Raw genomic sequence first — 288358 nt, 5'->3', positions numbered from 1 at the left:
CATTCTCAAAAAATAAATCCTTCCTCTAAAACCCCCTTCGACTCCCTTATAAGCTCCCTTCCACCGCCCATGCCTATCATCTTCTCGACTCCTCTTCATTACCTGCCACCTGCAATGTCTCTTTGTCTTCCCTACGTTATATATATATATATATATATATATATATATATATTACGTGACTCATTGAGGTTGCCACCTTTATTACCTTTCTTTTGATTGAATTGATTTTATATTATGGTTTTCTTTTGATTATTTTAATATAATTTTTTATTATTATTTTAATACAATATTTCTTTTGTTTAGTTTAATACAATATTTTGTGAAATATGTTATTTATTTTATTTACTTTATTTTTAACATATAAATAAATTTAATTATATACCAAATATATATATATATATATATATATATAGATAGATAGATATATATACGGGTAGTATATGTCAAAAGGCCCATTTGTTATATATATTATATTATATGATGACGAGTTAGAAATTTACTTCGATAATTGATTTATTAACTTAAGCATAGACATTTTCCAATATTAGCCGGTATGTATACTATTGCAATACATGCGGGTCATGCATATGTAACTATCACATGGGTGCCCTGTATGCATGCTAATATTCACGTTCTGTTTGTAATTGTAGGTGGGTCATTACACTATTGCTTTGGTAATTGCTTGATGAACTAAAAGAAAGAAGATATAAAGAATCCTATTAAGAAATCAAGAACATCACAAGTGATTATCAAGATCAATAAAATATTTTTGCCTTTCTGATTTTCTAACATGGTATTGGACCCTGGATGCGGGTGTTAGCACGTCAGCCAGGGACGGGCCACATGCCCAGCATGTGCCGCCCCGTGTTAACGCAGAACAGTTATTGCACGCTGCCGCCGAGGTATGAAGATCAACAGCCCGAGCTCTTGGCATTCAATGCTACGCCAGGTGAAGAGCTGTTGTTGCAGGGAGCAGTTATGGAGAGCTCCTATCGAGGGAATGTTGCAAGAATTTATAAGGGTGACGGATCACTGCAGGCTCATACGCAATGTAAGGTTTGTGTGGTGCAGGCTCTGGAGGAATTTCGTCCGGTGGACGCTCTTCTCCTTCAAAACGCAGCCACTGCTGTTGCAAATAGCCATTTCGACTCTGGAGAATGCCTCAGGTGGGAACAAAATTCTGAGGGCAAATGGAGCGCAATTGATGCGAAGAGTGAAGGCATTCACTTGGGCGAAGTTCGCTTCCTGCTTGCTAATCCTGTGCGCGGTTTATGGGCAGTTGAGCTCTGCCTTGAATCAATTCGGGGACTGCACTCAATTGGCAGTGAGAGCAGAGACTTCAAGCCCACTAGCTCGGTCCTGGAGCAAGTTGAAGGAGCCGCGGAAAATATGGTGCGACTGCGTGAAAGACAGCCGAGTAGGAGGGGACCTGGGCGTGGTGCATCTTCACGCCCCCCTGCAGCGGATGTACACCATCACTGCTGCTGCTGCTACTGCTACAGGAGGGCGGGAGCCATACCAATTCCAGCCAGTCAGTTCTTGGAGGTCGGCAGCTCCAATGGAGGAGAGTCCGTGCTTCCAGCATTCGGCTCAGTTGTTTTCACCCTGGGCAGCTCGCGGGAAAATGCAGGCATTAACGCTCATATCTCAGTTCTCTTTACGAAGGTTCCTGAGGGGAATGAAGATGGAAAGCAACCGGTTTCGGCTGAGATACTTCCAGAAGGCAATCGTGAGGAAAGTCCAGTGCTGCAGCCACCAATTGAAAAGGGCAATTCAGGGAAGGAGCTTCAGCAAGCCCCTCCCCGACCTCCAGAGCAGGAACCGCCGGCCACAGCGAAGGATCCTATGGCAATGTGGGAAGGCATCCCTGAAGGCCAAGGCTGGAGCTACATCATTGAGGAAGAGCCTGAAGATTAATCCCCAGAGGCACTCTCCGGCTTACTTTTCTCTCTCTCGGGTCTGGTATAGGTTAGAGGTCTCGGCTGGTATCTGGACTATGCTACATTTCTATGTTTGTATACTTTCAGTTCTTTTTCATATTTTGTGTCTGTCTGTTATGCGTCATGGCAAGGTCTACTATGAGTTTTTTTGTTGGAAGCCCCTGCGCGGGCCGTTTCATTACTGTCTGAGATCAACTCTGTGTCATAAGTTTTGGTATATCCTGGAGGTGCTGCCCCTGCGAGGGCGAATTCTGTGTCAAGCAAAGCTATCCAAGGTGCCACAGTTGGCCCTGGACGGCCTGTCTTTTTGCATGTAATGTTTACCTGTATATAATATAATAGATTAGCTAGCTTTACCGAGAAAAGAAAAAACATGGTATTGGAGCTTTGGTGAAGAAATAAGCTAAAGGAAGTCTCAAGCACTTGATCAAGGAATCAAGAAATCATTCAAAGGGATTACTTCAAGAAAGAAGTCTACTATATTCAAGGAAGATGTCTAACACAATCAAGGGAAAGAATAAACTTGAAGGAGCCTCAAACTAGAGATCATGGAAGAAGAGGATTGATCTCATCCTTGAAAAGAACAAGGTACTAGACCTAGTGAAAGGAAAGGTAAAGAAGCCCACTAAAGACTCTAGTGATGTTGATAAAGCAAAGTTCAGAGATTTGGAATTAGTGGCCATGAACCTAATGCTAGAAGGAATAAAGGACAATCTTGTCCCATTTATAGCCAACATTGACCATGCTTAAGAAATGTATGAGGCATTGTCAAAGATATATAATATCAAGAACATTGGTCAAGTTGTGAGCCTGAAGAATGAACTAAGAAATGCAAATATGACTAGAGAAGATGCAATGGTCTCCTTCTTTGTGAAGATATCAAGAATCAAAGATGACATTTTGGCCATAGATGAAATTGTTCCAGATAAAGAACTTTTGATGACCGTTATACTAGGATTACCTCCTACTTGGGGTGCATTTGTTACAGGACACAATAGTTGGAAGGAAGCTCCCACTTTTGAAGAAATATGGACTGCTTGTAATCAAGAAGAATTAAGAATTTCATTAGTTTCCAACCCTAAAGGAGTGTCAAATGCTTATGTTACTCAACATAGAGGAAACGTCAAGAGAGGGCCAAAGTGGAAGGTTGATATGTCCAAAGTAGAATGTTATCAATGTCATAAGAAGGGTTACTATAGGAGTGAATGTCTCGACAATCCAAGAAACAAAAAGAGAGAAAGAGATCAAGCCAATGTTGCTAAAGAAGAAGACCTAAAGAAAGCCAAACCTGAAGAATTTGACATTAGGGACTTACACTACTAAGTCGTTTGCTTCTAGTATTAGATATTTTATTTGTATTTTTGATGTTTGGAATTTATAGGTTTTTAACATATTTTTGGAAAAAGACATTTTTCTTTTGTTTTTATAAGTTTAAATGTATCCCTCAAGCTTTGGAGGGAGCCCCCGACATCTCCCAGAGATAAGTATCTCTATTCCTTTCAATTTCTGATTTCATATACTTACTCTAGTTTTGATTATATTAATACTAATCATCATTCTCCCTCTATTGTCTTGATTAGGGAAGCATTTTCTATATCCTCAAGGAATATGAAAGAGAGCCTCCCAAGACAAGGTTTGTCAAGAAACAAAAATATGCCTCAAAACTACAAAACATTGATTTCTTTATAATAAATGTTCATTCATTTAACAATCTATTACTAACATCGTTATGTCTATCTATATTGAATCTTAATGATTATTTTCTTGGGTGATCCATCACTTGATAAATCTACCCCTCCTCATATTCTTAATTGATTTTATAGAACCCTAGGCATGTTCTCTGGAAAAACCCTAACCTAAGGGTATGCTAATGCTAGATTTTTGAAGTCCTAATATTGCTTAGGATTATTGGAAAGTTCTATTTGAAGTTTTTGTTGATGATGTCATGTTTGGGATTTCAATATGATCATGAAAACCTAACTTGTTAGGGTTAAAATGATGTTGTCTAAAATCTTGAAACTTTGAAATTTTGATATAATAGAATTTTCTTTACTGTGTTGTGAAACTCTAGATCTTTAGGGTTTGGTTGGGCCTATAAGCAAATTCCTTACTAGGTATTTAAAGTCCTAGGAGTGAAACCCTAGGTGTATATATGTGTCCATGTAGTTGAAACCCTAGTCTATTCTAGGTCGGTATATGTCTAACATATTAATATTGCCTGACATATGATGTGCTTATGATATGTTGATGAATTCCTAGATATGTGTGTTAACCTAGTTATTGATGGTCATAAGTATTAGGGTTTAATATAAGCCCTTGTAAATTTTTGATGTTCTAGGATGATGATGTTTTGTAAATCTAGGGTTTACATCAAACTCTAGTAGATTCTAGTCATGATGTTGATTGGTTTTGATTATTTAAGCTCATGTATAAAATCTAGGGTTTTCTAAGATATGAAATTTGAAAGTTGTTAAATATATTAATATGATTTGTTCCTAGGGTTTTCTATATGAAATATCATGTCATGTCATTGAAAGAATATTGAAATCCTATATATAATGAGTTTGATATCTTGATGAGTTGTGGTTGTGATTTAGGGTTTGTAACTAAACCTTGGCAAGAAGTTGAAGTATAGTCTTTTGTTCATTATATCTAATGTGTTCATTGTTATAAAATTGATGGTATTGGCTAACTTCATGCTTCTATAGTTTTTGGTTGTACTTTCTATCTAAGTTGTGAAGGTACACAATCTTCTAGGTGGTGAAGATGATCGAAAGAAAGGTTGATGTGATGAGCATGATATAAGTAGTGATGGTGACTTTGATAAGAAGGATGGAAGCCACGAAATATTCTCCAATGTCGAAAAGAAGAAGTTGATAGAAGAGATCTCCCTTAGTTTAAGAGGGAGCCTGGACAAAGAAAATCTCCCTAATTGAGAGGGAGAGCATAGTTTTGATTGGAGAATGAAGTTTGAAGGATATGTTGTTGTATGTGAAGTTGAAAAGGAAAGATTTAGTTGATAGGCCTACTGTGTTGAGAAGCAACATCAGGAAAACCCCTAAGGTTTGTGTTTATTTATGAATATGTGAAAGTATATTATTGATTGGGGTTGTGTTTAAATCTCTCAAAGGTTTTGATAGCATGTTGGTTACCGATCAGTTTGATCGGGAGAGATTTGTTGTCCTTGTTCTGCTGGATCAAGGAGAGGCTTTGTGAGTGAATCATTGCCTGGGAGGACATCTGGCCGACACTTTGTGTTGATGTATAGGTCTTGAAGTTGGAAAGGTGGTGTTGATTGTAGAGCTATGTTTTTTATTACACACATGGATCCTTAGGTTGATGGTTGGCAAGTAATCCTGATGGTACCTATAGAGGCTGAAAGCTTGAGTCCATCTTAGTCCCACTTGGATAGATTGCCCTCACCAGGAATCTAATCCATGGCATTGTGGTGCCTAAAGTTCTTCGTGGTTCATATAGTTGAGATCTTCCTTGCACTTATATATAATGAATACCTCCCTAGTTAAGAGGGAGTGTTGGAAAATGTAACTAGGTTCAATCTTCATTAAATATATTTGAGTCATCATGGAATGTACTTATCAAAAGAATAAAGAAAATAATAATAATAATAATGACTTATTAAAGCATGGGTTTCATGCTTGGGTCATCGTGTTTTAGGTCAAAGTCCGCATTGAGGACTTCAAGGATTTATTATTAGTCAATAAAGTCGGCATACTTTTAAAGAGACCCTTCTTGGGTTTTTGAATCATATAAAAAGGTTAAGTATTGAGTCAAATATGTATTATGTAGCCTCCACACCAAGTCGTACTTAAGATGATCAAGTCGGCCTCAAGAAGGCTATTCAACCTCACCAAAGGACTATAAATAGAGCAGTTCGAATTCCATTTGAAGCACACTCTCTCACAAGCAAGTTTGATATCTCGTGAAGCCAGAAGAAGTGTGAAGTAGAAGAAGGAGGATAAGGAAGTGTGAGTTTGGTCTCGGAGAAGGAAAATAATAAAATCGAACCTTTGGTGCAACTATCTCTCTCTCTCTCTCATGCCCTAGTTTGGAAGATCGAAGTTCTCTTGTTGATGTCGTAGATAGTTGTCATGTAACGCTACTACTAGGATAGGTCAAAGTTGCTGGTGTTGGAAGTTGCCACCTCAATAAGTTGTATTGGGCCAAGATTGAAGGTTCTAAGTGAAGATTGAAGTCTTTTAGTGAAGATTGAATTCTCTAAGGCAAGGTCGAAGTTGTTGGGTCAAGGAAAGTGTTGCCACTACTGCGACTGCTGCCAGGTCAAGAAGGATCATCTGCAAGTAAGGAAGAAGGTTTACTTGGTGTGGAGGATAATTTGTGTTTGGGTCAAGAGTCTTAGAATATCTCCAAAAAACTATTAAGGAGGAATTATTGATTGGGTTTTCCCCTAGAGAGGGGTTTTTCCCTGGGTGTGAGCCTACATCTGGTGTCCATTGTTTTATGTGCCATTTCTTTGGTAATTGCTTGATGAAATAAAAGAAATAATATATAAATAATTCTAATAAGGAGTCAAGAACATCACAAGTAATTATCAAGGTCAAGAAAATATTTCTTCCTTTTTGATTTTCTAACGGTAAGGGGGGCTAATACAACTTGCCACATAGCTTGTGAGTATGGATATGAGGTAAATAAGTAATGCACATATACTTCAACATTTTTCATATTATGTGCAGTCCTATACCCTATCAATCCCTCTTCTCTCCATTATTCCATGCTAATATTTGATTTGAAATAGCTAGCCAAGTGAATAACCAAATATTCAATGGATAATCCACCTTCCAAATTGTTCTCCACCATGAGCGTTTGTCTCTTAATATATCATCTAATATTAGGGCCTTATACCCCAAAGTTTGTAGTTAAATCTTTGAATGATTTGGTCCATGACTACGTCGACTTTTCCTCAACATCTTGTAGAGATATTGCACTATTGGAGAAGGGTCACATCGTTACTCCATTCTCCAACTTTCTCATCAAGAAGGTATAGATCCTCCATGCTCAACCAAGAATATATCCAACCCAAGAAGTGCCCATGATTCTAGAATCAACAATGGTTGTAATCCCTTTAACCTTTAGGCATTGAACCATACTATTGGATAACTAATAATCTCTAGGATATCCTACCCAAGGGTTAATGCCTAGACACAACTTGACACGCCTACTTATTTCCAAGCTAGTTGTACACTTTTTGACAAGTAGAGCATCATTTAATAGCCCTTTCCAAACATTGATGCACCCTTCGAATAATGGTTCTCCAAATGAATCCAAGATTCATGTGTATGATCTTTAAAATGCTTTCAACACATAATCATATCCCATAGGACATTATTAAATAATAATCTCCAAAATATTTTATCCACTAGGGATTTCCCGATCAGGTAAGGATTTTTAGTACCCCAACCACCAACTTCCTTTAGGTTGGGCTATAGAGCTCCACTTCACCAAAGGCACTTAGGGACATGGTCCAGTGAAAACTAATATACATGGATACTTTGGAGTATTGAAGTAACTAATGTGATTCTGCCTCCCAAGGAAAACCATTTATGAAACCAAGATATTTTTCTTCCATTTTCTTGTAAAGCCACATCTAGTACACCCTTCTATAATCCTTTGGCTTTAAAAAGAACCCAAGGCACCTTATTCCTCTGTCTAAAGGCCCAAAATTGAAAGGAAACAAAAGTATGATATGAGCTTCAATATTTGGATCTAATTATTTTTCCCCCAAAAAATGAAGACATCATTGTCCATGAAAAGTAAGTGGGTTAAAAAAATATTTTTTGCTACCTTTGTGCCTTAGATATTTCCACCCTCCTTTGTTGAGATTATCAATCTATTGAGGCCTTCTACAACTAATAAGAATAAAAAAAGAGACAAAGCATAGCCTTAGTGCAACCATCTGGATGATTTTGAAGAAGAGAAAATGGGAGTCATTAATAGGTACTATGAAATTGGTTGAGGAAACATGGCCATTATCCAATTCATTGTTGACACTCTCAACCAACCTGAAGTAAGGTCAATCTCAGGAAATTCCAAACCACCTTATCATATGCCTTTGAAAGGTCAAGCTTCATAATTGCAATTGAGATTTTGTTAAGTTTTATGGTATGCAATCCCTCCTGAGAAATACTTATAAAATCATGAATATGTTGGTTAAATAAGAAACCAAATTGTTTCTTTAAGATAGGTTGTGGTAGACAACCTCTTAGCTTGTTAACTATAATTTTAACCATGATTTTGTAAACCACATTTCACAAAAAGATAGGTATGTAATCTTGAAAGGAACAAGGATCATTTTTCTTGGGAATCAAGGTTAGGAAGGTTGAATTTAAAGCTCCTAGCATATGTCCTAACTACTTGGATTCCTCCACCACCCTCAACATATCTTCTTTTAGAAGGTTAAAAAAGGCAATATAAAATTTCATTGTCTAGTTGTTGGGGCTTGGACCCTTATCTCGCTTAAAATACAAGATTACCACATGCAATTCTTCCACTAAAAATGCAACTTCTATGCTATCATTCATCTCGTCATTGAAATTTTGAGAAAACAGCCTAATGATTTACATTTGTTTTGCTATGTTGTCAATATCAAGTTGTTTGAATATAGATTGAAAAAAAATCCTTACTTGCCTCCTCTTTATCCTTGGATGAGGAAACTCATGAACCAGCCCAGTGGGAAATCTCCTAGATAGTATTAATATATTCCTTGTGGTTCACATATTTATGAAAAAATCATGTATTGTTGTCTCCTTCTACCAACTAGGTAGCACGATTATTAAGATTTCCTTGCTCATTCCTTTCCAATAAAAATATTGTCATGCATTATGCCATAATTTTTAAAAGAACCTACATGTCTCATAGCTAGTGAATCATAGGAATTTTTTAAGGCTTTTATTTTAAATTTTGATGATGAAGTTAGATAAGTTCTTCCTTGTACCATAGGATGCCATTTCTCCATTCATAACTTGAGTTTTGGTCCAAGCGCTAATGGAATAAAATTAAAAGTCCTTGGCATTTCAACATCGATTTCATATAATTAATTGGTGACCACAACATATGTTGCATAAAGTATGTTAGGAACTACATTTCCCTTCCCCTCTTTATGTAATATTTCCATCTCACAATAAATATTTTTTTTCTATTCCTTGAAATACTTTTTCCATTTGAACTTAAAAACTTAATTATTAAACTATAATGGTTACTTATTTTTTCTAAGAAAAAAAATGTATTTTCATTATATGTAAACAAAAATACAATACTAAGGTGCTTTAGGCATAGTCCAAGAAAGATATCTAGAGAGATTTCTTCATAGTCTTTCCCTATAATAGTACATCCAATCTAGAAAGGATCACCTAGAGATTCTTCAAAATATTTCCCTATAGTAGTAGATTTGGAAAATTCCAGACTTCATTACATCAAGTATATTATTTAACAAGTAAATCAAACTTAGACTTAATAGTCCCCAATACTTTCATCTGGAAAATTCCAGACTTCATTATATCAAGTATATTATTTAACAAGTAAGTCAAACTTAGACTTAATAATCCCCAATACTTTGGTTTAATGCAAACTGTTGGGATACAACTATATAGTTAACTTATACTTCTTTCAAAAAACATAATGCCTAAATAGTTGAAGTCCTTTTGAGAGAAGATGTGCACTCTTGTTGTGCTCTCTCTAAACATGACTATAATTGATCCAAATATTATAATTTGTAAACATGACTATAATTGATTCAAATATTATAATTTGTAAACAATGACTATAATTTATCCAAATATTATAATTTGTACTTGAAGACTTCCTATTGAGGCTTCTACAACAACTTTTATTTTATGATATTCTTATAAAAAAAAATTGGGACTTTTCCTGTTTTTTTATTTTTATCATTAGTTTAGACAACATGAAGCAATTTTTAAGATTTCTCTTCTTGATTTTGTATGATTTTCATTACAGTTTTTGTGTTTTAAGTCAATTTTTTTTAGTTTGATATGTTGGCTTTATTTTTCTCTTTCAATCTCTCTTTTTCTTTCTAGGGTTTAAAATTAACCATACCGATGATTTCTAAATTGTTTCTAGTTTGTATCATATCCCCAACCATCAACCATCAAATTTTACATGTATATTGGATTTGAAATTCCAACCTTTTTTTATTCGTTTCTAGTTTGAATCATATCCCCAACCATCAAATTTTAAAGGTATATTGGATTCAAAATTCCAACACTTTTTTCCAAGGTCTTCTAACTCTGGAAAAAAACAATCGCATTCACCTAGCTAATTTGACTAAACTGAAAACACCAAAACTCCAGAGGCGGTAGTTGGTGATGGGACTTACTTTCATATTGTTTGTACCTCCTACACTACTGGCGTATAAGTGATGTCTTCAGACATTTGAACACAGGTGGGACTACTTGTAAATATGGATTCCAAACACCAAAACTACAGAGGCTAGAGTTGGTAAAAACATACCAAAACATAAACCATGAAATGGCTGGATTGACACTAAAACTAGTGTGCTCGAGACATCCAGCAAATCGCGAATGTAACCCACTAATTGACCCTACATTCAACTCTAGAGGCTAGAGTTGATAAGAGCATAAACCATGAAATGGCCACCGAAATTGCCACTCGAACCAGCGTTGTTAGTTGGAGTCATAGTTGGAGTCATCCAGCAGATCGAGAATAACCGCTAGTTGACCCCGAATATGCGTGCTCTGGCGCCATGTAACCGCTACATTCTCCAATGACAGACAGAAACACTTGAGAGACTCAATATGTGGGTTGTTGGTGTCTAAATCACATGATTGTATAAATGTCAACTGTTCATAAATTGCTGTAGGGAAGGGTAGAGGGAAATGTTAGATTACTATGTTCCTGCAACCCTTGTTTGGATATGACTCTTGTTTTCTGGAAACAGTTTTGCTAACCCAAAGTCTGCTATCTTGGAATTCAATGTCGTATCAAGCAAAATGTTGTTTGCTTTAATGTCTCTGTGAATGATTCGAGGCTCTGATTCCCATTCCCATTCCCATTCCCATTAATGTCTCTGTGAATGATTCGAGGAGATATCGAAGACCACCAGCTATTCCCATTATGATTTTGTAGCGCGTCTGCCAATCGAGCAGTTTCCCATGTTGATCTGGATCTGTATTGTCATAATTCAAACATGGCAACTTCAAAAACGTATGGATAATAAGAATGCTGAATCTCGTAATTTCTTTAAATTTTTTAATCAATGTTTCATAATCTTTCTTAGATAAACTTGAAGCTTACCAAACAGAAGGGTGTGAAGGCTCTTGTTTGGCAAATACTCATAAACGATCAACCTTTCTGGTCCCTCTGCACAGCACCCAAGCAGCTTTACAAGATTTCGGTGTCGAAAGTTGGCTAAAACCTTCACTTCATTCATAAATTCTTCGTTTCCTTGACTAGATCTAACAGACAACCTCTTTACCGCGATTTGTTTTCCATCTTTTGCCTTTCCCTAAAAATGCCAACAACATCAACAACTGAGGATGAGGAAGAGAGTCATTCATTTTCCTTGCTATCACATTTAATTATCTGTGAAATCTCACTGCAAATTGTACTTCACAGTCTAATGAATTTGTGAGTGTAGGCTTTCACAGTTTGAATCCATATTTCTGCTCTTTCCTTCTGAAAAAACTGTGACAGATGTGTGACCTATAAACCCTAATTTGTTACCCTTTCTTGATTCCATTCTTCTCTTCTTTTGTGGCCTTCTATTATCCCTAAATTTAACTTGTTCCGTCACATTTTACATTCAAAAAACCTTATTCGTCCTTAATGATGAATGGAACATTTACTCAAAACTGGGGAGTTTCACACATTAGCCCTAATTTTCCCAGAAACCACAAGCAGAAATAAGTCTGATGAATGTTTCAAAAAACTTTATTTGTCCCTGATTATGAATGGAGCATTTGAAACCTGAGATTATAGAAGCAACAAACAGAAATAAACCTAATAAATGTTTCAATGCTTCTCTGCAGATCTCCATATTATCTATATGTTATTTTTGTTAATAACTGCTACGGCGTAGGCAGAACTATTATGGCATATGGGTGACTGTGATATCACGGAAAGAAAGCTGCTAATGAATACTAAACAGGATTGTTACCAGGCAGAGGAACAGAGCCACGGCCGCGAAGCTCAACGTGATCCCGGCTATGCTACCAATTCTCAGGGAATTCCTGCGTGTCAATCTCGTCTCCTCATATTCACAGCAAAATCGTATAAACAAAAGATTTGAACACCGCGTCTGAAGCAGATTGAGATGGATAAACATATCAATCCGCGCGCCAACCAACAGCGAAGAGGTGCTTCTGTCACTGTGTCATGTGGAACCCTAATCTATTTACTCAGATTACAGACTACAGATTCCGTATCATGTGCTCAAGCAGATACAGAATAGGTTATCTACCCATGGGTTTATCTGCTTATAATTTGATGGTTTATAAACTGATAAGTTTGGCAGGTTATAAAGTGATAAGTGCAGTGGTTTATAGGCTGATATCTCATAAGCAGATAAGACACAGTGATTATAAAATTATAAGTAGAACTATTTATAAACAGATAAGTTATCGGTTATAAATTGATAAGCTTATTACATATAATATGATAGCTTACAAACTGATACGGATCTCTGCTTATAAGATTATAACTTTATCTGCTTATAAAATGATAAGCTTATCTGCTTATAAATTAATAAGCTCAACTGCTTATAAATTAATAAGCTTATCTGCTTATAAAATGATAAGCTTATCTACTTATAAAGCGATAACCTTGGTACTTATATTTTTGATAAGCCAAACTTCTTATAAGGTTATAGGCTCATCTGGTTATAAACTGATAAGCCTATCTGCTTATAAAATTATAAGCTTATCTAGTTATAAAGCGATAAGCTCCGGTACTTTTATTTTTGATAAGCCATAAGTCTTATAAGGTTATAGGCTTATCTGGTTATAAACTGATAAGCTTATCTGCATATAAAATGATAAGCTCAAGGGCTTATAATATGATAAGCTCGTGCGTATGAGATGATAAGCTTCTGTGCTTATGATATAATATGCTTATCAGCTTATAATATGATAATTCTATCGGCATATAATATGATGCTTATAGCCTGATAAGCTTATCTACTTTTAAATTGATACGGAGATCTAGTTATAGACAGATAAGTCCACGTACTTATAATATCATAAACTCTTCAGCTTATAAACAAATAAACTATCAGATTATTAACTTATAGCCGGATACGCATATAAACTGATAAGCTTGTGAGCAGATAACCCAATAAGGCGTTAAGTTTATAAGCAGATAGCGTACCAAATTTTGTGCACTCCGCGTTTCTACCGACGGCTCCATAGGAATCTCTGCATCTTCACGAAACCCAGCGCAATATGATCAGGTAGCTCGGCATCGATGGTGCTGTTACTGGCTCGGAAGGAAGGATCTGCATTTCTCATGAGGGTCAAAGCAGGCTTCCACTCATCTTCAGTCCTTTTCCGCCTTATTGCTGCAGCAACCATGTTTAGGGCATTTCAGTCACAGAAATTGAGCGCTCCTGCGGGAAATTTTCTGCCATATTTTCTGGCAGCCGGAAGCGCCGCAGAAAATTCCTGTGCGAGCCGTACGGGCAGGGGTTGTATGTTCCCAGTGTAGCTTTCGTTTGCCTCTATTGCGAAGATCAGTTCTCTACTGTGACAAGACATTAACACTTTGCTACCATTATAATCCCCAAATTTGACTGCAACTATGATCCGGTTCTGGACATAATTGGATAGTAGCTGCGGGAGTGAAATTGATTACCAGCGACTATGAAATTGATTCTCAGCAACTATCATTCAGTTCTGCACATCACTGCAATGCTGGGAGCCCCTGTTCCTCCCAGGTATGGCTTTGCTGGTGGGGTCCGGGGAGATTGGCTTCGATATTTACTTTTCCATGGCTCCAGGAAAACTCCACAGTCCATTTAGAAGCCTAAGCCTGCAGAAGGCGTGGCAGAGATCTTCAATCTTCAAACTCTTCTTGATTGCATTTTTGTTACAAATTTTTTACTCTGAGCTTTCTCTAACTGCAGCCTAAAACACTAATATGCCAAACTTGGCTTCTGAGCCACATTTCTCCATCCACAGTAGTTTGTTTGGGAGGCTATTTGCTCCAAAAACCCATTCTCGAAGTATTAACACGTCTTCTGGCATATCTTTATTTTACTTGAACGATTTCTCTATGAGAAAATTCACCAGAAAACCTTTATTAAAAACACAGACGCAAAATCCCATTTAGAAATTAAAAACACTTTGTATTCCAAAGTTAACACATGCCTATGCAGACATAAATCTTAGAGCAATTGATCCCAACTTTAAATGCTTTGATCCACTTCTAACACTTAGACTTTAATGCTAAGTTTGGAGTATGAAGCTAAGTACCTAGACATCAAGTGAATCTGTGTTAGTTTGTTGGTAATTTTTTTATTGAATTATATAGGAATGAAATAAGGAATAAAATTTTAAGGTTTAGGATACCAGTCTCTCTGTTTTTTTGCTTTTTGTAATTTAATTTTTTATTATTCAAATTAATGATGAGCTGACTTAATTTTCTAATAGTCCCCTTATTAAAAAGACAATACTATGGAACATATATTGTTGTAACTATCTTTGATGTCTCTGAGAGCATCACATTCCAAAATGAAATGTTTTTCGGAATGCAAAAAGTATACACCTGTTCTTCCCAAGTTTGAAATGTTTTTGACTGCAAAAAGTATACACCTGTTCTTCCCAAGTTTCTTTAGATCTTTTCCACTAACTAATTTCACACAGAAGTTGATGCGAGTTAGTTCTTAATTGAGCATTAAGAATCTTTCCAAGTATACACCTGTTCTTCCCAAGTTTCTTTTGATCTTTACTAATTTCACACAAAATTTGATGCAAGTTAGTTCTTAATTGAGCAATAAGAATCTTTGCTTTCCATTGAATACTTTCTCCAATGTACTATTTTTTTTGGAGATCACAACTAAAGTTGAATACCTGAACATATTAATTCTTTCTAAGCAGAACTTTTCCCATATAAATTTGCTTATAAACTTATGTTTATATATATATATTTGGGTATATAAATTTATGTGGGGAGCAAATTTTTCTATCAAATATTAAACAAACAAAAAATTGAATAAACAATAAAAATAATTTTTATTTTTATTTTTATTTTATGCATCTCATCTTAATACCAATTTATAAATTTAATATTTCATTTATTATTTCTTTTAAAAAAATAAATAAACTTTATTTTATCACTTAACACATTTTGAACATTTACTTATTTATCACTTAACACATTATCAACATTTATCATAAGTAAGTTCCCTTCCCAGTTGCATTTATCACTTAACACATTATCAACATTTATTATAAGTAAGTTCCCTTCCGAGTTGCATTTATGAACTAATTCTCTTTTCTCTACAATGAGTTCCCGCTTCATGTGAAGGTTTGAAATCAAAATCTGCAAATTATTTTTCATCAATTCATTTCATGTGTGTGGAAAAAAGGTCTTTTCAATAATCAAAGTCATACCATAAATACATTGGTAGAGAAAGTTTCATGTTTTTTCTACAAACGATGTTAACAAGATTAGAAAACTAAACTTATTTAAAATAAATAAATAAATGGCAATAGATTTGGGGACAAGCCAATAGTAGGAAGAAATGGAATTATGCACATGGAACATTTGCAATGCAACAATTCATTGTTTCAATATTTTGATAAATAAAAAACAATAAAATCATATAATACGCAAAACATCATAATTTTGGTATTCATCTATTCAAAACATCATAATTTTGATATTTATCTATTTGACACAATTATTTTCAATAATGTCATTTTAATGCCTTATTAATCAATACTTTTCATTTGGTTAAACCAAGCATTTTTTAATTAGCAATAAATTTTAGTTTTTTATTTATGATTAAAGTTTGAATTGACATTTTGAAATGCATTTATAAATTGAATAGGTTGATTACAAAACATCAATATGCATACTTACAATTAAAATATTAACTTTAATTTTCCTTTGAAGAAATGAAATGACCATTTTTATCTAACCCTACTTCAATTTAAATCTATTAATATAATGGACAATATTGACTTGATAACTCAATTCAACAAACATTCTAATCCATTGCAAAATATAATATTATTTGGACTATGCAACCCAAATCAATTGTAAAAATCTAATATAAAATTGATGCAATTTAGGGGCTAATGCTCACTTGATCATTCATCTTTAATCATATTTTAATTCACATAAGAGGTTCTTCATTACATGCCAAACATTACAACAATTAAAACATTGCAATTGAATGCTTGTATAATGATGAGCACTCTCCTTTGTATTCCACTTACTCGTGCTCATCAGAACAAAACAAGTCATATACAACATATACAAAATAAGATATTACAATCATTATATAAGTTAAACTAGAGAATTGAACACGATAATTAATTATAATAAGAAACACATATTTCTTTGAGTTTGTTATATAAAAGGGGAGAGTCCATTTTATACTTCACATATTCATGCTCACTGGAACAAGCCATATTACATTAAAATATTATATTTTTAATCAAAGTAACACTAGAGTTTGAAGGCATGAACTTATCATGCGATTTTCAAGTCCATTTATATACCATGTTATGTCTTAAAATAATATACACTTTCTAAACTAGATGTACTTCTACAAACAATGTTTTCATAAAAAGTGATTATTTTTAAAAGGTATCCAAGAATATCTAAACATATTAAACACCCCAATACTTGTTTAGCCATGAGAAATCCTTAAACCAAGGCCAGATCTATCAGTGTTTATTTAGAACAAACACCAAAAATCAAGATATTTGCATACCTCTCTATGAAGCTAACTGACAACTAACAAATTAGGGTTGGTTTGTACCAATTAGGTACCTAACTGGTCGATTTGGTACCTAACTGGTACAAACCGGTCCTCCAGTCTGGTTTTTCTACTGGTTCATTACTCATGCATGCCCAACTAGTCGGTTTGACAAGTGACCAATTTAGAGTAGTCGATTTTTAAAACAGTGGTCCTTATTGGGCACCTAAAAATGACAAAGGGAAATGTTTTCAAGGTTGAATTGTGTTTGGGATAATAACATACACATATTTTGAGAGTTGGAGAATTTTCCAACCTTATATAATGATGTTTGTGGTAGCAATACGCAAAAATCATGGGGACTCTCTAATCAATGTTTGGAGAGGCATTTCATGGAATTTGGCTTTGATTTTATTTTTGGATGGAAGGTTATCTTATTTTCCTAAATATCACATTTATAATAGTCTTATTCAACAAAGAATTGATTTGGCATGCAATCCATGATGTGATCATATTTTTTAAGGTTTTCCCCACTTCATATTCATCTCCAACCACAAAATGATGGAGGTTCTAGCACATATGCAAACAATATTTGATGTCTATTTTTTATGTTCATAACCAAACACAAGGGAAGATTTCATGCATTCCATTAGATACTTGCATGGTGGCATTGACTCTTTGAATACACAACATATTTTCTTCTTGTTTTATTGTAGCATAAGAAGTATAAGCATGATCCACAAACATTAGTTTTTATTTTCTATGTTTTCTTAAGTATTATGGTTTATGCCTTTTTGTAAAGTCATTTTTTTTTAATTTTGGAGCTTGAACATAAACATTTTAATTACTCCAATGGGGTTACGTGATATGGAGCTTGGATCCATCCCAACAATTATTCACTTTTTATGGCAATTTTTAGTAGGTGCGACAGACATTTTGGGTAGGTACAACATATATTCTTGGCAGGTACAACACAGATTTTGTGATTCTCTTGCACTCGAAAATCGTTACATCGGTCACTATTCATAAGTCAGAGTTCTTGACATCACAGTTTCCTAGGTCACAGTTCCAAGTGCTAGAGTCATACTTCCTCAGTGTTCTATAATGGGCTTTTGGAACTTTGACCTTTGCAATTGTGACCTAGAGAACCATGACATCTAAAAATGTGACCTTGTAACTGTTACATCGGTCATAGTTCATAGGTCACAGTTTTGGGCTCTCAATGAAGGAGAAGTGACAAGCTTAGGTCCCTTCGATCAAGCCACTAGATGTGTGAGAAGTGGCTTGCCCAGGCCCCTCTGATCTAGGAGCTTGATTGATGACAAGTGGCATACTGAGGTCCCTTCAATCTGTGTGCTCGATGGATGACAAGTGGCTTTCCCATGTCCCTCCAATCTGGGTGCTTGATGGATGACAAGTAGTTTGTCCAGGTCCCTTGGATCTGGGCTCTCATTGGATGACAAGTAGTACGTTGAGGGCCCTCCAATCTATGCTTTAGATGGATGAAAAGTGGTGGATTGAGGGCCCTCGAATTTGTATTATGTTACTATCATGCATTGTGTTGTTCTAACCACAATGTGTGTTTAAGTATTTCTTTAGACCTAGTCATTTCTGAAACAATATGGTAGTGTCACTTTATAAGTGGTAGTGGTAGTGGCCCACTAGATCAAAAATTATGTACTAATAAATCTTGTAATTTATGTAGAGAAATAGATAGTTCATAATCAAATAAATTAATATTATAATTTGATAGATAGATTGACAATTGCTAGCATCGTGGTCTTCTTCACTTGCATTGACATCTCAAACAACTGCTCAATTAGGTTCATCTATTGACTAATTGGATCCATCTAAGTGGCTAGTGCAATTAGGTTTATCTATTGACTAACTAGATCCATCTGAGTGGCTAGTGCAAAACCTTGTTAGTGTCGACTTATGGATTTATCTAGTCTTCAACAACTTGTACTCGCAATGCATTTATCAATCATTTATCTAGGTGCAAGAACTAGTTGTTCCTATTTTTATGCTTTATTTTCTCAGCAATTGCATTTTTTTGTATCATCTTAAATTTTTCAGTTGATTTGTCAATTTGCTTGGGTTGGCCTTGGCCAACCTTTTCATGTCAATATAGACAACTTATAAGTTGTCATTTTGCTTTTGAATTAATGTGTGACTTGTTCTAGATGGGTTTGGCTTCTTTCTCCAATTATTCTTGGCTTTAATAGCCATTACCTTACTATCGATATCTTTCAATGTCCATACTTTGAAGAAGTTATTCCAATAGAACACATTCAAGAATCTTTCGTGATTATTTGTCAGGATTGTTGAAATTCATGGCAAGTAATTAGAACTCTAGGCTCACATAATTACCTTACACATACCTCAATTTTTCTATATATATGATCAATATTTCTTTTTTTCACTTTCTGGTTCACGGATAACCAGGTCAGTGGGTAGCCGCTACGTCCAGGGTTGTTTAACACTGAGTGGACGCCACCTGAAGGGCATCAACACCCCTCGGCCTATTTATTGACCTAACCCCAAGAGCTTTCGAGAATTGACCATGTGACCTCCCATTGGCGAGGCACTGATTTGACTGATTGAGCTAACTCTTGGGGCTCTATGATCAATATTTCATTTAAACATATTGTAGAAAAACAAACATTTCGTAAAACCTATTCATTGCACAATGGAAAAATGTGTCAACATAACAGGAAAGCAAACATTGATGATTTTATCTTTTTATTATGCATTGTTATATCCATTATGTACACACTTAAGTTTGCAATCCCTTCCTTTCCTTGCATTGAAATAAATCTTTTTTTTCTAGTTTCCTTTCCTTGAATTGAAACAACTATTTTAAATATAAAAAAATCAGTTTCTATAAGCATCTATCTTGTTTATCTTCACAAAAAATTTGCCCGATAAAAATTACTCATAACAATAACACAAATCTTAGCATTCTAAAAACTTGCATGGATATTTTGTTTTCATGAAAAACGAAGACAGAAAGCCACTCCATCTTCCCATTCCTAAGGGTTATGAATAATATCCCAATGAAATGAAAATCAATGTCAGTTAAATATGAGTTGAAAGCATTGATTCATGACCATGCAATTTAGCTTTGTTTTTCCATATATTCAAAAGAATTTCATGAGCAATAAGAAATCTTGATAAACCCTATCAATAAGTAATCAATGTTTCATCAATTAATATTGTGTTTAAACCTCTAAAAACAACCACTAAAGAGTGACTAAGCATAAGCACATTATTTCGACATTATTTCCATTTGGAGTGTGTCAAGAAACAAAGTTGTGTAGGGTGACTAAGCACAAGTACACTACTTTGACATTATTTCCATTTGGAGTGTGTCAAGAAACAAAGTTGTGTATGTTTAAAGCATGGCTTATAACTGTTTTTAAATTTTCAATATTATTTCCATTTGGAGTGTGCCAAGAAATAAAGTTGTGAATGCTATAAAGCAGGGCTTAACAAGTGGAGAAGAGGAAACAATGTAGTAAATCAAAATGTCCCATACCAGACATGTCGATAGTATCAAAGTTTCCATTTGAACGGTTTTTAAATTTCACTAGTTTGCATATTCTAACAATGACCTTATCTGATTGTTTCCCAATGAAACAATAATGGCAGTCAGTCAATTTACAATAAGATATCCACTCATATAAATTCTCGCCATGTTATTAAAACAGCTAGAATTCATGCATCCATAGATAATTACAAGAACTATAAGCATACAAGTTTTGTAAATAGCATAAAACCTCTAGCTACTACAAATGGCATAAATAAAGCTTCCTATTAAGTTGATATCCAAAATGTGTGATTATACAACTTCCAACAGAAGGATCTCTCCCTCAGCAAGTCCAAATAAAACACAAAGGTTGTAGCAATGAAAAAATATAAGCATTACCCCATCAATCTGTATCAATATGTTTAAACAATAGTATCATCAAAACCCCATCAATCTGTATCAATATGTTTAAACAATAGTATCATCAAAAAGTTTGTTTAGTCAATTGCAGAACACACAAAGGCTGCAGCAATGAAAAAATATGAGCATTATCCCATCAATCTCTATCAATATGTTTAAACAATAGTGTCATCAAACAAGAAAGTTCGTTGAGTCAATTGCAGAAATAATATGTTTAAACAATAGCCATCAAACAAGAAAGTTTGTTGAGTAATGTTTTCTCAATTGAATTAATTCAATCTGAGCTCCAATAGTATTCAACCCAAAAATGTTGATTCAATTAATAAATATTTCTGAGTCTGACAAAGCTTCCGCATAAACCAGGTTTGTCTGAATGCAAAACTCATCTGGTACAAAGAAGGGTTTCAAAAATGGACCCTCAGAAAGAACATTCATGAATTATGCTCCAATGACAGAATTTCAATTTTTACACGGCCTAGAAAAAACATAGTGACCAGAATTACACCTAGATACTCATTTACATGTCACTTACAGTTGCTGAACAATATCTTATGAAAATTAGAATCTTGATAGAATCCCTCAACAACTGGAACACAGGTGAGGCATTTCACTGACAAGACACTACCATTATTCATGGTATTCTTGTAAACAAACGGTCGGTAGACACAAAGTAGTACAGTGTACTTCAACTTGTTCTTATGTTCCATTGAACTACCTTAAGGGTGGTTCCGAACCTTGTTTACTTAATGTTGGATTTGATCCGACATTTCCTTTATCTGGGGAAGGTCCAACACCCCATTTTCCTTCTTACTGTGAAGACTCAATAACATGAACTCCTCCATCTGTCATTCCAAGAGCAAATTTGATTCAGTTCGGATGGATGTGATGCAACGACTATAGGATAGGCATTACTGCTCAATAAATAACCAAACAATAAATTAAATCATAATATGCCTTGACAAAAGCCAAATCTAAAAAATAGACGTATCAACCATGACAGAATGAAAAAGCCCATTTACCTGTTCATTCCCAATGGTAAATATGCAGCAGGAGCAATGCGACAGAGAGGCCTCAAGCTTTCTGCATCAAACACTCCAACTGCACCATCACAGAAGCTCAGAAGCCCGCATAAACTAGGACATTGTTACATGAGTATATGGCACTTGAAATAGGAGCAGATAGGCAAATCATGAGGAGACCACTGCAATGCAACCATGTAACAAGCTCATCCAAACAGATACAGAAGGTAAGTGACATTCTATAACTGTCTACGTTTGAATTCAACACTTCTTACAAGTACTTACATGGCGCAAGCGCTCCAACTTGGAAGCATCATATATAGCAAGCTAGCTCTCATGCACAACCAACAAGTGAATTGAATCATTATGAAACTGTATTCGTACTCGTGTATCACCACTAGTGGTGATGATCTTCCTGGCTGTACTGGTACAACTTCCCACTGGTGGTGATGATCTTCCTGGCTGTACTGGTACAACTTTTGACTTTAGCTTGTCCCACCCATCTATGCCCCAGAGACATAACTGTGAAAAGACATGGTTGTGAGGACATGAACATTTCTACTCGGTAAATTTATGTAAACTTACGTAAACTTTAAAGTGAACATCACGGAGTCAGTAATAATAAAAGAAACCATATACCTGGGCATCAGCTGCAGAAGATATCAACACATGAAAAAGCCAGATTATAAATAATAATAAAAGAAACCATATACCTGGGCATCAGCTCCAGAAGGTACCAACACATTCAAAACATGTGAAAAAGCCAGGCCTGTGATTTTCTTTTGGTGCCCCCTTGAGGCTTCTTTTTACCTGTAAAAATTGCAGCAAGTTCAGAGCATGCCACTTAAAGGTCATTTTTGGTAAAAGGGCACAATGAAGAAAAATGATAAGAATTTTAAATTCAAAGATATATTCACAGGCAGCACCTCATCAACTCGAACATTGTATATTTGAATTGATGAATCCTCCATGCCAATTGCAATGATGTTATTGTCTTGAGGGTGGAAAGCCAGAAAAGTGGCTGCAGGAGGAGGTGGCATGAAAGTTGTCATGACTGCAATGAATCACTAATTAGCATGCCATGAAACCAGTGATTTAGATAAATTGGGAGCCTTTGAATTCTTAGCCTATAGTGAGGAACATTACACAAGAACCTTCTAGAGTGATCCTGAACTGAACCCCATTACCCACATAATTTGAAAGTTGGTGAGACATTAGAGAATAAACCCTATGCAGACAAATGTACTAAAACTGAAATCATATATATCATCGCAAACATTAAAATGAAACTGATCTTTAGGTAAAAGGTTATTTTACCTTAAATGTCATCATATTGAATAAGGAGACCTTGCCACCAGAAGCAGACATCACATATGAATCATTCTTAGACAAAGCTATACAAGCAACAACTTCTTCTGGATTTGTATCACCAATGTCATTGTTCATAACAATCCCGCTAGCTGGTGGAACAAAATACCAACTCTTAGTTACTTGCCAATCATTACTACATAAAATACAGCAGCAAATTATGTATCCAAAAGTATAACAAACATAAATAAATAAAACAAGCTAAAATAAAAAGGAAGCAAACAAAAACTACTAAAGAACCCCACCTTTCCGATGGATTTCGGCCACTCCACGGCCATTTCCATAGCTTATGGAGAGCATTGGATGTCAGTGCTAAAACAACAACACCGGAATTGGTGTATATCATTTTTACCACTTGCTATACCACATTACTTGTTTGGATCAATATCGACAGAATTTGTAGCACATAAAATTGTAAAGTATGTTAACCCTTAGTGTTTTGTTTTCTGTAATAGAAGGATGATTGCATACCTTGCTCGTATGCATTGTGTCAGGCAACCTGAGAGACCTACACTGACCCGAATCACTGATCTCAGTCAATTTTCAATTCTTGCTCTTGTCCGTGACCTCATCTAGAGGCCTTCTCTTAACATCTGGAGTCGGACTGCCGTCTATACTACTCTGCACACATGTTGTCTAGAGTATCAAAAAATTGTTAGAATTCATTGATCATATCATCCTATTCCTATAAATGATCCGGATTTAAACAGGAACGCAACAAATTACAGAGATAACCATATACACAAAGATGCAGCAGAAATAATACTTCATTTCATTAATGGAAAATACTGAAATATGCTTACAAACAGAAATGGAAATAAACTAGCTAGGGCGATGGTAGCTTATCTCTGAGAAGAGATGTGATGGCTACATGCCTCTGAACTGTGTTACAATGAGGCTCGAAGGCCTATTTATTGTTGAGAAACAATGGAAAAACCCTTAACATTCCAAAACCTAACCCTAGGAGATGAAACGCCAAACTGTGGGCCCCGTTTGGGGGTAAGTTGGTACATCAACTTCCCGGGGTCGTAACTTTGGCATATGATCTCCGTTTGACGCGTACAATAGCTCATTAGAAAGATCTATCCGAGCACTATCATTGTTGGAACGGGAAACACCAGTCCATTCCATGGACTCGTGTTGCCCCCGGATTCCCCAAAAAACGTCGTTTAGGGCCTCAAAACGGCTCCGGAAGTTCAGGACCCGAAAAACTGCTAAAAATAGTAAGTTGTGCTACAATTAAGGAAACTGAAAATGCTGAGAAAGACAATGGTGGGGGTCCAAGTGGACTTGGCAGGTGGCCACCAATATCCACCTGGATCATTCCTCCCCCCTTAGGAAGCAATGGTCCCCCTTGCGTTGAGCTCCTCCATGAGATGAGGAAACTTCTGCTGAACTTGTTCCCTGGTGAGCCACTTGCCCTGCTGAAGGAGTTGGCCCGCTTTGACAACTCGATACAGTTGGATATTCTGTTGGCGAGTGTTCTTGATCTGTGTGTCCATGATCCGATCAGTTGCAGCTTGTTCCATGCAATCTGGATTTAATTCTGTGGGTTTGAGTCGTTCTGCAATATCGGATGTGTCTAGCAATGGTGGAAAGTATGGCCGAAGGCGGTCCACATTGAATACTGGGTGCAGGCCAAGGAATGGGGGAATGCTGAGCTCAAATGCATTGTCTCCCATAGCCTTAGTAATGGTGTAAGGACCATATCGGAGTGGTCTCAATTTCCGATAGGCTCCAGTAAGGCGTTCCTTTTGCAAATGCAACCAGACTTTGTCGCCCACCTGAAACTTGTGTGGCACCCGATGTTGATCATGTCGCTGCTTGTACTTGGCATTTGATTTCTCAAGAATGTCATGGACCTGCTGGCGAATATGTTGGATGCGCTCAATGAAGCTGGTGGCCTTATCTGTTTCGGACTAGACATGAGCTGAATTCATGTGAGTAGCTGCAAGTGGCATGGCCACATCAATGGGGCATAGTGGCTGGAATCCCAAACCCACCTGAAAAGGGCTATGGCCAGTGGAGCTGTGAAGAGCTCGGTTGTAGCTGTGCTGAATGTAGGGGAGGCTCTCGTCCCATGTGCGTGGATGCTTTGAGTTATACATGCGCAGAATGTGCACAATCATCCTATTGACAACCTCTGTCTGGCCATCAGTTTGAGGATGGAAGGCTGTGGACTTCGTGAGTTTGGTGTCCAGCATTGACCAGAGACTGGACCAAAAGGTGCTGAGAAACCGACTATCCCGATCTGAGATGATAGACTGTGGGATCCCAAAGTGCACCCACACTCGTTCAAAGAAGAGTTTAGCAGTGGCTTCTGCTGTGATATTCTTCTTGCAGACCATCATAATGGCCATCTTTGAGAACCTGCCGACGACCACAAAAACACAGTCATTTCCATGCTTAGTGGAAGGAAGGCCTGACATGTAATCCATGGAGATGGATTCCCAAGGTCGACTAGGGGTAGGCAACGGGGTATAGAGGCCTTGCTTCTTAATGGTCGGTTTGGCAATGGCACAGGCAGTACATGATCGGATGTACTTCCCAACATCCTGTCGAAGATTCGGCCAATAGAAATAGTTTTGCAGTACTGCCACTGTTTTCTCGACCCCGAAATGCCCAGCAGCCTGACTGTAGTTTGCTTCCCAAATCATCTTGGCACGCTCGCTTGAAGGAACACAAAGGTGACCGAGGTGGCATAATAGGGCATCCTGGAGGTGAAAATTTGCAACCTGCCGACCCTCCAAGAGTGTCTGGTATGTGTGGCCGAATTCTGGGTCGCTTTTGTAGAGAAGTGGCCAATCAGAAGTCTCGTGCCCGCAAGAGTTGAGCACGGTGGTTAGCGCCATGATCGGTGGTCGACTGAGGCAATCTGCAACATTATTGGTGCTGCCCTTTTTATACTTGATATTCAAGTGAAACTGTTGCAGGTATGTAGACCACTTCTGATGGCGATCATTCTGCAATTTCCCTTGGGTCTGTATGAACTGCAGAGGTCGGTGGTCTGTGTGGATGACCGTTTCCTTCCCCAAAATGTAATGCTTCCATTGTCGGCAGGCCTGTACAATGGAATACATCTCTTTATCATAAGTGGGGTACTTCCGGACTGTGTCTGAAAGTGTTTCACTGTGATATGCCACTGGATGTCCATGCCAATGTCATGCCAATGTCCGATAGCAAGCTAGCTTTCATGCACAACCAACAAGTGAATTGAATCATTATGAAACTATATTCGTACTCGTGTATCTCCACTAGTGGTGTGATCTTCCTGGCTGTACTGGTACAACTTCCCACTGGTGGTGATGATCTTCTTGGCTGTACTGGTACAACTTTTGACTTTAGCTTGTCCCACCCATCTATGCCCCAGAGACATAACTGTGAAAAGACATGGTTGTGAGGACATGAAAATTTCTACTCGGTAAATTTATGTAAACTTACGTAAACTTTAAAGTGAACATCACGGAGTCAGTAATAATAAAAGAAACCATATACCTGGGCATCAGCTGCAGAAGATATCAACACATGACCGAGGTGACATAATAGGGCATCCTGGAGGTGAAAATTTGCAACCTGCCGACCCTCCAAGAGTGTCTGGTATGTGTGGCCGAATTCTGGGTCGCTTTTGTAGAGAAGTGGCCAATCAGAAGTCTCATGCCCGCAAGAGTTGAGCACGGTGGTTAGCGCCATGATCGGTGGTCGACTGAGGCAATCTGCAACATTATTGGTGCTGCCCTTTTTATACTTGATATTCAAGTGAAACTGTTGCAGGTATGTAGACCACTTCTGATGGCGATCATTCTGCAATTTCCCTTGGGTCTGTATGAACTGCAGAGGTCGGTGGTCTGTGTGGATGACCGTTTCCTTCCCCAAAATGTAATGCTTCCATTGTCGGCAGGCCTGTACAATGGAATACATCTCTTTATCATAAGTGGGGTACTTCCGGACTGTGTCTGAAAGTGTTTCACTGTGATATGCCACTGGATGTCCATGTTGAGTAAGGACTGCCCCAATAGCATAGTCAGAGGCATCTGTCTCGACCTCAAATGGTTGTTGTAAATCTGGTAACGCGAGCACTGGTGCCGTGCAGAGGCGATCCTTCAACTCCCTGAATGCCTTCTGTTGAGATTCAGACCAAAAGAATTTTGCTTTCGCCCCGCCCTTGGTGACTTGACTCAAGGGCCAAGAAATATGAGAAAATCCCAACACAAACCTGCGGTAGAAGTTGGCCAGACCTAGAAAGCTGCGGAGCTCTGTTAGAGTGGTTGGAGAGGGCCAATCTCGAATGAATTGGACCTTGGCTAGATCGACATGCACCCCCTGTTCATCAATGATGTATCCCAGATACTAAACCTCGGTCATGCCAAAAGTGCATTTCTCCAAATTGGCACACAGCTTGTGTTGCCGCAGTGTTTGGAGAACCTGTCGGATTTGGTGGAGGTGCTCTTCCCAACTCTGGCTGAAGATCAGAATGTCATCCAAGTATACTACTACAAAGGAGTTGGTGAATGGCCGCAAGATGTCATCCATTAGCCTCATAAAGGTTGCAGGAGCATTCGTCAATCCGAAAGGCATGACCAACCATTCGAAGAGGCCCTCCTTGGATTTGAAGGCAGTCTTCCACACATCTGAGGGTTCAATTGGTACCTGGTGATATCCTGACTTCAGATCGATCTTGCTGAAATATTTCGCCCCCTTTAGTTGGTCTAGGAGGTCATCAATCCGCGGGATCGGGTACCTATTACGGACAGTGATCTTGTTCAGCGCCCGATAGTCAATACAGAGTCTCCACGTCCCATCCTTCTTCTGTACCAACACTATCGGGCTCCCACAGGGTGAAGAACTCGGGCGAATGTGACCTTTCTGCAGGAGCTCCTGAATCTGCCTCTTGATTTCATTGTTCTCCAGAACGGAGCGCCGATAAATTGGTCCATTGGGTAGCGGCGCACCTGGGGTCAGATCGATGGAGTGCTTGACTTGACAGTGCAGAGGAACCCCTGCCGGGGAGGTGAAGATGTCTTCGTACTCCTCCACAATCTTGTCCATCTGTAGCTGCCGTGCAGAGGGACCCCGTTTGGAGGTCGCGGCCACTGTCTTCTTCTTCCCTTGAGGGCGTATCATCAGGAAAACAAATTTCCTGGTTTTGGAAATGATCTTACTGCATTGTTTTGCAGTAATCAAAGAGATGGCGGCAGGTGGTGCTACCTCTGGTATCCTGAACAACTTATTTCCCAATGTAATAATAACAGCACGGGGCCTTGATTCATACACAGCATGTCGCTTCCACAAGTATGGTTGTCCTAGTAATACATCACAAACTTCAAGGGGAGCAATGTCACACAATACCTCATCCGTGAAGGGCTTGATGTTGTATGGAAGGCGACACTGCTGGCTCACGCGAAGATCTCGCCCTTGGTGAAGCCACCCAATGGTGTATGGTTGTGGATGTGCTGTGGTCGGTAAGCCCAGCCGCTTCACGACCTCTGCCGAAATGAGGTTCTTTTGACTCCCGCTATCAACAATGAACTGTATCGGGGAGCCCTTTACCCACATCTGGGAGTGGAAGAGACGCTCCTCCTCCTCTGGATCTTCGGGTTCATTTTCTGGATCTTTGCGGTAGCAACAGTGGCGCTGGGATCCGCATCAATGATCTGCTTCCCTTTTTCATACCCCTTATCGGGTTCTGACTCAGAGTCGGAACATGCATCTGATTCTGAAACCTTTAGCTCAGCCACCAGTGATTGCTTGGCCCGACACTCACTTGTGTTGTGAGTGGAGCTCTTATGGAACTCGCACCATTTTCCAGTGTCCTTTCTTGGCTTCGCGGCGTTACTCTTTGCTTGCAGCTTCGGCTGGTTGTCTTGGGCTGTCCCACCTTGGCTTTGTCCTTTGTTCTGTGGTTTAGGGGCACCTTTCCCCTGCTTTGGATTCGCAGATCCAAAGTCTCGCTTCTTTTGTTTAAACTTCTGCTCGACCTTGACGGCATACCGGTATGCTGCGCCGAGCGAGGGGATGTTTAGGAACTGTATTTCTTCCTGGATGTACTTGTGCAGGCAGCCACTGTATTTGAGTATCAAATGTTGCTCCGAATCCTTGATACCCAACTTTGTGCGAAGGGTATGGAAAAGATTGGTGAACTCCGGCACGTCTTGGTCCCTTCCCTGCCGCAGCGTGGTCCACTTTATGTATTCATCCTCATAGCTTCCGACAGGGTAGTACTGCTCCTTGATGGCATTCCGGAACGAATCCCAAGTGGGTGCGGCTGAAAATAGTGAGCCAGTACTTTCATCCTTCTGCTCGCAGTAGGTTTCCCACCAGTCCTTGACGTGGGGGGCTGCTTTGAGAAGAGCAAAAACAATCTTTTCCCGACTCGAAAATTCATGAACAGAAAAATAACCCTCTAGCATATTTAACCATTTATCTACGGCATCGGCGTCTATCTGACCCTCGAATATGGGGATTTCAAAATTAACTTGTACCTTAAAGGGTGTGGCGTTTCCAGAGGAGCTGCTGGAAGCCGATGCGCCGCTTCTGGGTAGCCGCTGAAGGATCTGCGCAAAGCTGTCCATCATCGCGTTCCGTTGTCGCTCGAGCGCTTCTTCGAGCAAGATTTTGATGGGATCTCCTGCCCCCTCGTCTTTCTTCTCGTCCGCCATGGGAGGCCGTCGGGATTTGCAAGGCTGGTCTTGCAAAGGTTCAACCAGTTCAAGCCCTAACTCCTTATATCCCGACCTTGTTGGGGACATGCAAAGAAAAACAGAGAAAAAGCAGACCGCTCTGATACCACTGATCCGGATTTAAACAGGAACGCAACAAATTACAGAGATAACCATATACACAAAGATGCAGCGGAAATAATACTTCATTTCATTAATGGAAAATACTGAAATATGCTTACAAACAGAAATGGAAATAAACTAGCTAGGGCGATGGTAGCTTATCTCTGAGAAGAGATGTGATGGCTACATGCCTCTGAACTGTGTGACAATGAGGCTCGAAGGCCTATTTATTGTTGAGAAACAATGGAAAAACCCTTAACATTCCAAAACCTAACCCTAGGAGATGAAACGCCAAACTGTGGGCCCCGTTTGGGGGTAAGTTGGTACATCAACTTCCCGGGGTCGTAACTTTGGCATATGATCTCCGTTTGACGCGTACAATAGCGCATTAGAAAGATCTATCCGAGCACTATCATTGTTGGAACGAGCAACACCAGTCCATTCCATGGACTGGTGTTGCCCCCGGATTCCCCAAAAAACGTCGTTTAGGGCCTCAAAACGGCTCCGGAAGTTCAGGACCCGAAAAACTACTAAAAATAGTAAGTTGTGCTACAATTAAGGAAACTGAAAATGCTGAAAAAGACAATGGTGGGGGTCCAGGTGGACTTGGCAGGTGGCCACCAATATCCACCTGGATCAATAAAAGATATGCCAAAATAATATCTAATAGAGCATTTGAAAGGGGAAAAGAACAAAATCCTATGCTATATAGAAACTTGAAAGCAACAATATCTGGACTCTGGAGTTAAAGTTTAGAAAATGACTAAGACAAACTAAATTAAATATGGCTAGACAAATATGCTAGATTCTAAAGAAATAATTCTATGAGAAAGCTCTTACAAAATTGGTCATTGACAATGCAGGTTGAAGTCTGTCCAAACATTCTATAGTACTGCGAAGGGAACCGGGAGCAGTGACTGCAGGAGGCATGACATTCACAATTGAAGTCTACATAGTAAAAATGATCTAGTTACAGTTTAAAGTTTAAAATTAATTAGCAATGCATGTATATAGTAAATGTGCATGGAAGAAGCAATTTACCTTTGTGCCATTGTCTCTGGTGGCACCCTCGTTCCCTCAAAGGATCCACTCTCCAGCATGTGAATTAAGCGAAATCCCTCTGCGTTGGCTAAGATCTTTATGCCATTGTCATTTGTTGTGACTGCCAACAGGGAACCATCTTCACTGAAATGAAGGCGAGGACTAGCCTGAATCTTTTTGGAAATAACACAAGGATTATAAATTGAGATGTGACCAAGAAAACTTTAAATAATGTGCCGAAACTTTTTTCTTCTCAAAATCATGATCTCTCAAACTCTAAAAATAAACCATCCTCATCTTAAAAAATAACTTCTTACCGAACTACCCTTAACATCAATTGTTATCAGGATATTGGTGTTATCCATGTCCCAGAACTTTATTTGAAATTCATCACCAGCTGCCAAGAACCTATTCTTGGTTGTATCAAATTGCACAAATTCCACACCTAACAAACGCTTCCTAAAACCAGAATATGTTCGCTTGATTGTTCCCTCACTTTCATTCCACTCAACCAAGTATGAATCACCATCTTTACTTGTTCCACAGGAGAAGGGCTTAGTAAAAAATACAAATGATTATATACTTCAGAAACCAAAGTATGAATCACCATCTTTACTTGTTCCACAGGAGAAGGGCTTAGTAAAAAATACAAATGATTATATACTTCAGAAAGGACATAGACTTGACAGAGCAAATATAGAAAATTGGAGAAAGTAAAACTCAGATCCACATGAAGACACTTTACAAACTAAACACTATTCCAAGTTAACATTTTACCTTGTTCCATCAGCAGTATAAGCCATTGTAGTGCACCAGAGGCCCGGAGCATTATAGTCCACCCTAGATCCCACAAGATCATACAACCAGGCTTTGATCTTTCCATCAATAGTTGTAGAAAAAATAAACTGCATACGAACAAAGAATCATAATCCATCTGTAGTGCAATAAAGTATTTGTCATATGACCAAAAATTCACAGGAAGCCAAATATCAGACAAAAATAAAATATGTAATGTAACTTCAAAACAGCTAGAATTTAATATTACTCAACTACAATGCACATAAATTGTTCAGGTCTCAAGGAAAAAATTACCTGAATATTTTCTTGTTGGTAAGGACAAACAGAACATGCAGTTGCTTCATGACCTTCAAATGTATATTGCTTTCGACCAGATACTGCATCCCACACCTACATGCATATACAATTTTTTTAATCATATACATATAAATAAACGACAACTAGAAGAATGAGACTTGACACATATGATAAAGCACATTGCCTTGATGGTCTTATCAATAGGGTGTGAAAAAACAATATCATTCACACCACCAACATGTGTGTCAATCTGTTTAAATTATATCAATGTTAATAAATTATACTTTCAATACAAACTTAATTTACAGACCTAGAAGAATGTACAGGTTGGCCTTTAAGCATGTAAGCAAACCTCTAGATGTTGTCTCAAATCACTTGCCACAGTATAAGAATATATGTGAACTATATGTTTGGAAAACACAACTCCTATAACACAAATGCAGGCATGTCAGTATCTGAATAAAGGGAGTAGCACACCATTGTATTGGTGCGCAACCAACAAAAAGAAGACCAGAGGCATTTGTAGATGGTGTTGAATTTTGTAGCTATGGTCGGTCTTCATAATGTACAAATTTTGTACTTGTAATGATGAAAGATGAATTTTATTTTGTGACAAAAAAAAATTATATTTTAAGCATGCTTTTCATGCTTGTGAGAAAAGAAAAATTATTTTTATAAGCCATGTTCTTCATGACCTTTTCAAAAGAAGAAAACTGAATTTTTGAATTTTGATTTGTGGACACCAACAACATGTCAAGCCAGCCTCTTGTGATAAAGTCAGCTCAGCCACTATTGGCACCCATTCATACCTCTCCAGTGCATGTAAATAAGTGAAGACGTCCTCCCTCCAAGACACAATTCGACCACATCAAAGGACATGATCTGATCTGATGAGGAGTGAAGTTCTGAGGCATATACCTGTGACAGAGGAGCGAAGATCTGAGGCATACATTTGTGACAAAGGAGTGAAGTTCTGAATTATATATCTGTGACAGAGGAGAAAAATTCTGAAGCATATATCTGTGACAGAGGAGAGAAGATCTGAGGTATATTCTTTGTACTTGTTCTCTTTGGAGCAGGCTGAAAAAGTCTGGTTGTTCTGAATTATATATCTGTGACAGAGGAGCGAAGCTCTGAAGCATATATCTGTGACAGAGGAGAGAAGATCTGAGGTATACTCTCTGTATTTACTCTCTGTGAGCAGGCTGAAATTCTCTGTGGAAGGGGCCGAGATCGTCTGTGACCAAGTATGTAATCAAGTATGTGGAAAGAGAGAGAATATCTCTGACATCAAGTCTAGTGAAGCTGCTCAAGATTGATGTTGGTGGACAAGTGAAGAGGTTAGATTTGACATTTTTGTTGGTAGTCCTATGAAGGCTTCTTATTGAGAAGTGTGACCATTAGCATTAATTTTGATGTATCTCTTGTTGAACTGAATATTTCTCTAAGAAGGTTGCTGACTTTTTCCCCAAGTGGATTTTCCCGGGATAAAAATCTTGTGTCTCTCTCTTCAATGATACATTGAAGTGCTAATTAATCTTCTACATCATTGGAAGTAATTATCAAGTTTCAGAAATAAGTGTTTGTTTACATTGCACTCAAAAATTCAACATGATATCAAAGCTATGGTTAAGTGAAGTGAAGGAGCACTAAGATCATCACCTTTTGAAGCAGGAGTTAAAGTGAATGAGATTTAAAGGTCAAGTCTATACTTGAGCTAAAGAAGCTCTAATCAAATAAGCCATTTGCACTCCAAGCAAATTTTCAGATCCCTATTAATCTTTAGATCAAGTACGTTTTGTTATCTGCCAATCCAAAGTGAAGTCAAGTGATTCTGTGATATAGGCCAAAAGTCTTCTATGGTGAAGTTGAGATCCCTCTAAGATCCAAGTCATTCTGTGTTGAATAGAGTTATACCTGTGGCAAGAAAGAATTACTTATGTGGTACTCCTGTAGTGAAGTTCGAAGGGTAAAATTTGAGACAATTCTATGGTACAGATCCTAGGTTCATCTGAGGTATAGACCGAGAGTCTGAGATATAACTCGAGCACCCGAGAAGGTTGAAAAAAGGCTCCAAGACTGAAGGATCTTAGAAGGCAATTCAAATTGCCCCACTCAGTGTCAAAGCCAGCAAGAGTATTCTTCTTCAAGAAATCTGCTTGCAAGGTATGTATTTGTTTAAAAGCAAAGTTCTGATGAGGTTGAAATTACAAAATATATCTCCCTCAATCCAAGCAAGCTAGTCTGTGCCATATAACCATTTCTAAGGGTTACCTCTATACTTGCAATTCAAGACAGTAAAAGAAAGAAAGGTATCAGCCAAGCATTCTGAGATATAATGACATAGTCAGAAGATGAGTTAAGAAAATATTTCGTCACCTCTGTAGAAATGTGCAGAAGACATCTTGCACTACATGCCTTGATCTCTGAAGTTTCTGTTGAACCCAAGGAAGTTGAGAAAAATAATTGCAAAAAGTTGTTTGATAATTTGAATCATTCTCAAGAAAACAGCAAAATTCTTATAAATCAAGGATTCTATGATCCTCGACATAAAAAGGTAATTTTCCACTAGAACTGTTGAACAATGCGTGAAGCTTTTGAAGAAAAGGTTGAATTCCTCTTTAGGATGGGAGACCAAAGTCAATTGTAGAACCTCTCATTATCATCACCGACACCCATCAATGGCAGTTTGACAAAGAATGAGGATTGCATGAATATGGTGGAAGCACAAAATAGATCTTAAAAGATCTAGGGTTTGAAAGACTCTAGGGATTATGAACAGAAACCTAGATTCATCACTTGTGTAGAGGGCATATTGATCTTTGGACATCTAGGGTTTGTACACCCTAGCAGGAAAGGGCTTAGACTAGACATCCCTAGGGTTATAGACAAAACCTTAGGGTAGGGACGTTTCCGCTAAAAAACTCTAGCTCATGAAATGACATCATATGGACATGGTTGATTTGCAAAATGGATGCGAGAAGTCTAAGATCAAGAGGGAGATGATATCCTTCTAAAATATAAGTGTTTCATCTCTCTTCTTTATCATTACTATTATTGAGTTCTCTAGTAGTTAATCTCTTGTTTTCATATTCCTTTCCTGGTTGTAATTTTTCTTTTTTGATCTCCCAGTGAGGAGTGCAGGTACATGATGGAAGTTGTCTAAGTTTTGGTAGCAATTGATAAGATTAAAAGAACAAAACAAGACTCAGAGCAAGATTTGGATTTAGAGGGAGCAGTTTCATCATCAAGTTTGAAGTATGTCTTGAATTTTGCCTAATAGAAGGCAATGGTGATTTGACGAAGTTTATAGCAACTTGAGAAAAGTACAAAGCAAAGGACTACCTTATTAAGAGGGGAGAAGCCTATGAAGGGACATCTTGTCAGGCACACTTTTGTTAAAATTTGTTTTTATGATTTATGTTGAAAAGCATACCAAATGAATGCAGAGATGGTCCTCAACCAAAGAAGAAGTGTACATAAGGGCTGCCTCAAGACTTTGAGGTACATGAGAAGAAAATTTATGATTGAAGAAGACTTTGTATGATTGAAGAAGTTATTGGACATGGTATCTTTGAGAAGGCCTCATGTGTTAAAAGGATTAGTCATGGAAGAAAGATTTGACTCTTTTATAGATTAAGAAGGAATTGGTTGTTGAATTGGATATGAAGGGTTTTTGTTGGGATTGGAAGTTTGGAATGATAGTTGTAAGCCCACGGTGAACAATCTGAGGGATTCTGAGTCTGAGTTGTTGATTGGCTCCTTGATAAACAAGACATTGCTTTGCAATAAGTATTGAGATATTTGCATGATACTGGTTTGAGGTGTTGCAAGATTATATTGATTCTGATTGAGCAAGGAATGCTATAAGATGGGAAGAGTACATCTAGAAGCTGCTATTGTTTGTGACTTGGTGCTGAAGGGAGTAGAGTGAGGCACCAGTGTATTCCTACTAATGAACAAACAGTTGATATTCTAACAGAACCCTTCTGAGGTGAAGTTATTTTCAGTGTTGCAGGAACCGTCCCCCCCAAGGATCCAGAGGTAGATCCTCGTCCTATACGGATCCGCCACCGATCCTTCGGCGAAAACACGGATCGGAAAATCGGATCCGCGGATCGTCTTTTTTTAGCGATTCCTGCAAAAATGGATTCATGGGGCCGCGATCCGCAGCTCCTATTGCCCGATTCGCGGTTCTTATTTCACGATCCGCGGTTCCTATTTCCCGATCCGCGTGTCCAAAAAGGATCGGGTGCAGATCTGTGGAGGTTCAGGCATGTATCCACTGCGGATCCGAGAGAAGGTGGATGGTTCCACGGGGATTTTTTTGTTTTTGGAAATTTCGAATTGTTCTGTGAGGAACTACACTTTCCGAATACTCCCAAGGCGCTCCCTGATGGTAATGTTAAATTCTTAAAGTAAAAGTGACATTCTCCTTTATCTTTCATTTCCATCCTTTTACTTAAATTTTTAACATCACCATGAAATGACTCAGGATGTTTAAGAGTGGTTCCAACCTCATCAGACTTCATATGGAGAAAATAGAATTTCATATCCCATTCAAAATTCAGCAGACTTAACAGTTTTCAGGATCAATGGGATTGTGCCGTTTCATTGGATTATATCATGTATGAGGGCATGTGATTGGCATTTAATCAAGAGCAATAAGCACTATATGTACCCCCCCAGTGTTGGTGTTATTGATTGTTGAACTCCTTTGTCGTGGGCTTAACAATTATGTACCCTTCAGACAAGTCAAAATCATTGATCAGGCATGTTAAGCTTTCTCTACCATATTATAAGGCTTGGATTGAGCTGTTTGATCAAAATTAGGCAATGTTGACTAAAATCCCTATAGAATTGAAGTAGAGGCAAAGGCTATACAAGAGAAGAGGAATCTAGATTGTAGATGGTTGATGCTAGAATAATTAATCATTGATGTACAATGGATGCCATATCTATCTTGATTTATGTAAAAATATGCATGTTTTCATGTCTTCTACAACTAATTTGGTATTTTGGATGTTTTTTTAATATAAATGCAATATATATATATATAGTAGATGCTTCGCTTCCTAGATTTTTGGAAAATGACGCTTCTGCATCCCTGCTTCCAAAAAACGTCCCTGTTTTGTCCCTGCTTCGTGCAACATTGGTTCTTTTACTTCAGGAACAAGCTGGGACTTGTTGATACCTTCCTAGTTGAGAGGGAGCGAGATGATATTACATCATGGATATGGATTCTCCTTGTGTCATGTGCTTTGACCGGAATGAGGGAGGTTATCCCTGTGTCAAGTACATTGACCAAAATTAGGCAAAATGGGTTGATAGATTTGATAGCACATGAACAAGCATCCTTCATGTGTCATGTACTTTGATTGGAATTAGGGGCGTTGTCCCTGTATCAAGTACATTGATCGGAATTAGGAAAAATGATATGGTGGACAAAAATTCCTCCTGTGTCAAGTATTGTGACCGGAATTAGGGACGTTGTCCCTGTGTCAAGTACTATGACTAGAATTAGGAATGGTAGAGGCTACTCAATTGAGTAGATGCCTTTCAATGTTTTGGCCTGGTTACTAGTAAGAGTAGGTACCTTTTCAGCATTAGGCTCGGTTACTCATTGAGTGAGCCCATATAGCATCATGGCCTAGAATGAGACCTGTGGAATGAGGATGTTGATGTCTTGTAGCATTTGGCCAACCCTGCGAAGTTGGAACGTGGATATTCTCTAAGGATTGACCATGGTGATGGAAAACCCATACTAGTCTATATACCATGAGGTTGAGGCATTGACTGGATCATGGTGACTAGTTGTACCACTCGCTAAGTGTGCTAACCTAGATGATGGTACCTAGTGTATATTGATGATGTACCATAGGTGCGTTTAAGTGAAGTGAAGGAGCACTAATATCATCACCTTTTGAAGAAGCAATTAAAGTGAATGAGATTTAAAGGTCAATTCTATACTTGAGCTAAAGAAGCTCTAATCAAATAAGCCATTTGCACTCCAAGCAAATTTTCAGATCCCTATTAGTCTTTAGATCAAGTATATTTTGTTATCTGCCAATCCAAAGTGAAGTCAAGTGCTTCTGTGATATAGGCTGAAAGTCTTCTATGGTGAAGTCGAGATCCCACTAAGACCCAACTCATTCTGTGTTGAATAGAGTTATACCTATGGCAAGAACGAATTACTTATGTGGTACTCCTGTAGTGAAGTTCGAAGGGTAAAATTTGAGACAATTCTATGGTACAAATCTGAGGTTCATCTGAGGTAGAGACCGATAGTCCGAGATATAACTCGAGCTCCCGCAAAGGTTGAAAAAGGCTCCAAGACCGAAGGATCTTAGAAGGCAATTCAAATTGCTCCACTCAGTGTCAAACCCAGCAAGAGTATTCTTCTTCAAGAAATTTGCTTGCAAGGTATGTATTTGTTTAAAAGCAAAGTTTTGTTGAGGTTGAAATTACAAAATATGTCTCCCTCAATCCAAGCAAGCTAGTTTGTGCCATATAACCATTTCTAAGGGTTGCCTCTATACTCACAATTCAAGACAGTATAAGCCCAATGGAGTTAGAACCTTGTGAAGATCTTGAAATTTTGTTGTGACAGCCAAAAAAAGACCAAAAGGATATGGGGATAAGAAAGGTATGCCAAGCATTCTGAGATATATTGACATAGTCAGAAGATGAGTTAAGAAAATATTTCATCACCTTTGTAGAAATGTGCAGAAGACATCTTGCACTACATGCCTTGATCTCTGAAGTTTCTGTTGAACCCAAGGAAGTTAAGATAAACAATTGCAAAAAGTTGTTTGATGATTTGAATCATTCTCAAGAAAAGAGCAAAATTCTTATAAATCAAGGATTCTATGATCCTTGATATTAAAAGGTAATTTTCCACTAGAACGGTGAAGCTTTTGAAGAAAAGGTTGAATTCCTCTTTAAGATGGGAGACCAAAGTCAATTGTAGAACCTCTCATTATCATCACCGACGCCATCAATGGAAGTTTTCCAAAGAATGAGGATTGCATGATTCTAGTGTAAGCACAAAATAGATGTTAAAAGGTCTAAGGTTTGAAAGACTTTAGGGGTTATGAACATAACCCTAGATTCATCACTTGTATAGAGAGCATATTGATCTTTGGACTTCTAGGGTTTGTAAACTCTAGCAGGAAAAGGCTTAGACTAGAAATCCCTAGGGTTATAGACGAAACCTTAGGGTAGGGACGTTTCTGCTAAAAAACTCTAGCTCGTGAAATGACATCATATGGAGATGGTTGATTTGCAAAATGGATGCGAGAAGTCTAAGATCAAGAGCGAGATGATATCCTTCTAAAATATAAGTATTCTATCTCTCTTTCTTATAATTACTATTGTTGATTTCTCTAGTAGTTAATCTCTTGTTTTCATATTCCTTTCCTAGTTGTAAATTGTTTTTATGATCTCCCAGTGAGGAGTGCAGGTACATGATGAAAGTTGTCTAAGTTTTGGTAACAATTGATAAGAATAAAAGAACAAAGCAAGATTTGGACTTAGAGGGAGCAGTTGGATCATCAAGTTTGAAGTATGTCTTGACTTTTGCCTAACAGAAGCCAATGGTGATTTGACAAAGTTTATAGCAACTTGAGATAAGTACAAAGCAAAGGACTACCTTAGTAAGAGGGGAGAAACCTATGAAGGGACATCTTGTCAAGTACACTTTTGTTGCAATTTATTTTTATGATTTTTGTTGAAAAGCATACCAGATGAATGAAAAGATGGTCCTCAACGAAAGAAGAAGTGTACATAAGGGCTACCTCAAGACTTTGAGGTACATGAGAAGAAGATTTATGATTGAGGAATACTTTGTACGATTGAATAAGTCATTGGAAATGGTATCTTTGAGAAGGCTTCATGTGTTAAAAGGATTAACTGTGGCAGAAAGATTTGACTCTTTTATAGATTAAGAAGGAATTGGTTGTTGAACTTGATATGAAGGGTTTTTGTTGGGATTGAAAGTTTGGAATGATAGATTGTAAATCCACAGTGAACAATCTGAGGGATTTTGAGTTTGAGTTGTTCATTGGCTCCTTGATAAACAAGGCACTTGCTTTGCAATATGTATTGATATATTTGCATGATACTATGGTTTGAGGTGTTGCGGGATTATATTGATTCTGATTGAGCAAGGAATGTTATAAGATGGGAAGAGTACATCCAGTAGTTGCTATTGTTTGTGTCTTGGTACTGAAGGGAGTAGAGTGAGGCATCATTGTATTCCTACTAATGAGGAAATAGTTGATATTCTAACAAAACCTTTGTCCCGGGTGAAGTTCTTGTACTTCAAGGACAAGCTAGGACTTGTTGATACCTTCCTAGTCGAGAGGGAGTGAGATGATATTACATCATGGATATGGATTCTCTCTATGTCGTGTACTTTGACTGGAATGAGGGAGGTTATCCCTTCATCGGTCAAGTACATTGACCAAAATTAGGCAAAATGGGTTGATAGATTTGATAAAATCATGAACAAGCATTCTTCATGTGTCATGTACTCTGATTGGATTAGGGATGTTGTCCCTATATCAAGTACATTGATCGGAATTAGGAAAAATGCTCTGGTGGACAGACATTCTTCCTATGTCAAGTATTGTGACCGGAATTAGGGACGTTATCCTTGTGTCAAGTACTATGAGTAGAATTAGGAATGGTAGAGGCTACTTAAAGAGTAGGTGCCTTTCAATGATTTGGCCCGGCTACTCGAAAGAGTAGGTGCCTTTCAGTGTTTCGGCCCGATTACGAGTAAGGGTAGGTGCCTTTTTAGCATCATGCTCGATTACTCACTGAGTGAGCCCATATAGCATCATGGCCTAGAATGAGGCCTGTGGAATGAGGATGTGGATGTCTTGTAGCATTTGGTCAACCCTGTGAAGTTGGAACGTGGATATTCCTTAACGTTTGACCATGGTGATGGAAAACCCGTACTAGTTTGTATACCATGAGGTTGAGGCATTGACTGGATCATGGTGACTAGTTGTACCACAGGCTAAGTGTGCTAGCCTAGATGATGGTACCTAGTGTATATTGATGATGTACCATAGGTTAGGTGTGTTAACCTAGGTAATGGTACTAAGTGGATGTTATAGGTCGAGTGTATTGACCTGAATGATTATGATATTGTGAATTGTGAAACCTTACTCTTAGAAAAAATATTTCAACAGAGAACATCTAGATAATCATTATGAATACCTCCCTACCTAAGAGGTAGTGTTGAATTTTGTAGCTATGGTTGGTCTTCATAATGTAAAAAAAATTGTACTTGTAATGATGAAAGATAAATTATATTTTTTGACAAAAGATAAATTATATTTTAAGCATGCTTTTCATGCTTGTGAAAAAATAAAATTTATTTTTATAAGCCATGTTTTTCATGGCCTTTTCCTCACCCATCCTCTATGCCACTTTTATTGAATGTCTAGTGCATCTTCACCACTTGACCTTTGTAGACTATACAATTGTAGTTGTTCATTATGTAAAAAAGATCAATATACCCAATTATGAGAGCATAGATCAAACATATAATAATTTGAATAGAAAACAAATGGAGGCACAAATTAGCCAAAGATACTTTTAAGTGAAGTGCACTACATAAAGATATGTTGACTCACCTTCATTTTCTCCATAGATATCTCCATTTTCTCTATCTGCTTCCTTCATTTCCTTTTCCACACCCAACAAACGAAACCCAAACCAAACTACAAAAAACATAAGATTAAAAAAAAAAAACAAAAAACGTAAGATTTATAAAAAAAAACAAAACAAAACAAAAAACAAAGGAAAATGAGTACAACATACCCAACAAAAAAAACAAGACCAAACTACAAAAAGGAGAAAAAAAATGCAAAACAAAGGAAAAACGTGTACAACACAGCATGGCCATGCTCAAACTCAACAAGACAAAACATGCAAACAAAGACAAAGAAAAAATTGCAAACATCCCCTCTGCTCATCATCTCTCCTGCAATGTGTTGTGCTCCACTGAAAAGAAAAAAAGTGGGTTGAATAAGGTTAAAATAAACACAGTTAGTAATGGTGAACATATTTCAAAACCAATAATGATTTATAATAGTAAACTCACCTCCCTTATAGTTTGTTTTATAACGATGGACACTTTCTTTTGTATTACACTTTCTTGTGCTCATCAGAACAAGCCATCTACAATAGATACACAATAAGATATTAGAATCATTATATAAGTTAAACTAGAGAGTTGAACGCAATAATTACTCATATAAAGAAACATACCTTTCTTTGAGATTGCTATATAAAATGTGAGAGCCCATTTTGTACTTCACATATTCATGCTCACTAGAACAAGCCATCTGCAATACATACACAATAAAATATTAGATTTCTAATCAAAGTTAAACTAGAGAGTTTGAAGGCATGAACTTGTCATGCAATTTAGTTCAAGTCTAGTTATATTTTGTGTTATATGTCAAAAAAGTATAAATTTCTAAACTAGATGTACTTCTACTATATATACAAACAAGGTTTTCATAAGAGATAATTTTTTTCAGAAATTAAAAAAAATAATAATAATAATAAAATAATGTAAGCATATCTCAACATATTGAACACCCAAAATCCTAGGGTCCACAAGGTGGTAGTGTTGTTTGTTAACACGATGGTTGATTGGTTGAAGGGTAAATATGCTTGCTTGCTCGAATTTACCCACTTCCTCTATAGGGGATGTTGTGTGGGGGTGTGTGATGTGGAGCAAGAAAACATACAATTTTAGAGATACCATTTGATGTATATGTCAAACCACTAATTGAGTAGTACTACCTAAGAACCATGCTAGAAGGAGAAATAGTCGTGCAAAAAAATAAATATAATACTATTTTCTTGGAAAACCACATGACTCACCCATCCTATATGTTGCATCTACATTGCCTAAGATATCTTCTCCACTCAACCATCCTAGACACTGCAATTATAGTCACTCACTGCAAAAAGTAATATTATATATGAGATCACGAATAAACCAAGAGAGAAACTGATAACAAATATACAGAGCAATAAATTAATGATACACATACATTCTTACCCTAAAAAATATGGCTCACCGATCGTCCACTTTGCTTCTGTAGAATGTCTAGGGTATCTTAACCACTATACAACAGTGGTCGCTCGCTGCACAAAGCAAATCAATATAGTAATGTATGAGACCACATATAAAACATATAATAAATAAAAAAGAACCAAATGCAGACATGAATAAGCGAAAGATAATTATAAGTGAAGAGCATTGCATATAGTTAAGGCGAATCACCTTCATTTATGAATGATAACATCCATCTCATCTCTTTTATTTCGTTTCCATGTTGTCTTCCTTTCCTTTCACACAACACAACAAACAAAACCAAGACCAAACTACAAGAAATGAGAAAAAAATGCAAAACAAAGGAAACGAGTACAACAGAAAGCATGGCCATGCTCTCAACAAAAACAAAGCATATAGACAACAACAAACAAAAAACTGCAAACTTCCCCTTTGCACATTATCTCTATTGTAGTGTCCTCTCCTTCGCTGAAAAGAAAAAAAAAGAGAGGGGTGAATAAGGTTAAAATAAAGTCACAAATTGTAATGGTAAGCATAATTCAAAACAAATAATTATTCATAGTAGAAAACATACCTCGTCTAAAGTTTGTTATATAAGGATAGACACTCGATTTTGTATTCAACTTACTCGTGCTCACCAGAACAAGCCATCTACAACAGATACATAATAAGATATTAGAATCATTATACAAGTTAAATTGGAGAGTTGAATGCAACAATCAATCATAATGTGAAACATAACTCTCTTTGAGTATTTTTATATAAAGGGGGATAATCCATTTTGTATTTCACATATTTGTGCTCACTGGAATCAACCATCTAGGGTAGATACAAAATAAAATATTAGAATTCTAATAAAAGTTAAACTAGAGAGTTGAAGGCATGAACTTGTCATTGAACATAATTCCAGTCCATTTATATTCCATGCTATATCTCAAAATATATAAATTTTCTAAACTAGATGTAATTCTACTAGGAATAATGCAATCAATGTTATCATAAGAGAAATAATCCTTTTTGTAAGAGGGATCTAAGCATATTTAAACATATTGACCACCCAAAATCCTAGGGGCCAAGGCAATAGTGTTGTCTATTAGCATAATGGTTGATTGGTCGAAGGCTCAATATGCTTGCTTGCTCAACCTTACCATCCTCCTCTTTAAGGCATGTTGTGTGGGGGTGTGCGTGTGATGTGGACCAAGAAAGCATATAAATTTAAACATATTATTTTATGTATAGGCCAAACCACTAATTAAGTGGTAATACCCAAGAACCATGCTAGAAGGGAAAATGTCGAGCAAACAAAAAATAGTAAGACTATTTTGTTGGAGAACAACATCGCTCACCCATCCTCTGCACTGCGTTTATGCCTAAGGTATCTTCTCCACTCGACTCTCCTAGACACTATAATTGTAGTCACTGCACAAAGTAATATTATATATGAGATCACGAATAAACCATGAGAGCTTAAATAACAAATATATAGAGCGATGAATTAACCATACATATTTTGCCCTCCCTTGGCTAATATTATAGTAGTGGTAATAATGAAAAACAAGCCCAGTATAACTTCTCCATTTCTTTCATATCAAAGTTATTGGATAAATCTTAAATCTCACACCCATGAAAAATATCATACTACCTCGAAACCATTACAAATCATTTTGTGCAAACAACAATTATTTCAGTGTATTACAGGAAAATATTACTTTGTAGGAGAAAAATATGCCTCACGCACCTCCCCTAGAATTTATTTTATAACAATGGACACTCCTTTTTGTTTTCCACTTGCCTTTGCTCATCAAAACAAGCCATCTACAACAAATACAAAATAAGATATTAGAATCGTTATATAAATTAAACTAGAAAGTTGAACGCAATAATTACTCATATAAAGAAACATACCTTCATTTATGGTCAACAAGGTCACCTTAATACTTCTTCTTCATGCATATGCATATGTATTTCTTGGAGACATCTCATATTCTAGGCCGAAACTCCACTTCAAGATGTGTGAATTCATTGTATTAAGGAATATAATGTCAAGATGTTTTAAATGGGAGGCCGCAGTGAATGCCAATCATAAGATAATTATCAACCCTTCAATTCCACCACAATTATGCCACTGCAATTTCAGAACCGAATACATATAGAGATGAGGTCACTACATGAAACAACCTTATTAGTTTCTTTGTTGGTTCTAAATAGCCACAAGAATAAGAAATCGAAACCCTCATGTACATAGTTATTCCCTTTACAAGATACATGTTCATATCCGTAGATATTTCGCAGGTCCTAAAAATATTCAAAGATGAATAAAATAATATGCCCTTATGCTTGGAGAATTAGTCCGCACCACTTCAAGATCAGTCGTTGTTTATAGTTCAAATTACTTCAAAAATAGATAGGCACACCACAAGATTTACCATAGATATGTCGCAAGGATAGACAATAATCTTGCAAGACTTATTTCAATGAAGAGTCGAATACAATGTGTGTGGAACATGTTTAAGTGTAATAGGTATGAGTCAAAAGCCATATTTTCCAAATGTCCACAATGGTTTGTAAGACGTTTTAGATATGCGATGAAGTATCACAAATCTAAACTGCAGTGAATAGGTCGAACTAGATAATTTAATATAGCTTCAGGTTTGATCACACTTCTCTTGCCCTTATGCATAGTGGTGTTTCCATAACAAGGGTTGAAACCGTAGAGAGATAAGACATTGAAACCTCAATTTTTCACATGCAATAAAATTACCCAATGAATCCCAAAACATCTAATGCAAGACTTCACGAAACCCTCTTGCCTGAGCCAAAAACTCTCCAAAAGGGCCAAGTTAATTGCAAAGTTTGATCACATAAGGTGTTCGCTCAAAATGCTTACCAAAGTGATGAGGTGAGATGTGTTTTTATAGGTTTCTCTTGACCGAAAGGGTGCCTCCACATAGTGAGCCGACTTAACATTTCGAGGGATTTTAAAAGTTTAAATTTTGGCAACAAAATAAATTTAATTTAAATTTTGGTTTGGAGCAAAAAAATTAGGACCTAAAGCCTCTTGATTTTGATTTTTGAATATATTTGAAAACCCTCACAAACAATCTTTTGCCATGAGTAGGTTTATTTTCATTTTTGGAGAAAATTATTATTACTTGAACATGTGTCTTAGCCAAAGAGGATTTGCCACATCATCATCCTTTGGGGTTTATACCTACAAGTTAGGGGCTTCATCTTCAAATAAGCACAACTCCCAAACCGTGAAGGCTCTCATCGCGTGCCACCTACCATTGGAATCATCTCGATGAGGAGAATCCAAGAAAGATGATTGTGACTTGAAGAACTATGATTTTCCATGTCATTTTGGTCCACACAGGAAGGGCATCTTCTGGTGTTGCTTGGGTTAACATCAATGAAAAACACATTTCAACAATCTCCCCCTTTGTCATTGATGGCAACACATGTACTCCACTGGCAGTCCCTGCCCCCCCTATTTGTTTGGCTAGATAAAAAGAATTTCAATGTAAACTTGGGGGAATCCCAAGTTTTTATCGAAGATACTCAAGTGTCCCAGAAGGTAAATGTTTGGTGAAGATGTCAACTATTTATTCCTTTGTCCCAATATATTCTGTAGAATTTTGTAGAATTTTTCCTACAAATCAGCTAGCTTTGATACCATGTAGAACTTTTTCTACAAATCAGCTAGCTCTGATACCATGTAGAAATTTCCCACCTGTAGATCAACTTGGTAATGCAATGTACTAAAGCAAAACACTTGATCTACTTCTACAAACAATTTAGCGAAAGCTTAATCAACCATGAGAAACATCAATAAGAACACATATAACTGATAAGAAGGAATCAATCACACATAACACAGAAGAATTTACCTGGGGAAAGCACCTGCCTAAAACCCCATCTCTGTATTATCATACAAGTGGAAATATAGTCTGAATTACACAAAGCCTTAGCTCAGAAGCTATCCAGCTCTTAGTACAATCCCTCTGCTGCTCATAGACAGTCAAAGGATTCTCACAAACCTTCTCCTCTGCCCTCCAAGCTTCCTATTTCCTTGTGCAGTTTCCTTGGGGTCCAGTGATGTCACATGTGTGAATTGGCCTATTCACACACTCACTAACCTCTGATCTAACTGCACAAACCTAAAGGAGATAAATCCTCATCATGGATGAGCTTTCTTAATAGGAAAAATATTCATCCAACTGATAGTACACTATCCCTTCTTTGATCTCAACTGGGTCTCTATCTGAACTGACATGCATCAGTTATCCATGAGTGAATGCACAGTTATCTGAAAATAACAGTTGTCACATGCATGCTAGCATCAACAAACTGTATCTCATTAATTTAACAACTTGTTAAATTAATCTAACTGAACTTGACTAAGTTAAACTAAGTCAACTGATCCTCTCAATATAGAACTCATCCTTAATTTCTCAATCAGTGGAGCAAATCAAGGACACATTCCCCAATCAGTGGAGAAATTATTGCATGTTCTCACAAAGACTTCAAGTTTGATTTTCCTTAACTAATTAACTCATGGAGAATTAATTAATTAATATTCAAATGCTTCCAGCAGAAACTAAAACACCTCAAAGGAGAAATCAAACACTGGAATCATACCACCTTTGGCAACATCTTCAAAGCTCAAGCTGCTCTTAATCAGGAAATGAAATTTATTCAGCAAAGGATCATCATGGAAGGACGGTCCGAGGAGCTAGTAAAACAGGAACAAGCTATTGAAGCACAAATTCTAGCCAGAGCTCAACAGGAGGAAACTCTTTGGAGACAGAAATCGCGGATCAGATGGCTCAAGGACGGAGAAAAGAACACAAAGTTCTTTCACAAAACTACGGTGCAGCGCAGAATGAACAATTTTATATCCCACATCAAAAATGAGCAGGGAGAAAGAATTGAGACGCATGAAGGCATTGAAGAGGAATTTCTCAGGTATTTTAAGAAAGCTCACCAAGAACCCAACATAGACAGACTGCCGGCTATAGAGAAAATTCTACCGAATATCCCCAAACTAATCACCGAGGAGCATAATCTTCTCCTCCTCAAACCCATCCAGATGCAGGAAGTGGAAAGTGCAGTCAAGCAATTAAAAGCAGGGAAAGCACCGGGTCCAGATGGATTCACCTCAGACTTCTTCCACCATTTCTGGGATCTCATTCAAATGGAAGTATGGCAAGTGGTTGAGGAATCTCGTTCGTTAAGATGGATGTACCCAGGGCTGAATGCCACATTCATAGCCCTAGTTCCCAAGGCAGAGGAGTCCAACACGCCAGATAAGTACAGACCAATTGCTCTATGCAATATCATATACAAAATTGTTTCAAAAGTTATTGCTATTCGACTCAAGCCGCTGCTCCCTCTTATTATATCGCCAGAGCAATCTGGTTATGTGGAAGGCCGGCAGATCACAGATGGGATAATTTTAACCCATGAAATAATCCATTCCCTGAAGCAGACCAAAAAACCAGGTATGCTGTTAAAAATTGATTTATCTAAAGCTTTTGATAGCATCAGCTGGGTGTACATTCAAAAAATTCTTAATGCCTTTGGCTTTGCCCCTTCATGGACCAGATGGATTCTTAGTCTTCTGACATCCTCATTCTTTTCGGTGCTTATCAATGGCATCCCTTCAGCTACGTTTCGCCCATCTAGAGGTATTAGGCAGGGGGATCCCCTCTCACCTTTCCTCTTTGTTATTATGGCAGAAGGACTGGGCCGCTGCTTGCATTCTGCTCTCTCCTCTCGGAGTCTTAAAGGCCTTTCATTCAGCAACTCTCCTTCCTTCTCCCATCAGCAATTCGTGGACGATAATATGCTTTTTGGACATCCCTCGGTCCAAGAAGCTCGCCTTCTCAAAGCAATTCTCTCCACCTTTTCTGATGCTTCTGGAGCCCTTATTAATCGTGTCAAATCTCAAATCTTCTTCTTCAACACACCTGCTCCAACTCAAAAAGCCATTGCCCGCATCTTAGGATTCTCCATTGCTAGCCTCCCCTCCAAATATCTAGGAGCTCCTCTTATAGCCTCTGCCCTCAAGCACTCCTCTTGGAAAGACTTGCTAGAAAAACTCGAAGCTAGGCTTTTCCTTTGGACTCACAGAGCCCTTAATATGGCCAGCAGAATTGTTCTCATTAAAGCTATTCTCCATTCCATGCCCTTGTATCTTTTCTCTCTTCTGGCTGCGCCTAAATGGGTTCTCAAGGAAATAAAGAATCTCCAGCGCAACTTTCTATGGGGCAGTTCAGGCCCTAACCGCAAATGGGCTCTAGTCAAATGGGAAAATGTATGTCTTCCTAAGAAGGCAGGGGGTATTGGGCTAAGAGACCCTGAGCATAGCAACAAGGTAATGGGAGCCAAAATATGGTGGAGATGGCTAGCGTACCCCAACACCCCCTGGGCCTCTCTTTGGACAGCAAAATATGCAAGCAACAGCCCTATTGAAGATAGAATCCGAATGTCAGAAGTTAGTACAGGTTCAGTAGTCTGGAATTCGGCCATTCAACACAGGGATCTTATACAACAGCATAGTTTTTGGGAGATTAAAAGCGGAAACAAGGCAAGATTCTGGGAAGATTCCTGGCAGCAGCTCCCAAAGATTAAGGATATTCTCCATAATCTTCCTTTGCCAGTGCAAGGTACCAATCAATCGGCAAAGGTCAATCAATTCTGGAACCCCTCGCCCACACAGAAGTATAGAAAATGGAAGGAGGCTAATCAAATTCTAATGGAAGAAGGATATGAGCTAACTCAACACTCTCTCTCCTTAGAATTAAAAAAGCGGCAAATTCCTATCGCAGAAGGACCGGACATACTAAGATGGGGATATGAAGAGAGAGGAACATTCACTCCTAGGGAGGCATATAAAATTATCATCAAAGATCGAATCATCAAGGATACACTATGGGATAAGCTCTGGAATTCTTCTAATTGGCCGAAGGTGTCGACTTTCTTATGGCTCCTTTGTCACAATAAAATTCTTACATGGGATAATCTCAGGAAAAGAAGCTTCTCAGGACCATCTATCTGTCTCAATTGTAAACAAGAAGAGGAATCAGCCATTCATCTAATGCAAACCTGCCAAATAGGACGGAAGCTATGGGAAAAGGTTGCCTTTCGTTGCCAAAAAGATGGCCGAGTGCAAGGGGATATCAGAGCAACTATCCGCAACTGGAGTCAAGAGCCCTATCAAAGTAGGCTCCTCAACTCGCTCTGGCAGCTGATCCCTGGTCTATTAATGTGGAATATCTGGAAGGAGCGCAACAGAAGAATATTCAAAGGTCAATCCATGTCGTTGGAGCAGATATGGTCCAAAGTGCATCAGAACATCAAGGAGTCTCTATCAATTAAACACTGGTCACCAGAAGATTTTCCCTCAGTTCATCAAGAAAAATCAGTCTGGGACAATTGGCAAATTAATCTAAATCAACAGCCTAACCCTCAAAACAATCCTACCAAGAAGCAACTAAAGCCAGCAAAATGGATTCCTCCGCCCAGCAACATGTACCAGCTCAACTTCGATGGAGCTTCTAAAGGCAATCCGGGAAAAGCAGGTTATGGAGGAGTCTTTAGGGATCATTCTGGCACTCCTCAACTAATCTTCCTAGGCTCCAAAGGCTGGGATACTAACAACTCAGCGGAATTGGAGGGACTCTGGCAAGGTCTAACTCTGGCTCAGGACAATAGCTTCTTTCCTCTTATCATCGAAGGGGACTCTCAAATCATCATTAATATGGCCACAAAACTAATGCAGGGAGCCCCCATTCACAAGGTAAGCAACAGCTGGAGGATGGCTCAAAGACTTGAGCTAGTAGGTCAGTGGCTCTCTCAATATCCTGCAATTTCTTTCAAGCACACTTTGAGGGAAGGAAACAAACTTGCAGATTTTCTAGCTAACATAGGGGTGGAAATGGAGGTAGATCTCTATGCCGGCTCATTATCCAGTATAGCCACCGTGGACCAACTCACTGAATTCCAGAATATAGTCAAGAATGACATGCTTCAGCAACATGAAGCTCACCCGGATGCGGGTGACAGCATGACACATGCTTGAGTTAAGGCTCATCAAGGTACCTGGCCTCGCACTTGTCCGGTGATCAAGCAAACAGATTTCATGGCAGGTGAAATAAATCAGACAGGGAATGGAATGATGTTCGCCCGGTATGTCATTAATGGGCGCTGGGTACGAGAGTTCAGACTCAGGCCTTTAAACCTGGACAGGATGAGGATCATTCCCTCTGCTCCTGATGTGTTTTACCCCCTCCCTCTGCTCCCTCCGCATCCCCGCCTCACCGAGTTTGCTTGGGAGCGCGCCCGCATTTTTTGCTCTGTTGGACTCCTTTGCTCGCTACCCCTCTCCCTTCAGTTCCGCCATTTCCTTTGTCCTAGCTGCTGGGTAAATCTGAAGATGCCTCGCCGCAGAGGAATTTCTCGCCGAGGAGGCTCCTCTGCATCCAGAGGCAGAGCTTCTCATTCCACGCCCCAGAATGTTATTCCCATTGCCTCTGCCTCTCCGTCTTCACCTCCGTCAGGCCAAGCTCACCTTCTCCCGCACAATTCGTCTCAAACGACCAGGTTTACTTTTCATAGCAGGCTCAACCGGCCTATCTTGACCGCCAGCATCACTATCAGTCTTGCAGAAGAAGAGGATCACCCCAGAGACTCAGCCCATTCCTCCTCCTCGCAGACCCAGGAAGATAGTACCCTTCAGGGAGAAACGGCGGGGGCGATGTTCAATGCGGATAATATGCAGGAGGATTGCCCGGTTCCTGAGGTCTCTACGCATCAAAATGACTCAAATCAGCACGATGTTCTTGGCTGCGAACCTGTTCATCATGACTGCGGCGTCCTCCACTTGGTCACTCCTACAGAAGGTGGAACTGATGGAATTGAAGATGATGGGCTTGTAACCTGGATAGCCTCGTCTAGCAGAATGGATAAGAATGACACCGACTCTCCGACTCAGGACGTGTAAGGCGGCTTCCTCATCGAAGAATGGTTCCTCAGTCTTTAATCTTTAATGTTCCCTGTGTCTCTGGTTTTAAGTATAAGTCTTTTTGTGCATCTGGTTACGAGTCTGGTCTCAAGGTTTGCTCAGTGTCAAGGCTAGCCATCATTTACCCATTCTGCAGTATATACTACGAATCTGGCCAGCTATGGGTTGTCTTTGTATCCAAGATGAATTTTCATTCTGTTTACCAGTATCGCCTCGCAGGCTTTAGATAGCAGTGGTTATAGTCTGATCAAAAGTGGTTCTTCAGTGGGTCATTGTATAACCTCCAAGTTTTGTAGTAAATTCCAGAATCTGTGGCTGAGGGCTGGCCTCTGCCCCCTCTGAGGTCTCGACCTCCTTGTACATAATCTTTTTCTTTTTTAATAGAATTAGCATTTACTCAGGAAAAAAAAAAATAATAATAATAATAATAATAAAATAATAAAAAAAATAATAATAATAATAATATATATATATATAAAATAAAAATAATAATAATAAATAAATAAAAAACAAAAAATAAATAAATAAATAATAAAAAATTAAAAATAAATTAAAAATAAATAAAATAAATAAAAAAATAATAATAAATAAATAATATAAAAAAAAAAATATATATATATATATATATATATATATATATATATATATATATATATATATTCAAATGGCTGGTAAGACCAAATTCAAATTTTACTTCCTATTTTAGACTAGGGACTGCCTAAAAATAGGAATCCAACTTGAACTGCTAAAAATAGAACTTCTGTTTTTAGCACTTCCATTTTTCATTCCCTGTTGCCCAATCCAGCACTGATGCCCAAACTGTTATTTTTAGCACTTCTATTTTTAGCAATTTCTTGTTGCCAATTTTCAACATATTCCACCTTTATGTTCCTCCCTGAAACCCATCCACGAACAAAGTGATACTTGATAAAAAAAATATATATATATTCAAATGGCTGGTAAGACCAAATTCAAATTTTACTTCCTATTTTAGACTAGGGATTGCCTAAAAATAGGAATCCAACTTGAACTGCTAAAAATAGAACTTCTGTTTTTAGCACTTCCATTTTTCATTCCCTGTTGCCCAATCGAGCACTGATGCCCAAACTATTATTTTTAGCACTTCTATTTTTAGCAATTTCTTGTTGCCAATTTTCAACATATTCCACCTTTATGTTCCTCCCTGAAACCCATCCACGAACAAAGTGATACTTGATAGGAATGTGTTTTGCCTTTGATTGCATGACATGATTCTTGGAGATGCTTATGACATTGGTGTTGTCACAGAACATTGGAATGGACTCATCATACTTCACTTGAAGATCTTGCATTGTTTGTTTCATTCAGAGGACATGAGTACGACATGTTGTTGCTGCTATATGGCTATATGTATTCAACTTTCGTTGTGGATAAGGAAACCGAAGATTGTTTCTTGCTCAAACATGATGTAAGACAACCACCTAAGTAGAAAGTTGCTCCACTGGTGCTTTTACGATCATCAACGTTTCCTTCCCAATATGCATTTGTATAATATGTGATGGTTAAGTCATTTCCTTTTGGATACCACAAGCCAAAATGTGATGTTCCCTTGAGATATCGAAATATTCTCTTCACTACAACAACATGGGATTCTTTTGGTGTTGTTAGGAACGTGTTACTATCCAACTGCTTGCATCAAATCTAGCCTTGAAGTTGTAACATATAGGATACTACCAATCATTGATCTATACATCCTTTGATATGCATCCTTGGATATGTCATCCATGCTCAACTTGCAACCAATCACCATTGGAGTGCTAATCGGTTTGCAATCTTCCATTTGAAATCTCTTCAACATTTCTTTAATATAATTGGTTTGACAAATGAATAACCCTTGTCTTCCTGAGATATCTAAAGTGTAGATAAGAAATTCAACTCACCAAGTAATGACATCTCAATTTAATTCTGCCTATCTGATGCAAGCTTCTTGCTTAACCTATCATCATCACTTCCAAAGATTATGTCATCCACATATACTTCAATGATGGTAAAATTGTCATGTTCAACCTTTACATAAAGGTTGTTATCAACATTTCCTCTTTTAAACCCTTGTTTCTGCAAGTACCTATCAAGATGGGCATACCAAGTTCTAGGATCTTGTTTGAGATCATATAATGCCTTCTTCAACCTGCAAACATAATCTTTCTTGTCAGTAAACAAAAATCCTTCAAGTTGTTCTATATAGACCTATTCTTCCAATTCTCCATTCAAAAAGGCTAATTTTACATCCATCTAAAACACTTTGATCTTCCTTAAACATGCACAGGCCAAGAACATTCCAGTGGCTTCCATCCTGGTGATGGGTGTAAATGTCTTTTCAAAATCTATTCCTTCAACCTATGCATACCCTTTGCAGACTAATCTTGCTTTGTTTTTGGTGACTTGTCTATCCTCATTCAACTTGTTTCTGAAGACCCATTTTGTACAAATGACATTTTTATCCTTTGGTCGTGGAACCAATTCCCATGTGTCATTCTTTTCAATCTGATCCAATTCTTCATTCATAGTTGCAACCCAATGTTCATTGTGACTAGCTTCTTCAAAGTTGTTAGGCTCATATGTGGCTAAGAGTGCAAGATGAGATTGTTTTGGCATGTGTGGTTGTCGTTTTCTTTTGGTTCCTATGCCTTCATTGATATCCCCAATGATTTGGTCTGAAGGATGGTTCTTTTGATACCATTTCTTGGGAGTCTTAAAAGGTGTTTGCTATTCATTTCTTGTCTCTTCCTGGTTGGGAGTTGTTTCCTCATTCGATTTCACTTGCTTAAGGGCTTCCTCTTTGACTTTTTCTAGTTATGCTTCCTGTGTCTCTGGTTCACTCAAATACGAGCTTCCCTGTTTAACCTTTGGTTCACGAACTTCATTAAATGTTACATTTATGCTTTCAACTATTCGGTTGATTCTTTGATTATAACATTTGTATGCTTTGCTTTTGCGTGAGTAATCAACAAAAATGCTTTCATCTACCTGAGATATAAATTTTCTAGTATTCTGGTCTTCCATCTTAATGTAGCATTTGCTTCCAAAGACACAAAAATATTTGACATTTGTTGGTCTTCCCTTCCATAGTACATATGGAGTCTTATCACAATTGCTTCTAAGGAATCCTATGTTCAAAATGTACATTGTTGTATCTACTACCTGAACGCAAAACCTATTACAATTTTGAATCATTCGTCATCGTTCTGGCCATCTCTTCCATAGTTCTATTTTTCCTCTCTACTACCCCATTCTGTTGAGGTGTCATGGCTGCTAAAAATTGCCTTTTTATGCCATGTTCCTCACGAAAGTGCTGAAATTATTTTGATGTGAACTCGCCTTCATTATCCAATCTCACACATTTGTTCCTTAAATCAGTTTCATTTTAACCCATTTCCTTGTAGATTTTGAAACATTCAAAAGCTTCAGACTTATTCTTTAGAAAGTTGACAATTGTCATCCTGGTATAATTGTTTTTTTTTTTTCTCAATTAGTCTACTCCTATATTCATACAAAAAAGTTACAGTGAGGTTGGCCTCGAGATTTCATGCCATGAGGTTGGCATATAGCAAAAACTTGACATCCTGACTGTAGAACCATCAAAATGACTTACATCGGTGAGAATAATATCCAGGAACATTGAACATACCAGACAAACACAAAAACTGACTCAAACAGCGAAATCAGACTGAGTGAAACACTATTGTTTCATGGATAACAACAAGGATCAATTTTTACATAGATATAAGCATAAAAAGACCCTGACCTGAATCATAAACAAAAGCCTGAGACAGGCATGACAGGAGAGCTTTAACTTCGGAGGCAAAACCATAGAACCAGAGGCGTTGACAATGTCAATCTTCATCTGAAGTGGTTGGCTGTTCCTCTATAACCCTGCACCCAAAATGATCGGAGTCCATGGAGTCAGAGGAGCGGATTGCAGAGCTGGAAGGCTCTCCTCTCGTGCTTGGGCCGACATTGGCCTCAGAGTGCGTGGTGGGCATGCTTCCGGTACCTTGGCGCGGGGTGGCAGTTTGACTTGCCACCTTCTGTTCCTCCGTAGCCCTCTGATGAACAGCACCCGGACCCGAGTTGTGCTCACATCTTTCGATGGTTACCGAAACGATGAAAGAGGAATTTGCTAGCGAACAGGGAATGCGATAGCGGGCAGTGGGATGCACATGATGCTGACAGGCTTCTCCTCTATCCTGCCCTCGACCTCGTCCTCTGCCACTTCTGGTTGCTGGGTAGGCCGATGCTTCTTCAGAGGGGTCCAGAGAGGTAGAGATATGCTGGGCGGTGGCTCGACCACGTGAACCGCCGTGCCTGCTTATCATTCTCAGCCGTTCTTTCGGCATGATTATGGGATGGGAGCAATTAAACGGAGGAGGAAAGGCGGAAGATCGACTGAGGGACGAAGTCACTGAGAGAGCAGGAAACTGAGCCAGTGAAAAGCAGAAGGCTTTAGAAAGAGGAGCTGAAGGGAGACCGGAGCAGATTAAGGCGTAAAAAGCTCTACAGAGCAAGACCAAACGGGAAGAATTCTCGTCATTCACCAGTGCCGAAAGGGAGCAGGCAGGCAGACTTTCGCTTGGAGAGAAGCCCAAGACCGCGACCTGGACTGAGCCGAGAGCAAACCAAAGAACAACAGCAATGAAAATGAGACGGAGCGCCATCGTTCCTATGACCAAAAACAGGGTGGGCAGAGTAAATGCTGCCTTAAATGCATATGTGTGAAGCCTGTCGTCCATGCCAAGGGTCATGTGCTTCACGCAGGTGGGCTGCCACTTGCCCATCTCGCGCGCCACCAACGTACCCTTGAAACTAACAATCACCCGCATCCGGGAATCCTGGTATAATTGTTAATCATTAGCATGAAGTACTATTCACCGCACAATCCCTTGGTCTTCATTAGTCCACATAAATAAGTGAGTACCAACTCTAATGGTTTTGATGTGAAACGTTCTTTGGTTTTGAATTTAACTCTTGTCTGCTTGTCGTGCTTGCAATGCTTACACGAGGTCCCAATTGGTTTTGAAATTTGTGGCGTTTCTCTTATTACTTCCTTTTGACTTATTTTAACAATATTTTAAAAGTTTATGTGTCCTATCCATCTGTGCGAAGCCCAAATTTCATCTTATTTTGCTAAGAATCAACCTTTGTTAACAGCCTTGTCCAAATTGTATATGTCCTTTGGAGTCCTAGTTGCAAGCCACTAGCTTGTTGGATTTTTCTCTCATTATTTCACATTTCTTTGAGTCAAAGAGCAGTGTGTGTCCCTGATCACACATTTGACTTACACTCAACAGACTATGATTCATATTTTCTATGAGAAGCACATATTTTGTTGTAGCATATTTGCCTCCATGTTTGACTATGTCTGTCCTTATAGCATTTTGCAGATCTGTCATTTCCAAAAGATAATGTTCCATCCTTTTCTTCTTTAAGAGATATGATTGTTTTCTGTCGTCAGTCATATGTGTTGAGCAACCACTATCAACATACCACACATTCTTCTTGCTTTGAGCCTTTAGGGCAAGTGTGCAACTCTCAGTTTTCTTCTTCCATACCTTTGGAGGAGCATTTTGATTTTGTTGTGATTCCCTTGGGGGAGTGGTTAACCTGCAATCTTTAGCCAAATGTACAAAGTTGCTGCATTTATGACATTCTACTTCATTGCTTAAACATCCAAATCTGTTACAATTTTGCCTGTAATCTTCTCGAGAATTTCTGGAATATTAATTCATGAAAGACATTCCACAGTTGCTTATATTCCTATCATAGGCCTCGAAATTTACAACTTTATGGACTTTAAAATTTCTACATGAATAATAGACACCAAGAAATATGGTTTGATACTTGAGAGGGGGAGACATTCTTCGTGCTATTGAACCTTTCTCATTGATTTTGTGTCTCTTGAAGCTTTTGTTCTGTTGGGTATCCTCCTTCCTTCTTAATGGATCCTTTATTAGTTTCTGCATAACTTTTCTATCAATCTCCCCTTTCTATCATGGAGGAGCTTGAGCCTTTTATGAATGTTTCCCTATAGCCCATCTTATCACTTTATGGCCTTTGACTATTGATGAGCTCATCCAATTCTCTAAAGATGTTTGCAAAATTTTGCTAGACATTTCTTCTTTGTGCTTCCTTTCGTATAGAGATTATCTTTGCTTTTAGATCTTCCCTTGCATTCTTGCTTTCCTCCAATTCTCTTCTAAGTGATTCTTCAATTTTTTTGAAGTTTATTGATTTGGCAGCTCAGTGACAAATTCCAACCATGGGATGAGATTCCTCTTTTCGAGAGGACCAATTTTCACTATTGAAGTGTTCAATTAGGACAAGGGAAAGTGTATTTTTGAATTAAAGCCCACATGTGCATATTTGATCAATTCAGCCGTAAAACAAATTGGACACTCTTGGAAGTCTATAAATACAAGTGAACTCACCCACATTTGGATATGATCATCAAGCATTCTTCTATTCTCTTCTTTGGTTTTGGCTCTCACATGTTTGAGGCAGTTCGCGGAGATTAGCTCACACAAGTCTAAAATTGTAGGGTTTGAAGCTCGCACACGTGTCTGGGGTTTGGGTCACAACCGTAAGCTTGTAACATGTAATTTTTTGCTATAACTACATGCATGCATGCCTATGCATGTGGTTGAAGGGTTTTAGTCACACGCACGACACTCACTTTGTGCAATTGGGACCTAGGGTTTGGATTTTGCAGTTGACCTGAAGATTTCGTCAGCTGACTGTAGAGTTCAGAAGTTGACCGCAAACAGTGACAATTGACTGCAAACTTCTGAATTATGGTTTTGATTATTGGCATTGTTAGGTTCATCTCATGATGTTTTTTAATTTATTTTGCTGGATAGGATTATGGTTGAAGTTATAGATCCTTATAATCTCTTTTACTAAATCCTTCAATGACAATCTAATAAGAAGAAGAATTTGAAAGGGTTTTCCCCGTAGTGGGTTTAGCCTTGGTCTCCGACCAATCCTGGTGTCTCTATGTGTGAATAATTTTCTTCTATTATTCCTTTATGTTCTGTTGCATTGATGATGATGTTGTTCTTTCTATATAATTGCATGTGTTGTTTAATAATGTTGTAAAAGTGAATAATGATATGATGTTATGGGGTGAATTTAATATGCAAATGAAGAAATGCAATTATCTAAAGCAAAGAACAATACAACCATGAGAAAAATTAATAGCTTCTTCCAACTACAACTTAAGGTTGATGATAGTCTCCTTCAATTCTTCATTCCTCTTATTGAAGCTTTTGGCATGCTCTCTTACTTCTTTTAATTCGGCTTCTAGAGATTTGACATTTCCTTTTTCAACCTTTAGTTCTTTTATAACTCTGGCCATCTCATTTTGAAATTGGATCTCATCCATTTCTTCATCTTCTTCTTCTTCAGGAGGTCCCTTCCTATTGTCCCTAGCCATGAATAACACTCTTCAGGTGTCATTCTCTTCATCACTCTCGCTTTCATCTTCAGATGAGGAGATGTCGAGAAAAAGCTTTTTTTAAAGCCTTTCCTTTTCCCTTGCTTGTTGAATCTTCTTTGATTCTTATTTCCTTTATTGGGAGCTTCTTCTTTGTCAGAGTTCTTATGAGGACACTTGGCAGCAAAATTACCAATCTCACCACAGCTGAAACATATTAAGGGAAGCTTACCCTTGAATTTACCTATTCCTCTTTTCATTTTTCTCACAAAATTTTCAACTTCTTCATCTGAGTATTCATCATCGCAACAACTGGAGGTTGGACTTGATTCCTTTTTGTTTTTCCTGGTCTTCTTGGATGTTATGAAGAATGCTTCTCTATTATATGGACTTTCTTGTTTTGCTCTCATTTTGTAAGTTGTAAGTATTCCATGGAATTGATCCATCCTGGGCTTTTCTAAATCATCTCTTTCTTCTAGCATGAAAACTTTAGCATCAAACCTCATTAGAAGTGATCTTAGTACCTTTTGAACAACTACCTTGCTATCCATTGGTTGTCCCATTCCTTATATGGCATTCACTATTTCATCAACATGGAGAAAGTAAGATGTAATGTTTTCCTCTTCGTTCATATTCAGTTGCTCAAATTGACTTCGATGGGTCTGGAGCTTAGCCTCCTTTACCTTATTGTACCCTTCTTATATATTTTGAAGCGTGTCCCAAATTTATTTCACTGATTTGCAGTCCATCAATTTCACATATATAAAATCTGACACACCATTTAGAAGAGCATTTTCAGATTTACCATTGCTTTCGTAAATCTTACAGCCATTTTAATCCTAAGGAAAAGTTGAAGCCTTTTGGTATTTGATCAACACAACATTCCAAACTTCAAATCCTCATGATTGAAGATATGACTTCATCCTTCTAGTCCAAAATGCATAGTTGTTCCCATTAAGCACTGTAACTCCCTGCTTATTCCACGCCATGATCTGCTTCTAGTTGTTAAATTTCTAGCGAAGGAACCTTCTCTAATGCGAATTGTTGGAAATACTGAAAGGGGGGTGAATCAATATTTCTTATCAATTAGTAACTTATTAATATTTTCATAGCATTAATTAAACTCATCATCAAATTCAAAGCATAAACCAATAATAGACAATAGACACCAAATTTTTAGGTGAAAACCCTTCCAAGAAAAAACCCATCGAACGCTTCTCTAATAATTTATAAGTACATTAATCTTCAACTCCAACTGAAAAATGGAAGGCCTTACTGCCTAGTACTCTAGAAAAGCGTTCAATTTTCTAGCTCCAACTACAAGGATGCTCCAACGCCTTGGTTTTATAAGCAGTTGTTGAAAGGATGCTTCAACACCCTAGCAAGCTCCAACTCACCCTAGCACCATCCTACCACCCTGAAGTGTTTTCAGTCTCCAACCTGAAGGTGACTTCAACCACCTCCCTAGCACCACCCAACCACCCTGAAAATGATATTGAATATGACACACTATTGTGATCTCCCGTACTAGGGACAATGACCCACTTATAATGAATAAACTTCTGCAAATTCATGTGGGCTCCTGTACCAGGGTCAATGACCCACTTACAATAAATTATTGTAAAGATATAACATTAAAATCCTAACATTGTAACCCTTGCAAAACCATAACTCCTAGAAATGATGAACCCCTACTTCAATTGAAACCCTCACTATAAAAGGCTTGTTAAATGTGTTCATGTCACTACCCGTAGGTATCAACTGTAATCTTGTTTATTTTAGTTAAAGAAGTTGCTCAATAAAACCATACTAGCTTATCTTGCTACAAATAAACTACTTATGAATCCCTGATTGGGAACTGATAACAATGTGCAAAATTCCTATTGTAGTTACTTTAGTTCCTTTTGTTTTAGAAAGTATTATACATTTATGGCATTAGTTGTTTATTACCAAGACCAAGAAAACTGAATCATACTTCATGCATCAAAATAATTTTCATACCTGTGTTGAGTCACTGCATGGTAAAAAGGTACCGAAATTCTTGTCAACAGAAGCAGATCTTCAAGTAAATACAACTGCTACAAGTATACAAGACTGAGTATGGGTTTAAGTTGTGTTCAATAAGGTCGGCTTAATTCTTCTTTTGTGGGCATATGTATGTGTATTTCTTGTAGACTTCTCATATTCTAGGCCGAAACTCCACTTCAAGACATTTGAATTTGTTGTACTGAGGAATATAATTTCAATATGTTTTAATTAGGATGTCACAGTGAATGCCAATCACAAGATAAGTATCAAAGATAAGTATCAAGCCTTCAGTTCCACCACAATTATGGCACTGCAATCTCATAACCGAATCTATACAAAGATGTGGCCAATGCATGATCAACCTTGTTAGTTTCTTTTTTCAATCTGAAGAGCCACAGGAATAAGAAATCGAAAGCCTCATGTACACAGTTATTCCATTTATAAGATACATGTTCAAATTCGTAGAGATTTCACAGGTCTTGAAAATAATCAAAGATGAATAAAATACCACGCCCTTTTGCTCAGAGAATTAGTCGGAAACACTTCAGGATTAGTCGTTGTTTATAGTTCGAATTACTTCAAAGAGAGATCTGAGCCACACCACAAGATTTACTCAGAACTGTCAAAATTTCCTTGCAAGACAATGTGTGTGGAACGTGTTCAAGTGTAATAGGTCTAAGTCAAAAGCTAGAGTCTAGTTCAATCTTTCTGCAAAGGTCCAATATTCCACTGTGGTTTGCAAGACGTTTCAGATATGTGATGAAGTGTCACGAAGCCAAAATACAGTGAGTAGGTTGAACTAGATAATGTAATACAGCTTCAGGTTTCATCACACTTTTCTATCCCTTATGCACAGTGGTATTGCCCTAACAAGGGCCAGAACCATAAAGAGATAAACATTGAAACCTTGGTCTTTCACCTCCAAAAAAATTGTCGAACGAATCCCAACAAAAAAAAATCCAAGACTTCACAAAACTCTCTCGTCTGATCCGATAATACTCCATAGGGGCCGAGCAGAGCGATCACAAAAGATGTTCGTTCAAAAATGTTTTCCATAGTGATGAGGTGAGATGCGTTTTTATAGTTTTTTCTTGACCAAAGGGTGCTTCCACATAGTGAGTGGACTTAACATTTGGAGGGATTTTTAATATTTAAATTTTGGCACCAAAATAACTAATTTAATTTCTGGCTTGGAGCAAAAAAGTTTAGGACCTAAAGCCTCTTTTCTTGATTTTGATTTTTTAATATATTTGAAAAGCCTCCAAAATAATATTTTGCCATGGGTAGGCTTATTTTAATCTTTGGAGAAGAGCCTTATTACTTGAACATGTGCCTTTTCCAAATAGGAGATGCCACGTCATCATCCTTTGGGGTTTAAACAGACAATCTATGGGCTTCATCTTCAAACAAGCATAACTCCCAAACCGTGAAGGCTCTTGTGGCATGCCACATACCATTAGAATTGTCTCAACGAGGATAATCCAACAAATATGATTGTGACTCAAAGAACTATGATTTTCCATGTCATTTTGGTCAACAAAGGTGGGGCATCTACTGGTGCTGCTTGGGTCGACATCAATGACAACCACATTTCAACAATCTTTAGCTAGATTCATAGCTTAGAAAGTTTTTTCCAAACTCAAAAATGGGTTGCCACAAGACATTATGATAAAACTTTCATATTCTTTTGATTCTCGAACTACAATAAGTAAGGAAAGGAATTGGAAGGAAACATGAAGAAGTTAATTAATTTTTTAAACACAACCATAGTTATAAACATATGCAATATCACCAAGTTTATTTCCTTAGGGTCCCATTATGTTATTCCTCCTAGCTAGTTTCTTAAACTAATGGTGTCGCTCCTCTACCAATAAGTGTCCATAGCACGTTGCGAATTTTGTTGCATGGGTGGCTCAAATCTACCTTGTTATGATAGGCTACGAGCTAAGCACCATACAAATATTAGTTGTGGGACAAGCACAAAAGTAATATTGCTATAAAATAAAACATAGAAACATGCATAAAACTAAATTGGAAATTAAAATACAAGTGTATTCAAATGTAAATTAAAATATAAGTGTGTCAATCGAACATAAATTAAACTTTGAGGGAAACAACAATTATCACACAATAGTCCAATGGAAAGGCTTGAACATAAGTAACAACACCTAGGGAGGATGGGTGGACGCATATGAGCTCCAACACTCTCCTTTGGATGGTCCTTTCAATTCTTGAAATCCCTCTCTTTAAATTGTGAATGAAGAAGTCTCCATTCTTCGAGGAAAGAACACACACAAGCATGAGATCAATGAAAATTAAGTTGAGAGAGCAAGAGATATGATCTCTAATATCTTTCCTACAACAAAACTTTGCAATTCTTCTTTTTCCAAATGTTGCCCCATGGATTTCATTTATAGAGAAAACTTGAACTCCTTAAAGAACTTGTTTCAATGTGAAAGGTTTTCATTCAAAATGGATATTGCAATGCTTGAAAAGGACTTTGGAAGGTGAGATGGGATGGGACCTTTAATTTATCTTATACATCAACCTAGAGCTAATTGAGCTAGGCCTTACTCCTTATGTGCACCAAAGCGGTCACGCTCACTAGTGTGAGATAACTTACGCAACTTTCAAAGGAAATGTCACACAAGTTGTGCATGTGTCAACGAAGGAAGACTACACAAGTGTATGAAAAACCATTTTCCAATACCTTTTTCCTACTCTTTTGAGGTAATGTAAAGAAACCATTAGGTATCCGTATTACGATGTATTCTTACCAGTTGATGATGTCCTTAGAAAATCTTCAAAAAACCTATTGTAAGCAAAATTGAGGCGATAACAATTGCCCCCTGATGTGTGAGCCTAGGAGGTACTGCATAGCTAAAACACATCATCATTTTTTAACCCACATACTTGTAACTTGTAAAGGCTAATTAAGGCGAGAGAGTTTTGACCAAGAAGAAAAAACTTCCCATAGAAAAGTGTTGAAGTCCACCCGAAAAGAACCAAACATACCTATGCAAAATGTTTTGCCATACAAGCGAGGTGCCCATTTCCTTGCTCACGAAATCATCAAAATACATTAAAGTAAAATTGTAGCACACCCCCTTATCCACTATGATAACCAAGAGGTGATTACTATGCTAACCTAACTCCCAATATATTGCTATGGAAATGCGGTAAAAAAAAAAAAAAAACAACAACAACAACTTTTTTTCTTTCAAACTATTAAAACTAAAATAAACAACATCATAGTATTTCTTTATTTAGCTCAACAATGTTGTCTTGACATTCCACATGGTTCTGTGGCATGTTTCTCTAATTCCACTTCATTGAGGTACCCTCCACTCCTCCACGGCCTATTTCTCTCACACTATTTATATGAGTTACTTTAAATTATTGAGTTTAGTTTCTTGAGTGGTTTTTTGAGAGATACTTGTAGGGTGATTTTGAAGAAGTTCTCTCATATTTGGAGAGTTGGTTGAAGGGTTAAGTTAGGGAGCTTTTGGTTTGATTTTCTTGGGGAGATTTGAAGTTGCTTCAAGGGATTTATTTGTATTTTTATTTTCCAATATCTTGGGTTGTTTTTGGGCTAATTTTGGATGTGATCAAAGGCCTAATTTTTAGATTTTTGAGGGTTGTTAGAAAGCAATTTTTCAAGTTGTTAGGACCTATTCTTATTTTCAATATTTGGAAGGCTTGCAAAGGTATATCAAGGCTACTCTTCTTCTTCTCTTTAAAATTGTTGGTTTTCTTAGTAAATACGAATTGTTAGGGTTTTATTTGTAAATTTTTGTTTATTGGTGTACAAATTTCCATGGCCCCTATAGACAAGAGGGATCTAGCATGTATCCATTGCCATTTGAATGAAAAGGAAAATAGATATGCAATTATTGTGGGAAATGATCTAATTTAGATGGAGGTATCCATAGGATTAAATAACACTTAGCACATGAAAGAGGCTAAGTAGATCCTTGTGATAAATTCTTTGATGATCTAACAAAGGAGGTGGAAGGTTTGCTTGAAGCCTACCAAGCAGATAAGGTCAAGACCAAAAATATAAAAACAAAATACATAGGAAAAGGTCAAACTGATGATGCTTTTAAAAATTACCTTGAACTTGAAGAGTGTATACCTAGTTTTGAAAATCCTCCAGTTTTCCTATCAGAATTGGACATAGAAGATGAACATGTCTCTGGCCCTAGTTCATCTAGTTTAGAGTGGGAACATAAAGGAATTGACTCTTACTTTATATCCCACACCACCCTTAGTTCTCAACCCACCCATTATGCTAATGGAAGAAGATAGAGTAGGAGGCTACTTGGGAATGCACTGATAGATGACGATTTGACACAAACATACCTTTCAATGCCATTGATTCTACATGTTATCAAACTATGATAATTGCCAGAGATTCATGTGATTTAGGCTTCAAAGGTACTAGTTTCATGATAATAGGGGGCCACTTTTATAAAATTGGTTCTAAAGGATAAATGAATACATCATAGACTTCAAGGAATCACAAACTAAGATAGGGTGCATAATCATGTTTGATGGATAGACTGGTGGAAGATCCCACATCATTCACAATTTCTTACTTTCTTACCCAAAAGGAACCATGTTTCTTAAATATGTAGATGCATTTGATTAGGTGAAGGATGCACAATTATTATTTCATCTTTTTAAGAAAGTGGTTGCGGAGGTGGGGGCTAATAATGTTGTATAGGTGATTGAGACAATGCCTACAACTATGTTGTACTGATAAGGTTGTTGGAGGAAAAATACCCCACCATTTTGTGGAGAACATGTGCAACCCATTATTTAGACCTCATGCTCGAGGATATTGGCAAAATTGAGTTTGTGAAGAGGTGTGTGGAAAAGAAAAGTCCACAACTGAGTATATCTACAGCCATGCATGCATTTTGACTCTTAAAAGAAAAAACACTTAGGGCAGAGAGCTTGTTTGGTTAGCTATCATATGATTTATAACAAACTTTCTTTCATTGCAATCCATTGTTTAACAAAACTCAAACATGTAGAATATGTTTTCCTATGATGAATGGAATTCATCCCAATGGAACAAAAGGGTTGGAGGGAAATAGGTGATTAACAAGTTTTTTTTTTTTTTTTTTTTGGGTGCGGGGAGAAGTAGAATAAATAATGTTATTCAATGAGCTTCTTGTGAGATTGTTGTGAATGGTGGATGGTCATAAACCCACCATGGGTTTTGTTTATGAGGCCATCGATCAAGCCAAAGAGGCAATAAAGTTAGCATATGGGGATAAAGACAAAAAAAAATATTCCTAAACGGAGAATCATTGATGAAATATGGGACAAAAAACTCCATAGAACTTCACATATTGATAAAAATTACTTAAGCCCAAAGTAAGTAACGCCAAAGTTTCTAAGTTCTGTTACACATTGCAAAAGGTTAGTCAAACATTTAAATTCAATGATGAATATTTGTCATCTTATGAACTTTGAAAGTACCATTATACAACGGCTTTTGAAGCAAATGGGGAAGTAAAAAGGGGGTTGTATAAATTCATTGAGCACATAGTACATAATCTTAAGACTCAAGATGAGATACATAGCAAGCTCCTTAATTTCAGTGAGAGTATTGGCACCTTATGCATGTTTATGGCCATAAGAAATAGAACAAAGGATACACTAAGTAAGGAATTTCAAAATTTTCAAATTATATTATTCATTGCAAAAGTCGAGTCCTAGTTTCAAAGTCATTTATGAAACATCTTTGCCTCTTATTGCATCTTATTGGTGGCAGTTTTTGGTAGTCAGTGCTTTAAATTACAAAAATTGCAATTCTTATATTGAGCCAAACATGCAATGCTTTTAAAAATGTTGGGTAATTTAATTGTCAGTTAAATTACTTGTCTTTAAATCACCAAACCCGAGGTTCGTGAACTTGCGAAGTATACTTGCATAATATATGCTAGGAATCAACTTTCAATTTCAAAAGGGAATCCTAATTTATTGAAGGAAATGACAAAATTGAAATAAAACCTATTAATGAAAAATGTCTAAGATGAGTATGCACACACTTTATTTTTCAAAAGTATCAAATTCAGAACTTGGGAAGAAATCTTTTAATCTATGAAATTGTGATGACAATTGACATGAAAGTAAACTTACTCTATTGGCATGAAAATAAATCTCTTCTAGCGACATGAAAGTAAATCTATTTTACCAACAAGAAATTAAATCTATTCTAATGACTTGAAAGTAAATTTTAATCTAGGAAGCAACAAATCCTATACTAAGAAAGCATTGAATTCGTAAAATATGAAATATAAATCCAACCTATTCTGAAAGAAATGAGAGATCAATTAAAATTACTAATGTGTGCAATGTCAAATTAGAATCATTCACGAGTATCTATGAATCTAAAAGCAAACAAATGGAAAAGCAATGAGTCTATGACATGAAAGCAATAATGCTTGACCTGCAAAAGAACACAAATGGAATGAGCATAAATGTAACACCCTCCTCCCACATTTACCCAAGCTATCCGATCCACTGGGGTAAACATGCGACAAGAGGCTAGTATGATGTGTTTCAACTCCCCATGTATAGTTAAGAAAGTGGAACCGACATAACGAAACCAAACTAACCTTCCACGCATGTTACAGAACCTTCAGGAGCCAACCAACCCTTCGAGGTGACCAACCCCTGAGACAACTTCACATTTTACTGATTTAGATCTTCATCCGCTCTTGGGACAAGCCATGCATGCGACTAAGGCCTTCTAGTCACTCCCACAGCAAGGCATTCCAGCGACTATGAACATTTTCAGGTAGTTTTGTGCCAGCAACCCTGATTTCTGTGCCACTTTTTCAAGGCCAGGACTCAGGCCACTACCCAAAACTTCATGAAACCTTCATAAATGATTAATAACAATGGAACAAAGCTACTAATGCAATCACTGGTACACGTACTTAAATTGATCCCTACTATCCATAACAAGCATTTCGTTAAACATGTCACAAATATGTAATCTACAGGTCATAACAACATATCTGAGCATAGGAATCTCATACTTATATGAGATTTGTAAGGAAGCATTGATGCTTTATCACAATAGTTGCATTATCATCTATTAGGTCATATGTTCATTGTACATTCATTTTTTAATCAAAACATGATGAGATCCATACATCAAGACTATCATAAAACATACTCATAACCAACATATAACCAACAAAAATAACAAGGACATAACAACCATAAAGACCACATATGGACCAATACATTTATACATGAAATACCGAGAAGGAGCTATTATTAACATATGCAAAATGCAACCAAGTCTAAGACTTTTACGAACCACCTGAACATAAATTGGGTTGAACCAAATATTTCTTTCAGCCAATCACCCTTGTGCCATATTCCAGGCATGAATGTGGGACTCACAACAAAACCAATCCAATTTTCCTATGGCTTTACTGCAACCCCCACCGGATCACTCGGCCCTAAACAACTATGGAAGCCTCCAAATATCTCCACCTACACTGTGAGGAAATGTTCTATCTCATAGTCTCTAGGCTTTAACGTATATCCCACCATTCACGTTCGAGGATTCTTATGCCTAATCAAGACTCCACCCTCTAGGATTTATCGTATATCTCACCATTCACCGGTCAAGGATTCCTAGGCCTGATTGAGGGCACACGCCTCTATTATTTACTGTATATCCGGCCATTCACTGCTCGAGGATTCCTAGGCTTATTGAGGAACACAAAATTTGGCTTTACCGCAATCCCACCTTCTCTGTTCCAGGGATTATGAGGCCTTGTTTTCTTCTTCAAAGACCACCTCACTAAGGTTCGAAACCATCTGAAAATCCAACTTAACCAAGTAAAAGAGAACACATCACACCGTGGCTATCCGGAAATTTCAAGGCAAGACTGAAGAACATTGTCACACCTAGAAAAACCCATGCCCATGATAACAAGAGAACCAAGAACACACATGCATGTACCATGCATGCAACATCTAGAAATGAAATCACACATGGAAATCGATATCTTCAAGCAATCCCATTGTAGCTGCTTGATATTGCTCTTCCTTGCCTGACCTTTACTTCCCTTTGCCTTCTTTGCTTTCCTTGATCCAATGCTGAAGTGATCCAAGAAAACTCTAAGTGTCCAAGAGTGAGAGACAGAATAGAGAGAGAGCTCCAAAAATAAACTGACAAAATTCTGTGAACTGATCATCAAAATCCTTTTTATTAATGAGGCCAATATTTTCTTCATTTTCTTCTATTTTCTTTCAATTTCCTCCTCATGAAAATCTGTGACCTTTCACCTTCATTTTCTCCTAATTTCCTTTATTTTCATAAATAAAATACCAATTAATGTCATTTTGACTTTCCAAAGCCTTTGCCATTGTCTTTGTCAATTTCCTTAGCCATAATAAATCGAATGAACACCCACACTACGATGTATTGTCCAACATTCAACTTGGAATACGTGTCCCATGACCTAGGCCTTATTTTTTGCTTTTATTAACTTTGTTACATGGATTTTTAACTAGGGTTGTTACAATAAAAGAATGTAAACAATGCATCTAATTAAAAGACTTAAAATGAATCATAAAAGAAACTAAAAAGATAAAACATTAGAATACATCCCATACTCATAAGGTCGCCATCCCAAAGTGCATGAGAGGTGGAAAGTTGAGATAAATCTTGATCAAACACAAAATGAAGGTACAACCATATCAAAGTGAACTACAATGGTATTCATTACATCAATCATACGCATAGTGCCAATTCTTAACATCCAACATTCTACATTGAAGCATGGATATAGCTCCCAAACTTTTCACACCTTTTGAGAGGAGAAGGCACTCCTATTTATACAAAAACTAAGATAACTAATTCATAAATGTAGATCCACAAATCTCTCATAGATCCACAAATATCTCATGTGGTTACAACCATGTGTTAACATCTAACAATTAGCATCTCTTTGTATCCTCTCACAAATATCTCCTAGATTTGATAGGAGACACTTATGAAAAACTTCCATGATTCTCCTCCATGAATTGTGATTGATCAATGACCTCGAATCTTCCTCAAATCTTCAAGAGTTTGAAGATGAAATTCAAATTTGAGTCTTAGAAGCCAAATATGACTGTCATGGAATCTTCAAATATGCCTACACACGTCACAAAACTCATCCAAATTTTATATATAAGTGAATACATGTTATTTTTCTAATATTTAACCATAAATTCACTCAAAATACCAAAATAAATGTATTGGAAAACAATGTGCCTAAACCTATATTTAATTATGAAAACGGTCTTAGCGCATGGTTATGGAGCTACAAAATATGGTAAATTCTGAAGCAAAGTGAAAGAAAAGAAAGTGAAATGAATGACACTTTGGAGACCCAACATTCCCTCCAACTAAAGATATTACATGTCCTCGTGCAATTTTGCATTGATTATACAGTCATTTTCAATAACTTTTTTTGTTTTCTATAGCCTCAAAGATTTGTCAACAAGTCATTTTGTGACTTAAGATACTTTCGTAAGACTTACATTTTTTTAAAAAGTCTTCTTTATCTGAAAGATATCTTAGTGCCAACTCTTATGCTTGACTCTTGTGTGCCAACCATAACTATTTCAAGTGTTGGTTCTTATGTGACAACACTTTTCTTTATTTTTTCTTCTCACTGCAACAAAGAATACTTGAGAATGTATTGAAAATGAAGACCTATTCATATACATATCAATCAATCCTTGTTCATAATTTGAATCTTTTATAAAACATATCCATCTTTAAAGAACAAAAAATACCAACAACATTCAGTTGGGAGAAGTATGTTGGTCAAGAATGTATGCAGTTATGGAATATGGAACTGGAAATTGTAATGAATATACCCCCCCGCCCCAGCTAAAGGTGTTTTTGTCTTTTGAAAAATGAGGAAAACAATGTCACATGGGAAATTTTCCAAATACATGTCTTTTAGCATTCAAGAAATTAATGATTAAATATTAGAAAACAACATACCTTCACCTACCTAAAAAGTTAATAAGCTATGCATCTGTGAGATCTTGGTTGTTACTGCTGGATCATGGAATGTGAAGTGAAAGAATCTGATCTGCTTCTTCTTCTTTTGGTTGTATGAATAGTGGATGAAATCTTAAATTGGAATATTTGTGCCTTCTTATTGTTGGGACTGTTGCTGAACTCTAAAAATGACTTCTTCTTTTTTTATTGGAACACTGTTGCACGCTGCTGGAATCACATAGTCTTCATTGATATCAGCATCGTGACATAATTTTTTTCCATGTGAATACGTTTCGCTAATGTCAAACATAGAAATAAATTTTTAGATTACCAGCCATTAATGAATGTCGCTAATCAACACGAGACTACTCACCATTAATGTCAATGAGAGTCAAGATGCCCAAGTACATATTACTAGGTACGAATAAATGAGTTGAAGTCAAGTCACCTAGAAGATCCAACAAATAAGGGAAATTGATGTATTCCCACTGTTTATTGGCGAGAGAACTTGCCATTAAGGCATGTAAGCTTTAAGGTACTAAAAATAACTCTAGTCTCAAACCTAGATAATGTGCTGAAGTCGATGGGTCAAGACTTGCTAGAAGGAAGGCCTTAATAAACCCCCCAAATCTAACACGAGCATAAATTAATGATTTAGAGGACCATAGATGAAAGATTTGCATTTATGAAGCAAATTTTATTTTGCAAAAGGAAAAGGACAATGAGGTAACTCAACATTGTAAGTGAATTGAATGACTTTATTCATGGGTTAGGAATAAAATGTAAGTCAGACAGGAAAGTATGAAACTTTGCAAAAAGGAAAAATGGTTTTGAAGTCATGCTCTGAGAAGATGGAAATTCATGGATGGATTATAAGCTTAGGGAGAGGAAAATGAGTGAGTAGCAATGACATTATGGATGTGATTTGAAATGGACTTGACTTCATGTTTTTCTTGAAAAAAATAATTAGTCTTTGAGAACCACTTATGCATAAATTGAACTTTTTTTTATCATCTCGGAACTTGTAAAAGCTTAGCACTAATCTACAATAAAATGTTAAATTCTCAAAGGAGAGAAGTGATAAGTCTCTCTTCATATGATATATATGCAACAAATTCATAAATAGTCCTAATAAAACAATTCAAGGAATACAAATAAAAGTGAAATGCATTTTTTACTTGCCAGGAAGTGGTACCTTGAACAACTTGTTAGTATTTTGTTGATAATTTCTTTGTTTGATATCAAATTTGAGTGATTAAAAACCAGGTTAAAGCAAATTCATATCATAAACATGTTTTTAATGATTTAATGCTTTTTCCAAGTCTAATTGTTGTAAAATCTAAAAAAAACCAACAACAACAACAACAACAACAACCACCATTTTTTATTGATCCAAACGCTAATGAAAACTATCTCATTGCGTACAGCTCGTCGAGATATTTCCAACGATCCTTGAATCGCCTCAAACAGATGTTGTATGAGAAAGCTATGGTTGTTTGAAGTTTTAGCAAAACAACAAAAATAAGGTGCATGGGTGCCACGTGGCAACGCCCGAGGTGCCACGTGGCAGCTCCAGAAGATGCCATGTGGCAGTACAGAAGATGATGTGGACACTGAGTTGGACTACTGACTGGACAAGGTGACATGGCAGAAAATTAGGCGATGACTGTGTATTGTTGACTAATACTATGCTGCCACATGGATCAATCCAATGTCACCATGTGGCAGCGAAATTGTTAACTAGTTAAAGTGTCAAAATGTTGAAAAGCTAATTAAATACCTTTAACAAAATTCAAACTCATGACTTGTTATAGACAAATATATCAACTTACCATTAGACCACAAACATGTTTATTGAAATAACACATTAAAAACTTTATTTAAATTTTAAAATGTTAATCATACTACAAAATGATAAACTATGCGACAAAATGACAAAACAACGGTAGGTTGGATCTGATATCTCTGGTATGCAAATCAAACAATTCGAGTGTTACACCCACGTGTTAAGTTGTTAAGTGTCACTGAAACATTTGACTTTGATTCCAATTCGTCCTCTCAAAAAAAGATTGGATCTGTCGATTGAACTGAACTAGCAACTCACACTAGCTTTTATTCATTGATGCAGAGCACTCAGCCCGAAGCTTGATAGAATTTGGGTAAAATGTTTTATTTGCAGGAATTTTTTTTGAAGGTCGAAGCTTGAGTGTGGATCTGAATCGATTTGCTATCCATAAAAATTGTCCATGTGTTATATCAAAAATGCTCTCAGCCCTTGTTTTATTATGTATATGGTGGGGGCTTTTAATCTACAGACCTACGAGCTTTGATGAATTTTTATTTGATTGTGGTTTCGTTTGATTTTTTTTTAAATGCATTTTTTTAATTTCGTTTTAATTTTATTGTTATATATGTTTTTTTAATGGTTTTGTGTGCATATTTTAAGTCTTTTAATTATATATTGTTTTCTTTCCTTTTTAGGATGGATTCCAATGTCTTTCTCTTTTTATATGACACGGTTTATTATACTTGTCGAAAGTAGAGTATATTGTAATCAGTTTGTGTCAAAATGCTTTGATTTTTAATTAATTTGCAATGTTTTAGAAATTATTTCCAAAGCTTATTAAAATTTTAGAAATCGAAAATTAATTTTTGAATTTTTAAAGTTTTAATTTCTAATTTTTTTATTGGCGGATGACTACTTTTATGTGGTTTAAAATCATTTTTTCATAATTGTTTTAAAAAATTAAAAATAAGAAAAAACCTGTAATCACCAAGAGTCCTCATAAATTATTATTTTTTTTAAATCCAAATTTATGGATTTTTCTATAATTAATATTTTTTTTTCCAAAAAAAACATAATTGTCATCATGTTTCAAGCTTCTACTAACCATGGAAACTAACCAATTTCAAAAACAAAAACAACAACATTGCATATTACACTGATCTTTCCCTTGCTGATTTTCTTCATTTTTTTTCCTCATAATTTTTATTATTTAATGGACTTGGTTCAATCATTTTCCTCAATAAACCTTACCTATATTATATATTTTCACAATTCAATTTTAAATCATATTGCAATATAAACAAGTGTAATATGCAGTGTTGCTACTTAGTACTTGCCTCTTATGCAAGAAGTAATTGATAACAATTAATTGAATACGTGAACAAATTCATAAATCTAATAATGAAACACATCTGAATACGACGAAGGGAAGTAATGAAAGTAATTAATGGACTAAATAACCTTTGAGCAATATAGAGATATGTGCAGAGATAATTTTGGATGAAACATTAGCCCCAACATTATCGTTTGTTACAAAAGTTAAGTGTTTATTGAAATGTGCTTGCGCACATTTTATTCCATCTTTAGCTTATGAGACCAATTAAAGAGGATAAAATACGATGTCTAGTATTTTTAAATTAAGTAATGTATATATATGATATAAATAAAATAATTTTTTTTTTAAAAAGCTAATTATTGTAACAAACTATTTATTTAACTTTAAATGTATACTCATCTTAATTCACAAATAAATAATCTATGGTAGAATTTTTATGTCAAAAAAATCAAATTAATATGAAGTACCCTGTGTCATCTTAATCAAGTGGCAAAGAATTCACATGTAATAAAATATCTAATATAAAAAAATACATTGTCTAGTATATTAAAATAAAAAAAATTAGTTACACGAAGGCTTAAGTATGAGTGCAAAAGATTCCTAATTTTAGCGTTGAATTATATTTATTTTTTATATTGCATCATGATTTAAAATTAAATTGTAAAAATATGTAATATAGGTAAGGTTTAATGAGTGAACCAAGTCCATTCAATAATAAAAATAAGGGAGAAAAATGAAGAAAATTAGCAAGGGAAAAATCAGTGTAATATGTAATGTTGCTACTTTTGTTTTTTAAATCAACTAGTTTCCATGGTTAGTAAAACCTTGAAACATAATGACAACTATTTTTTTTAAAAGAAAATATTAATTATGGAAAAATCCGTAAATTTGGATTTTTTTTAATTAATTTATAAGGACACTTGGAGATTAGAAGTTTTTTCTTATTTTTTTTTTTTAAAACAATTTTAATTATGAAAAATTGAATTTGAACCACATAAAATTAGTCATCCACCAATAAAAAATTCAAATTTTAAAAATTCAAAAAATAATTTTCAATTTCAAAAAAAAAAAAAAGTTTAATAATTAATTTTACAAAAACTTTAATAAACTTTGGAAATAGTTTCTTAAATTTCAAATTAATTAAAAGTCAAAGGATTTTGACCCAAACAATAAATAAGATTTTCTCTTTTGTCTTCACGATTTTAATCATTATTTAAAAATATAAAATAAATAAATAAATTTTATGAATCTTTTGCACTCACACTTAAACCTTTATATAACTATTTTATTTTGTTTTGTTTTAATATACTAGACATTGTAATTTTTTTATATTAGATATTTTATTACATATGAATTCTTTGCCACATGATTAAGACGACACAAGATACTTCATATCAATTTGATTTTTTCGACATAGAAATTCTACCATAGATTATTTATTTGTCATTGAATTAAGATGAGTATAAATTTAAAGTTAAATAAATAGTTTGTTACAATAATTATATTTTTAAAAAATTATTTATTTTATTTATATCATATACATTATTTAATATAAAGGCACGACATTGATAAACACTCAACTTTTGTAGCAAATGATAATGTTGGGGCTAATGTTTTATCCAAAATTGTCTATGTCAGTCTCTGTGTTTTGCTCCAAAGTTATTTAGTCCATTAATTACTTCTCTTACTTCCCTTTTTCGTATTCAAATGTGTTTCATTATTAGATTTATGAATTTCTTCATGCATTAAATAGTTATTATCAATTACTTTTTGCATACTACATGTTACACTTGTGTTTTTTAATTAGTTTTTGTTATTTTTTGTTTTATATATGTCTTTTGTTTTTATATTTATTATTTCTTTTTTTTTTGATCCGGATAACCACAGTTCTTAGTTCATTTTGGCAAAATGAACTAAGAACTGTGGTTAATCCGGATCATGAATCAAAAAACGCCCACAGAAGTCTAAAATCTAACATTTCTTTTTTTATTTTTTTAACGCATTAGATTTATGCTTTGACCGTTTATTGATTCAACTTTTAAAAAATTAAAGAACAATTTATAAAGTTAACTTTGAAAATGAAATTAATCTTTTTTCTTAATATTTTAATTTTATCTTTTAACATGTTGAATGGTTATGCAATTGGGTTCTTCTTCTACAATGATAACTTCAACCACCACCACGCATTTGCAGACCGTGCTGTTCCATACTTAGATATGGCACTTTTCTCAATCACATGTTCACAAAAGCCTTTTGGACCCCACATATATGTAATTGAAACACTTCTTGATTTCTATAATATATCAACTACATTTATAAAAAAAATAGATGTATTCATAATGGAAAACATTTATGAGGGATGGATTGGCACATAGCTATCAAGTACATCCTCTAGAATACCTAACACAATGCAAGAAGATGTGTTGAATAAAACAATTATCATTGTACCAACTATTTGTTGATATTTATTTCCATATGCAAAATCATTATACATTTGGTTGGTTAAAGTGGTTTATAAGGTAGGAGCTTTCACAATAGTAATTTTTATAATATGTAACAAAGTGAAATCATTTTTTTGCCTTATGGGATAATTGAATTTATAAAAATGATGTTGTCACATGTTAATGAATTATTTAACTAAAGTCACTTTAAAAGTATATATATATTTGGCAGAGCATCTTTCTCATATTTCCTTATAGGATTTATAAATTCCATGGAGATCATCTCAAATATAGAATAGTTTTAATCAATAATATATTTTTATAAATTTTACAAATTCCACGGAGATCGTGCCAAACATAAAATATTTTAACATCTTGTTAAAATGAAGTTTTACCGCTGATGATTTGTGGATTATTCTTTTCTGCATGAAAAGAATGTCATTATCCAAAAACTTGATAATTCAATGGACAAGGAGTGGATATTTACTAGATGACATTTTATGTTGAAAACTATTTCCCTTCTATCTATTATGTCATTTTTCTTAGCTTTCACGTTTTTTTACGCTTTTACAAAAAAAGAGCAAAAGGAAAAAAAAAAACTCAGAAAATTAACATATACATGTGACCATGCCCATAACTTCTTCTATTGGCTAATCAAAAAATGTTTTAGAGGTATCTTCTTGATACAATATATTTTATAAATTATATATATCCATTCATGCTTTTGGTGTGGTTCCTCTATCACCTATACAAATAATAGATTAAAATGAACAAATATGATATTAAAGTTTATCAAAAAAGTCATCCACAAATAGAGTTCTCATTATCTCTGCTTAGCTAGAGATAATGCAATCATGAATTATCTTGTTATTTTAATTGTAATTTCTATTAAATATAAAGTTATATGTCTTTATTGTTTTTTATTCTAATTCAACTATATTTAAACTAAGCAAGATTAGCTACTCTGTAACCCTAGTTTAAATGTGGGAGTTGCTTCATAACTTTCAAAGTTTAATGATTAAACTAAGCGGCAGGGAAGACTAGCTATGCGACCTTGTTTTTAATGCTTTGTTCTTTTATTTTTTATTTTTAAAATCTGTTTTGATTTTATTTATTTATTTTTATTTTTCAAAATGTGTGTTGTTTTGTATTTTTAATTGTTTTATTTTAATATTTGTTTTATTAAATTTTTAAAATGATTTTTTTTTTTTTTTTTAGTGGTAAGTTTTTTTTTTTTTTTTTAAGAACCCCACTTAGAATTTCATGAGAAAAATTTAATTAGGTTTATTTTATTTTTATTTTTAAATAAAGAAAAATAAATTGTTTTAGTAAGATTTGAGACAAAAGTAATTGAGTTGGAGATCAAAATTTAAACAAAATTTTAGAATGAATAGTAAATTAAGATCTCCTAGTCATTTCTTTATATCTATTAATTTCATTTCAAGGCTAACTTATCCAATTTTCCTTTTTGATCTTCTAGGTCACAACAAGACGCGAGAATAGAGCATACTCAACAATTCTTTATGTAATTGAAATTTAAAATTTGAAAAGCAATATAAGAAGAATTTGATTTCAAACCTCAAATTGTAGCTTTTGACACTCTAATGGTTCTCTTTCTTCACATATCTCCCTTCTCTTGTAAATATTCCTGCCAATGGTTAGTGAATGAGGTGGCTCTTATTGCACCACCAAATGAAAAATTTCAAGAAAATGAAATCAAAACAAAAATTCAAAAACAAAAGCATGGTTTTATTCCTTTATTCTATCCTATTCTATTTTGAGCAAGAAAAGATTTTATCAAGTGTAAGAATACTTCCAATGGAACCATGTGCATAATAGGATGACAAATAAACTCATATGCAGGTTTGAAAGATGTCTTTATATATACCAAAATATGAGAGTCTAATTGTTTTGATTGAAATGTTGTTAAGAACTTTTGAAGAAGAGAATGATGATCCAACTTAATGATTGTTTGGAACCAAATTTCAATATAGTTGTGATGCCCTTGGTTCATTTGTTCATCTAGATCATTATGTATGTCTTCTTCTATCATGCCATTCAGATCTTCTACTATGGGATGGTCAATCTCTTGGATGCATAAAAGATCTTATGGTTGCTTTTTATAAGATGCGATCCATGATTCTTTAGTATTTTTTGGATCTTTTTCTTCTAGATGGTGTTCTTCAATGACATCAAGAGAATATTTTCTTTGCAAGACTCTTCCCGATCTAAGATAAATATCATCTAATTCAAGATGAGTTGTTAGAAAATTTTGTGCCTCAACATTGTAAGTGGGTTGAGGTATTTTATTCTTGGAGTTCAGAAATGGTTGTGTAGGTAGTGGAGTGGGAATGGATCTTTGAAGTGGTTGAGTAGATGATGATGAGATAAGTTGACCATGTGGTTGTGGTGGAGGTGAATAGTATGGATAACATTGGGATTGGTATTGAGGATAATGAGAAAAAGATTGAGGATATGGTGGATTTCTTCCATAAGGCCCTTGCCAATCTTGTTGCCAAGATAGGTTTTGGGGTTGAGATGGCCAAGGTTGCCAAAGCAAGGGTGTGTTCCAATTACTTTGAGATTGTTGTACATAACCATGAAATTGTGAATTAGGATTTTGCATCATACCAGTTTGATGAGGTTGCCATAGTCTTCTTGGAGCTTCATAACAAAGTTGCACTAGTACTTGATTTGTTCCATTGTCCTTCTGGTAAATTTCCTTCAACCTTGGTAATGATGGGCAATCTTTAGTAGAATGTGATTCTGCAAAGATAAAACAAATTTCAATGTTATCAAGTGGACATCCATACAAAGAAACATTCTTAACTTTTTGTATTTTCAACATCTCTATTTGTTTACTTAAATTTCCAAGAATGTCTAACAAATTGCCAAGTTCAGTTTGACTTATCGACTCTGATGCCAACTTACTTACTCTTGCCATAACTAGATCTTTATGGGAGTTGTCATACTTCGATTTTCCTCTTGATATGTGCTTTACATAATTCACAAATCTCTTAAAATATTAATTGAGAAACACTCCTTTACTCATAACGATTAAGGATATTTATCCACTCATCCCTGATAGCTCTAAGTAAGAGGGATTTTAATATATCAGATCCAGAATAGTGTAATTTTTCCCTCTTAACATTATACATAAATCTTTCTATCAAATCATTCAGGTTCTCATCTTCTTTCTGAGTCATTTAAAAAAAAATCTCTAAGATCACGATGTATACAATAGTCTTCATATTTTTCTAGAAATATATTTTTCATATCATTCCATGATCTTATTGAATTAGTACCTAAACTCGTGAACCATTTAGGAGTTTTATCCTTCAATGTTGCCGAAAACAATTTCAATTTTTGAGTATCTAAGTAACCATAAGATCTATAAAGTATTTCAAATTCAAAAAGAAAGGTTTACGGATCTTCTGATCTCATACCATGGAAATTGGGAAGTGTAGAGGGAGGAATGTTATTCATGTGGACATTCATATCAGTATCCTGAATGGGAAATCCAAAAGGATATTTCTCGTCTCCATCCATTTCTTCTACTTCCTCTATCACCTAGTATTTTTCTACCTACAAAAGTAAGAATTCATGGTGTGGGGGTGATAGGTGATTATGGAATTGTTTTTTTTTTTTGTTTTTTTCAAATTGTCCTATAATGGATCTACTTCTAGAATGCACTAAATGAATGAAAATAATTTGATACAACTAAGAATGAAATGCAATTGAAATCTAACACCTATGTATACTTCCTCGACAACAACGCAAAAAATGTTGGGTAATTCAATTGTCAGTTAAATTACTTATTAGATTTTCAAACTTGGGGTTCGTGAACTTGTGAAGTATACTTGCACAATATATGCTTGGAATCAACTTTCAATTTCAAAAGGGAATCCTAATTTATTGAAAGAAACGAAAAAAATGAAATAAACCTATTCATGAAAAATGTCTAAGATGAGTATGCACACACTTTATTTTTCAAAAGTCTCAAATTCGGAACTTGGGAAGAAATCTTTTAATCTATGAAATTGAGATGACAATTAGCATGAAAGTAAACTTACACTATTTACATGAAAATAAATCTATTCTAGTGACATGAAAGTAAATATATTTTACCAATAGGAAAGTAAATCTATTCTAATGACTTGAAAGTAAATTTAATCTAGAAAACAACAAATCCTATACTAAGAAAGCATTGAATTCTTAAACTATGAAATTTAAAGGCAACCTATTCTGAAAGCAGCGAGAGATCAATTGAAATTACTAATGTGTGCATTGTCAAATTATAATCATTCACGAGTATCTATGAATCTAAAAGCAAACAAATTGAAAAGCAATGAGCCTATGACATGAAAGCAATAATGCTTGACCTACAAAAGAACTTAAATGGAATGAGCATAAAAGAATGTAAATAATGCATTTGATTAAAAAAATTAAAATGAATCATTAAAAAAAAAAAAAAAAACTTAAAAAATAAAACATTAGAATACATCCCATACTCATTAGGTGGCCATCCCAATGTGCATGAGAGGTGGAAAGTTGAGAAAACTCTTGATCAAACACCAAATGAAGGCACAACCATATCAAAGTGAAATACATTGGTATTCATTACATCAATCATAAGCATAGCGCCAATTATTAACATCCAAAATTCTATATTGAAGCATGAACATAGCTCCCAAACTTTTCACACCTTTTGAGAGGAGAAGGCACTCCTACTTATACAAAAACTAAGATAACTAATTCATACTGTAGGTCCACAAATCTCTCCTATATCTACAAATATCTCATGTAGTTACAACCGTGTTGATGTCTGGAAATTAACATCTCTTCATATCCTCTCACAAATCTCTCCTAGCTTTGATAGGAGACACTCATGAAAACTTCCATGATTCTCCTCCATGAATTGTGCTTGATCAATGATCTCAAATCTTCCTCAAACCTTCAAGAGTTTGAAGATGAAATTGGAATTTGTGTCTTAGGGGCCAAATATGATTGTCCTGAAATCTTCAAATATGCCTACACGCATCACAAAACTCATCCAACTTTTATATATAAATGAATACATGTCATTTTTCTAATATTTAACCATAAATTCACTCAAAATACCAAAATAAATGTATTGGAAAATAATGTGTCTAAACCCATATCTAATTATGAAGATGGTATTAGTGCATGGTTCTGGAGCTACATAATATGGTAAATTTTGAAGCAAAGTGAAAGAAAAGACGGTGAAATGAATGACATTTTTGATACCTAACAAGGTGTGAACGAAGTTGGAGTGTTTTTGAGTGTATACACACTTAGAAGTAGAATTGGGAGCAAAATTAGTTGAATGATATAGTTTATGTTTAGTACAACCTTAGTTTTAGGCACAACCAATTGTTGAACAAGACCCATGAATAAACCTACATAGTCTTGGATGATTTTATCCCTCATCAGAGTGGGTTGTGGAGAGATAAACATCAAAATTTGACAACGAAGACCTCTCTTAGATGGACTTAGATCCAGATCCACAACAAGAGGTATCATTGCCTTTAAGGCTAGGGGAATCAAGCCAAAATCCCACCATAGAGTCTAGACATGTTAGATTATGGTATGTTCTATGCTTAAGAGCAATTTACTTCAAATATTATTATCATCCCAACATCAATTTCCAGAATTGCAATCACATCAACATGATAGTAAAATGCAGATAGAACATAAATGTAAACAGTAGAAGACAAGCTAAGACAAGATACATAAGATGTGGCACCAGCCAAGGACAAACCCCAATGCGGGGAAACCCTTTGATCAATTTTTCTTATATTATTCAATAATTCAGCAAAGAGAGAGAGATAGTACAATTTCACAAATATGTGATTTTATAACAGCAACAGTAAAACCCTAACCAACAAAGTCAAAGATGGTCAAACATCTCACAAATGACCTCAAGTCAACTCGGCCTCCAACAACAATGATATGCAGCCCAAAATAGTCCAAGAAAGATGGTCAAACAATGGTCAACACAGGTGCAGCTCTGCGGTCAACCCTCAACAGTAAACATTGGTCAAATCGGTGGTCAAAACAGGTCAACGCTTTGCTATCCAGAACTGCGGCTTGCTTGGAAGAGGCTCCCCACACTAATCTGCAGTCAAACTGACCTCCTCGCTGGTCAACACAGTCAAATCTAGACTGTTGCTCCTCAGTCACCCTAAGTCAACGCTGGTGCAACAGTCCTGCGTCCTCCTTCCCATGTGAGAGAGAGCTACTCCTACGCATACACAATAAAACTAGGAGAGAGAAGATATGAGAAGATGAGATGAGTGGTATAATGATACAAGGTATCCTCCTTTTATATGCCACGTTGAGGATAAACTCGGGGTGAGAAACATTGTTTTTCTTGATGTCCGACCTTGACAAATTGTCAAGAAATACAAATAAATTCATATCTCCATGAATACATGTTGGAATCAGATGATCGTTAGATCAATCCTACACCTCTAGATGAGAGGAATCTAAGAAAAATATCAACTTCCATAAATGAGGTGACCCACATGGAGTTTGGCCCTAGTTGCCAATTTTAACACTCCCTCTCAACTAAGGAGAACTCCATCTGCTAATCCATCTATCTGTCGGTACTATCTCTGCCATCAAATGCACTACCCTGCAATGCTCTGCTCTGCTATGCTTAACTATGAAGAAGAAGTGATTGAGAATGTATCATACCATCCTCTACTGACCTGAAGTCAGTCCTAGATAAAAGAGAGTGTCTCATGGCACTCTTACTGACCCGACGTCAATCCCGATGAAGAGAGTGTGTCATACCACTCTTACTAATCCAAAATTAGTTCCAAAAGAAAGTGAGTTATATCACTCTTACTAACCCAAAGTCAGTTCCAAATAAAGAAAGTGTTACATACCACTCTTACTAACCCGAAGTCAATTCCAATTGATCCCAGATCAATGTCATCCCAACATAGGGAGTATGGTAGATACACGATGTGTCCATCGGTACTACTATGGTCCCTATCCTAATTTCCCTACTCATTGGCCAGATGAGAGGTACTTCCCATGAGTCCCAAACTGCATGGGTAGGATGTCTCAGTAGGAGAAGGATGAACCACTCATCCTGCCTACAAGTCGTCATGGGGTATTACAGGGGAAGGCTGAACCACTCACCCTATGGTTTCTCATCGCTCCAAGAAGTACCCTAAGCCCCTCGGAGCTTCTAGAGCTCAATGTATGTATCATACAGGACCCTCATAAGAGGGTCTCTCCATGACTCCTATTCGTTTTCAGAAAGTCAAGAGTTTGACCTTTCTTAGGGGCTTCGTCAGAATGTCGGCGACCTACTCATCAATCCAAATATGATGGAGCCTTATCGCTCCTCGTTGTACCATATCCCAGATAAAGTGGTACTTGATATCGATGTGCTTGGAGCGGTCGTGAAATATGTGATTCTCTGATAAACGAATCCCACTCCGGTTGTCGTAGAGGATCATGGTAGTATCTAGCATATGACCAAACAACTCACTAAAGATCTTCCACAACCAGACAGCTTCACAGGAGGCCATACTCGCAGCAATGTACCCGGCCTCAACAGTGCTCAAAGCCACCAAATTCTCCTTCCTGCTCATCTAGGAAATCAAAGCAAAACCCAAAGAGAAACATCACCCGGAAGTGCTCTTTCGGCCCGCCACGCTGCCTGCCCAATCAGCATTGGAATAACCATGCAACCTCACATCTTTGGCAGTGTATCTCAGTCCATGAGTGATTGTGCCTCGAAGATATCTCAGAAGATTCTTGGCACCAATTCAATGTGAGTGATGAGGCTCAACCATATATTGGCTCAATGTGTTGACTGCAAAACATATATCCGGACAGGAGTTCACCAAGAACATCAATGCTCCAATGAGTTGACGATAGTCAGAAGCATTTCCCAAAACAGGTCTCTCAACACTACCGCATAACTTCTTGAAGTTAAGCTCCATCGGGGTAGTCACGGGCTTGCAGTCCACCATACCAAATCTCTCTAATATCTTTACCACACATTTTCCTTGGGATAGGAAAAGTTCTCCTGGCTTTTGCCAGACCTCTAGCCCTAGGAAATAGTGCATCAGTCATAGGTTCTTCATCTCAAATTCGAAAGCCAACTCCCTCTTACATTTGTGAATGAGAGGGTCTGCAACTGTCAGAAAGAGGTCATCAACATATAGCACTAGTATGAGAGGCTTCTCATCTTCAATCTTAAAGTAAATGTTTGGATCAACTTCACTCCTAGTGAATCCCAACTTCATCAAATAGTTATTGATCCTCTCATACCAAGCTTGGGGTGCTTACTTCAGCCCATAGAGGGCTTTCTTCAACCTGCATACATCAGATTCCCGATTATGAATCTCAAACCCCTATTTAATCAAACCATGCAAGAACATGGTCTTGACATCCATTTGATGTAGGTTCCATCCTTGCGAAGCAGCAAGGGCTATGATCGAGTGGATGGTGGTGTATCGGGCAATAGGTGCAAATATCTCATCATAATCCACACCTTCCTTTTGAGAGAAGCCTCAAGCAACAAAGCGAGCCTTATACTTTTTAGCACTCCCATCAGCTCCATGATTAATTTTGTAAAGCCATTTCGAGGTGACAACTGTTTTGTCCTAAGGTCTGGGGACCACATCCTAGACATCATTCTTCATGATGGACTTGTATTCTTCATTCATAGCATCCTTCCATATTTGATGCTTCATGGCTTCTTTGAACGATGTAGGCTCGTTTTGAATGATGGTGGTCATAATGGTCAAGTATCCCTGATACCTAGTTGGCTTCTTACTTTCACAAAAAGTCCCTCTAGGTGCAATATGTCTCTCGGCATCTTCAAGAGTCCCCCTAAGCCATGAGGGCCTCTTCCTAGAAGTGGAAGGCTCTTGCGGAGGGGGATCAATAGGATCCATAGGTTCTTCTACATCAGGCATCGTTTCATCTTCCTTCTCATCCGGCTTCCTGGTGTCATCTTCTTTATCTTTCCTTAGAATAGGAAGATTGTCAACCTTGCTAAGAGCCATATCTTCATCAAAGGTGAAATCATGACTTATTTTGACTTCCCTTTGAGCCACATAAATTCTATAGCCCTTAGAATTTTTGCTATAGCCCACAAAGATTCCCTTCTTTCCAGATGCACCCAATTTGCTTCTTTTCTCTTTCGGTACATGAAAATATACAGGACTTCCAAAAATTCTAAAATGAGACACATCAGGTTTCTTACCAGTGAACATCTCTTCGGGAGTCTTGGAATCCAATGCTTGATGAGGGCATCAATTTTTAACATATACGGCGGTATTCGCAGCTTCGGAAGCCTTTGATCATGGAGCATGGCACGAACGACTTCCACAATCGTACAACTCTTCCTTTCAGCCACACCATTCTACTCAGGAGTGTATGGTGTTGTGGTCTCCCTCTTAATGCCAGCTTTGCAAAAGTCATGAAACTCATTGGGTTCATACTTGATCCCATTATCAGTCCTTAAAATCTTGATTCTCTTTTCGATTTGATTCTTGATCAAGGTTTTGAAGTGACGGAACCAAGTGAACACTTCATCCTTCTTTTTCAAGAAGTATATCCAAGTCTTGCGAGAATAATCATCTATAAAAGTGAGATAATATAGATATCCTCCTAAATAGTTCACGGGCATCATACCAAATATGTTGAAGTGAAGCAACTGCAAAATGTTAGAGGTCTTGCTATGGTTAGAGGGGAATGGTCCCCTTTTGAGCTTTCCTTCAGCACATCTCGGACATACACCTTCATGCTCTACTTTGAACCCGGGCATCCCCGTCACCATCTGTCTCACATTGGGTAGAGCCTTATAATGAAGGTGGGAAAACATCCAGTGCCATAGTTTACGTTGTAGAGATGTGCCTCAAGACATGATTCCCAACAGACTTCCTCCAACTTGATATAAAGAGTCAACCCAGAACCCAAGAGAGAAAGCATCTTTAAAATTCTTTTTCCAAACACGTACCTTACCATCAATGAATGCTACCTTGTAGCCTTTGTCTTCCATTCCCGAAATGGACACCAGGTTCTTCTTGAGATCAGGTACATATAAGACTTCTTGCAAATGGATTGTGTTATCCTAATTTAACTGAAGAGTAACATTCCCTACATCCTTTACGAGATAGGTGGAATTGTCTCTAAGAATAATCTCCAAGTTTGTCTCCTTCTCTATCAGATTAGAGAGAGCTTCCTTGTAACCAGTGAAGTGCCTTGAGGCACCACTATCAATAAGCCAATTACGCAACAAGTCTGGAGGAGAGGTAGTGGAGAGGGCCGATATTAGATTATACTCATCTTGCTTATTGTTAATAACATTTGATTCATACCTGGAGTTCCTTGCTTTCTTGGAGGGTTGACCACTTCCTTGATTTCCCGCATTCCTCTTTCCTTTGCCATTGAACCTGCCATTTCTTTGATTGTGGTTGGAGTTGCCCCTGGAGTGATCTTGATCATCATCATGTGATGTGTCCTTTCTGTTTGGACACTCCCTCGCATAGTGGCCAACTTTATTGCAAACAAAGCATCTTCCCTTCCTTCCACCCTTCGATCTGGGCTTTCCTTTGAAATGACCTTTAGACCCATAATTATTTCTCCTTTTGGCATGAGAGGAGAAAGCAGTGGGGTTGCCTTTGTTTGAGGGCATTTCTTGCTCCACCATCCTTGTCTCTTCTTGAATGCATCTCGACATCAATTCTTCAAATCTCAGAATTTGATAATTGTTGAGTAGAGTGGTGTTTGGTCAATTTAGTGTGTTCTAAATTTCTATTTAAAATGTCAATCCGGGATTCGTAAACTGACGAAGTGAAGTGTACTATATGTACAAGATAACCATTTCCTTAGTCTTTTGTTGTTTTTTAGTTTTTTAGTTTGTTTTTGGATTTATCTTTCCCTAATGTGTGATGGCGAAAATGAAAGTTGAGTATGGATGGTAATGGTGATTTCTACAGTGATTTTCCAAAACTTAAAAGTGTTCAAAAAGAAAGCTTTAAAACAACTGTAATGAAATCAATTCTTAAGAGGAAGTAAATGTATCAAACAGTGAACTAATGACAATGGCCCAGTATCCTTGCTACTGTATGAAAAAGAAAGTAAAAACTAAACTTAAAGCAACTCAAAAAAACTAAAAGCAAAGCAACTAATTCACACTACTTCAACTCTTCTGATCCTTTACCCTTCAGCTCAATCTACCTTATGGGAAGCAATCATGAACAAGTTAAGCAATATGATATCTAAATGGCAAGAAATTAAATTGCATAAAGGAAACTAATCACACTACTTCAACTCTTCTGATCCTTTACCCTTCAGCTCAATCTACCTTATGGGAAGCAATCATGAACAAGTTAAGCAATATGATATCTAAATTGCAAGAAATTAAATTGCATAAAGGAAACTAATCACACTACTTCAACTCTTCTGATCCTTTACCCTTCAACTCAATCTACCTTATGGGAAGCAATCATGAATAAGTTAACCAATATGATAACTAAATCACACTACAATAACTAATATTCTGATTCCTTACTAATAGAGTCACTTAACTATAGAAAGAAACCATAAACAAATGAGTAGTATAATGTCTAAGTAGTAGAAAAATAAATAAGCAAAACACAATTTGAAAAAGGACAGTGCTGGAATTAAACTTCAGAAAATGAAAATTAGCAGGAAGGACAAGATGATCTCATATGTCAGTAGTTATCAAAAAGATGAAAATTTGCCCAGGCTGCCTAAGAAAACCTGTAGAAAAGCATTGATCAGCTGACAGCTATAAGAAAATAGAAATGAAAATGTAAACAACAGTGAATTAAAAACATCAAAACAACATGTTATATACAAGCTAATGATTATGAAAACAGAAACATAATAAAATCAAATGAAAACTATGCAGGGCTTTAGTGCGCAGGGGCCTTCTGTGATGCGGGAGCATCCAGCCAAAAAGGAAATTATTGTAAATAATAGACATAGGGGTCATGCATTAGTTTCCTAAATTCCAAGTTACTTAGATATTCTCAAAATAAATAAATAAAACTAGGAGAGCTTTTAGGCATAAAAGGAATGGATATGGACCATTAAGTGATAAGGAAAGCTTTTCTATTTTAGAACAAGGGAAAAAGACAGAATAAAGCTGAAGGGATGCTTTTGCCATATGTATGCATTGCATGAGCTTTGGTTGAGTGATTTTAGGATTTTTAGATCATGCTAAGTTTAATAAATTAGGAAGCCTCAAAGGCATTGGGTGTGTGTGAGGAGTGAGTGTGAGGAGTGAGCAAGGGTTCTCCTTGGGAGCCTTCGGGCAGTTTGTAAAAGGGCCATAGATTTGCATATCTGGCCATGAATAGAACTTTTGTGAATGCTTGTTTTATGTAAATATGAATATGTTGAATCCAGTTCTGTATGAGCATGTTTGCGTTTAATGAATTCTGAGATATGATACTATGCATGTATCCATTAGTTGATTTTAACTGTGGATTGGAAGGCGTGAATGGTCTTTTTATTTCTGCGCTTACTATTTGACTGTGCGTATTAGACCGGCATTCTAATTTGATTTCATTACAATCACAGGTTGAGCGCTTGTAGGTTGAACGCCGTATGTATAATGATAAATTGCTGTTAAATTTTAATTGATGACAGGTTGCAGTTAAATGAGGCATATATACACAATGATTAATCCTTGAAGAGTTGCGCCCTTACCAGAGTAAAGATTGACTGTGGATGGGCGTAAGTGGATATCCTTATATATTGTATGCGTATTGTATGCGCACGTTTAATAACCAGTTGGGGTTCGGTATTTATATGCCTGTTGTATGTTAATTGCCGAGGACGCTGTGTTGTGCATGCGCTCTATTTACAACCCGTGGCTGTTATATATATATATATATATATATATATATATATAACTTCGGTTGCGTAAGTAAGTGGGCGAGTTGGCGAGTTCTGGAAATTGGGTGTAATTTGATATAAATTACAACATGGATGTATCGCCAGACCGTCATGCGGATGAAGAGTCCATGCTAGTCAAGTCAACCGCCGAATAGCTGAACCGTGGAGGCATTAAATCGAAACTGTATGGAGGGAGCGAAGGTATATATATGCCTTATCCATGGTAAGCCGATGCATATATACCGATGCTACATATTTTGTTTAGAATAAAGGCGATGTATACCCACAAGCTTTTGTTTAGAATAAAGTCCAGACTATAACCAGCGGCGACATCAAGGAAAGGGAAGATATATATATATATATATATACGGGTTTTTATAAATCATGAGATTCAACATCAGGAAATAAGCTTTTATATGCATGGTTGTTGGAGGATCCTGGTAGGAGCGGCCTAGGAGCGGCCTGGGCTGCATCAGGTGGTATTAGAGCTAGAATACTCAACTGAAGATGTTTGTTTTTTTTTAGAACTGAAGTGGGATGAATGATTTTTAATCTGATATGCAAACTACACAAGTGAACAGGATTGCGGAAGAGGAAAGAAGACAAGATCATGCAAGATCTTAAGAGGTGAGATTATTTTTCTGATTTGAAATTTATAAATGAAGTTTATGGTTGCAGAGACGGTGGCAGTGAATCTGGCATTCAGCTGAAGGCTGGACAATTGCAGTGAAGAAGAAGAAGAAGGTGAGTTGAAGAGATAGCCTAGAGAGAGCAGAGGAGTGCTCAAGAGGTTCCAGAGGCAGTGAACCAGTACTTACCAAAAGACTGAGTGAGGAGAGCTCGGGGAGGTAAGTTGCAGCAAGAAAGGTTGCTGTTGCAGAGGCTAGTACAATTCATGGTGAATAGAAAACTTACGAGGAAGCAGTCTGCCAGAGGCAGAGAGAGTTTTTCTAGAGGAAGAAGAGGTTCAGAGAAATGCCACAGAGATGAAATGACTGCAGAGGTTCGAAAAAGAGAGATTGCAGAGATAAAGGTACAATTGCAGGTACTAGAAAAATGGCTACAAGAGCGGGAAAATCGGAAAGGAAAATGGATCTTTCCACTGAAGAGAAAGAAAGAGATTTGGCGACAGTTGCAGAGGAGGTTGAGGCAAATTGTGATTGCCTTGTTGAAAAAGGGACTTAGAGTTCTTGCGCCAGAGTTGGAGTTTGAAATTCCCACATGCAGATATATTAAAAGAAAAATGTTGAAGGAAGCAGTCAAGACTGAAAAGTCTTGTGGTTTTAAAACTAATGAATTGTGTATGTTTGCAGGTACAATACAGGAAGATGAGCAAATTTTGAAGTTTTTTCAAGAAGAGTTGAATCTGAAGGCTGTTCAGATCGATGCTGAGATAACAAGATCACAGGAGGAAATGAAGACAGAGGAGAAGATCATTGATGATTTCTTGAGTTATTGGGCAAATCCAGATCAGATGGATAATGTAAAACCATGTATTTTTGTAGCTGACAATTGTGATGTGATTACAGGTTTTACTAAGGAGGATGTGCAACCTTGTGCGACTGTTACAGCACAAGAGGAAGCTCGTATGGATGCAGAAGAAGTGGATCAATCTGTAGCACGGATAAGTGAAGCAACAGTTGAGTCTGTTAAAACTGGAAGTTTATGTATGAATGCAGGTGATGATGATATGCTTCAGCAATGCTACAGAGAAATTGCATTATTAGAATATTTGTTGGAGAATCCAGAGTATGACAGGGAGATTGCAGCAGATGAAAGAGTTCAGAATAGTGAACGAGAGGAGAAAGACATCATGGAAACAGATGGTATGAGAGAAAGACTGGGCAGAGAGAATCAGCATACTGATGTGCTGATTGGGATGGAACAGCATACTGAGATGCTGGCAGAGGGAAGTAAGGCACTAATGCCTTGTGATTTTTGTTTTAACATGTGTTCTGTGAATGCAGGTATGGTCGCCGATGCTAAGAAACATTTGACTCAGCTGAACAGTCAATTGAAGGGAAAAGAAGTTCTCTGTTCCAGAAGACAAGAGGGGGTGGATGATCGGGTGGCAGTCAGAACAGAGACCAGCATAGAAGCAAGAAATCAACAGCTTGAAGATTTATTGGACAAGGAAATTGAATTAATCAGAAGAATCATGCTGAAAGTGTCTCAGAAAAAGACATCAGCAAAGAAGAGAAGTAGCAGAAGCAACAAGAGGAAGACAGCAGAAGATTGCAAGAGTACAGCCAGTGGAGCAAAGCAGCATAAAGTGTGGAGACCTGGAGAAGAACAACAGACAGAAGCAGTGGCAAATGGAAAATTACAGTACAAGATATGGGATCCAGGCAAACATAGATCTGAACACATGATCAGGAGATCATGAAATTTTTCTACCTTGGGAGTATGATGCGGGAGCATCCAGCCAAAAAGGAAATTATTGTAAATAATAGACATAGGGGTCATGCATTAGTTTCCTAAATTCCAAGTTACTTAGATATTCTCAAAATAAATAAATAAAACTAGGAGAGCTTTTAGGCATAAAAGGAATGGATATGGACCATTAAGTGATAAGGAAAGCTTTTCTATTTTAGAACAAGGGAAAAAGACAGAATAAAGCTGAAGGGATGCTTTTGCCATATGTATGCATTGCATGAGCTTTAGTTGAGTGATTTTAGGATTTTTAGATCATGCTAAGTTTAATAAATTAGGAAGCCTCAAAGGCATTGGGTGTGTGTGAGGAGTGAGTGTGAGGAGTGAGCAAGGGTTCTCCTTGGGAGCCTTCGGGCAGTTTGTAAAAGGGCCATAGATTTGCATATCTGGCCATGAATAGAACTTTTGTGAATGCTTGTTTTATGTAAATATGAGTATGTTGAATTCAGTTCTGTATGAGCATGTTTGCGTTTAATGAATTCTGAGATATGATACTATGCATGTATCCAATAGTTGATTTTAACTGTGGATTGGAAGGCGTGAATGGTCTTTTTATTTCTCCGCTTACTATTTGACTGTGCGTATTAGACCGGCATTCTAATTTGATTTCATTACAATCACAGGTTGAGCGCTTGTAGGTTGAACGCCGTATGTATAATGATAAATTTCTGTTAAATTTTAATTGATGACAGGTTGCAGTTAAATGAGGCGTATATACACAATGATTAATCCTTGAAGAGTTGCGCCCTTACCAGAGTAAAGATTGAATGCAGATGGGCGTAAGTGGATATCCTTATATATTGTATGCGCACGTTTAATAACCAGTTGGGGTTCGGTATTTATATGCCTGTTGTATGTTAATTGCCGAGGACGTTGTGTTGTGCATGCGCTCTATTTACAACCCGTGGTTATATATATATATATATATATATATATATATATATATAACTTCGGTTGCGTAAGTAAGTGGGCGAGTTCTGGAAATTGGGGTGTAATTTGATATAAATTACAACATGGATGTATCGCCAGACCGTCATGCGGATGAAGAGTCCATGCTAGTCAAGTCAACCACTGAACCGTGGAGGCATTAAATCGAAACTGTATGGAGGGAGCGAAGGTATATATATGCCTTATCCATGGTAAGACGATGCATATATACCGATGCTACATATTTTGTTTAGAATAAAGGCGATGTATACCCACAAGCTTTTGTTTAGAATAAAGTCCATACTATAACCAGCGGCGACATCAAGGAAAGGGAAGATATATATATATATATATATATATATATATATATATATATATATATATATATATATATATATATATATACGGGTTTTTATAAATCATGAGATTCAACGCCATGAAACAAGCTTTTATATGCATGGTTGTTGGAGGATCCTGGTAGGAGCGGCCTAGGAGCGGCCTGGGCTGCATCACTCTGCCACCTCAGCCAGTCAACGAATAGTCACAAAAATGAGCTCAGGAAAGTAGTATTCTCATGTATTAAAGCAGCAGCAAAATATATAAAACAGAGTGCAATGGGGTGATAATAACAACAGTTCAAAAATTACATCTCCAAAAGCTTCCACACAGCGTTTATCAACGCGTTATTTATAATGAAAAAGTGTTGTAACTAACTAACTAAGTCCTATGCTGTTAACTGCGTTGCTAGAGACACGTCGATCTCCTCAGCCCGAGATCTAGCATAACGGTCATCATGTCCATTAAATCTTCGGAGTGGTAGCTGTTGGATTCAGGTTACGGGGTTGATCTCCAGGTGTGTCGATGTCTCCGTGAGCTGAGGATTGTGCCACGTAAACTTTCACGTGCTCAAAACATAGACGTGCCACCGCTAAATTCCTTGGTTGGCTTTGCCTTTGACCCTTGTTGACCGTGACCTTTTATGGATGATTTGGCTGATATGAAGGGACACGTTCCATGTACCCGTCACCTGTAGCTTGCCCATGTGGCTCGTTTCTTCATAGGACACCTGTAGCATAGCCTTTAACAAAATGGTTGTGAAATCCTGTGCTGGCTGCGGAAACCTGTGCTAAGAGGGTGTATAGCTGAGAGGGTGTATAGGAAGGTGCAGGTTTGAGGCTCAACATACCCCCACTGTGAAGATGTTGCATGTCCTCATGCAACCAAAATTTAGTTATTTCCCTCTAATCCATATGTTCTGAGGCTTCTGCTAGGACATATAGCCCTCTTTTCTTCTTCTTTGATGCTAACATCATCCTGGGTTTCCTGACTAGACATTTGAACTTGAGATTAATCAATGCTCTGCTTAACTTTTTGCATTTTTTCTTCAGTTTCCTGTTTTTCTTTTGCCACAGTCCTAAATGGAGCATAGTGTTATCATGGACAATCTGATCTACCTTGCTCTGCTCTTTGAGTGCTTCATTTTCCTATTTGATATGCCTATTTAGGACTTCTAATTCAAATACCTCTTGTTTCAAAGACTGAACTTGTGCATCTAGTGGCAGAGTGGTACTCGGTCCTGCAGCTGATTGTTCTAAGGATTCCAGGTAGTTATATACCTCTTGCTAATTAGGATCTACCTCAGGTGTCTTTCTCGGACTAAGCTCAAAATCTGGTGGAGGAGGAGGACTACTCTCTCTTTCCGGCCGAAAAGGGCTTTCATCATGTGGAGGACTTGGTTCAATGCTTGGCTGAGCTGGAGATTTCTCAAGTGTCCCTTCACCTAAATCAATAAAGTGAGGCTGTTTTTCTTGGGTTTTATTCACCTTTCCTTTTAGCCTAGTGCTCCTCCTTAAGTATGGATTAGTACTCTTTTCTTGTGTACTCTGTTTTCCTTTTTGCTTTTTCTTTGTTATAGCAGCAGCCTGAAGATGTACTAATCTTTCTGACAGTGGTTGATAATCCTCCTCTATGGATTGCTCAGGGGATGGATAGATTTCTTGGATGGTTCTTTTGCCTTTTTCTTTCTTCTGTTTCTTATTTTTAGCTCTATCTTCTTCTTCTTTTTGGAAAGTTTCTTGAGTTTCTATAGTAGGGGAGTCTTGGACTGTAGTGTTCATTTCTCTCCTCCTACTTTTCCTTGGAATCTTTGGTGGACTACTTCCAGAGGCCTCAGATGGCTCTTGGAAGTAGTTTCTTGTCAAGAATTTCTCGCAAGTATCTTTAGTTTTCTTCAACTGGTCCTCAATAAGAATTTTTATGAGTCCATGATGGTAGAGATGAGGTTCAATGTTGCCTATGTGTTTTTGAACTGTAATACTCATCTTTTTCAGACTCAATAGCAGAAAATGAGGCAAATTAAGAGTGTGACCCTCTAGGAAATTCATCATCAGTCTAGCATGATACATATACATAGAACCAAAACGACCTTCACACGTGATAAATTTCTGGATAACTAACAATAGACTAGACCATTCCTCTTTTAGTGCATGAACAGGGATGCCTCTTGTAAATACGGTGGTATCCATACCTTGGTTTTGTAGCATGATTCTCCATATCTGATCGTCCACACTTCTATTTTTAAACCACCTTTCACCTTCTTGAGGTAGGCCTGTGGCAGCTGCTACTGTGGCCTCAGTCACTGTGAACTTCAAGTCTCCAATCTCCACTGTTTGTCCATCAAAAGACCGTGCAAAAGCTTTGGTCACCTCCTTGTTATGGCCTTTAAACTTTTGGATAAATCGTAACCATCTGGCTTTTTTCAACAATTCCTTAGTTTGAGGATAACCTTCCAAGTATTTCGGTCCTTCTAGCTCTGCTCTCAGTAATTTTCCCATCCTCTGTTTTAAACTCCAACTGAGAGTTCTTCTGCGTGTGAGGGTTCAAAAAAAAAATGGCTCGGTTACAAGATTTAGGATAGACTGTAGTGGCTGCAATCGGGGTTTAGAACAAACTGTAGTGGCTGCAGTCGGAGTTTAGGATAACTGTAGTGGCTGCAATCGGGGTTTAGAATAAACTGTAGTGGCTGCAGTCGAAAATGGAGAACAGGGAATGGAAGTACCTGAATTACCGGAGGAATAGAGGGTGAGCAGCAGTAAACAAGTTCAAAATAAAATGCGGATGCATGCGAGGAGTATGGTATTAGTGGAGTGGTAAACGAATGGAGTAATGTCGGGATTTTTTTTTTTTTTTTGAATCGGATGACTGTGTATGAAATTTTTACACGTCTCAACAGACGGTTGCGGAAATTACGGCAAAGAAGAACAGTAACACAATAGGTCACGTCTCAAGAGTACAAGTAATAAATGGAAGTGCAGTCAGTCTTGAGTTTAAACTCGGAATAATCATGAGACCGTTGGAGAAATGAATGCAAGGTGTGTGGAGTGATATCGTGGAATAGGAGTGGTAATGGAGCTATCGTATCAAATCATTGCACATAGTAGAACTTGTTATGGTTTGATAACTATGCGTAATTATGACTTGAATTGTTATTTGATAAAAAAAATTGATCATACCTTTGGAAACTTTGTCATTTCTTGCTCAAGGCTTCTAACCAATTGCTCTTCCTTGATGTCTTGGAGATGCCCGATGTCTTTAGCTCAATTACACCTGCATTTCATGATTATTGCACTAACAGTTGACTATAAATTTGAAAACAGAGTGATGCTGGCTGCGAAAATCGTTTCTGGCTGCGGAAACTGCTTCTGGCTGCGGAAACGGCTTCCAGCTGCGGAAACTGAGACAACACCCACTTAACTGAACAAAGGTAGTTAGAGAAGAACTAACTGAATGAAAATAGTCCTGAAAGGGACTTTTATTGATGAAATGAAATGGAATGAGTGGAATGAAATGAAAATGAAGTGGAGTGAAGTGAAATGGAAATGAGAATGAGATGGAGGTGAAGTGAAATGGCAAATGAGATGGAGTGAAGATGGAAAGAGAAGGAGAGGAGATTTTTTTTTTGGAAAATATAGAGTGTCAGGTGTCCCTGATTTTCACTCTACATTTTCTGTATAAGACCGCCAATCTATGATTGGTTTTCAGGCTTATACGATTTTTTTTTTCCTTTTTTTCTTTTCACTGAAAGAAACAAAGGCTAGGCTGATGGGGAAGAATGATTCTTCTCCACCAGCCTTATTGCAGAATTCTCTTGGAACATTTTGACAAATTCCTCTTTTGAGAGTGGCTTATGATAAATTTTTAATCTGTGGCGATTCACAATGAGAGGAGTTTGAAATTCATCAATGGTCTTGATTCTTACCGCTCCATTGTTAAAGACTTTGTCAATCTCATATGGCCCAAGCCAATGAGTCTGAAATTTTCCTTTGAAGTCTTTAAACTTGGAATCAAACAGTAACGCCCAATCTCCCTCTTGAAACTTTCTCTCTTTGATGTATCTGTCATGCCACTTAGCTCTTTGATGTTGAACTAGATCAGTCCTTAAAATTGCATCTTGTCTGATCTCATCTAGCTCATTCAGCTGCTCCATTCTGTGCTTTTGGGCTTCTGATAGATTCATCCCCAACTGGACTGCCATCTTGAAAGTCTTGACTTGAAACTCAATGGGGAGCAAGACCTCTTTCCCATAAACAAGTTCATAGGGAGAATGTCCTGTTGTATTCCTCCATGTAGTTTTGTAGGCCCATAAGGCTTCAGGAAGCCTTTCTGCCCAATCTTTTCTGTGTAGATGAACAGTTTTGGTGATGATGCTTTCAAGAACTTTGTTTGTAGACTCCACTTGGCCATTTGCTTGCGGATGGTAAGGAGTAGATTTTCTGTGCTTGATTTTGTATTCTTCCATCAACTTCTCCATCAAGTTAGATGTAAATTGACTTCCCTGATCTATCACAATTTCTCTTGGGACACCAAAACGAGTAAAAATATCCTCAAAAAGAAATTGAACAACTGAATTTTCAGTGGCAGAAGGCAATGCTTTGGCTTCTACCCATTTAGTGACATAATCAGTGCATACCAATATATACTTCTTTTGTCTAGATGGTGGATTAATGGGTCCAATGAAATCTAAAGCCCATTTTTCAAAGGGTTCGATGAGTACATGTCGTTGCAATGGCATTTCATTTGAAAGAGTCGGTCTCCAACTCTTTGGCAGCTGTCACACCTTCTGACATATTGTTTTGCATCTTTGAAAAGGGAAGGCCAATAATATCTTAAAGAAAGGATTTTATAGGCCGTCCTTTTGTCAACAAAGTGTCCACCGCATGGTTCATCATGACATGCCTTGAGGATGTCAGGCATTTCATCTTCCCGAACACATCTTCTGATCACACAATCTAGTCCTGTTTTAAACAATTCATTAGAAATCCATGAATAACTTGAACTCTCCTGAATAATTTTTCTTTTTTCACCAGGAAATAGATGTGGAGGTAGCTTCCCTGTAACCAAATAGTTAGCAATATCTGCATACCAAGGAGTCTTAGTAGTTACTGCAAACAAATATTCATCTGGAAACTTATCCTCTACAGGAGAATCTTCGTTAGTATTTTGGATTCTAGACAAGAAATCAGCTACTGTATTTTGTTTCCCTGGTCTATCCAACACAGTAATATTGAATTCTTGTAAAAGTAAGAGCCATCTTGTAACTCTGCCATTAGTAACAGGTTTATTCATGAGATATCTAATTGCAGAATGATCAGTATGGACAAAAGTTTCATAGCCAGTTATATAGTGTCTAAACTTATTGATTGCATGAACAACAACTAAGAACTCTTTCTCAGTCACAGTATAGTTTAACTCAGTGGGAGTCAAATTTTTACTGGTGTAGTAAATGGCATAAGGAACTAAATCCTTTTGTCCCAACACAGCTCCTAGAGCTGTATCTGAAGCATCTGTGGAAATATGGAAAGGAAGTTTCCAATTCGGACCTCTCAAAATGGGTGCTTCAGATATTCTTGTTTTCAAAGTTTCAAATGTAGATTGACAATCAGGATCCCATTTGAATTCAGAGTCTTTTGTAAGTAATTTGAAGAGTGGATATGCTATTTTGGTGAAGTTTTCAGTAAATCTTCTATAGTATCCAGTAAATCCAAGAAAACTTCTAACATCTTTTTAACAATTTGGAATAGGCAACTTGGAGATGACTTCAACTTTTGATCTATCAACTTTAATCCCATCTCCTGAAATATGATGTCCTAAAACAATCCCTTTAGTAAATATCATAAAGAATTTTTCATGACTTAATGATAGGTTTGTTTCTTTACATCTTATAAGGAGTTTTTCCAAATTCTCTAATGCCTCTTCAAACGAATTACCATAAACTGTAAAATCATCCATATAAACCTCTACACAATCATGGATTAGATCGGAAAAGATTCCTAGTACTGCCATTTGAAATGTTGCGGGTGCATTACATAATCCAAAAGGAAGTACTCGGTAAGCAAAAGTTCCCCATGGACAAGTAAATGTGGTCTTGTCCTGATCTTCAGGTGCTACCTGAATCTGATTGTAACCACTAAAACCATCCAAAAATGAAAAATACTTTTTGCCTGCTAAAGTATCTAATACCTGATCGATAAAGAGTAAAGGAAAGTGATCCTTCAAAGTTGCTTTGTTCAATTCTCTGTAATCAATGCATACCCTCCATTTACCATTCTTTTTAGGTACTATAAACAAAGGAGAAACCCATCGGCTATCTGAAATTGGATAAATGAAGTTTACATTAAGTAACTTTTGGAGCTCTTCTTTCACTATCTCCCTAAGGTTTGGATTCATCCTTCTCTGAGGTTGTCTGATTGGTCTACTGTTTTCCTCAATGTAGATGTGATGAATGCAAGTCTTAGGGTCAATACCTTTCATATCAGTATATTCCCATGCAAATGCAGTAGAATGTTTTTGCAAGATTTTGGTTAGTTCTTCCTGTTGTGATCTTTCCAAATTTTTGTTGATATTCAATGTTTTTCCTGGAAAGATCTCAATGGCGGAACTATCAAATTCTTCCATAGAGAAAAGAGACATTTGTCTATATGATAAATACTCAATGTCAGAATCTAACTGAAATTGTGTGTGGTCATATTCTGAAGATGTTTCAAAATTTTCTAATGTGTTCAAAATTTGACTATCTTCACTAACTTCAGAAATGGTAAAGACAGGTTGTATAGTATCTTCATCATCAATCCATTCATTATCTCCTATTTCTGTAATTGCTTTTGCTGGAGGATACAGATTGAATTTCTTTGTCGAATTACCATCAGAAATATACATATCCCAAGACCTACAACTGATGAAAGTATCGGCTGTGGCTAGCCAAGGTCTTCCTAAGATGAGAGGATGTCCTCCTAAATTACTCTTGGGAGTTAAAAGCATGAAATCCACTGGATATTCCCAAGATTCTAAGGAGACTGAAATGTCTTCTAATACACCATCTGGTTTAATAATTGATCGATCTGCAAGTTTCAGTAAAGTAGGTGTAAAGAGAAGATTAGGAAGTTTCAGCTGTTCCATAGTCTGTCTACTCATAATGTTGATAGCAGCCCCTAAATCAATCAAAGTATTTGGAATTTCAACCCCATTGATATGTGTTTTGACAATTGGACTACCGGGATCTACATACTTCTGCATAGTAATTTTTCCCATCATGATGTCTGCAATTTTCCCTACCAGGTGGATTCTTCTTGTATCTCTAGGTTTCATTCCTGGTCTTTTAAGACTCAACTCCTTTATTGTTTTTGCTAGAATAGGAATCTCTTTAATGGCTTGTAACAAGGGAATCTTGATACAGACATTCTTCAATTCATCTAGAAAATCATAGTCAGGCAACAAGATTTGTTTTTCCACCCCTTTGTCAATTTGTAATCTTTCAGGAAAAGGAGGTGTGGATGAAGATGCAGGTTGCTCAACTATAGGAGTTGTGGGGGTTAGCTCTTTTTCTTTTCCTTTCTGAGTGTTTGGGTTTTGAAGAGATGCTTCATAACCCTTATTGGCTTCAAGAGATTCTTCCTCAGAAATGCTTTGATTTTGGGCATCTATAGAAGGTTTATCTAGAACTCTACCAGATCTGAGTTGTACATCATTGAGAGGAACAATCATATAGGCAGGAAATTGCTGACCTTCTATCATGTAAGCATTTTGAGGGTTTTTATTATTGGGGTTTGGCAATGGCTGAGAAGGAAGTTGATTTGACTTCTGTTGGAATGGAAGCAAGAGTTGAGAGTTTGGGTTCTGTTGAGAGGGTTGTTGTTGTTGAAATGGCAATGATAGTTGTGGGTTTTGATTTGGAAGTTGTGGAGCCTATTGGTTTTGAAAAGATGGAGGATATTGATAAAATTGAGCAAATCTCCCATAAGGATTTTGCATACCTTGTACCCATGATTGAAAAGGATTTTGAGGTTGGGACCAAGGTTGTTGCTAAGGATTCCAATTTGGTGGGGGTTGAAAGTTCATAGAGTTGTTAAGCCCTTGATTTTGTTGCCCCTGCCAAGGTCTCCTTGCAACAAAACAGAGAGACTCAATTGTATTTGGATCTTCTTGAAAGACAGCTTTGAGCCCAGGAATTGAAGGACAATCCTTGGTCTCATGATTCTCTGAACAAATCGCACATGTTTCTACAACTTTTGCATCCAAGGGACATTCCCTGAGAGCATGTTTTTTTCTACATTTTGGGCAAAAGATGGCTAAAGCTTCAGCTTCTGCTTTCTGCTTATTGTGGATCTTAAGAGTGTCTAGTTGCTCACTAAGACTCCCTAAGATATCAGTTTTGAATTCATCAAACATATTTCCAATCTCAGCCCTACTTACTGATCCAGTTGCAGATTTGTTTGCTCTGATGAGAGAAGGATCTCTAGGCCCTTTTCCAGTTTTAGATTTTCCTCTTGAGAGATGGACACACAGTTCTGCTATGTGATGAAGTGGAAGTTGAGATGTGTTTCCTTTTCCCATCATGTTCAAAATATCTATACATTCATCTCTAATGGCTTTTAATAGAAGGGCTTTCAAGGTCTCCTCATCTAAGTTACTCATTTTTGCTCTTTTCAGATTGTATTCGAATATTTCAAGTAAATCCTCCAAGTTTTCATCTTCTCTTTGTACCATTTTAAATACTTCACCCTTGTGGTTGGTAGGCATACAATAATCCATGTATCTATCCAGAAATGTTTGTTTCATATCATTCCAAGTCCTAATGGATTGAGTGAGTAATCCCATGAACCATTTCAAAGTAGCTCCTTTCAATGTTGAAGGAAACAGTTTGAGTTTTTGAGAGTCTTCCAGATAATCATAGGTTCGACACACGACCTCAAACTCAAATAGAAATGTTTCAGGATCTTCATTTCTTAACCCATGAAAGTTTGGGAGGACAGATGGTGAAATATTTTTCATTGTTGCTCGAGAATCCTCATCGACTATAGGAAATCCAAATGAGTTATCTCCATCCCTATTTCCCCCATTGTTACCTCTACCTCCTCCATTATTTCCTCCTCCCCCTCCTCTACCTCTACCAAATCCGTTAACTCCCTCTTTTGTCATGGTAGTTTTCTCAGAGATTTCATAGTCCTCTGGTTCCTCTACTAATGGCGAACGAGGAGGAATTTCTCCCTCTTCTTCCTCAGATGATTCTACTTCTTCAATTACAATGTGTCTCCCTGTAGAAGAAAAGAAAGGATCTTTTCCTAATTCAGATTCGATGGATGGTGAGGAAGAGTCTCCTAACTCAACTACTGTCTCTTGAATTCCAGGAATCCTAGGGCTAGGAGTGTAGGTTGGAGATGATGGAGGTGTCTCTTGTCTATTTCTTGAGGTAGAAGGAGTTGTAAAAATCGAACTCTTGGCTCTAGCTAAAAACCTTCCCCTAGAATCTCTTGCTCTATGCATGTCATTTTTTTTTATTTTTCTTCAAGTCGGGCTAATAATTCTCTTTCTGATCTTCCAGGTCACTCTAGGTGCAAGAAGAGAGCATACTCAAGAAACTATTAAACCAATAACTTTCTCTTTTCTGGTCCTTCAGATCACACTAAGTGCAAGAGGAGAGCATACTTTGAGAGGTTATCAATTTTCCTTCCTTGAAATTTTCGTGTTTTTTTTAAAAGAAATTGGCTACCTAATTTCACTTCCCCGGCAATGGCGCCAAAATGTTTGGTCAATTTAGTGTGTTCTAAATTGCTATTTAAAATGTCAATCCGGGATTCGTAAACTGACAAAGTGAAGTGTACTATATGTACAAGATAACCATTTCCTTAGTCTTTTGTCGTTTTTGAGTTTTTTAGTTTGTTTTTGGATTTATCTTTCCCTAATGTGTGATGGCGAAAATGAAAGTTGAGTATGGATGGTAATGGTGATTTCTACAGTGATTTTCCAAAACTTAAAAGTGTTCAAAAAGAAAGCTTTAAAACAACTGTAATGAAATCAATTCTTAAGAGGAAGTAAATGTATCAAACAATGAATTAATGACAATGGCCCAGTATCCTTGCTGCTGTATGAAAAAGAAAGTAAAAACTAAAGTTAAAGCAACTCAAAAAAACTAAAAGCAAAGCAACTAATTCACACTACTTCAACTATTCTGATCCTTTACCCTTCAGCTCAATCTACCTTGTGGGAAGCAATCATGAACAAGTTAAGCAATATGATATCTAAATGGCAAGAAATTAAATTGCATAAAGGAAACTAATCACACTACTTCAACTCCCCGGATGCGGGTGATGGTACGTTAAGGGGGGGCGAGCCACATGCCCAGCATGTGCCGCCCCGTGTTAACCTCACGACTCCATGGTAGAACGCCGTCATTGTTTAATGGCTCAGCATCGAGGCGATGGGCATTCAATGTTAGACAGTGGATTTCGATGGTGGCGCAGAAGGCAGTTAATGCGCGCCTGCAACGAAGGAATGGAGCACAATATCAATGGACCGATGCGACGACGCAGGTTCATTGGCATGTCGAGGTTCGGAGGGTGCGAGAGCAGAGAAATTTCGGGTCGGTGGATGTCTCACCACCTCAAAGCACAGTTGAGGCCTTTTGCTGCTGCAATACAAGCTGCTGTTGTAGGAAGGGGGGGCAATTCGAGAGATTACAGGAACAACTGGAAGCGAGAAGTGTTAACTCTCTCGCAGGAGGAAGTCGCTCAGAAATTGTCTCACCAGTGTGTGGATTGGGGCGAAATCTGCACTGTGCCTATTTTCACCTATTCTCTCAGGTATTCGAGGGTGGCAGCGAGGAAGCCATGGCTAAATTACGGGAGCGGCAGCCTAGCAGACGGGGACCATGGAGAGGATCTTCCTCTCGACCCCCTGCAGCAGATGAACACCACCATTGTTGTTGCTGCTACTGTCATAGGAGGGCAAGGGCCACACAACTCCCAGCCGGGCAATTCTTGGAGGTCGGTAGCTCTAGCGAGGGAGAGCCAGTGCTTCCGGCATTCGGCTCCGTGGTGTTCACTCTGGGCAGCTCAGCAGACAATGCAGGAGTCAACGCCCACATTTCAGTTCTTTTCGCCAAAATCCCTGAAGGAAATGAAGCTGAAAATCCTCTGGGCACGTTGGAGAAGCCTCCAGGAGGCTCTGGTGAGGATAGCCCTGCTGTGCTGCCCCCGATTGAGGCAGGTACCTCGGGGAAGGAGATTATGCAAGCCCCCTCAAATCCAATGGGGCCGGAACCTCAGGGCATTGCTAAGGATAAATGGAAGGCGATGTGGGAAGGAATCCCTGAGGGGCAGGGGTGGTGCTACATTGTGGAAGACAAAAGTCTCTGCGAGGACCAAGCCTCTGAAGCACGACTCAACACACGCCCTCCTCTCTCAGCCCGATTCCAGGATTAAAGCTTATGCGGGTATTTCGGTTCCATATATCACTATGTTTGTCTGCTGGCAGTTTATACTTATGTCTGTCTTGTTTATGTTTTTCTGGTTTATTGTCAATTTTCAACACTGTTTGGTTCTTGCCGGTCCATGGCACACAGTCAGTTTCAGTTGAAAGCCCCTGCGTGGGCAGTCATGTGTCTGTTTAGCGCAATGTGGCCCCTTAGCACAATGTTACTCATGTCTTTTGGGCCTCCAGCAGAGATTAGATTTTGGAGGGACTCTGTTAGTCTTGTAGGTGATTTTGGAAGTTCTGTAGGTGCTGCCCCTGCGTGGGAGCTTTTTGTTTCAAAGCTAAGCTATCCAAGGTGCAACTGCTGGCCCTGGAAAGCCTGTCTAACTGATTGTAAAGTTTACATGTAAATATAATATAATAGTCTAGATAGTCTTTTACCGATAAAAAAAAAATCACACTACTTCAACTCTTCTGATCCTTTACCCTTCAGCTCAATCTACCTTATGGGAAGCAATCTTGAACAAGTTAAGCAATATGATATCTAAATTGCAAGAAATTAAATTGCATAAAGGAAACTAATCACACTACTTCAACTCTTCTGATCCTTTACCCTTCAACTCAATCTACCTTATGGGAAGCAATCATGAATAAGTTAACCAATATGATAACTAAATCACACTACAATAAGTAATATTCTGATTCCTTACTAATAGAGTCACTTAACTATAGAAAGAAACCATAAACAAATGAGTAGTATGATTTCTAAGTAGTAGAAAAATAAATAAGCAAAACACAATTTGAAAAAGGACAGTGCTGGAATTAAACTTCAGAAAATGAAAATTAGCAGGAAGGACAAGATGATCTCATATGTCAGTAGTTATCAAAAAGATGAAAATTTGCCCGGGCTGCCTAAGAAAACCTGTAGAAAAGCATTGATCAGCTGACAGCTATAAGAAAACAGAAATGAAAATGTAAACAACAGTGAATTAAAAACATCAAAATAGCATGTTATATACAAGCTAATGATTATGAAAACAGAAACATAATAAAATCAAATGAAAACTATACAGGGCTTTAGTGCGCAGGGGCCCTCTGCCACCTCAGCCAGTCAACGAACAGTCACAAAAACGAGCTCAGGAAAGTAGTCTTCTCATGTATTAAAGCAGTAGCAAAATATATAAAACAGAGTGCAGTGGGGTGATAATAACAACAGTTCAAAAATTACATCTCCAAAAGCTTCTACACAACGTTTATCAACGCGTTATTTATAATGAAAAAGTGTTGTAACTAACTAACTAAGTCCTATGCTGTTAACTGCGTTGCCATAGACACGTAGACCTCCTCAGCCCGAGATCTAGCGTAACGGTCATCATGTCCATTAAATCTTCGGAGTGGTAGCTGTTGGATTTAGGTTACGAGGTTGATCTCCAGGTGTGCCGATGTCTCCGTGAGCTAAGGACTGTGCCACGTAAACTTTCACGTGCTCAAAACAGAGACGTGCCACCGCTAAATTCCTTAGTTGGCTTTGCCTTTGACCCTTGTTGACTGTGACCTTTTATGGATGATCTGGTTGATCTAAAGGGACACGTTCCATGTACCCGTCACCTGTAGCTTGCCCATGTGGCTCGTTTCTTCATAGGACACCTGTAACATAGCCTTTAACAAAATGGCTGCGGAATCCTGTGTTGGTTGCGAAAACCTGTGCTGGCTGCGGAAACTGACAAGTTTCCGCAGCTGTCTGAACAAAAATCTAAACCAAACAACAGTCATAAGCATAGTTAGAAAACCATGTCAGAAGCTCTTTTTAGACTATAATGCAATGATTTAATAGCTTGGTGGATGAAGTAAGTGGAAAAAGAAGGCTGATAGGGTGTATAGGAAGGTGCAGGTTTGAGGCTCAACAAGTGGTTCTAAATATATACCATTCGGATGGGAGCCCTCCAAGGGTAGTGATAGTTATAAGTTCCCTATAAAGAATCACTTCTCCAATCGATAGAAGATAATTCTTGATCTTAGTGATCCTTAATAAGTAGGATTAAATATCCTCGTCCTTGCCCTTCGTAATATCCTTCAACTTAGTTTTTAGGAACAAAACTTGATTTGCATCACTAACTTTAAACAAGCTTACCAGTCTGTCATAGATCTCGTTGGAGGTGTTCAACTCGGAAATGTAGGCCACCAGACGCTTGTCAATTGAGTCTCGGATAATCTTCTTTGCTTTGACTTCACCCTTAGTGTATTTGTTCTTTGTAGTAGCCAGTGCATTTGATGGAGGTTCTATAATTCTGCCCCTCACATAGTCCAACACATCTTGCTCTTCCAATGTCATATCAAGAGACATCTTCCATCCGTGACAATCAGACTTCTCATGGAGCTTGTCTTTGGCCGAGAAGTGGGATGAGGAACCAATGAAGCCTTTTTGACCTTTCCAATTGTCTTCGGTGATTTCTCTTTCACTCTTGCTTGGGCTTTTTCTTCACCTCACCTCTGATACCATGTTAAATTATGGTATGTTCTATGCTTAAGAGCAATTTACTTCAAATCTTCTTATTAACCCAATATCAATTTCTAGAATTGCAATCACATCATCATGATAGTAAAATGCAGATAGAACATAAATGTAAATAGTAGAAGACAAGCCAAGACAAGAGACACAAGATGTGGCACCAGCCAGGGACAAACCCCAATGTGGGGAAACCCTTTGATCAATTCTTCTTATATTCTTCAATAATTCAATAGAGAGAGAGAGAGAGAGATAGTACAATTTCACAAATCTATGATTTTATAACAACAACAATAAAACCCTAACCAACAAAGTCAAAGCTGGTCAAACAACTCATAAATGACCTCAAGTCAACCTTGGTCAACTCGACCTCCAACAACAATGATAGGCAACCCAAAACAGTCCAAGAAAGATGGTCAAACAATGGTCAACGCATGTGTAGCTTTGCAGTCAACCTTCAACAGTCAACGCTAGTCAATTCGGTGGTTAAAACAGGTCAACACTTTGCTGTCTAGAACTGCAGCTTGCTTGGAAGAGGCTCCCCGCACTAATCTGCAATCAAACTGACCTCCTCACTGGTCAACGCAGTCAAACCCAACTTGCTGCTCCTCGGTCAACCTAAATCAATGTTGTTGCAATAGTCATGCGTCCTCCTTCTTCCCACGTGAGAGAGAGCTACTCCTCCTACGCATACCCAGTCAAGTTAGGAGAGAGAAGAGATGAGAATATGAGATTAGTGGTATAATGCCACAAGGTCTCCTCCTTTTATATGCCACGTTGAGGATAAATTGGGGGTGAGAAACGTTGTTTTGCTTGCTGGCCGACCTTGAGAAATTATCAAGAAATACAAATAAATTCATATCTCCATGAATACATGTTGGAATCGGATGATCGTTAGATCAATCCTACACCTCTCTATGAGAGGAATCCAAGAAAAATATCAGCTGCCATAAATGAGGTGACCCACATGGAGTTTGGCCCTAGTTGCCAATTTTTACAAGACATTATGAGGATGAGGGTTTTGATGATTCTACCTACTAGTAGCTACTAGTCACTAGTACTATGCTTATTTTTGAACTCTAGAGGCCATTTAGATCTTGTTTGTTGGCGTATTTTGATTTAGAGATATATTGCACTATGTGTTATTTTGGTTATATGCACACTTGTTATATAAACGAGAAACTTTGCATATTTGTGTATGAACAGTTTGGATTATATGGATGCACATGAATATATATGTATTTTTTTTGTTCAAAATTTGAATATTTCATGTATTTTATGAATCGACTGTTGAAAATGCAACAAGCTGATGGAGCTTAGTGGAAAGGAGTCGCCTTCACTAAGTGGGCCCGCAGGCTATTTTTGGTCATATGGATCATGGTCTATGAGTTGCAGGATGCTATTTGTGGATGATTGGTCATGTTGGTAAAAATAGATGGACTTCTATTTTTAGACATATGGGCGGAGTCTATTTTTAGACTGCCAGGATAAAAATAGAACAATCGAATATTATTAGCTCTTAATAATATTTGGACTATAAACATTATCTTATCCTCTTGGAGCACTTCAGTTCGAGCTACGGATGTGGCACATGAAACTGCCAGAAGGAAATACGCTTTTCCTATGGGTTAGTTGAGCTATTGCATGATGGACTTTAGTTAGAACTCAAGTGGTTGAGTTTGGTGGAGTTGATTGAGGAGTTGATGGAGTTGTGTTCAGTTTGACTTGGTTGAACTAGTTGTATTTAGTCTAACTGCAAATACACTAGTGATGAGTGATGTGAATTAATTATTAATTAATTCACTAATTATTAACTCATAAAGCAACTAAAGAATACATCAGTTAACTCAGTGCATGGACAGTTCAGTGGAGACAAGTGTTAGAGGTGAGTGAAAGGGCAAGACAGCTGTCAGTTGTGACTATAGTTGTGCATGAGATTTGCACAATCAATGGATTGAGTATTGCCAATGAGGATTGCGTGGTTCAGCCAAGGGAAATACGAGTTTGGATCAGCCATTCTCATCCATTCTCATGCAGGATTGCGCAGTGGAGGCAGGCAAGCAGTGGAGGAGATTTGAACCTGTGATTGATTCAGATCTGAGCTAGTTTTGTGTGTAACAGGTGGAGATAGTACTGAGTACTTGTGAGGAGTATTGTACTATGTATTGTTACATGTTATCAATCATTATAATATACAGATAGTGTGGGGTTTTCAGCTGTATGCTTTCCCCAGATTACATACTGTGTTAATGTGCGCATGCGATTGATGTTTCATTCTTTTTAATTCCTCAAAATTGTTGATCAACGTAGAGGAGGTTATGTATTATGCATGTATTCTGCAATAGTGTATAATCGGGATAATCTCTGTGAATAAGTGTCATATTATTCAAAATTTCTACATCGACCAATTTTTTGGTCAATTTTTTTTCTTCCAATTTTGGTCTGGTCATAGTTTTGGAGTTAACTAGTTTAATGATTGGTCTTGTTTTGGCCAAAACAATAATGACATAGGTCAAAGTCGATACAAGGGCTAAAGAGAGCGAACAAACCAAATTCCTCTAAAAATAAAACCTTTGAAAATAAATTCCACCCACAAAACAACTTGGTTTCTTGATTGATACTAGAGACTTCTTCGAAAACTAACTAAGGGTCTAAATTAAACCACAAAACTTTTAGAGAATTAGAGTATTCAAAATAGTAAGGTTTATCTCCCAAAAAATAGCCAAATCCCCTACAAAAGAAGTAGGGTATATTATTTGAAAATTTGAAATTGAATTCAAGACCCAACCATGAACTTGCCAAACTTGCAAAAATGGATGAGGATGAATGTTGGAAACTAATAAAAAACTAAGAGGGGGTAGAATTAGTATTTTATCAATTTTTACAAACATTTAGCTAATCAAACACATTCAACAATACAACGATTCACCAATCACATAGAGCTTGGATACAAGATGTAGAAATTTTGAATAATTTAACACATATTCAATGGAGATTGTCCTGATCATGTACTATTGCGGAATACATACACAATACATAAACTCCTCTACGTTGATCATCAATATAGCAGCATCAATAACAATAAAACATCAAGAGCATTCACACTAACACAGGATGTAACCCGGGGAAAGCTTACAGTTGAAAACCCCACACTATCTGTATATTAATGATTGAGAACATGTAACATTACAAAGTATAATGCTTATCACAAGTAATCCAGTACCAGCTCCACCTGTTACACACAATACAACTCATATCTGATCTCCAAATCTATTCCACTACTTGCCTGCCTCCACTGCTCAATACCTACTCAAGAATGAATGAGAATGGATTAACCAAACTCGTATTTACCTCCAAAGAATCACTCACACTGTGAAAGACGTGAGTAGAGGCTATAATATTGGGCAAATACTTGGGCAAACTCATTGGCATACTCAATCCCTTGATTGTGAAAATCCTCATGCACAACTATAGTCACCACTGATAGCAATCTGATCCTCTAAAACCTGTCCCTGCTGAACTGAACATGCACTGACATGCAACTGAGTTAACTGATGTATTCTATAGTTGCATTATGAGTTAATAATTAGTTTAACAACTCATCATTAGTCTATTTGCAGTTAGACTAATTACAACTAGTTTAACCAAGTCAAACTGAACACAACTCCATCAACTCCACAATCAACTCCACCAAACTCAACTGATTGAGTTCTAACTGAAGTCATGCATGCAACAACTCAACTGACCCACAAAGAAAGCATATTTCCTTCTGACAGCTGCATGTGCCACATTTGTAGCTCAAACTGAAGTGCTCCAAGAGAATAAGATCAAGTTTATAGTCCAAATATTATTATGAGATAATAATATTTGACTTTTCTATTTTTGACAGCCAGTCTAAAAATAGACTTTGATCACTCCTGCTGTGATCACTCCTACTGTGATCATCCCTGCTGTGGTCACTCTTGCTGTGATCATCCCTGCTGTGATCCAAAAACAGAACTTGCGCCATAATTTGCCTACGGGCCCACTTAGTGAAGGCGACTCATTTCACTAAGCTCCACCATCTTGTTGCAATCTCAATTGAATAATTTAACACATATTCAATGGAGATTATCCTGATCATGTACTATTGCGGAATACATACACAATACATAAGCTCCTCTACGTTGATCATCAATATAGCAACATCAATAACAATAAAACATCAAGAGCATTCACACATTAACACAGTATGTAACCCGGGGAAAGCTTACAGCTGAAAACCCCACACTATCTGTATATTAATGATTGAGAACATGTAACATTACAAAGTGCAATGCTTATCACAAGCAATCCAGTACCAACTCCACCTGTTACACACAATACAGCTCAGATTTGATCTCCAAATCTATTCCATTGCTTGCCTGCCTCCACTGCTCAATACCTGCTCGAGAATGAATGAGAATGGATTAACCAAACTCGTATTTACCTCCAAAGAATCACTCACGCTGTGAAAGACATGAGCAGAGGCTATAATACTAGGCAAATACGTGGGCAAACTCAATCCCTTGATTGTGCAAATCCTCATGCACAACTATAGTCACAACTGATAGCAATCTGATCCTCTAAAACCTGTCCCTGCTGAATTGAACATGCACTGACATGCAACTGAGATAACTGATGTATTCTATAGTTGCATTATGAGTTAATAATTAGTTTAACAACTCATCATTAGTCTATTTGCAGTTAGACTAATTACAACTAGTTTAACCAAGTCAAATTGAACACAACTCCATCATCTCCACAATCAACTCCACCAAACTCAACTGATTGAGTTCTAACTGAAGTCATGCATGCAACAACTCAACTGACCCACAAAGAAAGCGTACTTCCTTCTGACAGCTACAAGTGCCACATCTGTAGCTCAAACTGAAGTGCTCCAAGAGAATAAGATCAAGTTTATAGTCCAAACATTATTATGAGACAATAATATTTGACTTTTCTATTTTTGACAGCCAGTCTAAAAATAGACTTTGATCACTCCTGCTGTGATCACTCCTACTGTGATCATCCCTGTTGTGGTCACTCCTACTGTGATCATCCCTGCTGTGATCCAAAAACAGAACTTGCGCCATGATTTGCCTACGGGCCCACTTAGTGAAGGCGACTCTTTTCACTAAGCTCCATCATCTTGTTGCAATCTCAACACAAGATAATTACGAGGAAACCCACACGGGAGAAAACCACAAATCTTCTTTTGATTTTTAATGTAAATGCAAACACCAACTTTAGTTTATAATAGATTTTATAGGCACCAACCTACAGTGGACACCAACCCCCTTTTTATTTGCAAGCACTCACTTGCTGGAAGGACCAACTCCCACTTGTTTGCAGGCACTAACTTGTTGGAGGCACCAACCCATGGTATTTACAGACACCAACTAGAAGGAGACCCCAGTCACATGATCTGCAAGCAACAATTTGCTCCAGCCACTTAGATCCCTCTTTCATACACTTTTAGACTCAGATCTATGGTACTTTTTCATAAAAATCATACTAACAACATATTATATTCTCATATTTGCACTAGACATCAATTCTTTATAGGCTCTTCAAAATTGCTTTTCACAATAGCTCTAGATCTCTAATATTGTTCACCTTTGTTCTCTGTTCAGTACATTTCAACACTTGTTGTCTCAAAACCACAACCATTGGCTCATGACTTCATTAGATCTGCATTTTCTCCTTTATGCAACAGCTTAACAAATTTGCATTTACACCTTCGTCATACACATCTGTTCTTGCTCTTAAACTAATCTTTCATATTTTGCAGTTGGAACTGTACCAATTGGCACACAAAATCTCCATCACTCCTTCAATGTCGCTCTCTACTTTTCTTGATTTGAACAATTGTGCCTTTTCATGTACACTAAGCTCCTACTCGTCGATTTGCATTTATAGTTTACTACATTTATTACCATGGGTATTAATCCATGGTTTTCGCCAATGGTATCATGAGTTGACATGAACATTACCTTAGTTTTTCTACTCGTCCACAATAGTTACATTATTAATTTGCATGTGAACAACTCAAGTTCACATTCTTTTTGTTTCCATTTACAGACACAAATCTCTAGCACTCGACCAATTTCGATATAATTCTTTAACAACGTTGGCTCCCAAAGCTATAGTCGCAAATCCCTTGAGTGCTTAACGTTTGGCCCCATGTGACCTCATTAGTGACCGTAGGCTTAACAATGATTTCTCTATTTGTTGGATCATCGCCAGTCAGAGAAGACATGCATGTAATGATAGGCCTCCCATCTCTAGGCGATCTGATAGATAAATGCTTTAACTACTGATGATCTTGTCTCGTCAGTTGTCGTAGATTTTTTCCTATCTACCACTCACGGCTCGTCAACTAAGTTTGTTGATGGATACAACACCTTCCAACCAAGAAGTCCGATAGAGGGACACATCACATGTTGTTTATCATATCTCCTTAATTGTCATGATTGTTTCTTGTTTGCCGCTTATTGCTTGTCGACCACATTCACTATCGTTTTGAAGTTCTAATGGCTTGCTGTCGGATCCACGTGCCACGTCACCTTCCATCATGCATAACACGTCAACTGTTGTTGCGAGTAAGAGTTTTCCATGTGTCACTCGCTAATTGTCCATTTGGCTTGTCAAAAGTTTTGAATCCACCTGCCATGTTTCACGCTCATAAGCTGCTAAGCCATAAAATTACCATGTGTACTCCATTGTTTCATCCACCTATGTCGGCCCACCACTTGTAAACCAAGTTTGTCATTGTGTGCAGAAACATCAAACTAGGCAGCTTGATTGAATGAACACATCACTTAAATTAATCCTGTGCTGTTACTTGTTGTAGATTGTTTTCTCGTCTGTTTGCGACCATTCATTGCCTGCATTCGCTTGCCATTTATAACATTTTTAAACTAGGCTGTACGATATGCAACCCACATAGGCATGTTTCTTGCCACCTCTTATGCCATGTGGTTTTACATCTCATTTGTATCGATCAACTAGAATATGCAACATGTCATGGACCTGCCATATGTGAACTCTTCAAGCTGCCATGTCAGCTTCTTTAATTGCATCATCCAATCTACTTGGCATCCATCTTATTGCCACCTGTTACCCACATCACTTGGGATCCACCTAGAATGTATTGTCTAGGAAACCATTGGTATTGTGGGGGGGTGAGGGGCCCTTATTGGTTTCGATAAGGAGTACGGGAGGCCCACAACCAATCATAGATTACAACATAGCTGGTGGTAAACCATGATGGTTAAGGTACCTCCTTGTTAACTTTTAGATGAACCTAGTCCCCTCCTATCATAGATCTGATCAAGTTGCTTGATCTAACGACGCGACCCTTTGCAACTTGGTTGGCCTATACCTTTGTTAGTCGTTTAGTGTTCTTCTTTTGACCAATGACAACTTGCGTCGAGTTGGTGAGGGGTGTCTAGTGTGCACTAGGCTCATGAGCACTTACCGATTGGCTCTCCATGACCTAAGGCTATAACCACTTCTTTTTACTGCTTCACTTCTAACCCAGTTTTCTCCTTAGTCTCTGGGAATTAGACAAAGTGTCATTAAAGGCCTTTGAGCAGGCTAGACAACTATACACTTTGCATTCTCATTTAAACTAAGGAAATGCAGAAGTATTGCCTTCAAAGGTAGATTACCATGACATCAAGCTAGATAACTTACACTCAACAAATAATGACAACTTCAGTAATGCATTATAGCACACTCAACAAGCTCCCCTTGAACTTGATATCAATGAAAACACATATACTCAACAATTTGCCAACTTACTCAACAATGAAGACATCCACTTACCCCAAAATATAGAAAGGAGGAGGATTCATACGATTGTTCAAATCACCAAACCAAAAGCCACCAACTAGAATTACAGACTAAGATGTTTGAATGCCATATAGAGAAATCCAACCACAATGCAATAGTCCCACAATGTTTGAGCCAAATTCTATATAATGACATGGGATTGGATTGAAGCATGTGGGAGGGAGGTAGATGCTACTTCATATCAAGTCACTACTATATGATCCACCATCCTTACAATGGGCCATGTGCCCATTTACTTTGAGACCTCCATGGTTTGTCCTTCATATTTATGGAATGGATTGATGATAAGCCTTGTAGTTAATCACTATATATACATATTTTCCTAAATTACCTTTATTGTTAAATTGATCTATATATAAGTTATTTTTTCCATAATACATTATAAAACTTCACATTGAGATTGAGATCTTGCATAATCCTTTCAAACACATAAACCAACCTAAAATCAAGAAGATTAGTGTCCAATATCATATGTATAATATTATTAGAACCTCTCACCAACTCCATAGATGAAGAATGCTAACAATTTCAAACCTCATAGAGATGCACATAATTAAGCTTGTTTCTTAATAAATATACCCAGAGAAAAGTGTAAATAAGTTTACTTCCAAAATTTACGTTAACCTTTTTTCTAATAACAATAATTTATTACTAGATCACAATATATTATTTTATTTATATAAAAAAATTAAAATTACTTTACAGTAAATAATAATTAATATAATTACATAAAAAATTCATTTTTTTTTTTTTTCTAAATAAGACTGAACTATTATATTACATCAAGAGCAAAATTACATCAGTGGTATTACAACAGGGTCGAGGCTCTGTAGAACATGTCCTGGGACGAACAGTAAGCTCGAGAGAATGCATACCAGAATTACAAAAATGGAACCCGGAGTGATACTCCTGTGGCCGACACACGGACTGAAGCAGAAGGAGATTGAAACAACAGAAACACATAGAGAACATCGACCCCATGACAGAGATAACAGATAACCGACACCATAACAGAGATGGACAGAGATACATAGTAGCAGACACATATAAGATCGCGAAGGGAGCTGACAGAGAGAAAAATTCGTGCAGAGGAACCTGGAGCGCAAGCTAATCTTCTTCCGTAGTCTGCGGTTCATCCTCCTTCTTGTAGCAGGGAGGCTGGAGTATTGCCTTACCAGTATTGCGTTGCACTGGCTCACTCGGGCCGGCTCCAGGATCAAGAACAGGCCTCAGCATGTCAATGGCAGGAAATTCCATTTCCACTGTGGGAACAATCCCAGGAATACACGGAGGGTTGACTCGAGGGGCTTCCTCTTCTTCCCACGGATTACTACAGTGCTCCACTGAAACTGTAATGAAGAAAGTGGAATTGGATAAATTGCATGGAAGACGATATCTTACCATAGGGTGTTCAGTATGTCCACATTCCATTCTTGCTGGAGGTTCCGCCATTCTTCCTCTGCCCGGAGGCCTTCCCCTCGGTCTTCTGCGTTCAGAAGATTCCTCAATTGAGGAAGAGGGCGAAAGGGCTCTTCCACTGAAGCTACCCCGTCGACTGGTTCCCCTCTGATGTTCCGGCTGCATATTGGAAATGGGCGGTTGGCGAGTGTAAGGCAGGTTCGCAACTCCTCCAATCTCCCTCTGAATTGGATTATCCCTCTGAACTGGATACCCAATCCCCCAACCAGAATGCGGAAGGCGGGTTCGCAACACCTCCAATCTCCCTGGATCACACCCAAACTGCCCGTAAACTCTCCAATTGCCCAAGTCGACGGCCTCTGGACCCTCACAGTCGCTCTCAGAGCCTGGCAGAGAGCCGAAACAATGAGCCTCCGCCACTTCCTTCAAGATCAGAACAGGAGCAATCGAAAAATGCGGGGGAATGTCTGAAACCATCCGGCTATAAAGCGCCATGTTACCTTTCTCAATGCAGACAATGAATGCCGAAGAGACGTCGCTGCAGTAAACCTTAACTGCATACCTTAAATGCTGCATGCCTGAACGTTTATGGCTTGTCCTCCTGAGATACGTGGCTTGTCCGGGCGGCCAGATGCCCTGCAGACAAGCCATGAGCCCTATGTTTCTAACAACCACCCGCATCCGGGGAAAAATTCATATTTATTAATATTGATATAACAAAATGAAATGATATTTTAACGTCCACAAAACTAAAAAAATGTACATGTGACTATTAGTTCCTTGTTTTTCACCTTTTACAATTCAATCTTTTTCTTATTCAAATTAATTATAAACTGACATAATCTTCCAATAATCCTATCACCAAAAAGGGTCAAAAAGCAAATGATATCTTCCTTCTTATATGAATTAAATTAACTTCCTTACTATCTTCTCTTTACATAGACTCCAAAATCTTGGATTTACTTTGAACATAACCTTTCCCTCGCAAACAAGTTCATATTTTATCATTATGAATGTGAATTTCAATGAATGTATCTGTCGCTAGGTTAGCTTCTGGAGCGATAGGTTCGTTGGTTGTGGATGGCATAAGCCTAGAGACCTCATATATTTACTCGTTGGACGTGAGCCAAATAAACAAATTTAGTTGGCAACAGAGGGTTCCGTTTCGTTCAATCTGAGTTGAATATTTCCGTTGGCCTCGAAGACGAGGTGCATTTATTCTCAATGTTATTGGGGTTCCATAAATAGAAATTCAGACGACCTATGGGTGCTATGTATCGTTAGTATCTCTGTCACCACATTGTAACTGCGTTCAAGCATGCATCGTTAAATTGCGGTCTTGCTCGAATTAATTACCTGGTTTGTTTGAACTGGTCCCTGGACTGAAGTTAAAACTGTATTCTCTAAGGCATTGGGTTACTCACATTTTGCCTGTTCGATATAGGTTTGTGCATTGAATAGCAAACCCACCGTTCCATGCATTTGAGTGGTCATATTTTGGCTGTTTTGATTGAATTCGCTGCGACTTTGAGGTAAAACCGTTTCCACTGCATTTGAGTATCCACATCTTGACATGTGGATCGAGGTGAAAAAACAGGAAGGAATGAAGAAAGTGAGAGAAGGGTTATACATTGGCAATTTCTTTGACATGTGCACGGTTTTGGCAGATGACTCAAAAGTCCCAGTGAAATTTACGCATGTATTGTCTCTGCTTTCCGCAAATTTCTTACAGACGTCTTTTGATGGGAGGAAGCAATTTGGTTCATCGCTTTCGAAGAAAACTCGTTCGGAAGGCGACCTGGTGCGAATTTCCAGTAGCGAAAGCGGTGTTTCAGGGCCGGGGATCGAAACCGGGTATTGCTCCGTGGAAACTACAGGCCGGCGTTCGCAAATCACTAGAATGAAGGTCCTTTTGAATGACGATCCAACAGAAAACCTCTTGGATAGGTTGGAGGCTTGCCTCGAGTTCATAGACAAAGCCAGAGAACAAGGAACCATTTTGGTCCATTGCATGGCTGGAGTTTCTAGGAGGTGCACTTTCTTATCCCACTAGCTTTATGCAACAATTTTTTTTGGTAGAAGTTACAAAAAAGAAGAGGAGAGATTGTTAAACATAAACGCACATGCATAAATATTAATTTTCATCTGCCCTAACATCAATTCTTCATTTCGTCTTTTTATTTTTTATTTTTTTGAGCTCGCTGTCATGATGCACCCATGTCGTCACGGCCGCTTCTTTGGTAGTAGAGCAAACAATTTTTATAGAATTTCCAGCCATTTCTGTTTTTCCTTTCACTTTCTCTACATTTTTTTCTATGAGAAATACGTATAGTCTATATACTTATATTCTATGATGAATATACATATGTGACTGTTCACACAGTACGACTTGAAACCATTATAAGAAATTTTCATTATGAGCTCACATGCAAAAATTGAAATAGGGTCGGGAGGATAATAAATTTCTCCCAATCATCTCAGTGAACAGTGAACAGTAAGGCTTGAAACCATTATAAGAAATTTCATTATGAGCTCACATGCAAAAATTGAAATAAGGTCGGGAGGATAACAAATTTCTCCCAATCATCCCAGCTGAATCCAATTGACACATATATGTTTTGCAAGTTGTAGTTTTTCCTATATTTTCAAGTACAAGGTTATTCCTGCCAATATGTAACCCTAAATATTCTGTGAAACGATACTTGCAACATTTCTTTAGTCTATAGTAAATATCTATTATGCAATTCATGCAGTTAAAATAAATAAGAGAATAATTATAGAATATGAAAACAATAAGCATCCCCTGAATGCTTATTTAGAATGGGTGACTTGCTTGGGCCCGAGCACCATGGTTCTGTATACCGGCCATTTGGCTTTTCCAAGTTTGTTGGACAGTGGTGTTGCTCCTAAAAATCCCCGGGAGTGTGGAAGAGTATAAAAAGAATATTACGTTGTATCTTTTGATGCAGTAATGGTTGATGGTATCTTTTGATGCAGTAATGGTTGATGGTATGGATCACTTATCCGACTTTTAGTACTCTGCATTAACAGTTAGAAACTACATCCTTTTATAAGTGTCCAGAATACTGTGCATCTATTTGCGGCTAATTGAATGCTTGTGTAGTGTTTAATTATGTTTTTGACTAGTGTGATTGTTTTCTTTAGCATAACTTGTAACTTTGTAGTGTCCTTGCTTTGAGATTTTGATTTGCATTTTAACTCTAAAAACATACCACTGCAGGGAACACTGAAGTGTGCTTGATATGGTTTCTATCTTTTTTTTTTCTGATGAACAGGAACAGAGTTTCACAACAAAATCACAAAGACCTCCCTTATAACTGGAAGGTCTACTGCTCCAAAAGAGGAGTAAATCTTCCTGTTTCTAGGCACTTATGAGCGCGGGGATTTGCAAGATGTGGTTTCGAGGCCTAATATCCATCTACACCAAATTAAAATTTATATGTTCCACCAAGTTTCTGGGATGGGGTAGCGTGGGAGCAGAGAGACACAAGAGGGGGACATGTGGGAACACACCCAATTTTTAGGAAAATTTAGGGGGGACGGGGATGTTGGGGTCCCTAGCATAGGGTTCTTTGTCTCTAAAATTATAAACTATAAAAATAACAAAGATACAAAAAACTATGTGTGGCGTTGCCCCAAATATTGATTGTGCATTTGAATTTTGGTTGTTTTAACTTGATCAGTTGCTGCCACCATTTGCATCATTATGGTTGGAGTTTACTACACCAGGCTGTTGGAATTGGAAGGCTAGGGAGAGCTCAAAGAGGGACATTTTTCATTCTTTAGAATTTTTCATCATATTGGTACCAACACAGCATCGAACATCCCAAATTATGGCTTCTACTTACTTAGTTGGGCCATCCATTCTCCGAATTTAGACCTTCATTTCAGGTTATTATCCTTGAAGTTTTCTGTCACCATTCTTTAACGGTACCAATCCCACTGTGCATGTTTGCAGGAAATCTTAGCACTCTGAATTTCCTGTGGAAAAATGACTGAAACCCATTGTTTATAGAAAGGGGAGAGAGGAGAGCCAAACTCCTAGACTAAATATGACAATTGGCAAAGTTGGATGGATATCTGGTTGAGGGATTTCCTATGAGATTCAGAGTATGGATGGGGTGCTAAGTCACCTGACACGGAGGAGATGGGACATGTGACAGAACGACCCCCCAGAACATGACAAAAAGGACACATTATATATTATATATTAAAAGATATAATATATATGCAAACTATATAAAAATTAGTGAATTAGACATCAAATATGAAATATGTAAAACATTTACGTGATGATGATACAAATTCATTCACACAACTAATGCATATAACCAAAATAACATTGAGTGGAAATGCAATCCATCTTTGACCCAAAAATACATCAACAAAGAGGTCCTAGATGGCTTGTATAGGCAAAAAAAAAGTCACGCTACAATAAATAACTAGTATTATATATCATCAAAATCATTGCCTATATTGGGATCCTCATCATCAATATCACCCTCTAAGCATTAGAAAAAGATAGCAAAAACTTGACATATCAAATCGAGATTGTATTTGAGTGATGGGTGCATTTTTACTAGGGTCATGACAGAGGAGTTCAACAATCAATGCCACCAATATCGAGGACCGAGGTACATAGAGGGCTTTGTCCTCTTAATTAAATGCTGGTTCCATCTCCTCATAAATGACAAACTCCAATGGAAACGTTGTAAGCCCCCCAATCTTGAAATCCTGAAAATTGTTAAGTCTGCTGGATTTTGAGTGGGATCTAAAATTCTACTTTGGGGAGAAATTCAAGTAGGCCAAGTTCAAGAAAAAGGAAGGCCGAGTTGTGGAGGAGGCTGAATTATCTAGGGATGTCGATTTCTCTACTGCGCAAGCGCTGTATGAGACAGGGAGAAAGGGAGGCCGATTTGCTGGTGAGATACGTTAATTCTCCAGGGCTGATTTGCTTTAGGTGGTTTGATTTCCAAAGGCCAAATTCTTTGAGGTTTATTTTCCTAGTGGGGTCGAGTTTCTGGGTGCCCAACAACTATATTTTTCTACGTATTTTCTATCGGTCCAACCTACAGTTTTCCCAAGAAATATATGAAGGAAGATTGTGTTGGGTGTAAATTCGCTGTTGTGGTGTGGTTGATCTCTTCATTTTATTTCTGCTGCATTTTTTAAATTAATATAGTAGTTCATTCATTTTTCGGCAAATTCAGAAATTTGAGATAAATATTTTCTGGGGTTTTAACAAATTGTTGAAGTAAAATAAATAAGATCTGGTATGAGAAAAAATTAGCAGTTCCATGGACTGAAGTTTACAATCCCCTCCAACCTGTCTTCATACCTCAGACTTGATGAAGACATATTACCAATCGACTTTAACCACAAAACCCTCACTGCAAAATAAAAATTTTGCTTCTCCAAAATGATTTGTCGTGGTAAAATTCTTGTGATATCTGATCTCCCCCATAGAGTTTCTATAGCTTTGATACCATGTTAAATTCTTTTAGACCAGATTTGATTTACTTCAACAATTATTTAGAAACCCAAAAAATATTCATCTCAAATAAAATGCAGCAGAAATAAAATGGAGAGATCAATCACACTACATCAACAAATTCATACCCAACTCAATTTTCCTTCATATTTTTTTTTTAGGAATATCTGGGTCTAGACCCACAGAGAATACGTAGAAAAATACAACTGCTGAGAACTTGGAAACTTGACCCCACTAGGAAAATTACCCTCAAGGAAATCAACCTCTGGAAATCAGCGCTCTTGAAGAAACTCGTCCCTGTAGAATTAGACCTATCTCAATTGCAAATCTGCCCCCTTTCTTCTCACCTCATATGGGCCTTGTGCACTTGAGAAAATCAGCCTCTCTAGATATTTCGACCTCATCCATAATTCGGTTCTCCTCTTTAGCAACTTGACCTCCCTGAATTTTTCTTGAAATTCTCTGCCATACTTCTCCTCACTTCTCTTTAGTCTATTCAAGCTTCTCGCTCTATAGAAATCGCTTCCTCCACAATTATGTGTCTCTGCCTCTCCCTTAGGCTTATTTTTTAATCTCATTAAGCCAAAATCCCTAACCCTATTCTCCTAAGTGATCAATGGCTAGGGTTAAATCTTAAGCCTCACTTTAATTCAACTGTTGAGATTATATCTAATTCACTTATAATTTTATTATTTATCCTTAGAACTTTGGCCTAATAGTCCACAATAATTAATTAAATTAATCATTGTATTTTTTGTAAATTAACCTTAGGAAAGAAATCATAAAATCACTTACTCCACCAAACAAGCACCTAAAGAGGCAATCAAATATCTTCTACATACTATGACACCAAGCCGATGTAGAAGGCCTTTTGAGACTATGAAAGCAACACTTCCTTGGTTGTGCTAACTTTAGTTTCCCATTTTGTTTAGGCATTTGAATCTCTGGGCATTGACTTTGTAGTATGTACCATCAACCATTTTCCATGCACCCACCTCAACCAATTTTGTGTTTTCACTTGCTAGAGCTAGGTATGAAATCTACCACCAATGAACTTGTCTACTACATGAATAATAGCCATTGCTTTTACTTGGTTAATGATTACCTTAATGCTAGACATTTATTTTCACCTGTCACGATCATCCTTGCTTTGATGCCATGTCAAATATGACACAAAAGAAAAGAAGAGCGTGACATAATTACAAAGGAGAGAGTGATTTTCATTCACATGGGTCTGGGTATAGGCTTTGTACTGTCACCTGCTTTCCACATACCCATCCCAACCAAATTTGATTGTGTTCTCACTTGCTAGCATTAGATATAAAAACTATCAACTGTGAACTTTTCTAGTGTAGGAACAATAACCATTGTTTTTACGTGGTCGATGATAATAGCAATGCTAGACACACTTTTTCACTTGTCATGATCATCCCTATTCTAACACCATCTTAAATATGATGCACAACAAATGCAAAGTAGAGAGTGACATATATTTAATTACAAAGGAGCGAGAGTGATTTTCATTCTATTAGATGTTTTTTCTCTGTAAGATAGGCCTTTTATATTACTATCAAAAAGATGTATATAGATAATTATGTCAAGCAATTAGCCTGCCACTTGGGAAACCAAACCAGTAGCATAAGTTCAAAATTATGTAGTTGTATATTTCATAGGCTACCAGACTATCTTTTAGAGTGAAAAAGAACTAGGAAATAAACTAAACAATAAGATAATAGACATTACAATGGCAGTGCCATTATAGAAACTTTACTTGGAACATTTGGTTGGCTTGATCATTACTTAGTTGGAGGGTCCATCAAATTTGGTTGATGTGGCTCATTGTCATTGTCCGAAAAAAAGAGTCAAAGTTTGCCAATTTCTTGGCAAGAATTGTGACTCTCTTGTTGAGCTTGTCCACTTTGTCCATTAGTTCAACCATCTAGATTATCATTTCTTGTTGAGTGTCTGCGTTATCTGTAAGTATCGTGCACATGAGAGATTTGATATGCCAATATAGGTTGATGATTTGCATGTAGGAGAAATAGTGAGCTGTGGAAGAGTTTCCCACATCAGGGAGTTAGTCCCTTTTATCTCGATCGACGTGCATATCGGGAATGAATCCTCTAGCATGTCTGACTTGGTCTTCAACATTAGAAATCACTCTGTGGACCGTTTTAGTTATGATCCCCCTATATCTGGCCATGGCAAAGTGAGTCACCACTTGAGGACTAGTTTCGCTGATAGAGGGGGGAGATGTATCATTAGCAAAAAAGGGAATTGGATGGTCTCTCCTACCTCCTTAGTGAGCAAAGGAGAGGTAGTGGCTAGTCACGTCATGAGAAGCACAAAGAGAGAGAAAACATAGGGGGATAACATAGAGAGGGAGAGACTATTTGCAGTCAGTGAAGGGGCTAAGAGGAGAGATAGGGAGAAAACAAGAGGTGCACGGGGAGCATAAGCGGGAGATGTGGTAGACCAGTGGAGAGAAGAGAATCAGAGAAAACCTAGCCTTTAACAAATGAGGCAGAGAGAGATGGGGAAGGCAAAAGAAAAGAACCTTAGGATTCAGGAAATAGGCTCAAAGGGGCAATTGAAAGAATAGACCACCCAAAATTAACAACCCAAGGGAGGGGAGAAAAAACCAGAAAGCTTCTATCCCAAGATGCAAGCAAAACACTAAAAACAAGGAGTTTGCTAGCGAGCATGATTCAAAACAAAGATAAAGATGATGCCGAACTTGAAATTCCTTAGCTAAGTCCACAGTAGGCTAGAGGTGATTGACCTTATGTTGGTTAATTTCGAAATGACAACCACAGCTATGCAGTGATAGCTCCATTGTGAAATTGACATTGGCCCACACTCCCTTTAAACCAGTGCCTTCTAGAAATGGCAACTTCGAAAATTCCCTTGAGACCCCACAAGGAATTTTTGTCAAAGATATTATAGGCAACAAGAAGAGTGTTTATCAACCAAGCTATAACCTTCTCCCACCACCCTATGTCATAATACTTAAATTGATCACCCAACAACTTCCATGACTGTCACCAAGATGCTTCTGCAAACGAAATTCAATATGGATCGTTCTTCACAAGATTCCCATGCGACAAAGACAGTGACTTCGACAGCCTCCCAGAGACTAACCAACTTCCTCATCAGGCGTGAATGTACTATGTAACATGTAGAATGCCATTTGGTGGCAGTTCTGCCACCTTTGCTTAAATGCTCGACACTCATTTCAATCCATGCAGGATGACCCCTGATGGGAACACCCACCATCTGGATCATTCTATCATATGTTGATAATGAAATTGGTTTGTAAATATCTATAACTTACAGGATCAATTTGTTTACAGGGTTATAAAACATATTTCTTTTGTGGTTTTATGATTACACAAAAACTAAAACTATGATGGTGAATGTGCAACTACTTTTTGAACATCCTTCTTGTGTCCTCTAATTGTCCATGTCTCCTATCTCTAAGGGACACAATTGGCATTGATACAATGGTCACATCTAAACATATGAAGAGGCATAACTACTTGTATTAATGACTCACAAATTATGAAATAACTGGGTGATACTACTCTAACCCTCCTCCCACAACATGAAAATAGTATTTTTTAGATTTAATTCCCCCTCGATGCAAAGTTGAATTTTTCTAAAAGGTGACTACGAAATTGTTGAAGACCACAAATGGGTCTATTGCCATCCCACAAATAGGTCTAATGCCACTGTGCACGCTGGTTCTATAGGATGGTGACTTGGTTATATACTATATTTTTAGCATCTCTTCATTTCCAAATCTTGGTCTTCGTTGGTGCTTTATCAGATTACCACCATCCTCACCAAGCCCAACCCACTTAAGCAAGCTATTAACTCTATTAGATTACCACCTCTTTACATTGACGGCGAGATTTAATTGGATTCGCCTTGATAATCTACTAGGCTGAGCATTCCAACTTCTGTATCCTTTACATGAAGTCCTCTTAAGGCTAATAAAAATCAAGTAGCATTTATCAGTTTCCTGCTTTTCGTCACAAACTATGAGGGAAATCTTTTTTTGTTTGTAATTATATCTTCATATTGTTTTTTGTTAGATTTTGGGCATCTTTTTTGTAACCGGAAAATATTCTCTAGAATAGAACAAGTTTCACAATACCATCTGAGGTGGGCAAACTAACCATTATGTTAATTTCTTGAACCTAGCATTCGAGAATTAGTTCCTTGCATAATTATCACAGATCCACGGAATAAATGCACATCTAGGTTCTTATCACAATTATTCAACATAAGAAAAATATTAACAACCAATCTCAGTCACATGTGACACATACAAATTTTGCCCAATCAAATCAATTCTTTATTAAATCTTGATCATAATCTACTTGGGCTTTTGTCTTAGTATAATGGCCCAACCGAGAAATTTATAGTTACAACATCTCTTGGATTTGATCTAGCTGATTAGGTCCTAGATCTATCCTTGATCTCCTTGGCTGATTTGGATCTCCAATGCTATACCCTTTCACTTTCCTCAGACTTGCCACACTTGAGTATCACAACCCTCACTCGAGAAAATCCCTTTCTCAATGACCTATGCTGCTGTATGGTGTAGCTTCCTCCTCTCCTTAGCATTTTTTTTATAACTTTTTGTTGAGAAAAATCCCTAAATGTAATCTCTAAAGTGATTGACGACTAATATTAGATCTCGCCTCACTCGAGATCAACCATTGAGAATAAAACATAATCACTAAACTAAATACATTACTTTTCCTATTTTTCTTTAGCTCAATAGGCAACATAATTGATTATGTGCTTTTCTTAAGTTAGACTTAGGCTTAGTTACAATAACATCTTACTCAATTCTTGAGGAAGCGTTCTAAGAACACATTGGGTGACTTCTGCACTCCTAGACACTTAGGCCTATGCAGAAGTACCTGTTGGAGCTACAAACATCAACACTCCCTCTTAGTGAGGGAGGTACTTATGTCGCTTGGAATTAGCTTCAATCCTAGATATGTGTCCATTGCCATGGCTACTCCCTCTGAACTCGGAGCTTTCCTTGCCACCTGGTTTGGAATCATCCTCGAAGACCTGCACCCTTCGAACTTGTTCCTAGAAGCCTCCCGATCTTGAACATCATGTAAGGTCATCTTATACCAAGAGACCTTCTTGATAGACTTGGAAGGATCCATTAACCGCTCCTCCCCACCTGAACCTGAAGGCTGACAACCTCTGAATTGCTCAACCTTCGAATCTTCCTGCTCCTTGTTCTTTGTCACTATTTTGCTTCTTGCCTTTGCTTGAGTATGTTGGCCCTTTAGCTTATACAGGTTGCACTATCTAACTCCAGTGGCATAGCCATTATCTGAGCTAAATCCCATGGGTCTAATTAGTGCTTTCTCGTCCTAGAATGCTACACCAAACCCCTTATTCTCTATGATAGAGACTGACAGCAAACTTCACCTATGTTCTGACACGCATAACATGTCGTTCACTTCCAACTTGCCTCTTGATTCAAGTTGGAATATCACTGTTCCAACCTCCTTCATTGCATGTTTGGTATTGACAACAAATTCCACATGTAATTTTGAGTGCCACACTGTCAGGTTGTTAAATTGTTCTCGTGCTCCTATCATATGTCATGTGGCTCCACTATCCAATAGCCGTGCACCAACTAGTAAGGTGCTCGAGGAAAGGTAGGAAACAAGTGAGAATTCAATTTCAATCTCCCTAGAAAACTCTTCCACCTAAGCTTCTATTGACGTAGCTATAGTTGATTGCATCCCTTTTTTTCCTCTTGGGACTCTGTGAAGCATAGTGTGCTATCTTACGATGGGCAAAACTCTTGACCTTAGTAAAGTCCTTCTCCTTCATTAGTTGTGAGGCTGACTTCTCACTCTCGTTCAAACCTTTTACCTTACTCTTTACTATCTTAACAACAAGTGTTACACCCTCGTCATCTTCTTGCTTGATAGCCTTGGCCTTTGATTGTGCCCTCATCTCCTCCTGGATGCAATCATCCTGTAGCCTCCCAAATGAGGGTTGGTTGTCTCGAGCATAGAATCCTTTGACAAATGGATCCCTTGTCTTTGGGAAACCATTCAACGCCATGTTTGCTAATTGCCCACCTTTCCCCCATGTTGCAAGCTGATCATGGAACTGAGTGATCTTCATTAGGTAACTTGTCACTATGTCAGATCTGATCATATGCTTGGACCAAAGATTATCCTTGAACACCATTTTCTTGTTAATAGTCTTGCTTGGTATAAACCAACCAAAGCATTGAACATCTCCTTAGCTGACTTCTTCTTGGACAAGTGAGGGATCAAATGGTCCTTCATCGCATCCAAGGGTATCCTTTATGCCTTTATCTCCATGGCATTTGTCTGCTTCAGGATCACTTTCTCAACGATCTCCCAAAGATCATTTTCCTTGAGAACTAGGGTGAGCTTCGCCTTTTGAGGCAGGAAATTTGAGGCTCCGTCAACTTATCTTCAAACGAAAGACCCATTGCCCTCATCTTGACGTGATCTCAACTGAAAAAATTATATGTTGTTGCTATAACTCCCGTTCACTCTGTACAACTTCTATACATGTTTCTGGGATGCTTTATGGCAATGTACGAACTCTATGCCAACACTTGCGCACTTGTTGCACACTTGCTACTGTTGTTTTGTGGTGCTGGCCAACTCCACCTCTATACATGATCTATGTTAACTCCCTTGCGCTTAAGTCTACCCTTGACGATTGTTCTCTTGCACGACATTGATGATGACGGTGTTTTGTCTGCATTGAGATGTCCTAGTGGGTTTTATTATGGCTGCCCACTCTCAACTTGTACTCAGCTTGCATGCTTTGAACCCCTAGAATCCCTGTTGTTGTCCATGATTAGCTAGCGGCTGCACTCAAACTTGGTGGCTTAGCCTTGAGGCACCCATGCTGTCTCTGTTGCGTTGGCTGGCCCAATAAACTTCTTTGCCACGCTTTGACCGTCACTTAGCTCACGTCTCCACGACACCTTGTCGGTTATCTCCCACAGCTGGCTTGGGTGACCTTGCTTTTGCTTGCGCCTGACCTCTACCAACGGTCCTTGACTTGGCTGTGCTACTCCCAACTGTCACTCCCTGCGATCCGCCAACACCACACCTTGTGACTTGCACCTCTGACTTGTCACCCACTACTCAGTGGTCAATGCCTGCTCCTCACATGGCTTGTGGTGATGCCTTATCTCTCTGCTTGACTATGCCTCGACACACAACACTCTGCCAACTGACGCAACCACCCCTATAGCAGGCCACTGTTGTTAGCCATTGTGTTGTCGGTCTGTCAACCTCACACAAACACCTGTTATATATATATATATCTATATATATATATTTTAAAATTAACCTTTAAACTTTTAAGATAGCTTCAACCTGCCATATGAAAGGTTTTTTTTAAATTCTTCTTTCCCCTTTCACAATTTATGGACTTGATCTGTACATCCTTGCACTTTTAAAATAAACTTGGCTGCTTGTATAGTGGTAGCTGAACCTAGCCCCAACAATTCCTATACGAACTTGGCACCTTTAGATGGGATTCTCAAAGTTTATGCTTTGATACCATGTTAATTTCTTCAACCTAGGACTCAACAATTTGTTCCTAGCAGATTTATCACAGATCTACAGGATAATTGCACAACTAGGTTCTTAATACAATTATTTTGCGGAAGCAAAATATTAACAACCAATCTCAATCTCATGCGACATACACACATTCTATATAATCAAATCAATTCTTCATAAATCTTAATTGGAACCTACTTGGGCTCTTGACCTGGGATCAATGTTGCACGAAGCGGGGACGCGGAAGCGCCATTTTCCAAAAATCTAGGAAGCTAAGTGTCGGCTATATATATATTTATATTTTTTTGCATTTATACTCAAAACAGGTGGAAGCACACTTCCGGGGATGCTTCCTGTACGAACCTGCACAAGACGCGCTTCAGGCCTTAGAACCCGGGGGGGGACGCTTCCTGCAACATTGCCTGGGATAATGGCCCAATTGAGAAATTTACAATTACAATAGTCCCTAGATCTAATCCAGTTGCTCAAGCCCTATATTTGTTCTTGATCTCCTTGGTTGATCTAGATCCCCAATCCGATAGCCCTGCACTTTCCTCGGACCCAATGCACTTGAGTATCACATTCATTACTTGATAAAATTCCTCTCTTAATGGCTTGTTCCGCTGTATGGTGTGTCTTTCTCCTCTCCTTAGCCTTGTTTTTATAACTTTTCATTGAGCTAAATCCCTCACCCAAATCTCCAAAGTGATTGACGGACAAGTTTAGATCTCGCCTCACTTGAGATTGTCCATTGAGATTAAAACATAATCACTAAAGTAAATAGTGTACTTTTCCTAAGTTTCTTTACCTCAATAGCCAACATAATTAGTTATGCGCTTTTCCTAAATTAGGCTAAGATGCAATAGCAACTTACTCATACTTGAGCGAGTGTCCTAGGTACACATTGGGCTAGTGTTATCGAAACCAGACCGGTGGAACCGGATGGTCCGGCCTGTTTGAGGGTCAAATTGGTCTGGTTCAACGTTTGGAACTGGACATGGTTGGTTTGTTACTGAACAAACCTTTTTCACTGAACTGACTGGTTTTGTACCGAACTGAATGATTTCATGCAATTTCACCAAAGAGGCTCCAAACACAATTTAAATAAAAACAAGATTGTTTGAGTGGGTCTGCCTAATATTCAAGCTTGTGGCTTTAGTATCGCTATGCAATTCATGGTAATGCTTAATAAAACCGGATGGTTCGGTATCAAACCGACCTTTTTTCACTGAAGCGACCTTTATTCATTGAATCAGTGGGTTTTGTACTGAACCGGATGGTTTTGTACAATTTCACCAAAGAGGTGTTGATTTTCTAGTGCTAATTTAGACAAGCACAATTTTATGCCATTGATAATTACTTCCAATGATACACAGTCTTACTTTAGCATGCTTCAAATCATCATTAAGCAATTACACTCAGAAAATTCAACTATAAATGCAATAAAACAATAAAGATCATAGTAGAACAACCATGCAAAGTAGACACCAAAATATTTCACCTGGGAAACCCAAACTCGAGAGAAAACTCAACAATCTTTTCTAGGAGAAATTGTTCAATTCAACAAAAGTACAGTTTGATTTTTCCAAGTCAAATTTGGTCGAAGTAGATGAACAAACTAGCACTAGTCAAACTTGGGCAAACTGGCCTAAATTTGGCCTCCTTTAGCTACTTATAAATTTGGTCAACCTTGAGTCAAACAAGCTGAATTTTTGGCCACCTGCTGTTTCCTAGAAGTTCAATCAAATTGCCCAAAGACTCAGTGAAACTGTTGTCAAATTTGCCCAAAATTTGCTCGATCAATAGATTTGGGTCTCGATCAAATTGCAGTCAAACAAATTGCCCAAAACTTGGGGAAATTTGCCCAAAAAGTCGTAGTCAATTGCCCATAAAATCTCGGTTAAATTTGCCATAGATTCGGTCAAACAATAGCCAACAAACATGGTCAAACAATGCTAGAAGATCTCGGTCAAACTTTGCCTAGAACTTGGTCAAACAGATTAGAAAAAGTCTCGTTCAACGCTGATCAAACCAATGTTTTTAAAACCGGAACCGATGACCAGACCGGTCCACCTAATGAACTGGTTTACCGACCGGAACCGGTCAAACCGGGACTGGTTTGGTTTAAACGAACCAGTTTTAGAAAAATACATTAAATAATTAATTTTTAATGAAACAAAACTATTTTTAAGATTTAAAACCATGATTCCAAGCCAATAGAGACAAAATATGCTAAGTTTGCTGATTTATATACCATGTAAAGGTGAATATATCAAAATGGCACCGAGTGCAATACATATCATCGACAAAATAGCAAAATACATAAGCAATGAGGCTCTAAATGGCCTATAAAGTCCAAACAATGCTGCAAGCTATGAGGTCATTGGTCTACTACAAGTCTACAGTGTACACATGATCAATCATCAAGTTCATCACCACTACTAGCCACAGGATCATCATCAGGAGCTGCATAGACATCATCTGGTTCAGAGTCTGATGTAGGGCTTTAGATTAGACTAAACAATCCAACAGGATGTCATGTAATGGAAGCAATGGGTTACTGGACTTCGAATTTTTTAAGATTTACTAATCTACTTAATCTGGAACCTATGTCTATGTTGAAGCTATGCTGAGTTTCTCAAGTAGGATATCCTAATGAAGAGATTCTCTATCCCTAGTTATTTTGTTTATCCTTCTTGCTGTGAATAGGAACATTGTTGGTGATATGCACTGATCTATGTTCTACCATAGTGCTTTTAATGAATCTTTAATAGTGATTATAATTGATTCTTGAACAATTTATTTCATGTGATATTGTTACAACAGGTTTCTAGCAGGATTTAGGGCTATCATGTGATGAAGTTTTTTATTTTTCTTGTTTAATTCTAAAATTCAAACCAACAAAAATAATATCTTGATCTATTTTGGTCTATGGCAGGGAATCGACTGGTTTAGGACGGAACAAGCCAGTTTGCTACAAACTGGTCGGTTAGTCCCAATTTCTCACCAAGCAGCGTCCTTAACCGGGTTTTTGCTCCGGTTCCAACCGGTGGCCCTGCTGATGGCCGGTTAGACCGGTAACCGGTTAGCTAGGCCGGTTTTAAAAACTATGGGTCAAACAGAGTCCAAAAGTGATCATTGAAACTTTAGAAGAACTCCTCTCTCTCTTACACACGTGAACAGAAGAATAGATGTTTCATGTTCATCTAAATTAATACCAAATGGAGGAGGTCGAATGTGTATATATAGTGGTCAAATCAACTGGGTTTTGACCAAAGGTCACACATTCAACTAGTGTGGCCGACCTATCTCTTTGGAGCCTACATGAGCTCAAAATTGATAATTTTAGTTTCTTTTAAAACGCTGGTGAAACCCTGGGTCAATTTAACATTCCTTCATGTCGTCACATGATATTGAATGGTAAAACACTTGCCCGATGTTATGGCGCACTCACTCTACCCACTAGCTAAGTAACCCTTCGCAATATGGGTAGGACCTTCTGACCGGTGGAGCACTCCGGGCCCTAATGCTCTCTAGCCACATTACATGGCTCCTGGTCAATATCCTTGACACTGGGGAGAATATTTGCCCCTTAATGCTACAACATCAACACTCCCTCTAATCGAGGGAAACATTCTCAACCACTCCAAGCTTGTCGCTGAAGTAAACAAACTTCATCCTGGGACAAAGGCTTTGTGAGATGTCAACAACCCGCTCGTCTTTAGAAATGTACTAGAGCTTCACTGCTCCCTTCTGTACCATGCCTTGGTACTTGACCTCAGTGTGCTTCGACCTGTCATCATGGTTGTCTCCAACACTTGGTCAAACAATCCTATGAGCAACTTTTCAAGCCACATTGCTTCACAACTCGCCAAACTAGCTGTAATATATTCAACCTTTGCAGTATTGAGTGCGACATATGTCTGCTTCAAACTAAAGCAACATCCTGACATGTTATTCTTGTCTTCGACACTTCTTGCTCAATCAAAATCTGTATATCCCTGCACCTGTATTGCATCATTTGAGACATATCTCAATCCATATCCAATTGTACCATGTTGGTACCTCAACACACATGCCACATGCATCGGCTCAACCATAAAATGATCGACTTCCATCATTGGATCCATCACCACAAGTACTTTTCGGTCACCCTGACAGGGTCCTTCCCTTTGAAATAGATCCTGTTGTGGCAATTTTGTCTACTCCCTCTGCCACTGTTGCTTTCTAGTCACTAAAGCATATATATTATTTGGCATGGTCCTCTCATAGAAGTCATATTGCTCTTGGAGACTTCTCGTCTCTGAGCATCCAATCTCAATCCCATGACATCCACTTGGACGTTTGGTCCTTCCACCAAATCTGAATCAGAGCCTCTCAACTTCTTCAAATTGGTCACCATGGGAGTGTCCATGGAATTGCAGTCCATAATTCCCAAATATCGGAAGGATCTCAATAGTATACTTCCCTTGACCAAGGAAGTAATGCATCAAATTTAGATCCTTCATCTCGAACTCAGAGGTCAACTTCCTTTGACGCTGAAGCAGGGCTTGACTGCTCCCTCTATCACGAAAGTAAATCCTCGTGCCACTACTGCTCCCTTTGTTAGAAACAAGTCATATAATAATAAGATCAACCAAGACATTAGATATCCATCAATTCAAGAATATCATGCCCGAGGTTTGTACAAAGCTTTCTTTAGTTTGCAGACATGAGACTCCTTCTCATGTACCTCTAAGCCTTGAGGTAGCCCTATGTACACTTCTTCCTCAATTACTCCATTGAGGAAAGTGTCTTCACATCCATCTGATGTAATTTCCAATCCATAACAAAAGCAATAGAAATAATAGTTCTAATAGAAGTGTGCTTGGCAATTGGAGCAAATGTCTCCTCATAGTCCTCTCCCTCTTTTTGCAAGAACCCTCTTGCCATGAATCTTGCTTTGTACTTCTCTATGCTGCCATCTATTGCATGCTTGAACTTGTGGATCCACTTGGAAGTCATAACCGACTTCCCTTAAAGTCTTGGCACAATTTTCCACACATCATTCTTCATGATGGCATCCTTCCAAACAACTGACTGTCTGCTCCCTATAAACTAGGAGTTCTTCGGCTATCTGGTATGGTTCTAGATGTCAATACAATCTCTCCCTCTTGAAAATAAATCACTCTAGTTGAGTTTATGCTCGATCCTGGAGAATCCTTTTGCGACAAACTTTGCTTCGTTATTCACAATGCTTCAATCTGCTGCCGGAGCCTTGGCAACCTTCACGATGTACCTGCAAACCTCATTAGGAGGTCATGGAAGAAAACGATTATAACCAAGGATAAGATACAAATACAAGACGCTGTACAAAAATAAAGTAATAACAATAAAAAAAATGAAATACTTATCTTTTGATATGCGGATTGTAGGGAATTGTCAACTCCCTGTTAATCTTGAGCCTTTAACTGTACTATCTTAAATAATAAGATCATTTGTACTGTCATTCTCGGATCTCTTCTAATTTGGATGCTCATTGTCATCAATGCCTGTAGCTGAAGCATGCTGCTTGCCCTTCCTCTTCCTATCATTCTTCTTTTCAGGACACTTGTTTTTATAGTGACCAAACTTGTGACAACTGTAACAATGAATCTTTGACATATCCTTCTTTTGATCTTGAATAGGAGATGTCTTCTACCTATATTCCTTTTTTGAAAATTTCCAAAATTTCTTCTTCCTTTACCATTCTTGGTATGAGCTGCAAGTGCTTGGGATTGATCATCTTGAGGTCTTTGAATCTTCCCTTTTGATATTAGCCTAGACTCCTCTTGAGTACATGAAGTCCATAGTTGATCAAACTTTGGAATTTTTGATCTGCCACAAATGCTTGATACAAATGAGTCCCATGTGTTGATTTTTTGTAGCATCAGGAGGTATTCCCGCATGCCAAATTGGCCTCCTAAATCGGCCCAAGAGAATATTAAATATGAAAAAAACAATTATTATTTATGGCCTTTAGGTAGGCCCCAAAAGTCAAGTTGACCGCACCTTATGAATGGGTGTGATCCTTGGTCAAAACCCATCCAATTTGGCCACTATAAATAAGACCTCTCGACCTCCTCACTTGGCATCAATTCAGATCATGCACAAGAATAATTAATCATTTGTTCACACGTGCGAAGGAGCAAAAGAACTTTGAAGTTGACCACCGAAATTTGAAGTGAAGTTTGACTTGTTGACCAATGTTGACTTTGGCATTTTCTGGGCTTCTTTGACTTGGAATCTTTGGCTGGTTACTGGGCATCTTTTACTATATTGTCGACCAAATCTTTGATAGAAATTTGGACGTCGACCGAACCTGTTTGACCAGTGTTGACCGTAGGTCAATTGTGATAGTTTGACTAAGTTTTCTGAAGTAGTTGCAGGGCTGAAATTCAACCTCTTTGATTATAGTTGACTAGAAGCAGAATATACTGAAAATCAACACGTTGACCATATTTGACTAAGATAAACAAAAGTTAGATATTATCTCTCCCTTGACTAGATTCGACTGTATTTGTGCTTGGAAATTGGCACAAATATCTAGACAATTTATATTGTAAACTTTGTTGAAGATTGAATTCTCTTTAGAATAAAAGTTGGCTAGGTTTTTCCCAAGGTTGGGTTTTCCTAGGGTAATCTTGTGTCTCTTTTTGTGTCTCATTGTCTCTTATGATCCTATGGTTATTATTGCATTATAGTTGAGATTTTCTATGTATAATTGCTTAATGATATAAGTTACATAAGACAACTTGAGAATACAAAACATTGGAAGTAATTATCAAGATTAGAAAACTAGTTTCTATTATATGAAAAACCAATACCATGAATCCAAAAACCCATTAAGGGCCACAATCACAAGTTCTGATTTGTCAATATTTTATTCAATAGCCTTGAGTTGATCTCTCAACTAAGTGATCCTCATGAAGTAGGAAGCCACAATATCAAATCTAGTCATCCACGTATCACGAAGTTGATTTCTCAAGGTCATCTTCAAACCAATGTTGTTGACTGCATACAATCCCACTAGGGCATCATACATTTCCTTTGAAGTATTCATTCTAGAAACAAATGGTCTTTGATGGATTCAACAAGAATCCTCTTGGCCTTAATTTCAATCTTCTTGTGGTTGGCTTTCCCCTCAACATCCCGAGGTTCAATAACCTTGCCTTCCACATATTCCATGACATCATTTTCTTCAAGAATGAGATCTATTCTATGAGATCCACATATTCCCTCATCTTTTTGTCATTGTTTTTTGTATTTTTCTCCTCCCTCTCCTACTTTTCCCATTCTTTCTTCTTGCTCATTTAATTGCAAGTTGTCCACCACCTATATTCATATTCCAAGATGGTGTTCTTTTGGCTTTTATGTAGCATTCCACTTTTGGTCTTCATGATGGCAAGGGGGAGTAGGAATAGAAGGGAAGAAGAACAAGAGGATAGTGGTCCCGATATGAGTGACCCAATATATGATGAGGAGGAAGGGTTTGAAGAGAAAGGGGATGAACCTGAAGGGAACATTGAAACACCAGAGGGGAAAGATGCCTTGACACCCTTGTGGAACTATGTGACCAAAATTGAAGGGGGAAAAGGTGGTGGAAGCTACAAATTTTTGTGTCCTCATGGTTTTCATGGAGGAAAACCATTTAATGGTTCATATACCCTTGTGAGGAGGCATCTTTGTGGGGTGATGGACAGTTGTGAGAAAAAGGGTGTTGTGGAGATACAAATTTCCCAAACATTTCAATTGAGCAAAGAAGAAAATACATCCAAATTGAGGAGGTTGCACAACGAAAAAGCAAGAAACAAAAAACTCAGTTTGAATGAAGTGCAACCTCTAGATTTGGTAGCTCATCTCCTCATGGTACTTCTGCAAGCTTTGGAGGTAGAACAATAGGGGATTTCCTTAATGTTGTTGGGAGGGATGATGTGGATAGAAAGATAGTCTGATTTCTTTGTGCCTGTGGTGTACCATTCAATGTGATTCGCTCTCCCTATTGGCATGATATGGTTAAGGCCATCAATGAATCCCCAAAAGGATACAAAAGCCCCAACTATGCGAAAGCTAGAACAATGTTATTAGAAAGAGAAAAAACAAATTTCAAAGAGCTTTGACATGTTTTACAAATGAGTGGGTGGATTGTGGGGTATCCATTGTATTAGATGGGTGAACAAATATTAGAAACCAACATTTGATAAATGTTTTGGGTGTTTCTTCTAGTGGTGTAGTATTTATTACATGTCATGACTCCTCCTCCATCAGTGCAACTTACCAAAACGTTGCAGATCTCCTATTGCAATCAATTAGAGATGTTATTCCTAATGGTGTGGTTCAAGTGATCATTGATAATGCAACAATTGTAAGGAAACAAAAAAAGTTATTGAGCGTAATGTTCCACACATCTTTTGGTTTGGGTGCTTGGTGCACACATTGAACCTTTTGGTTCATGATATTGTGAAACATAAAGAATGTAGATGGATTAATGAGCTTTACAAGAGAGGGAAGCAACTCATTATATTTATCACAGGGCATACAAGGGTAAACTACCTTTATGGCACTTACTCCAAGTTGCAGTTGCATAAACTTGCAAAAACAAGATTTGCAAGTTATTACCTCACCCTTAGGCGACTAGTGAAGGTGAGACAAGCTTTAATTAATATGGTGGCCTCTGAATCATGGGAGGAAATTAACAATGATAGAGATGGGGCTAATGTAGCCAAGGACACTATTCTTGACATGTTATTTTGGTCACAGATTAAATATGTTTTGCAATTTACCAAACCAATTTATTACATGATCAAGTTTGCAGATTTAGATCGACCCATAACTGGGGAGGTGTATGAACAAATGGATGGCATGTTGGGGCAGATTAAAAACATTACTGAGCCTAGAGATATCACCTTGTACAATTATATTTGTGCAGAGGTGGAAAACCGATGGGATATGCTAAACATTCCATTGCATGCCTTAGCATATGTTCTGACACCTAAATACTATCATCCATCATGGCTTTCAACACCAGCACCTGGGTGGGGGGAGGGAAGAAGGAGAAAACCACACTTAGATCCAGAGGTTCTAGAGGTTTATATGAGAGCATTGGATAAATTAGTCCTTGATGAGGAGTTTGCCATGGTACGGAAACATTTGAGCAACTGGTCCATTTGGGAGCATGCATGCAATTAGAGATTGAGAGACTTTTTCTTCTCTTGAGTGGTGGAACATGCATGGAGGTGCTACCCCACTTCTACAAACTTTGGCATTGCGGGTGCTATCATATGTGGTAAACACTTCTTCCGCAGAGAGGTGTTGGAGCTCTTATTCTTTCATCCACAGTGTTAAAAGGAACAAGTTGAGTTTAGATCGGGCAGAGAGCTTGGTTTATGTTCACTACAAATTGCGATTGTTGTCCCATTACTGTGATGAGGCAAAGACTAATAAAGACCTTAAGGTTTGGGACAGAAATCCAAAGGAGCCCAATTTGGAGGATGGAGTGTTGCGATTAGAGCAATTAGAGGATGCCCTTATCCAGGATGATGATGATCGAGTTGAGATGCCACCCCCATCTAGTACCTTGGTTCCTAGGTTCCATGCTTCAACACCAACAACAGGGGCTTCATCTTCATCAGTTTCAGTGCCACAACTTCCACATGCACCATCTTCTTCATTGCCACCACGTGGAGGCCCACCGCCACGTAATATTTGCGGTAGAAGGAGAGATTAGTAGATATATTCACAATTTACTACTTTTGTCATAGATTAATCATTAGACTTGTAGGCTTGTTGTGAATTTGAACTTTTTGTCTTACTCTTCCTAGTTCAGTGTGTACTTGAGTCTTGTTGTTGGCCAAGTGGCCTATTTTGTAAACATTATTATTTGAATTTTGGACATGACTCATGTTGACAGTTGCTCACTTGTTAGATAAGTTACTTGAATGTTTGATGAATCTGAGTTCTGCACTGTACTTTTGCAAATATCTTAGCTGGGTATTTATAGTAGTTCGACCCACATATTAAGCCGACATGACAGTGTCAAGAGATGTGTCTATTGGTGCAAGCGGACATGATCTATTTAATTCATCTTGCAGGCCGACTCCAAGAGGAGATTCGTGCTTGTCTTTTGGAGGGATTTTTAGACATATTTATATACATTGACTCATGCTCAAGAAGAGCTTCTTCATACATGACATTGACTCTTTGACTTAATAATAAATCGTAAGGCTCTCAATGGGAGCCACTAACAAATAAATCTCTTGCTCATGAAACCCATGTAGCAAGGGATACATAAATAATTTTATTCCTTTTATTTCATCATTTACAAAGATCATGTCATTATGAAGACCGAACCTAGTTACATTTGACAACACTCCCTCTTAACTAGGGAGGTATTCATAATGGTACTTGGTCATTCTCAATCTGAAGACTTTCTCATAAGAAGAATCAGATTGGTAATCCATCTGTATAGCATCATAGTAACCAATATTATTTCCACAAAAAGGCCTTGACTGACAACTCTATCGCTCATTAGATTAGAGCACAATGTTGGCGAGACCAATGACTGTAGACACCTTCATCATTGTCTCTCAAGGTACATACCCACTTGGGTGTTCACAGAGTGTGATCTTCTAGGACTATTCTTATCTTGGGTTCCCAGCCCTCAAAGAATATCGGTCCTCTTGCCTAGTCTTGTCTTGGATGCCCTACACATTCTCAAAGAGCATTGGACGCCAGATGATTACCCAATCCTCCATTCTTTCTCCCAAGTGAAGACAAAAATGTTATGTCTATTTCTCCCTCTCAACTAGGGAAGATATTCCCATTCCTTTAAAGGAATGTACCCAAGCTCCCTTTGACAAGGGACTTGCCCAAGCTCCCTCCTAATTAAGGACTTGTCGGAGCTCCCTTTCAACTAGGGACTCTTCTTTTCATCAACAACTTCCTTTTCATGGGTCCTTCAATTGCTTGATCACTTTCTTTCCTTGATGTCATGAAATTTAGTTGAGCTTCTTCCTTGTAGGGCATCAACCATTGAACACTTTCCTTCTTAGTCCATCGTGTCATTCCTTTCTTAATGGAAAGTGGCCTTCTTGATACATATCTGGAACCTTCGTCATATGGCTACTTCTTCCTCATCATATTTCTTTCAGGATTTTTCATCCACCATATGAATACTAGTTGTACTTGCACTTACAACTCTTGTTCCAGTAGCCCTGCATGAACTCATCCAGATATTATTCAAGAAACCAAAACATAACATTAAATCAAATAGTACCGTACGAGATGGCTCTTCATCATGACATCTTCCTGTAGGTATCAACGTCTTGCATACATGTTGACACATCTCCCAAAGATATCCATTGTCAAGGGTCTCCATCCTATTCAGACTTTTATCAGAGTCTTCATATCTTTTCGGGAGATTTCCTAGTCAATTCTTCTTGGTCTTTTGGATGTTGATCACCTTCATCATGGTTGCATATCTCACGATCTCTTCCTTTCTTACACATTCCATTCCCAGGAGCTTCCAGTCAAAGTTCCTTAATTGTAGTCAACCACCTCATATTTCATATGAGGACATATTATGTTGATTTCATCTAGCGTGACTTTACGCCGTCCTGCATCCTTTTATAGGAGGAGATCCTTTTTCCCTTGATCATACTTCTCAAGATAGAAGTAGTGATCTATGTTACCTGCAACCATACGACATGACTTTATAATATTAAATACAAGCATACATAGCTCATTTATCTTCAGGTCATCTAGGCCTCTTTCAACAACTTCCTTGATTGAAGTGCTTTCAATCCCTTGATCTGCTTCATCTCTCATACCATCATCCATGAACTCCATAAGTTGGAGTTCCTGATGAAACACTTGCTTCCTCTCTAGATTAGTGAACCCTTTGATGAGGATTCCATCGGAGAATCTTGAGGATCTTGCATATCCCCATTTGGTAGATGTTTCTTTTTTGACTTGATGTATGATGAGCATTGTCCTGGATGACTTCATCCTTTCCTTCAATGTCCAATGAGGTTCCCAAGAGCTATATCCTTCATGTTTGATTGCCATGGATTTTGTTCCTTCTGTCCTTCATGATTCCCATGGTGATGTCATGAGCTCTTGTTTCTAATGCTTCCATGATGCCACGATGCATCTTATTATTTATCATGGTCATATCTATAACAAAATATTTAGGAGCTTATGATAAGACCCTTTTGTGAGGGATACCATCTCAATCATAGTAGAGATCTGTTACTCCCTCTTTCCTTGGCCCTTTTCTTCAGCTTCCTCCATCTTTTTGGTGATATGAGCTTTCTTTCCATAACATTGAATCTTAGCTATACTGTTTTGTCTTGTTTGAGGACCAAACTTCCCTTTCCTTTCTGCAAATGTTTGAGTCCTTTAACCTTCAACACTTTTGCCCTCAACTTGTCTTTTTCTATCTAGCATAGAGACCACAAGTTGTCGAATGAGGTAACTTTAGTGCATTTAAGAACAATGATGATTATCTTCTTATCATCTCTCCCAAATCTCCCAATTGAGATCTTATAAAGATATCCCTTCATTCTTTGATACCTTCAATTTTGTGTAGATCAAGTCTAAGTGATATGACCTTCTTTACTGCATTTTCAGAGAATATATCTTCTAGCATTTCATATATCTCTTTGATGTCTCCTCTGCTACATAGGGATGAGAGGATCTTTGATTGATTTCATAAGAATCCTACGAGTCCCTTGATCCTTTTCCATGCATTGAAACAATGCTTGACCTTCAGAGACTTTTCCATAGATATCAATGACTTATCTTTTGGGGACTATATCTATCCTCCTTTCTTATGCAAGGAATTTCGATGACCCAACCAATTTAATAGATCTCCTTGCAAACACGAAGCCATTTACCCAAACTTGATTATAGAATGAAAGATACTTACTTGGCAAGTGAAGATGAAATCTTCACCTTGATTATGTTGAAAGTGGTTGAGGTAGATGCATTGATGCTTCCTTTGGATGAGATCCTTATAGTAATGATAGGAAGCTTGCCTTCTTGTCTTCAAGATATTTCGACTTATATAAATTGTTGACATACTTAAGATGACACTGTATTGCTATCACACTAGTGGACTATGGAACCTTGTAGCATTCTATTGAAATTGTAGCATTGTGTAGAACCATAGAGCAACGAGGTCACTTGCTATGATCATCACCTTATAGTAACAAGATCTATCACTGTGGTATGACATAGACTGAGACTGTGAGAGGCACTGAAACTGCTGCCATGTACCCGAGACTATTATCATGAAATTTATTTGAGAACTTCAGATATGGATCAATCTCACTGTAATACTTATCCTAAGTTGTCTTGCTGTAATACCCAACCGAAATTACAGTCCTGTAGCCTTATTCTGAATTGGGGTACTTTAGTCTAGGTCCAAGATTCTTCTATTCAAGGTAGTTCTTCATTTGAGACTGTGTATCATCAAACTGTGATATATGCCAAGGGTATATATAGGTGATTTTATCTCCATTCATGACTGTAAATAAATCCTTGAGTGTCATTGTAACCATAACTTTAGAAGCCCTTCTTGAAACTTGATCCTTGAATGTCTCTTTTATGCCCTTCCTTTAGCTTCAACACCTTAGCTCCGATACCATGTTGAAGAATCTAGGGCAATTAGGTTAATACGATTCTTCTCTCGATGATAACTATTTGTGAGGTACCTTTTTTCTTTTTCTTATTAGCAAACTCTTCACTTGATATTATTAGAGTGTGTTTTCTTACTTCATCAAATAGTTACCAAACAAAAGAGATAAGAACACAAGATATTGGCTTTCTGCCAAGGCCAAAACCTCTACACACACAAATTCTTCTTATAAAGATTCCAATTGATAAATACCAAGACCAAGACCCTTGACTTAATAGCCTACTCCAAGATCAAGACACATGTTCTCTTGACAGTCCTTTTCGAGATATTCATCATTGCCTGGATACTGAGATCTGCCTTGACACTGAGATCCTTCATTCTTGACACCGAGATCTTCATTGCTGCCTTGACACTGAGATCTTCATTGTTGCACCACTGCGATCATTACTGCTGCACCATTGCTGCTCCTTGATTCATCAAGATCATGACCTTGTAACTATGTCTCCATCAAGATCATAATTGTATCTATACCGAGATCATGATTACATCTATGTCGAGATCATGATTGCATTTAGAATGTATGCCGAGACAGAGTGTGTTACTATGGGATCACCGAGATCCTATTCATCACAAATATGCCGAGACTGTGTGTGCTACTGTGGGATCACCAAGATCCTCCTCATCACAAATATGTTGAGACTTCATCTCTGTGGTACCCATCCGAAAGACACAAAGATGCTTGTCCGAATCCTTTGAGATTTGCGAAGTATAGTTACTGTATTTACCTACTGTAATTACCTATCAAAGTTGCAGAGGTATCCGAGATTGTGTTGTTAAATTTGGCAACTAGGGCCAAACTCCACCTTGGACAACTCATATGATGAAGTTGATATTTTTATTGGATTCCTCTAGAGGTGTAGGATTGATCTAAAGATCATCTAATTCTGACATGTACAAATGGAATTATGAATTTATTTATTTTGTGGACAATTTGTCAAGGTCGACCAACAAACTAATGTAGGCTCAGAAGCCCAATAGTCATGTCTTTTCATCCTCAATGTTGCATATAAATAGAAGGAGCATCTACCTCATTTGGACACTCATCATCACTCACATATCTTCTCTCTTATCACTTTGATTGGGTTGTACGGATTTCTGGGTAGCTTCTTTCCTCCACACGTGTGAAGGGCTGACTATACTTTTCTGTTTTCTGCGTTGACTAAGTTGTAGCAAGTTTGACCAGTGTTGATTGGGTAGTAGTTGACCTTGTTTCACTGTGATTTTTGTGGGAATATTTTTGTTTGGACAGGCCGCATTCCTTGGCATAGAAACTGAGATTTTCTGTGTTGTTTGACCAACGTTGACTGCAGGTTTGACTCTGTGTTGACCAAGTTTGACCAACTTTTTCTAGATTGTTTTGGGTTGATTTAGACTGTTCTTGGAGGCTGTATTGACTGGGTTTGTCCGAGCTGATTTGGAGAATTAATTCTGCTAAGTTGACCAACGTTGACTTTTTGGTTAGGGCAACCTGTCGACTGCAGTTTCACTAGACGGATTTCACTGTGTTTGGGCCAGTGAATTTTGTATATTGTACTCTCTCTCTGTGCTAAACTTTTGAAGAATAATAAGAAGACTTGATCGAAGGGTTTCCCCACAATGGGGTTTTTCCTTAGCATCCGCCAAATATTGTGTCCTCTTGTCTTGGCTTGTCTTCTTCTTTTTATTTATGTTTTATTTGCATTTACTATCATGTTAATGTGATTGCTAATCTGGAAATTGATATTGGGCCAATAAGAAAAATTGAAGTAAATTGCTCTTAAGCATAGAACATACCATTGTTATCTAAAATTAACAACTGTGGACAGACCTCAGAAGTGACATATGAAATCCTTTATGTGACTGTCCTCTGAAACATCATATGAATCCGAGTTTTGCACTGTACTTTTGTGAAGACCCTAGCTGGGTATTTATAGTAGTTCGATCCACATATTAAGCCAACATGACAGTGTTAAGAGATGTGTCTATTGATGCAAGCTGACATGATCTATTTAATTCATCTTGCAGGCCGACTTCAAGAGGAGATTCATGCTTGTCTTTTGGAGGGCTATTTAGACCATTGACTCATGCTCAAGAAGAGCTAATTCATACATGACATTGACTCTTTGACTTAATAATAAATCCTAAGGCTCTCAATGGGAGCCACTAACAAATAAACCTCTTGCCCATGAAACCCATGTAGCTAGGGATACAAAAATATTTTTATTCCTTTTATTTAATCATTTACAAAGATCATGTCATTATGAAGATCGAACCTCGTTACATTTTACAACAATATGGGTATGATGCCCCATTTTTATTGATTTGGCCTTCTGGGATAGCAGGTCCCCAAAAGCTAAAGATTGGATATAGGAGAGCCAGGACATCCTTAAGGTCCTCAAGGAGAATCTGTAGACTACCTAGAACCAACAAAAAATGTGTGTGGACTGACGCAAATCAGAGCACAGTTTTGAGATAGGAGGCCTTGTTTTCTTGATATTACAAATTTACAACCATATAGACAATCTACACTCAAGAAGTGTGGTGCAGAAAAATTGAAGCCAAGGTTTTATGGACCTTACAAAGTGCTTCGGCGGATTGGTGAGGTAGCATACGAACTAGAGCTTCCAGAAGGAAGCAAAATTTACAACATCTTCCATGTATCATGTCTTAAGAAGGCCATCAGACAACAAGTTACTACTTCCATTGAGCTACCCCCTTTGGACGAAGAAGGGTAGCTAGAATTGATTCCAGAGGCAATGATGGCAGTTCAAGAAAGAAAATTGAGGGGAAAAATGGTCTCAGAATATCTCATTAGATGGAAGGACCTACTTGAAGAGGACACAACATGGGAACGAGAACAAATTTTGTAGCACTTGAATTTGCAATTGCTTGAGGGCAAGCAACGTCGGGAAGGGTGGACTGTAATGTCCTCTTCAAATTAATTGGCCAAGGGAGGATGAAGTAGCCTATCCAACTCCATAGGCTATAAAGGGGGAAACCCATTATCCAATGCTTTTGGGGAAACATTGGGCAAATTGGGGTAATTGGGGCAAAACTTATGAAGGAAGCCAAATTTGGGGCTAAATGGAGGGAAACTTGTAATTTGTTAAATTAAAATAAGAAGAAGAGACCCTAAAGGGGGTCTATAAATAAGAGAGAGGAGAAGCATTATTCTCATCATGGTTGATTGGATATTTATGTTTTGTGAGTTAAGACTTTGGTTGCTTTTTCCTTTGATTTGTTTTAGTGGTGATGATCCCACCTTAGCCTATCCCCTCTCTTCTCTATTTTGTTGAAGCATAATATTTTGAGACATCTCTTATTGGTTTTGGCAAACAAGAAAAATATTATTATAGTTTGTTTGATCTATGAGCTCTCTATGGCACCAAGGACTGGCTAAGGACATTCTAAGGCAGTGAAATTGTCTGTGTGGCACCGAGACCTGATTGTGGCCATTCTTGGGCAGTAGAGCACTCATCTGATTAGGAATTAGACTCTCCCGTGGCATAAAATTCGCTAAAGCAGTCCTAGGGTAGTGAAGTCCTAATCAGGTTACTAAATGACCAGTTTGTGGTAGCAACCACTAGAGTATTCGTCCCTAGGTATGTGGCTCATCTAAGAAAGGAAATCCTGTAATAGTGAGGGATTTTAGGGAGTAAGTTCGGTAGTGAAACTCTTCTGGGTTCCTATTTGAGGTAACAAAGGGCCCTAATGTTGTCCTCCTATAGCAACAAGGCCACATCAAGGACAATTTGGCAACGTAAGTCTACTTGGAGAAGTATAGGCCACCCCTGAGGGATTTCAGTGACAACGACTCTCATCATAACACACTTATGGCAGTAGGCAACAACGTTGAACGTAGTTGCTAGGGTCATAGGCAACAAGGATAAGGTAGTGGGCAGGCCAATAGAACAATAATAGGAGGAATTTGTAAGCTATTAAGTTGTGCTGCTAGTTAGTATTGAAATCCCTGAAGTGCTACTGTTCTTAACTAAGTTGCACGAAACGGGGAAAAGTGTACGAGTTTCCGAAACGGGCACTGGCACGAGTTTCCGAAATGGGCACGGGTACGAAACACGACCTCCCCAAAGTTTGGAAACGAGGAAACACGACTATATATATATATATATTAAAATTTAGGACATTTAAGAAATGTTATGAGCAATCATAAAGCATACATGATACATTATAATTTATTACAGTTAAACATTATGATTAAATTTACATCACATTTACTCTTGAATGATCACATAATGAAAATAAAAATATTGGAATATCCAAAAGCAACCTTTATTATATATCCAAATCTCAAAATCAACCTTTATTATATATATGAGGCTGCAAGTACAATAAAGACTATAAGGCTGCAAGAACTATAGAGACAAAAGACTAATCCTCATCATCATAATCCTCATAAAAAATAGAAGCAGAACCATGCTCAACAGTGGATGGTGGCGCTGAAGAAGATGATGGGCGAATTCCACTTCCAGGCTGGACCTCAAGATTCAGGGCAGCAAGAGAGAGATCCAAATCAGGACTTTTTGCATCCACATCCCATTCTTTAGAAGGACCACTGTTGTATTCTGGACCCCTATGAGATGCAAGGCGAAGGTTGGAGTGCACATAAACAAGATCCTTTGCCTTCTGTGAGCCCAACCTATTGCGCTTCACAGAATGAATAAAACCATAAGTGCTCTAATTCCTTTCTGCTGATGAAGATCTTGCCACTTGTGAAATAATACGAATGGCAAGGTTTTGCAAATGTACACCATTTTCTCCATGACAAATCCACCACCTAACTGGATTCATGGTGCTTCTCTCCTCCAAAGTTGATATATCTTCATAATCATCTATTCTTGCAGCAAAACTGGCAAATTCTTCCTTTACCTCCCTGTGTAGATGAGCAAGAAACATTCTCGTAAGGGCTTCTTTCACCCCATTAGCCACCTCTCTATCCTTATGGGTGCCTTCCTCTTCCCATTGCTTTGAGCAATAAGCCCCTTATCATAAAATTTGGGGTTCAAGGCATGTGCTAAAGTGTGCAATGGAGTGTTGAAATTGTTCCACCTATCAACAATGATTTTCTTGACTAAACCGGCAAAATGATCATCAACAAACAAAAGTTGTGGAGACTCTTGCGAAATGATTTCCATAGTTTTCTCAACCATGGAATCCATGCCATCATATACCTCTCCTAAGAAAGGTTGGTTAGTGTTAGCACTCCGAAGAAGCTCAAATGCAGGGGTTGTGAACTTTAGCAAGAAATCTATCTTGCTCCACCAATCCTCATCAAGGCACAATCTACACACCATATATGCCCGCTTTGATTCTGCTTGTCTCCACTGAATCCAAAGTTGACTCACCACCATAGAAACTAATGCATGCTTAACCTCAACAAGGCAGCGCAACATCAGGAAGTTTGAGACATATCTTGTCTCAACAACTTTTAACAACTCCAATTTGGAGTAGTCTCGAAATATGGCTTGAGATTGGTGATGAATTTGACAATCTCCCTTGCTTCCCCTGTGATTTCCTTTATCCATGAAACTTTGTTGTCGATCTCCTCTAAGATCAAATTCAGATTATGGACAATGCAACTTTGCAAACTGGTGCATCTTTTACCTCTCCTGGGCAATCTTCTGCCTTGATAAACATTGCTCCTTTGGGGGAAGTGGCAATGATATTTATCAATGGTCTGCGCCTTGTATTTGTCCATCCATCTGAGACTATGGTAACCCCAGAGCTACTCCAGGAAGAACGAATTGGTGATAAAATATCCTCCACAAGCTCCTCATTTTTGAGAAGAGTTTTGACTTTCTTATAGTTGGGCCCTTGTACCCTTGAGGAGCTTTGTTAATTGCCCTTATCATATCTTGCCAGTAAGGAGAGCGAACAACATTGAATGGGATACCACATGCATAAATGCACCTAGCCACTCTGGAATCAGTTTCTTCTCTCGCTTGCACATTCACCAATTTAGCAATTCTGCTATCCTGAACTGAAGGGGATGCCCCTCTAGTATTTTTGGGTGCTGGTTGTTCATGTTGTTGAGTGGCATCGACTGCCCTCTTTCTTGCTTCAACTACAATCCTTGGCTCAATGTTAGATGGAGCTTGAGGAGTAGCTTGAGTAAGCTCATCATGCTTTCTTTTAATAACATCTGCCTCATCTTGCTCTCTTTGATATGCCCTCCTTGCCAATGGGTCTGTTGTTTTTGTGCAACCCACAACCCCCTTTCCTCCTCCATGCAAAAGATGTGCCTTCACTCTTGGGTAGGAGCCCTTGTACGAATTATTGCAAAGATTACATCGCTATTCCCATGAGCCACCACCTCCACATTTTTGAAGCTTCTGAACATGCCTCCAAAGAGGATAATATTTAACCCTTGGGTTGGCCCTAGGGCTTGAACTTGCAGTTGCACTTTGGTTGGAAGCCATTGCTGCAAAAATAAATAAAAAAACAAATCTTTAAATAAAAAACGTTTTTCATATTTTTGGCAGCATAAACCCTCGAAAAATTGAAGAAATAGTAGGAAAAAACTAAGAAAATGAATGTTGCTTACCCAAATTAATTTTCTGTAGTTGAAGCTACTCCAAAATGCCAAAAAAGACGAGAAATATGGTTGTAGTTGAGCCAAAAGCCAAGAATGCTGTAGCCTGAAACTCTGCGCTCCAAATCTGCTGCTGAAATCTCTTTCTCTTGGTGCTGAAATCTCCTTTGCTCACTGTTGAAAACGCCCTAATTGAAACCACTGCTCTCTTCCTCTCTTCTCCTTTGCTAAAATCGCCAGTCTCCAAGAGAAACGACTTGCTCAATTGTGTGATGAGAGAATGAGGCGAGGGTCACTTTTATAACTTGAGAGAGGCATCTAGAAGCAACTAGAGGTCACTTTAGTTGCCCAATAAAAAAATAGAAAGCAAAATAATAAAAAAAACATAAGAAAAAGTCAAGTTGCATGAGGAAACTCTGCCGTACGGTCTGAAAACTCGTTTTCGGGCTGTACGGTACGAGTTTCCTCGTTTTTGTTTTGTTTCCATACGGAAACGGATTCTAGACCCACGTTTCCTGCAACTTAGGTTCCTAATTATTCAGTATTGTAACCACATTAGGAAGTAAATCTATGGAGATTGTAAACTGATGTGCCCTATTGGTGTTGCTAAAGTTTCAGTTATCTGTTCATTGCTGCACATTTATTGTCATTTGTGATAAGTTGTAAAGGATATTGTGTTATTGGAGAAATATATTCTTATGCTCTTGATAACCCTAAGGTGAAAAATTGCCTAGGGATATTTCAAATTCCTTAGTTTGTCCCTCTAATCTCTCTTTCTAGTAGTATCAAGAATTGAGTTCTTTGCAATAAGGACAATGTATGGGGTAGCTATAGGGAAAAGATCCACTTCATGCCATGGGATTTTGGCACAGTGGTATTTCAAGTGGGTGATTCTGCCAAACATTTTTATTCCACATAGCTTGCAACTTAGCTTTGTTCTATATCACCCTCACATGGTTCACCATACTCCCTGATTTTGTCCAATTGCTTTGCCATATTGTAGAGCTCCAATTAAATTTTAAAAATTTAGAGCTTCGACACAATACAAATGCGGAAATTCGAAATCCAAATCCACAAAAAACTTGAAGATTGATGCAATTAAAATATAATACCTATATAAGTATTAAACCTCTCATTAGAAGAGGGCAAGAGGAGGTGTATCTAAATTTATACTAGATTTTGAAACAAAGAAAAGGAAGGAATTATTTTTTCTACACACTTGGAGTTTGTTGGAAATGTTGTTTTCATTTATGTCAAAGATAGGGGGAGACTATTTATGTCCAAAATAAAGATCGAAAAATGAAGATTTTTGGAATTATTGTTTTTGGACTTTTGATGCCTTATTTGGATACCCTATTTTGAAGGCATTTTTATTCCAATTACCTAGCTCAAATGGGAGCATAGAATATATGGTTGGAAAGTTTATTTCGAGTCCTTTCCAACATTATATGGAACTCCCTCTAATTCCATAGGAATGAGGAAATATGAAATATTTTGTCAAGATGACCCAACCAAAGTACAAGCAACCCCCATTTGGATTTCCTATCTTTGAAGGCATTTTTAAGCCAATTACCTAGCGCAAATGGGAGCATGGGATGTATGGTTGGAAAGCTTATTTTGAGACCTGTCCAATGGTATATGGTACTCTTAATTCCATAGGAATGAGGAGATATGAAATATTTTGTCAAGATGATCCAACCGAAGTACAAACAAGCCAAACCAATTAGCTTTACAAGTCATCCACATAGGTGAACGTACAAACACTATAAATAAAGGACATATGAGTTCATATAACATCAATTCATCGCAGAATAAATCTGAGGTCTCAAGAGAAGCTGACGAATAACTTTTGGGGTGATTCTTGGAGTCTGAAGGTGGAAGCAAAAATGTGATTTATGGAGTGAACGAGCCATCTTTGCATTTTTGTGATATCTTTTTGTCTGTGATTATGTTACTTGGGAGCGGGAGCGGGAGCGAGCATTTTCAAAAGCTCCCGGTTTGGGAGCGAATCCCAGAGCGATTTTTTAAAAATATATATATTTTTTAATTTTTGATACATATATGTCAACAAAAACATGTAGAATGATGAATTAGATATAAAAAAACATAAAAAAACAGATTGAACCATATAACAACAATCATCTAGAAGTTATAATCTTCATCAACCACGTCCGCAAGTTAGTAACATAGTAACATACAACATATTGAGTCTCATGATTCATCAATCTTAAAGTTTCAAGCTTTCAAAATTCAATATATAACATTTATCATCATTGATCACCAAAGTTGTACTTGTAAGCTAACTGTAACCATTACAACAAATAATATCTAACATGAAATGAAATGTTATAAAGTGAAATGAAATGAAACAACTTTCAACTTTCATGAAGCATCATATTCATAATTCATTACTAATGAGTTATAATTGCCAACTTCAAACTTAAATTGTCATATATTGTTTAAATAAATATCATAATAAATATGAAAGAGTCAATAGTTATAAAAGCTACTAGAAACTAGAAAAGAGAAGTAAATCTATTATCTATTTCTTATGCTTGGGCCTCTTGCCACCACGAGAAATGTCTAATTTTTTAGTCTTGTTGCAAAATCAGGATCTTTGTCATTAATATCACCCTCCAAGCATTAATATCCAGAGGTATCTTTGTCATTACCTTTGTATCTGTATAGGGATCTTTGTCATTAATATCACCCTCTAAGCATTAACATAAGATAGAAAAAGCATAGCATGTCAAGTCTAGATTTTGTTTGAGTGATGCGTACATTTTTAGGAGGGTCATGATAGAGGAGTTCGACAACCAATGTCACTAACATCAAGGTACATAGAGGGATTGGTGCTCTTGATTAAATACGAGTTCCATACCCTAATACATGACAAAATTCAATGGAAACATTGCAATCCCCCAATCTTGAAATCCTGAAAAACTAATAAGTCTGCTGGATTTTGAATGAAATCTAAAATTCTACTTTCTCCATATGAAATCCAATGAGGACGAAACCATTCTCAAACATCCTGAGTCATTTCATGGTAATGTTAAAAATTTAAGTAAAAGTGAGTTAATGTCACTTTTACTTTAAGAATTTAACATTACCATGAATAGCATATCAATACTAGGGCCTAGACTTGATCATTAAGCTGCCCCACTCAAAAACTATTTGTTACTTTCAAAAAAAATTGCATTTCGAACATTACTACCAAAAAAATAAATGCAAAAAAGGCAAAACGCTCCCGAAAAGGCAGGGAGCGAATTTTTTTTTAAGGAGCGCGCTCCCGACCCGCTCCCGAGTCGCTCCCGATTGGGAGCGGGAGCGAGGGGGGCAGGGCAGCGCTCCCCCGCAACATAAGATGTTTCAGACCATGAAACTTGGAGGAGCTATAGAGAAGATCTTCATGTACTCGTGGTTCAAGTTTCAGGCCTTGATTCACTATAATTTCAAAGATATGGCCGAGGGAAGTTAGGCTTGCTGAATGCTCCTAAAATCTTCTTCAAATAGATCAGCTAGGAATTTTCACTATAATTTTTGTTCTTGGATGTTTGAGAATGTGAAACTTGAAGGATACAGATAAATGATTTTCATGGACCCGTGATTCAAGTTTCAGACTTTGATTCATTATCATTTGGGGGATATTGCTGAAGGAAGTTAGGCTGCTTGAATGCTCATGAAATCTTCTTCAAACAGGTCAGCTGGGCATTTTCACTATAACTATTGTTCTGAAATGTTTCAGACTGTGAAGCTTGGAGGATACAGATAGAAGATCTTCATGTACCTATGGTTCAAGTTTCAAACCATGATTCACTATAATTTCAGAGATATGGTCGAAGAAAGTTAGCCTTCCTGAATGCTCCTGTAATTTTCTTAAAACAACCAAAAGCAACAAGGTTTGGGAGAAGTAGACTTGGTCAAAGAACAAGAAACAGGTAGACCTGATGAAGGCAACAACTAACAGAGCTGGTGAAGACAGAAGTAGCAGGCAGAATTTATGAAAGCATAAGCAACTAACAGACATTGTGAAGAAGCAAGCAAGTAGGTTGGTGTCTACAAATTGATGTAATAGTATGTTGGTGCCTAGAAGATCTTTCATATTATAAGAAGTTTGCTGGTTTTCTGCCATAAGGGTTTCCACGTGTATCTTGTGTTACCTTTTTAGTTTATTAGATTGATGTTTGAATGGAATTAAATAAGTAAAAATTGTCATTATACTGATTCACTCCTCCTCAGTGTAATTGTGAATTCCAACAGAATTATTGATATGGTATATTGGAGTAGATCTCTACCCCGCAAATGCTCAGTTGATGGCAAAGAAAACAATGGATTTTCCCTTGTTTTGATGAAAATGGTCACAAGGTTTACAATACCCTCGAAACTCATCTTGGGACAAGGAAAAGTGAAACTGATCCTCAAAAACCCAAACCAGAATTTTATCACATCATCTCCAGCAGCAGGGTGATAATTTCCCTGCGATTGACGATAATTTAAATTATTGCGGTAATTACAATTGGGGCAAATTATTGCAATATTTTCCGGTGGTAATATCAGCAACATGGGTTTTGGCAATAATAACGTGATATTTCTGATATTATTGCAATATGTGCAACACTGGTTTATTCCTAGGCAAAATATGCATGTGAAATCTTAGAACAATTGCATATGGCTGAATGTAAACCAACCTTGACTCCTATGGAGGCTGGTGCAAAGTTATCAATCATGGATACTTATGATCCTGTGATGAAACTGTATATCGGCAGCTTGTTTGCAGCCTCATACATCTAACCACTACAAGGTCTGATTTCAGTTTCTCAATTGGAATGTCCCAGATTTATGGATTAGCCAATAGAATCACTAGAAAGTGGCCAAGAGGATCCTTCAATCTGTCAATGTAACTCTTAATTATGATCTTCAGTGTGATAAAGTTGTGATTTCAAGCTTGAAGGTTATTCACATTCAGATTGGGCGGGTTGCAGTGATGAGAAGAAGTCTACTACATTGCCCACCTTCAACATAGGCTCAGCCATTATTTCTTAAATCAGCAAGAAGCAATCTACAGTTGCTTTGTCTTCCATTGAAGTCGAATATAAAACAGCTGTAAGTGTCACTTATGAAGTTGTTTGGTTAAAGAGAATGTTAGGTGACAATTGGTCTTCATCAGAAAAGGCCTATGCCATTAACATGTGACAACAACAGTGTTATCAGATAGCAAAAATTCTAGTTTATCATGGCAGAACTAACATTGAAGTGTATTATCATTTGATTCAAGAGAAAGTACAAGATGATGAAGCTGACTTTCTTTACTGATGTACTGAGTATCAGCAAGCAGATTTATTCACCAAATCATCAGGCAAAGGAAAGTTTAGGAAATTTAGGAACATGATTGGTGTTAATATCAATGAAATGGTCATTAAGTCAAGGTGTTAGAGTTGATGGTCATTCCTGCTATTAATTTCTGTTAGCTAGTAACTTGGTCGCTGTTTGTAGTTTGTCCTTAAGTTACCTGAATTATAGGGTGCTGTCTAAGGTTGTTATTTCCTTTAATTGCTTAAATGGTGAGTGTCTCTCTCGTTGTTACCAGATTTGTAGGGCATTGTTACTCCAGTTCCTATTTGTGCTTGAATATATTTCAGTTAGGAAAAGGAGAAGAATAACTCCATATCGAATTGTGTTAACTTCCACTGTTCTATGCTGTTGCAATCACTTTAGCCCAATTTTATCTTCAATTAGAAATCTTTGCAAAACAATTTAATCTTCCAGTGATCAATAGAAATTGCAGATAGAACAGTAAATGCAATGAACAATAAGAGACAATCAAGAGCAATAACAAGAGACACCAAATTTGGTCAAAGACCAGAGAAAAACCCAACAAGGGAGAAAACCCTTTCAAATTCTTCTTATTAGATTGTCATAAAATATTCAGCAGAGAGAGTACAATGGTTCGATTCACCATCCAAGAGTCAAAGGCCATCAACTTTTGTTAAGTTTAGGTATGTTCTATGTTTAGAGCAATTTATTTCAATTTTCATAGTTAGCTCAATATCTTTTCCAGATTAGCAATCACATCAGCATTAAAGTAAACTGCAGATAGAACATAAACATAAATCGCAGAAGACAAGCCAAGACAAGAGGACACAAGGTGTGGTGCTAGCCAGGGACAAACCCCAATGTGGGGAAACCCTTGATCAATTCATCTTTTATGTTCTTCAATAGTTCAACAGAGAGAGAGAGAGATAGTACATTTACAACAGAAGTCAACACTTTGACTTATCTAGATAAGAGCATAGATCATCTCTAAGAAGATGATACCATAGTTTTAAGACTCCGACTCCGACTCCGACTCGGCCGAGGATCGACTTCGACTCCGACTCCGAAACGGCAATGACTCGGCCGGCTCGATTTCAATGACTCGGTCGTTGTAAAAAATACATTAAATATTTATTTTTTTTATAAAAAAACATAATTTTAAAAATTTTAAACATAATTTTAAAGATTTTCGTTCATGTTTCCAAACACACAGCATTATAATATAGATGGAAGACAACATATGATCAAAGTAGGCTCATGAACCAATCCATTATATCAAAATGGTACACAATGGCAATACATAGTCAACTGTCATACATGATCAAAGACTCAAAACAAAAAACACATAACCAAGGAGGCTAGAAATGGCCTCTACAACAAAAGTAAACTGTGACGGTGACCAGACTCCAGTACTAGTACTACAGTACTACTGGCTAGTAGCTACTGTCAGAGGAGCCAAGATCATGTCGATCAATCTCTGGATCATCATCATCAGAGTCAGACAGGGGGCCCCATGGCTCCTCCTCATCATCATCATCTCCAACTGCAATTGTAGAAGTGGTACCACTAGCAGGCTGTGCAACTGCAGCAGATGCAAGCTGAGATAGAGTAGATATGCGGCTACGCTTTTGTCGTGGCTGAGCAGAGGAAGCACCTACAATTGGAGTCCTTGCTGGCTGTGAGACTGAGGCTGGTGGATTGGGATCTGCATTCAACTGAACAGGCTGAAGTTGAACAACATGTTCAAGTTCAACTGATGTCTCCATATCTAAATCTACATCAAGATCCTCATCAGGATCAAACTCTGCTGGATGACTCTCCACTACCCAATCTGATGTTGGATCAATGTCTTCCAACACAATGGGATCTGAATCAGGTCTTTTGTTCAGCAAATGGTTTCGTCTGAGCCGAAGGTTGTATTGGACATAAACTAGATCATTTAACCGTTTTTGATCCAAACGGTTTCTCTTCTTTGTGTGAATCCTCTTAAAGACAGACCAATTGCGCTCACACCCAGATGCACTGCAAGTTTGACTCAAAATACAAATTGCAAACCTTTGCAATTCAGGACAATGGCCACCAAAGGCCTCCCACCATTGTGCTGCAAAAAACATAGGAGTGTAATGAGTTAGCTCAACAAAATTACAAATTATATCTAACTTTCAAATTATAAACGATTTAACAAACTTAAAAAAAAAAAGTAAAACTATTAAGAATTTGAAAATTGAAATTTTTGTTTACCTGGCTCATCTGCTTCTCTTGCAATCTTTGCTAGGTTCTTCCCAAAGGTACCTGCTGCATTGTTGAAGAAATTGGCCTGTCGGTGTATCTCCAGCTAATCAGACTCCAATGGGATCATGCGTTCAATGCAATCAACCAGTCCATCTCTGATCTCCCCCCTCAAAGCTCCTGACTCCTTAGCTTTATAATGATACCGTGGGTTCAAAAAATACCCAGCTGCATGTATAGGGCGATGGAGTTGATTGTTCCATCTTTCATCAATGATTGCCCAAATGGGCCCATACTTTGCCACTCTATCCTTGTATACTGTCTTTATTTGGTCCTTTGCTTGATCCATAGCCTCATAAATGAAGCCCATAGCCAACCTTTCCCCATCCACCAACCGCAACACCTTAACTGGTGGCTCAGCAAGCTTCACAATCTCTGCTGCCTTTCTCCAAAAAGTTTCTTCATGGACTTTCCTTTTCAATTCTTTGCCTTCTGGTTTGTTAGACCAATTGCTTTGATTTCATTCATCACTGGAAAACATCTTTTGCAAGTTTCTATGTTGGGAAAGCATAGATTGCAATGTCAAAAAATGTGTAGCAAATCTAGTGATGGCAGGCCTAATAATATCCTTGCCCCCAGTGTGTTTCCTCATGAGGCTCAAAACCAATGTATGATTGTAGATAAATTTTGTTATGCTTTTGGCATGATCTATAGTGTTTTTGACCCAATCTAATTTTCCAATATCCTCAAGCATGAGGTCTATGCAATGTGCAGCGCATGGGGTCCAAAAGATGGTCTTGTGTTTTTCCTCTAACAGTTTACCAGCAAGAACATAGTTAGAGGCATTATCTGTGATGATTTGAACAACATTAGCCACCCCCACCTCCTCAACAACCTGATCCAATAGCTGAAACAAGTGGCCATCTTTTACCTTATCAGATGCATCAACTGATTTTAAAAACATGGTTCCCTGTGGGCAGAAGACAAGAAAGTTTATGATGGTATGGCTTCTTTGATCAGTCCATCCATCTGACATGATGGTACACCCTGTTCTTGCCCATGAGTCCCTGAACTCTTGCAAATACTCATTAATGGATTGAATTTCTTTCTGCAAACGAAACCCCCTTAGCTCATGCATAGTAGGGCCTTTGAAGCCTTTTCCAGCAGCATGTATGGCATCAAACATAGGCTCATAATATGGTGAACGAGCAGCATTAAAGGGGATATCAGCATCATACCACCATCTAGCTATGTACTCACAAGCAGTCTCCCTCAATTCTTTCTTCCAATGGTCATCTAAAGTGGGCTGCATTTGAGTTTTACTAACTTTAGGACCATGTGCATCTGATGGAGAGGAGGGAGTGAAATAACTTTTGATAGTCACATCACCCTTTTTCATTCTACCCTTTCCCTTATCTTGAACAGAACCAAAAGAGGGAGGAACATATCGGAAAGGGTTGGATGTATCAGTTTGAGGGATTGAGGAAGAACCCTCAAAATCATAATGGGGGTTGGCAGCCATCATTTTTTGTATCTCCCTCTTCCTCCCAATTTCAGCCTGTATGTCTCTTTGCCTAGCCTTATCTTCTTTAAATTTATCAAAGCTGGCCAACAAATTATTCCTAATCTCCCCAATTTCTGGTGAGGTACATGGGGTAATTTGGCCTCTAATCCCTGCCAAGTGTTGTTTCAGCCTATTAATGCCCCTAGGACCTTCCTTAATTTTCCTATGGCAAAATTTGCATTGCATTTGACTATCAACCATTTCAACATATGCCCAAGCAGGATCTCTTGCTCTAGGTGCCATTTTTTGACTAGAAAATGAAAGCAAACAATCTGAAAATGAAAAAAAAAAACCTTGATTCAATGTTCATTTATTTGACAAAAAATACTCTCTAAGATTTCTAGATATGCATTTAAAATTTACTAAGCAAAAACAGATTTATAGAGGTGAAAAAAAATACCTCCAGGCACAAACTGCCTCCTCAAGCTTGCTCCAAGAATCAGCTCCTCAATGCTGCTCCAAATGGCTGCCCAAGAAGCTCCTCACTCCAGCTACAATGCTCCTCCAAGACTCCTCACTGCTACTCCAAAACAAGCTCAAGAACTGTTCACTAACTCTCAAAGACTCTCACTCAAATGCATAAGATTGCTGTGAGTGAATGAGAGCACTTGGGTGTGTTAAATAGGGTTTGGGGGGGGGAAATGGACCCCAAAAATCATTTAGCAAACTCATATAACTACTTGACATCCAAACCAATCAAAAAACACCAAAAAAATCCATTAAAAAAATAATAAAATGCTGTTTACGTGTGCCTGGGCCGTTTGTTTGTGACTCGGCCGAGTCATAACGGAAACGACCGAGTTGGCCGAGTCACCCATGACTCGGCCGAGTCATGGGTGACTCGGCCAACTGAACCGTTTCAAGGGCCGGGTCATCATTTTTGCTATTGACTCGGATCAACCAAGCCGTTTCGGTTTCGAAACGGCCGTTTCTTAAAACAATGGATGATACATGAGATCAGTTGAAGACAAGCTGCTTCAACTGATTCTCCATCGTGCTGCATCTCATCATCATGTTGCACCCATTCATTGCGCTGCTCTTGTCACGGAAATGCAACCAGTCATGGTTGTATCCATCATGGTGCACTATGCTGCACCACTCACAGTTGTACCCATGCATGCTGCTGTACACATTGCCTCCACTATGTTGCAATCATTACAGTTGTACCTATACATGCTGTTGTACATACTGCCTCCACTATGCAACAGTTGTACCTCTACATGCTGCTGTACATACTGCTTCCACTGCAACAGTTGTACCTATACATGTTGCTGTACGTACTGCTTCTGTCCCATAATATGTCCAGCCTATCATACCCAAACCTGGCCCTGCTGTCACCTACATCAACAACAGCTAGGTGACCTTTCAGGATAGCAACCAACTGTAGTATTGATCCTAAACTAGGATCCAACATCCCTGCAAAACACTGTTGAACTAATATTTGTTTGCGTTTGTGACATCCCTGGTTAGAACTTAGGGCACGTGCTGCAGCCCTAAACCCTTATGACAGTCCACAAACCAACCCTCAAAGGTTTGCAACATTCCTAGTGAAGCCTCCTCTTTGTCCACGCTGCCTTCTGAGGGGCTAGTCCACCTTAACAACCCTCTACACATCTCTTTCTGTGTAGAGGGTTGTTAAGGTGGACTACCCAGCAACTCGGTCCTTGAACAACAACTCAGACTTGTCTTGATAGCCCTCAAACAGTCGTAGGACAGTCCGCAAATCAACCCAGAAAACTGTCCTCTTCTTGATCCTCTCTTGCTGCGGCTAGGGCATCTTCGTACCACCCTTAGGTAGCGCAGCGTAGGGCTTCCTCTAGCTGCGGATTAGGGCCTTCCCTTTGCTGCGGATTAGGGCCCACAAGAGAACTAATCATCCTGTTCCATAGTTGCCACGGGAAAACTAATCATCCCTGCCCACAGGAGAACTAATCATCTGTTCCATAGTTGCCACGGGAGAACTAATCATCCCGACCCATAGGAGAACCAATCATCCTGTTCCATAATTGCCACGAGGTATCATAGGGAAAGGTTGAACCTGTCATCCTATACATAGTACCCCAAGCCCCCCAGAGCTCCTAGAGCTTAGTGCATGCAACATGTAGAATCCTTATACGAAGGTCTCTCAACGACTCCAAGTCGTTCGAGAAAATCACAGATTTGACCTTTCCCTAGGGCTTTGACAAAGTGTTTGTGACCTGTACATTAGTCTCAATGCGATGGAGCCTCCTCGCTCATCGGCTTACCATATCCCATATAAGGTAGTATCTGATGTCTATCTGCTGGAGCAATCATCGAATACAAGATTCCTCAATAATCGAATCACCCCTTGGTTGTCACAAAGAATAACAATGGTATTCATCATGTGTACAAACAGCTCACTGATGAGCTTCCACAACCAGGCAACTTTACAAGAGATCATACTCGTAGCTATGTATTCGGTCACGGCGGTGCTTATAGCAACCGACTTTTGCTTCTTGCTCATCCATGATATTGAAGCAGAATCCAGAGAGAACCAACACTGAGAAGTTCTCTAGCGATCCTCCAGACTGCTTGCCCAGTCAGCATTGAATAATCATGCAGCTTCCTATTTCCGGCAGTGTATCTCAATCCATGAGAGACTGTGCCCTGAAGATATCTTAGAAGATTCTTGGCACCAATCTAGTGAGGCTCAACCAAATATGAGCTCACCATCCTAACTACAAAGCATATATGGGGATGGAAGTTCACCAAGAACATCAATGCAGATGAGTTTATGAAACTCAGAGGCATTTCCCAAATCTGGTCCGGCATCACCACCATATAACTTCTGAAAGTTAAGATCCTCGAGGTAGTCACGAGCTTGCAGTTTACCATTCCATATCTGGAATCCAACTCCCTCTTACTTCTGAAAGTGAGAGTGTTTGCACCTGTCAGAAATAGGTCGTTTCTCAGAAGGTGCCGGTATGAGAGGTCTATCATCCACAACCTTCAAACAATGGTTTGGATCGGCTTCACTTTTAGTGAATCTCAGCTTCATTAGACAGCTATCAATCCTCTCATATTAGGCCTGGGGTGTTTTACTTCAAGCCATAGAGGGCTTTATTCTACCTGTATACATGAGATTCCCAATCATGAATCTCAAACCCCTCGGGTTGTTCCAAACTTGTGGACCTGTTACATGAGGGGAATGGTCCCCTTGTAAGATTTTCCTTTGATACATCTTAGACGTGTACCTTCATGCTCTTCTTGAATTCAGGTATCCGAGTCACTATCTGACTCACATTGGTTAGGGCCTCATAAAGTAGATCTCAGGTGTTATAGATGAGATATGTCATGATCCCCAATGGACCATCCTGCAACTTGACACAAATTGCCAACCCTGGACCCATGAGTAAAAGCCTCTTTGAAAATTTCATTTTCAAACACGTACCTTTCCATCGATGAATGCCACCCTGTAACCTTTGACTTCCATTGCCGAAATGGACACCAGGTTCTTCTTGTGATCAGGTACATAAAAGAGATTTTGTAAATGAATCGAGTTATCCTCATTCAATTGAGGGGTAACATTCCCTACACCCTTTCTGGGATAGGTGGCATCGACTCCAAGTATAATCCCACGATTGTTTCCATCTCTACCAAATTAGAGAGAGCACCCTTCTATTTGATGAATTGCCTTGAAGCACTATAATCAATAAGCCAGATTCCCAAAGAATCTGAAGGAGAGGGCCAATACAAGATAGCGCTTCTTTATCTTATTAGAAACAACAGTTGATTCTTCATACTTGGGGTTCCTTGCCTTCTCCTAAGAGTTGGCCGTTTCCTTGATGACCTGCATTACCTGTCATTCCTCTGACCATTGAAGATGTCCTTGGAATGATTGTTATCATCATCAAGTGATGTGTCCCTGCCATTCGGACACTCCTTCGCATAATGGCCGAACTAGTTATCTGCCTTTCCTTCCACCTTGAGATCCGGTCTTCCAATGAAGTGATCTTTCGGTAGGCCATATTCCGCTGCACCATTCTGATAATATTCTCTGCTTCGATTTCACCCTCGGTGAATTTGAAGAGGGACGAGGAACCCATTGATCCTTTTGTCCTTTCTGAATCCTAACTGTCTTCGGTGATGGCTCTTTCACTCTTGCTTGGGCATTGTCTTCACCTCAGCTTCGATACCATGTTAAGTTTAGGTATGTTCAATGCTTAGAGCAATTTATTTCAATTTTCATAGTTAGCTCAATATCTTTTCCAGATTAGCAATCACATTAGCATTAAAGTAAATTGTAGATAGAACATAAACATAAATCGCAGAAGACAAGCTAAGACAAGAGGACACAAGGTGTGGCGCTATCCAGGGACAAACCCCAATGTGGGGAAACCCTTGATCAATTCTTCTTTTTATGTTCTTCAATAGTTCGGCAGAGAGAGAGAGAGAGAGATAGTACATTTACAACAGAAGTCAACACTTTGACTTATCTAGATAAGAGCATAGATCATCTCTAAGAAGATGATACATGAGATCAGTTGAAGACAAGCTGCTTCAACTAATTCTCCATCGTGCTGCATCTCATCATCATGTTGCACCCATTCACTAAGCTGCTCTTGTCACGGAAATGCAACCAGTCATGGTTGTACCCATCATGGTGCACTATGCTGCACCACTCACAGTTGTACCCATACATGCTGCTGTACATACTGCCTCCACTATGCTGCAATCATTACAGTTGTACCTATACATGCTGCTGTACATACTGCTTCCACTGCAACAATTGTACCTATACATGCTGCTGTACGTACTGCTTCTGTCCCATAATATGTCCAGCATATCATACCCAAACATGGCCCTGCTGTCACCTACAACAACAACAGCTAGGTGACCTTTTAGGACAGCAACCAACTGTAGTATTGATCCTAAACTAGGATCCAACACCCCTGCAAAACACTGTTGAACTGATATTTGTCTGTGTTTGCGACAACCCTGGTTAGGGCACGTGCTGCAGCCCTAAACCCTTATGACAGTCCACAAACCAACCCTCAAAGGTTTGCAGCATTCCTAGTGAAGCCTCCTCTTTGTCCACGTTGCCTTCTGAGGGGCTAGTCCACCTAACAGCCCTCTACGCAGCTCTTTCTGTGTGCTAAGGCCTGTGGCCTAGCATTGTCATGAGATAGTCCCTATGCATGCCCAAACACACCTTCTTCAGTGTTTTGTCCCTCTGGCTCTTCGGCCTTCACTACCCAGCAACTCGGCCCTTTAACAGCAACTCGGACTTGTCTTGATAGCCCTCAAACAGTCCTAGGACAGTCCACAAATCAACCCAGCAAACTGTCCTCTTCTTGATCCTCTCTTGCTGCGGCTAGGGCATCTCCATACCACCCTTAGGTAGGGCAGCGTAGGGCTTCCTCTAGCTGTGGATTAGGGCTTTCCCTTCGCTGTGGATTAGGGCTCCCTTTAGCTGCGGATTAGGGCTCTTCTAGCTGCAGATTAGGGCCTCTTAGATCTGCGGCCAGATCTCCTACAAGTCTGCGGCTAGGGCTCTCCTAGATGACCCTTCTTTGGGCTGCGTAGAAGACATCTCCTCTAGAATATTCCTCTTCCACCAAAACCCAAAACAAGTGGAGAGTGAGATCACAAGAGATGAGTCTAAATGACTTGAAGTCCTCCTTTATTTATACTAAAACATTGAGCGCAAGTGGGGTTTATTTGGTTGCTGGCCGACCTTGACGAACTGTCCCATAACACTAATAAATTCATATCTCCATGAATACTTATCGGAATCAGATAATCTTTAGATCAATCCTACACCTCTCGATGAGAGGGATCCAAGAAAAATATCAGCTGCCATAAATAAGATGACTCACATGGAGTTTGGCCCTAGTTGCCAATTTTAACGACTTTGACTTTCCAACAACCAATATACAAAAATCCAAGAGATGAGCTCAAAAGTCAAATCTGGTCAAACTGTCCAATCTGCAATTCTGGTCAAAGTCAACAGCAGTCAAAGAGGCCTTAACCAGTCCAAAAGTCAGTGGTCAAACAACTCCAAAAGAGCTCGGTCAACTGCCCAAAAATGCGGCCTGGAAAGCTGGACAAAATGAGGTCAAAAAAGTCCCAAAAAACTTGGTCAAACCTGGTCAACGGAGAGAGAAAGTCAACTTTCAAATATACGGTTAACTGCAGTCAAGTGCCCAGAAAACCTCGATCTCTGTGCCAAAGGATTCAGCCTCCAAAAACAGTCCAAAATGCCAAGTCAAATCAAGTCAAATTATGCCCAATCTCAAAAAGTCAACGCTGGTCAAAGTGCTGATCAAAGACAGATTTTCGGCCCAATCAAAATCTCCTCTCTCCTCCTTGCACGTGTGAAAGAGACCTGCAATTTTTCAGATGTACGAACCTCCAAGAGAAGAAGAAATGATTGTGTGAGATGTGTGTCCAAATGAGGTGCTAATGAACTGTATTTATAGGTGTTGGAGGAGACCCAATTTGTCTTTAAAGCTGACCTGAACTTTTGTGCACTTTTGGGTTTTCACATTAAAAATAAATTTTTCCTTGACCAAATTAATTTTTTCCAAGGGAAAACAGGGTCTTCTTTGAATGAGGAAAGCTGTTCAAAGGAGGGAATCTGTCCCTGAGCTGCCAAATTAACAAATTGAGAGTAGAATCTTGAGAAGTGATCGACTATGCATGTGGACTGGGCAGATACTTTTCTATTTTTCTTCTAATTTTCATGTTCAATAAGATGATAAGATGATGTTTAGATAGTAATCCGGTTCCATATTTTAAATTATGTTGATCACCTAAATCCTCAGACATAAAGGTTCCCTATATTGGATTAAAATTTATTATCTTTCAAGCAGCCTCAATCATCTTTTTTGGCTTTTGCACAGTTTGACTTGAACTGGCTTTTCCCCTCTTGTTTGGGGATTGTATACTTTTTCCATACAATGGATGTTGATCATGCATATCTCATACTGTTGTTAATGCATTTGTTTTATAGTCGATGCATATTTTGTAGAAAGCTTGACAGGGGTCACTGATGGCTTCATCTTGGTGTTAAGAGGTGATTGGATCTAATGCTTTTCATTTTGGATGCAGTGCATCAGTGATCGTGGCATATTTGATGAAGATCGAGAATCTCTCTGTCAAAGGTTTTTAATCCTGTCAATTCTTGTCCTTTTTATGCATATGCATGAATTTTATATTTGAAGGGCTTTGTGCAATTCACTTGGCATGTGTGCCTTTGTATGCACATTTGTTGGTATACCTGTTTTCGAGGCCTGAGATTAAGTCGTGGTTGTCAATAATCAGAGGTGTGCAAATATATGGAGCCTGTCTCTTTCTCATTAAATCTGCTTTTTTTTCCTGCCATGAATGAACCAGCAGAAACAAATAGAATTAGTGAAATAATTGTAGTGGCTGTGGTGGTCTGGTGTTTGTTTCCTTTGCTTTAGATTATTTTGGTTGTTGGTTTTGAAATTTTTATTTTCTTTATTGATGTCTAAGTCAATATGGTTGTGGATTGGAACTTTAGACAACCAATATATTTGAATTCTTCACAGCTAACTTACTATTTGCTGCCATTTTGTCTAATTGTTAGTCTGTTATTTAGTTTTGGGTTTTAAAACAGTGTGTTCATCGACAGTTTTAGACATCTGAATCTGAAGATTTCATTATGTAACTTCTTACCTCGTGGAAACTTAAGTTTACTCTATTTTCAGGGCATCATGTTTTCTACCATGTTAAAACTATATCTCATTGACTTACAAATATATTTGTGAGATCTGTGCAGCCTATTGGACACCTTTTATCACTTTCTTGCATTTCATATTTCCAACAATCCATTATTCTCTTCACTAGTTGTCAAGTTGCAATTCAAGATGATATATGTCCTGCTCATACCCATTATCTTGTTTACACAGTCTCTGTTAGGACTTGGGAGAAAATGTCTATTTATAATTAACTATTATTCATTATCATTAATCTATTAGGGGTTAGGTGTGCATTACATAGAGTTGTGACTCACCCCACAACAAAATAACATGATGTATATGAACAACAGAAGTGATCTTAATTAGGCTATGTACATCCAAAGATGTGGCCTCTAGACAACATTCATACATATTCTAGTAGTACGTTCATAGATAAATCATAACTCTAGTATTTAGAGTGGGTTTTTTAATTTTCTGTGTGAGATCTTGCAATGTGGACAACGGTCTGTGGAAGCATGAAACTTGGAGGTTTTGAGTTTGCAACAATATGTACATTCACATGATTGAATTGACACAGATATTGTGCAAATTGAGTATGTGGCAGTGTGAAAAGGTTGGACAGGAACTGCCATAGGTAGTGTGTAAATTAAGCACGTAGTACTGGGAAAAGACTGGATAAGTTTACAGAGTCGGATAAGGAGGTAAGATAAAATATTTGTCCTTTTGTATTACAAGGTTGGTGTTTGAAAAACAATTTTATTTTTATTTTTAATGTATTGGTTCTTGGTGGTGAAAACTTACAATGGCAAGCCTTCATTATATTATTCTCTCAGAATCCTTAAAGTTTAATGGGCATAACTATAACATATGGAAGCAGCATATGGTTACAATTTTTGAGTACATGCGATTGCTAGGAGTGGTGATGGGCAAACTGGTAAGAGATCAAGTAGATGAGCAACAAAAGTTTATTCCAGAATTAGCGGGGTGATAATAAAGCTTTATGTTAGTGATCAGATGGTTGTTAGATAGACACGTGCACAATGTGGAGAAGGTTAATGGAATTGCATGAAACTTCAGACAAGTTAGGGCATTTTACCTCAAAAATTTGTTGCTTTTAATGAAAATTAAAGAAAGTGATTCTATTTCAGATCACTTACTGAAATTGAAGGATGTTCATGACTAGTGACACGCTTTAGGTAGAGAGGTGGGTGAGGAAGACATGATAATTATTATGTTAAAACGTCTACCTCTATTGTCTGAACATGTTTTTGAGATGCTGAAATTACTTTTAAGTCCTTTGGTAGTGTGTTTGATGGATTATCAAACAAGCTATTGTGAGAGAGTTGGAAGAACAAAAGCTAGTTATTTCAAGACAGTTGGAAGAAGCAATCTAGAAGCATTGGGGAAGCATATGAAATTGCGATGTATTTATCTTGCAGGTTGTTGTACACAGTGAATTTATGAATGTCAATAACATCAACAATGGAAAAAAATCGGCGAGGATCTGGAAAACATATTCTCGGAAACATTGGTGAAAAATTGGCAAACTGTGGCAACCATTAAAAAAAGCAAAATATATTCAATTTTTTCAAGATTTTAAACATATAAAGCAACAACAACATCATATAAACACATTGGCACTTAAATATGGAGAAAGCACTAATATATATGGTGTAGTGGATGCCAAATAAAAAATGATACATCAAAGTCAACACTGAAAGTTGAACCCTGATAGATGTCCAATCAAGGACTCAGAAGTGGAGAATCAAGGAAGTGGTCCTATTTGTCTGTTTTCCGTGATTTTCTTTTCCATTGGTATTCACTCGAAGAATCAATGAGTTTGCCAAATTTATGATATAAAGGTAGTTGAGAATGAACATCATTTGTTTATTTTTTAACATGCCCTACCCTTAACAAAATTGTATATAACTTTATTTTGTTTCTTCACTCAATTACTCTTCAAGACTCCTAGCCAATGTTACTACAATAATATCACCATACCAAACATGGTGATATTATCACCTGTATATCTCTCGATAATTTGAGGTTTTGAAATGATCACAATAATTTCTGTAATTATTGCAATAATTTGCAAATTAACATCCTTTATACATCAATATCAACCTAGTTCATTGGCACGATTACACAGGACATGGAAATACAAGTGTTCGACATGGGACACGATGACCCTAGAAATAGGACATAGAGGACCCTATTTATACATATAACAAATTAGTGGAGAATCAAGGACTTGGACCTATTTCTCTTTTCCTTTCTTTTCTTTTCCCTTGGTATTCAATGGGAGGATCGACAAATTGGTAAATTTATGATATAGAGGTGTTTGAGGATGAACTTTTTTATTTTAAAAATGCCCTACCTTTAACAATATCATATATAACTTTATTTAGTTTCTTAACTCAATTACTCTTCAAGGCTTCTAGCCAATGTTATTGTGATAATACCACCAAACCAGACATGGTGATATTATTGCCTGTGTATTCACAATAATTTGAGGTTTTGAAATTATCACAATAATTTTAGTATTATTGCAATAATTTGAAAATTAACACCTTGTATACGTCAATAACAATCTAAGTCACTAGGCATGATGACACAAGAAACAAAGGACATGGAAATACAAGTGTCCGATGCAGGACATGGCAACCCCACAAATAGGACACTGAAGACGATATATATATATAACAAATTAGTGAATTATTACACATACAAAATTGAAATATAGAGAAAGATTGAAATTTCTTTAAAAGTTAGAAACAAACAAAAGTTGATTTACCTATGTTGGATTTACCTCCATGGCAGACACTTATTGTTGTTGTTTAACAATGTAAGGTCTTGGGATGTATTGTGGCGGATTTAGTGGATTATAACATTTACCCCTCACCGCATCCTTGTAGGAAGCTGAACCTCATGGGTTCTTGGATCCCAGAGCACCCCTTCACAACCTTAAGTTTAAGATAGTGATGGAGTTTCTTGAAATGTTGTAATTCTGCAGCTGAAAAAGATCCTGGAACTGCTTCCCTTGATAAAGGAGACGCTGAATATCCACAGGAAATTCCAACCTGGTCTCTATCTCTTGCTTGAGATCCACCACATTATCTAGACTCGAGACCCAAAAAAGGGAGGACTTCCCATTAAGGGTTTTAAGAAAGATCTGAAAGTCCTCCCCCAATTTCAACTCTTTGAACCCTTCACCAAACCTAGATGTTTTATGACAGAGGGTTTTTCATAATAGATCTGCATTGTTCTGGGTACTGCCCAGATTGTGTAAGCTGGGATCTGGTCTAGTTGCCCAAGAAAACCAGAGAAGTGGGCCAAATCCAGACTGTTTTGGAACAACAACAGGCCATAGCTCTAAAAATGAAAGAAAGTCCTTCAGATTACTTACATTAAGTATAGAAAATGGATCAGATAAACCCCCTTCGGCCCGCGTCTTAGATCCCTCCACCCTTCCTTCTAAGATCATTGGAGAATTGTAGTGGCCTAAGGAGAGCGACATCCAAACCTCTCCTGCATTGACCCTTTGGAGTGATGCTGATCTCTTCTTCTTGGATCGATGACGACCATCGCATGCCTGTCTTAGCTGCACGACTGCCTACCACACTTGACCGGAAACCAAAAACGCAGTTTGTGTAAGAAACCCTAATGCCCTGAGCTCTCGCCATCCTTCCCCTTGCTAAATGTGTTTTTTAAGGGGCTATAGGTATTTAATTGTTTCGTAATATATAATATATTTTCAATCTATCCTTTTTAATTTTTGTTCGCATCAATTGTTTTTGTAAGGAGGCTTCTATCATTAAGGGGCTTGTTATCTCCAAACTTAGTCTTTATGTTGATTGGACTAGAGAAGTAAGGGTTATGCTTGTCTAAGTGCTAAGACTAGTAGAATAACCTAGAGGACTACCACTTCAACATAATATTAATTTATTTAACTATTTCCTAAAGTTAGACTTGGGAAAAATAAAAAATTCCTAATTTAACTTATGATTTAATCTCAGCCATTGATCATGATTTAGTCTCAGCCATTGAGAGGGAGAGTAGTGTTGAGATCAAAATTATAAGACAAAGGAGAGAGTTAATGGCAAGTCAGTGGAGCACAAGTAGTGTGTGTCAGATCAATGAAGGAAGAGGCGGTGGTTTCGACAGATCGCAATGATACAAGATCAAAGAAGAAATCAAGTGAGGGCCGAGGTCTTCTGGCCCCAAAGCAGTCATACCATTTGCACTTGTGGGCATGAGAGAGGATTTGCACTCGCGTGTGTACACATTTTCGCTAATTTGTGCAGGATTTTGCAGATCAGTGCTCAGGTAGGGGGGTCAATTCATCTTGGAGGATTGTTCAGTTGTTCTTGTGATAAAAGGGAAGTTTCTCCCTTGTAATTCTCAGAAGAAAAATCCTTTGCTGAACAAAATAATAAAGACACACACTATTACAGGTTTTCCTCAGAGTTGGGGTTTCCTTGGTATATCTTGTGTTCTGTGTGTTGATGTGTTTGTCTTTTGATTTATTTTCTACTGTGCATGTTAAGTTAGAAAACCAATTTATTTGTGATTTAAGTTTCCAAAACATGAATTATTTGTGTTTCTGGGTTTTTTACACTTAGAAAATTGCGAATCCGTTTATTGGGTTGTAAGGAAATCTAACATGGTATCAGAGCTCAGTTTGTGATCAAAGACCAAACACAAATTTTATCTTCAGGAGGAGATTCTGCGATTCAGAGGGAGCAAGTTATCATATTGATTTGGCCATTAGGGTTATGAGTAGTGTGCATTGATTTTGCCTGTGCAATTTGTATTTAGCAGTTCAATTTGGTAGTATGGCATATCAGGGTCTTAGGTTTGAAGACAGATTGGACAGTGCGTCCAACTTTTTGTTCGTGGCATGAAAGGATAGTAGTGGTGTTAGAGGAACAAGGGGTTTTGGAATTTGTTGATAACATCCTAGCCACACCAATAGATCCTCAATAGTTGGCTCAACATTATAAGATGGATGCCAAGGAAAGAAGTATTATCCTAGGAGTCAAAAACCACCTTATCCCTCACTTGACTAGAAAGAAGAAAGCTAAAGAAATGTGGATTGTCATCATTGGTCTTGTTACCCACCACTTGTGGGTAGTATGCATAAGAGAAATCTTTTCTCCTAGATGGTCCTTAGTCGGCAACCAGCAGCCCATTGCAACCCCCAGATAGATCTATGTGCTATTTTCTCTGCCACCTGAGCCAACCATGTGGTCCTTCGACCACTTGTCATGATTGTATGTTTGAAGGTAGGCCTCCTGACCCCAAAGGTATGGCTTTTCATTGGTATAGTTGAATAATTTTTCTAACTTGTCATGGGCACTTTTGGGCATGGATTGGTGGGGGGATTTAGCAAAAAGAGTGGGTTAGGTTTGTATTCTTGTTTCCATTGCCCGATTTCGCGGTTACCCTTGAAGCCTAGTCCTGTGGGATCTCCTTTACTGGCCATTAGCTTTAGGGCTGGCCCGACATGGGAAATCTCGATTTTGGTTGCCTGGTCTCGCTCTCGATACCACCTACATTTCTATCCTTCCATTCATTTTAGCCCTATTCATCTTTCTTCCCATCCGAGTCCACATGTGTCCACTGGGTCCACATAGGGTTAGCCTCCTCCTCCCCTTATCACACATTGGGTCAGGCATGGAACGATGCCCCAGAGGTTGATGCAGCTAAAAAGAAAATAAAAAACATAATTTGGCCACTCTCAACAGGAAATGTACCACAAAATGCAAAATATGGCTGGGACACATAAATTTAACATGTGGGAAAAAGCCAAACATGAGCTCTACCCCTTACCCATGGCCATCACCCTAGTCCCTATAGGCCCTAGATGAGCCCCCTCGATCATTAAGGAACCCATGATTGTCCCAACCCCTGGTGGGCGATGAACTGCCCCACATCAAGGGGGTATCCACCGCTACATATTACACATCATGCTCTCCATCCCTTGGAGCCCCGAGCTGTTATGAAGAAAAATCAATTAAAGGCAAAAGGCATATGAAGAAGGGTGGAAAAATAAGGGATGGGGTAACTCATGTATCACGATTTTCTCTCGCCTACACTTATATAGCCAGGTGTGGGTTTCCCCTATTATAGCTACCCTTGCACCTTCACATGTGGTTTGGATGATTCCCCTGGTCCCCACTCCATTCCATTACTATATCATTTTCCACCTACTACTTAAGGGACGTACCATGGACATGTCCCCCCCCCATTAAAGGTTGAAACCACTTAATAGGGTCCTTGGTTCACCCCTTATTGAGCTTGGAGACACTTGTACATGCCAAAGCCCACTATGGAAGGGCATGCCACCACGAAGTGCACCATTGATCCCATGATTTATAAGCTTTATTACTTGATTATTCTAATGACTCATTGTATTGGAGGGCAAGGGGATGCATTGGATCTTATGCAGGATTGCAAGTGGTTCTTTATTTGGGGCTTGGTCTCCCTATACGGGGTTTTAACCCTCTAGAGAGCCATATTGACAGTTGTAGGGTGAGCGTTGAGAGCCATGGGTCTCCACCATAGCAGATAGTACTTCATGGATCTCCAACAACATTCAGTGATTGCTCATGTTCCACCTTTAGGATGCGGATGATGCACCTAGTCCACCATGCCCAGTCGACTCCACACTCGCACCATACACTTGGAAAATGTTCTAGGGTTTAGAGGATGTCTCTCGCTGCAGAGGGAGCACTTACATCACCATCCTATCCCTTACAAATGGTCTACAAGCATTTCCGATCCACTTGGAGACCCATGAGGATGTCCTTGTGCCCCCGCACCCAATTGGGAACACCCCATGTTCTTGCTTGGAAAACAAGGGGCCAACCCCTGGTCCACTATGTTTGGAGTCCATTTCTACATCATGGCACCCCTTGGACTTCATTAGGCCTGCTTAAAGGCCCAACGACTACCTTTGTTGATCATTCGACCCTTTTGAGAGGCTTATCTTTACATTATTGAGTTATTTGGTGGGTTGTCACCAAAAGTATTGTTATTATGCACATTGTGTTATTTTAGGGGCCCAATTAGGCCAATTTAGCTAAATCGAATTCATTAGAGTGTATAAATAGAAGTGAGATGATTCATTTTGATCATCGTCACTTTGGATTGGGTCTCTCTCTCTTGTGATATTTTCGCTATTCCTTTTGGAGGACGAATTTGGATGTAATGGATGAATTTTGATGTTTGGATATCTCTCTCTTGTTTTGGAGCTTCGTCATTGGCATAATATGATGATTGGATATACTCTTTTTGCACATGTAAATACTCTTTTCATGCTTATTCTTCTTATTTACATTATGACATTCATGTTGCTGGGATTTTCGCTATTCTAGATCTGAAATATACTGCTTTTCTTATGTGAAACTGTGGAAATTTAGTCTCTATAGTGTTGCATCATCTTATGAATCATGTGTAAAGGGGTGAATGTTCCTAGAGATTGTTTCTACTGAATATATCTTGATAAGTTATCGATTATTGCACATTGAAGTATAAACTCTCCCAGCAGTTGCTCTCGTGCCTTTATTGCCACACAAAGTTGTCTAGGAGGCTCCTTGATTGGGTGAAGCTCTTCTAAATCACAAATTTCATATTGACTCCATATTCCCCAAAGGATTAGGCACCGATCTTTCCATAAGGTGATCATTTTCAAAGAAAATTCCTCTCACCTTCCCTTCTTTTTCTAGGACTAGTCTCCATAGGTCACCTTGGGCATCACTTTTCTAACAATTCATCCATCAAAAGAATTCGATCTCTTGCGCACAACTGCGCTGGTGTGTCCTCAATAAGCCCTCCAAATTTCACGAGATTCTGATGGTGGGATCTTGAGATATTTCAAGCCCTAACTCGAAGATCGATTCTTTCCCTTCATTTCCCATTGGCTAGTGACCTCATTGGGATTAGAGCATCAAATCATCAAAAGAAGATATTTTCTTTGATCCTCTTCCCTTACCTAATTAGGTCAAGTACATCCTTAGTTGATCAACTCCATATCCTTGACCTAATTTTGGGACCACTTGGCCCTTTGTTGTCCCGCAACTTGTTGACTCCAATTCCACAAAGATCACTTAGAAGCCAAGCATCCAGAAGGGCTTTTGAGATTAGGGGCTACCTTGACAAAGCATACTCTCAAACCCTATCCTCAAAGGCCTTCTTAGCCCTTCCTTGAGAGCTCATCACCTTGCTTCTAAAGCAAGAAATCCATTTGTTGAGTCCCTCTTGTGAATAGGCCTAGGAATCACTCTTTATCCTTTCATTGACATACTCATCTAGTGATTCCCCTTATACTGGGTCTCCTCCCATCGGTGAAAGTCCGTAAAGAGTAGGGAGCCTTAGCTAAGATGACAGTGGGCTATCGCTCCATTATTGCCCTCGAGGCTCGACTTATTAGTTGCTCTATAGGAACCCCTCTTAAGACCCGTGCTAGTTTGAGCGGTAACATTTTTGGCACCGTTGCCGGGGCACGAGACGTGTTTTGTTCCCCATACGACATATTCACATAACATTATTGGCGACTCAATTGGAAGAACAAAGTCCTAGTTCTTCATTGAACTTCAAAGTTAATGCTTGTAGAGTGAAGCAAGCATCTATCAAGGCATTCTAATTCACCCTAGTGACTCCATTTAATCTTAATATGCAAAATCATGAAAAATGGACTATTGTCAAAAAGAGATTAAGCTTGATCCTACATTTGCAAAACTCAATGATCAAGACGTTCAAGAACTGCGAAAAAATGAGGACAAATACGTTGAGTTTTATGAAGCTTTATTGGAAAACATGGATAAGAAATTCATGCTCAGGTTTCATGGGTCAACACAAAAGCAACTCTACATGATGATGTGTGCCTATGAGAAGGATTCTAGTTATCTCCTTGACTATTCAGACTGACCTAATAAATGACAAATATTATAATCAGTCACAAAGCCTCGCGAAAGGTAATCAAATGGATGATCAAGGTGATACTGAAGAAAGTTCAAATGTGAAGGATCATCATGAAAATGAGGAATATATGGAAGAATAGAATCAATCTAAAGAAGATAGTGATGAGGACCTTCAAGGCACAAATTTAAGGATTGAGAATGTGCATGTCATGAGTGAAAGCCCTATTAAAGCTTGTGAGGATGAACATGATGAAGTAGGGACTTTCATTCAAGAAAGGGTGCTTGGGGATGTGAATATTGTAACTCCTTCTGAAGATGACATTTTTGATTTCTTGTGCATTAGTGAGGGAAAGTGGGATATGGGTAACCCTCATTTTGGCTACGACCCTATTTATGATACTGACACCGAAAATGTGGTTGGAATTGATTCTCCTTTTCTCTAGGACATTACTCATGATGATATTCTAACTCACATCGTTGAAAAGGAGGATCATGGCGTTCCCACGCATGAAGAAGGTTCATTGGAAACAACAAGCCCCATTTATGACATTGATTATTGAGGCCTTGTTTTCCTTGTCCTCCCCTAGAATCTTGATAGCATAGCTACATTGTCCCTAAGCTCGCACCTTGACCTTTCTCACATTAGCACCATCATTGATGATCCTTTTTCCCCTCCTAGGTATGATGTTGAGGAAGAGCCATCCACTAGAAGTATCCATCCTTCCCATTCATACCCTCAGGATTGTGAATATGATCATCACGAACAACTTGCCTGTTGTGGCTCCCCTTGTCATTGGTCTCCCTTTCCTCCCAATAAAGCATGACATTGATGATAGGGACTTGTTGTCGCACAAAGTGTCTAGGCACCACGACAATGCTCAGAGTAAGGGTTGTCACTCTAATCCTTACTCACTTTGTTTAGACTCTTTCCTAGACAAGTCAAGTGGGGTAGTCCGTAAGGTGAATGTATGATAATAGCTTGTGAAATAAAGGCTCTAGGAGACTTAAAGATGGACAACTTGATGAATTTAGAACAAATCTTGGTCAATTGAGATGGATAGATTAAACAATTAATATAAATAAGACACAATCACAAGAAAGAAATGATTTTAGACCAGTGCCTTTATACTCAATTAACCATAGACTAAATAAAAAAACAAGTGATCTAGAGCAATTGTTAGCAACAAAATGACTAATTGCTGTGAACTGTAAATAAGACACCAGATAGAATTCTGAATGTAATATATATATATATATATATATTTGATAAAAAATGAATGATGTTTACAAGGCTGAGGCGGTGCTCCTTAAATAGGAGTTGACTGGCCACGCCTGAATAGAGAGACATGTCCCTTGGGACTAATGTCTCTTCATTTTAACTAATTATTTGTTAATTAACTGATTGTAATAATTAATTAATTTATTAAATAATACTTTAATATTTTATTTAATTTGTTATGACCTTTTTTAGTTCATAACATTGCCTTCCCCTTAAGATGCTTTGTCCTCAAAGCATAGGCAGGCCTGGGTGTTGACGCATGAAATGTTCTGATTCCCAAGATGAATCTTCGTCTGGTAACCTCTTCCACTTGATGAGGTATTCCTTAATTGTCTTAGATCGTAGAACTTTCTCTCGGGTAGCAAGTATACCCTCAGGTTCAAGGATTATTCTTCCTTCTTCATCGGTCTCTGGTATTTCTGTCTGTGCTGTTTGATTTTGACCTAATACTTTTTTGAGACTTGATACATGAAAGGTATTATGGATTCGGCAATTGTCTGGTAACTTTAACCCATAAGCTACACTACTTATCTTTTTAATTATTTGGTATGGTCCATAATACCTAGGAGACAATTTATTCTTCCCTTGTTGTTTTAGTGATAGTTGCTTATAAGGTTGGAGTCTAACAAAGACCCAATCGCCCTCCTCGAACTCTCTTTCAGAACGGTGTTGGTCGGCTTGTTGCTTCATTCTATTTCGGGCCATGGTTAGATTTTCTTTTAGTAAGTTGATGATCCTTTGACTTTCTCCTAAGTGGTCTTTAACGGCTGGTACCCTAGAGTCAAGGGATGCAAAGTCCTTCCACTTGGGTGGTTCGTAACCATATAGGGCTTGGAAGGGTGTCATCTTAGCTGACGTATGGTATGCAGTATTGTACCACCATTCGGCTAGGTGTAGCCACTGTGTCCACCTGTTTTGTTTATCTGTAATGAAACAACGAAGATATGTTTCCAAGCATTTATTAACAATTTCGGTTTGCCCATCAGTTTGGGGGTGATAAGCTGAACTCATATTTAGTGATATTCCTGCTTGTTGGCAGAAATCCTTCCAAAATTTCCCTTTAAACCTTACATCTCTATCGTTGACTATGACCTTAGGGAACCCGTGTAGCTTGTAAATGTTTTTACAAAACACATCAGCGATCTGTTTGGTTGTGTCAGTCTTTTTAATAGCCATAAAGTGGGCATATTTAGTGAGCCTGTCGACTACTACAAATATTTTATCCTTCCCGTCAGATGCAGGTAGTCCTTCAATAAAATCCATCGAAATCTCTTCCCACTTCTGATTTGGAATGTGAAGTGGATGTAGCAACCCTGGAGTTGGAACATTTTCGCTCTTGTTTCTTTGACAAATATCACATTCTGAAACATATTTCTGAATTTCCTTGCTCATACCCTTCCAATAGAATGACTGTCGGACATTGTAGTAAGTTTTGTAGAATCCTACATGTCCAGCTGCTGGTGAATTGTGAGACTCCTTTAGTATTTTTATTTTAAATTTGGATGCAGGTGTTAGATAAATTCTCCCCTTGTACCATAAGATGTCATTTTTCCACTCGAAGTTGGTATATTGACTGATATTGTTGATCATGGAGTCACAATCCTTATCCTTGGCATATTCGGCTCGTATTTCGTCCAACCATTCTGGAACAACTATCATGGCAGCACATGTAGTGTGATCATCATCCTTACGTGAGAGTGCATCAGCTACGACATTCTCCTTTCCCTTTTTGTGTAATATCTCTAAATCGAATGCTGACAACTTCTCCATCCACTTCTGTTGTTCTGTTGATAATGTCTTTTGCTGAAGTAAGTATTGAAGACTATTGTGATCAGTTCGGATTGAGAATTTACTTCCAAGCAAATACTGGCGCCATTTTGTCAAAGCATGTATGATGGCGAGCATCTCCTTTTGGTATGTTGATTTTAAGCCTTCTTGTTTATTAAGTTTCCTGCTCTCAAATGCTATAGGGTGGTTGTCCTGCATCAGCACAGCGCCAATTCCAAACCTAGAAGCATCACATTCGACCACGAACGGTTTGGAGAAATAAGGAGTTGCTAGTACTGGTGTGGTTGACATCACTTCTTTTAATTTCTCAAAACATTTGTCTGTTTGGTCATCCCATTTGAAAGCATTTTTTTTTTAACAAATTCGTAAGGGGTGTTGTCAGGTGTGCATAATTTTTTATAAATCTTCTGTAATACCCTGTTAAACCCAAAAATCCCCTTAGCTTAGATATGTTCTTGGGTTTCGGCCACTGTTTGATTGCCTTGATTTTGTTGGGGTCTACTTGGACTCCTTCCCTTGATATAATATGACCTAGGTATTCAACTTCCTTTTGCCCAAACATACATTTTGATAGCTTGGCGTAAAACTAGTTCTTTTCCAAAACAGACAACACTTCTTCTAGATGTTTGAGATGTTCCTTCCACGTCTTACTGTACACTAAAATATCATCGAAGAAAACTAATACGAACTTCTCAAGGTAAGGATGGAAGAGCTCATTCCTGGTGGCTTGGAAGGTGGCTAGTGCATTTGTTAATCCAAATGGCATGACCTTGAACTCATAATGCCCTTCATGAGTCCTGAATGTTGTCTTTTCGATATCTTCTAACCTTACTCGTATTTGGTAGTAACCTGATCTTAGATCTAACTTGGAAAAATATTCTGCACCGTGTAACTCATCTAACATTTCATCAATGAACGGAATCGGAAACTTATGCTTAATAGTGATTTTATTTAAGCCTCTGTAATCTATACATAATCGGAAGGATCTGTCCTTCTTCCTGACCAATACTACGGGTGCAGCGTATGGACTTCTACTCTTCGTAATGATTCCATGCTTCAGCAGGTCTTGAATTAAGCGCTCTATTTCTGTCTTGTGGTGATGGGGATAACGGTATGGCTTGACATTAACTGGAGTTGAATCAATTTTGACTTCAATAATGTGTTCTATTTTCCTTTTTGGGGGTAACTTCATTGGTAGATCTTGGAAAACCTTCTCATATCTCTGGATCAAGGATGAAATCTCTGATGTTTGATGAGTCCCTTCTGTTGATAATAATTCCAAGTACTGACATTGCGCAACAAATGTTGGTGCCCCCTTGCGAATGAGCTTCTTCATTTGTTGAGCAGAGATGACTTGTGTTGGTGGTGCCTGAAAACCGAACAACTGATATTTCCGTCCATCCCATTTGAATTTAATGAATTGTTTTATGTGATTTACTGAATAAGTGCCTAGTGTTCTTAACCATTGTACACCTAAAACAACATCTACTCCTCCTAGGGGAACCGTATAAAAACTGGACTCCATTGCATAGTCGCTTAATTGCAACTTAACTTTATGGCACTTGCCAACTCCATCTATTTGTTTCCCATCTGCTACCATAACTTTTAAGTCTGCTACTGGGTAAGCAAAGATGTTCAATCCTTTTGCAACATTGACATCTACAAAGTTGTGTGTACTTCCTGAGTCTACCATCACAATAACGCTTTGCTTCTTGATGTAACCTTTAAGCTTCAGTGTTTGTGGTTGAACTATCCCCGTGATGGCTGCTATGGAAATTCGTGGCATCTCATCTTCTGATTCTGGACTAGGGTTTTCATTTTCTTCATTTTCCTCTTTGTCGGAGCGATCTTCTGAGGATTCCTCTTCTTGCTTAGCTTCACAATTGTACAATTTTTGTGTTGCGCATTCGTGTCCTGGATGATACTTGTCTTCGCACTTCCAAAGTTCCAGCATTTGCCGTCTTTTTTTCTTTCGACATTAATTTGTTGTTTTCCTTCACTTCGTAAGGGTGGTGGAATGTACTTACTAGTATTTTTTGACGCGGTTTTACTCGCCTTTCCTTTGCATTGGTTGTTCGTCCTATTGTTAGTAACATATGGTGTTTTGTGCAGTTTATATTTTCGCTCAATAATTATCGCTGCATGTCTGGCCTCCTCAATAGTTTTAGGTTTATGCAATTTTAATTCTTCGCGAATATAATTTTTAAAGCCACAATGGTACATTTTTAGCAGTTCCTCATTTGAAAACCCTCCCTGCCTTACTGCCAATACTTCCCACTCGTGGGTGTATTCACTCACTGATCCTTTTTGCTTCAGGTGAACAAATTTCTCATATACATCATCCTCCTCTTCATCATGAAACCTTTTTAACAGAGAGCTTTTAAGGTTTTGCCAATTGAATGAGCAACCTGTGCATTTAGATGACCACCACAAAAACCAATCGTATGCTTCTGCTTCTAAGTAAGTAGATGCAGTGACGACTTTTTCCTATTCACCGAGCGGAGGGTTTGCTAAGAAAATTGCATCCATCTTATTTACCCATACTACGGCGCCTTTAAAGTTTTTTCCATCATACCTTGGTAATTCATTTTTGATTTTAAGATGGTTCCTTCCGGGGGAATGCGTATAATATTGGCTTCCTTCAAAGTGAATTTGGGGTATTTGTTGCTTCTCACGTCCCATGAAGCCTTGCCCTAGGGAAGTTTCCCCTTCTGGAGTCTTAGGGCTTTGTGTAGCTGAAGGTGGATCGATCTCTTCGGGGTGCCAGTTTATCATGCTCTTTATGAAGGAAATCTCGTCGGCCATCTGATCCTGCTTATTAACTGACTTTTCGATGTTATCCATGCGTTTGCATAGCTTACTGAGGTCTTCTTGGATCTTCTTCATAATGTCATTGTTATCGTTCGTCATTTTCTTCCGATTTTTTTTTGAAGACCCAATTTTTTTTGTTTGTTTAATAATAAAAAAATATTATTAAATTAATAATAATAAATTTTTTGATTAATTAATTAAAATATTATTTTAATTAATTAATATTATTCACATATATGTAATAATTTTTATTTATTTATTTATTATTATTATATAGTTTTAATTCTATATAATTAAATTAATTACATATAATGTGATACGTAATACTTTTTTTTTAAAATTAATGGAATGGACAGTCACGTCCAACCGGAAATGTCACCTTGACTATTCAAAAACCTTTTTTGAGCGAACGGATAATAATCGCCAAAAATAACACCGGAAGAAAAAAACGAGAATTCAGCGTATCCCGCAGACGGACTTTCAGCGTTGTCACGACTCACCGCAGATATAAAAAATGCCGGAATTTCGTTGGTTCAGCCCAGACAAATGACGGGACTTTCTGAACCGTATCCCGCAGAGCCCACGCAGTCGGACAGGGATAATAACCGCAGATAATAAAAAAAATTTCAGCGTATGTCACCGCAGACAAATGACGGAACTTTTTGAACCGTATCTCGCAGAGCCCACGCGCTTGCTGTTTTATGGAAGACCCGTGGGGGCCTGATGGCCAGCAAAATTTGTGGGTGTCACCAGTCTAAAGCTAGCTCTGATACCACTGTTAGCAACAAAATGATTAATTGCTGTGAACTGTAAATAAGACATCAAATAGAATTCTGAATGTAATATATATATATATATATATATATATATATATATATTTGATAAAAAATGAATGATGTTTACAAGGCTGAGGCGGTGCTCCTTAAATAGGAGTTGACTGGCCACGCCTGAACATAGAGACATGTCCCTTGGGACTAATGTCTCTTCATTTCAACTAATTATTTGTTAATTAACTGATTGTAATAATTAATTAATTTATTAAATAATACTTTAATATTTTATTTAATTTGTTATGACCTTTTTTAGTTTATAACAACAATTTATAAATGTGACAAAGCGATGATCATGAACAATTAAATGTAAAATGCTCAAAACTTTAGCATGCAGGGTAATCTAGCAAAATTTATCTTTCTCCAACAGTCAATATGATTTAAAGCATTTATCGCCCCCTGACAATAGAGAAATAACTACCACGAAAGGACGTTAAGGAACTTTAGTTTAACAATTTAATTATTCCTTAGGCAATTAGTTGAATGAGGTAAATGAAGAAATCAAAATCTTTTAATGTGATGGAAGTAAAATGAATCAAAGGGTAAAAAAAATTAAAATTTTAATGGGCCATAGGCCACATTAAAATATTAAATATGAAAGCGCTAATCCCTTTTTAGTTTATTTTATTCTCAATACCAAAGTCACTAAAAATTTTAAATTCTTTTAAATTTTTAAAATTTTAGAAATCTTTATGTTTTTTAATGTTTTCTAAATGAAAATCAAAATAAAAAATAAAGGAAAGGAAATCGAAACAAATACGAAAAGAAAATCATAAGAAACTAAAAAATGAAAATCAAATAAAAATAAAACAAATAAAAAAAAGAAAATCGCATTAAAACAAATCTAATGTAACCAAAGCAAACAAAATACAAAGTTGAAAAAGGCTTGAAGCCTAACCCTCATACATACTATACCACAAATGAAACACAAAATAAAAGAAAAAATCAAAGTTGTGAATGCCGTGCAGGTTTGGACGGCGGCAAAAGGAGCTCGATGGGAGGTTGAGGGAGATAGCAAAGGAGGCCGTGGATGGGTAGACGGTGGCAAAAGGAGCTTGGGCAACGATGGATTGCAGGTTTGCAGGAAGGGAGAAGCGAGAATGGAGATGGAGGGTTACGCAGCAAGTGGATAGAGAGGAGTTGCAGGCAATGTTGAAGGTTTGCAGGGTCGTGGAGTATGTAGACAGTAGAGATGGGGAGTTGCAACAGTAAGGAGAAGCCTCAGATGGGAGAAGAAGACTGCCAGATAGGAAAGGGGCAAAGGAGCAGAGGAGAAGGGTAAGGGACGTGAAGGAAGGGAGTTGCGGATCGATGTAGAGAGAGAGGTGGGGTTGCGAGACAGATAAGGCAACGTTTCGCTGGGTAGGTAGAGGACCTGAGGGTTTTGATGGGGAGCGGATAATGGAGCAACTTGGACGCAGGGATAAAAGGAGCTGTGATTCTGACGGGATTTTGAGGATGAAGAACAACATATTTGCATCAATGGAGCTGTGAAGAGATTTTTTTTTTTGAACTTTGCAGCAAACCCAAAAACCCAGGCAGCAAACCGAAGAAACCAATCAACAAAGAAATGGTAGCTCAGAAACTCTTTTAAAATTTCCAGATTTAAAAAATTTCAAACCCTTGGACTGCAAAAAAGTTTGAATAATATCCCTGGAAAATTATGTTGATAAACTCCCAAAGATCTAGATCTTACCCTCCAGGGCCTAGATCTGGACTCCTCACAAATTTCCACCTTAGATCTGTAGCTGCACGACAACAATAAAACACCCAAACGATATGTACAATGATAAAAAACTAAAACCCAGAAAAACCCAAGTCAGAAAAGCAAAAATAATTTACAGATCTATGCACAAGAATGGTAGATCTATCAGATCTGAGGAGTATGAGTCTAACTCCGCTCTCATATCTGATAATGTAAGGCTCTCAACAACTAGATCTAACAATTGCCCACACAAAAATTAAATTTTTTAAATTTTAAAGGAGGTGCTGAAGTCAAAACCCTTTGTATATCGCACATAAAATCTTATGATAAAGCCTGGAGCTAATTTGGATGGGCTCTTCAGAAAACACAGATCGAGAGTTGGCTGGTCCAACTAAGAACTTCCCCTAACGCTCGAGGATCTAAAAATCAAGATTTCTTTGCAAAACTCAATGTAACCATTAAAATAGAGCGAAAAAATGATAAAATTCAGACAAATAGAGATACCCGCTATTACATTCAAAATTTAAATTATCATTTAAACCCCAGCGAGCGAGCAAGATACCTGTACTCAAATCACTCTTCAGAAGCTATCATCAATGGCAAAAAAATTTTATGCATGAAAGCAACACATCTTACAGTATTTCCATGAAGAGTAACACCAACAAAATTTAACCCTAAAGTCTTTCTTTATTATCCAGGAAAAATATTACACGAGAGCTTTTCGCTAAGCACACGACTCAAAGGTCGGATGAATTGACTGACAAATGACTTCCTATTTAAAGATAAATCCTCTAATGGCTAGTTCGAGTGATCCTCGTCAAAGCAATTTCGACTGTTGATGAAGATTAAAATTTCTTTGAATCTCATCCGTCGAAATATTTAATCCTTGAGGAAATTCAAAATTTTCAATTAAATGCATTTTAATTATCTCAAACATTAAATTTTTGAGTTAATTTCCCAAAAAAATGACTTTGACTTAACTCCAGGGATCAAAGGTTTAAAATTTAGCAAAATAATTAATTTACTTTAGTCCCTAGGCCTCTTAAAATTTATTTTTGAAGGACTGACGGATTTTGCCTTTGGAGAATTTAAATTTACCTAGGACCTAGAATTAATTAAATTTCTGGCTTAGGATTTTAATTAATTTCTGGCCAAAAAAGTTAATTAATTAATCTATGACAGGATAAATTATTTTTCCAACCCTTAAGACATTTTACATCATGATTTTCATATTTTTTTACATCACAAGAGGGAAAACCTGTTTGTAATAGACCTTTACAGACCACCCATTTCTGGAACACAAATATAATCCAACAGACCAAGCAATTTGTAATAAAATAATCTAACCAAATAGTTAGGATTATTCACAAACCACTTTTATATACACTCGATCTAAAACACTAGGACTCCCCTAAGATCCCAGTGACGAAATCCATTCCGGCTTTGGGGTAAGATTGAAGGAAAACTCTGCCGACCATCCGAGAATGGATCGGTGAGACAAAAAACCTCCCAAAATGTAGATTGTCACTAGAAAAGTAGGTTTACCTAGGCAATTACATACATGACACAGATCTGCTGAGAATTTTTACATCATATATATGTAGAGTGGGTTTACATTATAACATGATAATCACGCTGATGATGATAGCTGAACGGCACAGACACATCGATCAATCGTTATCCCTTTTGCGAAAAAAGGGGGTGTACTGCTATGGGTCGTTGACACGTAGTGGACACGTTGCTGCACTGGAGGAATGTGAGAATCCAGAATTTACATCCATGCAACACACAATATAACATGAGTAATGTCCATCCAAAAATCATCATATGACGTTGCACATAGGAAAGATATAAGCTCTTCATTTATTAACTATCCTAATAACATGAAAAACATCTACCTACAAAATAAAATGCCGAAATAAAAGGGTGTAGTGTTAGGAATACAATACAAAGGATGCCCCATGGCATCAGATGCATTCAATGTAGTGCATGTTGAGCATTTGCCAGCTTTCGGGCAAATCTGTTGGCTGTTTCTCAGATGTGCCATGTCCAATCCTGCACACGGTAGGACTTTTTCCTATCCAAAATTCAAGCTGCTCGCGGCCATCAGATGGATCAAACCGCTTTCTCATTCTCTTTCTGTTGTGCTTTTTCTTTGTGGCAGGCTGTGATGTTGATGATGATGCGGTCGACGTACAACTTCCTTCTTGATCCGAAAAACGCTCGTATGGAAAATTTGGAATGTTCAAGACTCTGTGACCTGCGCTTCTTTATGAACCTGATCTGTTATGATTGGTGGATCAACCATGTGAGCATCAACCTGATTCTTATTAATTTCCATTTTATTCGAGTCACCTTCAATTAGCCACTTTTCAATGGAACAAATGACCTCCTCATAATAAGATGGAGCTTGCTGCAGCAGACATGGAGGCTTATGATCCCTTGACGTTTCCTTGTTTCTTTCATCCTCTGATTGATGCTGAAATTTCTGTACTTGTATCTTTTCCATTGTTATGACATCCATATGGTTAGAGTGTTCCACCTTCATAACACTGACTTCCTTGGCATGGTTTTCCTCCATGGTCAATAACTTATTCTGAAGACATATTTGACCAGCGTCCATGCCCTTTATAATTTTATCATTCTTTGCTTTCATGCCCATGAAGCAGTTTTCATATAGTTTATTGCTTTCTTATGATTTGCTTGCATGGTAGCTAATTGATTATTATAATCGAATCTCATGACGGTCATTTGTTCATCCATAGTTGACAATCTGTTTTGAATTGAACTTATTTCTTCTTGATAACTTGCTTCCATGGCAGTGACTTGATTTGAATGATTAAATTCCATGATCGTCATCTTTTCCTCTAGGGCTAATAACTTGCTTTGCATAGAATTAATTTCCTTGGCATGATCAACTGTTAATGTTGCTTGATTAAGTTCCATATCATTAATAAGTTGAGCCTGATTAACTTCTGCATTCTTGCTTACTTGAGCTTGATTTAACTGTATGTCTTTAACCATTTGAATTAACTCCTTGAAATCATTTTCAACTTCTATAGTTTTATTTACTTCAACTTTTTCTTTGACTTTGTCTTTATCTCCATATTTATCTTCAAAGGCATCAATGATTGATTGTAGAGAATCAAAAGTGTTAGCAGGGAAATTAACATACCATTCAAAAGAATCTCCAGATAAGGTAAGAATGAAAATCTTCATCTTCACATCTTCATATTTGGAATATGGGAGACACTTGGTTATATAGAGGCTGACATTCTGAAGGTGAGTTTCGGCAGTAAAGGCATTGTCACTTTGAAAAGGAGGAAATTCATCAATGGTGTCACCAAAAAAAGAAGGATAACCATGCAGAGCTCCCTGAATATTAGTAAAATCACTAGGAGAAAACAGATCATAATCCATGATGATTTGATTAACGAGAAAAAGATGGGCCAAATGGATATCAGAGAGAGAGAGAGATCTATGCTCAAGAAAGTGAAAACATCTACAAGAAGCGAGCTTCTAGCAGAAATTCTTGTATGGAATGGAAGAAGTTGAGTCGCCACTTGAGCAGGAATATGTCACAAAGTCTCCTAAGGCGAAATTGGAAAGTTAGTAGATGGAGGCAGATGGATATTCAAGGAGGGCTCCTTGTCTGGGATTAAATGAATGAATAAGTGGAGTCTCCACCCAAACAAGAAACCAACTGGAATGTCCAGGTGCAGAAAGTGAAGATGAGAGGATTAGATGAGAGATGACAAGAGTTAGGATGGTGAGAAATGAAGAGACGAAATGACGCCAGGAAAATGATATGAAACACTGTAAAGCCAATGCCCAAAAAATTGGTCCCCGATGGCAACGCCAAGAAGTGTTGGCTTTGTCGACTTGAATGAGAGATGAGAAATGAGAAGAATGATGAGGAAATGTCTTTGAAACGCTGAGAATAAAATGACGCCAAAAAAATGTTGTGCCACTTAATGGGTTAATGAATGGCGGAAAAGATGAGATGATTAGAAAATGTCTTGAGGACCAAGGACAGAAAAGCTCTATCCTCGGCAACGACGCCTAAAAATGTGGTCGCACAAAGTGTCTAGGCACCACGACAATGCTCAGAGTAAGGGCTGCCACTCTAATCCTTACTCTCTCCGTTTAGACTCTCTCCTAGCCAAGTCAAGGGGGGTAGTCTCTGGGGTGAATGAATGAGAATAACCTGTGGAACACAGGCTCTAGGAGGCTTAAAGATGAACAACCTGACGAATGTAAATGAGTCTTGATTAAACTAAGATGAATAGATCAAACACTAATGCGACCAAGACACAACCACAAGATAGAAATGATTATAGACCAGTGCCTTTATACTCAATTAAGCATAGACTAAATAAAAAAAACAAGTTATCTAGAGCAATTTATAAATGTGACAAAGTGATGATCATGAACAATTAAATGTAAAATGCTCAAAACTTTAGCATGCAGGATAATCTAGCAAAATTTACCTTTCTCCAATAGTCAATATGATTTAAAACATTTATCACTTTGACAATAGAGAAATAACTACCACGAAAGGACGCCAAGGAACTTTAGTTTAACAATTTAATTATTCCTTAGGCAATTAGTTGAATGAGGTAAATGAAGAAATCAAAATCTTTTAATGTGACGGAAGTAAAACGAATCAAAGGTTAAAAAAAATTAAAAATTTAATGGGCCATAGGCCACATTAAAATATTAAATGTGAAAGTGCAAATCCCTTTTTAGTTTATTTTATTCTCAATCCCAAAGTCACTAAAATTTTTAATTCTTTTTAGATTTTTAAATTTTTTAAATTTTAGAAATCTTTATGTTTTTTTTAAATGAAAATCAAAACAAAAAATAAAAGAAAGGAAATCGAAACAACCATCAAAAGAAAATCATAAGAAACTAAAAAATGAAAATCAAATAAAAATAAAACAAATAAAAAAAGAAAATCACATTAAAACAAATCTAACGTAACCAAAGCAAAAAAAAGACAAAGTCGAAAAAGGCTTGAAGCCTAACCCTAATACATACTATACCACAAATGAAACACAGAATAAAAGAAAAAATCGAAGTTGTGAATGCTGTGCAGGTTTGGAAAGGCTTGACGGTGGGAGAAGGAGCTCGACGATAGGTCGAGGGAGATAGTAGAGGAGGCCGTGGATGGGTAGCGAGCAGGCTTCGATGATGACAGAAGGAGCTCGAGCAACGATGGATTGCAGGTTTGCAGGAAGGGAGCGACGGGAATGGAGATGGAGGGTTACACAGCAAGTGGACAGAGAGGAGTTGCGGGCAACATTGAAGGTTTGCAGGGTCGTGGAGTTTGCAGACAGTAGAGATAGGGAGTTGCAACAGTAAGGAGAAGCCTCAGATGGGAGAAGAAGACGGCTAGAGAGGAAAGGGGCGCGAAGGAGCAGAAGAGAAGGGTAAGGGACGTGAAGGAAGGGAGCAGAGGATCGATGTAGAGAGAGAGGTGGGGTTGCGAGAAGGATAAGGCAACGTTTAGCTGGCTAGGCGGAGGAGATGAGGGTTTTGATGGGGAGCGATGGAGAGAACAGTGCAGAGATAATGGAGCAGCTTGGATGCAGGGATAAAAGGAGTTGCGCTTCTGATGGGATTTCGAGGATGTGGAACAACAGATTTGTAGCAATGGAGCTGTGAAGAGATTTAAAAAAAATTGAACTTTGCAGCAAACCCAAAAACCTAGGCAGTGAACCGAAGAAACCAATCAACAAAGAAATGGTAGCCCAGAAACTCTTTGAAAATTTCTAGATTTAAAAAATTTCAAACCCTTGGACTGCAAAAAAGTCTGAATAATATCCCTGGAAAATTATGTTGATAAACTTCCAAAGATCCGGATCTTACCCTCCAAGGCCTAGATCTGGACTCCACACAAATTTCCACCTTAGATCTGTAGCTGCATGACAACAAGAAAACACCCAAATGATATGTACAATGATAAAAACTAAAACCCAGAAAAATCCAAGTTAGAAAACCAAAAGTAATTTATAGATCTATTCACAAGAATGGTAGATCTATCAGATTTGAGGAGTATGAGTCCAACTCCGCTCCCAGATCTGATAATCTAAGGCTTTCAACAGCCAGATCTATCAAATTTCCACACAAAAATTAAATTTTTTAAATTTTAAAGGAGGTGCTTAACTCAAAACTCTTTGTATATCACACATAAAATCTTATGATAAGCCCGAAGCTATTTTGGCTGGGCTCTTCAGAAAACATAGATCGAGAGTTTGCTAGTTCAATTGAAAACTTCCCCTAATGCTTGAGGATCTAAAAATCAAGATTTTCTTGCAAGGTTCAATCCAACCATTAAAATAGAGCGAGAAAATGATAATAAAATTCAGGCAAATAGAGATCTCTGCTATTACATTTGAAATTTAAATTATCATTTAAACCCCAACAACTAAGCAATATATCTGTACTCAAGTCACTCTTCAAAAGCTATCATCAATGGTTAAAAAAAATTTATGCATGGAAACAACACATCTTACAGTATTTCCATGAAGAGTAACACCAACGAAATTTAACCCCAAAGTCTTTCTTTATTATCCAGGAAAAATATTACACGAGCTTTTCGCTAAGCACATGATTCAAAGGTCGGGTGAATTGGCTGATGAATGATTTCCTATTTAAAGATAAATCCTCCAACGGCTAGTTCGAGTGATCCTCGTCAAAGCAATCTCGACCGTTGATGAAGATTAAAATTTCTTTTAATTTCATCCGTCGAAATATTTAATCTTCGAAGAAATTCAAATTTTTCAATTAAATGCATTTTAATTAACTCAAAAATTAAATTTTTGAGTTAATTTCCCAAAAAAATAGACTTTGACTTAACCCCCAGGGATCAAAGATTTAAATTTTAGCAAAATAATTATTTTACCTTAGTCCTTGGGCCTCTTAAAATTTAATTTTAAGGACCGACGAATTTTGCCTTTAGAGAATTTAAATTTACCTAGGACCTAGAATTAATTAAATTTCTGGCTTAGGATTTTAATTAATTTTTCACTAGAAAATTTAATTAATTAACCTATGTGGGGATAAATTATTCTTCCAACCCTCAAGACACTTTACATCATGATTTTCATATTTTTTTACATCACAAGGGGGAAAACCCATTAGTAATATACCCTCACAGACTACTCATTTCTGCGACACAAATATAATCCAACAGACCAAGTAATTTGTAATAAAATAACCTAACCAAATAGTTAGGATTATTCTCAAATCACTTTTACGTAGACTTGATCTAGAACACTAGGATTCGCCTAAGATCCCTGTGACAAAATCCATTCCGGCTTTGGGGTAAGATTGAAGGAAAACTCTGCCGACCATTCGAGAATGGATTGGTGAGACAAAAATCTTCCCAGAATGTAGATCGTCGCCAGAAAAGTAGGTTTACGTAGGCAATTACATACATGACACAGATCTGCTGAGATTATTTACATCATATATATGCAGAGTGGGTTTACGTTATATCATGATGATGAGGCTGATGATGATAGCTGAACGACATAAACACATCGATCAGGCGCTATCCCTTTTTCAAAAAAAGGGGGTGTACTACTATGGGTCGTTGACATGTAGTGGTCAACAGGGCCATAATGGGGATGACATGCCTAAGGTTGCTATCCACCGAAGGTTTATGAGCTTAATTGTTGATATCTCTATATTTTGAATGAAAGAAAGGATCCTATGGAATAGATTGCATCCCTTGGCTCCCTCTTTCCTTGTGATACTCCATGCCTGCTCAATTCATTTTCCCGCCTGACGCCCTTGTGACCTTCCATATTGTCATTCTTACCCTTGCCTTTGGATCCATTGCATGAGTGAGCAAAAGGGAAATTGTTTTCATATTGTTGACTGGATGATATGTTGGTTGCATTGGGTCTATGATTATACTTAGTATTTCGGTAATGTAACATGCATGTTAGGGTAGGATGCATTAAATGTTGTTTTTTCTCATTAGAACTAACATCATATGATATTATCATGATAAATTAGTTGCATCTAGATTAAATTTGCATATTTTTATTTTCCTGTTGATTTTTACGGCCTAATACTAAGCATGGGTGATCATAAGATAGCACGAAAACATGCTGCTCCTTGTGCTTGGTCGTTGATATGTGCAGGTAATAGGTCTACGGTATCAAGAGATTGCTAGTGTTCTCATGACCTCCCATTCAAGTAGCTTTGTGCACTTCCCGAGAGATCATGTCCCAGTTGGAGCCAAATGTTACCCATCACTTGTGGGTAGTGTATATATGAGATTTTTTTTCTCCTAGATGGTCCTCAACCAGTAGCTAGCAACCCCTTGCAGCCATTGGATAGCTCAATGTGCCATTGTCTCCGCCACCTGAGCGAACCATGTGGTCCTTAGACTGCTTGTCATGATTGTATGTTTGAAGGTCGGTCTCTTGACCCCAAAGGTATGGCTTTCCATGGGTATAGTTGAGTAAATTTCATTACTTGTGATGGGCACTTTGGACATGGATTGGTGGGGGGATTTGACAGAAAGAGTGGGTTAGGTTTGTATTCTTGTCTCCATTGTTTGATTTTATTGTTACTCTTGTATCTTAGTCTTGTGGGATCTCCTTTACTGGCCATTAGCTTTAGGGTTGTCACTGCATGGGAAATCCCGATTATGGTTGCGTGGTCCCGTTTCCGGATACCCCCTACATCACTCCCCTTCCACTCATATTAGCCCCATTTATCTCTTTTCCCATCTGGGTCCACATGTGTCCACTGGGTCCACATAGGGTTAGCTTTCCCTTGCCCTTGGGGTTGGGCCTAGAACGATGCTCGGAGGTTGATGCAGCTAAAAAGAAAAGAAAAAGCATAATTTGGCCACTCTCAATAGGAAATGTACCACAGAATGCAAAAGATGGCCGGGACATACAAATTTAACACGTGGGAAAAAGCCAAACATGAGCTTCTACCCCTTATCTATGGCCATCACCATGGTTCCTATGGGCCCTAGATGAGCCCCCTCCATCATTAAGGAACCCATGATTGCCCCAACTCCTAGTGGGCGATGAACTGCCCCACCTTAAGGGGTATCTACTGCTATTGCAACAACTGATGTTAATTCTTCTAATTGTTAATTCGATTAAACAATTTACTTGCTGTGTGCTATGACAAATATCGAATTAAATACATTGCAACTTTCACAAAATAAATATTGCGAAAGAAATAAAAACACTGGAAGAATAGATGCACACACACAGATACACAGTTATTTTTGGACCAATGTCCTCGGAAAAAACCCAACTCGGGAAAACTGGTGCAACAGCTGAGGGTTTTATTATTATGTAATAGTAAATCTAAGTACAAAACTATGGATGCTCAAATCTAGCAATCCATACAGAGAAATGACTGACAATAAATCTAGTAAGAAAAATCTCACTCCCATAGGTGATCCGACATTGACCTTGGCTCAAGTTGATCTGCTCTTTGCTTCCTCTGCGCAGTCATTGCGTCGGCCTACACAGTACTACGTCCCACAACTCAGAACTGCATTCCTTCTTGCTATCTGATCAATCGCTGTCTGAAAGATGGATCCTCATGGCCTCTGGACTCTCTCCGGCTTTTGGCACTGAATCACTGCTTCTCCCCTGCAAAATACGGAATCCCCTCTGAAGCAGTGTGCTGCCTCTGCGTGGCTTATTAGAATATTCCTATTCCTATTTAGTATTTAATACTCATTCTTTTAGCTGTTGCTATTTTTATTCGTTTAAGCAGTTTCTTAGATGAAACTGAGTGTTTCCATATTCTACATAGAAACTTGATGTTTCTATTATTGTAAATATCTTTGTATTATCATTGAGCTTCTTGCTCACTCTGAATTAATTGATTCGACATTCTTTTATGGTATCGGAGCCAGGTTAAGAGATTTCTTGAACAATTATTCTCTCTGCATCCTAATCTCTTGAGTTCTTTCTTTCATTCATTTCTAAGGTCGAGCCCTCTGTAAGCCAGGTAGCCTTCACTGAGTCTTAGCCTCGGCTTTGCTCACTGTGATAAAAGCTTACAGTCGTCTCTCTCGATACAGAAATGGATTCTTCTCCTGCATTATCATTTTTCTGAGGAATTAAAAGTTGAAGAAACTCTTGGTTTAGAACAAAATTCCCTTGCTGGTATACCGATTCTGTTTGGATAATCGCTACAGCACTTTGTGGCGGTGACGTCTCGTGAGCGCGGGATTCGTTCTCTGGCTGGCTGACTCCGCCATATTTGTTTTTACTGTTGAACTGCATCTTCCTCACATTTCCAACGCAGCATCACCAGTTTGCATCACAACCCGGAACCCCAGGAGCTGGATCGTAGTGTTATGAGCAGCAGTCTATTTGTCGTTTGAAGCCTTGTGTCGCTGGGTTGGGGGGGCTGTTTGCCTCTCAGTGACGTGCTCCAGACACTGGTCTCATTGTGGCCCTCGTATTTTCTATTGGTCAATCGTAGCAGAGACGTCAAAATTTGAGACGACGGCATTCTCCGACAGTTGGTAGCAGAGACGTGAAAATTTGAGACGACGGCATTCTCCGACAGTGGAACCACAAAACGACGGCAGCGTGGGTTTATCAAAACGACGGCTCACGTGACGGCATTCTCCGACCGAAAGACTCGAACATCCACCGAGTATTTTCGTTGATATGACAACAAATACAATCGTGGACGGCTGACGTGGTTTCACTTTTTCAGTCTACGTATTTTTTTTCCCTTCAAATCAGCTTTAATTTTATAAAGATGCATGTGACCTCTTGTCATGGTTTTGGTCTGGTGCACTGATACAGATCTGAGGCATGGTGTTGATTGACATTTGCACATATTCTTTCCTAGAACAGAATGTGGAGAATTCGAGCCTGAGACAGCGTTTTTGTGAAAAATTCAGGACTGTCTAAACTCTTATCTAGCAAAGACCTGAGTTAATTTTTGTGCATTGTTCAAGCCTATTTCTTTCAAGGCAGAATTTGTTAAGGTTCTGTGTCAGTCTCATACAGTCATCTTGATATTTTCTTGGAATTTATTTGCGGCTCCTTCATTTGAAAAGGCATCACCTGAAAGAAGGGTACAGCTACAGCAGTGGAACCTGCTCTATTGCTACCTTTTCTAGACTGTGGAGATATATTTTTGCTGGGTATATTTTTTTAAAAACCTGTCTAGCAGAACAAAGTCTGTTTTGATTTGCACCAGGATAAGCAGGCAGCTACATTTTTTTTGTGTATCAGACTTCTGTATTGTCTTTGGGAAAATGGCCACACTCACCAATTTGATGTTAGAAGGAAATCAACTCTTTAATGGCAGCAACTATAACATTTGGAAACAAAGAATGTTGACCATTTTTGAATACAGGCGTCTTGATCAGCTCATTTTGGGCAAAGAGCTTCGTCCCGGTACAGTTGGTACCGATCAAGATAAATTTGATGATCGAAATCGAGAGGCTGTTATGCTTCTCAAGCTCTCTGTCGCTGATGATCAGTTACCACAGATTCCTTCTGGCAAGACAGCTGCCGAAATCTGGCAACAGTTGAAAGAACTGCACGAGACATCTGATAAAAGCAGAGCCTTTTTTCTCAAAAATCAGTTGTTCTCCATCATGATGGACGAACATATGTCTTTACAGGAACATCTCAACAAGATTAAAGACATTCGAGATCAGCTCGAAGCCATTGGTCGGACCATGGAGGAAGAAGATATGGTAGTCATTACCTTGAAAAGTCTGCTGAAATCTTATGAACACTTCATAGAAACACTCAACATTACCACCACAAATGTTGATCTGAAGTTTCCAGAGTTATGTACCAAACTTCTGCAGCAGGATCGGTGGAAACAACAGTTTGGTAATGGTGCTTCATCAGTGTCCTCGGAAAATGCATTTGCTGCAAAATATCAGTCCTCTCAGTCCTTTCAGCAGAAAGGCTCTTCTCAGTCTTTTGATCCTGCTAGGAAGAAAAGTGTGCAGTGTAATTACTGTCACAGGTTCGGTCACATGAAGAAAGATTGCCGACAGAGGATTGCTTCTGAACAGAAGAAACAGGGAGGGCCACATCAGACAGCAAATGTTGCAGAACATTCCGAGCAGACAGATTCTGCCTTTTACGCCTTTATGGCTAAAAGGTCTTCAGATCATGTTCCTTCCTCTGCATGGTACATTGATTCTGGTGCATCACGCCATTTCTCTCACAGGCGTGACTGGTTTATTGACTTCTCACCTTTCAGTGATTCCGTGGTATTTGGCAGAGGTGAAAAGTACACAGTAGCTGGCAGAGGTACAGTTCAAATTCAGTCTGGTGGGCGCACACTCATATTTCTGAATGTATACTATGTTCCTGGTATGGAAATTAATCTGCTATCTGTCAGCCAGATTATGAGGAATTCTCCTCAGCTTGATGTTGTGTTCAGTGCACACAAGTGCTCCATTATTGACAGGGAGACTAGTCTAACAGTTGCTGTTGGCCTAGAGGACCATGGTCTATACAGGCTACTTGACACCGGTGACTCTCCAGAAGTGGCTCTAGCAGCACGTGTCTCTCCCATCAGCACTCTATGGCATCAGCGATATGGGCATCTAAATATGCAGTATCTCTCTCAGCTCTCTCGGGAGGGACTTGTGTCAGGATTACCTGATATTCAGACTCAGCAGTTGGGGGTATGCAGCGCCTGTCGAGCGGGAAAGCAACATCGGTCTTCATTCAAAGATGGAGAATCTTGGCGCGCATCTAAGGTACTTTAGTTACTTCATGCTGATATTTGTGGTCCTATGAATACAACTTCTATCACTGCTTGCAAATATTTTTTACTTATTGTAGATGATTTCAGTAGAAAGATGTGGGTGTATTTTCTAAAAAATAAATCTGATGCTCTTAGTGCCTTTCAGAAGTTTAAAACCTTAGTTGAAAAAGAATCTGGTTGTAACATCATGACCCTTAGGACCGACAATGGGGGGGAATTTTGTTCCTCAGCTTTTGCCAACTTCTGTGATATTCATGGCATCAAACGTCAATTAACCACACCATACACTCCTCAGCAGAACAGTGTTGTCGAGCGTTGCAACCGCACGGTTGTTGAAATGGCTCGTTCCATGTTACAACACAGGAGTGTTCCAAACAAATTCTGGGCTGAAGCAGTATTTACTGCTGTTTATCTTCTTAACCGATCACCTACTCAGGCTGTTAAAGGGAAGACTCCTGAAGAGGTTTGGTCTGGCCGTAAGCCTAAGATCAGTCACCTCAAAGTATTTGGCTCAGTTGCATATGTTTGGATTCCACTTGCTAAACGCTCTAAGTTGGATTCCAAAAGCCAGAAACTCATGATGACAGGTTACAGTGATCATCACAAGGCCTATAGGCTGATAGATATAGCCACCGGTCGTCTTAGCTTCAGTCGGATGTAGTATTTGATGAAGACAGAGGATTTTTTCAGTCTTCTTCTTCTTCTAAGCAGTGTTCTGAGGATCAGCTTCACAATGTTCTTCTTCCGGTCGGTCAACCTGATGGGAGGGATGATGTAGCATCAGTATTTGATAATACTCTATCTGAGCTTCCTCCAGAAAATAACCCTCCTCTTGCTGCTCCTATTGAGTCTTCTTCATCTCCTCTTGACATTGGTTCCTCTACTCTTCGGCCTAAATGGTGGGCTAAAACCATTGGTGATCTCCGGGATGATGAGCTTCTTGAAGGTAGAACTTCTAGACATAAGAACAAACAACAGTCTACAGTCAATTTTGCTCTTATGGCTAACCTTCACAGTATTTTTGAGCCTCAAACCTCTTCAGAGGCTAAGGGTACATCTGAGTGGGAACAGGCTATGGAAGCCGAATTTCAGAGTCTTCAGAAGAATCACACATGGACACTTTCTGATCTTCCTGCAGGGAAAAAGCCCATAGGCTGCAAATGGGTGTATAAAGTGAAATACAAAGCTGATGGAACCATAGACAAGTATAAAGCTCGTCTTGTGGCTCGAGGGTTCTCACAGAAGGAAGGCATCGACTATGAAGAGACTTTTGCTCCTACAGCCAAGATGAGTACCATAAGGCTTGTCCTTGCCCTAGCAGCTCAATTCAATTGGAAAGTTCATCAGATGGATGTAAAGAGTGCTTTCCTAAATGGTGATCTCCAAGAAGAAGTCTACATGACGCAGCCTTCAGGATTCAAGGTTGCTGGTCAAGAATAGAAAGTGTGTCGATTAGCTAAAGCCATTTATGGCTTGAAGCAAGCTCCTCGGGCTTGGTACATGAAAATTGATCAGTACCTGACAGATCAGGGTTTTCAGCGGAGCCCATCTGATGCAAACCTGTATATCAAGCATATTGCTGATGATATCTTGCTTGTGGTTGTCTATGTGGATGACCTTATCATTACTGGCAGCTCTGCACATTTGATCCATGGGATCAAACAAGATTTATGCAGAACTTTTGAGATGACAGACTTGGGACTTCTTCATTACTGTCTGGGGGTTGAAGTTTGGCAGACTGAAAATCATATTTTTCTCTCTTAGTCCAAGTATGCAAAAAATCTTGTGGACAGGTTCAAAATGCAGGATTGCAAACCAGCCACGACTCCTATGGAACCAGGGCTCAAACTTTCATCGCAGTCCTCCTCTCCCCTTGTGGATGAAACTTTATTCAGGCAACTAGTGGGCAGTGTCATCTATCTTACTGCCACCAGACCTGACATCAGTTTTGCAGTAAGCTATATCTCCCGCTTTATGTCAGCTCCTAAAGCTGATCATTGGATAGCAACAAAGCGTGTGCTACGATATGTGCGTGGTACTTCTGATTATGGACTCTTATATACTCGCAGTTCCAATCCTATTCTCAGTGGTTACACTGACTCTGACTGGGCCGGTTCGGTTGATGACCGTAAATCTACAGCTGGGTATGTGTTTAGTCTAGGATCTGGTGCTGTTACTTGGACTAGTAAGAAGCAACAGGCAGTGGCTCTCTCCTCAACAGAAGGAGAGTATCGGGGAGCAGTTAAGGCATCCTGTGAGGTAGTTTGGCTTCGACGTATGCTTGCAGATATGCATGTTTCCCAGACCGGGCCTACCTCTTTGTTTTGTGATAATCAGGGAGTTCTCAAACTTGCCAAAAATCCAGTCTTTCATGAAAGAACAAAGCATGTGGAAACTCATTGCCACTACATTCGCCAGCTTGTTGAAGACGGCTCAGTTCAGTTGCAATATGTTCCCACAACAGAGCAGCCCGCCGACATCTTCACCAAGCCTCTTGGTCCTGATAAATTTGTAAAATTCAGAGGGTCTATTGGTGTTGTAAATAGATTGAGTATTAAGGGAGGGTATTAGAATATTCCTATTCCTATTTAGTATTTAATACTCATTCTTTTAGCTGTTGCTATTTTTATTCGTTTAAGCAGTTTCTTAGATGAAACTGAGTGTTTCCATATTCTACATAGAAACTTGATGTTTCTGTTATTGTAAATATCTCTGTATTATCATTGAGCTTCTTGCTCACTCTGAATTAATTGATTCGACATTCTTTTATGGCTTTGCGTTGCCTCTCTGTGGCACTTACAACCTCTCTGCAGTGCACTCACTGGAACTGGAAAAACTTCCTTCGGCCTTACTAACCTTGCCCCTCTCTCACTGCTTCAAGCTCACTAGCTCTCTCTCCGGAAACTCAGCGCTGCTACTCAGGAAATCAATCTGCCAGTGAAATCGAACTGCTGGTGTATATTCTCCAAGCCCCATCGAGTTTCTTCTTATAATCTCTCATTGAGACATCAACGACCATGATTAAAACTTAATCGATGGCTAAGATTCACTAGAATTCGATCCATGTCTTTTTCTAGAAGATTCTCACCATGACTTAATTAATACCCTTTAATTAATCATATTTCCTAAGTTTAGACTTAGGAAACATTAAAAACTGATTAATTATTTTAATTAAGTCGTCTCTAGGTGGAATTTCCAGAAATGATTTCTGGGTTTTGAAGAATACATGTATTCTAGCCCCCCCACCAAATTTCGTGGCTAGAACACATTTGATGCTACAAAAACTAACATATACTACACATCATGCTCTCATCCCTAGGAGCCTCGAGCAATTATGAAAACAAATCAATCAAAGGTAAAAGGTATATGAAGAAGGGTGGAAAAACAAAGGCTGGGGTAACTCATGTACCATGATTTACTCCCTCCTACACTCACATACCCAGGTGTGGGCTTTCCCTATTATAGCTACCCTTGTACTATGACGTGTGGTCTAGATGATTCCCTTGATCCCCACTCCATTCCATTATTATATCACTTGCCACCTACCACTTTAGGGATGTGCCATGGACAGGTCACCCCCTTTAAAGGTTGAAACCACCTAAATGGGGTCTTTGATTAACCCCTTTATTGAGCTTGAAGGCACTTGTACATGCCAAAGCCGTCGATGGAAGGGCATGCCACCATGAGGTGCCCCATTGATCCCATGACTTGTAAGATCTTTTATTTGATTATTCTAATGACTTGCTATATTGGAGGGCAACGGGACACGTTGGATCTTATGCGGGATTGCAGGTGGGTCTATATTTGGGGCATGGTCTCCCTTTATGGGGTCCTAGCCCTCTAGAGGGCCACATTGGCACTTGTAGGGTGAGTGTTGAGAGCCATGGGCTTCCACCATAGCACATAGCACTTTATGGATCCCCAACACCGCTCATTGATTGCTCGTGTTTCACCTTTGGATGAGGATGATGTACTTGGTCCACCATGCCTGTCGACTCCACGCATGCATCACACACTTGGCAGATGTTCCAGGGTAAAAAGGATATCTCCCGTTGCAGAGGGAGGGCTTATGTCATCATCCTAGCCCTTATAGATGGCCTACAGGCATTTTCGATCCACTTGGAGACCCATGAGGATATCCTTGTGCCCCCACACCCACTTGGGAGCACCACAAGTTCTTGCTTAGAAAGCAAGGGGCCAACTCCTTGTCCACTATGTTTGGAGTCCAATTTTACATCATGGCACCCCTTGGACTTCATTAGGCCTCCTCAAAGACCCAATGACTCACTATATTGATCATTTTGCCCTCTTGAGAGACTTATTCTTATGTTATTGAGCTATTTTTGTGGGCTTGTCATCAAAAAGTGTTGTTATTATGCACATTATTTTATTCTAGGGGCATTATTAATCCAAATTAAGCAATTTGAATCCCTTAGAGGATTGTATAAATAGAAGAGAGGCATTCTCTCTCGTTCATCATCACTTGGATTGGGTTATTTGCTCTTGCGAGATTTTCGCTATCCCTTTTGGAGGACGAGTTTGGATGTTATGGATGAATTTTGATGTTTGAATATCTCTCTCTTGTCTTGGAGCTTCATTATTGAATAATTTGATGATTGGATATACTCTTCTATACATGTAAGTGCTTTTTTCATGCTTATTCTTGTTATTTACTTTGTCACATGAATGTTGCTCTGATTTTCGCTATACAAGTATGAAATTTATTGCTTTTCTATACGAATTAGCGGAAATTGTGAAATTTTATAGTGTTGCATCATGTCATGGTTCATGTATGAATGGATTAATGTTCCTAGAGATAATTTGTGATAAACACATCTCGATAAGTGATCAATTATTGCGAATCAAAGTATAAAGTCCTTGAAGCAACCGTTCTCATGCCCTAATGCCATGCAAAGTTGTTTTAAGGCCTCCTTGATTGGGTGAACTCTTTCCTAACCATAAATTCTCATTGGCTCCATCTCTCCCAAAGGACAAGGCACTAATTGTCTATAGGCGATCACTTTCAAAGCTTATTTTTCTCACCTTCCCCTCTTTTCCTAGGCCTTCCCTCCATAGGTCACCTAGGGCATCACTTTTCTCATGATTCAGCCATCAGAAGAATTCAATCTCTTGCCCACGACTGCACTGGTGTGTCCTCTAGAGGCCGTCCAAATTTCACGAAATTTCAATGGTGGGATCTCTAGATATTGTAAGCCCTAGCCTAGGGATTGTCTCTTGCCCTAGGTTTCCCTTGGCTAGTGACCTTATTTGGATCATTTCACATTATTTCAAAAATATTTGTTCATTGATCCTCTTCTCTTCCATAATTAGTTCAAGCCCCTCCTTGGTTGATCAACTCCATACCCTTGACCTAGTTTTGGGTCTGCTTGGCCTCGTGTGGTCCCACAACCTATTAACACCAATTTCACAAAGATCACATAAAATCCAAGTCTCCATAAAGATCTTTAGGTCTAGGAACCATCTTGACAAAGCATACTCTCAAAGCCTACCCCTAAGGATCTTCTTGGCCCTTCCTGAAGAGAGCCCATCACCTTGCTTCCAAAGCAAGCAAGCCATACAATTGAGTCTCTCTTGTGAATAGGCCTTGGGAATCACCTTTCGTCATTTCATTGACATATCCATTATCATGATTCCTCTCATACTGGGTCTCCTCCCATCGATGAAAGTCCGTAAAGAGTAGGGAGCCTTAGCTGAGGTGACAGTGGGCTATCGCTCCATTGTTGCCCTTGACCTAGTAGTTGCTCCATAGGATCTCCTCCTAAGACCCCTGCTAGTTTGAGCGGTAATAGGTCTTTATCAGGGTTCAAGCAAGGCCAAAAAGCTGGTATTGAAAGACAAACTTAGGAGCATTAAAATGTCCAAGTTAGATTTTGTGGTTTCGTATCTCACCAAGTTTCCCAAGGTAAAGGAAGAGTTGGTTGGTGTGGGTGAGATAGTTCCAGATAGAGATCTGCTGAATTTTGTTTCGCTGGGTTTCACCAAGTCGTGGAAAGCCTTCAGAGTTGGGATAAGTGCCCAAAAAAACCTTCCAGATTGGGAGTGTTTGTGGGGTGATTACGTCTAGGAGGAGAGCCGAGTTCTAAGGGAGAAGAAGAAAAAAGATCACAACAAGATCAAGTGTTTTTTGTGCCACTAGTTTGGGAATTACATTACTACATGCCCCAACAGGAAGAAAGGGTCTAAGAAGGACTAAGTAGAAATCTCTATAAAGATAGATGAGTTCTCTTCTGATTTTGAGGGGTTTTCACTCATTGCCTATACGACAAGTTTAGTGGCCACAATTTGATGGTATGTGGACAACGATGTGTCCTGACTCCTGTCATATAACGAGAAATAAAAGGTATTTCAACATTCTGTCAGAGAAGGACATGCAATTTGATTTTTGAGATGGGAGACGATGGGAAGTACTTGGTTGATGGTATTGGTACAATTCATTTTGAGAGGGAGTTTGGAAACCCTCTATATCTCAGAGATGTTCTTTACATACGTGGGCTCATGAAGAATCTCGTTTTAGTTTCAACATTGGAAGATAAGGGGTACAAGGTGACCTTCAGATAGGGTAGGATTTTTATAAAACCCTCAAACTCCAAGGTGGCGAAGCAAATCAAGGTTAGGCACAAGAGCCTGTATAGATTATAGTTTGAGACAACCACAACATTTTTTAGCAGAGGAGGCCGTGACTTAGGAACTGAGCTTGGAGAGTTGTGGCATAGGCGCATGGGACATTTGCACCATGGAGTGTTGAAGATTCTTAACGAGATAGAGACAGGGTTGCCTCAGTGCAACATGGGTTAACATGAGATGTGCAAGGTGTGCTAGGGTTGCACACTTGGCAAGTATGCCAAGTCATCTTTTCCAAGTAAAGATAACAGTTTCAAGGGTATCCTGGACCTTTTTCTTTAAAATGTATGTGGTGTTGAATTTTGGGGTAGTTGTGGTCGGTATTCCTAGCTACCCCATGTCGGTCCATAAAAGAAATATAAAAAAAGAAATTTTGAATTTATATTGTCTCGAAAAGTCAAGTCGGCCCTACAAGAAGTTCAAGTTAGACAACCCCAAAACACACACCTATTCAGGCTCATCAAACCACTATATATTGCTAATTGACTTCCTCACTTGAAGTGAAATTCAGATCATACAATCATCATATCTTTTGTTCATCTATGCGAAGGAAGAGAGGAGCAAACCAAAGGTTGACCAAGACAATCCAACGTTGACCAAGTTCATTCTTATCTCTGTTTGACCTCTGTTTGATTTTGCACGTGTGGGAGCATATCGAAGTTCTTTTTGTGCATTTCGCTGGGTAGTTGTGAGGTGTAGGAGGTCGAAATTTGGCCTAGTTTACCTAAGTTGACCAGTTGTTTAGAAGGTCGAAAATGTCATTGTTGGACTAGTTTTGACTGGGCTTGTTCGCTAGGTAGTTTGACTTTTTTTGACTGAAAAAAGTTAGATTTTATCTCTTGTTGAATTGGGCAATTTCTTTAAGAAAAGGTTGTTGGGTTTTTCCCGAGTTTGGGTTTTCCCAGGGTAAAAATTTGTGTCTTTTGTGTTTGGCTCTCTCTTCATGATCCTATTGTCATTATCACTGTTGATAATATCGACGATATATCAGCGATATTCGAAAATATCGTGATATTTTCGGCAAAACGATATATCGCCGAGAAAATATTGCGATATTTTCAAAATATCGACAAATATCGGCAAAATATCGCTATATTTTGAAAATATCGGCAAAATATCGGCTATGTTTAAAAATTTGAAAAAATTATTTTTTATGCTTGCCGATATTTTGCCGATACCGATATTTTCAACATTGGTCGTTATTGTTTGACTATTGATATTTTCTATGTATAATTGCTTAATGATGAATGTGACATGAGATGAATTGGTTAAAGAATCATTGGAAAGTAATTATCAGATTAGAAAATCATGAAAAGTCAACACGTGGTCCCTTCTCTACAGTGCCCCTTAGTGGGTACAAGTACTATGTCACCTTCATAGACGATTACTTGAAGAAGACTTGGATATTTTGAAGAAGAAGGACGAGGTCTTCTCAAAATTTTTGGAGTTTAAGGCCTTGGTTGAGAACTAGATTGGCAGGAAGATCAAGGCCCTGAGGTCTGACAATGGTGGGGAGTATACGTCAAACACATTCAAGGAGTTGTGTGCCAAGGATGGCATCAGGAGGGAGTTGACCACACCATATAATCCTTAGCAGATGTTGATTTTTGTAGCTTAGGAGGTACTACAAGCCTTGAGGTTCGAGGGTTTGGAGGAAGGAGCTCTACAAGTGGCTTTGTGGGCTTGAAACCCAAGCTTGGGTTTTGCACCCATCGATGTTTAGGCCAGAATCGGGATGATATTGCGACATGTGATGGATGAGGATGATAGTAGATGACGAAACGAATCCAACGCATCGAGAATCGTCCAATTCCGAGTTGTCATTGAAGAGATATTAATTTTTGAAGATATGATGGGTTAATTTGTCTAGTTGGGCAAGTCGGCTTGACGTCAAAGTGGTGCCCAAAGACAAATTCATTGGAGCCACTTGATGCATGTAAATATAGGTAAGTGTGAGGAAATTTGATACATCCAAGTGCATCCACATTAAAGGAGGAGCTCTAAAATAGGACAACGAGTTAAGGTAGCAAGGACGCAAGGGCAAGAGCACAAGTTCTGGAAGGTTATCTCTGAAATTTGGTGCGAGTTGTCTTGTGGAGGATGCCACAGGCCTGAGGAGGATTGAGAGACTAGTTTGGTGTGCCTTGCCACTAGTTTTGGGTGCGTTCTTCTTGCAAACTTGAAACATTGTCACAGAGGTGATTATTGGGACTGTTTGTGCATGTTTCAGTGGTGTTTTGTATGTTGTTTGGGCCACAGATCATGGTAATTGTAGCAGCGTTAAGGAGGAGGACTTGAGTGGGCCTAGAGACCTAGGAGAGATCTCCTATCCTAGCTACAATCATCTCAGGAAGTCCGCAGCCTACACAAACCATTCTTCTATCAGTTTAGGGAAGATTTATGTTGTTGGAGTTACAGGTATGCTGTAGGGTGTTGAGAGGAGATTCCTCAAGCTCTATCATTATGTTTTGATGCCTAGAATGGACAGCAAGAGGAGCAACCTAATTGGAGAAGGTTACCACAGAGTTTGAGCAAGGGTTGAGGGCTGTTAAGGGTGTCCTATCCAAACTTGCAGGTGAATGTACCCCAAGGCAAGGTGGCAACAACAGGGAGTTGCAAATGTCATCTTGTTTGATGATCAGATGCTAAAGGATAAGTGCCCTAGGAGAGGACTGATTGGAGAAGTCTGTAGGCAACCAAGAGGAGGAGTTTCCTAGATGGTTGGATCCCCTAACTAGGAGTAGATGCTACAACAACATTGGTCACTCGTGGTCTATTGGAGGGCAACGTGAGAGGGACCAAGTGTGAACGTGGATTGGGCATTTATGGTCTGGTGGAGGACAACGTGATAGTGCCCAAGTTGGAGCTCGGTGTGCACCATCTTCATGGACCCAGGTGGTTGTTAGAGAGGCAGTTGTTGAGCTCAAGGTTTGATGATCTAGAGGAGCAGTTGAGCAGCCCTAGACTCGTGTGTGGAGAAGGACTTTTATAGCAAATGATGGCAGTCCTCCTAGCCTGTGTTCATTGTGGGAGATGGACATCTTGTAGTGATAGGTGGCGGCCCTCCGTGCCCTATGATGGTCTTCACTGGAGCAATGCAGGAAGAACAAAGTGGGTTGTAGTCCCTAAGAGTTGAGGAGCAGTAGTGGGCAGATTTTGTGAACAACTCGACAGGAGTCTCGATGTGTTGTGCCCTTGATGGACTAAGGCACAACTAGTTAGCAGATTGGAGAGCCGAGGTTCAGTGGCCAGATGGACAGGGATCATTGATAGAGGCTGTGCTGCAGATTGGGAGTCGAAGGATCAGGCAGGTACAAGGTACGACAAGAGGAGCTGAGAGAGCATGTGGCAGCCAGATGGTTAGAGTATCTTGTTGAGGGCAGATTGGTTGTCGGTGGACTGACACCAAGCCCCATTTTTGTATTGTTGTACTAGTGGATATTTGAGGGCCATTATCCCTAGTACGAGAGCCTTAGACTGTTGTATTATTTAGTTTGATTAATATAACGAAGTTGGGTTAAAAATTGTAAAAAGTTGTCAAAGTGAGGAATCCAAAACCCAAATCCAACCTCCAAGACGCCAAGTCAAGCCCTCCAAATTCATCAATCACAGTCACATTGATTTGCCCCAACTTCAACTCATATGCCACAGGGAACTCACTCTTATCTTGAGTCATATGTCACAAGGAACTTGCATTCTTCTTAGACCGTCTTTCATAGAGGGCTTGCATCATCTATCATCATCTGTCATAGGAAGGCTCGCAGTATCTATCATAGGAAAGCTCACAACATTTCAGATCATCCTTCATAGACAATTCACACTTCTTTTCAGCTGTATAGCATTAGGACCTCACACTCCTTCACAAAGATATAACCTTTGAAATTTGCATCCCTTTCTACCTCAGAACTTGTCATAGAGAAGCACCAAATTGCTTGTCATTTGGTGGAGGACACATGTCAATATATAGTTGTTCTCATATACGAAAAGACACATCCCTTCATTGAGCCGACTTAACATCTAGGAGGGCCGACTTGGCTTCTTGAGATGAATTTACCCAAATTACATTTTCAAAAATTCTTTTTTTTTTCTTTACAAGAAGTCCAAATAGGACTTTGACTCAACAAAACCTAGAAGCATGGAGAATATGCTTAACTAATGAAATAAAAATTCTTTTTCTTCTTTTCGCTTTTTACATAAAATACATAATGATACAAGTACAATGATAATTATGAGGATCGAACCTAGTTACATTTTCCAACACACTTGATTCACAGATTTTGCATATGAAGACAATAGAGTTCATAAGAGATGTTGCGATTTTTAATATGGCACATGACAAAACCTAATCCCACAATTGTAGCAAAATGGAAGATAATACTCACAATAAAATAACAATATTCATTTAAGCATCACTTCGTCAATCCAAAGAGAGTTCCACCATTCAAAACATATTTCCCCCCGAGGCAATTTGCCTCACTTGAAATATCCAAAGCCAAAATTTGCCAGAAAAAATCGCAGAATTTCAGATTTCTATGGAATTTCTCCCCCAAAACTCCATGAGAAAATGAGAGGAAGTGCATGCATATTTATAGAGGAGATGCCCAACTTCCTTCATAATAAAATAATAATTTTCTAAGCAAAAATTCCCTTAGTTAGCCTAGGGAAGGACCCTAACTTGCACATGTAATGAGTCTCCTGATGACCTGAAGCCTCCTTATCCAAGTGTGAGTGGCAGGAATGCATCTAATAATAACTTTAGTACTCCAGGATCAAGCTTAAATGTCCTTCACATAGTTTAAATTCACAACCTTTACACAACCTGTGGTGTTGATCCTAATATTTTTTTTTGATTTTGTCCATCTCGATCCTCTTGGGTTAGACTATGAGTCCCTAGACAATCACAAAGTTTGAGATGATATTGTTATGAGTTGTAATTCTTATCTTGATAAAGTGTTTTCATGATCCATTCATGAGTTGTTAGTGAGATCTAGAAGTTTAGAAGGTCAATTGATGTATCATATATTCATATCCTAGGAACATTACATTACAATACAATGGCATGAAGCCTTTTTCGCCACTTTGCTTGTCTTGTCTCACTTTTGCTAAGTCTCAACATGGTATCAGAGCCATTTATGTGAGATAATGAAAATATTAGAGCCATGGTCTGTGAAGGTATGAGAGCTTATCAAAGCTGAATGGCAGATGTTGTTCACAAGGCATTTTGATTTATTCTATGGAGGATTGATCGTAGTGTTGGTAGCAAAATGCAGATCTACACCTTTTGAAGCCATAATGGCCAAACAAGGTTCTACCTTTGCCAATTTGTTATTAATAATTTCTTATGAAGCAATTTTTTTATGTATTTTGGAGAAAATTGATATGGAGGGAGGAGCGTGAGGTATCACCTAGATTGTAGCAACAACGACAATAACTTCGTGGTGTGAACATTGTTCTCCATGGGTTTTGCAATAGATATGGTCAATCCACTTCTTTGCAAACCAGTGTTGTCCTTGTTGACTCAGTCACAGGACTAAGGAATGCCCAAAAGTGATTGATGGTCTTTTCCAATTCAATAGTATATTTGAACTTTCTATGTGTGGCCTTACATAAATCTATAACCACATCCATATGCAACGTGACATTCTCATCCTTGAAGTTTGTATCTGTGAAGTGATTTTTGTTATAAAGACGACTTTAGATCTCTTTTCTGTGGATGCAACTTACAAATTTTCTTGGGAAGATGTTGACTTTTGGATGAATTTTTTTGTTATAGTTTTGAGTTTTTCATTGTCCTACATGTTTCTATTCATAAGAGCACCCAACATCAATAATTTAGCAGAGTGAAAGGAGATACTCCTCCTTAGATGACACAACAAGCATGGATGTCGAGATTGGATAAATTCTTTTTCGTCTAAATAGAACCTTCACAAATTTAGTGGATCATATTTAAATCCCCCAAATTTAATTAAAAAAAATTATTGTTTCTAGCAGCGAAAGAGGGACAAAAGAAACTGCTCGAAACTACCAAGCCAAGTCCTATCCTGGTCGATTAGAAAAGTTTTAGAGCAAGGGTAAGAAATGGTTATAATACCATAGTTCTTGTAGTTACAAGGGCTTGATAGATGCTCCATGGTAGTATTCAATGAGAGAATGATGATGCTGTCTACGCCTACAAAATCATTGATTTACATGCATTTGGAGATACAATGGCAATGTGGAGAAATGGACATCAAATTTGTGGCAACTATATTTTCATTTTAATGCTACTTAATCAATCTTCTCAAGGATAAATTCAAGCAATCCATACTCTAGCATATGCGTTTCGGTTAGAGGATTTAAAGTTGCATCTGCAACAGGTTTTGTTACTTCAAGATTTTCATTTTGGTTTTCCACCTTAATACTATACCTTTTTGTTGATAAATCTAGGGCATAAGCATTAGGTGATTTCTCTTAATTAGTAACTGCTTGTGAATGCTTTTTACTTCTTTAGATTATTAGTGTTCTTCTTCATCAAATAGTAACCAATGCAAAAACATAAATAGACAAGAGACACAGAATGTAGCCTATGAGCTAGGGCCAAAACCTCTCACTCTTTGAGAGGAAAACCTACACAAATTCTTCTTATAGAGATTCCAATTGACGAATACCAAGACCAAGAACCTTGACCTATTAGCCACTCCAAGATGAATACACTAGTTCTCTTGACAGTCTTCTCTTCTTCTCTTCCTCTTCGATCTTCCTAGCATTGAGACACTCGTCACCACCGAGATCTTCTTCATATTGAGATCTCCTTTCTGTGAGACCTCCTTGCTGTCATCTTACTTTTGTGATGGCATTCATCTCTTCCCTTGATCTAGTACTAATGTCCTTCCTTTAGATGGCACTAAGACCTTCAACTGAAGTTCCACCGAATCACTGAATTGTAGCTCTTCCATAACCATGACACCTAACTCTTCTTTGTTTACTGCAATCTTCTTTGTCACTGTACTTGGTCTTCAGAAGGATCTGAATTCCTATTCTTGTAATGACATCCAAAACTATCCATCAAAACCAGAGATCCGAATTGTTGGGTGACTGTGCTAGAAGACCGAACTCATCACTAGTCCTCTCCATCTAAAAATATCCGAATTGTTGACTGTAGCTACCATCGAAAATCTCAGAGGAATTCGAATTCTGAATTGTGCCAATGTGAGGACCCTTCACCCCTATTTATAGTTGTTGATGCATATAAATAAGCCGACATAACCTTGACGAAGGGATGTGTCTCTTAAATAGGTAAGTCGACTTGATCTTTTACTTCGTTTGGAGGCCGACTTCAAGAACAAGCCTAGTGCTTGTTGTTGGAGGGTTTCTAGACATTTTTATAGACTCATAGACATTGTTATATCCCCAAGAAGGGGTTCTTTATACATGACATTGACTCTTTGACTTTAATGACAAATCCTAAGGCTCTCAATGGGAACCATCTAAATAAGAACCTTGCACATGAAACCCATGAAGCAAGCATAATTATAAATTCATATTTCTTCTTTTCGTCATTTAGAAAATCACAATTACAATGTCATTATGAAGACCAAACCTAGTTACATTTTACAACACTCCCTCTTAAGTAGGGAGGTTATTCATAATGGTACTTGGTCATTCTCAATCTTGAAGAATTTCTCATAAGAAGAATCAGATTGGTAACCCATTTGTTTAGCATCATATCAACCAACCTTGTTACATAGCAAGGCCTTGACTAACAATTCTATCTCTCCACGAGATCTGAGATCAATGCTGGCGAGACCAATGATTTATAAACAATCTCATCATTGTCTTTCTCGGAACATACCCTACTCGGGTACTCAGGGTGTGTTCCATGAGGACTATTTTGATCTTGGACTCCCCAGCCCTCAAAGAATATCTGTCATCCACAACTACTCTTCTCTCAGATGCCCTATCTTATCCTCGAAGAGTATCAGATGCCAAATGATTACCCAATCCTCTCATTCTGTCTTCCCAGGGGAAGACCCACTTGACATTTCTATCTCTCCCTCTCAATTAGGGAGGACATATCTATTCCATTAAAGGAATTTACTCATTCCTACACAAGGAATGTACCTAAGCTCCCTCTTGGCTTAGGAATTTCCAAGTAAGAAACTTTCCAGGCTCCTTCTCAAAATAGGGACCTTTAGCAGCTCCTCAGGTGGAGATGATAGGACAACCAGCTGCTTGAAGAACTCCTTCCTTGGATGTCATGAATTTCTTCTTTTTTGTGGAGTCTTCATCTTTTGGGACTTCTTCATAGGGCACAAAGCATCCATCACTTTCATCCATTAGTCATGTCATCATTCCTTTTATCAGAAAGTGATCTGTCAGTTTTCATCTGGCATTGCTTCATATTATGCTACCTCCATCAGGCTTTTCTTTTCTGGAAGGTTCTTGCATCCTTCTACATGGTTCTTCATGGAAGACATTCATAGTTCTTCCCTTATGTAGCCCTGCATAAGCACATCCAGGTATTTGTTCAAAAATAAGAAATGAACACTTAAATCAAAATTACCTTTGTTATAGTCTTTTATCATGACATCTTTCTGTAGGTATCAGCGTTTTGCAAACATGTTGACACATCTCCCAAAGATACCCACTGTCAAGGTTCTCCATCTTTTCTAGACTTCCATCAGAGTCTTCATATGTTGATTGCCTTTACCATGGTTGCACATCTCAAGATCTCTTCCTTCCTTTCTTCACACGTTTCTTTCCCAGGAGCTTCCGATTTGAGTACCTTTGTTATGGTCTTTTATCATGACATCTTCCTGTAGGTATCAACATCTTGCAAACATGTTGACACATCTCCCAAAGATATCCATTGTCAAGGTTCTCCATCTTTTCCAGACTTCCATCAGAGTCTTCATATGTTGATTGCCTTTACCATGGTTGCACATCTCATGATCTCTTCCTTCCTTTCTTCACACGTTTCTTTCCTAGGAGCTTCCAATCTGAGTAACTTTGTTATGGTCTTTTATCATGACATCTTCCTGTAGGTATCAACATCTTGCAAATATGTTGACACATCTCCCAAAGATATCCATTGTCAAGGTTCTCCATCTTTTCCAGACTTCCATCAGAGTCTTCATATCTTTCCCAGAGATTTCCTAGTCAAATTTTCTTGGTCTTCCCGATGTTGATTGCCTTTACCATGGTTGCACATCTCATGATCTCTTCCTTCCTTTCTTCACACGTTTCTTTCCCAGGAGCTTCCAATCTGAGTACCTCAATTGTAGACAACCACCTCATACTTCATATGAGGACATATTATGTTGATTTCATCTAGTGTGAACCATGCCTTTCATAGGAGATTCCTTTCCTTTGATTATGCTTCTCAAGATAGAGTAGTGATCCAAGTTACCTGCAACCATACAACATGACTTTATAAAATCGAATATAAGCATACATACCTCATTTACCTTTAGGTCATCTAGGCTTCTTTCAACAACTTCCTTGATTGAAAAGAGCTTCAACCCCTTGATCTGCTTCATCTCTTATGTCATCATACCATCATCCCATGAATTCCACAAGTTGGAGTTCTTGATGAAACACTTGCTTCCACTCTAGATCGGTGAATCCTTCGATGAGGATTCCATCAGAGAATCTTGAGGATCTTGCATATCCCTATCCAGCAGATGTTTCCCTTTGACTTGATGTATGATGAGACTTGTCCTGGATGACTTCTTTCCTTTCTTAAGTTTCCAATGAGGTTCTCAAGAGTTATATCCTTCATAGTTGATTATTAGACATCTTTCATGTTTCCTATGGCGATGTTACAAGCTCTTACTTCTAATGCTTTTCCTCTTCCTTGAACTTCTTTCTTTCGACTTTCTCCACCTTTCTCCACTTCTTCGGTGAAATGCACTTCTTCTTTATCTTTCTTGCTATTACCCTACTTGAGGTTAGGACAATCTTTCCTGTAATGTTCATAGCATTGAATCTTAGCTATGCTCTTCTTTTCTTTCGGCAAATGTCTGAATACTTTTTGCCCACAACCTATCTTCTTCTATCTTGCATAGAAACCACAAGTTGTTGAATGGGATAGCCTTCTTATCCTCATAGACATTTGTTACCTTTTTCATCAGTTCGTTGTATGAAGATTATTTCATCCCAGATCTTGCAATTGAGATCTTATGAAGATATGCTTTTCTCCTTTGATACCTTCAGTTTGTGTAGATCACATCTAAGTGATGTGACCTTATTTATCGCATCTTCAGAGAATAGCTCTACCAGCTTATCATATATATCTCTTTGATGTCTCCAATACAACTATATGAGGGGACCTTTCATAAGAATCCCTTCCCATGTATTCTGAGGAGACCTTTTCATTGATGACTTCACTTTCTTCGAGGACTATGTCAATCCTCCTTTTTCCATGGAAGGAATTTCGATGACCTAAACAATTTATAGATCTCCTTGAAAGCAAAGTCATTTTACCAAATTTGATTATAGAATGAAAGATACTTGACAAGTGAAGATGAAATCTTCAATTTGATCACTTTAATGGTGGTTGAAGAAGATGTATTAGTGCCCCCTTTGGATGATCTTCTTCCAAATGAAAAGCCCTTCTTCAATAAAGGAGATCGCTCCTTTTATGATGTAAACGACTTTAGATCTAGCTTCCTTTGTTGATGGTGATTGATGATGATGTTTTGATGCTTCCTTGGATGATCTTCTTCAAGGATAAGGAGGGGATCCTTGCTGCAATGATAGGGAGCTTGCCTTATAGCTTTTGAAGATGATAATGCCTTCTTGCCTTCAAGATACTTTGACTTCTTTGGTAGTGAATGAATGTAGATAAAAAATGCTTCTAGGGTTTCCACTTTCTCTAAGATGATGTGATCTTAGTCCTTGAAGTCATTCTCTTGGATGTCTATACTTTGGGCTACCTTGCATTGTAGAGCACTTCGACTTGATGAGGGTCTTTAAGGTCTTTTAATGATGACTTAGAGGATCCAAAACTTTTGTTGGTATAGATTGCTTCTTCGATCTAGGGTTTCATACTTCAACGTAGATCTTGAACTTTTGCTTTGATACCCTTCGACCTACTTTAATGCCTTTCTTAAAAACTTGATCCTTGAGTGTCTTTATGATTGCATGCCCTTTTCTTGACTTCGACACCTTAGCTATGATACCATGTTGAGAAATCTAGGGCATAAGCATTAGGTGATTTCTCTTAATTAGTAACTACTTGTGAATGCTTTTTACTTCTTTAGATTATTAGTGTTCTTCTTCATCAAAAAGTAACCAATGCAAGAACATAAATAGACGAGACACAGAATGTAGGCTATCAGCCAGGGCCAAAACTTCTCACTCTTTGAGAGGAAAACCCACACAAATTCTTCTTATAGAGATTCCAATTGACAAATACCAAGACCAAGACCCTTGACCTATTAGCCACTCCAAGACCAAGACACTAGTTCTCTTGACAATCTTCTCTTCTTCTCTTCCTCTTTGATCTTCTTAGCATTGAGACACTCATCACTACTGAGATCTTCTTCATATTGAGATCTTATTTCTGTGAGACCTCCTTGCTATCATCTTACTTCTATGATGGCATCGATCTCTTTACTTGATCTTGTACTGATGTCCTTCCTTTAGATGGCACCAAGACCTTCAACTAAAGTTACACCGAATCACTGAATTGCAACTCTTCCATAACCATGACACCTAACTCTTCTTTGTTTTACTTGGTCTTCAAATGGATCTGAATTCCTATTCCTGTAATGACATCCAAAACTATCCATCAAAACTAGAGATCTGAACTACTGGGTGTCTGTGCTAGAAGTCCGAACTCATCATTGTCCTCTCCGTCCAAAAATATCTGAACTGTTGACTGTAGCTACCATCTAAAATCTTAGAGGAATCTGAATTCTGAACTGTGCCAATATGAGGACCCTTCACGCCTATTTATAGTTGTTGATGGATATATATTAAGTCGACAGAACCTTGACGAAGGGATGTGTCTCTTGAATAGGTAAGTCGACTTGATCTTTTACTTCATTTGGAGGCCGACTTCAAGAACATGACTAATACTTGTCGTTGGAGTGCTTCTAGACATTTTCATAGACTCATATACATTGTTATATCCCCAAGAAGGGTTCTTTATACATGACATTGACTCTTTGACTTTAATGACAAATCCTAAGGTTCTCAACGGGGGCCATCTAATTAAAAACGTTGCTCATGAAACCCATGAAGCAAGCATAATTATAAATTCATATTTCTTCTTTTCATCATTTACAAAATCACAATTACAATGTCATTATGAAGACTGAACGTAGTTACATTTTACAACACTTCTTATAGTAGGTCTAGCGTGAACAGTGTGAATCAAGTTTGTTACTAGGGGCTTCCATGATCCTTTAGCAACATCAACCTTTATCTTGTTAATTCTTAATATTGTTGCAAATCCAAATGTTTGCATTGAGCTCCATCTCTCCATTCAATGAAATGGCCTCCATGATGTCATCTTGTGGATCAAACTGGGAAATGTAACCATTTTGGGTGGATTGGGTGAGAAGTGTATAAGAGTGCAGAGGTGGGGCTTAAAATATAAATCTCTGAATGGGTTAGTGACGGGGCCATAATATAGCTCAGCAAGAAGTTGAAGCAGTCCTCGGTTCTTTGAACAGCCTAAGGCATGTTAAAACCCAACTTCTGCGGTAACTATGCCTCATGTTCTACTATTGATCTAATTGAAGAAAGATTTATGAGGGTGGCCGAGTCTAGGAACAACTATAAGAAAAACAACCAAAGATGTAAGTAGAATCTATTCTATTTTTTTCACCATGTAATGACACATACAGAGGGTTAGTTTGGTTTTTCAAAGGCTTGTGTTTGGAACTAGCTAGTTGGAGGTCCAAAAAATGTGGAGAATGCCAGGGTGAATCCGAGGAAAGTGTCGCTATTTCTTTACATTCCTTTTGCAGATTGAGATTCTTGTAGTGTACAATGTAAAGGAGAACTGCATTTTGAATGTTCGGGATGCATAAATAGGAAAAACATTGTCTTGTGGTTTACGTGAATTTTGCATTGCAACCTCGTCTTGTCGGTTGTTTGTACAGGAGGATTTTATGAGATTTGACCCTGGGATGAATGGGTCCTTTGCAAGATTGAAGATGCAAGCAAAGCTCATCCAATAATTGAGCGACTTTATGTAACAATCGGATTCGAGGAAGGTGCCACATCAAATCTTTTCCTCGATAGTTGATTCGAGACAGAGACAAATACCAGCGATTCCTCGATAGTTGATTCGAGATGGAGACAAAGACTAGCGATTCCTTGATAGTTGATTCGAGATGGAGACAAATACTAGCGATTCTTGCTATGAGTAATGCTCAAAGTTTAATTGTTCACACACTCGATGGATATTCCATAAGCGCCCGACCATGTCATGTTTAGCATTTAGATCTACGACTATTAAGATAAATTCCTTAGGGTGAAATAAAGTTCGATTCATGGGCATTGGTTTAAGGATGGATCTACTTATCTCTACTAAAATTGCTTTAGAATTCATTGGATTGATTTCATTTCCCAACAACAAATTAATGCACCGCTGGAATACCACTTCTTTCTGCCCAACGCGACATAACAACGTATACCAAATCGACTCTCTTTGTGGAGTAAGTTATGTTCCTTTTGGGAGCACATATATGTCATTGTTTCCATCTCTTGTGGATTATTTGGTCACAACGATGATGGGGATATTGGAGACGGGCTATACGTAGGTCATGGCATCATAGCCATAATTTTTTGCATTGGAATGGGCATCAAGATAAATGAGCATCTACAACACAAATCTATGCGTGGTAGTTATCAAATTCATGCATACATAACATCTATAGTTCAGATCTGCACATGTGGAAGAATTAGCCCAATCTTATATTTGAGTGTAAATTTGGTGTAATTACGAGTTCTTTTGATGTTGGAGAGTGTTGTGAATCTGGCATAGACATTGTGTAACTTCTGCAAGAATCAAAAGAGGTGTTCGGCTTGGGTGGTTCTTGATGAGCTTCTGTTCTCTAATGGATTTCCCATTGCAAATGATTTCAACACTCGTCTTAATGGAGCATCTAATATTGCACAAGATGGGTGATTGGCTTGACTTTCTCCAGAAGGGTTGAAGGTCAATGCTAAAGTATTGGATTGTCAGGTTTGGTGAAAACAAATTTGATAGAAAACACTTTCTTTTCATAAATTATCATGATTTATTCTTTTGGTGCTGCATTTTAAGGTAGGAGAACAACTTTTGCTTTTTGACAAAAAAGAGAAAAACAAAAATAAAAAAGAAGAAGAGGGGGAAAGAAGGTTGAAGATTTGGGGTTGTATTTGGGGACACCATTATGATTAGCACACATTATTATTATTTTTTTAATTGGCTCACATGTACTAAATCATCCTGAAATTGAATAAGCGGGTTTAAGGGCAACTTTTCTTTTGTACAATTGTGTAATATTGTGCATGTGTGGCACTTTATCTTGTGTCTAGTTCTGAAGGTGAAGTCAGTCATTGTCATCAAAACATCAATTCATTGTAAACACACTTTAAGGTGCATTATTAGCAGTACTTGACACCTTAAGGTGACATACAAATCAAGCAAGCGTGATCAAGGGAACAAGTGCAAGTTAGAAAGTACAAGTGAGCAAGCAAGCGAGTACAAGTGAGCAAGAGACCATGTCAATTACAAATGGGTAAATGTAGAAAGCGCCTACTAAATGCCTTTTAGGAAATTAGAGATTTGCGAGACTGAGACCATGAATCGTAAATAAAATTAAAGTACTTGATTGGAAATTACATCAAAACCAAACCATAATTGATCAAATAGATAACACACTGGCATCTACAAAGGATATTCAAAGAGAAATAGATATGAAGGGTCGATTGCTTGATGCACTTCAAACTAAATTAAGAGAAAAGTAGGATCAAATTGATAATATGATTGAAGCAACATCTGTAGTGAAGGTTGTTGCAACTTGTAATACCGAAGATCTGATACTCAAGATCTAATACAAAAGGCTAATGCATATTGTTATACAAATGAATTCATCCAGACGGTGTAAGTCGTGGCAAGGAGGAGCTAATAGAGCAAAGTGATGCAACATGTTGTACAAAAGATCTTATTCAAAAGTTTGATGCAATATGTAACACATGAAATAATGCAGATGTTCAATGCTTCTTGTGATACAAAAGACCTAATAATTGCAGATGAGTCACCAGTACATAATGACATGAACAACAATAACAACAATGATTTTGAAGATGCAAAAGAACAACATTAAGAACTTTCCAAGATGGTTGTAAGACCTTGGGAGAAGATCTCGTTCAACAAAAAATAGCATGGATTGGGATACAATAAAGATGATAGCTTGCATATTTCAGATTACTCTAGAGTCTAAACCAATTCAGTTTGTGAGTGCAGGATTCCTTGAAGATGTTTAGAATTTTGTTAAAAAGTGTCAGCATTGTAATAGAGATGGTCATATCGAGAGTCAATGTTTTGATCTCCATCCTTGTTTTCATTGTGGGACGAGAAATCACCTATCAAAAAGATGTCGAATGCAGAAGAAAGCTAAGAAAACAATCCATTATGGTTGGATAAATTCTTGGCGATGGAATCAAGAAATAAAGAAGCTGCATAAGTCCTACAGTTTGGTCAAGACAAAGGTAAAGACAAAGATGCTTGAAAAAGTGAACAAAGCAAAGGTTTTTAGCTAGTTATTCCAGAAAAAAGATGATACTCTCCACACCTACAGTGGCGGAGCGCAATGATAAAAGAAACTCTCCTACACCTTTAGTGGGGGGGTGGGGGGCGGTGGGGTGGATAAATTGATGATGAAAATTTGATAGTGGTCATCCAAAACCACCATATTATTCAAGTGAATATTGGTTAGTGGTCTTCCAGAAACCACCACATCATTCAAAGCAAATTGGTTAGTGGTAAACCTTAAACCACCAGTTTCCATGGAAGATGGTTAGTGGTCAACTGGGAAAACCACCACCTAAAGAATCAAAAGCCCCAATTTGGATCCTTCCAAAAATGAACTATTGAAAAATTTTTGAACTTGCACTTGATGGGGGGCAATATCAAATATCAGGCTTGAAGTTTCGAAGTCTTATCAGTCAAATCTAAATCAATATTTAGTCAACGATTGGGAATTCCATAGCATAGCAATTGGTCTTCTCAACAATCATTTCAATTATTCAACAGAAATGTTTAGAAATAGCAGCTGTTTACTTCGAGATATTTAGATACTAGCAGTTTTTTAGGCAAATCTTCATCGAAGCTCAGTTAAATAGTTTTAGATTGAAGATCACAAAAGTGATTAATACAGGAGTTGTACAATTATTTAGACTTGTGATCAAGGGGGGAATGTTATATTATGAGTCCCTAGACAATCACAAAGTCTAAGACGATATTGTCATGGGTTGTAATTCTTATCTTGATGAGGTGTTGTCATGATCCACTAATGAGTTGTTTGTGAGATCTAGATCTAAATCTATAAGATATTGAAGGTCAATTGATGTCTTGTAAATTCATATCTTGTGATCAATACAGCGCAATACAATGGCATGAAGCCTTTTCTGCCACTTTGCTTGTCTTGTGCCCAATTCTTAACATCTTTCTCATCATTTAGACAAGGGGCTGCGGGTGCTACACATGAGGATGCCACCCATTTCAGATTTATGATATCCAGGTTTTGTAGAAAATATCTCCCATAGGTATATACACATCTTAGTTGGATGAAATTTGTTGCCTCTATTATGATGAAAGGCATACCAAAGCAATCCACTGATAAGCTTGAGGAATTAACAAGCAGAGCTACAATAGTCAATTCTGACAGTAAGCCTGGTTTCTGCTCTACAGTTTATACTTGGAATGAAGCCCTCATTGGACTGGTTCCTACATCCTTCCTTTAGACATCTAAATTTGGTTCTATCAATGCTTTGCCAAAGAGCCCTGTCAAGTGATCCCTGAGTCAATTCTTTGTTTGTATTGCTCCGTACCTCATAAAGGAAATGCAACCCCATTTTGAGGGTTTACTCAATAACATGATGGGTAACATCTGGCTCCAACTTGGGGTAGGTGCTCTTCTTGGGCGTATTTCAGAACCCTAGAATCTCCACATTTCAACATGCTAAAGTAAACACAGTCTTCCCGTGCATTCGCCTCACAATCTCTAATAAGTAATGTCCCTTTCCTCGATGCTTTATTAATGTCAACAACATAGCAATGTCAAAATGTAATCACTTGACATGTGGCTCTTGTTATTTTTCAAATTTTGTTTGCCCATGATCTTCTTGGAATATATCTATTTGTCTGAACAATATGCAGAGGAAAAGATCCCATTGGCCACCCCTTATGAGCTTTTGTTTACCATTACAAGGCTTACCCTTTGGCATAGCAATGCCATCATAAAAATATGAAATGGTTCTAAGATCAGGTGACAAGGCTGAAAAGCCCTAGACAATGTTGTTTTCAGCCTCAACACTGTTTGTGATTCCTGGGCTTAATTTCTTTTTTTTTGCATTACTCACATCCCTATGATTCTTTTGCAAAGTACACATGACATACCTTTCAAGCCTGCCACCAAATCAACTCTAGTGGTCTAAGTGCCCCACACACCTCTTTTGCAAAGTTACAAATGACATACGTTTCAAGCCTGCCCCCAAATCAACTCTCAGGATCTCAATGCCCTTCACAATTGTAGCTTCTTCCTTCTTTGAGGATTCTGGAGCAAAATAACATTAAAATTATATACAGAATACTGCAAATCTCTATTCAGGTTTGCTTTTTTGAAATTTTCCTTGTCCTTATCAGGATCACCATATTCTTGCAACAAATCTGCGATAGGGTCAAATTTAGATCCCTTCTCTTCATAGCAGTCATTATCAAATCCTGGTGTATAGCTCAGTCCAATGTAGCTTACATCGTTACTGGAAGGATTTTCCAAATGCATCAACCATGTTTCGTTGATCGTTGGATGCAAATCGAAACTGCCCATAGTCCTACCATATCCATTTATCAGGAATCAAAAATTTGCTTATTGGTCTGCAAAACATTGGTGTTGGCTTTCCTTTGGAACAACAAAAGGCTCATCGTCAAGGGCTTTTAGACATGGCTCTTCTATGATTGCTTTACTAACAGAAAATGACTCATACTCATGGGCCTGTACAACTTCGAAGCCTTTTTGTGGTTCCAAAAAGTCAGCATTGTGATTCTCCAAATGGTCAAGAAGACATTCTTATTCTACATCACCTCTTTATTGGTACAACCCGCCGAATTGTCCCCAGTGTGATCTTTACAGAGATAAAAAACATTGAACTCTTTAGTACCATCACAAGTGTCCATACTCTGGTCAGGATACCTCCGTTCTTCAGCGTTTTCATTTGCAAACATGAACAAGAGGCCATTCCATTTTGCATCTCTGTAATTTTCTGTGTCAAAGATGGGAGGCCTATGAGTAGTCAATGTTGAAGAATGTAACTAGTGTAGGTCTTCATAACTATATTTGAGTCATGAAATGTATTTGTCAAAAGAAAAGAAAATTAGATTTCTAATAGCGAAGTTGACTTATTAAAGTATGGGTTTCATGCTTGGGTCATTTGTTTATAGGTCAAAGCCTCCATTGCAAGCTTCTAGGGTTGATGTCAAGTGTCCTTGTCCATGTCATAATGTAAAGAACCCTTGGGATTTATTTGTCAAGAAAGAAAATTATTTTAATTTAAATTAGGTCTTCTTGGTCTCCTCCACCAAGTCGGCCTCAAACTGGACTAGTCGGCCTAAACTAAGGGGAAAAAACACTATATAAAGACATCATCTCGACCTCATTTGTCACTCTCACCCACCAAGTTCAATCTGCAACTTTTGGGGCCAAAAAAAGTGCAAATTTCAAGGGAAGAAGAGGAAAGAGCTAGTGAAGAAGGAGGAGTTTATCTGCCTAAGGAAGTTGAAATTTCTCTCTCTTATCTCACACGTGCGAAGTTTAGGAGTGTTGCAGGGGACCAAAATTTCGTAGTAGTTGGCGGGCTGAAATTCTGGAGTAGTTAGGCTGAAATTTCTGGATTGTTGGTGGGCTATAGCTGCTGGATAAGAAGAGACTATTGATGGTTGTTCAATCATATTGGAAGGCTGACTTAGTGGAGGAGGAAGGTCCCTTGGTCTTGTTATCGCTCAAACTCGCAGGGACCTAAAGGGGATTCCTAAAGTGTCAAATGCTAGGCCAAGGGAAATAAATTGAGACTTAGCCCACTGTCACGTTAGCTAAGGCTCCTTACTATTTACGGACTTTCATCGATGGGAGGAGACCCGATATATATATATATATATATATATATATTCTAGGAAAAGGATGGAGGATTTGAAGGTTTAGGGAATATGACTTGTGAAAGAGTTTCTCAATCCCTAAAATCTTTATTGAAATTGGTATCCTGAATGGTTCTTGAAGAATTGTCTTTTCAAAGAAGTGGGACCACACGAGATCAGGTGGGCCCAACCTAGGTCAAGAGGCAACGATTTAGCAACCAATGATGTTCTTAACCCAGACAAGGAGGGGGAAGAATCAAAGAAAGAACTTTCACTTAAAGGTGTTGACTTGATCCTATGAGGTACTAGCCTTGGGGATACTAGGGAAAAGTTTGATCTCGGAGCTAGGGCTTGGCTTTTCTCACAACTCCACTGTCGGAATGGCTTCAAAATTGGAGGAGGCCTTGAAGAGATACCAGCGCAGGAGAGGCTAGGAGATCCAACTTTTTGGAGGGCTATTTTGTCGGGAAAATGATGTCGTAGGTGACCCAATTTGGCTAGACCTAGGAAAAGGTGAAAAAGAATTGATTTTGGGTGACCACCTCTTGGTAGATCAATGCCTTAGTCTTGGGAGAATGTAGTCTATGATAAATATGAATGAGGACCTTGTTTCTCAGTCAAGGAGGCCTTAAGACTACCTCGCTAGCCTTCTAGGGCAAAGGGAAGTAACCCTATGGATTTTATACTTCGACTTGCAAAAGGTGATCGCTTATCAAGATGAATTCGTTGATAGAATTATCCCTAGGAAATTTCATTCAAATTACATGGCCCATACATTGAGAGATGCTATATAGAGACAAAATTCCACAATTTAATTAGTAAATGCATGCAAACAATTAGCCCTTAAAATAGCGAAAATCCCGATCCAATGTATATGACAAGGAAAAACAAGAATAACATTAAAAGCATGTACTTACATGTAATTGGACATATCCAACCATCCAGAATTTGACAATAGAGAAGCTTAAGATAAGATAAACCAAATCCAAACATCAAAATTCATCCATAAAGCTCCAATTCATCCTGCAAGAAAAAGTGTGAAATTTTCAAGAGAGAGAAGAGATCCATTCCAATGTGATGATACAAATGAATTCATGTCTCTCCTATTTATACACTCATTAGGAGTTTGAATTACCGAATTTGAGCCTACATTAGCCCATCAACTAAAACAATGTGCAAATAACTACCCATTTGTGACAAGCCCACCAAACTAGCTCGTAAATAAAATAATAAGCCTTCCAAGAGGTTGAATGATCAATAATGCATGTTGTTGGGCTCTCTCAGAGGCGTGATGAAGTCCATAAGTTCCAAAATGATGGGTTGGGCTTCCAAAAGTAATGGACAAGCGGTTGGCCGCTTGTTCTCCACATAATAAACATGTGGTGCTCCCAATGGTTGTGAGGGCACACAAGTGACCTCATGGGTCTCCAAGTAAGTCGAAGATGCTTGTAGACCATTTGTAAGGGCTTAGATGATGGGGTAGGTGATTCCACATCATCCTACAAGTCCTGGGTCATTTTCCAAGTGCATGGTACATCTGTGGGGCTGGCTGGGAAAAGGTGAACCAAGTGGATCTTCCTCGTCCAATAGGTTAATCTCGAGCAATCTCTGAACATCTCTCGGGGTCCATGAAGTGTTGTCTACTGCTGTGGAGGCCCATGGCTCTCAACACACACCCTACATGTGCCAATGTAGCCCTCTGGAGGGTTAAGACCTTGTATAGGGAGACCAAACCCAAGATGGAGACCATCTGCAATCCTGCATAAGATCCAATGCATCCCTGAGCCTTCCAGTACAACAAGTCATTAAGGAAATCGAGTGAAAGAGCTTACAAACCATGGACAATAGGTGGGGACTTCATAATGGCACGCCCTTCCATAATGGGCTTTGGCATGTGCTAATGTCTCCAAGCTCCAAATGGGGTTAACCAAGTATCCCATTAGGTGGTTTCTACTTCTAAAGGGGATAATATGTCCAAGTTACATCCTTTAAAAGGTGGTGGAATGTGATAAAGAGATGAATGGAGTAGGGAATGAAAAGGGCAACCCTGGGCCACATGTTGGGGTACAAGGGTACCTAGTAAAAGGGAAGCCGACACTTGGGTATATAATGTATAGGAGGGAGAAATCGTGGTACATGAGGTGCTCCGACCTTGATTTTTTCACCCTTCTTCATATGCCTTTTGTCTTTTATGATTTTTGTTTAATTAATTGCTCAGGGTTCAAGGGGTAAGAGTATAATGTGTGTGATATAGTAATGGATACCCCCTTTTAAGGTAGGGCGGTTCATTGCCCACCAAGGGTTGTGACAATCATGGTGAAGGAGGATCATAGAACTTGTAAGAACCACGGTGACGGCCATGATGATGGGGCAGAGCTCATGTATTGGCTTTTTCCCACATACTAAATGTGTTTGTCCCGACTATCTTTTGCATTTTGTGGTACATTTTCCTATTGAATGTGGCCAACTCAGGTTGAGCATCAACCTCCGGGGCATCATTCTAGCGTTGACCCAAGGTGTGGGCAAGGGGAAGGGGAGAGCTAGCCCTATGTGGACCCAGGTGGGAGAAATGATGCATGGGGTAGTAATGAGTGGAAAAGGGGTAGTATATGTGGATTAGGGAGCAGGACCACGCAACCCAAATCAGGGTTTCCCATGAAATACTATGCCTAAAGCCAAATGATCAGTAAAAGAGATCCCATGGGATTAGAATCCAAGGTTAATATCTAAAAAATGGATCAAGGGGACAAGAGCACAAACCTAGCCCATTCTTTATGCCCAATCCCTCCATTAACCCATGCCCAAAGGTGTCCATGATAAACAAACTACAATACTCATTTACCAAATGACAAGGCAGACCTCTAGGTTCGGGAGGCCCACCTTCAAACATGCGATCATGACAGATGGGTGAAGGGACCACATGGATGGCTTAGGTGGCGGAGAAGTGGCACAACGAGCTAGTTGGTGGCTGCAAGGTGCTGCTGGCTGCCGGTTGAGCACCATCTTGGAGATTTTTCTTTCTCCTAGGGATATCACCCACAAAATGGTGGGTAACATCTGGCTCCAACTGGGATGTGACCTCTTGAAGTGGACGAAGCTACTCGAATGGGAGGTCACGAGAACTCCCGCAATCTCTTGGTTATCATAGACCTGTGTTAATTTTAGGTATGTTCTATGCTTAGAGCAATTTATTTCAATTTTCATAGTTAGCTCAATATCTTTTCCAGATTAGCAATCACATCATCATTAAAGTAAATTGCAGATAGAACATAAACATAGATCGCAGAAGACAAGCCAAGACAAGAGGACACAAGATGTGGCGCTAGCCAGGGACAAACCCCAATGTGGGGAAACCATTGATCAATTCTTCTTATATGTTCTTCAATAGTTCAACATAGAGAGAGAGAGAGAGATAGTACATTTACAACAGAAGTCAACACACTTATCTAAATAAGAGCATAGATCATCTCTAAGAAGATGATTCATGAGATAGTTGAACTCAGTTGAAGACATGTTGCTTCAACTGATTCTCCAAGGTGACTCCTTCACCTATCACTGTGCTGCACCTCGTTATCATGTTGCACCTCACTGTGCTGAACCATGCTGCAGCTATCATCACTATGCTGGACCTCATGACCATGCTGCACTCATCATATTGCTGCACCTTATGTTGCCATTGCTGTCCCATGTGCCATGGTTGCACCATGCTGCCATAACTGTCCCATGTGCCATTGCTACACCATGCTACCACAACTGTCCCATGTGCCATAGTTGTACCTTGCTAATGTCCATTGTGTTTGCAACACCATGCTTTTGCTGCTGTCCTATTGTAGCCTTCGCTGCCATGTCATAGATGCTGTCCCAATTGTGCCTTTGCTGCCATGTCATAGTTTTTGTCCCAATTGTGCCTTTGCTGCTATGTCATAGTTGTTGTCCCAATTGTGCCTTTGTTGCCATGTCATAGCTGTTGTCCTATTGTGCCTTCCTTTGCTGTCCCATTTACTAGCACTGCTGTCCCTTCAACACTGCTCTTCATTGTTGCTTATATTGTGACTGGTTAGGGCATCTGGCAGACCTTACACACCCATCTATCAGTCCACAAATAGCCCCTTAAGGACTACGACCCACCTTGGCAAGCTACCTCCCTAGCAACGTTGCTTCCTTAGGATGTGTATCAGCCCTTAACACCCCTAACGTAGTCACATCGGTGTGCTTAGGCCTGCAGCTAAGCACAACATCAATCCTATAGCTGCTGCCTCCTCAAAATGGTGCCCAAAACAACAACTTATTGCTCCTATTCTCCTTGGCCTGGCTACTTGCCTTTCCTGCTCTTAACCGTACCTAGAAACAACCCTAAACTTGCCCTTAACAGATCTGCTTTCACCTACAACAGTTGTTCCTACCACAACCCTCCACGCTGCTCCTTAAGCTTCCCCACGTTGCCCCTTTGGCCCTTCAGATTGCGGCTAAGACTACACTATCCATACATCCCTTTCACACTGTCTAGGGCAGCCTCCTAACGACGGTTCCAAGCCTACGTTGTGCATACAACCCTTCCACACTGTCTAGGGCATAGAGACCAGCGTATAAGACTATAGGCTTCCTTCTAGACTACGTAGAGACCAACGTATAGGTAAGGGATGTCCTCCTTGATAGCGTTAGGTCTTCTCTTCTTCCTAACTTGACTGCGTCCTCTTGGTTAAGGTAGACTGCGGCTAGGGAATCCTCCTCCTAGATCTCTCTTCCACTAAAACCCAAAGCGAGTGGAGAGAAATCAAGAGAGAGGTGTGTGTCCAAATGGCTCTCAAGTCATCTCCTTTTATACTAAAACGTTGAGCACATGTGTGGGTTATTTGGGTGCTGGCCGACCTTGACGAATTGTCTTATAACACAAATAAATTCATAACTCCATGAATACTTATCGAAATCGTATGATCTTTAGATCAATCCTACACCTCTCGATGAGAGGGATTCGAGAAAAATATTAGCTTCCATAAATAAGATGAACCACATGGAGTTTGGCCCTAGTTGCCAATTTTAACACTCCCTCTCAACTAGGGAGAACTCCATCAACTGATCCATCTACCAGATCGTACTATCTCTGCCATTAGTGCCCTGCACTGCTTTGCTGAACCATGAAGAAAAGGATTGATCGAGAATGTCTCATACCATTCTCTACTGACCCGAAGTCAGTTCCATATGAAGAGAGTGTGTCATACCATTCTTACTGACCTGAAGTGAGTTTCATTGATCCCAGATCAATATCACAAGAGAGTGTCTCAAACCACTCATACTGATCCCAGATCAATTTCATTGATCCCAGATCAATGGTGGTCATCCTAGCATAGGGAGTACAGTAGATACAATAATGCGTCCATCGGTAGTACTACTATGGTCCCTAACCCCATTTCCCTGCTCATTGGCCCGATGAGAGGTACTTCCCATGAGTCCCAGACTGCATGGGTAGGATGCCTCGATAGGAGAACCACTCATCTTGTCCCTAAGTCACCACCGGGTATCACAGGTGAAGGCTAAATCATCCACCCTATGCACAATGCACCATTAGGGGAGGGTGAGTCGTCCTATGGTCGCTTGTTGCTCCAAGAAGTACCCCAAGCCCCCCCGGAGCTCCCAGTGCTCAATGCATGCATCATGCATTACCCTCATAAGAGGGTCTCTCAACGACTCCAAGTCATTCGGGAAAGTCACAAATTTGACCTTTCCCTTGGGCTTCGACAGAATGTCTGCGACTTGTACACTAGTCTCAATGCGATGGAGCCTCCTCGCTCATTGATGTACCGTATCTTAGATAAGGTAGTATCTGATGTCTATATGCTGGAGCAATCATAGAATATGAGATTCCTCAACAATCGAATCCCCCCCTGGTTGACACAAAAGATCACGGTTGTATCCATCATGTGTACAAACAACTCACTGAAGAGTTACCATAACCAGGTAGCTTCACATGAGGGCATACTCGTAGCTATGTATTTGGTCTCAGCGGTGCTCAAAGCAACTGTTTTCTGCTTCCTGTTCATCCAGGATATTGAGCAGAACCCAAAGAGAATCAACACTCAGAAGTGCTCTTGAGATCCTCCACAATGCCTGCTTTGTCAGCGTTCGAATAATCATGCAGCTTCACATTTACGGCAGTGTATCTCAATCCATGAGAGATTGTGCCCCGAAGATATCTCAGAAGATTCTTGGCACCAATCCAGTGAGGCTCAACCAAATATGAGCCCAACATGCTAACTGCAAAACATATGTTTGGACAGAAGCTCACCAAGAACATAAATGTGAATGAGTTTATGAAACTCAGAGGCATTTCCCAAATCTGGTCCGCCATTACTACCACATAACTTTTGAAAGTTAAGCTCCATTGAGGTAGTCACGGGCTTGCAGTTTGCCATTCCACATCTGGAATCCAACTCCCTCTTACTTCTGCAAATGAGAGGGTCTGCACCTGTCAGAAATAGGTCGTCCTCAGAAGGTGCCGGTATGAGAGGTCTATCATCCACAACCTTCAAGCAATGGTTTGGATCAACTTCACTCCTAGTGAATCTCAGCTTCGTCAGACAACTATCAATCCTCTCATACTGGGCCCGGGGTGTTTTGTTTCAAGCCATAGAGGGCTTTCTTCCACCTGCATACATGAGATTCCCGATCATGAATCTCAAACCCCTCGGGTTGTTCCAAACATGTGGACCTGCTACATGAGGGGAATGGTCCCTTTGTAATATTTTCCTTCTGTACATCTCAGACATGTACCTTCGTGCTCTTCTAGAATTCAGGCATCCCTGTCACCATCTGACTCACATCGGGTAGGGCCCCATAATAAGTAGACCTCTGGTGCTATAGATGAGATGTGTCGATTGACATGGTCCCCAATGGACCATCCTGCAACTTGATACAAATTGCTAACCTTGAACTCAAAAGCATCTTTGAAAATTCCATTTTCAAACATGTACCTTTCCATCGCTAAATGCTGGTTTGAAACCTTTGACTTCCATTGCCGAAATGGACACCAGGTTCTTCTTGCGATCAGGTACATAAAAGAGATTTTGTAAATGAATCGAGTTACCCTCATTCACTTGAGGGGTAACATTCCCTACACCCTTTTCGGGACCGGTGGCATCGACTCCAAGGATAATCCCATGATTGTTTCCATCTCTGCCAAATTAGAGAGAGCACCCTTCTATCCGTTGAAGTGCCTTGAAGCACTGGGGTTCCTTGCTTTCTTTGAAAAGTCGACCGTTTCCTTGATGTCCTGCATTACCTGTCATTCCTTCAATCATTGAAGATGTCCTTGGAATGATTGTCATCTTCATCAAGTGATGTGTCCCTGCTATTTGGACACTCCTTCACATAATGGCCAGACTTATTGTAAGGCATTGAAGTGATCTTTTAGGTAGGCCACCAGAAGCTTCTACTGCGCCATTCTGATAATATTCTCTGCTTCGACTTCACCCTTGGTGAATTTGAAGAGGGATGAGGAATCCATTGATCCTTTTGTCCTTTCTCAACTGTCTTCGGTGATTGCTCTTTCACTCTTGCTTGGGCTTTGTCTTCACCTCAGCTTTGATACCATGTTAATTTTAGGTATGTTCTATGCTTATAGCAATTTATTTCAATTTTCACAGTCAGTTGAATATCTTTTCCAGATTAGCAATCACATCAACATTAAATTAAATTGCAGATAGAACATAAACATAGATCGTAGAAGACAAGCCAAGACAAGAGGACACAAGATGTGGCTGTTGAATTGAGGCTTCTGTGATCCATATCAAGTTTAAGAGAAGATCTTCGGCAAAAATCACAAGATAAATCATTTGTCGACGCGTTTCGAACCAGCTAGTGTGGTTCATCGTCAGGACAAGTTGAAGAGACAGATCTAGCTTAGCATGTTAAATAGTATGAGCAGAGTCTCCAACGGCTATCTGGATTAACGGCTACTTTTGACCTTAGGACCAGAGTCAAAAATTATTATAATTTAATGGCAATTAGTTATATTAGGTGACCATTAAAAATATATAAATATATAAAATAATTTAAAGGTGTTAATGGTTAGTTAAAAATGTATTAAAAATTATAGGTTAATTAGTATTTAAAAGGGGAATAAATGTATATATATATAAATAAAAAGTAATATACATAGAAGTAAGTTAGAATTAATAAGAATATTGGAACGGAAAGTAAAGTTAACTTAAAAAAAAATAAAAATAAAAAAATAAAATAAAAAAATAATAAAAAAAATAAAAAAAATAAAAAAAATAAAAATGATAATAATAATAATAATAAATAATAATAAAAAAAAAATTAAAAAATTAAAAAATAAAAATAAAAATAAAAAAATAAATAAATAAATGAATAAAAATAAAAGTAAAAGTAAAAAGTAATGATAAAATGAATAAATACATAACGAGGACATACTATCAAGTTAACTAAAAAAAAAAAAAATCAAGCGAGCGACTAAAGGGAGAAGCCCTGGGAGGAAGGAAGAGATAAGGCTCCAAGAGAAGAAATCCTCAAAAATAAGGGAAACAACGAAAGAACGAAAAAGCAAGACTAGGAAGAAAGGGCAGGGATCCAGCAGCTACTGATCTTCCAGCCGTCATCTCTATTGAGATTGCCCGGCCTTCTTTCAATTTCAATGGCTTCCCTGAATTTACGGTGATGGTACTGCGCAACCTTTGCAATAACTTTGGCCTCCTCAATACATACTTGATGCTTGGTCTTTTCCGCATGCTCTGCTAACGCTGAAGACTTGGTTCTCCCATGTCTTAGGTCAGCTGCATGTTCACTGATCCTTTGCTGGATGGAGCGTCCTGTTTCCCCGATATAGGGGGTCCCACAGGAACAAGGGATCAAGTAGACACCTTTCATATCTTTAGGATCAATGGGATCTTTCACCGATCGGAGGGATTTGCGAATAGTGTTGAGGGGCCTGAAGGTTGAGGGAATATCATACCTCTTGAGAATTCGAGCAATCTTATCTGTGGTTCCCTGGACATAGGGAAGATGGACGCCTGGCCGACGCTCTTTAGGTTCTTTATTGATTAACGAGTTTTTAGAGGCTTTAAGGAAAGCCTTCTGACCTAGGCGCCTACTATAGCCATTCTCCACAAAGACATTAAGGAGATGGGATTTCTCCTTATCGAAGCTCTCCATATCAGAAATCCTCAAGGCACGAGTAGCGAGGGTGTTAAGCACACCCACCTTTTGAGCAGGGAAATGATGGGAATCGGCATGAAGATACTGCTCAGTATGCGTATTCTTTCGGAATACTGAGTGGGAGAGAGAACCGTCCTTATTCTTCGATATAAGAATATCCAAGAAAGGGAGGCAACCATTGACCTCTTTTTCCATGGTGAACTTAATGGCAGAGGACTGACAGTTGAGGTGGTTGAAGAAAAAATCCAACTCTTCTAGGCCATGGGACCAGATGACATTAGTGTCATCTACATACCTTTTCCACAGCTTGGGAAGGAGACGAGCCGAGGCTAAAGCTCTGGTTTCGAAATCTTCCATAAAAAGATTCGCAACAATAGGGGATAGGGGTGAGCCCATGGCAACACCACAGGTCTGTTCAAAGAACTCACCCTCGAAACAGAAGAAAGTGGAAGTGAGACAGATCTCAACCAGATGCGCGGTATCAGGATCTGTTAGGCGATAGATCACTTCCATGGCTTCTTTTATAGGGATACAAGTATAAAGGGAGACCACATCAAAGCTCACGAGAATGTCCTCAGGGTCAAGCTTTATGTCCTTAAGCTCCTTAACGAAGGAAGCAGAGTCTTTTACGAAGGACCCTGTATGGCCAACTAGGGGTTTGAGCTTAAGGGCAAGGAACTTGGCAAGAAGGTAGGTCGGGCTACCAATGGTGTTGACGATAGGCCTCAGGGGGGCTCCTTCTTTGTGAATCTTAGGCAGCCCATAAATCCTAGGAGTAATAGGACTGCTCTCAATGAGCTTATGGCAAAGGGGACCCGCAGAGCTGCTGGACTTGATGGCGAGAGCCGCCGTCCTAGAAATCTTCTTAAGAGGGTTCTTGGGCAATTTTTTATAATTGCCACTATTGTGAAGATGATCTAACATCTTCTTGCGGTAATCATCCTTGTTAAGGATGACCATAGCCCCACCTTTGTCAGCTCTCAAAACGACGATATCATTGTTCTGGTTTAAGGATTTAAGGGCAATGAATTCCTCATTGCTGATGTTCTTCCGAGGGGGTTTAGCCTTTCTCAGGATAACCGCACAATCCTGCCTAATAGTGTCCTTTATCTTATCAGGTAAATCTCGGATCCCAAACTCAACATCACAGATGATATCATCAACAGGTATGGTATGGTATGTTCTATGCTTATAACAATTTACTTCTTTTTCTTATTATATTCCACAGATTAGCAATCACATGTACATAATGTAAAGTGCAGATAGAACATTAAACGATCGACAGAAAACAAGCCAAGACAAGAGACACAAGATGTGGCGGCTAGCCAGGGACAAACCCCATAATGTGTGGGGAAACCCTTTGATCAAATCTTCTTTTATCTTCAATAATTCAGTAGAGAGAAATTTTACAATAAATCTGATTCATATCAGCAGTAGAAAACCCTAGATCAACAGCATCAGCATTAGCGGCTTCATTATCAAACTAGGGCAGACGATATCTCACAAACCGATCGTCGGATTGACTTCATTCCACCACCAAAAGTTGCGGCTTCCAGAGGAGGTTCAGATGAGCCTACAGCGCAGTTCAGATGAGGAGATCTTCTAGGCCACACAGGTCAATCTTTACTTCTGCAGTTGCAGCTTCAGTTTCAGCAGTTTCTGGCTTCAAACTAGGGCAGTCGATATCTTGCAAACCGTTCGTCGGATTGACTTCATTCCACCACCAAAAGTTGCGGCTTTCAGAGGAGGTTCAAATGAACCTACAACGCAGTTCCAAAGAGGAGTTCTTCTAGGCCACGCAGGTCAATCTTTACTTCTGCAGTTGCAGCTTCAGTTTCAGTAGTTTCCGGCTTCAAACTAGGGTAGTCGATATCTCGCAAACCGTTCGTCGGATTGACTTCATTCCACCACCAAAAGTTGCGGCTTTCAGAGGAGGTTCAGATGAACCTACAGCGCAGTTCCAAAGATGAGATCTTCTAGGCCACGCAGGTCAATCTTTACTTCTGCAGTTCCAGCTTCAGTTTCAACAGCTTCCGGCTTCACATGTGTGAGAGAGAGACCCATTTCTGTGCAATAGAGAAGAGACTCATTTCTGCGCAGTAGAGAGAGAGATGTGATGAGAAGAGTGAGTGCAAATGAGGAAAAGTCCTCTTATATTTATACACAACGTTGGTGTTTGAATAGATGCAACTGTTGGGCTTCTGAGCCTACATGAGTTGTAGGTCGACTTGATAATAATTCCATAATCAAAATAAATTCACATCTCCATGAATACTTATCGGAATCAGATGATCTTTATATCAATCCTACACCTCTCGACGAGAGGAATCTAATAAAAATATTATCAGCCATGAATAAGATGACCCACATGAAGTTTTGCCCTAGTTGCCAATTTTAACACTCCCTCTCAACTAGGGAGAACTTCATCTGCAATCTGTCTATCGGTCGTTACTATTCATCCATCAAATGCACTGCCCTGTACATCCTGACCCTTGCCCTACTCTGCTCTATTCTGCCTGTTTTGCTTTGTCTTGTTTTGCCCTGTACTGATCGGTACTGTTCTGCTCTGTTCTGCTCTGCTCTTGCATTGTTCTGTTCTGCTCTACTTTTGCATTGTTCTGTTCTGCTCTGCTTTTGTCCGAATTATGAAGAAGAAGAAATGATCGAGGATGTATCATACTGATTCAAAGTCAGTCTCAGAGTATGTACCACTGGTCCCAGACCAGTCTCAACCAACCCGAAGTCAACGTCATAGTGAGTACAACTCCATTGGTCCTAGACCAATATCATCCTCCACTGACTCAAAGTCAGTCTCAGAGTGCGTACCATTGGTCCTAGAGCAGTCTCAGCCGACCCGAAGTCAACTTCATAGTAAGTACCACTCCTACCATTGGTCCCAGACCAGTATCGCAGTCTCAGAGAGTGTACCACTGGTCCCAGACCAGTTTCAACTGACCCGAAGTCAGCGTCATAGTATGTACCACTCTCATTGGTCCCAGACCAGTACTGCACTGACACGAAGTCAGTCCCGGAGTATGTACCACTGGTCCCAGACCAGTCTCAACCGACCCGAAGTCAGCGTCATAGTATGGTACAACTCCTACCACTGGTCCCAGACCAATATCGCAATCTCAGAGTGTACCACTGGTCTTAGACCAGTCTCAACCGACCCGAAGTCAGCGTCATAATATGTACCACTCTCACTGGTCCCAGACCAATACTGCACTGACACGAAGTCAGTCTCAGAGTATGTACCACTGGTCCCAGACCAGTGTCAACCAACCCAAAGTCAGCGTCATAGTATGGTACAACTCCTACCACTGGTCCCAGACCAGTAGCATTGATCCCAGACCAATGGAGGTCATCCTAGCGTAGGGAGTACGGTAGATACAACGATGCGTCCATCGGTACTACTATGGTCCCTAACTTCATTTCCTTGCTCATTGATCAGATGAGAGGTACTTCCCATGAGTCCCAGACTGCATGGGTAGGATGCCTCGACAGGAGAACTAATCAATCCTGTCCTCACAGGAGAAAACATCAATTCTGCTACAAACGCCATGGAGAACACATCAATCCAGGCCGCCATGGAGAACACATCAATCCAGGCCTCACAGGAGAACTAATCATCCTGCTACACAGGAGTGAGAATCATCCTGTTCCACAAGAGAGCGAATCATCTTGTCCCATAAGAGAGCGAATCATCTTGTTCTAGTGCGCACCACCAGGGGAGGGTGAGTCACCCTGTGGTCGTATGTTGTTCCAGTAAGAATCGCAAGCCCTCAGAGCTCCCAGAGCTCAATGTATGCAACATGCAGGACCCTTGTACAAGGGTTTCTTGCCGACTCCAAGTCGTTTGGGAAAATCACAGATTAGATCTTTCCTCGGGGCTTTGACAAGGTGTATCGACCTGTACATCATCTTAATGCGATGGATCCTCCTTGCTCATCGACTTACCATATCCCAGATGATGTCTATCTGCTGGAGCAATTGACGAATACAGGATTCCTCAATAATCGAATCCCACCTCTAGTTGTTACAGAGAATCACAGTGGTATCCAATGTAAATCCAAACAGCTCACTGAAGAGCTTTCGCAACCAGACTGCCTCACACGAGGTCATGCTAGCAACAATATATTCTGCTTCGGCGGTGCTCAAAGCCACCGACTTCTGCTTCCTGCTCATCCAGGATATCGAAGCAGATCCCAAGGTGAAACAACCCCCGAAAGTGTTCTTACAGTCCACCACACTGCCTGCCCAATCAGTATATCCAAGTAGTCTCACATCTCCGGCAGTGTATCTTAACCCATTGTACCACGAAGATATCTCAGAAGATTCTTGGCATCAATCCAGTGAGGCTCAACCAAATATGAGCTCACAATGCTAATTGCAAAACATATTTTCGGATGGAGGTTCACCAAGAACATCAATGCGAATGAGTTTATGAAACTCAGAGGCATTTCCCAAATCTGGTTCGACATCACTACCATATAACTTCTAAAAGTTAAGATCCTCGAGGCAGTCACAGGCTTGCAGTCCATCATACCGAATCTTTCCAATATCTTTACCACATATTTTCCTTGAGATAGGAAAATTTCCCTTGGCTTCTGCCACACTTCAAGTCCTTGGTCCTTCATTTCAAATTCAGAAGCCAACTCCCTCTTACAATTGTGAATGAGAGGGTTTGCACCTGTTAGAAAGAGGTCATCCACATACAGCACCAGTATGAGAGGCTTGTCATCTTCAACCTTAAAGTAAAGGTTAGGATCGACTTCACTCCAAGTGAATCCCAGCTTCATCAAGTAGCTATCGATCCTCTCATAGCATGCTCGAGGTGCTTGCTTCAGCCCATAGAGAGCCTTCTTCAACCTGCATACATGAGATTTTCAATCATAAATTTCAAATCCTTCAGGTTGCTCCACGTAGACCTCTTCTTTGATCGAGCCGTGCAAGAATGTGGTCTTGACATCCATCTGATGTAGGTTCCATCCTTGTGAAGCGTCAAGGGTTATGATCGAGCGGATGGTCGTATTTCTGGCAACAGGTGAAAATATCTCATCATAGTCTATACCTTCCTTTTGGGAGAAACCACAAGCAATAAAACAAGCCTTATACTCTTCCGTACTTCCATCTGCTGCATGCTTTATCTTGGAAAGCCATTTGGAAGTAACAACTGTCTTGTCCTGGGGTCTGGGAACTACTTCCCAGACATCATTCTTCATGATAGACTCATATTCCTCGGTCATAGCATCCTTCCATACTTGATGCTTGACAGCGTCTGAGAATGATGAAGGCTCATTTTGTATGATCGTGCTCATGATGGTCAGGTATCCCTGATACCTATTAGGTTTCTTACTTTCACGAAAGGTTCCTCGGGGTGTAGCATGTCCTTCATCATCAAGTAGCCCCCTAAGCCATGAAGGCCTCTTCCTAGAAGGGGAAGGCTCATGTGGAGGAGGATCAATCGGATCCATGGGTTCTTCTACATTAGGCATTGATTCATCATCCTTTTCTTTCGGTTCCCTAGTGTCGGCTTCTTGAGAGCTCCTCAAAGTCGGAAGATTGTTCACCTTGCTGAGAGCCATATCTTCGTCAAAGGTGACATCATGACTAATTACGACTTCCCTTTGACCGGCAGTGAACTTTTCTTCAGGAGCCTTGGATCCCAATGCTTGATGAGGGCATCGATTTTGTACATATATGACAGTGTTTGTAGTTTCATCCCATAGAAACTTCGGAAGTCTTTGATCATGTAGCGTGGCCCGGACAGCTTCCACAATCGTGCGATTCTTCCTTCCCGCCACACCATTCTGCTCAGGAGTATGTGGTGTAGTAGTCTCCCTCTTAATGCCAACCTCAGATATGCCTGAGTGAACGTATTGTAATATATCGGAGGTCTTGCTTTGGCTTGAGGGGAACGGTCCCCTTTTGAGCTTTCCTTCGGCACATCCCGGACATACACCTTTTTTTCTCTACTTGGAATTTGGGCATCCCTATTACCATCTGTCTTACATCGGGTAGAGCTTTGTAATGAAGGTGGGCAAACCTCCGATGCCAAAGTTCGGACTGAAGAGTTGTGTCACAAGACATGACACCTAGCGGACTTCCATCGACCTGATATAATGAATCAACACTAAACCCAAGAGTAAAGGCATCTTTAACATTATTTTTCCATATACATACCTTGCCATTGCTGAAGGTTACCTTGTAGCCTTTGTCTTCCATTGCCGAGATGGACACTAGGTTCTTTTTGAGGTCAAGTGCATTTAATACATCCTGGACTTTCTAGCCTTCTTGAATGGTTGTCCTCTTCCTCGATCTCCAACTCTCCTCTTACCTTTGCTGTTGTTGAATTTGTTGAATTCCTTTTATTTTTTGTTTCAGAGGCCATCATCCCGGGGTTGCCTTCTCTCATCAGGGCACTGCCTTTGCATAGTGACACTCTTTATCGTAGAGTGTAACATCGTCCGTCTTACGTCCACCCTTTAGGTCCAACCTTTCTATTTTGATTAACTACCCTAGAATTGTTTCTTTTATTTGCATCAGAGATTGAAAAATCAGCATGCATAGGACTGCTTTATTAGAGGCATAGGACTTTTCGATTGACCCTCTTTTCTTTCCTTTTGGTTTCTTCTTGAATGCATCTAGCCATTAATTCCTCGAAACCAGGAATTACATTATTGTTCAGAAGAGTAGTCCTGAACATGTACCATTCGGATGGTAATCCTCCAAGAGTCGTGAGTGCCATTTCCCTGTCAGTAATAGTCTCCCCAATAGATAGGAGATTGTTCTTGATCTCGGTGATTCTTAAGAAGTATGCTTGCATACTCTCATCTTTACCCTTCTTGATTTCCCTCAGCTTATTTCTAAGAAACAAAACTTGATTTGCATCATTAACTTTAAATAAACTCACCAGTGTATCGTAGATTTCCTTGGAGGTGTCTAGGTCAGAGATGAAGGCCACCAAGTGCTTGTTGATAGAGTCCCGGATGATCTTCTTCGCTTTAATTTCTTTGTTCTTCCATTTGTTCCTGGCAGTAGGAGGTGCATTTGATGGAGGCTCAACAATATTGCCTCTCACATGATCCAACATTCTTTGATCCTCAAGGGTTAGATCGATAGACATCTTCCATCTATGATAGTTAGCTTTCTCACGGAGCTTGTCTTCGGCAGGAAAGATTGTTGAGGACCCCATCGTTCTTTTAGGATAGCCTTGCCAATCTTTTCTTCAGTGATTGCTCTTGCTCTTGCTCGGGCTTTGTCTTCACCTCAGCTCTGATACCATGTTAAGTTATGGTATGTTCTATGCTTATAACAGTTTACTTCTTTTTCTTATTATACTCCACAGATTAGCAATCACATCTACATAAAGTAAAGTGCAGATAGAACATTAAACGATCGACAGAAAACAAGCCAAGACAAGAGACACAAGATGTGGCGGCTAGCCAGGGACAAACCCCACAATGTGTGGGGAAACCCTTTGATCAAATCTTCTTTTATCTTCAATAATTCAGTAGAGAGAAATAGTACAATAAATCTGATTCATATCAGCAGTAGCAAACCCTAGATCAGCAGCATCAGCATTAGCGGCTCATTATCAAACTAGGGCAGACAATATCTCACAAACCCACCGTCGGATTGACTTCATTCCACCACCAAAAGTTGCGGCTTCCAGAGGAGGTTCAGATGAGCCTACAACGCAGTTCAGATGAGGAGATCTTATAGGCCACGCAGGTCAATCTTTACTTCTGCAGTTGCAGCTTCAGCTCTAGCAATTTCCAGCTTCAAACTAGGGCAGTCGATATCTTGCAAACCGTTCGTTGGATTGACTTCATTCCACCACCAAAAGTTGCGGTTTTCAGAGGAGGTTCAGATGAACCTATAGCGCAGTTTCGAAGAGGAGATCTTCTAGGCCACGCAGGTCAATCTTTACTTCTGCAGTTGCAGCTTCAGTTTCAGCAGTTTCCAGCTTCAAACTAGGGCAGTCGATATCTCGCAAACCGTTCGTCGGATTGACTTCATTCCACCACCAAAAGTTGTGGCTTTCAGAGGAGGTTCAGATGAACCTACAACGCAGTTCCAAAGAGGAGATCTTCTAGGCCACGCAGGTCAATCTTTACTTCTGCAGTTGCAGCTTCAGTTTCAACAGCTTCCGGCTTCACGTGTGAGAGAGAGAGACCCATTTCTGCGCAGTAGAGAAGAGACTCATTTCTGCGCAGTAGAGAAGAGACTCATTTCTGCGCAGTAGAGAGAGAGATGTGATGAGAAGAGTGAGTGCAAACGAGGAAAAATCCTCTTATATTTATACACAACGTTGGTGTTTGAATAGATGCGATTGTTGGGCTTCTGAGCCTACATGAGTTGTAGGTTGGCTTGATAATAATTCCATAATCAAAATAAATTCATATCTCCATGAATACTTATCGGAATCGGATGATCTTTATATCAATCCTACACCTCTCAATGAGAGGAATCTAATAAAAATATTATCAGCCATGAATAAGATGACCCACATGAAGTTTTGCCCTGGTTGCCAATTTTAACAATGGCGCTAGCCAGGGACAAACCCCAATGTGGGGATATCCTTGATCAATTCTTCTTATATGTTTTTCAATAGTTCAACAGAGAGAGAGAGATAGTAAATTTACAACGTAAGTCAACACTTTGACTTATCTAAATAAGAGCATAGATCATCTCTAAGAAGATGATACATGAGATAACTGAACTCAGTTGAAGAATTGCTGCTTCAACTGATTCTCCAAGGTGACTCCTTCACCTATCACTGTGCTACACCTCGTCATCATGCTGCGCCTCACTGTGCTGCACCATTCTACACCCATCATCACTATGCTGGACCTCATGACCATGCTGCACTCATCATACTGCTGCACCTTATGCTGCCACTGCTGTCCCATGTGCCATGGTTGCACCATGCTACCACAGTTGTCCCATGTGCCATTATTGCACCATGCTACCACAACTGTCCCAGGTGCCATAGCTGTACCTTGCTACTGTCCAATGAGTTTGCAGCACCATGCTTTTGCTGTTGTCCTATTGTAGCATTTGCTACCATGTCATAGTTACTGTCCCAATTGTGCCTTTGCTGCCATGTCATAGTTGTTGTCCTATTGTGCCTTTATTGCCATGTCATAGTTGTTGTCCTATTGTGCTTTCCTTTGCTGTCCCATTTACTAGCACTGCTGTCCCTTCAACACTGCTCTTCACTGCTGCTTATATTGTGACTGTTTTGGGCATCTGGCAGACCTTACTCACCCATCTATTAGTCCACAAACAACCTCTTAAGGACTACGACCCACCTCGGCAAGCTTCTTCCCTAATAACGTTGCCTCCTTAGGATGTGTATCAACCCTTAACACCCCTAATGCAGTCACAACTGTGTGCTTAGGCCTGCGACCAAGCACAACATCAATCCTATAGTTGCGGCCTCCACAGAATGGTGCCCAAAACAACAACGTATTTCTCCTATTCTCCTCAGCTTGGATGCTTGCCTTTCTTGCTCTTAACCGTACCTAGAAACAACCCTAAACTTGCCCTTAATAGATTCGTTGTCACCTACAACAGTTGTTCCTACCATAACCCTCTATGCTTCTCCTTAAGCTTCCCCACGGTGTCCCTTTGGCCCTTCAAATTGCGGCTAAGACTACACTGTCCGTACAACCCTTTCATGTTGTCCAGGGCAGCCTCCTAACCACGGTTCCAAGCCTACGCCGTCCATACAACCCTTCCACACTGTCTAGGGCATAGAGACCTACGTATAGGACTATAGGCTTCCTTCTAGACTGCGTATAGACCAATGTATAGGTTAGGGTTCTCCTCCTTGATAGCGTTAGGGCTTCTCTTCTTCCTAACTTGACTGCGTCCTCTTGGTTAGGGCAAACTACGACGACATCCTCCTCCTAGATTTTTCTTCCACTAAAACCCAAAGTGAGTGGAGAGAAATCAAGAGAGAGGTGTGTGTCCAAATGGCTCTCAAGTCATCTCCTTTTATACTAAAACATTGAGCACATGTGTGGGTTATTTGGTTGCTAGCTGACCTTGACGAATTTTCTTATAACACAAATAAATTCATAACTCCATGAATACTTATCGGAATCAAATGATCTTTAGATCAATCCTACACCTCTCGATGAGAGGGATCCAAGAAAAATATAAGCTGCCAAAAATAAGATGACCCACATGGAGTTTGGCCATAGTTGCCAATTTTAACAACTTGTTACGTGCACATATAATAAATGAAGAACACGGGGTACCATGCTTTCGTGGCGTCTCATGATCGCACATGCTTAATGTTAGGCTGTAAAATCAACAAAAAAATAAAATATGCGAAATTAATTTAAATGCATGTAATCTACCATGAAAAATATCATTAGAGGTTGGTTCTAATGCAATGTCAACATGCGATGCATCCTATTCTAACATGCATAACATACGATGTCAAGTGCTAGGTATAATCATAGATCTAATGCAACCAACATATCAATTGATCAATACATGAATGCATGCTTCCATGATTATTTTTGCATTGGACTTGGCAATACAAATGGCAACAATGATATGAGGGCTTGCGAGGGAGGGAGGTGGGAAAGAAGAGACCAACATGCCATAGAAAGGAACCCTAGAAGAAGGAAAAGACACCAGTCAAGGATTGGATTTGATCCTCCAACCAGGAGATGGAAATGTCAATGACCAAGTATATGAATCTTTGATGAAGAACTATCTCGGGCCTATCATCCTTAGGGTAAGAAGGAGTGAAAGACTCAAACATGTTTAGGATGATACTATTTTGGTCATTGGGAAAAGTGGACCCGTCATCGTATTTGGGGAAAAACCATGATTCTTGGTCCTTCATAGGGGAAAGCAGTGCTTCATCAAGGCAAGGGGAATGAACATCATCACAAACATCTATTTCCAGGGCAGGGGAGGAACGCTCAAACATGAAGAAAAACCTTTTATCGGTAGCATGGCCTATGGAAGCATCTTCCTCAATTTCTTTTATATTAGAGTCATCATAATTTCCCATAATCTCAGAAGACTCTTCTTTGATTGAATCATCTTGGAACATAAAGAAGAGACCTTTCCAACCACTAGGAAGGGCTTCACAAGGACCAACATTGCTATTCAAAAGGGGTAGAGCATTTTCTTCTTCCCTGAGCTCATTCGTATGGACTTGAGAAACCATGGGGTCTTCATTTGTATAATCATACCCAATTCCCCAATCAACAAGCCAAAAGTCACTCGTAGATTCTTCATTTATTTGACTATCATGGTCTTCCTCAAAATCCTCCCATTCTTCACTATATATTTAGTGTTGGTCAAGATGCCAATCATTCTCTTCTTTAGACAAGGAGGACTTTTCCTCCTTCACCCGTTCCCAAAGAATAATCTCCAAGGTATTTACTACATGATTTTGATAAAATGGCTCAAGAAGAAGGTCATCGGTAGGACTCTCTTAATATTCACTCTTCGTGTTACAGAGCCTTTCCAATTGCTCACAATAGTGGGAGAAAATTTCTCGGGAGCTATATCTGGCCATCAATTTCCTGCAATACCTTTCATATTCCATCATCCATTCTTGCACTGTCTGAGGGCTCTTGGGGTTGATATCTTCCTCATTATCCTTAGAGGACATGCTTTCCAATTCATGAGTCTCTCCTTTGGCACCATCATTAAAGTATGCATCAATAAGAGACTCTTCCTCAAGCATAAAACCATATTCAATAACTTCCTCCTCTCGAAGGGCCATATCTAACATTTGGGATATGTCTTCATGAGATTGGAAACTTGGCCCTTCATGCAACAAGAAGTGTGTAGTCAACATTGGAAGAGAAGGAATGCTTTTAGGTTTACATGACTCAAGCCAATCGGTACTTGGGGCAATGGATAGGACAAACAATTCCATTTGGTCACAAGGTTGAGTTATATTTTGCTTTGAAAGGTACCTTATGAACCTTACCATGTGGTTGGCTGCGAAATGTGGATCCCCATCGAACATTGGCATATTCTTCATGGATTTCGATGAAGGATATCTTGGGGTCCCTGTAATATCTATGGTGGGAATATATGTGGTCAACATGTTGCTGGGTCCTTAATGACATGGGAGTCGCCAAGGTGAATGAAATTGCCCTAACAAATGCTTGATTCACCCTACAAGCATTGACTTTGAAGTTCAATGAAGAACTAGGGCTTTGTTCTTCCAATGGAGTCACCATTAATGTTATGTCAATATGTCATATGGGGAACCAAACACACATTTCTTGTCCCCGAAAACGACGCCAAAATGTTACTGCTCAAACTAGCAGGGGACCTAATGGGGATTCCCAAAGGGTCAAATGCTAGGCCAAGGGCAACAAATGGAGACTTAGCCGACTGTCACCTTAGCTAAGGCTCCTTACTATTTACAGACTTTCACCAATGGGAGGAGACTCGATATATATATAGCGTCACAAATGAAGGATAAATCAACAAATGGACATAAAGTGACCCAAACAATCCCTTTCCAAAAGAGAGCCAAGAATGGAGCTTGCTTGCTTTCTAAGCAACGCACAATATCTTCTAGGAGAAGGATGGGAGGATTTGAGGGTTAGGTTTAGGGAATATGACTTGTGAAAGAGTTTCCCAATCCCCAAAATCCTTATTGAAATTGGTATCCTGGATGGCTCTTCAAGAATTGTCTTTTCAAAGAAGTGGAACCACACGGGACCAGGTGGGCCCAACCCAGGTCAAGAGGCAAGGATTTAGCAACCAATGATGTTCTTAACCTAGACAAGGAGGGTGAAAGGATCAAAGAAGTAATTTTCACTTAAAGGTGTTGACTTGATCCTATGAGGCACTAGCCTTGGGTATACTAGGGCAAAGTTTGATCTCAGAGCTAGTGCTTGGCTTTTCTGACAACTCCACTGTCGGGATGGCTTCAATACTGGAGGAGGCCTTGAGGAGACACCAACGCAAGAGAGGCTAGGAGATCGAACTTTTTGGAGGGCTATTTTGTCGGGAAAATGATGCCCTAGGTGACCCAACTTGGTTGGATCTAGGAAAAGGTGAAAAAGAATTGATTTTGGGTGACCACCGCTTGGTAGATCAGTGCCTTAGTCTTGGGAGAATGGAGTCTATGATAAATATGAATGAGGACCTTGTTTCTTAGTCAAGGAGGCCTTAAGACTACCTCACTAGCCTTCTAGGGCAAAGGCAAGCAACCATACGACTTTTATACTTCGACTTGCAAAAGATGATGGCTTATCAAGATGAATTCGTTGATAGAATTAGCCCTAGGAAATTTCATTCAAATAACATGGCCCATATATTGAGAGATGCTATATAGAGACAAAATTCCACAATTTAAGCAGTAAATGCATGCCCTAAAAATAGCGAAAATCCCAATCCAATGTATATGACAAAGTAAAACAAGAATAACATTAAAAGCATGTACTTACATGTAATAGAACATATCCAACCATCCACAATTTGACAATAAAGAAGCTCCAAGATAAGATAAATCAAATCCAAACATCAAAATTCATCCATAAAGCTCCAATTCATCCTCCAAGAAAAAGTGCGAAATTCTCAAGAGAGAGAGAAGCGAACCAATCCAAAGTGATGATACAAATGAATTCATGTCTCTCCTATTTATACACTCATTATGAGTTTGAATTACCTAGTTTGAGCCTAGATTAGCCCATCAACTAAAATAATGTGCAAATAACTACCCATTGGTGACAAGCCTACCAAACTAGCTTATAAATAAAATAATAAGCCTCCCAAGAGGTCGAATGATCAATAATACATGTCGTTGGGCTCTCTCAGAGGCATGATGAAGTCCATAAGTGCCAAAATGATGAGTTGGGCTTCCAAAAGTAATGGACAAGGGGTTGGGTTTAATGTCTAAAATGAAACCCTAGATCTTTAGGGTTTATAAGCTAAACCTTTGAAATTTGAATAGTCATAGTGAGATCGTAGGAATGAAACCCTAGTTAAACATTCATCTGTGTCATCGAAACCCTAGTCTAGTCAAAATTGTTGTATATCTAACTTTGATGTATTAATGTTTATGTATTGGATTTACTTGGTAGATATTGTTGTGAGATGCTAATGCATGGTTATGAAATCCTAGATATATGCTATGTCACAAGGTTCGTCGAACTTTAACCTTGAGGTTCGAATTTTGGCGAACCTTAAAAAAATGTTGAGGTTCGACGAACCTCATCGAACCTCATAGCCATTGACCAAGTCCATAGATCAAAACTCATAACTTCATGTTACAACTCAAGCTTGTAATTCATCCTTGCAGTTTCCATGTCTGTGATAGCATTTTTGATGTTTATTGATGTTGATTTCTTAATATTTTATCCTATAATTCATTTTAAATTAATATATGTAGACGAACCTATTGTCGAACCTCATCAAAAAATTCGAACTCAAACCGAACCTTATCATTGTCGAACCCGAACTCGAACCCAAACCATGTGACATTGGATATATGTGAGTATGCTAACTTAATGCTCATGTTTTAGTTTTTATGACAAAACTCTAGTAGTAATTGATATTCTAGGAGATGATAATGTTTAGTTTTGATGATAAAATCTAAGGTTTGCAACTAACCCTAGTAGAAGTCTAACATGTAAAAGCATGTTGTTGATGTAGAGCACTATGATTGGATTGTTATTTGTTTGAAATATAAGGCTTTGTGTCTCAAAGATGAAGTCTAGGATTTGTGATAAAACCCTAGCAAGAAGTTGAAATCTAGTACGTAAAAATATGTCTCTTGTTGATTATGTTTAGGTGTTTGATGTCTAAACTCTAAATGCTTCAATTGAATCGACATGATTTTGATATAGTTAACTTCATGCTTCTATATGTTTGTACTTTGTTGTACTTGCTATTAAAGTTTCACAGGTACATGATCTTCAAGATATTTGTGATTGAAGATGTTCAAAATAATGAGGACGATGAAAGAAAGCTATAAGAATGATGATGATTAATATGACCTTGATGCCATAAGAAAGATGAAGCCTTGAAAGAATGAAGTTTCTTCGATGTTATGACGCTGTTGATGTCCCCAAGGTAAGAGGGAGCCTAGATACAAGAAAACGTACATCTCCACAGTTGAGAGTGAGGGCATATTATGACAATGATTACCTTGAAGTAAGAACAAACCGAAGAATGAAAAGACTTGAAAAGATCTGAGAATGTATTTGGTGCCGTTGAATAAATAAAAGAAAGAGAAAGCTTTCGATAAATTATATATGGGTAACTTGATCATGATATAAGCAACATTCGAATGAATGAGGACGCCGAAGGTTTGTGTTTACTTGTATGTATATTTGAAAGTTTGTTATTGATTGGGGGTTGTGTTTGTACAGGTAAATCCTCCTCATAAGAAGGTTGAACACTTGGGAAGTATGCTTGGACAAATGGATATATCTGGTTTAGTTTATTAGGGAGAGATGAAGCATCTAATAGCAGATGCTTGGGGGACATCTAGCTGGCCTATGTGTTGATGTCTAGATCTCGAACAGGGAGGGTGGCATTGGTCATGGAGCTCCTACCTTGGATACACACCTAGATCCCTGGGTTGCTGGTTAGCAAGTAAGCCTGATGGTACCTAGACTGGTTGAAAGCTTGAGTTCATCTTAGTCTCACTTGGATAGAATACCCTTGTTAGGTATCTAGTCTGCAACATTGAGTGTCCTAGAACTCTTCGTAGTTTATTTTGAGATAACCAGCAATACCAGGAGCAAAGACTAGAGAGGCAGCAAAACCTATCCTAGAGCAAGTTCAAGTTTTAGCTTCACTAGTTCCTCAACTTGTAAGGAGGAGGGATAAGTCTATTAAGGCTGCCATGGGAATTACTCCAATTACTCTCGATAGCACTAACACTAGAGGGCTTAAACCACACTGAACCTGCTTCTTTACTTACTGATGATCATTAGCATTTGTTGCAATATATGGAAATGTTCTCTCTAGCCATGTTCAAAAAGAAACTATAGATAGAGTAAATCATCGGCTGCTGCAAGTTAAGATGGGAGACCTAAAGATCCCATGCCAGTGCACGTAAATGGCCTTCTAATTTATCCAATTAACATTCCATGTACCTTTATATATTTGTAAATTATGAATACTTCCATAGTTAAGGAGTGTTGAAGAATGTAACTAGTGTCGTTCTTCATAATTATGTTCGAGTCATTATGAAAAGTATTTGTCAAAAGAAAAGATTTTTTTTTTTTTAATGAAATTGACTTATTAAAGAATGGGTTTCATGCTTGGGTCATTTGTTTATAAGTCAAAGCCTTCATTGCAGGCTTCTAGGGTTTATGTCAAGTGTCCTTGTCCATGTCATAATGTAAAGAACCCTTCTTGGGATTTATTCGTCAAGAAAGAAAATTATTTTAATGTAAATTAGGTCTTCTAGGCCTCTTCCACCAAGTCGGCTTCAAACTGGACAAGTCGGCCTAAACTGAGGGGTAGAAACACTATATAAAGGTAGCAATTCGACCTCATTTGTCACTCTCACTCACCAAGTTCGATCTGCAACTTCTAGGGCCAAAAAAGGTGCAATTTCAAGGGAAGAAGAGGAAAGGGCTAGCGAAGAAGGAGGACTTTATCTGCCTAAGGAAGTTGAACTTTTTCTCTTATCTCACACGTGCGAAGTTCTGGAGTGTTGCAGGGGGCTGAAATTCTGCAGTAGCTAGGCCAAAATTTCTAGATTGTTACTGGGCTGTAGCTGCTGGATAAGAAGAGACTATTGAAGGTTGTTGAATCATATTGGAAGGTTGACTTGGTGGAAGAGGAAGGTTTGTTGGTCTAAGGTCTTGGTGTATCTCATTTTGAATTACTGAAGGAAGAGTTCTTGACTAGGTTTTCCCCTATATAGGGGTTTTAGCCATCGCTGAGTACCTACATTTGGTGTCCATGATCTTCATGTTTTTGCTTTGATAATTGCTTGATGAGAAAATGATAAAGGAAGAACATAAATAAGTTAATAAGAACATAATAATATCACAAGTAATTGTCATCATAAGAAAATCTTTCTGCCTTTCCAATTTTCTAACCGTCAAAACCCTTTCCCTTGACTAGACTTCTTGGGCTGCATGATGGTGCACAAGACATATTATTTTACTGCCATCTTCAACAATCTTTCACTCACCAACAGGCACATCTGTGGCATAACCTGAACATGGGATGTCCTCTTTAGAATCATCTTCGGAAAACATGAAGAACCACCCTTTCATGGATTGGACATATAGCATTTATCAACATTACACGTTTTAGAGCCCAATTCTATGCCATCATTGAGACTAGACTGTGGATCATGATCCCTGTGTTGAGTTTATAGAGTCTTCTATACTAATAATTAAATCAAATGATTTAAATATTTTTCACATTCTTATCCATTATTCCATCATTAAGTAATTACATAGAAGACATCAACAACATAATTTTTATGACAATAGGATCATGAAGAGATAGCTAGACAAAGAACACAAGAATTTACCTTAGGAAAACCCAGATGGGGGAAAAACCCAACAACCTTTTCCTTAAAGAAATCATCAAGTTGAATAGAGATATATCAATGAAATACAAGGTCAAACAGACCAACAATTTAGTTGGGTCAAACCTGGTCCAACACCATCCTAGTCAAGTCATTTGCCCACATAATTTGTGTCTGATTAGGTCTGCTTGGAATTCTGTCTCCTGCCTTCCATTGAACTCGGTCCCTCCACAAAGATTAGGTATTGTCACAGAGAATACGTCCAACAAAGAGAGCTACCACAGAGATTCAGCCTTGCACTACAGATAGAGAAATTCATCCTTCACCGAGTCTTGGTTTTCTTCCTCCTGATCTCTGTCGCATGGTTCAATAGAAGGTATTGTATCTTGATGATCAAATCCAAATTAGTGCTTGAGAAGAGGTCGAATGCCTTATATATATAGAGATCCAATACGCTGAATGGGTACCGTTCTTGACAGAGCCGACTTGAACACTTGAAGGGGCCAACTTGACTCGGAAGAGGTTGACTTGACTTCTTTTGGAGCCAAAAATTCTATGTTTAAAAATTCAAATTTTCTTCTTTTGAAAAGAGCATGAAGAACATGCTTTACATTTTTTTCTTTTCATCCAAGCATGAAGAACATGCTTTATAAATTTATTACAAATACATCACGAGTAAAAGTATTAATTATGATGATTGACCATAGCTTCAAAATTCAACACTCCCTCTTAGCTAGGGAGGTATTCATAATGACTATCCAGAGGTTCTCATGTTGATAGATTTCTCTGAGAAAAGGTTATAACAAATCCAAGTACCATAATTGGTTCCAGAATTGTGACACATGGTAAAATAAGTTACCATAATCGGGTCAACAATTGTGATACATGGTAATCCAATAGTATCAACCATTTACCATGATTCGGGTCAACACTTCAGACCTATGGTATATCCTCCCCATAATTCGGGTCAATGCTTCAGACACATGGTAAATCAATTGCATCAACTAATCATCATCATTCTTGTCAGTACTTTAGACCTATGGTGTGTGCTCACCATAATTCAGGTCAATACTTCAGACACATGGATATCATTTTGCATACAACTAGTCACCATAATTCGGGTCGGTACCTAACACATTGCATCCTAACCAGTCTAGGTTCACCATCATTCGGGTCAATGACACATGGTGAATTGCTAAAGGCCAAACTCTAGCTGTGCAATCCATGACCATTCTCCCTAATTCAGGTCGTTATACTTGACACAGAGAATGCCATTCCATGATGCTATCTCATGAACACTCCCTCTCACTGAGAGAGGCATTCTCAATGAATCCAAGCTTGTCCTTGAAGTATACAAACTTCGCTCGGGGACAATTTGCTTGACTATAATACAAAAGCCATACTGCTTCCTTTTGTACCATGTCTTCGTACTAGGTATCACTATGCTTCAACCTATCATCATGGTCGTAACCTGCACCTGATCAAGACGATCCTGCAAATAGCCTTTGAAGCCATACTACTTCTCAACTTGCCAATCCAATTGCAATATATTCAACCTCTGCAATACTGAGTCCAACATATGCCCGTTTCACGCTCATCCAAGAAATTATAACGAAGCTCCAACTGAAGCAATATCTTGATGAATTCTTTCTTCCATTAGCACTCTCTGCCCAATCTGAAGCTACAATTGTACTTCACTCTTTGAGACAAATCTCAAATCATAATTGTTTATACCATGACCAGTTGTACCATGCTGGTACTCCAACCCATGTTAGCAACAAGCCTTGGCTCGTAAAACTGATCAACTTCCTTTCATTGGGTTCATTTTCATAGTGGCTTTCCTGTCATCCTGAATGGATGCTCCCTTTCTCATTGAAACATATCTTGTTGTGGCAATTTTGTTGCTCCCTCTGTTGAGAAATCTAAAGGGTGGCAATTAATCGATTTCTCTTATTATGACATTATCTTGTGATGTTTTTCATTATTATTACTTGTTCTTTTGATTTATCTTCTCTTATCATCAAGATTAATGCTAAGCAACAAATAGAAGAGGACACAAGATGTAGGCTAAGAAGAAATCTCAGTTTAAATTAAAAGCTCAGATTGGACCCTTTATTTGTAATACTAGAGCAACAACAAAAGAAGCAGACCTTCTTTTGAAACAAATGAAATTTAAACTAAGTTTTACCTGGTCTTATGATCCCTTAGGGATTATTTCTAAGCTAAGGGTAGAACAGAAAACTAATCCTTATGCACACATCCCTAGACCAGAGATCAAACAATACATGAACCAAGAGGAGTGGTAGGAGAACACATTGCAGGAAGCAAAGGAGCAAGCTTTTATTTCTACATTAGCACAGACTCCAACACCACAGGAAAAACATGCTAAAAGGACAAGGGAAAGTATTTCCCCTCTTGTTTTAGAAATTCAACAATCAGAATTCATAATGTATAAAAAGAAGAAAAAGAACCCTCTTGAAGAGCCATCTCAAGAAGAGAGTTCACAGGAATAGACCACATTAATTTTATCAAGTCCTTATGCTGCAACATTCCCAAGAGTTGAAGAAATTTTCTCTAGCTCTCCTGTATCTTCAGTCACTTAGGATCCATTAGAATCAGTTTAGATAGAAGAACTAGCCCTGACCACTACAGAACAAAGTATCTTTGCTAGGTACAGAGAAATTAAGAAGAGCAATGAGGCACTCAAGGCCACTACTTATTCAGAATTTTGGAAGCAAACTTCAGCTTCCCAACACATGTTTCTCTCAGCATTAGATACTCAAAAGGGACAGTTTCTGATGGCGCTTTTGGAGCCTAAAGTTCATTTTTTGAGAAATGCAGCAGATTACAAATAATTTGTTTTTGCATTTGACACTAAATAGATCCATCCAATTGACTGAATTGATCTGCACAAACAAGCTGGAGAAATGATTTACTCCACCTTAACCAGTTCAGCCATGGCAACATCCAGGTTGTGGGTTTCAATGAATAATGTTTAATCCTAGTTAAAGCTAGAAAAGATGTCATCACTTGGCAAAGATACTAAAATAAAAATCTTTAGAAGTTCTGGTAATTAAACTGGGATATGATCCCAGTAATGTAAAATCTGTCGAGGAAATGATTAAGAGGAAAAATGTTGATATTCAAGCATTGAAAAAACAATTGAAACCCTATTCAAAACCATTGTTGAACAAAAATTGCAGATTCATAGGATGGAGATTGAACTAGAAAGCCTTTTGAAGGAAAAAGAACAAGAAGCAGATGTGGTAGCAACTATTCATATAACAATAACTTCTATTGCAGGTACATTAACAACTCCTATTGCAGGGACTTCTATTACAACAACTATAGCAGTGGAAACACAGTCCACAGACTCAACAATTTATTTAGCTAAAGCAATGGGAGATTTGTCCATAAAAGATCAAGAGATTGAAAAGCTGAAGGCTCAACTCAACAATCCTCAAGAGCAGAAGTTAAAAATTGATAATGTTACTTAGCAAAGCTTCAGAAAGCTCATAGGATAACTCAAAGAATAGAGTCTCTAGAAAATGAGACTGTTATTGCTCAGACCATTGCACAGGCCAAGGAAAACATATGGGTAGATATTAATGAGTCTATGACCAAATTGTGGCCTTCTATTGAAATTATTTTTGAACAGGAGGAGCTATTGTATAGATCGAAGGAAGTGATTGCAGAATTAAAGAAAGACCTGTGTCAATAACCAGGGGAGGCTACAACATTAATTAGAATTATGAATGCAAAAACAAGGGAAGAACTGGAAGAATTTGAAATAGAGGACATAATTGAAACAATCTTAGAAGTGAGAAGGATTCTCACTAAAAGAAATCTAATGCTATAGTTGGAAAATAAATGTCAAAATCGAGAAGCCAACATTCAGAAATTTCACAAGAAGTTCAATATTTTGCATCAAAATTGACTTCCAGGTTTAAGAGGTATGGCAGACTGACTCATTCCCCTTGAAGACTACCAACGTAGGCTGCATGCTATAGCTACAGACAAATCCAAATTTGCCGAGATTAGAGGAACTATTACAGGAAAAGCCTTTATTGAAGGTTTAAGTTTTGATTTATTGATTAAGCATGAGATCAATCATCTATTTGTAATTAAGCCCACTTTTCAGAAATACACTGAAGTGGATGAAACATACATAAAGTTAATTAAATATTCCACTCCAGATGAAGAAAGATGGGACAAGATATGCTAGCTTCTCGAGTAAACAGACATAGATTTCTAGCGACAGACAACATGTTTTTAGCAACAGGATGTAGATTTTTGGGAGCAACAAAACATCAGTCTTTTCAGCCCAGTCATCACCAAAAGCCTCGAATTCAGTGCCAAGAGGCCGAAGCAGTTTTATTTTCCTATATTATAGATCTATTTTTGTAAACAATTTTTAGATATTTCTAAATAAATCTTGATATTTAAATCAAGGTATTTTTTAGGAAAGTTGTATAAATACTTTGTACATCAAAGTATAAAGGGTTGAACCATTGTGATAGACTCTTGAGCAGACTTGTAATCATTTGAAATTATTTGCTGAAAGTAATAGAAGGATTCTGGATTCATCTTGAAACAACTTGTGTCCCTGTGAGTACTTCTTTGTTATTATATTTTTACTTTGTTTAAATTTGCATATATTTGAATTTAATGGGAATTCTGGGTATGATAACATTGAATTTCAATTTATCTGTAAGCCCTTATGAAGTTATTGTCAATTACATAGATTAGTTAATTAGACTATTTTTTTTAATTGCCTCCTCTACATCTTTAAATTGTTACTTCCCCTTAAGTTTTAAATATGTTTTGTTGCTTTTACACACATCATCTGTTTATGACTAAGTTAAATAATTTGTTTGAAGATTGAATCAATCATATATTTTCTTCAAGTTCAACCTTACATATCTCTTCTAAAGCTAAATTGTGCTAGAGGTGAAGAGTCAACCCTTCTAATACATCATAAGTAATTAAGAAACTACACTTGTTTAAACAATTTAGAGCATTAGTCATCCAAAACTCAAAACAAACAAAACATTTTAGATGCTTTGGCATAATTCCTTAACCTAGAATTATCTACAGAGGTCCAACAATGCATATGTGTCAACAAAAGCATGTAGAATGATGAATTAGATATAATTACATAAAAACATGGATTGAACCATATAACATCAATCATCTAGAAGTTATAATCTTCATCAACCACGTCCTCAAGTTAGTAACATACAACATATCGAGTCTCATGATTCATCAATCTTAAAGTTTCAAAATTCAATATATAACATTTATCATCATTGACCGCTAAAGTTGTAACTTTTACTTGTAAGCATTACCATTACCAAGTAACCAAACGATAACAAAGAATATCTAACATGAAATAAAATGTTTCAACTTTCAACTTTCACAAAACATCATATTCATAATTAATTACCAATGAGTTATAAATGCCAAATTCATACTTCAAACTTAAATTGTCATATATTGTTTACAAAAAATACATAATAAATATGAAAGAGTCAGTAGTTATAAAGAGTACTAGAAACTAGAAAAGACAAGTAAATCTATTATCTAATGCTTGGCTCTCTTTCCATGAGAAATTTCTAATTTCTTGTCTCGTGCTTTATTGGGAGTCTCCTCCTGCATAGTCGAATGACCTTGGTGCTTTTGATTAAATACAAGTTCCATACCCTAGTACCCTAGGTGCTCTTGATTATTGGGAGTCTCCCCCGCAAAGAGGGCTTGGTGCTCTTGATTAAATAACACGACAAAATCCAATGGAAACATTGCAATCCCCCACAATCTTGAAATCTTGAAAAAATGATAAGTCTACTGGATTTTGAGTGAGATCTGAAATGCTACTTTCTCCATATGAAATCCAATGAGGTCGAAACCACTCTCAAACATCCTGAGTCATTTCATGGTAATGTTAAAAATTTATGTAAAAGGATGAAAATGAAAGATAAAGGAGAATGTCACTTTTACTTTAAGAATTTAACATTATTATGACTGCACATCAACACTAGGGCCATAGGCTTGAACATTAGACTACCCCATTAAAAAAAAATGTTTCCAATCTTCAATAGCTCCCTCTATCACTCCTTAATAGGTAGGGAGCAATTTTTTTTAGGGAGCACGCTCTGGGAGCAGGTTCGACAAGGGGGTTTGGTCTCCTGCAACCCTAGTACTAGGGCTGAAATTTTGGGGTAAGTTGTATTGCAGGAGGGCCGAAATTTTGAAAGTGCAGGATCAAGAGCGAAGTGCAGGATTTGATTTGGGCGACTTGACTTGGAGGAGTAAACCAGGTTTGACCATAGGTCTAGGTGTGTCTCTTATTGAATAAGAAGAATTTCTCTATTGAAAAGGTTGTTGGGTTTTTCCCTGTAGTGGGTTTTCCTAGGGTAAATCTTGTCTCTGTTTTGTGCATTATGATCTCTACAGTTCTACTATTGTTTATTGTTGAATTTATGAAGTATAATTGCTTAATGATATATTGGAACAAGCTAAAAGAAGATCTATGCCAAAAGTAATTATCAAAATTTCAGAAATATTGTGCTAACCCTAATTACACTAGAAAATAAACACTCTTTTGTGGTAAAAACAAGGATGAAAGAATAGAATACATCTTTGATTTGGAAGATGCAAGGATTGCTCTGTATCTCTCATACAGGGGCAAATTTTTCCTGAGGTAATTGCATACTAAATCTTTGTGGAACATCGAATTTCTGAGGCTAATGTGAATCCGAGGCTTTGAAATATCTAAGGCCGAAAGGTGAATCTGAGGCACAAGATCATCTCTATGATAAAGCAAAGTTCTAAGGTACAAAAGTCCATGGATGAGCAAATTTTGAGGCAAGCTATGCGAAGATTCTAAGGCAGGATTAAAGGATGAATGTCAGCCTTATTAAGGACATGCATGTGGCATATTATGATCAGATGTATGACAGGGATGTGACATATCCTGGACAGACTTGTGGGAGACTTCTTGTGGATTGCTGAAGGCTATTATTTTTCATGGAGGGATAACTTGGCACTTGGGGGATTAGCTGTCATGCTACTACTGGTTAGTTTGTCTATGACTTGGATACCTTTCTTGTTGACAATGATTCTATAAGGAAAGGATTGCTGGTTTTTCCCCCATTGTGGGTTTTCTCAGGGTAAAATTGTGTATTGTCTCTTGTGCATTGTGATCTCTATTTTCTTATATTTGAATGCTTAGAAATGTTGAAGTATAATTGCTTGATGAAGAACAAATAAAGGCTAAAAAAATGATAATGATTCTCAGAAGTAATTATCAAGACCAAAAATTATGCTAGTCACTATTACAATTAAATTTCTAACAACCCTTTCATGAATAGTTATGTCTTTTGCGACATTCCTCCCCAATAGACTAATCATTATTAACTGTTAATTATTAATTATTTATATTCATAACATTGCCTTCTCCTTTAAAAAAGCTTTGTTTTCAAAGCTTATTGATGGCAATGCTTTATATCTTTTAATGCCTCGTCATGTCTTCTCATCTTCTCAATTCTCGAACTGTCATCTTTGATGATACAAAACAATATGAACTTTTGAATGTGGTTTAAAATTGTCTTACTGTAAAATGATCTAACCATCCCAAATTAATCTTCTGTGGAATCTTGCGATGATTGGAAACTTGGGATGAATGTTATCATAAGACTGGATTATGGTGACATCGATATTATTTGGAACATAAGTCACTTGTTTCTAGTCTGAGTGATATGGATTTGCAGACTAGTTGGGATGTTTGCTTTTATGATTTGGGTGTTGGTAGGGAGTTCTTGTTATCTAATTTCCCCTTATCTTGTTTGTGGCGATTTCTTGATTTACTTGAAGTATCTGATTTCCTCCATGTACGAAAGTTACTTCACTAATTGTTGGATCTTCACTTCAAATTTTTGTCATTTGAACTACAACATATGAATATTTTTTTTACCTCAATTGGTTTGTCATCTTCTTGAGTTGGGATGTTGATTGGATCGCTATTCATTCCTTTTTCCTCAACTTGCATTTTTACATTTAAAGATTTCGATGCATCCCTCTCGATATTTTGTTGTACTTTGGTTTCCAACGATTTCTTATCCTTCTTAAGCTTGCTAATCTGCATAAGTAATTTTTCACGGTGGTCCTTAAGCCATAACTTTTCTTCATTTTTGTCAGCGATAATTTTGTCATCTTCCTTTTTCATATCTTGCATCGACTTTTAACTTTCTTGAAGAATTACTTTTGAGATATCTTGTATGTCTTCTGTTGTTACTGAATTTGACCTCAATGTAACAGTAGTGCTATTTTTTCTTCCTATAGGAAAATGTTAAAAACTTCTTCTTTGTAGTTAGGATGAAGGACCTTAGTGTTTCCATCGACGGTGAACCTAAAATAATGTCACCTTGATCGTTCCATAGGGATCGAACAACGAATTTATGCCATTGTCTTTAATCCCAAAAGTCTAATTTTTCAATTATATTTGACTCAAGAACCACCAATTGGTTTGCGATTTTAGGGTTTATATAATTCTTATCCTCGACGAGTGAGATAAAAATAGTGACATCTTTTCCTACAAGAGTCCCCTTTATTTTAAATAGCACTGAAGTGGAGTTACGTGAGGTTTCTAAAAATATTCCATTACTAGTTTCCATTTTACTTTTTCGAGATGACCTTAGGGTTTTAAAAATAATCCTTTTAATCTTTATAATAATACTTTTCTTTTTCCTCCCTATAATGTATTTTAATATAACTTATTTTCTTTTTGTAAATTAATTCCCTTCATAAATTATATTAAAGCCTTTTCTCCCTTCAAAAATATATATGTTTAAAACATTCCTTCCACCTTTTTAGTCAAAGTCAATTTAATAATGAACATTGTTATTTTTTATAAATTTAAAATTTAAAATTTAACATTGTGAATTAATTAATCTATTTGTTGAATAATTAAATTGTTGGATTTCACAATTTGAATAGTCACATTGGTTGGCAGGAATCGTCGTAAGTGGCTGGCAGTTGATTTACTCCCACACGGTATTTTCTCACTTGTCGACTATTGCGATATGTAATTCTTGGCTGGATTTGCGATTGTCAATTTGGAATATGTGGCAAGTGTATTGAGCAATGCAACTTCTTCTGCAATGATAACTTCATTTGACTCTGTGTAATGAGTGGACAATGGATTTTCCAAACTGATTTATTCGTATGGATGAGGGTCAATACAAATTGTAGGTAGTTGAAGTTTGAGTAGTCTCGCCTACATAACAGACTACAAGCAGGTGTATTGGGAGCATATAGCAGTCACGGTGGATGGTCGAGAAAACCGATGGTGGCGGTGAGAAACCTTGCAGTGGTGAGAAGCCTGACGACAGTGGTGATGGCGTGGTCACTGAGGCTACAACTGCTTGCAAGGCGACTGTTGTCGTTGAGGCTACGACTGCGATTGCTGTTTCCTTATTTATTTTATTTTTTTATATGACATTTATTTTATTTTTATTTTCTCTTATATATATAATTATTTTTATTAATGGCCAAAGGATTGATAGCAGAATGGAGAACCTCCAAACAAACTTTCTATGGCTAAAAACCTTAATTGCAATGACAATGAACTTGACGAAGGGTTGTTGGCCAAAGGCTGGATCAGACTGGCTTGTGCAACAATTAAGTAGCCAGAGGATCAAATAGCTTTGATACCAATATAACAAACAAAGTTCGTACTCACAAGTTAAATACTCTAGAACACTTGGAATATGAACATGTCCATTGAGGATACTGTTGGGAAATCCATAGAGGTGGCAGTTAAATGATTTCCCTTATAAATGACATTATCTTGTGATGTTTTCATTATGATTATTAGTTCTTTCGATTTAACTTGCATAGCTGGATCTGTTTCTTCAACTTGTCTTGACGATGAACCACACTAGTTGGTTCGAAACGCGTCGACAAAGGTCCTTCCTCATGTGATTTACGCCGAAGTTCTTCTTACAATTATCTCTTCTTATCATCAAGACTAATGCCAAGCAACAAATAAACAAGAACAGAAGATGTAGGCACGCTGCCAGGGGAAAACCACACTCTAGGGAAAATCTAGTCAAAATTCTTCATTCAGTAGATTCAAGATGAGATGACCAAGACCCTTACAAACTAGACCAGACTCCCTCCATCAAGTCATCCTTCATCTCTGTGTTTGATCCATGTCACTGTGTGAGCACCGAATCCTTATCATTGAGAGGGTATCGAATTCTTGTTTCTGTGGCAGCATTGAACCTTATCACTGTCATAGCATCTAGACCTTGTACCGAACCTTAATTCACTGAGATAGTACCGAGATCTTCACCACACCGAGACCTCTAATAACATGGCACCAAAATCCTTTACCAAGACTATGGCACTGTGATAAGACTTTATCTATGCGTTTTACATCAAAATATAATAGCATTGAGATAGCAGCGAGATTGTAGTAACACCGGAAAACGTCACTGTGATCACCGAAACTTCATCACCGAAAACTTCTCTGAAATGTGAGTTCTGAGTTGGTGTAATGCGAAGATCACAGGCTTGTATATATAGTGGTATGTCCATCCTAAATGAGCCGACATGACCATATGAATAGATGTGTCACTGTATAACGCTGACATGAATATATATTGACTTTATTTGAGGCCGACCAGAAGAGGCTGACTTGAAGACTCTGATGAGTTGATGACTTTTGCTGAAGAGGATGACTTGATGGAGGAGTCTTTGACCAAACAATAAATGACTTTAACAACAACCTAAAGCCTAGAATGGAGGCTTGACCTATAATTGACCCAAGCATGAAACCCATGCTTTAACAAGTCAATTTAGTAATAATAAAAAATCTTTTTTCTTTACAAATATATTTGACTCAAATACAATAATGAAGACCAAACCTAGTTACGTTCTCCAATAGATACAGGTATATATATGTATATAAATGAGAATATGATTTGGTTGCAGCTGAGGGTCCCATATATATACCTGGGTGGGTACCCCTTCATGAACAATCATGTCTTTTGAGACATGCCTCAATATACTAATCATTATTAACTATTAATTATTAATTATTCATATTCATAACACTTAACATTTTCTCGAAGTGCTTGGAGGTTTTCTTGATTCAAAACATCAATATCCTCTTGATCATCATGAGGATGGTCAGCCATGGCTTCTTCTTGTGGGATTGCATCTTCATTTTTAGTAGTCGCTTCATCTAGGCTTACTTCCAAAGGGCCTAAATGAACATTTCCTTGCCATGTTTGATTTAGGGCATTTGTATACCCCTGAAATCTAGGACCATCTTTTCACCATTTTGGTGGGTATAGGCTTGGATATTCGTGGATATCATCATCATGACAAGCTTCATATATTTCATGTAGTTTGTGTTAGAAATACTGGGGGGGGGGGGAGTGAATCAATATTTCTTTTACAATTGTTATTATGTACCAGTTAAGATCACTTAGTAAAACCATAACATGAAATATACATTAAAAGAGATTTTTATTAACAAAAATAACAAGGATTCCGTTCCTCTTTTACAACAATAATCTGTACAATCCCACTTCTAATTCCTTTAAGGCTCCAACCCTAGACGAAGACTCCAATCTTCAATTTTAAACCAGACTCCAACCTGTACTATACCAAGTTCCAACTTGGTCTATTTGAGGATTCCAATCCTCTCAACAATTCAGGCTCCAACCTAGTTTTCCACAAGGCTCCAACCTTGTGTGAGGACTCCAATCCTCTAGGGCTCCAACCCTCTGCTTCAATTCTTCAAAATGGTTATAGTACTGCTTCAGGACTTCCAATATCTTCTTCAACAAGTCCTGAAAACAACTCCAATATTTGCTTCAACAAATTCTACAAAATGATCCAGGGGCTTAGTCCATTAAAGTCAACTCCAACAATTCTGCACAAACAATCCTCTTCAAAGCTACTTTATCAGGGCTTCAACAATGCTGCTCCAAAGATGTCTTTAATGGCCTGCACAGTAGGTTCTCTTCAAGCTGCTTTAATAGGTCATCAAGAGGTCTTCAACTGTTCTTTAGTACACTGCTACAAGTGGCCTTCAAGATGCTTCAAGGATATCTACAAAACTGCTACACAGGTTGCTTCAAAGGTCTACTTCTCAAATGAACTCCAAGATGCCTTCAATGAGTTCTCAAGTTCAGCTTGAATCTAGCTCTATGGAAGTGTCTCCAAGGCTGTCTTTTCATCAGCTAACAGACCATCTGTTTGATGGTCTTCAAATCTGTCACTAGGTTGCTCACAAGCCTGCACTCAAGAGATGCTCTTCAATTTTTCGGCAAAATATCTTCAAGAATCGATTCAAAAGTTGTCTTCAAAATGGTCTCCAACAAGCTGCTTCAGGTCTACCTTCTATGGTACTTCAATACAGCTGCTTCATAAAATGCACAATAGATCAACTCCAAACAGTCTTCAAGGTTTCCTCCAAAGGTATCATAAGATAGTTCAATAGTCTGTCTACAAATGATGCGCAAAACTCTTGATTTCAAGACTTCAATTCTGCTCCAAACAGTGCCCAATAAACTGCTGTCAAAAAGATTCCAAGAACTATCAAAGGTTTCTTCAATTCTGTCACTAAGTTGCTCTAAACAATGCTCAAAAACCTGCTCTCAAATGATTCCAAAAATTTGCCAACCACTGAACATTTTATGCTACAGTTCTGCACTTTAGTGCCACCACAGCTCCGAGCGTATGTGTGCCAAAGGTCCACAGGTCCGAACTGTGTAGACCACTGATCTGAATGGTATGCAAGCCACAGATCCGAACTGTAAGCCATAGGTGAGAAAACATCAGGTTCTACAGATCACAGGTCCGAAAATGTCACAGATCCATAGGTACAGGTGCGAGCTACAGTTACTGATCACAGGTCCGCAATTTCTCTGCAACAGTCCACAGGTCCGAGCTTTTCTACCAGGTTTGATTCTTGACAATTTGACACTCGTCTAGCACAGGATCATAACAGGTCTGAAATGTGTTTTTCTGCCCAGATTTGAGGTCTGTCTACAAGGTAAACACAGGGCCAGAAAGGGAGTTTGTTCTGAGGTTAACTTATCCTTCAAATTTCGTCCAAACAAGAATCTTCAAGCTTCTTCCTTTCTTCTTTACCTCAGATCCGAATTTAATCTTTTCTTGACTGAATTGCATGGCCAGAATGAGGAGCTTGACTTGGTATTTATACTTGTTTGTATATGTGAAAGGGCGCGTCTTTTGGTAGGAGTGAGTTGACATATTTCAGATCCGACCTGTGCAACAATATATATTAAATTTTGTTTTTAATTCTGGCAAATTCATTATTTCCTTCTCCTTCCATGGACTTAATGCTTGTATCTACTATAGTAATGTCATTATTATCTGAACTAAAACCCCATAGGTTTGTCTTCCAATATCAACTTGGTGATATGGTTTCTATGTATACAAGACCACAGTCTTTTTACTGGACTTTTGGAGAAACCATAATTATTGTGACTATTTTACCCTAAATGTCGAAGGAAAGATTGGTCATTTCAATTACGTCTGTCACGTCTTCTTACTTCCACCCCTTAGTATCACTTAGGGAGTGATAAAACTCACTGCAATGCATTAGCATTTTCCTTCCTTTCATAGTTCTGGAATCACTAGTAATGAAATGAATGCTTTGTCATATGGAAGGCCTATTCCTATGCGTATAGAGAGTTTTAGGGCTGTTTGAGAGGCCACACTTTGTAGGAAGCAGGGGTCTCTTTACATGAAGCTGCATCATTAACTCCATCAGAGTATACTTCTTTATTCATGCACCTGGGGCATATTAGGACATGCTGAACAACTAGGGCTTGCTTGAATTAGGGCTTAAACAATGTTAGGGCTTGACATCCTATTGACATCAATGACAACCTTATCCAACAGATTGCTTGCATCCATTTTAACAAGAATGATACAAAACTGAAAATAAGTCCAACTTTGTACATTTTCACTATGGAGTTTCCAAGGAGACCTTCCAATGGCTTCACAATGGTGCTTGCCTCACCTTGCAAGCACCAAGTTTTCAAAACCCCTAGAGAACAAGGACTTCGTTCTTCTTGTGGGGCCTCCAGATGGGCAGATTTTCCTTGACTTGGGGATGAGCTCATTCGAAGAAACTGAAGTTTAGGCTTCGGATTACGAGGAGGACTCAAAACATCCCTAGAAACAACGCCAAAAATGTTACTGTAAAATCTAGCACCCAAGTGCTAGGCCACTTTAGATCCCTAGCAACAACGAGGTCCACCAACTGTGACCTCAGTAGCGAATTCCCTTATTTTTTTGTGGGAATATATTATCCCCACATGGGAGGCTTCTCTGAAAGGTACTAGAGATTACATAATCGAAGGATTGCTTAGGATAAATACCCTTCGAGGACCTTCTATATAAACACCCTAGAATAATCTTCAATAAATTATGGCTTTGGGTAGAATGAAGTAGTGAGGTCAACACACTGATGCCTCTAGGTAGGTTTTAGGGAATGCCCAAATAGATTTCCAAATGTACACTACTTTGAATTTATTGATTTTACAAAAGTAAAAAGTGATGGAGCATGAGGGATCAATGCTTTGAAATTATCCATGAATTTTTGGGCATATGGAATTAGACAAGGAGCGGGTCAATAGTTGAATACCTTGGATGGAGTGGGAAAGAGAGAAGCACAATGTCTCAATCTAATCCTAGCAACTTTACAAAGTAGAAGACTTAAGGTCGAGGAATGCAATCTAGCTTCCTTGATGGACACCTGATGACATATTTTGAATATGAAGAAAATATTCACAATAGGTGTTGCGTTTTTTAATATCGCACATGGAAAACCCTAACCTAACAATTGTAGCAAAATGGAAGATAATACTCACATTAAAATAACACTATTCATCCAAGCATCACTTCGTCAATCCAAAGAAAGTTCCACCATTCAAAACATATCTTCCCCAACACAATTCGGTTCACTTGAAATATCCAAAGCCAAAATTTACTAGGAAAAATCGCACAAATTTCAGATTTCTATGGAATTTCTCTTCCAAACTCCATGAGAAAATGACAGGAAGTGCACCTCTATTTATAGAGGAGGTGTTCAACTTCCCTCATAATAAATTAATAATTTTCTAAGCTAAAATTGCCTAAATTAACCTAGGGAGTGGCCCAAATCCCTCTCATTACAAATTGGGACTTTTAAATCCACATGTACAAAATCCATGGGCATAAGCTCTCAAATTATTGCCCCTTTCCACAAATGAGGGGCAAACAAGCAACACTAATGTAGTGTCCAACCTCCTTCAACAACATAACTTCCTTCATTGTTAAAATTGGCAACTAGGGTCAAACTCCATGCGGGTCATCTTATTAATGGCAGCTGATATTTTTCTTGGATCACTCTCATCGAGAGGTGTAGGATTTATTTAAAGATCATCCGATTCTGATAAGTATTCATGGAGTTATGAATTTATTTGTGTTATAAGACAATTCGTCAAGGTCGGCCAGCAACTAAATAACACCCACATGTGCTCAATGTTTTAGTATAAAAGGAGATGACTTGAGAGTCATTTCACGCAAACTTCTCTCTTGATTTCTCTCCACTTGTTTTGGGTTTTAGTGTGAGAGAAATCTAGGAGGAAGTAGCCCTAATACACAGGAGGAAAGGAGGCTTAACAATCTGCCCTAGCTGCAGTCCTAAAGAAGCCCTAACGCTGTCCTAAAGAAGCCCTAAACACAGTCCTAAGGAAGCCCTAGCCGCAGTCCTAAGGAAGCCCTAACTGCAGTCCTAGAATAGTCTAGATGCAGTCATCTAAATGAGGTCTTTTCACACTAGGGTAGTTCGCATTTCATAAGGGAAATTCTAGGTCAGATTTGAGGACGGTTAGGGACTATTGTGTGCCCTAACTAGTCCTAGAAATTACAACAGTAATGAAGTGACAAACAACAGTGTTTGTATGGTGTGTTGGCAGCAAAGGAAGATGGGACAACAAGGTCACATGGTGCTGCAAAGGAAGATGGGACAACAAGGTCACATGGTGTTGCAAACACAAATGGGACAACAAGCAATCATAGGAGTAGTAGTCACTAACAGTGGGACAACAGTGTTAGGAATGTGACAACAAGGTGACCCATGAAGTTTGAATGCATGATAGTACAGAAAGATGCATGGGCAGCATGATAGCAATGATGGCATGATAGCAACAATGTTACAATGACAGCATGGTAGTAGCAATGCTACAATGATGGCATGGTACAACAATGTAACAATGGGTCAGCAACAAAGGCATGCTAACAATGAAACAATAGGGTGGAAAGCATGGTGTAGCAAGCAGAGGGGACAATATGGCAAACATGGTTCAACAATGGCACATGATGGTACATGATGCAATACAACGATGGGTACAATCATGATTGATGAAGCATGATGAGATGCAACATAGTGATGATGGGTGCAACATAGTGCAACATAGTGAGGTGCAACATGATGATGAGGAGCAACATACTGATAGGTGCAGCATGGTGATGGAGTAACTTGGGAGAATCAGTTGAAGCAGCATGTCTTCAACTGAGTTCAACTACCTCATGTATCATCTACTTAGAGATGATCTATGCTCTTATTTAGATAAGTCAAAGCGTTGACTTTTGTTGTAAATGCACTATCTCTCTCTCTCTCGCTACTGAACTATTGAAGAACATATAAGAAGAATTGGTCAAGGGTTTTCCCACATTGGGGCTTGTCCCTGGCTAGCGCCACATCTTGTGTCCTCTTGTCTTGGCTTGTCTTTTGCGATCTATGTTTATGTTCTATCTGCAATTTACTTTAATGATGATGCGATTGCTAATCTGGGAAAGATATTGAGCTAATTGTGAAAATTGAAATAAATTGCTCTAATCATAGAACATACCTAAAATTAACATTCTTCAACCTCCAAATATGTCATCCATCAATCTCCAAGCAAACTCCAAATGTAGGTACAATGGCCTACCAACCAATTCTTCAGCTCCAAGAATCTCCAATTAGCCATCTAACCCTTGCTAAGAAAACTTCAAGGTAGGAGCACATGCTGCCAGGTCACCATTTAGTGTGTTGTCCAAGTATCCTCAACATGGATAAGGGTGTCAATGGTGGTCGGGGGGAGATGCCCAACCCCACAACTTCAAATGATGGGCTTCTACTGTATTCAAAACTACTCACAATGGATGTCCATAACATAATCGAGGCCCACAAAAATATAGACTGAGTTTATATCCATATCTCTCCTTAAAGGGTCAACCACATCAACTTAAGGTTGGCTCCACTCCAAATTACATTTGTTTTAACATGAAAGGACAGGTCGGCTCCAATCCAAATTACATCGGTTTTAACATGCAAGAAGAGGTCGGCTTCAATCCAAACTACATTAGTTTTAACATGCAAGGACAGGTTGACTCCATGCTCTAATCATCCCAGTGCTTAGCATACATATAAATATAAGTTTCATTTGCATTTTGCACCTCCCATTGGACCTTGACTTTGGTCAATTCTAGATCACTATATTAGGCTAAGGACTTTACTTCCATCAATAATCTTGCTAAGTTACACATGTAATGAGTGTCCTCATGACTTGAAGCCTCCTTGTCCAAGTGTGAGTGGTAGCGATGCATCTAGTAATAATTTCAAAACTCTAAGATCAAGCTCAAATGTCATCCATAATATTTGGACTCACAACCTTTACACAACTTGAGGTATGGATACAAGTGTTGTTCTTTGAGTCTATCCATATTGATTCTTGTGCTTATCATTTAGACAAGGGGCTGCAACTACTACACACAAGGATGCCCACCCATTTTAGATTTCTAATATCCAGGTGTTGCAAAAGATATCTCCTATAGATGAATAACGAGGATGAAAATTTAGTGCCTCTATTGTGATGAAAGGCATACCAAAGCAATGCACTGATAAGCCTGGGGAATTAACAAAGAAAGCTGCAATAGTCAATTCTGACAATAAGCCTGGTTTCTGCTCTACAGGGTATGCTTGAAACAAAGATTTGATTGGATTTGTTCCTACATCTTTCCTTTACTCATACAAATTTTGTCCTTTCAATGCCTCACCAGAGGGCCCTCTCAATTGATCGTGGAGTGGCTTTCTTACTTGTATTGTTCCATATCTCATAATGGAAATGGAACTTTTTTTGAAGGGTTACCCAACAACATGATGGGTAACACTCCTTAATACATAAACATGACAAGAAAGAGGACACATTGCTATAAACTAGAAATATACCTTACCTTCCTTTCAAGTGACAACAACAAATTATCTAACTTAACAACAAAAATTAACAAGGGAGATGGATAGGAAACACCTCAACCAAAACTCTTCTTTAAATGATGGATTTTGGCTTGAGGCGCGATTTGTCCTTTCATCATCTTGGGATGCTCTTTAAGATAGCAACTAGATAATCACTCCAAATAAAATAATGATAAATGCATAATCAATGGGAGTGCTCAGCAAGGATGGTGTTTATTCCTCATTGGGATGCTAAAAAATAATGTTAAATATAGCAAGAAGAGTTATGGAACCCTCAAAGAATGTGCATTAGCCCTAATCCACGTGCCTTTATAACCAAATCCTCCTCCATGTAAAAGTAGTGTGACCTTGGAATGTCTGCAAAGAGGAGGGTTTGGGACTGTCGCTGCAAAATATAGCAGCCTAGCGCAAAGCTGCACTAGGTGTGGTTGGACATTATGGCAATAAGAGAAAGGGTTGTTGTTGTCACCTCAACAACTTTTCTCCTACTCTTTAGTGGAATTAAACCATAAGGGAGGCTTCCCTAAATTACCTAGAAAGATATTCTAATGCTATGGCTTAGGGGGATATGTCTATTGGGGATAGAGTATCGACAAGGCCTAAGATGGCCCAAATGTGCTATAATAGCATTCAAATACTCTATGCCTAGATCGAGGAATAGGCTGCTATAAGTTATGGTTTGGATGTTATGCAATGAAAATGTATTCATTGTCATATAGCAACCCAAGAAAACATCTTAGAATAATATTCAACAAGGACCAAGATCTTCCAATAGAGACTAGGGTTTGACTAGGGAAATTGTTTCTATGGCTGTTAGGTATACATAAATAGCGAGAATGAGAGTGACATCAGACCTGTTGAAGAGGTATAGACCATGGACTATGCTATATTTTTCCTTCATACAATTTATAGGTGCACTTCCTAAATTATGAGCCACAAACATCCACTCAAATTTCAATTTTATGCATAAATCTCACTTTTAAACATTCAACATACAAATTATCATTGATAAAACAATAAACTTACAAAGTTCTCCACAAAAGGCAATTTTTTCAATCCTAAAACAATGTCTCCATATCACATCCACAAGAAAGTCACACAAATAAATATCACACCTTGCCCATAGTAGCGAAAAAACTAGCTCGCACTCTCTTAGAGAGGAAAATAATTCAATGTGTGATGATGAACAAATGAAATGAGGGGAGCCTGTATTTATATTAGAGCTTCCCCACTCACTTCTACAATATACAACTAAATGAGCCCTACTAACAAGTTTACTTTAGGTGTTCCATAATATAGAGGTTACAAGCCAACCTCATAGCTTAAAAACATAACAAAAATGCCCACAAGCATGGGAGAAAATCCTCCTTAAGCATAGCATCATCCAAATGAGTACTAAATGCCACAAGTAAGTGTAATATGGGCTAATGAGTGCTCCATACTCCAAGATGTAGCTCCTAGATCACGGGCATGCCTCCAAAGTGCCTCTAAGCCAAGATGTTATATTTGTGGCGCCCAATGTCTCCCTCCAAAGGGTAAGAGTGGTGATGTGGCACTTTGTCACTCAAGCGATGGGGTTCATAAGTGGTGTGCAAGCCCTCCCCTGTCATCACAAGGATGACCATCATCAAGCTTCGGAACAAGTGATTCCCATCAAGCAGTGTTAAGGCCAACTTGGGTTCATCCGAGGTCCACTGGGCACATCATGAATATCTCCAACACCAAGTCAATGTTTCAACATCTAGTGGTACCTCGAAGTGTTAAGCATCATGTGGAGTAATGAGGTAGCCCAATGCTCTGCTCTGGATAAGTAACACTGCATCAACTAGGTCATACTCTCTCTTTGGAATGGGTAAAACAATTTTTGTAATGCTACTGAGAAAGTAGAGAAATCATGTCAAAATGCCTCTGCTGCTGTGATGAAACCACTTGACAAAATCCTCTCAAGATCAAGTGAAAATCCAATCAGTAGGGATTGGAGTGACAGACCTTGCCCTGAGCGTTGTCGCATTCTCATGTACAATTTGAGTGACAACACAACATAAAGGGTAACAGGGCTAAAAGGTACATTTTTTGGGCAATCTAAGATTATAAAGGCCTCATTATATATATATATATATATATATATATATATATATATAAACTAGGGAGGGTTGGTTTTTCTTTTGTAAAGGGACTATATAAGTCCATGTTTAGTTGTTTTATGAAGAAGCTTCCCAATGCTATAGGGGCCAATATTGTTTTCCTAGTAGATTAACATGTTTTTTTTTTTTTTTTCATTTTTCAGTATTGAAGATCAAACTATGCATTTTAAATTGTTGAAACATGATAAAGGTTGATATCAATGTAGTGTTTAAGGTGGTAGGATTTATGCTAGGTTGATTTGTAATGATTCAAGTACCCATTTTAGTTTTTAGGTAGGTTTGCACAAAATATTGTAAAAGGGGTCAATTGGTACATGTCATACTAAAATTATGTTAGATGGGATGAATGGGAGTCACACAAATTAATTGTGGTATTTGGAAACACTGGGTATATATGCTTTGTAGAGGAAACTTGACCTTTGTAATACAGCTTGGTTGGAAAGTAATGTAAAAAGTGCCCAAGTGGAGGTTGACACTAGTCATGGTCACAACCAAGTTAACATAGACAATAGTTTATGATCCTAGACCCCACAGGATAAATGAATGTTGGGACACTGGAACAAAATGTTGTCTTTTGTGTCGCTCATGAGGGGGTGTTAATGTTGGGACAAGGATGATAGTGGAATGAGAATGCATATGCTTCAACGTAGGTCATCATGGATTAAAGGTTCAATAGGTGGTATGATGAGTAATGGCTGGATTGGGAGTGAATGGTGCAGTATAGGAAAATGGTGAAGTTGTATAATTGTTGGCATAGAGGAGAGATGGTGTATGGTACATGTGCATGATGGAGCTGTTGGTAGGAGGGACAAGTACATGGCACAGGAATTATGCCTGGGGCACATGTGCCTTGTCTTGTCTCCACAAGGACTTTTCTCTTACATCTCTTGTTAGGAAGCTTTTGGTCTTTTTGACCATTGGGGAGGGGGGTGTTGGAATATACTGGTCACCTACTTGGTTTGAGGATGTGTGCGTGTGGGGGTGGGCTTGTGTGACAAGAATAACTGCGACTATTGATGAATAGAAAAAAATCCAAGGTTACATGGTAGGTCGTTATATGTTGGTGTATTCCTACAAGGAAATTGATTTCTTCTGAACAATACACTACTTTTTCTTGCATTATTTATTTTTGTGTACTTTAATACTACCATTCAATCAGCATTCCAAGCTCACAAACGACTTATTTATCTGTTGAAAACTAAGAATGTTGATAAATAAATTTTCCTTTACTCTTGCTCCTTCAACTTTCAAGTTAAATCTGATGATCATCTATTGGATGTAACCTTGATTGAGATAATGTTTTATTTTAAGTCTTTAGACTTGTCCACATCCTTTTTTTTATACACTTATTCTTTATGGGAGTGTATATTGGAGTAGAATATTTTTTTAATGGATATATCCTTGTGATACTATTACAGATGCCTTGAGTTCTTTACGTGAGGCGAGTTCCAAAGTCTGTCCAAATAAGGGCTTCATGGAGCAGGTCTGTCTTATCTATTCTTACAATTTATATCTTTCTCATTGGTGTTAGAGATTGAAATAAGATATGCAATCACTATAGATAAAATAGGTCTAACATTAATGCTTGCTTTCTTCAATGCCTTTAGCTCCAAATGTTCGAGGAAATGGGTTGTAGGATTGACCCTACGCATCCCGTGTACAAAAGTTTCAAAGCATCAAGGACATAACGGATTCCCTTTCTCTATCATGTTTAATGATTATACAATTTTCGCTATTTTCAGTGTTACCTCATTAGTTTGAGTTACATGTTAGCAAAATAAGCTTGGTTTTGAAGTTGATATTAGATCTTATTTTCATAACTTCTATTCTTGGCTTTGGAAAAAGATCATTTCTTCCTCAAACCTAGGTGCTACATTGAAGCAAATGTTTGAGAACAGAGATTAAGAATTAGGAGAGGAAATAATTTTTCCCTACTCAATATATTAATATGCTTCTTGAATGGAACTGATTCTCTACATTGCTGTTCCAAGGGTATTTATGTACATGGCCTAGGCCACTTTATTTGAGTTCAAGTTTCAGTTTGATGAGAAGGGATAATGTGAATGCTATTTTATCCTTTTGCAAAGTTGGTAATAATAATTGATAAATACATACATAGCAATGTCAAATTTATTATAGCTTTCATATTTCTTGATAATTAGGTGGTGTGCATCAACTTCAGAGTACATTGTATCTTTCCTTAATTAATGGATACCTCATTTCCATTTTTAATGTTCTTTATTGCTCACTGCCTAATCATTTTTTTTCTTTTCCAAACAGTTTGAGTTTAGAAACAATTGACATCTCTTGATGCCCTTCTCGGATGCATGCTTCGCTTATAATCCTCGTCCATGTCATCTTTACTTGAAAGCTTTTTGCCATCTATCACATGTTTTGTGGAGGTTACCATTGATACTTAAAATTAGATGCTCATGAATTATAATAATATACATATAATGTCAATCATTTTGGGCACCTCTTTTTGTACATTGCTGAAGCTCCTGTCAAGTATTTATAGCAGTCATTGACTACAGAATCATTGGTATCCATCTCGAATGATTCATTCTATAATTGCTATAAATATACAAACACACATGAATACATATGTATTAAAAGAATCAATGATATATTTAATTTGATTTACATGGGCGTATAGAAGAGAACTCTTGCTCTTTTAAGCTTACAGAATGATGTCATTATGCTGAAAGTGTTCTTTTATTGGGGCAATACGACTCGGAATTTTCATCATCTGTTGAAGACCTATTAAAAATTGTTAAGTGTCAATGTTTTGTTTGGTTCAAGGTTTATGTTGTTGCTGTTGTGTCTAAAACTTTCACTTCTATCAGTGACCACAACATTTGCCTATTATCCAAGTAGAGGGTGCAATTGTAGGAGAGCCCACATAGATGAGTTATATTTTTCTGGCAATGTAGGGAGGTATTGTGATCCAACTTTCTAAAGGGATCATATAGAGTATCTCAAATTTTAATTCACCCTTGGCCTAGCAACAACTATGAATCCACTGCAAAGCTGTCACAACCCTCCATACATGAAACTGGAAAGGGTTGTTTAAGATGGTGGGATGTCTCAGGAAGCAACAGAAGCAAACATGAAGCTAGCCCTCCGACATGATCTGGATAAAGAAGGAAAAATAGCAGAGTTGGGAGATTTCATGGAGAAATAGTGATGGATTGATGGATATTGTGTTGCTCATAAAATGAAATAAATGTTTCCAGTTCTAGAAAAGGGATCAAATTGAAGAGGGGTCGGATTGCGAGAGCTAGGATTTTTGGAAAGGTTCTAATAAAACGGGATTCAGAACAGATAGGCTTAGAAGAGGGTAGGGTGGCAGTAGTCAGATATTTGATTTTCATGTTGCGGTTGGGAACATTTTGGAGTTAAACATATTGTTTGAGAAGAAGTCTTTGGATATGGACATGGAAATGGAGGAGCTCTAGTAGTTGCTAGAAAGCAAGTTCAATGGGAAAATAATATGTTTTTACTGATGGTGCATGAGATTTGTTAAACAACAATGAGCCAATTATCTTCTGTGCTCATGATTGGTCATTACAAAAATTTCTTAAATGAACCTAGTGTAAGCTTGTTGAACATATATTCCACTACAATGATCGTACAAATACCAAGCAATCCATCCAAAATATCAACAAACAATTGGTCTTGACGATGATCAAACTCTTCCTATGTGTTTACAAGTTTACAACATGGAAGCAAAAATTCAACCAGGCCATACTGTATATGCTGCATCCAACAACCTCTCCTCAAACAAGTAGAGGACCAAAAAGTCCTCAAACTATGCCTTTCTTGGTGCCCTATCTTTTCTTTTAATTCTCCATAGATTGTCAGCAACATGAACATTGAGCATACAATACATTGATTCCCTAAAGATATTGCCGCCTCATAGAAGATGGTGTTTATGCAAACACTGTTGTATCTACAGAGTTTTAGGAAGCTCTATACTATTGAATGCTAGCAGTAGTAGAGCAGTTGTAGTATATCTGTACAATAATCAACAGATTCACTTGGAAGAAAATGCTAAGTATCACTTAAAGTGCTACTATTGCACACTCTCTCCAACTATGCTTGTGGCCTCTTACAGAATCGTCTTAGCCATTACATAGTCGCTATATGAGACTATAACTGCCAAGACAAATTGGTTCAAATTATATGTTTACATAGTTGCTTCCAAAACTGTTGTGGGATAGGAACACTGTACTTCGCACAGAGAGCAAATACAGAAATTTTAAAATTAAGAGTGCCTGACCACCACATTGTTGCCACATCAGACCTGTCTGCATGTACGGTCATTGAAATATGTTGTATATTGCCATCGATACAGAAGAACTTTATTGCCAAGTATTTTAACACTTGACATTTAAACAAGGAACAAAGTCCTTTCAAGGTTGCTAGTTGTAGGACTTAAAAAATGCATTGACAATAATAGGGTAAATCCACATGCATTATAATACTAGGTAAAATTTTAACTATTGTTAATATTGTAACTACTAATAGTTTTTATTTTGATATTTTTTATGCAGATTTAAGAACTGTAATTATTGTTGAGTTAATAGAGTTGTAAGCTAGAAACCTCGCTACAAATTCATGATCAACCATGAGGATTTGATATAAAAAAAATAGATAGATCCGACACTTATGTTACCACAAATGTCATATGCTCTAAATTGATTCCAAGAACGTGAAATTTCACAATCTCCAAGCTTTAGCAATATAATTCCATGATGTCAAGTACAATGAATTCCACATCGTTTATCTTCGTATACTCTTATGATGTCAATAGGACTTCAACTAGCTGCACTCCAGTATTGAATTTGAGAGATGGTTCGTTCTAGTTGGTAGGATGGTTATTAGCCTATGATGAGTCCAATGTCTTGTAGTATGACACCACAATCTGATTTCCTTATCTGGATTCATGTTGAAAATCATGCAGCTACCCTCCTTAATACTGATTTTAGGTAAGCTCTCGACTTGATGCAAAGAGGGAAAAATGATCACAGCCCACAGATATTAAGACTACATTAAATGACCAACTCTAGCCAAAACCTTTTGAAGGATTAAATAGTGCATGAGTCACACATCACTATCATACTACTGTCTTAGAGTAAAAATTGTGGGATTGAAATTGTACTAACACATACAAAATATATCCCTTAGCCTACATGTTTCATCTTGAGCTATGAAGTGCATTGAATGCATAGAGGATACACAGGTCCCACATCTCCAACACATGCAACTTTGGGTTCATAACCTTTATTTATAGCTATCCAACACATAAAAATAATATATGTTTATCTATTAGGGGAGATGGCTCATTTGATAAATAATTTACCATTAGGGGTTCTAGTGTTTTATTACTTCTTGCTCACAAAGGATTACAGTCCTACCCTAACCTCCCTACTTTACACTACATAGGAATTAGACTTTAGTTAATTGTTGTATGCATCCATCCTTTTTGAATAAGACCCATTGGATAGAAGAGGGTAGTTGTTCAACGTAAAAGCATCAACTTTATAATGCCCACTAGGTAGTTGGTACCCGTTAGTTCCAATGGCACAAGTAGTTCGGGCTTTGTCATGGAAAAGTTGTTTAAAGGGATATGGCACTATGAAATGTTTGCCTTGTTTTGTATATTTGGAGCTTTGATTAGTGGAACATCACGCCACCTTAAGAGGCTAAGTGAACATTGTACTTCTCTTTGTATTTATCAATATACAAGGGTCTCTTAATAGATTTTGTCTTATTGTCTCTGTTTTTCATTAATCTGGAATTATATTCTCTATATGCCTGGTCGTGTTTCAATTTTCAAAGGGTTAAAGAACACTATAGGTGGTGTTAGAGCTCTTTCTTGAGCTAGAATGCCTCTGAATTTTAATAGACTTTTGTTTAGGTGAGGGTCATGTTTTGGCATCTTTAAATAACACAATGATATGTTGTTAAGCAAATAAAATCGCAGTTGGGAAAGATTACATGCAAGAAGTACAAGTGGAATCACATTGTTGGAAACTTTTGTAATCCTTGTTGGTACCCCTTCAAGTGGTATTGAATTAGTCAATACTTGTATATGAAATCTCACTTGTACGTACCTTCATCTACTTGGGGAGATCACTCTCTAGTACCTAGGTTGTTGAGGTCATACAACTAAGGACATGATTGAGCCTCCTTAGTGCCCTGAGATTTTGGGCCAAGTACTATTGTTGGACCTCACAAGTATATCAAAGAGCTATGACATTTAACATTAGGTCTCTAGACCTTGCAAACCCTAACTTCTGTAGTTAGGGAGCAAAATTCGTACATCTTTACATCTAGAAGGAATTTGAAGATTTTGTCACCATGGTAATAATCAACTAGGATTAATACTCCCACAAGTGTAGTACTTCGAAAAAATAAAATTAGTCAACACTTGTATATGAAATCTCACTTGTATGTACACCTTCTACTAGGGGATATCACTCTCTAGTAAAATCCTCAATTTTGTAATTTTGGTGATGGATAAATATTTCGGCAAATAAACTTAGGAAAAGTGGGTTGTGGAGGCTCAATTTAATTTGTGGAGAGAAAAGAAGGCTAAAGTTAGGAGAAAATTAAAATTAAAGTGGTAATGGGTTATGGGGGCCACTCAAAAAAGAAAATCAAACCCGCTTGGGAAAATCGAACCACAAGGAAGAAATGAGAAAGGGAGGTCGAAATTGGTGGAGCCCACAAGGAATAGATGAGCAACAATTATAAAAGGGAGAGAAGAGTCTCATTTTGGACATTTTTTTGGCATTTCATTTTCAAAACTAGAGAGTTTTCTTGAGTTGCTTAGCCAAGTTAACCAGTGATGTTTAGCACAAGGAATTTAGAAGTGGGAATTCCACCTCTTCTTCGGTGAACTTCGAGTGTCACCCTAGGAGAGAATTTGAGAGCAGTTTTCTATCATTTAGTGAGCCAATTCACAACATATCTTCAACGAGTGCCAACTTCAAGAGAACAAAGAAGAAGAATTCACGGAGCTTAGGAGAGAAGCTAACCAGTGGAATTTGGGTTAGAGAATTTGTAGAAAATTTCCTTAGGGGAGGATGAGTTTCTCTTGAGAATTTTTTGCGTTGAGAGCACTGCTATTTAGAGGGCCGAATTTTTCCTCTCTAGGGCTTGCGCAGGCATTTTCTGGGCACCATACAACGCAGGGGTTTGAAGAGGAGATTTTGAGCAAGAGTTGCGCTGAAACTTTTCACTCATTCTCGAAAGAGTTTTGTAGATGAATTTACAGTAGTTGAGGGAGAAAATTGGAGCTATTGCAACAAAAAATTTGGGTTGGGTGCATAACTCATCAGCTGGGGAATTTCACATTATTTTGGGCATTCTAGGTCAATAGGAATTAGCCCAAGAGATTTCAGGGTTTTTGTGCGTTTTATGAGGAGAGGCTCTAGTTAATTTGGCTGAATTTTCTGAGAATTTTTAGGGCAAAAATAGAGGGTTGAAGCTAGCCAACAGCAACAATATTTCTAGAGCAGGGCGCAATAATTTGGGGAAGCCATTCTACCACTTGGGCCTATGATATTTTTTTGGGTTTTGTTGAATTGGGTGTGAGGAGCCTTCTCCTCCATTTGCAATATTTTTGGAGCAATTTTGAGGGGTCATTTTACAATTTTCCTCTAGGAGTGGTAGCAACAACAACAACAAATTTCAAGGCAGTCCGTAGGCAGTCCGTTTGGGCAGATTGAGCCATTTCAATTGGATTTTTGCTTAGATATTCACTTGGGTGTTGCATGCTTGCATTGGGAAACCTAGGTTCTATCATTACACTCTATTGTACTAAGCTCTAGTTGAAAAATTAATAAAATGGGTCAGATTTATCGCTGCTATTTCATGGCTCACTGATTTATATTTGTTTGTGTAAATTTGTGCTTGCATGTTTGGATTTCCTTGTTGTAGCTTAGTGCATGTGTTTGATAATCATTGTATCTCTTAGTTTGGGACATTATAGTGTTATCAGAGAATGATCTTGGCCAATTGTGGGGAAGCTGGCAAGATCATGGAGATGCAAGCATGCATGCATAATTATTGGTGAAATTAATGGACATTCTAAGGCACAAAAAGGGAGGAATACACAAGGAATCATGGAGGAGATCCTCAGAAACAATGAGAAGATGATAAAAAATAATGAGGAGATGTTAGAAATGTTAGCCCAATTGTGTATCAGTAAGGGAAATTCAACTAAGCTATACTCATCCTTATAATAGAGACACTAGAGGTGCACATGCCACGGGAGTGAAGCCATCTACACCATGTGGGGAAAGTCAGCAGAATCAGGACAACAAACCTCCTCAAAAGGAGTGGACAGGACAAGAGCAGTTAGATGATGGGACCGAGAGGAGACCTTACTAAGATTGTGGGGCCTAAGATGCAAGTACACTTACAATGAGACTAAGGAGGAGATTGAGTAGGGAGATGAGGGCATGTAGGAGTGTGAGGAGCATGTAGATATATCCAGCATGACGCAGTAGTCACCCTTGTTAGGGATCCCTTTGCCTGCTTCGGTTGACACCTTAGTCGAGAGTAGATCATACACTCATAGGGTTATCTGTTGACGAGGTGCCATTAGTTGATGAGGTACCAAGGGTCGTGTCTAAGTTGTCAGGTGATCATAGCCCACATCAGATTGGTGAGGTGCTAGGAGACATGCATTGACAAAGTGCCAGCAGACACAACGTTATCGAGAGCCGTGACATCTTTTGCAGACGATACCTACCTACAATTGATTGTTGAGGATGTTATTCATGATGAGCTATCTATGGAGGGGCAGTTGGTGGCTCATGCTGAGCCCATGGTGGAGGAGGATGAGCATCCATCCTTGGAGTCAGTCTCGATGGGGAGAATATAGGTGCATCGATAACCAAAAAGGTTGTACTTTCAGACGACAACCCTCTTCAGGCATACATCAACGAGGCTTGTAGCATTGTTGGGTTGCCTCCACACATTAGTGAGAGAGAGGCCACATTACTTGGGTAGATTACATGTGTTGGCCAAACTAGTAAGGCAAGGCAACATGAGTTGCACAGGGTGCACCATTTGCAAGATGGAGGACTTGTTTTGTGTAAGGGTGTTCGTGCATTCAATCACTCTCTTGGGGTTGGATGGCGAGAGATATTGAGTTGGTATCCAATGGAGTTAGCTGGGTACTTAGATACATCCATGGTCATAGTTCAGCAAAGGTCGTGGATTACTAGAGGGGCTCTAGGGCCAGACTGTTGTTGGGATCCAAGTGGGATTCTTCATCACATCACGAAGCCAGTAGGTGATGGTAGTAGCGACGTGATGGACTTGGTGGTTGGGCGGACACACCTTTTTATATCTGCTTCAGAATTCCAGACAACACTAGTGACAAGATGGATTGACAGGGGAGCGAGTAGATTTCATGAGTTGTCATGGCAGTTTGGCCATGCATGGGGTAGTAGGACAATTAATGTACTTCAGTAGGAGTTGGTTGGAGGAGGTGGCATTGGTAGACCACCAGACAGTGTCTTGTATGGAGCCAAGGATTTTCCACAGATGTAGGCAACACCTAGTAGCAACACTGTGGGGTCACTACCACTGGTGCTTAGGGAAGTTTGCCTATTAGATCTCTCAGGGAGGATTAGGAGAGGACGTCCACACATTAGGGGTAGTTGTAGTGAGTTAGAGGACATGATTTTGTAGGAAAGGTGCAGGTTGATGCCCATTGACTCAATTTTAAACCATGTCATCGAAGGGTGTATAGGGGTATGCAACAATGCACAATGATGAGCACGATGGTGCGAAGTGGTGTAGGGAAACACAATGGTGTAAGAGGAGCAATTCACATCGCAATGCATTTCCTCGTAGTGTGAAAGATACATCGATACAGGAGGGATGTTAGCTGATTTGGGATGATGCGACAACATATAACAGGGTCTAGCGGTGCATAGAGATGTGCAATGGGTTGCAGTTGTATGCCAAGGGGCATGAGGATACATGGTTATATACAATAGTGTGTAGGGTTGCACTGTGGATTGGGGGAGTGCTACTAGCAGGGAGATTCCTTGATGAGGATGTCCGGTATGCCAGTGAGGTGGTCATACCTAGGTTTGGAGAGCGGGATGGTCATAGGGTTAGCTGTGAGCTTCCATACGGGTTTGTGGACATACCCCTCAGAGCCCACACGTCTATCACTCTCCAGCATTGTGCATTGACACAGGGGACGTGGATATTGTCTCTTGATGCTCTTATCATGAGCAACGCGACATGTGAGGTTCATTTGAGACAGTTGGATGGGACAAAGTGCATCACGAGAGAGACTTTCCAGCTACAACATATGGTCAGGGTGCGAGTTGGCAGATGCTTGTTTGGGGATCGTTCGATCTTCTGTAGAGGCAACGTAGGGATGATGTTAGGCCCCTATACTACTAGTGTAACCCCTTATTGTTATTAGTAAAACCCACTTATTATATTGATGTACCCATGTAGTGCCCATATTGTTACTAATGTGCCCCATAGAAGCCCACTATTGTTATTATTGTGCCCTTACATTATTATTGTTATGTCGGCTCTGATTATGTTATGACCCCTTAGACTCCTATATATAGAAAGGAGGTCTTTTCATTTTTATCATCCAAGAATTGTTCATTTATGTAATGTAAAGGAGGTTGCCCCCTCGAAGAGGCTGAATTCTAAGGCGTTGATCTATCTTTTCTATCTTTTCTTGCGCTGGTTTCATAACATTTGGTATCAGAGCTTTGGATTCTAGGGTTTCGCTGCTCCAAACAGGTCATCGTGGCATTTTCGCTATAACTTTTTTTCTGTGACGTTTCAGAAGTAAAAAAAAAACCCATTTGAGAAGAAATCGCGCTGAACCTTGGGTCCGAATTTCAGAGCTTTTCGCACGATATGTGCGGAGATATGATCTGAGGAAGTTGGTCTTTTTGCAGACTCCTGAATTACATTCAAAACAGGTGACCTGGGGAAAATCATCATAACTTTCTCTCTGAGCATCGGATTGAAATTTCATAAGAAGGTACAGAAAGAGGACGGACTATAGTTTTCTTGCATATATTTTTCAGAGTCAAAGGTTGAAAAATTGACACGTGGCACTTCATACAAGTTCGCTCTTCTGGAAAGGTCTATAATCAGGTCATCTTGGGAGATTGTGCATAACTCTTTTTTGGAGAATCCAATTTGGATCAGACTAGTGGCATTGGAAAGAGGACACAAAGGGCTACTACAGGTAGAAATTTCAGAACTTAAATATACGCAAGTACAGAGTTACAATCCTTTCAAGATCGAGGCCCTAAAATCAAGAAAAAACAAGATGAGGAAGTTTGATGGCAAGGATCCGGTAAATTGGATACTTCGGATGGAGCAATATTTTGATCTACATGGTGTACAACTGTTACAAAAGGTATGTATTACATCTTCATATTTAGAACCAGATCAATTTTTATGGTATGAAGGGCTTTGTTCTCGTAAAAAACTTGTTACGTGGTCAATTTTCACGGAGGAAATGATAGCACATTATGAGGATACAAAGAGCAACACCTTCTTTAGAGCAACACCACAACAATTGGAAATAGTAAAAGGGCTTTGTGACATAATGGAAAGCAAAATTATGGAAACCAGGAAGCATACCCCTCACAACTATAAAGATGAAAGTGTTGTTTCTCCCAGCCTTCCACAACCTACAAGGGTTACACCACAACAATTGGAAGAAAAAAGAGAAAAAGGGCTTTGTTACAATTGTGATAGCAAATGCACTAAAGGTCATAGGTGTGCTGAGAAGAAATTATTTTACTTAGAATATGAAGAGAATGAAGAAAATGATCAAGAAACATCAAAAGAAGAAGATATACGCCAGGACCACACCCCAGAGAAAGAAGAAATGAATCAGACCATATCTTGTAAAGCATTGGCAAGAATTACCACTCCTCAAACTCTCAAGATAGAAGGACATATCAAGAAGAAAAATGTGCAAGAAGTGAAAGATAACATCGGGAAAGAAGAAATGAATCCAACCATATCTTGTAATTCATTGTTCGAAATTAGCACTCCTCAAACCATCAAGATAGAAGGACGTATCAAGAAGAAAAATGTTCAAGAAGTGAAAGATCACATCAAGCATCAAGAAATGAATCCGACCATATCTTGTAAAGTATTGGAAGAAATTACCACTCCTCAAACTCTAGAGATAGAAGGACATATCAAGAAGAAAAAGGTTCAAGCAGTGAAAGATCACATCGAGCATCAACAACAAGTTCTCCAACTTTTAAAGGATAACACCACTTCAGTGCAAAATCAAACGAAACAACAGGTAGATCAACATTGTAGTGAAAAATGTTTTGATGTAGGCGATTGGGTATTTTTACTGCTACATCTAAAGCATGCTATTTATGAGAAGGAAATGTTGGCAATACTACATGCACTTAAAAAATGGCGACCTTACAAAATGGGAAGACTCTTCAAGGATGAGGATGTAGAAGCATTGTTTTGTGCTATTTCTATTATCCAACTAGATTGGATAAATGAAGCAAGGGATGCATGGAAGAAGGACAAAGAAGTATGGCCACTTATTCAAACAATATTGCCAGATATTGAAAAGGAAGGAAAAATCATATTGGAACATGGAGCAGTCACAGAAACAAGAACCTGACAGCTACGAAATCGATCAATTTCAGAGTATCTCATCAAGTGGAAGAACATACCCGCTGAAGATTCCACATGGGAGGACAAGAATTTTATACAGAAGCATCAAGAACTACTCAAGCGTTGAGGACAACGCTTTTTGAAGGAGAGGGGCATGTTAGGCCCCTATACTACTAGTGTAACCCCTTATTGTTATTAGTAAAACCCACTTATTATATTGGTGTACCCATGTAGTGCCCATATTGTTAATAATGTGCCCCATAGAAGCCCACTATTGTTATTATTGTGCCCTTACATTATTATTGTTATGTCGGCTCTGATTATGTTATGACCCCTTAGACTCCTATATATAGAAAGGAGGTCTTTTCATTTTTATCATCCAAGAATTGTTCATTTATGTAATGTAAAGGAGGTTGCCCCCTCGAAGAGGCTGAATTCTAAGGCGTTGATCTATCTTTTCTATCTTTTCTTGAGCTGGTTTCATAACAGATGACTTGGGTAGGATACACTTGGCCTTCACAGATATTTCACCATTAGGATCCAAGAGAGGAGGATACATTATGCGCATTATGGGCAAACAATCATGATCATATTGGCGCAATGACAACCTGGTGGCACCCTTTTGAGGCTAGCATGGAATCTGAACATCATAGGGTTTGGCAGTGCAACTACCCTTAGGGGTAAGCTGGTTTCTACAGGGGAAGATCATGCAAATCTTCCATTGGGCTTTAGTGATACACTGATGACATGGGGGACTTCACTAGTATGGCAGGATGTCCAATAGGAGGAGATCAAAGGGGAACACATGCAAACAAGGGTTCATCTCCATAGGGATTAGACTGCATCTTGAAGAGTCTAATCTTGAAGTGCACGAGATTATTTAGTCTTGAGGGCAACTTCTTGTGGGTCTGCTCAGGATTTTAAATTGTTATGGTGCTCTACTTATGCAAAGGGCTTTTGGCGATTTTATCTTATGGGACAATGAGTGGAGCAAAGGAGGCTTCCCGTGGGTTAGGATGGCTTGGGACCCTGGTGTCACAGGATTTATTCATGTGGTGGTAGTGCTACAATGAGGAGTAGTTCAGTGGCACATTTGGGACCCTGACATAAGCTAAGCCAATGTACAAAATGCAACATAGGGTGATATTGCTCGAGGGCAAACAATTTTTGGTGGGGAGGACTATTATGTCCCCAATAAATAATTTTGCTAAGTGAAATCCTCAATTTTGTAATTTTGATGATGGATAAATATTTTGACAAATAAACTTAGGAAAAATGGGTTGTGGAGGCTCAATTTATTTTTTGGAGAGAAAAGAAGGCTAAACTTAGGAGAAACGAAAAGTTAAAGTGGTAATGGGTTGTGGGGGCCACTCAAAAAAGAAAATCAAACCCCTTTGGGAAAATTGAACCACAAGGAAGAAGTGAGAAATGGAGGTTGAAATTGGTGGAGCCCACAAGGAATATATGAACAACAATTATAAACGGGAGAGAAGAGTCTCATTATGGACATCGTTTTGGCATTTCATTTTCAGAACTAGAAAGTTTGCTTGCGCTGCTTAGCCAAGTTAACCAATGTTGTTTATCATAAGGAATTTCCAAGCGGGAATTCCACCTCTTCTTCAGTGAACTTCGAGTGTCACCCTAGGAGAGAATTTGAGAGCAGAATTCTGCCATTTAGAGAGCCAATTAACAACATATCTTTAGCTGGTGCAAATTTTAGGAGGACGCAAAAGAAGAAGTCGCGGAGCTTAGGAGAGCATCTAACTGGTGGAATTAAAGCTAAAGAATTTGCAGAAAATTTCCTTAGGGGAGGACAAGTTTTTCTTAAAAATATTTCGGGCTGAGAGCACTGTTATTTAGAGCGTTTGATTTTCCCTCTCTAGGGCACGTGCAAGCATTTTCTGGGCATCATACAACACAAGGGTTCGAAGAGGAAATTTTGAGCAGGAGTTAGGCTGAAACTTCTCACTCATTCTCGAAAGAATTTTGCAGAGGAATTTCAAGTAGTTGAGGGAGGAAATTGGAGCTATTGCAGTAGAGATTTTGGTTTGGGCACAAAACTCATCAGCGAGGGAATTTCACACTATTTTGGGCATTTTGAGTCAACTGGAATTAGGCCAAGAGATTTATGGGTTCTTGTGGGTTTTATGAGGAGACGATCCAACTAATTTGGATGAATTTTCTGAGCACGTTGAGGGAAAAAACAAAGGGTTGAAGCCAACTAGTAATAGTAGTATTTCCAGTGCAGGGCGCAATAATTTTGGGAAGCCATTCTACCACTTGGATTTGAGAGATTCTCTGGTTTTGTTGGATTGGGTGTGAGGAGCCTTGTCCTATTATTTCAGAATGTTTGGAGCAGTTTTGAGGGGTCATTTTATAGTTTGCCTCTAGCAACGGTAGTAACCACAACAACAAAATTCTAGGCAATGCGTTTGGTGGAGATTATGCCATTTCAGTTAGAGTTTGTTTAGATCTTCACCTAGGTGTTGCATGCTTGCATTAGCAAGCCTAGGTTCTATCATTCCACTCTATTGTGCTCATCTTCAGTTGAAAAATTAATAAAATGGCTCTGGATTATGGCTGCTATTTCGTGGTTCACTAATTTATATCTGTTTGTGTAAATTTGTGCTTACATGTTTGGATTTTATTGCTGTAGCTTAGTGCACGTGTTTGATAATCATTGTATTTCCTAGTCTGGGACATTACATAAAGACATGATTGAGCCTCCTAGTGCCCTGAGATTTGGGGGCAAGAATTATTGTTGGACCTCACAAGTATATCAAAGAGCTATGGCATTTGACATTAGGTCTCTACACCTTGCAAACCCTAACTTTTGTTGTTAGCTAGCAAAATTCCCACATCTTTTCATCTACAAGGAATTTGAAGATTTTGTCAGCATAATAATAATCAACTAGGAGTAATACTCCCACAAGTGTAGTACTTCGAAAAAATAAAATTTCGTAGCACCATTGTGGAGGACCATCTCAAAAGATTCCTTTGATCATGCGAATCATGGTGGTAGACCTCATAAATAACCCTTTTTAGGTGGAGCTAACAATACAATGATTTCGGTTATATCTAAAAAGACTCCTTTCAAGCTACTAGTTGTAGTGTGATAGGTGGAGGGGAACACTACAACAAAATCTTTTATGGTCTTTGTTGCCTATGCATATATTGGGGTAACATTAGGAGAATTTTTCTCCCAAGATGTACATTTTTTGCTAGTAACCTCATATAATCCTTAAATAACATCCTCTCAGATGCCACTACCCCACACATTGGTCAACTCATCAACTTGATCAAGTTGCTCACTAGATGAAGTTAGCTCAATGATGATGAGGTACATTACCCATTATTTGCTAGGAAGTGCTTACATTAATATTTTAGGGCATCTAAGTAAGGATCACGGGTTGAAATTAGATAATGGATCGTGATGCTTGGAAATTGTACTCGTTGCCTTATTTCAGCTTGGGGTTATTATTTCTTCTTAGTCAAGTATATGGCTTGAGAATTTTCTTTCATTCACTAGGAGGGCCACAAATAGGAGACCTAGATACAAGTAGCGTGTCCATATTCCTCCATACTTAACACTTGTTATCGTTCCCTGATTCGTTGTCTCTTCTTTTGTTTAGTTGTTGTTAGTTGCTTGTACTGGTTCCTTGTTTGCCTCATCATGTGAAAAGAGGGGCTTGGAAATTGCCTAGAGTTTTATGCAACTGCAAACAAAAAGAAAGAAAGATAAAATCATATATGGAAACATTAAAATGCAAAATAATGGTAGGGGATGAATGTTAAAAGCCAATTTAACTTGAGATCTACCCCCTTCATGTGAGGTGATCACTCTTGTCCCATGTTTTTCACGCCTATAAGAGTAAAAGAGACTTTTGAAAACATCCCAACTACAATGAGTAATAAACTGTCTCATCCTCAAAAGATGTCTTAAACGAAATTAATGAAATCTTGCTAAGCATGCCAAATAAAGCAAAGAAAAAGGCTAAGTAAAGGGTTTAAAAAGCAATGTTGAGGAAAGGATGACTCAAGTATATGCAAAGACTCCCTTCACAAAGTCACTCATGGATAAAGGTTTTGCATAAACTAGTAAGACTATGACACCTCTCATGAATTACACCTCATACCATATCACTTATCACTTGCATCTATGGATTGAAGGGTTGGCCTAGATATTGTTCCTCCCTTTGGTTTGGACACTCGAGAAGCACCTGATAGGGATATTGTAACAAAGTCGTATACGCAACAAAAATATTTAAAATACTTCGTAGACAAAGACATCCATCGTAGTATAGTACTTGTAAATTTTATATTGTATAAAAGAATTGATGTAGGATGATACAAATGAGAATGAGGGCCTGTATATATAGCCAGGTAAGTACCCTTTCACTAACGGTAATGTCCTTATGGACATACCTTTTCATTAATTGCTAAATAATTAATCATTAATCTTATTTGTTGTCTTTTACATTATTTGTGTTTATTTTTATATAAATTTTGTTTGTGACATTGCCTTCCCCTTCAAAAATCTTTGTCCTCAAGGCTTACTGATGAAGGATTGGTTCTCTTCTGTTGATCAGAATATCTTCTTATTTCTGAGCTTTCATCTTTGTTGATACAAGACGATATGATGTTTTGAGTGATAGACATAATTGTCGTACTGAAAACGGATCAGACCATCCTAGATTAATCTTCTGGGAAATCTTCTGAACCTTAGAGATGTGTGGTGAATAATTATCGTATGATTGGATTGAGCTTATTTCAGTGTTCTACAAAACATAAGTTTGTTTATGTTCTACGTGATATACATTTGTCGATTGATTAAAGTGTCTACTGTTGTGATTCGGATGTAGGTAAGGAAATTTTCTTGTTTGAACTTCCTTAAACATTTTTATCGTAGTTTCCTGATTTCCATCAGACATTGTTGTTATTGACTTAACAACTAAATCCTTATTTGGGGTGTCCTCTCTTTGAACGATAACCTTTGAGTATGTTTTTACTTCAATAGGGTTTGGATTTGCCTGAACTGTGAGATTAGTGGTATTGATGTTTGTTTCTTGATTTTGGACTGCTACATCTGGAGATTTTGATGCTTCCTTTGTGACAAGTTCTTTGAATCTAT

At 38.4% G+C, this 288358-nt stretch overlaps 3 protein-coding genes, 1 long non-coding RNA gene and 1 pseudogene across 4 annotated transcripts; 1 reads left to right on the top strand and 4 right to left on the bottom strand.

Moving 5' to 3' along the window:
• Positions 1-10140: 10140 nt before the first annotated feature.
• On the bottom strand, positions 10141-12416 carry LOC149231117 (cysteine-rich receptor-like protein kinase 44). Its single transcript, XM_089376196.1, has 3 exons — positions 12109-12416; positions 11247-11457; positions 10141-11118 (listed from the first exon to the last, which is right to left on the bottom strand). The coding sequence occupies exons 1-3, from the start codon at positions 12274-12276 to the stop codon at positions 10955-10957; spliced, it is 543 nt and encodes a 180-aa protein (XP_089232322.1). The 5' UTR covers positions 12277-12416; the 3' UTR covers positions 10141-10954.
• Positions 12417-21644: 9228 nt separating this feature from the next.
• Positions 21645-22895, bottom strand: LOC149231116 (protein TOPLESS-RELATED PROTEIN 2-like; annotated as a pseudogene).
• Positions 22896-30798: 7903 nt separating this feature from the next.
• On the bottom strand, positions 30799-31566 carry LOC149231115 (protein TOPLESS-RELATED PROTEIN 2-like). Its single transcript, XM_089381549.1, has 3 exons — positions 31349-31566; positions 31032-31204; positions 30799-30907 (listed from the first exon to the last, which is right to left on the bottom strand). Exons 1-3 carry the CDS (start codon positions 31394-31396, stop codon positions 30799-30801), a joined length of 330 nt encoding a protein of 109 aa, XP_089237675.1. The 5' UTR covers positions 31397-31566.
• Positions 31567-42092: 10526 nt separating this feature from the next.
• On the bottom strand, positions 42093-43563 carry LOC149231114 (uncharacterized). The gene is made up of 6 exons (XR_016247422.1): positions 43441-43563; positions 43216-43301; positions 43035-43114; positions 42411-42487; positions 42244-42320; positions 42093-42143 (listed from the first exon to the last, which is right to left on the bottom strand). It is a non-coding gene; the product is annotated as an uncharacterized LOC149231114 (long non-coding RNA).
• A 74649-nt stretch (positions 43564-118212) lies between these two features.
• LOC149231113 (uncharacterized) lies at positions 118213-272674 on the top strand. The gene is made up of 4 exons (XM_089379129.1): positions 118213-119219; positions 166731-166783; positions 271977-272041; positions 272166-272674. Exons 1-4 carry the CDS (start codon positions 118762-118764, stop codon positions 272244-272246), a joined length of 657 nt encoding a protein of 218 aa, XP_089235255.1. The 5' UTR covers positions 118213-118761; the 3' UTR covers positions 272247-272674.
• Positions 272675-288358: the final 15684 nt, after the last annotated feature.

This window comes from Pinus tabuliformis, chromosome J (genome assembly GCF_031772625.1).
Source record: "Pinus tabuliformis cultivar Carrire ecotype Pingquan chromosome J, CPIR1, whole genome shotgun sequence".
Taxonomy (NCBI): Eukaryota; Viridiplantae; Streptophyta; class Pinopsida; order Pinales; family Pinaceae; genus Pinus; species Pinus tabuliformis.
This window is presented reverse-complemented; position numbering and strand designations above follow the sequence as displayed.

What these genes read in the sequence shown, in the direction of transcription:
- LOC149231117 (XM_089376196.1), bottom strand. Translation starts at nt 12,276, where the DNA reads ATGTTTATCCATCTCAATCTGCTTCAGACGCGGTGTTCAAATCTTTTG. An exon ending in TGGCTCTGTTCCTCTGCCTG is followed by an intron (nt 11,458 to 12,108) that starts GTAACAATCCTG and finishes TGGCATTTTTAG; the next exon opens with GGAAAGGCAAAAGATGGAAA. An exon ending in CCTTCACACCCTTCTGTTTG is followed by an intron (nt 11,119 to 11,246) that starts GTAAGCTTCAAG and finishes ATGACAATACAG; the next exon opens with ATCCAGATCAACATGGGAAA.
- LOC149231115 (XM_089381549.1), bottom strand. Translation starts at nt 31,396, where the DNA reads ATGGATAACACCAATATCCTGATAACAATTGATGTTAAGGGTAGTTCG. An exon ending in TTGATGTTAAGGGTAGTTCG is followed by an intron (nt 31,205 to 31,348) that starts GTAAGAAGTTAT and finishes ATTTCCAAAAAG; the next exon opens with ATTCAGGCTAGTCCTCGCCT. An exon ending in CCAGAGACAATGGCACAAAG is followed by an intron (nt 30,908 to 31,031) that starts GTAAATTGCTTC and finishes TGCCTCCTGCAG; the next exon opens with TCACTGCTCCCGGTTCCCTT.
- LOC149231113 (XM_089379129.1), top strand. Translation starts at nt 118,762, where the DNA reads ATGTGGATCGAGGTGAAAAAACAGGAAGGAATGAAGAAAGTGAGAGAA. An exon ending in ATGGCTGGAGTTTCTAGGAG is followed by an intron (nt 119,220 to 166,730) that starts GTGCACTTTCTT and finishes TTTTGGATGCAG; the next exon opens with TGCATCAGTGATCGTGGCAT. An exon ending in ATAAGGGCTTCATGGAGCAG is followed by an intron (nt 272,042 to 272,165) that starts GTCTGTCTTATC and finishes CAATGCCTTTAG; the next exon opens with CTCCAAATGTTCGAGGAAAT.